At 45.8% G+C, this 288358-nt stretch overlaps 1 protein-coding gene across 5 annotated transcripts; it reads left to right on the top strand.

Annotated features, from left to right (window-relative positions):
- Nucleotides 1-100329: 100329 nt before the first annotated feature.
- Nucleotides 100330-274661, top strand: ZFAT (zinc finger and AT-hook domain containing; the record flags this gene model as incomplete). Of its 5 annotated transcripts, XM_079722448.1 has the most annotated exons (16): nt 100330-100503; nt 131442-131618; nt 145612-145863; nt 164775-164963; nt 166677-166827; nt 171872-173313; nt 174124-174356; nt 183557-183644; nt 185618-185767; nt 187421-187594; nt 205646-205734; nt 228114-228252; nt 236524-236642; nt 243030-243156; nt 245951-246081; nt 274422-274661. In XM_079722448.1, the coding sequence occupies 16 exons, from the start codon at nt 100485-100487 to the stop codon at nt 274659-274661; spliced, it is 3720 nt and encodes a 1239-aa protein (XP_079578574.1). The 5 variants fall into 5 exon arrangements, with proteins under 5 accessions (XP_079578574.1, XP_079578577.1, XP_079578576.1 ...); XM_079722451.1 differs by lacking the exon at nt 100330-100503 and having other exon boundaries at nt 131447-131618; nt 145612-145842; nt 236524-236609; XM_079722450.1 differs by lacking the exon at nt 100330-100503 and having other exon boundaries at nt 131447-131618; nt 236524-236609.
- Between the last annotated feature and the right edge of the window lie 13697 nt (nt 274662-288358).

Genomic DNA, 288358 nt, shown 5'->3' with positions numbered 1-288358 from the left:
AGAAAGTTCCAAAAGGCTAAAGTTGAATCTGCCACGCACGGCACTATTTACATAGTATTTACATTGTATTTGCAACTATTTACATAGCATTTACATTGTATTAGATATTATAAGTAATCTAGAGATGATTTAAAGTATGTGGGAGAATGTGTGTAGGTCAAATGCAAATGATATGCCATTTTATATAAGGGACTTGAGCATTCATGGATTTTGGTGTCTGTGGAAGTCCTGGACCAATCCCCTGGGATCCTGAGAGATTACCATACTAAACATAAGTTAGCTATACTTGTTCCACAGTATGACTATGAAATCTTGCTGCGGACTAGAGCAATCATACGACTCAGCATAACCCTGCCTTAAACCTAAACTAAGGATTTGCAGTAAGGAGGAAGAGGACCCAGACGACTAAGACTTAGTCTTCACGTCATTTGCTATTGCTGTGTTAATTGGAAAATTCAAGTGGAGAGTAAGAATGTGAGACGGAAATTTAAAAAATCTTTTGCCTCTATAAATAAGATTCAGCCCCAGGTTCCTCTTTTGCAGAAACTCTTATTAAGAACTTGGCTCTGCTCCAAGGAAAATAAGATAGAGATCCTTCAAAACCCTTTAATTCCAAATTATTCATGATAGGAGTTGCCTGATGAGGACACCTCGCTATTCTCAATGTTTACCATAGGAACTTTTTTCTAGTAAAAATTTGCTTAAAATGTCCCTGAGCTTGGAATCAGCTCTTACATACAGAAGTCTTTTTTTTTTTTTTTTTTTTTTTTCCGAAGAATATACTTTAACTACATTGATATCACCACTGGGGTGACATTGAGCAAGTTGCTTATGTGCCCTGAATTTCTCTTGCCCCGTCTACAAGATGGGATAACAACTCTTACTTCTTGCTATTCCTTATAACCTTGCAAGGCTGTCATGAGACTTAAGCATCCGGCACACATAAAGCACCTAAAAGAGTACCTTGCACGTGGTAGCCAATCAATTAAATAATCATTACCATGCATTATGGAGGATACTGATGAGCATTTTCATAATTATTGTTGAGGCATGGGACTAGAGGGTTTGAGTTACTATTTAAAACAGTACAGGGCTTTATTCAGTAGCTCGGAGCATTTAGCAGGAGTAATTTGGCTGTTGATTTTGAGTACATCTGACAGGAATGACTTTTGCAGCTTCCCTGGAAGTGTGGATGTTATTGTAATTTAATAGAACTCACCTCCCTAGTTTTTAGTCCGTTATGGCTTTTGGCCCCTAGCATGGCTCAAATTGCCAGTCCAACAGAAAGACTGAACAGTCCGCCCCAGGGCAAAATTGTGGCCTGCAGGGGGTGGATCCTGAGCCCCATCCTCAGGGAGAATAAACCGCGCACTCACCCATGCTGCAGCCTTTCATACCGACGCTCACATAAAATATCAGGAGCAAATCCTACCTCCAACTTTACAGTAATTCTCGAGGAGCTGGAGGGCCACTCAAACACAGATGCCTGGCATCATGCTGCATGCCACCTGAGGTCACAGGACAAACAGCACAGAGAGACTGTGATGATGATTCATTAAAAGGACAGCCCACTACCTTCCTGGGGTCACCTCATTCATTCTTCCTGAGTTGTTGCGAATATTCTGGATTATTATTTCAGATTTCTTTAAGCCTCTTGACTTAAAAAATAATGATGAGGAAGATGCTGATGCTGATAATGACAATAGTTAAAATGGTAAAAGTTACCTGAAAGTCTGCATACTACTGTGTTTGTGTGTGTGTGTGACTCTATGTATGTATGTGTGTATTTGTTCCTCCTGAGTGGCTTTTTTAAGCTAATTATCAGCTTTTGGAGCTGCGCATAACAATTTTCCAGTAGTGACAGTCACACATAGTTAGACCATCCATACACTTGGAAGCAATTTAATAAAGACTGGAGGCAGAGCCATCCTTAATTGGGTTCCAAAGTTAAGAATGTAATGTTACTTGTATGAGCAGCTCAGCAAATTTGGGGTACAAACATGGCCATATTGTCTCCTTCTCCAGTGAAGGTGTTGAGTAGAGCTTGCTGCTAAAACAAACAAACCCCCAAATTTTCATTTATTTCTTGCTCATCTAACAGTCTAAATGAAATATTTCTAGGTGGAGATTAGCATTCTTCCACAGAGTGATCCAGGGATCCAAGACTGATTACACTCTCTTTCCTGGACAATGCAGTCACACACTTACTCTATGAAAAATGGTTTCCCTAGTGCTTCCAGGAAACCTTTAAAGCAGCCAACTTAACTTTCTGGCCCTTCTCTTGATAGAGCTAGGAGGGGAAAAAAAAAAAAGTATGTAAAAAAAAAAAAAAAGTATGTTGGGCTTCCCTGGGGGGGAAGTGGTTGAGAGTCCACCTTCTGATGCAGGGGACACGGGCTCGTGCCCCAGTCCGGGGGGGATCCCACATGCCGCGGAGCGGCTGGGCCCGTGAGCCATGGCCGCTGAGCCTGCGCGTCCGGAGCCTGTGCTCCGCAACGGGAGAGGCCACAGCAGTGAGAGGCCCACGTACTGCAAAAAAAAAAAAAAAAAAAAAATATATATATATATATATATATGTAGAAGCACAAAGAGGCTTTGGAGACTACCTTCATATGTAAAGTGGCATAAACAAACTGCAAAAATGCATAAGCTTTTATTTTTGAAGGAATCAGTTAATAGTTTTTGTAAGATTTGTAGTTAGGGTTCAACACATTTGTTGAATCCAGCCTTCTGAATCATGCCTGGAACTTAGCTGCTCAATTGTTGTTTATTAGAATTAATAAATGAATGGTAATGCTATTAGTCTAATAAGCACTTTGAAATATGCACAAATCGTTAGAAATAACTTTGTACAATAAAAGTCATTTAAATTTCTGAGATGATAACTGGCAGGCAGTCAATAAATATTTATTTATTTGTATTATCAAAGGTTTAATCAGGATCATTTAAATTGCCAAAGTAGACAGAGATGTGCCTTGAATATATTACAATCAGGACTGCTACACGTTGAGTACTGTACAGAGGATGTCATTCATATAGACACCCATGTAAATAGCTCCCCCTAGGGTTGTGCAGTGTACAGCATCCACATAGCTGCTAATTTCAATGTATCAGTCTGAACAGGCTATGAGGGTAGAACAGCTGGTTTCCCTTGCTCATCACCAGGCCTGAATGAGCTGGTCGGCTAACCGGGTAGATGTGGGCTCTCCCTTCCCCGCTTCTTCCTCATTCACCACCTCCCCCAACAAGTCTATGTTCTGGTCAAAGATGTTGACCTTCCCAGAGAGGGGAGCGTGCCCTCCAGTCAAGGGTGTGCTTGTAACTCTGTGGGAGCCCCTCTCCAACTCCAGGGGCCTCTTGGTACTGTAAGCCTGGAGCAAGAGACTCCCTCCAGACAGGAACCAAATGTTCTCCGCCTCTTCCTAATGAGGTACTTACCCAGTGTCTTTTTTCCTAACCCAACTTTTTAAGGATTGCCTTTTAAATACTAAGATTCACCTTAGCTCTTCATGAACTGACCATGTTACTAACCCAGAAAAGTTTTCATTTTCTAGCCTCCAAAATGGCCTCAGCTGGGTCCTTCATATCCCAAAGACCAATTTTAAACATTTTATCCTTATATGTGCAACATTTGTATCCTAAAACTAAGTAATCTTTATTTCAGTTACACAAAAATAATTCTGGAAAAAAAAAAGAAAAAGAAAAAATATGACCCCTCCATTTAGCTTGACTTGTACATATTGACTGCAGGTAATGCAATCACATTTCTTCCCGTTGGAGCACAGGGAGCACTGATTTCTCTGATAAGAAGCAGGAACCTTCGGTTGTGACAAAATAGATGTCAAAGTCGTCCTCACCAGCAGTACTACCACCATCACAACAGCAGCAGCAGCAGAATACCTTCCATAATAGTCCATTTCCAAGTTAGGCGAACTTGAAATCAAATCCTGGCTTGGCCAACAACTAACAGTGTGACCTTGGCCCAGTCATGTCCCCTCCTTAAGCTTTGATTTCCTTATCTGCAGAATGTAGATACCAATGTCTCCAGTATAGGGTTGCTGGGGGATTAAATGAGCCAATGAATGGAAAGTATTAAGTTTAGTCCCTGATACATGGTAGGTTGTTTTGTTTTGTTGAAAGAAGTTTTATTCGGGGAGATACACACTCCACAGACAGAGTGTGGGCCGTCTCGGAAGGTGAGGGGTGCATGGTAGGTTTTTCATACCTCATTACTACCCTTTCATTCATTCGTTGTTACTTTAAGTACCTACTTATTACTTCCGTGATACTGTGAAGAATCAAAGAAATGTAATACTTTTTTTCCTTCATGGAGCTCATAATCCATTCATTTATTCAATAAACAATTATTGAGTATCTATCCTGTGCCAGGCACCCTGGTAGGTGTTAGAGTTCCATACAGGTATAAAATATGCCAAGACCCCTGCCCTCAAGTAGCTCACATTCTAGTGAAGATAAGACATGTGAGCACATAGAGTATATTCACAACACAGAATAAGAAGAGCTATGCCATGGACACATATACACTAGCAAACATAAAATAGATAGCTAGTGGGAAGCAGCCACATAGCACAGGGAGATCAGCTCGGTGCTTTGTGACTACCTAGAGGGGTGGGATAGGGAGGGTGGGAGGGAGGGAGACGCAAGAGGGAAGGGATATGGGAACAGATGTATATGTATAACTGATTCACTTTGTTATAAAGCAGAAACTAACACACCATTGTAAAGCAATAATACTCCAATAAAGATGTAAAAAAAAAAAAAAAAAAAAGAAGAAGAGCTATGCCAGAGGGATGAAGCATGACTGTCTTCATAGACCTAGAAAGCACAGATGCAATCAACCTGGTAGAGAGGGCCTGGGCAGAGAATCGCAGGTAGGTGAACCTGTGTGCACAGAGAACATGGTATGTATGAGAAGCTGCAAGTTTTCAACATCCGTGGAGCAAAAGAGTTCTTGCAAAAGTAGTGGGAGACGTGGCTGAAGAAATTGGTTGAGGATGAAGCATAAAAAAACCACTGAAGTGTGATCTTTTTTTCCTGAGGAGGCATGGAGGAGCCATGGAAGATTTTTAAGCTGTTTGAGGACATGGTCAATTCTCTGGGTTTCAGAAAAGTCCCTCTGGAGTCTGGGATGTGGTGAAAGTTGGGCTGGACCTGCCAAGATGGGGTGAAATGACCAATTAGGAGGGTTTTGTCCAGATGAGAGATATGAGGGCTCACACGAAGCCTGAGGGCAGCTCATGGCTACCACCGCCATTTAAGAGGAAGACGTTATGGGACTCAGAGACTGACAGAACGGAGATGGGGATAAACTGAGAATGACTGCTGCTACTGGCTGTTTGGCAGTGCCATTCACATGATGAGGAATAAGAGGACTAGATTTGCTAAGGATTTACGCACATCTACACACACACACACACACACACACACACACACACACACACAGGTAGTTAAATAGCGTAGCAGAGGGAGAACAATATTACACACAAGAATAGCACCAGGCTTTAGATTCTTGTGTCCAGTTAGGCAAAGGAACAAATGCTTCCAGTTCAGAGTAAGCAAACACTGCTTGATCTCTTTTCCAAGACTCCTCTTTGCATAACTGTTCCCCTTTTCTGGGAGGAACATCACTGACACACCTTGGAGGAATCTGCTTGATATCCTTAACAACATTTGAAAATCTCTCATTCTAGGTCCACAGCAGCAGTTAAGAAATCACCTCTTTTTACCTGGGTTTCCTACTTCTTGCTCTGCTCAGCATTTTATGCTACTGCCAAAGCCTTCCTTCATTGCATGGGTGTGACCATGTAATTTCTGGTGCCTTTTAGAGTAGTCCAAGATTTATAACTTTCCAGAAAATCTTTAGTTCTGATATATAAATACAAAGTAAAGTCTGCCCCTAAGAACTTTATGCAGTAGGCAAGGAGCCCATTCAGCCATTCAATACCTAGTCGTTCTATAGCTGTGGTATTGAGGTTAATGCTGGAAATGCAAAGTGGAACTAAACATGTTTCCTGCCATTAGAGAGTTTTACATCTGATGGAGAAGGTAAATAAATCAAACTGTAAAGGAACTGGTAAGGAGCAGTATATTAGACCATAAGATGCTATGAGAGCAAGGAATAGGAACAGCCAACGCATACATGGATGTTCAGAGAAGTTTTCCCTAGGTGACGTGCACAAATCACAGAAACAAAGTCTACTAGGAACAATGTCCGAAGCAAGGAATGTACCAAGTGCTCAGGAAAAGGGACTAATTCATTGAGTAGATCCAGCAAGACCTTTTGGAAGCAAGTACGTTACAGGTGGAATTTGAAAGGCTCAAGTGAATTAATTTCTGGAGAGAAAATGGGGAATATAAGGGCATGTTTGAGGAGCTGGTGATGTCTTTTGCCAAGATCAGATTTAGGTATTTTGGTGAGGGGGGGTGTATAAGACAGGAAAGGAGACAAATACTTTAAAAAAGTTAACAGCAAATCTAGAGTTAAAGAGTACTATATCATTCAAGAAATACCATGAGACAGTAAGTGATTAAGAGCTAAGTCAGAGAAAGGACTAGAAGCACAAGGAACGATGAGGTCACCAGTGGGTCTGGATCATAAGGTACCTGCACAGACCTGAGGTCACAGGCCTTTTGTGGGCTGGAGAAGCATTCTTACTTACTCAGTGGATGCTGGGTAAACATTGGTTAACTGAGTTAATCTTTCCTCAGGTAGCTAGAAATTGTGGAGGAACTGGAGCTCCTTGCTACTGTGTTTACACTTTAACCAAAACTTTAGAAGAAATTTAGGCTCCCCAAGGGAACTGAGGAAAGCACCATTCTGTTGCTTGTTCAGGGACAAATCGAGAGCCAAATAACTGCCCTCCAAACATTGCACCAAGGCTGTCCAGCCCTTATGTCCAGAGTTCTAATCTTCTGGGGGGATGGGAAGAGAATTGGTGTGGATTAAAAAGGGATCCACAGAGAGCAAAGGATCTTTACATGTTTTTCTGTAGTGTGTTTTTTTCCCCCTCTCTCTGAGGGAAGGCCATGTAGGAAAGAGTACTGAACTTGAAGCCTGGGTCTCTGCCACTACCTGACATTGAACAGGTCACTTAATCTCCCTGAGTCCTGTGTCCCCATTCATAAAATAAGGAGGCTGTGGACTCCATACTCATAACTAAGTGTTTGGGGTCTACAATTTGCCGGGTGAGGCGTTTTCCACGCTTTTACTTCTCACAACCACAATGGTAGATTTTAGTAACCCTATTTTACTCAAGACAGTCAGTTCAGAGAGGTTAAGTAACACGTCCAAGGTCACACAGCAACAGCGGCCGGGCCGGATTGCAATCCGGGGTTGCCTGACTCTCACACCACGCAGTCCCAGTTCGATACCAGTTAACCACCCCTATACTGGGCCCCGGAGTTCCCTTCCCTCGACTACCGGACCGCCTCCCCCTCCACCCACCTAAACTCTCAGGCAATTCTCACCTTTCACCACCGGGCATGCTCAGTCGCTCAGGAAAGGTTTTCGCTCTGCCTTGGGAAATTTTTCACGCCGCTCTGGCAGTTGAGCTCGCCCCGCCCACGGCTTCTCCTCACTGGATTGGTTGAACTCAGGGAGGCTACCAGGAGGCCCAGTTGACCTCCCAACTCCCCCCGGTTAACGCTCTGGGCGCGCGAGCTCCGAGCGTGCGTGCGTGCGTGCGTGTGAGTGAGCACGTGAGGCCGCGGAACGTGCGCAGAGGGCGGGGCAGGAAACAGGCGGCAAGGGGCGGGGCTGCCGTTGCCATAGCAGTGACGTCAGGCGTCGGGGAGCGAACCCGGCCCCTTCCCCGCGCGCGCGCACACACACACAGAGACATGCACACGCGCGCGCATCGTCGCTCTCGCTGAGACACACTGGAGGGAAAGGTCAAACTAAAGGCGAGGGAGCCGGGAAGCCGGAGGGAGCCGCAGCTGCCGCCGCGCGCCATGACGGACACGGCTGAGGCTGCTTTCTCTCCGCCGACGCCGCTCTCGCCGCGCCCCCTGCCCCCGCCTCCCGCGCCCCCTCCCCCGGCGCTCGCGCGTCCGCGCGCCCCCTCCCCCCCGGCGCTCCGGGCGCGCGTCGGGCCCGGGGCGCGCGCCGGCCGGAGCGGGAGAGGGAGAGGGAGAGGGAGAGGGAGCGGGAGGGAGGGAGGGACGGTGGGGGCTGCGGCGGGCGGCGCGGCGGGCGGCCCGGCGGCCTCCTCGCGCGACCCCCGAGTCCCTCGCCCGGCCCCTCGGCCGGAGCCCGCCAGGTGAGTGCGGTGGGGGGAGAGGGTGTCAGGAGCGGACAGGGCACCCGGCGAGCTCAGCCCCCCTGCCTGACCCTTTCCGGGGGCGCTGACAGGCGCGCGGGACCCGGCCTCTGGGGGGCGTCGCGGGGTCACCCTGTCTGGGGGCCCCTCTTGGAGCCCCTGACCCTCGGGGTCGGCGTCCGGATTGATGGGGGCTCGGGACCCGGGGGGGTGCAGCCTCCGGGCAGGAGTTGGCTGGGCGACCCGGCCGTGGGACAGGCGACGAGAGGCAGGTGGGCCCCTGTCTGGGGCTTGGTAAAGTGCGGGGAGGGGTCGAGGGGCCCGGCCAGGTGCGCGCGGGGGACCCGTTGGAAGCGCTCAGGAAATGTTTGCTAGGAGTTGGGAGAAACTCTGCCCTGGGGACGAGGCGCCTTGCTTTTGCCCGGGCCAGCGAAAGTGGCGGATTTTACAGCAAAACTCGGGGAGAAGCCTTGCTGGACTGGACGAAAGCGAGAGGGACCCGGAGGACCCGCCTGGTTGGGGACCAGAGACGAACAGATCTGCCTGTGGGTAGCACTAGGGCATGATGTGTGGACGTTGCCATGCCAATGTTTGATGTTTGTTGCTTATGGTTATTTTAGGACTAAATGATATTTTAAAAAGTTATTACTAGGGAGAGAGGGAACTGCTTGAATGGTCATGAGTTTTTCCCTGTGTGTGCAGGAAATGGGTTAATCTTTCACATCACCACCACCATCCCCAACTGAATCTATGCCCAGTGGGTTTTAAAAGTAATAAATACAAAACTCTAAAGCCCCGAAACGAGGTAATGTTTTTCTGATGAGTTTCAGGTGTCAGGCCCCTGGTTGTGTGAGAGAGAAATAGAAGCAGGACAGCGAAGTACTTGATATGCTCAAGCAGTCGTCTTTTTGTCATAAGCTTTGGAGCCCATCAAAGTGGAGTTTAGTTGTAACTGCCAGGGTTAAGTAATCACATTGACCCAGTGCCGCCCACCAATCAGGAGCTTCCCTGAAAGTAACTTGGAAGACTGCTGTCAGCCCAGTTCTCTGCTGATTGTGAATACCCAGTGCTTCTGCTGATTTTTTCCCCCTCTTTAGTTTTCTACTATTATAATGCATGCAACCTATTTACCAAACGTTGGAATGAATTATCCATAGCTGAATTGGTCTCCGCTAAGTCACTTTTAAATTTTCAGGTGCTACCTCTGACGTATGTTTGTTTCATATTTGAAAGTTGTTTGGAAATTTGAAATATAGTAATTTCACATGATAAGGATTTTTTGCGTATAAGTCCAGCTTGAACAGATTATACCAAGTGGGTAATGTGTTTTAGAGTTTAAATGTCATCAAGAAAACTTCTGGTTTCTGAAAGGTTGGGGATTGTGACAGCTGAGGAAATGTCCGAAGGAATCTTTGGTAAAGAATGAGGGAACACCGGGACACCTGGTGAATTTCACATTAACTGGCAGGCTCAGCATATACAAATTTACTTCTTACCTGAGCATTTCTGATATGCGGGTGCTTCTTCGGTTGTTTGTGGATCTTTGGTTGTTCGTCTTTTTTCAAGAAGTTCTGTCAGCAGAGACTCTCACTTTGAAATTGAGTCGTTGTAGCATGTAGCCAGGGTACCAGAGGTTTTCAGTACAAGATGTAACGGAGGATTTTTCAGTTTGGTATCTTGTTAATTCTTTCTGTGCAGCAATTTTTGTACCTGGTTCTGTGCTGTGATGCCCCTTTTACGTCTTGCTCCTGTGGCTGTTGCTGACATATGTCCATATACAATTCTGTAATGGGGTACTTGAATGTTACGACTTAGAACATCATTTCCTTTCCTGTACTATATAAATACATTTTTATTTTTATTTATCTTCTCTCTTTTTAAAGGGAACTGTAGAACTGGGCACATCAGCACTTACTCAGCATTCCCCCCTCCTGTATGTCTCGCTGACCTTGGTGCCATTGTGGAGGTCATGTGTTCATGGAGATGAACAGTTCTTGAACAGTTTCCTCCAGGTGACAAAGGCACGTGGGAAAGTGATTTAAGAAATGCATATCTTGATTTTTCAAAAAATCATTTTAATTCGACACTTATTGTGATCATTGCCAAAAATAATTCGTTGACCTATCTTTGGGAGTACATACATTTCTATTTTACATTAAAAAATCACTTAATTTCTTTTTTCGACTTTCCTAGTGTTGTATATTCTACTACAGATGAAAAGCTGGTTTTTTGGGTGACATTTTTAAAACTTGGGAAAGAGAGAGAAGGGCAGTGATGCTGGGATGTATTTAGCCCAAGAAAGCAGTTATGCTCCACTTCAAGAACTTTGATATTTACAAGTCTAAGATTATAAAACAAGTAGTGGTTAGTTATGTTATATGAGACTTCTAAATTTTACAAAAAGAATTCACTAAAAGGTGCCTTCACATGATCCCTTTTATATGGTACTTATCAAATGTGATTTGATTTATGAAAAGTCAGTTGTCGTACAACAATTTAAGAACAAATTTTGGGGATGTCCCTGCCCGTCCAGTGGTTGGATCCCTGGTCGGTGAACTAAGATCCCTCATGCTGTGCAGTATGGCAAAAAACAAAAAAGAACATTTTTTTGCATAATGTTAAGATTTATCAGTGTGTTCCTTGAATTATCCCTTTCCCCAAAGTGTTTGGGGGCAAAGTTAATATTTATGGGCTTGCTAAACTCAAAGTTGTGCCACTTATATGCTACCTATTAAGGTTTTTAACTGAATGGAAAAATTGCCATGTGATTTAGAGTTGTACCATTTAGAGTACATTGAAACCAAATTAGAATGCCAAAATTTTATGGTCAGGTTTGTCTGGAATCCTATCCAAGGTAGTTTAATTAGTAAGGTATCAAAAGCAGCTTGTTGTAAGATGCTCTCACTAGGACGGTGGTCCTGCAACATAGGCCAACAAGTGGTTACACCCAGACTTCAGCAAAGTCAAAATAAATAGATTTGGTCTACAGTCCACATGCAGTGAAAACCATCACCTTGAATTTTTCTCTAGGTGCAAATTATTCTTCAGAATTAAAGGCTTGATTTTCCTAAGCTGTAATTGTGTTTGGGTCACTTGTGAAAAATCTATTTTGTTAAAAGAACAACTGCATACTCTAACTTTCAAGGGAGCTTTTTTCTCTTTTTGTTAGTGCATTTGGGTTTATTTGAAATCGCAGGAGATATTGAATGAAGTACTTGGGGAGTCTTCATTCTGAAATCATTTTACTTTGTTGACTTTGAAAAAAGGAATGTGAGTTAATATGAGTAGAACTTGCTTATGAGTTAGCTCAAACTTTATGGTGGGATAAGGGGGAAAGGGAGGAACTGGACACAAACTTAATTAAGGATGATCAATCAAATGTACTTTGCTTTATGCTATTCATGCCTGGCTGTGTAAGAGTGACACCCTTCCTCCCCAATTTTAGAGAAGTCTTATTCCTAGAGAAGGGATTTAAGGGTTAAGAGCTAAGCATGTGAGTATATGTGTTCAGAGTATCTTTTGAGCACTTTAATAGTTTTTTGTTTTGTTCTTGTGCATGAGACAGAAAGCAAGAAATTACTTTCATGTTGAATATGGGTTGAGAGCACAACTTTGGGATAACAGGCACGGTTTTATTGCTCTTAGCATAACTGAATATTATAAAATTAAGGGAACAGCTAGAATGATGCCATTGATTTTTTTTTTTTTTTTTGGCGGTACGCGGGCCTCTCACTGTTGTGGCCTCTCCCGTTGCGGAGCGCAGGCTCCAGACGCGCAGGCTCAGCGGCCATGGATCACGGGCCCAGCCCCTCCCGGACCGGGGCATGAACCCGTGTCCCCTGCATCGGCAGGCGGACTCTCAACCACTGCGCCACCAGGGAAGCCCCCATTGATTTTTTTAGTATAGGCTGTTAGTTCCTCTATTGAACAAATGAGTAAAAATGAAGAGTGGCCCCCGCTGGCCGCAACTAGAGAAAGCCCTCGCACAGAAACGAAGACCCAACACAGCCATAGATAGATAGATAGATAGATAAATAAATAAATAAATCCGAAAAAACCAGTTATTCCTTTAAAAAAAAAATGAAGATTGAAGTTGTGATGTTAAAAGAAATGTTTCCAAGTTTTTTTTTTTTTCGTTTTTTGTTTTGTTTTTTTTAATTTCAAAGGACTACCTCAAAGAATTGCTAATTTAGAGCATAGGTAAAAATTTCATTACTTGGATTTATCATTATTGAGGGAATGTAATTAAAATTTTTTTTAAATACATGCAAAATAATACTGCATTTTAAAAATATTTGTGCCAAGATCTGTGAGAATAGAAATAATGATTAGAAATTTTAATTGGAACTTAAGTCTGATTTATGGTCTCAATTTCATTATTTAACCCAATGTCACTTTCAAATGTCATTTAATTTTTCTTTTCTATAAAATGCAATCAGTAGTGCAACATACTTTATGGAAAATTGGATTTTTAAATAATATTTGGTAGACTTCTTAAGCATAAAACATTACCTAATACTAATAAGTATGTTTAAGTCCACTATATAGGATTTTTTAAAGTTTTTAGACTTTGTACTCTGAAGAAATTTGGGCAAAAATTTTAGAAATAAGAAAGGCTGGGGGCTTCCCAGGTGGCGCAGTGGTTGAGAGTCCGCCTGCTGATGCAGGGGACACGGGTTCATGCCCCGGTCCGGGAAGATCCCACATGCTGCGGAGCAGCTGGGCCCGTGAGCCATGGCCGCTGAGCCTGCGCGTCCGGAGCCTGTGCTCCGCAACGGGAGAGGCCACAACAGTGAGAGGCCCGCGTACCACAAAAAAAAAAAAAAAAAAAAAAAAAAAAGAAAGGCTGAGCTCAGAATTTTAATCATAGATGATCCTGTAAATTGCATTTTCCTCATTGGCCTTAAAGGGTGTTCTTTCACTGTTACGTATTTATATTTTGCAGACTCCAGTCACACTGGTTTTTAATGTAGTATCATCTTATCTACAGCATCAAAGTTCTTTTTTAAAACTGTCCTCTTTATTTTCTCCCAGCTGCTCCATCTGGGAGATGTTTGAATCTCAGTTATTGAGGGTGGTTTAATCCGAAGTTATCCTTAATAGAAAGGTTATTGCAGTTTTCACAAACTAGGGAAAAATATAGATTTATCTTAAGATAATTTATGAACTTCTTTGTATTAAGGCAAGGGCAATTAAACATTGTATATAATTTAATATTTCTAACTATTATTAGTATTTGTTCTAAGTTAACTTTACTTGAGGTATTGTTAAAATCAACATAGTGGTGGTACAGTCTATTTAAAAAATATCTATTTATCTGCAGAATATTTTTCAAAAAACTTGCCCTTAAGTGGAAAAGACATGGAAATTTTACTCTGAAACCTTCCACTTGAATATATATCAGTAGTTAAATGTGTATAGTTAAATGTTTGATATTGGGTATTGTTTTGATAGTTACATATGAGGACTCCTTGTACGTTTTTGTAGGATTACTTTCAAGTATATTTTTATTTATAAAAAGCTTTTGTTTAAAAGTCAGTTTGTTCTTAATGATTATTTGAGAATCCTCAGACTTTTATATTTGAAAGAAATATAAATGAGTAACTTACTAAGCTGCTTTCCTAAAATGCATGTGATAAAATTTATTTTACTATAATGAAGAGAGTTATCTTCATCCCCAACAAATTTATAGCAGAATAGTTGGCTATTTTTGCAAATTTAGGGAGTGTAGAGTATGCCCCGAAATGATGCATTGAATACTAAGTTTTGGACTGAATTTGCTATATCATATGGAGAAGGTATTTTCCTTATAGTAATATTTATATTGTTTCTGTTTAAGGACCATTTCTTTTTTTTTTTTTTTTTTTTTTTTTTTTTTTTTTTTCGGTACGCGGGCCTCTCACTGTTGTGGTCTCTCCCGTTGCGGAGCACAGGCTCCGGATGCGCAGGCTCAGCGGCCATGGCTCACGGGCCCAGCCGCTCCGCGGCATATGGGATCCTCCCAGACCGGGGCACGAACCCGTATCCCCTGCATCGGCAGGCGGACTCTCAACCACTGCGCCACCAGGGAGGCCCTAAGGACCATTTCTTAAACATGTCCGTAAGTGAATATATTGTACATGTTGGTCGAATGATATATTGAAGAATTTAATTTGTATCCTGTGCCTGTCTCCCCTCTTCCTCCTTTTAATAATTGTCACTGGTGGGCTTTGAACCACATGCTATGAGAGAACTTTCAACGCATGATAAGAGTGGCCCAGTCTGGTTGTTGGTATCTTATGTGAATGAGAAAAGTGAGATTGTTCTTTAACTTTCTTTTAATATGTGTTAAACATTGTTTTGAACATTTGTTTTTAATCAATCTATTTTTAAAGGGGATGATATTTTAACAATTCTTGAGACTGTGTAAGTGGTTATGTTACCACAGTAGGGAAGGGGAAGGGTAGAGGGAAGGATTATAGGGATTTGATTAAATTGTATGAAGTGAATATAATCGTTTTGATATAAAACATGTTAAATTAATCATTATATACCTTTTCCATAGAATGGTAATCTTGCTTTTTTTATTAGCACACCTCACTGTGAAGAATCAAGACTAGTGAACTGCAGGAGAGGCATATGCGTACCTTTAATCAGTTTTACATGTTATTGCTGGGGACATATTAGATGGCTATGAGGAAGATAAGCAGTTCCACACTGAAGGTCATTTTCAGAGATCTTATTTAGAGCTCCAAATTCTATAAGGTGGGAGAACAGATTCTCAAGGGATAGATGGGGAAGCATTTTCAGGTACAAAGTCATTGTTAAGAAAACAAGTATACCAATCTTTAAAACATTACATCATACCAGTTACAATCATATATCCTATATTTTCCAGCACTGTACCAGTTTTGAATATTCTGTGGCCATAAATACACTAGTATTTGTCCAACCATAAATCCTAACTTTTAGGTTAGAAAATGTAGTCACTTAAATTATAGCTTAACTCATAAGTGAAGAAGCTGCTGATCTTCCTTTTTCTATATTATAACTTTTGTCATTGATTTTGAAGGCCTAGTACTATTTGCTTAGCTCTATGTGTTCCTGGTTCTATGACTGAAGAGAAACTATGAGAATGAATCCTGGCACCTGAGAAGTTAGAATCACACTGGGAGAGGCATAAAGTAAATAAAACGCAACTGTGTGGCTATATTAATGCTTCCTTTGAAAAGCAGTGGTTTTGAAACTATTCTGTGAAGGGTTCATTCCAAGCATATTCATTCCAGTTTCTACCAGTGCAGTTTTACGTTGATCAATTTTAAGTGTGGACGTTTGCGTAAGATTTCATGAAATCAGGGTACTATTGTTTAAAACAAGAAGTGTGATAACCATTATTGTTAGCATATTTGATCTTATCAGCGTCCCGCTTAAATCCTTGAGATGCTTGAGTCTTTTTATATTATGACTTACAAGACTTCTTTATCTAGCTCCAGCTTCATCCTTCATCTCTTATCACTGTTTCCCTTGCTTTCCTTCTAAACTTAGCATTGTAGTCCTACTTAAATAGCTTGATATTCCCCAAGAGGAAAATGTTCTTTTACATCTCCATGCCTTTGCGCATGGAACTGCCCTCATCCTTGTCATGCTGGGGGAACTCTGTTCCCTTGGAGCCTTGGTCATCGCTCCATAAAAGCACTTGCTTCATTGTTTTGTAACTGTGGCCTCCCTTGAGAGCAGAAACCATCTAATTTATCTTTGTATCCATACTACTTGGTGTTCATTAAGTATTCAAATGTCTGTTGAATAATTGTATTCAGTACTTGAGAAGTAGAAGAACTACTTTAATGCACACTCGTATGAATAAAACATCACAGATCTAGTCTATGCAAAGTACTTTTAGTGACATATTGTCGGGCACAATGTTAAGTGTATAAGAGGTACCCAGTTGCACTTATCAGGAAGTATAATAAAGCCAAAAGATAGATTATATGGAAAATTAGATTAGGTTAGGTACTAGTGGTTTAAATGAAGTAATGTATTGGATTTGGTCATCTAATCCTAAAAGTTGGTTGTGGAAGCATTTTAATAATAATTCTATGCAGTCTTGAAAAAAAATTTCTTTATATGTGATTCATGTTAATAGACTCAAAAAGACCTTCAAATGTTCAAGTATACCATAGTGATACCTACCCATAAAGTTAAAGAATGAGCCCTGGAGCTGTCCTGCCTGAATTCCAGTCCCTTTCCTGCCTGTCAATAGCTGTGTGATTTGTGCAAGTTATCTGACTAGTCTGTGCCACCTTTTTCTTTTTTTCTTTCTTTCTTTATTTTTTTGAATTTTTGAATTTTATCTTGTTTAGTTTTTATACAGCAGTTTCTTATTAGTTATCTATTTTATACACATCAGTGTATACATGTCAATCCCAATCTCCCTGTTAATCACACCACCACCCCCACCCCTCACTTTTCCCCCTTGGTGCCCATAAGTTTGTTCTCTAGGTCTGTGTCTCTATTTCTGCCCTGCAAACCAGTTCACCTGTACCATTTTTCTAGGTTCCACATATATGCGTTAATATTTTATATTTGTTTTTCTCTTTCTGACTTACTTCACTCTGTATGACAGTCTCTAGGTCCATCCACATCTCTACAAATGACCCAATTTTGTTCCTTTTTATGGCTGAGTAATATTCCATTGTATATATGTACCACATCTTCTTATGCCTCCTTTTTCTAATCTGTAAAATGAGGATACTACCATATATGGCTGTGATGAAGGGTAAACATGAGTTAATGTATGTTGAGCACTTAGAAGAATGCCCAACACACAGAAAACATTCAATACATATTAGCTATAATTAATTTCTAGTGGCTTCTTATTTAAACAGTTTTTTAGTTGTACATCATTTCCATCATTTAGAAATAATTGCTTTAATATGTAAGTATCTAATTTAAAAGAAAATGAACACTTTTAGTTACTGTATCGTTTAACTGATCACTGGTTTATCTCCTTACTGACTCATTCTGCCATCTCCCAGTGGAATGGAGACGTTTCTGTCCTTTGGATGGACATGGGAGATGCGAAACCGTGTTCTCCTGATTTCTGCAGCAGAGCATTATGTCCCCATGACCTGTGCAATTCTCGATAGTGCCACAAAAGAGGAAGGAGAGAAGTAACAAGAACAGGAATCCAGTGACAAGTTCCTAAACAAGCCTTAACCTGTACCAAGTAAGTCCTAAACTTTCATACTTCTTGGTAGAGGATAGGTGTTGAACTTTTCTCCTTTACACTTTCCTTTATGTTTTTGGCTTGGAAGAATAGATTTTTTTTTTTTTTTTTGCAGTACGCGGGCCTCTCACTGTTGTGGCCTCTCCCGCTGCCTGTGCTCTGGCTGCGCAGGCTCAGCGGCCATGGCTCACGGGCCCAGCCACTCCACGGCATGTGGGATCCTCCCGGACCGGGGCACGAACCCACGTCCCCTGCATCGGCAGGCGGACTCTCAACCACTGCGCCACCAGGGAAGCCCAAGAATAGATTTTTTAAAATCTGAATTTACATATATTCTGGAAAGGCACATACAGATTTACTTTAATAAGTCAAAGAAACTGGTTTTTGAGCTCAATTTTTACACACGTACCTGTAGTGAGGGAAGTAAGTGGGGCGTTAGCATCTTGTGTCAGTACTCTGAAAATCCTGTGTACGGCGAAATCGCGTTCAATGTGCCCTTTTAGGATGCAAAGAGGACTTTAAAGGAGAAAGAAATTTGTATTCCAAGATACTTTGTAAAGAGTGGTTATTCACTTCTTAGTATAACAAGAACATAATATCCAGTATATCCTTACAGCCTACTATGACTTTCTCTCTCTTGTGTAACAATTAAAATATAATGAAAAGTTCATTAGGTTATTTTTTTTTAATATTTCATTAAAGAAAGGAATTTAACAGGGCTTCCCTGGTGGCGCAGTGGTTGAGAGTCCGCCTGCTGATGCAGGGGACGCGGGTTCGTGCCCCAGTCCGGGAGGATCCCACATGCCGCGGAGCGGCTGGGCCCGTGAGCCATGGCTGCTGAGCCTGCGCGTCTGGAGCCTGTGCTCCGCAACGGGAGAGGCCACAGCAGTGAGAGGCCCGCATACCGAGAAAAAAAAAAAGAAAGGAATTTAACAAACAATTTTGAGTGTTTACTATGCTGTGAGTGATGTGAAGCTGAGGGGCCAGGATACAAAGATAAGTCAGGCACTTATCTTTACTACTTAGGACCTATTAGAGAGACCAGAGTGTGCAGAGAATACTTGGAAATTGAAAGCTGGGAATGAGACTGGAAAAGTGCTGGATGTTGAATAGATTAAGGAAACAAAATAAGATATTAATGAGGGACCATTTTTAAATGACAGTGGTGTTCTGTGTAATAGTCTGCCGTGGGAAGTGTGAATGATGATACAAGTTGATCAATAGCGCTAGTGCTGTTTTGCAACAAGAGCACTAGTTTAATGTTAGCAAATTTTTGCTTAAGTGCCATTGTAGGAACTTTTACAAAATCTTTTGCACCTCCGTGAAAATGATAGGAGTTAGGTCATGCAAGGAAAACCAACTTCCAGAATAAATACAATTTTGACTAAGCCTATTTCCTCTGTACAGACCTAGACACTGTGTCTATGTTTAATGTTATCTAGGCTTGAAATTTCATTTCCTTCCAACAGCATGCCTTTCTGTGTTTGTCAGGCCAAACAACTTCTTGTTTTACTACTTAACCTCAGTTCTTGTTCTTTGTTGTTGTTATTAGTAGTATTAATAGTATTATTATTTAATCAGAAAAGAGAAATACTGTTTGGACGGTTTCAAACGCCTCAAAAATATTTGGTTCCGTAGAGGAGTGAGTAAGATTTGTAGGACTCCCACCCGATTCAGTTTCCTCAGTAGCATCTCTAACCGTGTTATCAGCCACCCTTCCTTGTTTTAGGTTTCTAAGTGTCAGAAATAACTTCTCATTGAGCTTGATCTGTTTCCCCTCTTAACTTTCACTTACTGGTCCTTGGCAGTCTAGCGCAATATATTTGAAACTTATTCTTCTTATACACAGTTAACTCTTAAGGTGTTTGAAAATGACTGTTAAATCCTACTCGAGTCTTCTTTTTGCCACGCTAAGGGAAAAAAAGCCCCAATTCTCGAACCATATGCACATGACATGGTTTACAGACCTTTTTCATGCACATTGCTAAACTCATGACAAAGTCTGTTTGTCAGTATACCTCTTCAAATACGGTGGCCAGAACTGACTGGCTGCTTCACATGTGAACTGCCCATTGCTGAATACAATGAAGCTATTATCTGGATACTCTCCTTCTATTAATGCAGCCTGAAATTTGCATTACATTTTTTGGCAGCAGCATTACCCTTTGATCATATTTAGCTTATGGTCAACTAAAACTTTGTCTCCTTTTCATGTGAACTGCTTTAAGTCTAATCTTTCTCATTCTTTACTTGCCAGTTGATGCTTTGAAAATAAATGCAGGATATTATGTAGTGCATTACTATAGAAGTTTAAATGAGTTTATTTTTTTATCAAATTTCATCCCATTCGACTATCTGGAGAAATAACATCTGTGTAAAAGAGCACAGTTTTCGTGGTGCTTTTTCTCATGTATTTTTATTTAATCTTTACAACAACCATCCCAGAATCAGAAGAGAAAAATGGCTTTCTGCTAAGTCAGGAATTGGCAGACATAGTACTTGGTCGCAGGTGTTTTTGATTCCAGATCCCATGCTCATCTTATCCCTGTTCACTTAGTAAGGATTTAGCGTGTCCTCTGCCATGTGGCGGGCACCGTGCGGCGCTGATGCGTCAGTGAGCGAGACAGATTACGGTCTCTGCCCGGTGGTATTTATGGCCTGGCATATAAATAATTACTGCCAGTTACTGAGCACCTTCTATTACGAAGGCACTGTGGTAGATTGTATGATTGTTCGCAGTATTTGTTGCCTCTCTACCAGGGTCCTCTCTGTCGGAGGATTGTCTTTCCTACTCTGCTGACATCAGGTTTGGACACTTGGCTTTCCTAGACCGATAAAATGTCGGAGGAAGTGATGTGTCCCGTGTTTGAGCAGATGTTTTAAACTCCATCTTGTGGTGCTGCCGGTGGCTCTTTTCCTTCTGTCATGGAACCAGCCTGCCTTAGCTGGGGCTGGTCCCAGAATGATGGGGTCTTCCGACGGGGTTCCAGAATGATGGACCAGAGCTGAAGCCAGTCCACGATTGACATTTAATGTACATGAGAAATAAACCCCTGTGTTGTAGGCACCATGATTTTGGAGCTGTTTGTTAGCATAGCATGATATAGCCCAAGCAGACCGTGATACTGACATTATTCAAGGTGCTGTATGAAGATAAATATAGGAAGATAAATTAGACTTAGGCCTTGATCTCAAGGAGTGTGCAGTCTTGGGGGGTGCATTAAATTTCCATCAGTTATTGTATTTGAGGAAGAGGAGAGTATGTGTATGAAAAGGTCTTTGAGTTGAGGATCTTTCCCGACTCCACTTCACCCCTAGGCTGAATCTAGTCGATATGTTTTAAATCCTGGGTCTAAGGTCCAGCTGCTCACTGTCACAACTTCTCATCCAAAATTTGATAAGGATGTTTTCTGTGTCCTCATTCAAATCACCTTTTTAAAATCGAATGTTTAAGAGGATGGGCTTCTGCAGAATAGTTGTTAGAAACTTCTTTCATAAATCTTATTCATTAGCATTCACTAGGTAACCAAGAATCTGCCTAGCTGAACTATTTCTCCAACGTACCCAGAAAAATATCATGAGATCCTAGGTGCTATTTGAATTTTATTTGTTAGCATTCAGATTTTCCATTGCCACAGCTGTGTGCAACCTCACTTTGCATGGGGTTTTTAGAGACGAAGCCCAGGCTGGGATTCTGTGAGGAATTTTCTTGCCCTGAGAAGCTAAGGACTGCATGGCCAGGGTCCTGGGGGCTCTTGAAACCTTTGAAATAATTACATGTAAAATTTTCTGTAAACAAACATACATTGTTCTGAGCTATAGCTTTCATCAAATCATCAAAGAGAATTATGACTCCCATGGAAGGTTGCAAACCCTGTTGTGGAGTGAGCATACAAGTTGAACGAGGATTGGGAGAGCACTAGTGTTTAAGGGACAGGTGGAACCAGAGCCCAGAAAGAAGTTCCAGGAGGGTGAATTAGAAAGGGTTGAGGACCAGGAGCAAATAAATGTTGTAGAAGTTCCTTATTAATCAGGTTTTTAAAAGTCTGTTCTAGAATTTTATTTTTTTTTTAAAGAAGATGTTTGGGGTAGGAGTTAATTAATTTATTTATTTTTGCTGTGTTGGGTCTTTGTTTCTGTGCGAGGGCTTTCTTCTAGTTGTGGCAAGCGGGGGCCACTCTTCATCGCGGTGCGCGGGCCTCTCACTATTGCGGCCTCTCTTGTTGCGGAGCACAAGCTCCAGACGCGCAGGCTCAGCGGCCATGGCTCACGGGCCTAGTTGCTCCGCGGCATGCGGGATCCTCCCAGACCAGGGCTCGAACCCACGTCCCCTGCATTAGCAGGCAGATTCTCAACCACTGCGCCACCAGGGAAGCCCCTGTTCTAGAATTTTGCATGGATTCTACATCCATTCTCATGGCACTTCTTTATGATTCCTTGGAAATTACCCAATTTTCAGATATATTTTAGGATGTGATTTTTCTTAATCTATAAATATGAATTTAAAGCAGTTCCTTCTTCTTTCTGTTCCTGTCTCCTTCCTATCTTGGGCTTCAATTTTTTTTTCTTTTTTTTTTTCCCTTAATCCTTACTTACCCTTCCAGATTAAAGATCAGTCTTCTTATTTAAAAAGGCTGACTCAAGATAGGAGAAAAATAGTTCTTTAGATTATCTTTAGACAGTTGATCCCAAGTAAGGAGATGGCCTTTGTTATTCTTTTTGTTGAGAAGGCTTTTTATTTAGTTAGTTAGTTTTTGGCCACCCCTCGGGGCTTGTGGGATCTTAGTTCCCTGACCAGGGATCAAACCCAGGCCCTTGGCAGTGAAAGCACTGAGTCCTAACTACTGAACAGGCAGGGAATTCGCCGAGAAGGCATTTTTAAACCTTAAAAATTTTCCTTGGGCTTCCCTGGTGGCGCATTGGTTGAGAGTCTGCCTGCTAATGCAGGGGACATGGGTTCGAGCCCTGGTGTTGGAGGATCCCACATGCCGCGGAGCAACTAGGCCCATGCGCCACAACTACTGAGCCTGCGCATCTGGAGCCTGTGCTCTGCAACAAGAGAGGCCGCGATAGTGAGAGGCCCGCGCACCGTGATGAAGAGTGGTCCCCGCTTGCCGCAGCTAGAAGAAAGCCCTCGCACAGAAATGAAGACCCAACACAGCGAAAACTAAATAAATAAAACAAAAGAAAATTTTCCTTAACACTTCTGACAGATATCTTTTTTTGAAGCAGCTGTATTAAGATATAATTGTTACACAGTAAACTGTGCATATCAAAAGTGTATAATTTGATAAGCTTTGACATATGTGTTTACCCAGAAGACCATCACTATAGTCAAGATACTGAGCATCTGTCACCCCCAAATTTTTCTAGTCCCTCTTGGTCACCTCCCCCCTTTATTACCTAGGCAACTACTATTTATTTTCTTTTACTTTACTTTAGTCAGCATGTCCTAGAATACAGTATGTACTCAAAAGAGTTTAGCTTCTTTCACTCAGCATGATTATTTTGAGATTTATCCATTTTGTAGCATTTATTAATAGTTTATTCCTTTTTATTGCTAAGTAGTATTCCATTGCATGGATATACTGTAGCTTGTGTATCCATTCATCTCTTGATAGGGGTTGTTTCTAGTTTTTGGCCTTTACAAATAAAGCTGCTGTGAACGTCCATGTACACGTCTTTTATGTGGACATAGCACCCTTGTTTCTCTTGGGTAAATACCCAGGAGTGGAGTGGCTGAATCGTAAGGTAGGGGTGTCAGGGTGGGGGGCGGGGAGAAGGAGGGGTTGAGAGAGAAAGAGAGATTTATTTTAAGAAATTGGCTCACAGGATTGCGGGGGCTGGCAAGTCCAAAATCCACGGCATGGGCCAGCAGGCTGCATCCGGCAAGGGAGTTGCTGTTGCAGTCCTGAGTCCAGCATCTGTAGGATAGGCCAGGGGGCTGGAAACTCAGGCAGGATTTCTGTCCTGGTCTTGACCCAGCAGTCCTTCTTCCCCAGCAAACTTCCATTTTTCGCTCTGAGGGCCTTCAACTGATTGGACGTGGCCTACCCATGTTGTGGAAGGTGATCTCCTCTACATAACATAAGCTGATTGTAAATGTTAATCACATCTATGGAATACTTTCACAGCAACCTCTAGACTAGTGTTCGTTTTGTTTCGTGTTGTTTTTTGGCCCCGGGGTGGCATGTGGGATCTTAGTTCCCTGACCAGGGATCGAACCCGCACCCCCTGCAGTGGAAGCATGGAGTCTTAACCACTGGACCACCAGGGAAGTCCCTAGACTAGTGTTTAACCAAACAGCTGGGCACAAAGCCTAGCCAAGTTGACACACAAAATTTAACCACCACAATCCCTAAATATTTCATATTTTTAATGCTGTTATAAATATGTATTTTTAAAGTTCAACTTGTGATTGTTAGCTCACTAGTTTGTTGTTGTTTTTTAACTGTGGCTGCCTTTTCACAACTCTTAAACAGATGAATGGCAGTCTTTTCATCTAGTGTAGGATTATCTTCCATCTTTTTAGACGTAGCCTTTAAAAATAGGAATTATTCAGGTACTTCGTAATGTCATACTTCTCACTTCTCTTGTTTATTGGAATCATCTGACAGGAATGGCAGTTTCATTTTAAGAATCTGGTCTTACCTCATTTGAGTCATCTTTCCTTTTATCTTTTTTTTATTGTAGCATTATAACAGTTCTTAAATATTTTAGAGATTAAAAATGTAGGTGGATTTAGAGTCTAGAACCTAGAAAATTCCAGAGCGGTAGGCATCACCTTTATGCCATTCTCTTTCTGATTAACTTTTTGAGCCTTAGTTCCTCATCTGTAACATGGAATAATAACGTCCATTTCATGGAGCCATCGTGAAGTTACGTGAGCCGCTTTGTGTAAAGAGCCTGGAATAGTGCTTTTAAACAAAATAGCTCCCATTACTATTATTATTTTATTCAACAAATGTTTAACACTTACATTTGCATTTTTAAATGAATTTTAGAAGACGTTGGTCAAATTTTCCAAAAAAGCTTACAGACACTGTTCCATGCTCTAGAATTACGGGAGGAAAAGGGATAAGCAAGGTTCCTGCTCTCATAAAGCTTCCAACCTGGCAGGTTATGTCAGGAGAAGCAGACAGTAAACAAGTAAAGGAATAAGCAAAGTACATAATTTCAAGTCATGATAAGAACTGTGAGGAAGACCAAAGAGGGAGGTACGGTAAAGTTGGGAGTGCCTTCACAGTGGGTGGGCAGGGATGGCCTCTCAGAGGAGGCGGTGTTGGAGCAGGATGTGAAGGAACCAGCCATGTGAAGATCTGCGTGAGCTTGTGTGGCAGGGAAGAGAAAGTGCAAAGCCTCTGAAGGGGGAAAGATTCGGCACATTGGAGGAATTGAGAGGCTCCCCGAATGCTGGTGGAGAGGAGTAGTGAAGTCCGAGAGGGCCACAGGAAGGAGACTGCATTCTCCTCCAAGCAGAGAGGGGAGCCTTGGGAGGGTTTTAAGAAAGGAAGTGACCTGATCATAGGTGGCATTGTTGCCGCGGGCCTTTGGAAACGTGAGCGCAGCTCTGAGACATCAGCAAGCTGCACGTTTCAGTGTGACTTGGATTTCCAGTTGCCCAAGAAACTTTAAACTACTTATTTTCCCTGATATAAAAATCCCAGCCAGACTCTAAGCCAAGTATGCATTATCTAAAGCAAATACTTTTATACTATTTTATATCTTTTAAATTTTACTAAGACTTGTTATGCACTTGCATGTATTTTCAAAAATAGTGTCTTGTGGATTTTTTTCCTTTTACAAGTTTATATGGCCCTTGACTAGCATAGCAGTAAAGGCACAACTTTGGTTTCAGATATAAGCGTAACTATTGACATGGAGGCATTCAGTAAATATTAACAAAACTTTATTACTAGAATATGATTCCATCATAGAATCATGGAACTAGTGAAGTTAAGAATTGGTTGGTTTCAGTTCCTTCCTTTTATAGACGAGGCAACTCAGATCCAAAGAGGTTAAATGGTTCACATTACATAAACATAAAAAAAATAATAATAAGCCTGGTTTATATTATCCTCCCCAGGTGTAAGATGAGAGGTCCTTGAGGCAAAATATGGAACCAGGGAAAAGACGGGGACATCAATTTTCTTTATATTTGCTGCCTTCTTCTCTGTTGCTCGTTTATTTTACACCTGTGCTATTTTACACTTACCCCTGGACTGAGGATATTGGCATGAACCAGACAGCCATTCCCTTAGTGTGGAAACGGACAAGTAAACAAACAGGTGCCATACAAGTTAAATGCCATGATAAGGGCAAGCTTAGCCTGTTGTGGGAGCTTAGCCTGTTGTGATGGTTGTGTCTGTTAAGTGGCTGAGTTCAGAATCTGTTTATCTGCAGAGTCGGGGATGTGCTTAGCCCCGCCTTTTAGTGTAGTATGCATTATATTGCCTTAGCTATTTGGGCTTTCTTGTGCTTTTTTGCCTCCCAGCCATAGCCCTGGGCTAAATGTAAGTGAATTCAAAGGTCAGACTATATCTGACCAGGAAGACTTGTCTTGACAGCCCTGCTCTGCTTCTGCCACCTGAGAGGCCTGAAGCCTCCGTATGGACCCACAGCTAGTGATAAGCCACCGGTGACAGCTTGTCTTATTTTAAATAGAAACCCATTTAGAGACTAATTTAAGAATAGTTGAACTTGATATAGTCCTCCTCTCAAATGGTGCAGATTTTACTCTTAATTTTTGAAAAGTCCTTAAAGGAAACTGAGAAACAATGACTTTTCTTGTTTATTTTGGCTTATTTGCCTTTTTACTGTGTTTTATTTTGGGGTTGGGGGGTGGCCATTCCTCAGAAAACTAGCGTATGAACTTCATCATGATCTTACAGCATGTTTTCGATCTTAAAACAAGGCACCAAAAATGCATTCAGAGAACAGGTAGATAAAGTAGCACTGCTCTGATTATGGAGAAACAGTAGTTTCCTTTTAAGCCTTTCTCTTTCAAGAGCTTATAATTTTCTGTAAAAGCCAAACATTATCCCTTGGCCAGGTATGTTTTATTCTTGCTCTGATTCTGTGTTAGAAAGTTTGATTTAAAAGGGAAGATACTAACATTTTGTCTCCCACACAAAGAATGTTCATATTTGTATTTAGTTTTTTGGTAAAACTCAATTTCATACCCCTGAGCCTTCCTTAGTTTGAAGAGTAATATCAATATCTTTTATCTACAAGGAGTATCTTTGCCATTGTGTGTGTATTTGTGTGTGTGTGTGTATAAAATCGAAACCTGGAAATATGGCATACACTGTTGAGGATATTAGATAATCAGTTCCTGATGACTATACTTTATTTGCACAGAATTACCAGATGACAACCAGTTTTGACCGTCTAATGTAGTAGGTGGTATGGCATTCTCTATCGTCTGGGTCATATGGGGGTAAAATGATCTCCATTTTATGGTCTCCGTTATCCATCTCCTGGGCCTTATAAGAGAAGGGAACTAGAATTTTAGAAATGTGCACTGAGAAAATTGGACTCAAGTTAGCAGCCTAAAAAACAGTAAAACCAAACTGTGTGTGAATAACAGTTTTCCCCCCTTTATCTTGTGCAGATTGAGGAACTGAGCTATAGGGGTATTTTTAATGAAAGGTGAATAAGCTATCCGTAGCTTGTACAGAAAACATCTCCAGCTATACTAAATATAAAGCTGTCAACTCTCTGAAGATCTCTGCAGTAATTACTCATCCATCTCAGTTGACAGCGACGGCGTGCAGCACAGGTGAGAGCTGCCTCCGGAGCCAGGCTGTGCGAGGGGTTCAGAGCCCAGTCCACCAGCTCCTGTCGCTCTGGGCAGACTGCTTTCTGTTTCACACTCATTTACAAAAAGAGGATAATACTACCTACCTAACAGGGCCGCTAGGAGGATTAAATGAGTTAATATGTGTGAAGCACTTAGAACACTAGGTAAGTGTTAACTATTCTGATTATTGATGCATATCTATCATACATTTTAAGTGGCCAGTTTTCATAGAGAGTTTGGCATTTGAACTGGGCCTTAAAGGATAAACAGGATTTGTAAAAATGAAATATAAAGAATTTAAAGTGGGGAAAGCTGTGTGAAAAAAAAGTTGCAAAGAGGAGGTGAAGAATCTTTTCCCCTCCTTTTCTCCTTCCATTTATTGCCTACTAGCTTTACACCTGCCGCAGAGCTCAGCGTTGATGGGTGTTACATAATCGTATTCAGCCCTCACGATAACCCTACCAGATAGGTATTTTAAAATCTCATTTTACAGATGGGAAAGTAGCCATAGAAGAGTAAAGTCACTTTTTCAGAGTCACCAAGTTAAATGCTTGGCCTAGTTCTGACTGTAAAGCTCAGGTTCTTAATTATTATCCAGTACTTCCTTCCTAAGAGTAGACTCTCAGAAGATGATTCCAAAAAATATTTTAAAAGAATGCTCTGGGGTTGGCGTTCTAGACATTCATAGAATTCTAGACATTCATAGAATTATGATTATTGGGGATTAACAGGGATGCACGTGAGCACTTGGTCACAGCGAAAGACTCTGGATACTGTGTATGCTGGTCATTTCAGAAGATTGAAGAGAAACACGCGTGCCAGTGCTTGCCGAATATATCGCTGTTCCCCGTCATTCTCACAGTGTGGAGGTGCTTGTTTTTTTTTCTGAACTGAGAATGGTAGCACTGGGTTGTTGAAGTTTTTATTATTTTTCTCATCAGAAATTATACAAATTTCCCTTGGACTTCAGTGCCTCAACTTTAGTTGCCTCAGATTGACTGCTGTTTGAGTACCCTTTTCAGTTTCCTACATCTTAGGTGTGTCTACAGTTCTGCTTCCCAGTCTTCAGCATTTTTGGTTTCATGTGCATGGGGTTTGTCATGCAAATGAGGATGATCGTAATTCTATTGCTGTTTATTGCTTCTGTCCTCTAACTAGTTTGTCACACTGTCTTCCTTTTGAACCTTTAATGGAATTGATCATTTCATCCTCATACTTTTTGTCTCAAGGAGCTCACTGGCCTTGACTTGAATTTTAAATTGTTCCGTCCCCATGTACTACTTCCTTCCGTTAATTAGCTGATGGCTGTTTTTTCCCCTCTATAGTTTTAATGCCTTCTATACTATTTAAAACTACTCTTTCCAGAAGATACAGCCAGCAACTCAGGTGCTAGCCTTTATAAAACTAGAATCAGACTAAAATGAACTAGAATCTTGGTAACTAGTATCTTTCCCTAGAATTTATATCTTTCTCTCTGCTTTTAAGAGAAAAAAAAATCAGAGATTTAGCCAAAAATTTCAAAAGAAAAAGCAGAAACATGCAGGATTTATCAGTGAATTTACCATTCACATCGGCTGTGTAGGCTATAAGAAACTTTGAAGGTTTTTACTTTTACTGTACCTTTTACTTATTTATTTATTTTTAATCATCCCCGTCATCATGAAGCAGGCCTTTATGACCTGTCTGGACCGTTGCAGCGGTCTTACAGCCAGTTATTCTGCCCACCTCCCCTGTTTTAGGTCACATATATCAGCAGCAGTCTGATCTTTCTTAAACAGGCTCTAATCTTGTGTCTTAAAAGTCTTCTCTGGCTCCTCGTTGCCTGTAGTATTGTCTAAATCCCTAACATGCTGCATTCAACCTTGGAGCCTCCTCTAGAAGTGGTAAGCTCCATGAGAACAGGTATTTTATCCACCACTTCCCCCATAGCTAGACCAGTGTCGGAAACAGCTATTCACTCCATAAATATTCTAGGCCAGAGCTTCCCAAAAACAGGTACTAGGTTTGCCTCTCATAGGTTACAGGTTTCTTGAGAAGCATTGGTGGGTGCCTTCCACCTTTGGGATGGCCAGATGGAGCGTGGCTCATCCAGGACTCCACTGAGAGTAATTGGAGTCTAAGGTCTCTGCCTGATGACTGGTGGTGTGCTGAGCACAGGCAAGAAGATGCTCTGCGACCTGCTTATCTACTTTAGCTGCCCACTTCAGAGCGTCCCACTGCCCACGTAGGTGAGGGGCCATGGGGCTGCTGGAGAGTTTATGATGCAGGTGCCTGAGCAGCACAGCCAAAGGTGCTGCTACTCAGAGGTGAGGGTAGACTCACAGGAGGTCAGTCCGGGGTTCCCAGCTTCTGGTAGAAGCCTCCTCTGTCTTCACTTACGTTGGATACGTTTGTTACTTCTGTGCTGATATTCCCATTTAGTAGCATTCAAGTTAGCCATGGGCTGACCAGTCCATGAACTATATAATTAAAACCAAGTTTATCTTTTATAATTTTAGATTTTAAAACCTTTCTTCACTTTAAAGTGAAAACGAAGAGTAGTGTTTATAGTATTGTTTTGGCCAAAAGGTTCGTTCGTTTTTTTCTGTAAGATGGCTCTAGTAGCACTTAGTTGTCTTTAACTTCATTCAAAATCGTTTTGTTAGATTGTATGTGACAGCCGTCATATCAGCGTGCATTTCAAAAAAAGGCTTATCAAAATTGGTGAATTTTTGTGTAACCATTTTAACATTGAAGATGGAAGAAAAAAACATTTTCGGCATATTATGCTTTATTATTTCAGGAAAGGTAAAAATACAACCAAGATGCACAAAATGATTTGTGTAGTGTGTGGAGAAGGTGCTGTGACTGATCGAATGTGTCAAAGGTGGTTTGTGAAGTTTCATGCTGGAGATTTCTCACTGGACGATGCTCCACAGTCGGGTAGACCAGTTGAAGTTGATAGCAATCAAATCGAAACATTAATTGAGAACAATCAGCGTTATACCACGCGGGAGATAGCCGACATACTCAAAATACCCAAATCAAGCATTGGAAATCATTTGTACCAGCTTGGTTATGTTAATCACTTTGATGTTTGGGTTCCACATAAGTTAAGCCAATAAAACCTTCTTGACTGTATTTCCCCATGCGATTCTCTACTTAAAAGTAACAAAAACATTCCGTTTCTAAAACAAACTGTGGCGGGGATGAAATGTGGATACTGTACAATAATGTGGAACGGGAAAGATCGTGGGGCAAGCTAAATGAATCACCACCAACCACACCAAAGGCTGGTCTTCATCCAAAGAAGGTGATGTTGTGTATAAGATGGAATTGGAAGGGAGTCCTCTATTTTGAGCTCCTCCTGGAAAACCAAACGATTAATTCCAATAAGTACTGCTCCCAGTTAGACCAACTGAAAGCAGCACTCGATGAAAAGCGCCCAGAATTAGTCAACGGAAAATGCATAATTTTCCATCAGGATAATGCAAGACCACATGTTCTTTGATGACCAGGCAAAAACTGTTGCAGCTTGGCTGGGAAGGGAAGTTCTGATTCATCTGCCGTATTCACCAGACATTGCACCTTCAGATTTCCATTTATTTCGGTCTTTACAAAATTCTCTTAACGGAGAAATTTTCAGTTTCCTGGGAGACTGTATAAGGCACCTGGAACAGTTCTTTGCTCAAAAAGATAAAAAGTTTTGGGAAGTTGGAATTATGAAATTGCCTGAAAAATCGCAGAAGGTAGTGGAACAGAAGGGTGAATACGTTGTTGAATAAAGTTCTTGGTGAAAATGAAAATGTGTCTTTTATTTTTACCTAAAAACTGAGGGCACTTTTTGGCCAACCCAATATTACTGTCATTATATCATTACTGATGGATGGGCCTAGTTAGCCTGTTTAGTGTGAAAGCGGCCAGAGTTGTTGATGTTCCTTTGTTTTTGATTCTTGCCCAGGTCAGTTAATGCCACGTCAAAGAGAATTCTGTAGAACTCTGTTGTCTTCACACAAACCATGACCCTCATGGTTGTCAGGTCTTTCAGATTCAGACTCATGCTTTCAGGAGGAAGGTTTTCAAGAAAGTGTAGTTACAAACCTGTAAACGCTATTAACATCTATATAGTGTTTTATTGTTTCAAATATGCTTTTATACTCACATAATTTTATTTGTTTAAACTTCACAGCCACTCTGTGAGGGTTATTTTTAATTTCACATTATAGGATTTTCTTATTTTACAGATTGGGACACTGATTCTGAGTAGTTAAGTAACTTAAAAGTCACACAGCCAGTATATCAGTGGAAGTGCAAGCATTTGATCGAACAGGTGTGACTTCAGGGAAACAGTGTAAACAGACTTCATGGAAGATAAATTACTAGGAGAGTCATTTATACCTCTTGTCCTTAGAAAAGGATTCTTTTTCTCAAGTAAAGCATTAAGTAGATTTCTTACTAGAAAAGCCTGAAAAATTGAAAACAGTATTTAAAATTAAATAGATACAAATGGATAATTTCTGAAGATTAAACAGCTTTGAAAAAAATAAAATAAAATTCAAAAAAAAAGCAGCTTTGAAATTAGGACATACATAGTGAGAAGCATGACAACCATTTAAGGTTTCACATGTAGAGGTATGTCTAATATATAAGTGTGTGGATATATATTCTCTGTGTCACTAAGGTTCACAGTTAGGGTTTCTTAGATCCTTATTTGTTGAAATCTCCTTTTGCTTGTACACTGAGGCTGAAGTTGGCAATTTTCCTTCCAGGTGTGGATTTTGAAAATGAAGTACACTTGTTGAAATGTGAATTGCATCATCGTGATGCATTTATATGGTGCTACCCTCCAGGATTATGGGAAATTTTCAGCGTTGTAGTTTGGCTTATGGTATATATGAATCATGGAGAGCACTCTAGGTCTGTGAGTTACCGGTTTTGTTTTGGGTGCAGTTCATGGTGTTTACGTGTCTAAAAAAGAGTTTGGAGCCTCTTGCATCCTGTTGGCTGAAGAGACTCTGCCTTGGGACTTCCCTGGTGGTCCAGTAGTTAAGAATCCGCTTTACAATGCGGAGGACGTGGGTTCAGTCCCTGGTCAGGGAACTAAGATCCCACATGCCACGGGGCAGCTAAGTCCGTGTGCTGCAACTACTGAGCCTGCATGCCGCAACAAAGAGCCTGCGTGCCGCAACAAAGAGCCTGCGTGCCGCAACAAAGAGCCTGCGTGCCACAATGAAGGAAGCCACATGCCACAACGAAGATCCCACGTGCGGCAACTAAGACCCGACGTAGGCAAATAAATAATTTTTTTTTAAAAAAGAGAATCTGCCTTTCAGTTGTCTGAGTGCTGTGGGACCACAGACCTGCTCAGCTTACCTGATGTAAATGGTCTTAACACTCACAGCCAGCTGTGTGTCACTGGTGACTAATTTTACCTTGTTTATGACCTAGGACTTTCAGTGGGCAGTATTTGAAGAATCTGAAAGGATTCTTAAAAATCTAAAAATCTTGAGAATCTAAAAATCTGGCTGCTATTCAACTCACTATCAGTTTTGACTGTGGTCAGAGAATTTTATTTAAAAAAATACAGGGAATTCCCTGGTGGTCCACTGATTAGGAGTCCAGGCTTCCACTGCAGGGGGCACAGGTTCGATCCCTGGTCAGGGAACTAAGATGCCACATGCCATGTGGTGTGGCGAAAAACATTAAAAAAAATTTTTTTTTAATTTAAAAATACAACTTTCTGATTACCCTATAGTTTAATAAAAAGTGTTTGATCATTTTATCTGAACACTGCCCTACCCTACCTCCCTTCAGGTTTGAAGCATTCCTGGGCAAACTTTTTTTCAGTAAGTACATAACAAATCAGTGCTTATATGTAGCTATATGGCACCCCTATTGTGGAAAGCTACACTTTCTTTGTTCCGAGCATTAATGGAGAAAATGCATAATTACACTGAAATGGTAAACTAAATTATCCATTAACACTTCCTGGGGTTTTAATATAACCTCCTCTCTCTACCCAAAAGGCAACGTGCATTTCATCCATAATATCAATGCTTCATTTTAAGTGAGTAGTTTTTTCATTTTTGATCTGTAATGGCGATTAGGGTGACCAGTTAGTCCTTGTTTGCCCAGGACTGTCCTGGTTTTAAAACTGATTGTCCCTTTCAGTCCCAGACAAACCCTAATGCAGGGCTAGTGGTCACCCTAACAGAGAGCTCTTCTGTCAGTGGGCTTTAGGCATGTTATTGGAACTATGGTAGAAACCTAGATCAGTGGTTAAAAGAATTTAGTGTGCATCGGAATTACCTGGAAGGCTTGTAAAACAGTGATTTCTGGGTCTCGTTCCCTCTAATTCCTGATCCATTAGGTTTGGGGTAGAAGCCTGAGAATTGCTTCTCTAACAGTTTCATAGGTAGAGGTGAGGCTGCTGGTTTGGGGTCAAGCCATGTCCAGTGTGAGTGTGATGGTGTTTTATTCAGATTTGTGAGAAAAAGGAACTGCTTCTCTGCTGACGAGCCTAAGCACTGACCATCCCAAAGGGTGTTTGTGTGTCTGAGCTGTGACCATGCAGCACAAAAAACAGCTGATCCCGTTAAAGGTGACAGAAATGGGAAAGTTTAAAAAAAAAAAAAAAAAAGTCGAAAATAAGTCATTTATACACATACATATATATGTATACACACACATGCACATACACACTGTATATACACACATATTATAGTAAGTTTTTTAGGTAAACTTTCATTTGATTATCAATTTGAATATCACATAAAGTATCTGATATGGGTCGTTACTTCCAGAGAACACATATTCATTATTATAGCAGAACTGATTTAAGCTGGGTGTAGTAGGGATAATAGTACCCACCTTGCCTGCTTCTCAGAATTATCACTATGAAAATCCATATGAAAGGTGTGAACATGCTCTGCAGACATAAGATGTCATGGCGATGATTATCATGTACTTTACAACTGAGCACTGCTTTTCAGCGCTTTCATCTTCATCACCTCATTGATTGTTTTCAGGTATTTCAGTTTGCCAGGCTTATTTGTCCACAGAGGTAGTCGCCATGTCGGTGGTTCCTGGATAGTGGCTCATCATCAATGGCTGAGCTTGCTCAAATCACTTCTCCAAGTTGTACGTTCTTCCTCATCTGTAGGGTAGAATTAATGCCTGTCCTACTACTAACCTTAGAACTAGTTATAAAGCTAGCTTGAGAAACTGTATGAAAACACGCTCAAGCCTGTGTTACATATGGCAATTGGTAATAATGAGTAAATCATAAATAAGCCTTAAAGAACAGGAAGCATGTTGTTTTCATCTGTCCTAAGCACCTCATCACTTTATAAATTTTTCAAGTGGATTGAGTTTATTAATTTAAATATTTTATCATTTTCTTTTCCTTAGTTTTTTAATCTCTGCTTTTTTTTAACATGAAGCATAGAGAGGGTGATAAGTATTATTGAATAGGTTGAAGAAGAGAAGAGAATATCTTTTGGGGTATCTGGGTTATTTTTTTCTTTTAATGTGGATGCTTTCTGCTTCATAACCTTTATTACTGGTCTGTGAATTCTTGCCTTTTGCCAGCTTTTTCTCCCAGTCCCACCCTGCTTCCCTTAAGACTTGGCATATAACCTCTCTGCTACTAGTCCAAGCAGTGTCCCTGCCTTAGATTTCTCTTAGAGGATGCAAAATCTAGGCCAACTGAGAAGTTATTTTTTTTTCAGCATGTTTATCTTAAGTTACAAAATGGTATTTCTTAACTATTTTCTTATGTAGTCTAGTACAAGTTCCTGTACCCAGGAAAACTTCCTTATAATAATACAGTTGCCTCTTGGTATCTGCGGGGCATTTGTGCCAGGACCCACCACAGACTCCAAAAGCTGCAGATGCTCAAGTCCCTTAGCCGGTCCTCCACATCCATGCTTCCATATGTGCAGATTCAGCCAACTGCGGATCTTGTAATACTCTATGTATGTATTGGAAGAAATCTGCATATAAGTGCATCCAAGCAGTTCAAACTGTTGTTCAAATGTCAGCTGTACTTTTGAGGAATAATGTCTTCATTATGGGTTGTCACATTGAAGGGAATGTATTAGGTATCTAACTCGTTTTCAGCATTGTACTTGTGGGATCTATGGTGTGACAGAGTCTGTGGCAGATGTGGCCTGGCATACATTATATGTGGATACTCAAAACTATCATTGACAGATTGATTTGACAAACATTTCCAGTTTCTGCACAGTAGCACTATGCCAGCCAACAGTTCATACCCATTTCTGTCTGAACAGCAGATTGTTTGTATGAATCTAATGTGTGTTTTGCCCGTTCTTATAAAAATTTGTAAAGGGAAAAGTAAAGTGCTAACACTAGTAGTAAGAATGGTAGCTCTCAAGTATGTAATACATTTATGACAAATATGGAAATCATTAAGCACACCAAAAATTGTTAATCTTTAGCCTCAGCTATACCTTCATTAGATTTGACCTGCTTACTCTGTTTTTGATGATGAATAAAAGAACAAAAAGAACATTTATGAAATACAGATTATATATTATTATTATAGTTTGTGTCTAGAAGATACTTTTAAATTATAGAATGTATTTCATAATGGATTTTCTTATATTTAATTATTCAACTTCTGTACATTTAATTTTCAACTGTCTTCAAGAATACATCATAAGTGGACTTCCCTGGTGGTGCAGTGGTTAAGAATCCGCCTGCCAATGCAGGGGACACGGGTTCGAGCCCTGGTCCAGGAAGATCCCACATACCGCAGAGCAACAAAGCCCATGCACCACAACTATGAAGCCTCTGCTCTAGAGCCCACGTGCCACAACTGCTGAGCCCATGCACTGCAACTACTGAAGCCCGTGTGCTCTAGGGCCCGAGTGCCTCAACTACTGGGCCCATGTGCTGCAACTATTGAAGCCCACACACCAAGAGTCCGTGCTCTGCAGCAAGAGAAGCCACCACAGTGAGAAGCCCGCGCACCTCAATGAAGAGTAGCCCCCGCTCGCCACAAGTAGAGAAAGCCTGCGCACAGCAACGAAGACCCAATGCAGCCAAAAATAAATTTAAATAATAATAAAATAAATAAAAACCAGCATTTTTTAAAAAAAGTAATACATCATAAGCAAATGTATAACATTTGACAAAATTCCCTAATAACCCTGAAGAAAAGATTCTGTGTATTATAGAATTATGTGTAAGTTAAATACAGTAGCTCTGATAAAACATTTCTGTCATTTGATCAACCTTTAAAAAAAATTAAACTGAGAACAGAGGGGGAAATTGTTTGAAGAAGAGAGTTGTAATCACTGGTTTATTGCAACTTAATGTGCAGCATCCTAATTAGTCAAGTATCATGTACCTACCTAGGCATGAAATAACTATATTTTTAAATTTAAATCTGGAAATCTTCAATTGTAGAACAGCTTGAATAGCCTTCGTTGGAAATAGCCACTGGGTTTTTTGTTGTTGTTTTTTTGTTTTTAAGGTATTTATCTTCAGAAACAATGAAGGTCATCTTGTATCCATAGAGACCACATGCACTTTCCTCATTATTTCCAGCATTATTTCTGTAATGGGTAGAGTTTTATGACATTTAAACCAAAAAAAATTTTTTTCAGAAAGCAACTTTAAATATTATCACACGGTAAATATCAATGACTGAAATTACTTACTCCATAGTTTCTCAAAGAAATTAATTAATATTAGAAAATTAGTAGCCTCTCAAAATTGTGTATGTTGGTGTGTTCAGTAGTTATCCTGCAGGGTATGTGTGTGTGTGTATGTATGTTCATTTCTTGGAAATCACTGAAAATTGTAGACTCTAATTGTTTTAATTGTTTTTTTTAAGAGACAGTAATTTCACATGCTTTAGATTAAAGCAAATCTTGGTTTCAGTGGAGTGCAGATTTTTTATATTTCACCTAGTCTTCCGTCTCTCTTTCAGGAAAGTGGTGTGGGAAACAAAATGGTTTCAGTGTATTATTGTTTTATGAACAAAGCCAAGGTCATGAGTTTGTTTGCTTATTATCTACTGTGCTTTGTTCATTTCCATGGACTGCACATCCCTAACCTAAATCAGCTGGGGACAGGGGAAGAAAATATTAGACACTTAACTCGGTTTAGATCCGCTACCAGTAAAACCCAGTGTATTAGCAATCTAAATTAGGACACTTTTGTTAATGAAGAGAGTCGCTTTTAATGATAATATCAGGGCAACAGTCATAAATTGGGACTGTTTCAGGCAGATGTATGGTCAGTCTGATCATTAGGGTTGTCATTCTAGTGTGTTGTTTATTATTAATTCTGAAACTCTGGGTTTAGGAAGAGAAAACCTCATTTTTGCATGTAGCAAAGAGAAAATGTATCTTATAGGATAACTGGGTAAAATCTTTAATGTTACATATTTGCCAAGACAACTTTATAATGCATATTGTCTTTTGTAATTTATTTAGGAAAAAATTACTGTTGATAAACTGCTTCTCTCTTGCCAATGAATAGCATTAACTTTATCATTTTTGTCCCAAGATGTCACAGATAGCGTTCAGGACTAAAAAGCCTATCAATCATTAGATAAAGATGGTGACTGGCAACATTTGTGTTTATTCCTTCTGTTAATTCGTTGTCCAGAAAGTCTGTTGTTGTAAACATCCCCGACTGGAAGCTGTAAGACATAGCTAAGCTTTCAGTCAGATGTTTGCTGCTACCGGCTCTTCACAGACATCATTTCAGGATAGTTATATCTAAGAAGTGGAACAGGGGAGGCTATGAAATGTGTGGAAAACACCAGGAGTCTTTAGGTTTCTTCATGTACTGCTCTCTGTGAGAATGCATGTTTTATGCTAGAGTTTAGTGTGGGATGCTGTCCTAAGAACAGGATATCCTGTAGCAGATGCCATCTGAGCTTCCCAGACTTAAGATGCTGCTGCTGCTGGGCCTTAGAGAATTTAGTTAAAAAAATTTTTTTTTCCACTATGGGTTCTTATTTCTGTTTTTGCCCTGGCAGTGAACTTTCATTCTTTATTGCCTTTCCAAGTAGGCTAGAGTTTAACTTCCCAACAGTTCAGAAGACTGATTTCCTCCTTTAGAAATTCTGGAGACGTTATTGAGAGTACATTTATCACCACCACCCCACCCTACCGCCCAGCAGTACACAACCGAGACGTTTCAGTTTTCTCTGTAGTGAAGAAGTGTACAAACTTCGTCTCTCGCCTCTCAGCCCCGTGCCCCCCCACCCAGCTTCCTGTTCTCCACCCGGAATGATGTCACAGCTCCTAGTCAGAACTGTCCTCTAAAAACTTGCAGGACTTCAAACCACTGAGCCTATTTACAACATTCACCATTGGTTATATTTGTCTTATTTATTGAGTATATTTTCCTGAGTATCTTCAGGTTATCACTTGCCTTTTCTCTTCCTCATTAGAATGTTGATGCCTTGTGAGCAGGTGCACTGTATCTATTTTTTGTGTTTCCTCACAATGCTGAGCAATACAGGGCTTTTCTCACAGGTGGCATTCAGGGCAGACTATTGATAACACATAATTTTACAACAGCTCTTTTTCTGAGTTTTGAAAATTTGTTTTCTTAGCTCTGTTTGTCTTTTAGACACTGGGAAACATTTCTATTTTATTGAAATCTTTCTCTTTAATAAAGCTTTGGTATTTTTATCATGTATTAATATTAAACTGCTAAACATCTTACTGTGTTAGGTTCAGCGCATAATTAAACCAAAAGGTAAAGTTCTTGCTAATTTTTTACATGCATGTCTTCCTTGATTAGATCATAAGCTTTCTGAGGGTGAGGACATTATATCTTTAGAATTACCAGTTTTCCTGCCATCTGTGTCCAGTAGAGCACCTTGCCTGTTTGGGGCCCCACTAACAATTTTGTTTTGTTGCAGCAGTGTCTACTATTTGCTTATATCTTTTATACAGATGAGCAAATGACAGTTTGGGTCATAATGTAGCTGCCCAGATGTATTCGTGCTGCAGCACTGATTCTTAAATGCTCCTTTGTGCTGGTTTACAAGACTTGCGTGGCCAGAGTGGAGGGAGGTGGCGTAGGGAGTTGCTTCAGACACAGGTAGCTTTGCAAGTTGAAGTATAATTTTCAAACTTGGTGATTAGCATGCAGCAGGTATCCCTTCATACTGAAATCTTAATAAACATGCTTTATTAAGAGTTGACCCTCTGATTTAGCACATTGGAGGCCTTGGGTTCCAGATAGCAGCAAACAGGGCCATTTGCTCTAAGAGCCCAGGGAGTGATCCCTGGAAAGGCAGAAAGAGTCCTCTGGTAATAGGGTTATTTTGTTAGACAAGGTGACATTGTTTCCTACGAAAAATTTTGTTACATAGCTTTGAAATTCAGTAAAGTAGATAGAAACTGCCTAGTTTAATCATTTGCCTAGCTGAATTTGAAAGACTTTTTAAAATGATAGCCCAGATCTATGCTAAAAGAAGGGTGGGTGTCCTGCACAAAGCTGTGACACTCTGCACAGCCGTCCACTCATCCCTGGATGCTCAGGATTAATGTACAATCTGTGTTACGTAACATTTGTTCCATGTTATTCTGCCCTAATGAGGTGAATCAGAGACCATGTCAGCTTTAATTCTGGATGCCCTTGCTTCAGTGTACTTCAGTACAACCTTTTAGTCATTTGTAGATGACTTCTTTATGTTTTAATTTGGAAGAACCACAAAATTCCCAGTGGCCTGCAAATTTAGCAATTGACTATACAAAACAAATGCTTTAAAATGTTAGAGCATTAGTATTTGCCAGTGAACCAGTAACAGCTTATTTCCCCATTCTTTAACTTAGTATTGAGGAAGACGTGTGTGGTCTTTATTGACAGGTCTTAGAAACCTCAGGAATTCTTTACTAAGAAGATATTTTGATTTAGTTAATATTGAAAGTAAAACATTTTTAGTTACTGAATACTGTTTTCTGAAAATGACAGGTTTTTTCCTTAGCATTTGATTTGAGATTCCTTAGGGGTTACTTTTTTAAGCAGACAACTACAGAATTGTCTTCAAGTTCATTTCCAATTAGATATGCTCATGTACAAATATTCTTGGTTAAAATTACATTGTTGGACGGATCTTCATTGGTCTTGATGCCTGAGTCCCTTTTACGCAGAGCCAGAGGTGGCGTGGGGTGGGTGACCCAGAAGTGGGCGGTGAGCTTCGGATCCCAGCGTGCCGTCCTCATTGCATGCAGAGGGCTCTGACTGTGGCCCCTTCTGTTCCTCTGGTTAAAACTTTATTCACTGAGCGGATGTGCCTCTATTTGCTGTGTGTATTCAGGGAAAAAAAAATTTCAAGTTTGAATATCAGTCTGAACTTAATTACTTTTCAAAATTATGCTTTTTCGGGCTGTCTCTGCCACAGTTTCCCCAGCCTGGTTCATTATGGGTGGACATGTGATGAGTGTTTTGACATTGCCTTCCCCCACCCCACCCCCAATCTGTAGCATATGACAGACTTTCTAACAGTTTGATGTTCACTGCTATCTTTGCTCTGGCTTTCCAGCATATTTGGTGAAACAATTTCATCTTTAATCCACTGGTTTTCAAATATTAGCATGTATCAGAATTACTTGGAGGGCTTATTAATTAAAATACAGATTGCTGGGCCTTGCCAGAGCTTCTCATTCAGTAGGTCTGAGGTGATGCTTGAGAATGTGCATTGTTTTTCCTAAATTCCCAAGTGCTGCTGATGCTGCTGTCCTGGGTCCAGGCTTTCAGAAGCGCGGAGCTCATCTTACATTCTTTTCCCTGTTCGGTATTATGCCCAGTTAGCAACTGAAGAAAAATACGCATAAAATCCCCAATTTAAAAACATGTAGTAATCCAAAAGTTTGTTTTGAAAAAGGTTTGTTGGAAACCTGAGACCCATTTTTCTCCCAGAGAAAGCATCATATTAATTGTCTAGCCCACAAAACCTATTTGATTTGCAAAGAAAAGCAGAAGGAAAAAATAGTGTTGCAGTGGAATACTTGAAACAAGAAAACAATATACTTGTAGAGAAAAAAAAAAATGTGTATGTTTAATCTTGAGAACTAGTGCTTCAGGAGAAGTAGCCCGAAGAGGAGAGAGGCCAGGTAGAGATGGGATGTTCCCGAAGGTCCTGGAATGCCTCTGAAATTCCAGAGATTTTTAGAATTTGCTGGCAGTGGTTCTTAATATTTAATTTTACTTCCAAATTTGAGGATTTCCTCTTCGTTGGTGCAAGTGTACTGATCGGGCCACATATGCTTTGTAGGGGTGTCGGTGGTAATATTTTCTTAATCAGAGGAATGCAAAGAGACGAGGGATTTCTGAGAGGCAACTTAGCAACACTTGGGCCAGTAGAAGGTGTACTGAGATCAGAGTATGGGAGAGATGTTACTGAGGCGAACTTAACTGAATTATGAGTTGAGGGAGGAGATGGGGAGAGGCTCGGGGAGGGGGAAGAGAAATGAGGAAAAGGAAGGCTCCAGCTAAGCTTTGAGCTCCTCAGAGGTGTATTGTTAACTTTGTCTTTTACCCAAAACAGGAATCTCCTTCCTGAGGAAGAATGGGTGATTGATGCATCGTCAAGGCCATCAGCCGGGTTCCTCTAAATGCAAGTTCAGTTGTTTTGAAGAGAGGGATATGGGAAGATGAGAGGCTGTAAACTCAGCCACATTTAGATCGGGAACATTTACAAGATGTTTGCTTACATTGCCATAAATTATTTCAGTGAAAAGAATGTCACTTCTGCCTTTTCCCTTGGAGTTTAAACTTTGTCTCAAAATACTTTTTGATTTGACTTTTGCCTCATTTATGTCAGTCTTTGTAAGTCCTGCTTTAAACCAAGTTTTCAGTTCATGTAAACATCCTACACTCAGCTGTAATACATGGATCGGCTGGGAGGTGGATGTTTACTTCAGCTGACTTGGAATCTCAACCATTAACATTGATACAGGATTTGGCAAAAATAGTACACGGGGGCTTGATTTTTTTTTAATGTAATAACTATAAATTTTAATTACTGTCATATCTTTTCAGTTGTGTTATTGTATCTCTAACATGACATAAGACTCTGGGGTTTGGGGCAAAAGAATGTCTTGTTTGGTCGGTGACATCACATTTGTAGCCCTTTCAGTGTGCTCTGACAAGCAAGGGCTCTGATATTAGACATTTGTAGCCATCTGGGCTCTGCCAGTCAATTTGGTATGTGATTTGGAGGAGGGAAAGGCGCTGTTTCCCACCTTGGTGTTTTTCTCATCTGCAAAATAGGCATGGTATCCACTTCACAGGATTGTTGTAAGGATCGGCCTCTGTGATCAATGCAGAGTGGTTCATTCGTCAGTTCCTGTCACGTTAAGTCCTGATACATGCTAACATGCTAGCTGTTGTTAATGCCAGCTATAATGCCTAATAATAGTACATAGCATATTTTAGGTGTTCAGTAAATAATTGCTGTTATGTTTAAAGTAGATCTAACTCATTTTTATTTTAGCAATAAAGATGATACCAACTTTCTGATTTAATGGAAATGGTTTGAATCTTTGAAATCACTGTAATTTAGTGGTAGAGTTTTGAAGCCTAGCTTCTTGAACTCATATCCTGGTACTGCCACTTACTAGCTATGTTATTTTGGGGAAGTTTGTTACTCTCTCTGTTTCTTCTATCTGCTAAATTGGGATTATAAGAGTACCTACCTAATAGGATGGTTATGAGATTAAATGGATTAATATTATAAATGAGTTAATACCAGTAAAGTGTTAAAATAATTCCTGGTACATACTAAGCTCCTGAAAAATGGTAGCTATTATTATTGTTATTACTATTATTATTATTTTAAACATGTGTTTGTCATCCTTTTTTTTCAGAGTATAGTTGTGCCATACATTTGTAAATAAAGACAACCTAATACCTGATAACTAGTTCTAGGTATGAATTGTTTGATTTAAATGATGCTTTCATATTTCATGCTTTTATTGAAAACACTCTGCTTAAAATTAATTTTCTGTAGCTGTTTTTCAAATCCATGAAATCAGCTCTACTTTTCTTTTTTTGGTGACACATCCACATTCTGTACAGGTAAAACACAAAGCAAACAACAACCACGAAATCAAAATGACTTAAGAAGTACATATTATTCTTTCTAGCAGCTTGGCAAGTATCCATAAACTCTAATCTGTGCCTAAATCCAGAATTAGAACTCACATTCGCTGCTTCTCCTCTGGAAGATGTCTATGTGTTATGAAACATTCACAATTAAATAAAAAATGTGGAGTCAAGTCAGGGAGACTTGTTCTTGAGTAGGTGAGTGCTATCTTTCTAATTGTATTCTATTTGTTCAATATACTAAAGTTTTAAAATTTTATTAAGTGGGAGCTGTTCTGTTATGTGCTTGGATGTAAAATGTATATTTCAGTGAGTTCCACATGTTCATTTAAAACTTGTCAAGTGCTTAGGTTATTTTCTGATTTATAATACTTCAAGAGAAATATTGCAGTGCATTATGGAAGCATCATATAACCTAAGGGTAGTTTTATGAAATATATTTTTTCAGATTAAGCATATGTGAGAGTTCCCCATCAGTTTACCTTTGAACCTCAGTGAACAGAATATAAATTTTTTCTTTCATATTCCCCAATATGAAAAAATATTTAGCATATCATATGGTTTAGGCTCCCAAATGGCCTATAGGTTAAATTCCTAATTTATAGTGTTTTTTAATTTATTGCTTTTTTCTTTTGTTTAATAGCCCTGTATCTATATCTTTATATTCCATACTTTCCTGATTATATTATGGGGTCTTTGATCATTTGGGCTATCAGCTTTGCCTCACTTTATCACTCAGAAAAAGCTCCACATGAAAGTTGAGTTATAGTTAAGTGAAAATTTTTTTTTCACTTTATCTTCTTTTAGTTAATACTGTAAATTATTCTGTTATACTGAGCTGTCTCTCACCCTTTAGAAAATACATGCCTTGATTTCTTTAAAAACCGTACATTTAGGGCTTCCCTGGTGGCGCAGTGGTTGAGAGTCCGCCTGCCGATGCAGGGGACACGGGTTCGTGCCCCGGTCCGGGAGGATCCCACATGCCGCGGAGCGGCTGGGCCCGTGAGCCATGGCCGCTGAGCCTGCGCGTCCGGAGCCTGTGCTCCGCAGCGGGAGAGGCCACAACAGTGAGAGGCCCGCGTACCGCAAAAAAAAAAAAAAAAAAAACATTTATTAGAAATGTAAAAGAAATTTTTTTCTGATGAACATGTGCTTATCAGTTTTAAATGTTACAGAATTTGGGTAAATGTTAAAATGTCCCCATTTTCCCCCCTTATTTTCCAAATGTCATTTTTTATTTAATTGATTGATAGAGCATATAATATAAAGTTGGATTTTTCAATAATATTTGAATATGTTCCAAAATTAAACTCCAACTATTTTCTATCAAGTTTGAAGATTTGATATCTCTCCTCATAATTATTTGCTATGCATTTGGCATAAATTATTTAACTTCTTCCTGTTTCATTATATCTTTCTCATTTCATCAGTTCCCAGTAGTAGGATTTTATGGTTCCAAACAAATGTGTCCTTTGGCTTCAGTAATCAAAAAATGTCAGTTAAAATGGGGAATCTGATACACATGAGTTTACCTTTTAGTTCTATTCGTTTCAGTTTTTTTAAAAAGCAATTCTACCATTAACATTAGCCTTAACTTCCTTTAATTTTATGGAAAAGAACACATCCCAAGGGCGTTTGTATAATTTAATACACATTATTCCTGTGAGGCTGAGTAAAACTGTTCTGGGAATCAAAGTCTTAGCAGTAGAACCTGTTCAGTCACTTAACTGTCTTGGGACTAACCAGATGCAATTATAACTGGCTTAAAAGTTCTGACCTTTTCCTTGCTTATTTCAAAGTGATTCTTTAGAGACTGTTAAGCTATGTGTTTAGTATTTGTCCTACTGTCTAAAAATATTTAAAAACAGGGTTTGGGTTATTTGTTTTGTTTTTTAAAAGTAGTTTGAGAACGTTTCTTTGCTACTTGTTCTTCATGCAAGTTTTATAGGAGTTCAAATTCCCTGGGAAAATAAGGGTTTTTGCAGGGTTTCTTTGATTGAAAAAGTATAAAAGGTCGCTAAAGGTATACAGTTGTCTTAATTTTGACATAAATTTTTCTTATACTATACGTTATCTCTGAAAATTTTTGTTTTGGGTATCCTGTTTATATTTAATAATTGTTGTTTAAAATTATGTAATAATTAGTAGCACAAGAAGTTTCCATGCTAACCAGAATACTGGGTTATTTTCAAGTAAATGTATGAGTATGAATGAGAAACAGAGTTTGGGAACTGGGTACTGGCAAATCCTTCATTTTCAGATAACTTTTTTTTTAAGTTATTATTTATTAATTCATTATTTATTTATTTATTTTGGCCACACCGGGTCTTAGTTGTGGCGTGCGGGCTTCTTAGTTGTGACATGCAAACTCTTAGTTGCGGCCTGCATGTGGGATCTAGTTCCCCGACCAGGGATCGAACTCGGGCCCTCTGCATTGGGAGCGCAGAGTCTTACCCACTGGACAACCAGGGAAGTCCCTTCAGATAACTTTCTAAATGTGTGGTCATTCATTCTGTAATATTTAGAGTAAACATGAAGAGTATATAAAAATATTCTCTTCACATTCACATACCACAGCCTGCCTTTTTCTTACACTCTGAATTATTAACAGTGGTGATCCTTCCAAGCTCTTGTCGTGTTTGTACACACATATACCTTGGTGATATGGGTGGGATTTATAATACCATGAAATCATACTGTATATGTATCTTATACTTTTTTTCATGCATTGGAGAACTTTCCATATCTATGCATCACGTATTTTTCTTTTAGTTCCATATATAAATATACCACAATGTACTTTTTTCCCTATTAGTGGAACCATAGGTTGCTCCAGTATTTCACTGTTTTAGGCAGTCTTGCAAAATACAGAATATTTTGATTCATATTTTGTGTGATAATTTCTATAAAACCATTTGCAAAGGTATAATTGCTGTGTCAAGGAACATGTCTATTTAAAATACTTACAGGTACTGCAAAATTATTCTCCAAGGAGTCTGTGCCAGTTTATACTTTCGCTAGCCATGTAAGAGAGTACCTGTTTCCTCACATCCTTGCCCCAAAGCATTACCATTCGTGTTCATTTTTGCTGACCTGATGGTTGCAAAGAAGTATCTGTTTTTATTTTCATTTCCTTGTCTAAGAGTGAAGCTAATATCTTTTCACATTTTCATTGGTTTTCTTTCTTTCATTTTTATTTTTTTGATTGTATATTCATGTCCTTTGCCCATATTTCTTTTGGTTTGTTAATTTGTTCTTATTGTTTTTTAGGAACTGTATGTATTTTGGATTTTTTTTTCTTTCTAAGTTATTAAATGTGTTGCAGATACTTCCTCCTAATCTGTCATGTGTTTTTTAAAATTTTATTTTAAATCATTATGTAATTTTTAGTAACTTCTGGGTTTTGTTGTCTTAGGAAGGCCCATACCATCCTCAGTATTATAAATACATTATGCTGGGGACTTCCCTGGTGGCGGAGTGGATAAGACTCTGTGCTCTCCATGCAGGGGGCCCAGGTTCGATCCCTCGTCAGGGAACTAGATCCCACATGCATGCCGCAGCTAAGGAGCCCGTGTGCCGCAACTAGGGAGCTGGCGAGCCACAACTAAGGAACCCTGGAGCCGCAATTAAGGAGCCCTCGTCATTTCAAATTTTATTTTTAGTTACCTAAAGATTTCTTTTAAGACATTTATTCTGATCAATTTTTTTAAATCATAAAACTCATATAAAAAGGAAAGTCTATTCTATCAGTTCTTTATCTTTGCGTTAACAGTCCTTAGACCTCGGGTGTTCCCCTGAGTTTGTCACTCATTTTAATACGTCTGTCATTATTACTGTCTGAGTATTCATAAATACCACCGTAATAGGAACACCTATTACGGTACAGGTACTTATTACTTTCGTAATGTTCTCATCTAACCCTCGCAGCAGCCCTTTAGGTTTAGGGTAAGTGTTATTAGTATACTTTACAGTTCAGGAAACTGGGGCCCAGGGAAGTTAAGTTGCTTATAATCACAGAGCAGTTAAAGTGATGGAGATCCCTGACCTCAGAGCAAGTGTCCTGGGTACCATAAGTGGTTCATATATGCAGGCTGTGGGTCTCAGGCATTTGTGGAGATTAAAGAAATAAATGCATGGGAGAGATCTACCGTCAAATATACAGTCAATCTAGAAAGGAACACCTATAATTTTTTAAAGGTGTGTGATTAAATGTGTGATTCTAATTTTCATACCTTTCAGAACCAGTGTATGCTGTGCTACCAAATAAATGCTCACTTTTGTCCTTTTCTTATTAATAAGTTTGCTGATATTCTTTGGCTCCTGTCAATTTTCATATTGTTACTGTTGTAGAATCAATAGGATTTATAATTGGGTCTTCACTTTAAGGTGGGAAATAAACGCAGTAGTACTGAGAATGTTGCATATCCATTCTCTCCATCTGTATGTTAAACCTAAACCACAACAGGTTTACTGTGCTCATGCGCACTAGCCATGAGCAGAGTCATCTACATTAGAATTCCAGTCAGTCTTTGTTTTTTTTTTCAAAGTCTTAATAGTCGTCCACCTTGAACCTTTAAAGTATGTTTTTAAAACTGCACATATGATAAGAATGATAGAGCTTTATTATGACCCTAAGGAAGTTATTTCAGCTTTTTGTTTCCACACAAGCATTTAAAGTTTTCGTTTCAAACTAAACAATGAACAGTTTGTACTGTTTACTTATGTTTAAAAAAATGATTGAACAGATCCCAGGCAGCTCAGACAGGGCAGGTAGAAGGCTCCGAGGGCTGACATTAGGAAAACTAATCCAAGTGCTTAGAAAACTTGATGTAGCCATACCATACAGGAATGTGTACTGTACAGTTGTAGGTAGAGCTCTGGGTAGACCAGAGTACAAGTCTTTTCTGAAGTTTTCAGGATATCTGGGATTTGAATTCATGCCTTGTATTTATTTTCGTATGTAATAGGTCGAGTATGTAAGAAGCAGTGTTCATAAAAGCTGGCAAACCTGTTTTACTTGTTCCTCAATCTTTTCAGATCACTGCTTATAAAACACTGGCATTTACAGTAAATATCTTGTTTTAAATACAGGCTCACCCTATCAAACCGTGTGTCCTTGCGCTGCACTCATTTAATGACCTCACCCTTTGCTAAGTTGGAGTGTGGTTTGAAGTGGCTTTTGGTGATGGAGAGTTTGAAGGAGTTAAAGGGAAAAGCAGGAAGAGAATAACATTTTCAGGGAAACGTGATCATACAATGGACAGGCCCTTGAGAGAATAAGAGATTGTCTCTATATTATGTGACCTTTGGCTAATTCCTGAAGCATACTCACTTCATATGCCTTGTATATAAATGAGAACATTACAGTTTTATAAGACCCTTTATCTCTGTGATTCCAGTGATTGTTTTATTTTGTGTCTGCGTATGTCAGTAGCTCACAATATTTAGCAGATTGAGTTCTGGGTTAAACCACTTGGATTCATCTGTAAAATGGGGTTACCTATCTCCTAAATTGCAGTGATAATTTAATTAGATAATCCAGATAATCACTTAGCACACTATCTGGCACATACTAAGCCCTCCTGAAATAACTCACTCTTCAAAACTCAGTTCAGATGTCTTAATATTACCTGGATCTTGGACCTTCCAGGTAAAAGGGAGGGGGAGGTTCTTCTCTTTGTGTCATAAGTATGTCTTTTACTATCTTCTAGTTTAGCACTATCACTGGTACTAAAATTATCACTAATTTATTTACATGTGTAGTTCTCTTAAATTATGAGCCCCTTGAAGACAGAAACAAGCTTGTCTTCATAAATTCAGTGTCTGACATGATAAATTTTGTTGAAAGAAGAAAATTTTATTCTTGTTTTTATTTTATTTTTATTATTAATTTTTTTTTTTTTTTTTTAGTTGCGGCATGCAGGATCTAGTTCCCGGACCAGGGATCGAACCCGGGCCCCCTGCATTGGGAGCGCAGAGTCTTAACCACTGGGCCACCAGGTAAGTCCCTATTCTTGTTTTTAAATACGGTCCCCTCCCTCTCTCAATGGAAGATAAGCTTGGAGCAAAGGTGTCCAGTAGAAATGTTCTCAAAAACCCTGGGCATGTTCTCAAAACACTGTTTTTTTAACAGCTATTTAATTGCCACTGTACTGCCAAGGATTAAATCAGTTTTTTACTTTGCTTCTTCACAGTGTTTTCCTTATAAAAAATTAAAGTAAGAAAATGACTGCCAGGTGGAGAAAACTGTCCGCTAAAGAATTGTATAAAGGCATCATAATGACAGTATAAAAGTTGATCTTGGAATCAAGGCCTTGGGTTCATGTTATAGCATCTGCTACTTTCTAGCCATATGACAGTGATCAATGATTTTATCTCTCTGGCTCTACACAGTGGGCGTACTTCATGTTACTTGTAACAGCAAGAAAAATAGACCACAGGGTGTGAAGGGTTACAGTTAGTCCTCTGGTAGTGCTCTGGTTTCACAAGTCTTTTCTAAAGTTCTTAGAATGATTAATAGGAGGGTAATATTCATGCAGTACCAGCACTATGCCTGCTTAATAGAAGACACTCAATTATTTCTTGAGTGGAGTTAGTTTCAGTTGATACTATACCCTTTAAATTTGAAAGAAGCCAACTTATTTTACCATGTACACAATTATTTACTGTTAAAAGTGTTTAAATTAATTGTACCCTTGGTTACATGTTGAAAAACAGAACTGAAATGTTAAGTGGTGACCAAGTAATTATACTTCCATCATGCTAATGTTGTAGGGAAGAATAATCAAAAATCAAACAGCAAAGGCACACCCAAGAATTAAGTTGCACAATTAAAGGTTAATATTTTCTCAACCCAAAAATGCAGGTCTCTACTTCATCCTACTCTCCTACAGTTAATTTTTGATAACTTGAGACACACACTGGAAACATTAAAGCCAACTAGGTCTTCACTGATTACATTTTCCTTTCGAAAAGGTGGACGTGTAGAGAGAATTATTCTTATGACTACTGATACAGATAAAATTGGCTGATTATTAGTTGCCTTTCAGTGTAGTGGTTTTGGTATATGAAGCTCTGTTGCCTATGAAAGTTTTGTCCAAGTCACTTCCCAGTTGACTCAAAATCCCCCACTTGTAAGTTCTCCTTTCCCTGTTCTTACTGGTTTTCTACCTTCATACCTCTTTACGAAATAAACATTTTCTTCCAACTCTCAGTTTGTGTTTTCTTCATTTGTTCTGCTTTTCAAAGTGCATCAATTAGTGATTGAATGTTACTGCAGTGTAATAGAAAACTGCAAACCAGTGGCTTAAAATGGTGGTTTATTGTTTTACCTTCTCGCATAGTTTGTTTCCAGGAATCTTGGTGGCATGGCAGACTGAATTAACATAAACCTTGCTACCACCACCGTCCCATAGCTCCAAACTCAGAAAGATGCCAAATAAAACATAACATATACACGCAGCTGACTGCAAAAGAAAAGAAAGGAAATACCAACTGCCAGAAGTGAAGAGAAAACAAAGCCGAAGTAGTAAACGGAGGCACTGAAAGCGCCTCTGACCTGCAGGATTATCATCTTAGCTAAGAGCCTCGCCAGTGAACTCTGGGACTTTTAACAGTGAGACATGACCTGACAATTCAGGGAAGGTGGGACTGAGACCTCTGCAGGAAGCCAAGACCCTAGAAGGTACTGCAGCCTCAGGAAGGGGGGCTCAGAGCTCTGCACAGCAGCCTGGGGGCTGCAAAGCAGCTTCTGAACCTAAGACTAGGTGGAGGGAAAGGAGGATTTCCATGACAAAGAGCTGAAATGTCCCTTACAGTCTTGCTCTCACAGTATCCAAGCTTAGCTTAAAAATTATTGTGGGGGCTTCCCTGGTGGCGCAGTGGTTGAGAGTCCGCCTGCTGATGCAGGGGACACGGGTTTGTGCCCTGGTCCGGGAGGATCCCACATGCCGCGGAGCGGCTGGGCCCGTGAGCCATGGCCGCTGAGCCTGCGCGTCCGGAGCCTGTGCTCCACAATGGGAGAGGCCACGACGGTGAGAGGCCCGTGTACTGCCCAAAAAAAAAAATATATATATATATATATATATATATAATGACCACCTCCTTAATATGCAGGGCACAGTAAGGTGCTGGTGGTAAAGCAACGAATAAAACAAATTTCTGCCCTCTTGGGGCCTCTCTTCTAGTTTCACTGGGAAGAAATTTACTATTTCAGACACTTGATAATTTTTGAAACGACAGGAATAAGCTAGAATACAGCATAAAAGAGATGGAAAAAAAATGAAAGATTCACACAAGTAAGATCCAGTGTACATATATATTTTAGGAGTTTTAAGCAGGAGGAAATAGAACTGGGGGTGAGGCAGTTGTGAACTGACCGAAGGCAATGTATTCGTGTACAACCCTTGTTAGATAGTAGTACCCACTGAATGCCCACCCACCCCAAACACACTCCTGCCCCCAGATCACCCCCTAACAGCCAGGTTATAATGAAGGCAGTTTCTCACCAACTTCTGTCACCAATACAGATATTAAGTAAGAAAAAAAAAAAAAAATCTTACTGCCTGTTCTACAGGCTTAAGGAAGTTGTTCTCTACCCTTTGAGATGCTCTAACCACCTTGCCTGAAAGTTCCCCTCAAGAAGCAGAATTCTGTTACCCTTAACAAAACCTGTGTTCATGGCTGGACACTGAGGACCTTTCAGGGGATTATATTAGGACATCTTCCCAAAGGGTAAGGGCTACAGACCAAGCTGGATTCTTTGTCCTGTTCTTGCTGGGTGGGTGTGCAACTCTACTTTTAGCCAATCCACATAATCTTGAAAACCTTTAACCATCAGGGGCCAATTTTTGCAGTTCATCATTCTAGTTAACAGGCCTCTAATTTCACCAATAAAAATTTCTGACCTTTAGTATGTAAATTAGCAAAGCATTATATGTTGGTCAAGAGACAGACAACAGTACCTAGGGAAGTTGCCTCTGGATTATGGATTCTCTAATTAGAGTGTGAGCTGATCATCCTGGACTGTACTTGGTCAGAATAATACTAGCAGGATCTTTGTGACAACTTTACATGAGTAACTCGTGCCACAAATGCTGGATTATTTAACTGTAAATTACAGATATCTTAACAGCTACATTGGAAGAGATAAGTGGCTAAGAAGCTTCCAGAATTGATCAAAGACATTGTATCAGGAATGATATTTGTCTTGTAACAGAACCAAAGTAAGAACAGTAAACTGTTAGGGTTTGCTTTTCTTTCACATGTTCGCTGTCTAGGTGTCCAGTACAGTAGCTCCACAAGATCAGTGGGGCTCCAGGCTTTTTCTGTTCTTTCCTTATGACCCACGATCTTTTGTGCGTGACTTCCGTCCTTGTGAAGAGATGGCAGCTGCAGTGCTCATATTCCAGATAAGAAAGAAGAGGCAAGGGCAAGATACACTGCAAATATGGTAAAATAAAGACTTTCCAGGAAAAATAATTTGTTACCAGTAGGCATATACTGGAAGAAATGTTAAAGGATATTCTTCAGGTGGATGCAAAATTACCCCAGATGAAATCTAGAAATGAGGGAATAAATGAAAAGCAATGGAAATGGTAGATGTGTAAATGTAAATATAACTAAAACTGTGGGATTTAAAATATCTGTAGAATTAAAATGCATCATATAATAACAAAAGACACAGGGAGAGTAAATGGAGTTAGTTGAGTACTATAGAATGTGTATCTAACACTTTAATAGAGGATAAAATATAAGAAGGCAAGAATGGAAAAGGGAACATAAAACAGGTCAGATTTTTAAGTTGCAGAATATAAACCCAAACACATAAAGTGATTCATTACTTGAATTAAAGTTGAAAAATTATCAGCTGAATCAGTATCCCACTACACACTGCTTACAAGAGACACAACTCTAAGATCACATAAAACAACCAAATGGAAAGAGTGTAACCATAGTTTTATCCCACACAGAGACTTAAGGCAAGAATCATCTCTAGAGATAAAAAGGACATTTTAAAGTGGTAAAGGAATTAATGCACCCAAACCACACAATCCTAAATGTGTTTTTTCCTAGGACAAATGTAAAATATATAAAGCAAAAGTGACAGGAGAGGGGAAATAAGTAAATCTCTAATTATAGTTAGTAACTTTTACACAGCTTCTGCAATAGCTGATAGAATAGTCAGACCAAAAGCAAAAAAAAAAAAAAAAAAAAAAGTCGGAATACAGAAGATCTGAACAATACCATTACTAAATTTCAACTAATTTATGTATGCTGAACGCTTGATCAAAAAGGCATAATTCAGTTTCTTCAAGTAAACATGAACCATCTACCAAAGTTGACCCTATGCCAAGTCATAACACAAACCTCTACAAATTGTGAAAGATCAAAAGCCTTCTTTCTGTATTCCCTAACACTGGAATTAAGCTAGAAACCAGTAACAAAAAGATGGCTAAAGAAACCCCAACTGCTTGGAAATTAAGTAATACATTTGAAAACAGTATCTGGGTCAAAAAAAAAACATTTTAAAATATGTTGAAGTGAACAGTAACAAAGATACCAAAACTTGTTTCAGCTAAAGCAGTGTATGTAGGGAAATTTATAGCCTTAAGTGTATATATTAGAAAAGAAAAAAGGTTGAAAATCAATGACCTAAACTATTTTCAGTAAGCTAGAAAAAGAAGAAGAATGAAAAATAAAAGGTTTAAGGTCAATGAAATAAATAGCGTACAACAGAGAAAGTCAACAAAGCCAAAAGTTTGGTTCATTGAAGTCTAATAGCAATAATAACCACTATTGTTTAACATTTTATTTGAGATCCTAGCCAGTGAAATGAGGCCTGAAATAACAGCATAGGTTTTGAAAGGAGGAAATAACACTATAGACAACTGCTATTGTGCATAGAAAATTCAAAGGAATCTATGAACAGAATAATTTAGCAAGGTCACTGGATACAAAGTCAATATACAAAGACCAATTGTATTTATGTCAGAAACAACGAAATAGAAGTTGTTAAAATGATACAATTTACCCTAGCATAAAATATCAAATACCTAAAGATAAATTTTTGAAAGAAAATCATAATATTGAGAGAAATTTGAGAAGATATAAATGTTTGGCTTGTTACCTAACTTCACAGTTATCAAAATGCCAGCAGGATGTTGAGAAATCAACCAACTGACAGAAATGCAAAGGACAAGACTATCCAAGGTAAACGAACAACAACAAAACTGAAAACATTTCACCAACAGATATTAAGACCTGTTATAAAGCTATAGTTATAATTATGACTGTAAAATTGGTTGGCATAAGGATAGATAAATAGACCAATGTAACAGAAAGCCTAGGCACAAATCCACAAATACAGATGATCTGATTTTTGACCAGGGGACATCATCGCAATGGGTGAAAAGATGGTCTTTTCAATAAATAGTGCAGAGTCAGATATCCATATGAGAAAAAAAAAATTACCTAGACCCCTTCCAGACACAAGGCAGAAAAATCAGTTCCATATGGAATATAGTCTAAATGTGAAAGGAGAAATAAAACATAGGAGAATATCAGTGATTTGGGGCAGGCAACAATTAAAGTACATAGAAGCATAAAGGGAAAAAGGTTTTAAGCTAATCTATGATGATAGGATCAGATAGAGGTTACCACTACCCTGGCAAAAAAAATTTTTTTTTCAATAAAAAAGACAATATAGGCTTCCCTGGTGGCGCAGTGGTTGAGAGTCCACCTACCGATGTAGGGGACACAGGTTCGTGCCCCGGTCCAGGAAGAGCCCACATGCCGCGGAGTGGCTGAATTTATGTGGATAAATTTGAAATTTTAGTTATTTTTTAAATGAGGATCATTGTGTGTATATAAAATAACACTAAATCTGAATCTTTTTAAAAATCTACTCCCAAGTAATCCACCAGATCTAAATGGCTTATGATGTGGTCTGTTAAGCCTTCAAGAAACAATCTTTATAAATACTGTAGTAGAGAATTTTTAGAAAGGGGGAAAGATGGGTGAAGCTCAACTATGATACTAGAGTCAAATGGGACATGTGAGGGGAAAAATACTGTACTTCAGTCTCCTATGAACATGGCTGAACTAGCCTGAATATTAGCATTTCAGATTCACCAATTAAAATTCACTTATTGTGACAAAGTAAAATTTATTGCCAAAGTGGGAGAATGGTATGCATTGGAAAATCTTTTCATATAATACGCACATTGATAGATTAAAGAGAAAAACCACATTATCATCTCAAGGAATGCAGGAGGAAACAACAAAGTGCAGCACTCATTTTAGAAATCAACCAAATGAAACATCCTCTTGGTAGATTATGAATAGACAGAAGCTTCCTTAGTATGATAAATGATAATTAAAAACCCATGTTTAACATGACGAGTTAATGGTATAACTTTAGAGATGTTCCTTTAAAGTCAGCAATAGGACAAGGATGGCTATTGTGCATCTGTTTCACATTGCACTGAGATCTTGGCCAGTGCAGTAAGATTAAAAGAAGAAATAGGTGTAAGGATTGGAAAGTAAGAGACAATTACTGTTAGTGGCAGGAAAATTATTTGAAAGTTCAGGAAATTACAAAGTATTATAACTAATATGAAAGTTGAGGGTTTGGGGATATAAGACCAATATGCAAGAATAAGTAGTGCTCCTTTCCACTCAAAACAGTCTATTTAGGGTCTTCCCTGGTGGCGCAGTGGTTAAGAATCCGCCTGCCAATGCAGGGGACATGGGTTCGAGCCCTGGTCTGGGAAGATCCCATATGCCACGCAGCAACTAAGCCCGCGCGCCACAGCTACTGAGCCTGCGCTCTAGAGCCCACGAGCCACAACTTTTTTTCATTACTTTAGTAAAATTGAAGTTACACATTGCTTATAGCAACAGTTCCGCATGTAAGTCTTTTTACAACACTAAAGTTCTGCATCATACTTAGGTTTAGAAATTATTGAACACTTGAAGCTTGTTATAGACATTTGTAGCAGGGAAATAGAAGACTGAAGTGCTTTTTCCAAAATCTGGGAAATCACACTGATGTTTTCATTGATTAAAAAAAATAGCTCTTGATAGAAAGAAAGTGTAATATTTTGTTTTAAATCCAGCTACCTTTGAAGATATTAACAATAAATACAGTTTGTGAAATACCAGTGTCTCCTACATTGGTCATGCTTTGACTTTCCACAATTATGTAAGACATTGCATAACTTTGACATTCATTCAGACGAAGGTTACAGTTCAGATTAAGAGAAAATATGTGTACAAATTAATTTGACAAAAGAAGTTCCTTCATATATAATAGCAGAATAACACAACAGAGCAACATGTTGCTTGTGATAAAATACGTATACTCAAATTTAATATCTCTTTGAGACCTTGGCTTTAATCTGTTAGTATCTAACACAGATTTTTGTATTTAGTTCACTAGTTGTAAATTCACTTTCCTTATTAAGAAAGGCTGAGATTTTATAGTCCTACATCTAAATACATAATTTTTATTTTATTTATTAATTTATTTATTATAAATTTATTTATTTTTATTTGTTTATTCGTTTTGGCTGCACTGGGTCTCTGTTGCTGTGTGCGGGCTTTCTCCCGTTGGGGCGAGCAGGGGCTACTCTTCGTTGCGATGCGCAGGCTTCTCATTGTGGTGTCTTCTCTTGTTGCAGAGCACGGGCTCTAGGCATGCGGGCTGCAGTAGTTGGGGCACGCAGGCTCAGTAGTTGTGGCTCACAGGCTCCAGAGTGCAGGCTCAGTAGTTGTGGCACACGGGCTTAGTTGCTCCGTGGCATATGGGATCTTCCCAGACCAGGGCTCGAACCCGTGTCTCCTGCATTGGCAGGCGGATTCTTTTTTTTTTTTTTTGCGGTACGCGGGCCTCTCACTGTCGTGGCCTCTCCCGTTGCGGAGCACAGGCTCTGGACGCGCAGGCTCAGCGGCCATGGCTCACGGGCCTAGCTGCTCCGCGGCACGTGGGATCTTCCCGGACTGGGGCACGAACCCGTGTCCCCTGCATCGGCAGGCGGACTCTCAACCACTGTGCCACCAGGGAAGCCCGGCAGGCGGATTCTTAACCACTGTGCCACCAGGGAAGCCCTAAATACATAATTTTTAAGTCCAAGTGATAAGCATTATAGATTGATTTCCTTTTTAAAGAGAGTCACATATTTCTAATTTCATGTTTTTATTTCTGAAAGAAGTTACCTATGTCATTATTCCCACAATATGTTGTGTATTTATATTTATACACTAAGACATCCATAAGGATGTTTCTTACAGCAATGTTTGAAGTAACGGGGGGAAGAAAAGTAACTTACATGACCCTAGCACTAGAGTCTCCAGTCAAATCAAGTCTATGGCCTGTAAGCTAAGAATGGTTTTACAGATGTGCAGTGAAGGACTTAGCAAGTCTGGCTTACTCAAACCCTGCACATTCCAAAGATAAGTCTGCCCCTTGACCAAGTCCCTGGGAGATAACCTTTAAGCTCTTGGAATATCCTGCCTTCTGTAAGTGCCTGTGTTTACCTGGGGCCTTGAGCCACATCAGATAGATTATGCTAACAGTGATTTCTGGTGGGGGCATTGCAGTACGCAGGATCAGTTTGATCTCTGGAGGAGCTGGAAACTGAATAACTAAGGTCAGCCACGTGTATGCTCCATGCCGGTGAGACCTGACCCTCACTCAAAGCCCTGGGCATGAAGTCTCAGGTGAGTTTCCCCAGTTGACAAGAGTCTATATGTATGTGTTGTCCCACGTCATTTCTGGGAGAATTAACTGCTGTCTGTCCATGCACCGTCTCCAGAGAGGATACCTGGAAGCTTGTGCCTGGTCTCCTGGACTCTTGCCTATGTGCCTCTTACATTCGCTGATTTTAACCTTTACCTTTTTGCTATAAATTGTATCTGTCAGCATAACCACTTTTCTGACTTCTGTGAGTCATTGAACTAGAGGGTGGTCTTGGAGACCTTGACACAACATTAATTAAAGGATTCCTTTTTACAAAACTAATATGCGGGGGCTTCGCTGGTGGTGCAGTGGTTAAGAATCCGCCTGCCAATGCAGGGGACACAGGTTCGAGCCCTGGTCTGGGAAGATCCCACATACCACGGAGAAACTAAACCTGTGCACCACAACTACTGAGCCTGTGCTCTAGAACCCACGAGGCACAACTACTGAAGCCCGCTGGCCTAGAGCCCGTGCTCCTCAGCAAGAGAAGCCACCACAATGAGAAGCACGCACACCACAACAAAGAGTAGCCCCTGCTCATCGCAACTAGAGAAAGCCCGCGCGCAGCAATGAAGACCCAACACAGCCAAAAATTAATTAATTAATTAATTAATTAATTTTAAAAAAATGCAGTAGGGACCATATGTGTCCTGCGAAGCTTAAAATATTTTCTATCTGGCCTTTACAGAAAATGTTTACCAACTCATGCAGAAATGTAGCAAATAAATAACCTATGTTATTTTCCTACATTGAAATCATATCAGTTAAAATGGATGAATAGCTATATAAATAAAGCTCAAACTGTTTTAAGTGAAAAAAGTAATAGAAGGATAAAACAGTATGATACTGTTTATGTAAGTTAAGCTATTGTTATGGGTAAATGTATATGTAAAACCTAAAAAAAACACTAAGGAGGATATCTTGAACTTTAAGATAGTCATGAGCTCTGGGGGAAAAATGGAATGGAAGATAAGAGTTATTTGCCAGATTTTCATTCTTAAAAAGAGAGATTCAGGGCTTTCCTGGTGGCGCAGTGGTTGAGGGTCCACCTCCCGATGCAGGGGCCGCGGGTTCGTGTCCCGGTCTGGGAAGATCCCACGTAAGCCCTCAAGCCATGGCCACTGAGCCTGCACGTCCGGAGCCTTTGCTCTGCAGCGGGAGAGGCCGCAGCAGTGAGAGGCCTGCAGCAGTGAGAGGCCTGCGTACCACAAAAAAAAAAAAAAAGAAGAAAGAAAAAAGAGATTCAAGGGGGAAAAATGAGTCTCGTAAAACAAATGAAAAGGTTTTATTTTACTAATTTTTTTTGGCTTATTTCCCCAAATCAGCTTGGAATTATAGAATGATTGTGCTAAAGACCTCAGCTGCTTCAAATTCCTCAAGTTCTCAGTTAAGAAACAGATCTCGGTAGGTGGATTGCCCAAGGTCATGCTGAATTCTTATTTGTTTAAAGAGGCTGTTCTGTAGGAAGTATGTTAGTGCTGGCAGGGTCAGTTATTTTGAACTGTGGAAACTTGAAAATTGATTCTCATAAAGACATAAGGGCTATGGTATACATTCCAGAGATATATCAAGTTCTCTTTTCAATTTTTTCAGTCTATAAGCATTGTCTTCTCAGGGGTTAATATCCTTTATGCTGGTGATGAGCTGCTAAATCCACCCTCGGTTTACAATGGAGGAAATATACCTAATTTGTATTTTTTAAAAAAAAATTTCCTCTTTGAAGCAGTCATAGTGATCATGCCAAGTTTAGTGTCCAGTGATATCTAGAAGATTTTAAGGGTATTAAAAAGTTAAGTACTATTAGGATCTTAAGTAATCATCAAATAAGAAAATGGCTTTTTTTTGTTTTTTTTGTTTTTTGGGGGTACGCGGGCCTCTCACTGCTGTGGCCTCTCCCGTTGCAGAGCACAGCCTCCGGACATGCAGGCTCAGCGGCCATGGCTCACGGGCCCATCCGCTCCGCGGCATGTGGGATCTTCCCAGACCGGGGCACGAACCCGTGTCCCCTGCATCAGCAGGCGGACTGTCAACCACTGTGCCACCAGGGAAGCCCAGAAAATGGTTTTTTAAATGCTTTGTAAATTAGGGTAAAGTGGTACTAATGTGAACCACACTGAATTCAGATTTCTAGTACATAAAATTTAATGATACCTTCCCTACCAACATTCAGGGAGTTACTGGGAGAATCAAATGAGATAATAAATGTTAAAAAAAAAAAGAAGAAACCTTTTATAAATGTCAAAATACTATGTAAGTGAGTCTTATAAAAAAAATTACCATCAACCTGGCTGTGATGACACTCATGTGGGCTAATTATAATTGTGAAGGGAAAAAAAACAAAAACAAAACATGCTTTCTTGGTTTCCTGAGACCAGAGGTGAGCTGTCAGCTATGAATAAGGAAAAGTGATTAACATTCATCTAGCTCTGTCTTTGTAGTCCATACGAGGTTACATGAGAGATGAAAGAAGACTAAGACACAGCTCATGCCCTTCTTTTCAATTCAACATTTATTGAGCAGCTACTATGTGTAGGTGGGGGGGAGGGTAGCCAAGAACTTGGTATATTAATTGTCCTCATATTTGCCTGACGAGGTATTATCCTTGTTTCTCACTGAGGCCCAGAGAAGTTAACTCAAAATCGTATGGATCCAGAGCTAGCATTTGAACCCATTCCTTCTGGCTTCAAAACATGTTTTGAAAAACAACCTACAAGGACTTCCCTGGTGGCGCAGTGGTTAAGAACCCACCTGCCAATTCAGGGGACATGGGTTCGAGCCCTGGTCCGGGAGGATCCCTCATGCCGCTGAGCAACTAAGCCCATGCGCCGCTACTGCTGAGCCTGTGCTCTAGAGCCCACGAGCCACAACTGCTGAGCCCACATGCCGCAACTACTGAAGCCTGTGCGCCTGGAGCCCATGCTCCACAACAAGAGAAGCCACCACAATGAGAAGCCCATGCACCACAACGAAGAGTAGCCCCTGCTTGCTACAACTAGAGAAATCCCGCGCATAGCAACAAAGACCCAATGCAGCTAAAAAATTAATTAATTTAAAAAAGAGAAAAGAAAAAAACAACCTACAAGAAAGCTAGGGTCCAAAAGTTAAAAGTCTGGGGAAGGGAAACAATAGTAGAGGAGATACGTGAAAGAAAACACTAGTGTGGGCAGGGGAGCAGTTAGGAGAGGCTTCTTGAAACAGGTAGGACTTTTAGGTGGCCCTGGAGGATAGCTGGAAATAGGAAGGTGAAGAAGAATGAACGTTGTCAGCAGGGGACAGTGGTAACTCTGGTGACCACTTCCTGGGTTCCCTACCTAGTTGAGCCCACAGTGTGCGTCTTCGGGATGAGAACACTCACAAGGTGTGCTGCCTCTGCGGTCAGTTGGTTCCAGGACAAGAAATAGGCGTGGGTAAATGGGGGAGTTACTGGGGCAGCAGGGAGGAATGACAGAAGATTCTCATTTCCAGAAGTCAAGAACAAGGCCCAGGCTCAACGTCAGGATAGAGCCCATGCTGCAACTCTCATAATTTTGTAAACACACCACATCAGAGAACCATGTAAACGTTTTGTGGGTGGCAACCGACTTGAGTGTTTGCTTAAGTCTGTCATTTTATTTTTTAATTTATTTTTTCTTCCAGTTTTATTGAGGTATAATTGATGTCCAGCCGTGTATGAGTTTAAGATGTACGGCCTAATGACGTGACTTACATATACTGTGAAATGGTAACGACAGTAAGTTCAGTTAACATCCATCATATCCTATAAATACAAAAAAGAAAAAGAAACAAGCTTTTTCCTTGTGAAATTTTAGGATCTACAGTCTTAGTAACTTTCAAATATACCATACAGCAGTGTTTGCTATACACTGTACATTGCATCCCCAGTACTTATTTATCTCATAACAGAAAGTTTGTACCTTTTAAAAAATACCTTATAAAGTAGTTACTGATGTGGGGTGGAAAGGGATGGGGGTTTGGAAACACTGGGGTAGAATTCAGTAGACCTGGATACTATACCTTTTCCCTTAGCATGAGTCACTGATTATATGCATTTATTATATGAGTGTATTGAGCCTCCATCACGTGTCTACCTTTTGGGTCATGAATATAAAATAACCAATATATGAATACTTTGAAATATATGAAGTTTGATGTAGGTGTTGAGTTTCATGTTCCAGCAGCACTGACATCATTCCTACTGCAAAGATGATAATAGGGCGTTTATCATAACGTGCTCTAATATGGCTTTAAAGGCTTCCCCCCTAACTTTAAAAGGCTTATGGGGGGCTTCCCTGGTGGCGCAGTGGTTAAGAACCCACCTGCCAATGCAGGGGACACGGGTTCGAGCCCTGGTCTGGGAAGGTCTCACATGCCACGGAGCAACTAAACCCGTGCACCACAACTACTGAGCCTGTGCTCTTGAGCCCACGTGCCACAACTACTGAAGCCTGTGTGCCTAGAGCCTGTGCTCTGCAACAAGAGAAGCCACTGCAATGAGAAGCCCGCGCACCGCAACAAAGACCCAACGCAGCCTAAAATAAATAAATTTATTTTTAAAAAGGCTTATAAAATAGGTATCTATATATTTTTCATTTTGTTTGGCAACGACTTTTAAAGAGAACTAAATCATGTTCTGGCAGCCCGACTTTCCAAGTAAAAGTGGTACCTGGAGCCAAGGAAAACCTCACTTTGGACACAAGGCACTGTGAGTGTTGTAACTGCTCGGTTTTTAGGTTTTTAATGACCAGATTAATGAAAGTATAGATGGTAAATTCCCCCACCCTGTGTGTGCCCTGCTGGTTACCAGAGTCAGGAGGGTATGTGAGTTACCAAATGAGTAGATTCCTTCACCTACAGTGTATCCTGCACTGTGTTTACCTGTCTAGCAGTGCTTTGTTACATTTTAACCCATATTCTACCAGCCAGCTTTCTTTATTTCTGTTGTTTTTGTTTGTTTGTTTTTTCCACCAGCCAGTTTTGTCAGATTTCACTTCTTGTAGTTTGTATTGTTAAAAACAGCCCATAGGTTTTTCATGATCTAAACTTGTGTTGAGACTCATTCCTGCTGAGATTCACTGTCCTGTGGGGAATGAGACAGAAACGAGACCGTCTGTCTCTCAAGCTTCTGAACATTGGAGGAGAAGGATCATACTCCTTGACTTAGCACAGACGCTTCATTATCTAGACCAGTGGTTTTCAAATATTTCTTATAACGGAACATATTCTTTAAAAAGAAATCTTTCACCAAAGCCCGACGTAAGGCACATGCCTGTGGGCCCACCTGCTAGGCTGCTTCCCAGTCGTCCCTCGCAGCATGGGAAGGGCACGACTTGACCGCCATTAGTGTAAGGCCACCTTCCTTACTCTCCTCTTTGGCCGCTGGCCTCAACGAACTCTCCAACCCAGCCATTCTTAACCATGTCCACTTCTCCAGAGAGTCCTTCTGTTTTGCAGTCCTGTGCCTTTGCATATGCTGTTCTTCTACTGAGAGTGCTCCCCCACCCTCCTGAATCTTTATTTTAATGGCGTTTACTCATTCTTGATACGATCTTTTCCTAGAAGTCTTCCCTGATATCCTTGTCCGGGCATCCAGACCATTCACTTCATTCCTCTCTCGTACAAGTTACTACACTGTAACAGTTCATTTGTTTGTCCAACTCTCCCACATATCAGGTGTGGTTTTTTTGCTTTTTTGTTTTTTAATTTTTGGCCACATCCCATGCCATATGGGATCTTAGTTCCCCAACCAGGATCAAATCCACACCCACTGCAGTGGAAGGTGGAGTCTTAACCACTGGACCCCCGGGGAAGGCCCCCTGCAGGTGTGTTCTTTTTGAGGGCAGGAACACATTCTTATTTGGTCTTCCGGCTCCTGTGTTAGCACGTGGTTGGTAAGGTAATGAATAATGTTTACTAGATGGATGGATGGATGGATGGATGGATGGGTGGGTGGGTGGACGGACAGCCAGGAGTATGGACAGGTAGAAGAAGGAATTTACCAACAGACCAAGTGAATGAAGTGTCCCAATACCTTGAACCAAGCAGGGGGAGTAGAAGGAACTGACAAGAGAATTCTCTTCATAAGGCCAGCTGCTTTGGAATTTGTGTGTAGATTAAGAGTGGACCTGACACCACTTCCCAGAATACAGTCATCACCCGGTTAGCCCTAGGGAACAGTCCAGCATGAGTCATATGCCTTCTCTCCATATCTGGTGCCGTGTATTTATAGCTAATGATGGTGGTTTGTCACTTGTTAAACAGCACAATAAAAATGACTGCATGAAGGCCAAGCAAAATACTAATGGAAATGGTTTTAATAATTAATTTTTAAGAGGCATACAAATGACAGTTCAGCTGGGAAGCTATAGAAACATTTAAGCTGAAATTTCAGCTGAAGGATGCTGCTCTTTGGATTGTTCTGAGGTTAAATGGGGATAGTTTGAAAGCTGGCAGGAAGAAGGCCAGTGATACATCGTTTTGCCTGCTTTTTTTTTTTTTCTTTTGCACAGCAAATCATATCCTTGAAAGGAAGAGTGGTCTACATGTGAGTTCTAGAGGATTATGAGAGTCAATGAAACATGGAATGGCATGAATTGGAAGCTGTGTTACCTAATGTATATGATTATTTTATTGTATAACACAGTTTTCAAAGTCACTCAGATAATATTTAAGCTTCCTTCTTGTTTTAGTCTAACTGGCACATTACTTCCCCCAGATAATTATCGCAGAGCAGAAAGTTCTATGGAGGTTTTCTACTTGTTTTCCCCTTCCGTATGTAATTCCTTTGATGGGCCTCAATGAACACTCAATCAAAGGTTAACACAATTAAATTTGTAAATGCAGCAATTCCCCTCTATAAAAGAGAGAATGGAACTTGAATTTATTGAGCATCTACAATGTCCAAAACACTGTTAGGTACTTTTTCATAAGGTGTCTCAGGAAGTCTTCACGATTACCCTAAAAGGCTATCCCCATTTTACAGATACAGAGACAGTCTCGGAGACGTTAGGCAGTTTTGTCAGTCACACAACATGTGGCACAGATAGGGGTTGGACCGGTTCCATCTGGCTTAAATCTCCATTTTTTTCCCCAATATTTTAATGTGTCCCAATGACCAGGCAGTCGGAAGCCTGGTTATCAAATGTAAATATACTATGGGAAGCAAAAGAAGTGCCCTAAGATGTTCGTTTGTTCTCTCTCCCTCTTTCCTTTCCTTCCTTTGGAGAAGAAGAGCAAAGCTGCGTCCCTGGCTCCCCCCCACCATCCCACCCCTCCCACCCCTCCCCCATCCCACCCCTCACCCCCTCCCACCCCTCCCCCATCCCACCCCTCCCCCTCCCACCCCTCCCCCATCCCACCCCTCCCCCATCCCACCCCTCACCCCCTCCCACCCCTCCCACCCCTCACCCCTCCCACCCCTCCCACCCCTCACCCCCCTCCCACCCCTCACCCCTCACCCCCTCCCACCCCTCACCCCTCCCACCCCTCCCACCCCTCACCCCTCCCACCCCTCCCACCCCTCACCCCCTCCCACCCCTCCCACCCCTCCCCCCTCCCCCCTCCCACCCCTCACCCCCTCCCACCCCTCCCACCCCTCCCCCCTCCCACCCCTCCCACCCCTCACCCCCTCCCACCCCTCCCCCATCCCACCCCTCCCCCATCCCACCCCTCACCCCTCCCACCCCTCACCCCTCCCACCCCTCACCCCCTCCCACCCCTCACCCCCTCCCACCCCTCCCACCCCTCACCCCTCCCACCCCTCCCACCCCTCACCCCTCCCACCCCTCCCACCCCTCACCCCCTCCCACCCCTCACCCCCTCCCACCCCTCACCCCTCCCACCCCTCCCACCCCTCCCACCCCTCACCCCCTCCCACCCCTCCCACCCCTCCCACCCCTCACCCCCTCCCACCCCTCCCCCATCCCACCCCTCCCCCATCCCACCCCTCACCCCTCCCACCCCTCCCACCCCTCACCCCTCCCACCCCTCACCCCCTCCCACCCCTCCCACCCCTCACCCCTCCCACCCCTCCCACCCCTCACCCCTCCCACCCCTCCCACCCCTCACCCCTCCCACCCCTCACCCCTCCCACCCCTCCCACCCCTCACCCCTCCCACCCCTCCCACCCCTCACCCCTCCCACCCCTCCCACCCCTCACCCCTCCCACCCCTCCCACCCCTCACCCCCTCCCACCCCTCCCACCCCTCCCACCCCTCACCCCTCCCACCCCTCACCCCTCCCACCCCTCCCCCCTCCCCCCTCCCACCCCTCACCCCCCTCCCACCCCTCACCCCCTCCCACCCCTCCCCCCTCCCACCCCACTAATCTATTCAGTGTCTAGATTGATGGTATAAAGTGATGATAATTTACATTAATTCAAGAGTTTACTAAGAATCTGCAACATCTCATTTCATCCTCATTTTTCAATGGAGAAAATTAAAATCCAAATAAATTTGTGACTTACTCAAAGTCACAAAGCGAATTAATAGCAGAGGACTTTTCACTAAATCCAGAATTCCTGATTCCAGAGACTCTTTCCACTACATCCTCAAGTGAGAACATGGGTGATTTTTCTTTAAGGATGAAGAGGATTTCACTCTGCAGAGCTTCATTTGTTTTTTCTCTTAAGAAAAGCTTATCCTTCTAAGACATGAAATTTATTAGCCTCATCATATGCCTCACTCACAAGCCTCTCCATATGCTGCTGTAATTATCTGGATGTGTAGATACTATTCTCCATCAAAAAATGTCAAAACATTCCACAAATGGGCGTAGTGGAACACATGCAAATGGTTAAACCATCATTACTCCAAAAGATATGAGGGTGGTCCTCAGCAGAGCAGAGAGAGGAGGTTTAGATTAGAATTCCAACCACCAAAAGAGAGTGTCCAGCCCACTTCTCTCCCTGAACTTCTTATGTAACTTTTTTGACTATAGAACTAGGTTCTAAATAGAATTCTAGAATTCATTGGAGGGGTTTAGCAGCAGATTAGACATAGTTTAAGAGAGTTGGTGAATGAGAAGATAGATTAGAAGGAATCATACAGAATGAGGATCGGAAAGACAAACAGATGGGAGGTGGGGAATAAACAGAAGAGAGTAAGTGTCTTAAGGAATACAGTGAGAAGACCTGTGGTGTGTTTAATTGGAGTCCCAGAGGAGAGGAGAGAATAGGGAGGAGTCTAATTTGTATGGCGTAATACCTGAGAATTTTCCAGAAACGGAGAGAATCATTAGTCCACAGATTCAAGCAGACCATACACATGTCAAGCAAGATAAATAAATGGAAATCCACAACATACTGAAATTGTAGAAAACTAAAGACAATGAGAAAAATCTTAAAAGCTGACCAGAAGAAAAAAGGGGGGTGGGGTGGGTAGGAGCACTTACCTTTAAAAAAGTGAGAAACTTCTCAGTAGCAATAGGAGAAGCCAAAAGACAGTGATGAAATGGGCTAAAAGAATGCCAAAGTTGGAATTCCCTGGTGGTCCAGTGGTTAGGACTCTGGGCTTTCACTGCTGGGGCCTGGGCTCAATCCCTCGTAGGGGAACTGAAATCCTGCAAGCCGTGCGGGGCAGCCAAAAAAAAAAAGATAGAATTCTACACTTAACAAAAATATTTATGAAGAAGAAATAAAGACATTTTCAGATGATAAAATCACAGTTTATCACCAATAAACCTGCACAAAGGAAATTCTAGTGATAATCTTCAGGTTGATCGAAGTTTAGTGATGCAGGAATGATTGAAGACGAAAGAAAGTGGTAAACGTCTCGTGGAGTTAAAAATATTTAGAACTAAAATCCACTGCAATGCTAGCATACAAATCACAAAGCAGGTAAATGAAGTTCAAGTGTACTAAAGTCCTCACATCATCTGAGAAGAGAGTAAAGGTATTACTTCACACTAGACTCTGATATGTCAGCAATGCATGTTTTGCTTTATGGGACCACTAAAAAGATAAAAATGTATTACTTTCAACTAATAGTCCAAAATAGAATGATTGAAAAGACAAAAATCCAGGGGGTGGTGGGACATAGGCAAGACAGACAGGAAACACATTTAATAAGAGTGGATTTAAATCAAAATATATCTTTAAGATCAAATGTAAATGGAATAAATGCTCCAATTAAAAGATAAGAATTGTGAAACTAAATTTTTAAAAGTCCAACATATGAATACCAATAGATTGAAAAATGGAATTAAGTTATCCCATGGTAGGTATTATCACATAAACTAGAATTTAAGGCAAAAAGCATTACTAAGAAGGTCACTTTATAATGATAAAAAGACCAAATTACCAGCGAAATATTCTAATTCTAGATTCTACTTACAATATGACTTCAAAACACATGAAGCAAAAATTGATACATCTACATGGAGAAATATATAAATCCACAATCATAGTGAGAAATTTTAACACATAAACTCCCAGGGGCAACACTTACCTACTATTCACCACATCACCCTCAAGTGGCTGATTCTACATTAATCCTCAGATGGTCCCCAGAAAAATAAAGCTGATCAGCAGTGATCAGCTCAATAAAACACCCTTGAATTGGATTGTCCTCCTTCCTTGTTTTACTCTTCCCAGACCCCGTTCTTTTTCCTTGGAATCATATTCCAAAATAAACTCATGCATGCAAGTACTTCTCTGAACCTTGCTACTTTGGGAACCCAGGCTAAGACACTTGGTACCACAAGCAGCTCAACAAACAAACATTCTAGACAGAGTCTAGTATTGGACCAATTAGATAGTGATAAGTATCCCATTAATGTTGGTAAGTGGGGTGATCTTAACCCCCGGCATGCAGCAGTATCACAGTTACTGAGATTTTCACCAGCAGTGAATTGGAATGATGAAGATGGAAGATGAAGCATTGATTTATGTAGTCGCAACTCATTAAAAAAATATGATCAATGTTAATTATAAGGAATGTAGAACTGGCTGACTTTGGTTGCTGGTCTTTAGAAGTCTTGTTAAGGGAAAAGAAAATGTCAGACTTGGTTAGCCAACTATCAACCTCAAGGAGTGCTGTAAAACTGGGAATGCTTCCCCAGCAGCGTGGAGATGTCCCCCTCCTTCCCACGGCTACAGGAAGATGGCTGAAATTCAGTCTTGGGGTTTAATTGTGAGTACAGCACAGTTACCAAGGCAAATTGTGAGTACAGCACGGTTACACAGCCTTAACAGTCTCTGATATCAGTGTCAGGGCCCAGAAAAGGAAACGGTAGACCTTGAGACATGGGATAGGGATATTTGAATGGACAAACCTGAGGACCTTGAACCCCAGAAGCAGTACCCTCCCTCTTCCTAGAGGACAGTGGGGTTTTCTGGGTGGGGGGTGTTGTTTGTTTGCTGTTTTTAAATTTTTTGGCCTTGCCAAGTGGCATGCAGGATCTTAGTTCCTCGACCAGGGATCGGACCCGTGCCCCCTGCAGTGGAAGTGCAGCGTCTTAACCGCTGGACGGCCAGGGAAGTCCCGACAGTGGTCTCTCTTGCCTGCAGACACTGCAGAGACGCCACCAGCAACAGGAGCCTCACGAGATGATGTTTGTCCTAAGATTTGTCTCTACCTCCCTTATTTCCTCCAGATCAGCAGTCAGGTCAAGCACAGCCCAAGCGGGGCGATCCACCTCCTTCTCTAGGAAGAAATACCGTATACACCCAAAGAATTGCAAGCTTTGATTAATATGCACTGATGTGAACCAGGAGACCTCATGAATCAAGAGACTTCATGTTGGCAGGGATCTTAACAAACTGCTGAGCAATAGGACCTCTTTGTAGTTTAGTTTCTTCATGTGTCAAATCTGATTAATAGAGCCTGTCCAACCTACTTTATACGGTTATCAGAGTAAATGAAGAAATTAATATTTATAGTGAACTCCGCTAGCCACTGTATTAGGCACTTCACATAAATTATTTAATTAGGATAAGATTGGATAAGTGTAAACACTTTTAAAATTAATAATCTTGTTTAGAACACTTATAAATGTGTTATTTTAATAGCATGCCCTAAGAGAAACTCAGTTCTAAGACTTGTGAAACCGTGATGGGTAATAGTTAAAGGGAAAGAAGAAAAGGAAGCTACCATTTCAAAATTACACATATATTAGAATATGGCTTTGAGTAAGTTGTTATTTTGTTTGGGGGAAGGTGGACCACCCGAAGAGTGTTGTAAGGACAGTTCTATTTATTGATCTTGGGAAAAGCAGGGCAGGGACAATTTTAATGCAGAAGCTCTGGATAAGCAGTTCAGTGTCCAGTGGAGCAACGTAAATTCCTGTGTGATACACTATGGTGTCATGGCTAAAGGCACAGCCACCGAAACCAGACTGCCTGGGTTTGAATCTCAGCTCTGGGGCTTAACCCACTGGGGGATGTGCTTCAGTTCTTTCATCTGCAGAATGGTAGTGTCTATTGCATAGGATTATTGGAAGATTAAATGCCTTAACTTACAAAATGAATGATGGCAATTACTATAGAAGCACGAGGAAGCCTGCTGGCTGTGGTGGAATCATGTATGTAGTACACAGTGCCTAGAATAGAGGATATGCTTAAGATATATATAAATGGGATAAATGAAATGCCCAGGTATTGGGGGGTATACATGAAACACAGTTGGCTGTGGGTTGAAAATAGTTGAGGCTTCGTAGTAGGTACACAGAGATTTGTTATACTATATTCTGTACTTTGGTGTACCCTTGAAATTTTCCTTACTAAAAATACTTTAAAAAAATCAGCCTAGGAAATCCAGTCATTTCATATCTATATGCCCTCACTTCAGTTCATCTTTGTACTTAACCATTTAGCAGAACTGATGTAATGATAAAAAAAAAGTAATGTTCATCTCATATTCATATTTCAGAGAGAATTTCATGCATAAAAGTGTTGAGCTGAGTCATGTTAGAAATAGTTCGTTCAACTTTCTGGTCTCAAGCTGTGGTTGACAGCTGGTTGTCCTCTCAAAGTCCTTTCTTTCCTTTTTCTTGGGCCTAGAGCACCCCAAGTCTCCCCTGCAGCCAGGTATGGCATGTAGTCAGTGCAATGGAAGCAGAAAGGGTGTGTGCACATCCCTATGGCCTGAACATGGGCATGCCTGCAGGCCTTCTTCAACAAATAAGGCAACTCTCAGGAATGCCAGAACAGCAAGATGGAAGGAACCTATATCTCAGAATGACCTCACAGAGCAGTTATCCTGCCAGCTGGGTTGGCCAGACTATTACTGGAGAGAGAAATTTCCATTTTCTTGAAGCTACTGTATCTTTTTTATAACAACCTAGCCCTCACTCTAACCAATACACAAGATGAAGAGTTTGAGTCCCAGATAGGGGAAATTTCTTCAAGGTCACACAGTAAGGAACCAGCAGAGTCAGAAATTTAACCAGTGCCTTCGAATATTCATTGCGTTGTACGCCTTCCCTTTGCTTAATTGATAAATACGTAGCCTAATCTCTGCCAGAGTAACCTCACTCAAGCTAGATGCTTCTATACTCATTTCTTTGGTACAGGCCCCAAGTTACCACTTCCTTGGCCAAAGAGACCCAATACTGTCCTGAGGTTCAGTTTATACTGTGAAATGAGTTATTCTATGCTATGGTCTGAATATTTGTGCTGTCCTCCCCAAATTCTTATGTTGCAATCCTAACCCCCAAGGTGATGGTGACAGGAAGTGGGGCTTTTGGGAGGTGATTAGGTTACGAGAGCAGAGCCCTCAATGGGATTGGTGCCCTTATAAGAGAGACCAGGGAGCTTGCTTGTGCCTCCACCACGTGAAGACACAGAGAGAAGTCGGCAATCTGCCACCAGGAAGAGGGCCTTCACCAGAACCCAACTATGCCGGCCCTTTGATCTTGGATTTCGCAGCCTCCAGAACTGTGAGAAATAAATGTCTGTTACGGGCTTCCCTGGTGGCGCAGTGGTTGAGAGTCCACCTGCTGATGCAGGGGATACGGGTTCGTGCCCCGGTCCGGGAGGATCCCACATGCTGCGGAACGGCTGGGCCCGTGAGCCATGGCCGCTGAGCCTGCACGTCCGGAGTCTGTGCTCCGCAACGGGAGAGGCCACTAAAAAAAAATGTCTGTTACTTACAAGCAGTCTGTGGTATTTTGTTATGGCAGCCCGAAGGGACTAAGACGTTCCCATAGCCTTTGTATTTGCCTTTATTGTGGGCCTTTAATCAGAGTTCCATGTTTAAAATGTATGTTTTTCATGCTGGACTGTTAGCTTCTGAAGGTCAAGGACATATTTTATTGATCCTTGTTTCCCCTGTGTCTTGTACATAACAGGGGCTTTATAAAGGTTCTTTGAGGGCTAACCGAATGACTGAATGAGGGAGGGAATAGATATTTGACAATGAGAACAAAATGTGGCTAAATTTCAAGTTGCTCTCCAAGGAAAATTTAGGAAGTAACTTTCATGTATGTAAACACACACCAACAGGCAGGGACAGGGTCAAGGCCTCCAGTGTGCAGATAGTATTACTTAACAAATACTATAAGGTTAAACAGCTAAAATAGCTTAGCTGTGGTGTCGAATGATTAGTTTATGCAGCCTCGCAACACAAACCTGAAGAGCAGCTTGTTTATTTTTCATCCGTACTGTCAGCAACAGCACCTGTGTTTTGGGACAGAACTCTCACGTGAGCAGTTAATGACACTCACTTGGTAAAAGCACATGTTTCGAGAAGCTCTGCTTTTCTTGATTTCACACTGTACCCAGATACTGGCAGCCAATAGTTTTTTTTTGTTTTGTTTTTAAACTAAAAATATAAGTGCCCTGGTGGTGATAAGGTAAGAATTGGATAGTCTAAATGGTATAACTCACTTCTAATTTTCATCATAGTACAAGGTCTGAGATAGACCTGGGTCTGAATCCAATTTCTCCTACTCAAAAGTTGTATGATTTGGGGCAAGTTTCATAACCTGTTTGAGCCTCATTTTCCTCATTTGGAAAGGAGAGATAATACCAGTCTCCAGTGAACTGGTAAATGTTTAACAAATGGCTCTCAGGGCAAAAAACAAAAAAAAACCCTGGTTTTAGTGTTTGCTAATTTTCATGGTATAATTATTCCCACAATGGCCTGTTTCAAGCTGCCAATGTGATGTCCCTGAACACAGAGAGGGGAAGAGATGGACAGTTGAGTACAATATGCTAAAGTATTTCCACCATACAGTAGATGTCATCACCTCTAGGGCCTAGATGATAGTCAAACAGTGACTGATAATAAAAAAATTAGGAAGTGATGAATTTTAAGTACTTATCACCTTTGGTTTTAATATATATTTAGACATAACATATATAATATTTATATAATTTGATTTTTAATAATGGCTGAATATAGACACCAGCTCATCAAATTCCTGAAAATTTAACAATTGTCCCTTGTGAGCTGCATACCAGTTTCCAGCATGCCCAGCTCCAGCTCTTGGATTTCGTAAACAACACTGCAACAAACAGATTTCTCTATGGTACCTACCCACATCACAGGATGTATGACTGGCATGTGACCCAGTACTCTGCCAGATTGTTCTCCAGAATGGCCATAGCAGCTTACCTTCCTTCCCATCAGCAGTGCCCGAGGGCTTCCATATCCCCCTCGCAAGGTGCATCACTGCAGGATGAGTAAAATGAGGATGGACACTGCAACTCCATGCAGCGTTCCAAGAAACAGCCAAGCATCTGTCCTGGAACATGGACCCATCTTACAAGCATAGTGCTTAGTGATAAAAAGTAAAAGCAGAAGGAGATCTATAACACAATACTATTCATTTCAGTACATACAAAACAACAGACTTTCTTTTCAAGAACAGACAAATAAAAAATGCACATCAGATATGTTTGAACTGTTGCTGGTGGAGGGCAGGGATTCACTATGTCAGCAATATTTATTGGGCATTATATGGGATTGTGTATCTACAAGCATCCGACATGGTACTTGCCACTTGGTCTCTTCCCTCACCCTGGCCAGCAAAAGCTAGGCTGATTTTATGAGCCACGTCCTTGAATGAGCTGTGCGAGGTTGCACTTTTAATAAATGTTTCCAGAAAAATACATGGATCCTGTGTTTACTATATTTCCACAGTTAAGCAATATTTTCAATATAGGAGGGACACATAGCAATCATCAAAGCGTAACAACATCATGGCCCATTTATCTCCATGTGGCCGACATTCATTTTAACAATTTCCAAGCAACAAGCAATTTCAACTCTGTCTTGTGTATATTATCCCACTTAATCTTCCCAGAAAAGATTTGAAGCTCAGAGAAACCACATTTTGCCGAAGATGAAAGAACTAGCAAGAACAAGGGCCGCAGCTGTCTAGCTAATACAGGAGTGACCAGGTCCCCTGCCAGGGAGAACAAGAAAGGCCCACGTGGACTTTGCTGGTAAGTGTGGGACCACTGGGCTGCACCGTACATATCGATTACACTCTCTGTTCCAAGGCAGGAAGCAAATATAACAACAGTGATTAACTTACAAGTGTGAATTATTTGATATTGAAGTAAAGGTAAAACTGGTAAGGACCTTGGAGGTTAAAAAAAAACACCACCACACAACAACAACCTTGCCTTTATTCACATGATTGGACTAAAAAGGCTTAGAAAATTCAACTTTTCTAATTTGCCCAAAGGTCATCCAGAAAATTGTCCACGTAGCCAGGAGAGGAAGCCCGATTTCCCAACTCTTAGACTAAGTGTGGTTTAATAGAATCGGATAGACAGGAAATCCTAGAAATCTACAGGGTGATTGATTAGCTAGCTATAAAGCCTAGACAAGCTGCTGGATGTTCCCAAGCCACTGTTTCCTCAGTCATAAAAGCGGTGACACCTCATATACTCACATGACTCATACAGCTGTTGGCAAAGGTCATTCATCCATCCATTTATGTATTCCTTCAACAAGAGGCACCTTCTCTGTGCCATGCACTGTTGTAGGCACAGGATGCACTAGTGAGTATATCGAAATCCCTGCCCTTGTGGAGCCTACATTCTAGTAAACATATATTCAGGTAGCTAAACAAATAAACGTATTAATTAATCAATCAATCAATCAATCAATGAGCACTGTAAAAAAATACTAAGAGTAAGGAGAGTGATGGAGAAGGTTAAGGAGGTCAGATATAAGATATGAACAGAGACCTAAGTGAAATGAAGGAGCAAGCCGTTCCAAAGTCTGGAGGTAGAACATTCTAAGGAGACCAGCAAGAAAAAGGCTCCAAGAGAGTAATAAACTTGGCTTGTTCCCAGCCTCCCATGCAGCTGAGGGTGACCATGCAACCTGATCCTGACCAATGAGACCTGAGAACACATTTGCTGAAGAATATCGAGAAAAGCTGCCTCCAAATTAAAGAGGAGGCAGCTTTCCCACTCAGTCTCTTTTCTTCCTGTCTTGAACACAGTTATGTGAAGACACAATGGCCAGAGCCGTGAAAAGCCATTTTGCAAATATGAGGCAACAGGCAACTTCTCTGCTCTCCTCCAAACAGAACCAAAGATTGGAGCCAGGAGTGTGAGATGCTTAAAGCTCTCTCCTAAACTGAGCACAGAGAGGTCAAGTAACTTGCCCAACATCACACAGCTAGTATGATGTAGAGCCAGGCCTTGAACCCAAGTATTTTATCCCCAAATGGCTGCTTTTATTTTTTCCACTGCATCCTTTTCCTTGCCTACAGTCCTCCTCTCAGCCCTTTTCTCTTCCTACACTCTTCCTAGGCAGTCGTACCCAGGACCAAGCTGTCAACCATCACTTCTAGGAGAGAATTCAAAATCTACATTTTTAGTCCCGGGCTCTCTAATAAGAGCCAATCCCTCACCCTCAAATTTCTGCTAGATGGTCCCATCAGCTGTCTTATTTCAAGTTCCTTGTGCCTACAACTGAGCACATTTCCCCCTCCAGTGCCCTCCAACTACGTGTCCTTTCCTTGACTTAGTTCATTTTAGGTAATGAAAGCTCAGCCCTCCCAGTCACCACGAGGTGCTGAGGACAGAGCATGGGTTTTGAAATCCAACAGGCTTGGGTTGGAATTGACCAGCCTTCAGTTGCATAATCCTTGGGAGGGCTAAAGAAATAGATCTGGCATGAGCTTCCAGGAGCAATAACCAAAGCCACACTGCCAACCTGAGCTGCCAAGGGAGCTGGCAGCTCCAGAGCCTCAGTTGCCACTGTCCTGGTCAAGGGGGAAACCAGCATAATCAGGAAGCAGCCACTGCAGCTCCAGCCCCACAACCTGTCTGCTGCAATTCACTCTGCAAAATAGAACCCCTTCTCCTTATCTCGTCCTGAACCTGTATCCTCTTTCCATCAAATCAGTGGTACTCTGCAGCAGCCAATTCCACTGTCTTTCTAGTTACCATTTTCCTCATGCCTCTCTAGTGCCAGAAATATTATACCAGGAGTATGCCCCCTGTCACCGGTATCCCATCCCAATTCACGGCCAATGTCAGTTTTCCCAACTTCTCCCTCCACCCGTTCCTGCCGTCGTTTCTTCCTTCCTTACAAACTTTCAACATGCAACTCCCCATCTCAGAGTCTGTCTGCAGGGATCTCAGTCTGAGGCAGTTGGTACTGGAAGTGGTCCTGGGAAGCCGACTCTGAAATGGGATTTCACTTAGCCATAAAAAAAAGAATGAAATAATGCCATTTGCAGGAACATAGATGGACCTAGAGATTATCCTACTAAATGAAGTAAACCAGACAGAGAAAGACAAATATCATAGGATATCACCTATATGTGGAATCAAAAAAATGATACGAAGGAACTTATTTACAGAACAGAAACAGACTCACAGACATAGAAAACAAACTTATGGTTACCAAAGGGGAAAAGGGGGTGGGGTGGAGGGGAGGGATAAACTAGGAGTTTGGGATTAGCAGATACAAACTACTATATGTGAAATGAACAACAAGGACCTATTGTATAGCAGAGGGAACTATATTCAATATCTTGTAATAAACTATAATGGAGAAGAATCTGAAAAAATACATACATAACTGAATCACTTTGCTGTACACCAGAAACTAACACAACGTTTTAAATCAACTGGACATCAATTAAAACTAAAATAAAATGGGATTTTAGAGATGGACCATTTGCTGTCCAGCTAGCAGTGAGGACCCCTTCACTGGTGGTAGGGGGAGGATGACAGCCCTTGACATGTTATGGTGGAGTTGTAGTCTGAGGGAGTGCATAATTGAAATAGCGAGAAAGCGGTGGTTCTGGAGTTTGAAACTCGGTCCCTGTGACTCTGAAGCCTGTGTTTCTTTTTTTTTTTTTTTTTCTTTTTTTATGACAAATTGTATTCCAAAGTGGCTCTAGTAGTACCAGAGACATTGATGTAGAGTGTAAATATTGTTTCAGGTAAAGTGACAATGGATAAAAATGATATTTCTAGTTAATATATTTTTAGATAATGTGATTTTAAATTGAGTTAAAATGTAATAAATATTAATGAACTTATTTACAAAACAGAAACAGACTCACAGACATAGAAAACAAACCTGTGGGTACCAAAGGGGAAAGGAGAGGGGAATAAATGAGATAAACAACAAGGTCCTACTGTGTAGCGCAGGGCACGATGTACTCAGTATCTTGTAATAAACTATAATGGAAAAGAAAAAATGTAATAAATATTAAAAATAGACGTCTTACTATTTTATCTATTTTGAAAGGTTTATATATTCAGAATTACACGGGAGTTTTTTCATTTTGTTTTTTAAGGAGAACCACTTTATTTTGAGTAGTAAACAAAACTCCATTTATAACATAATAAAAAAATCTTCCATCGATTTCTTCACAGTTAGTCCAAAGAATAAAACCTCTGACTTAGAGTTTACATTTAACCTTAAATATTCTGAAATCCATCCATGTCAACTTTGGAATTTTAGTCTTGCCTGATACTATGAAATAGGGCAAACCTTGATCAATGGGCAAATTCCTAATTTTTGCCGTTCAGCCACTTTTCTGGATCTTGCTCTCTGATTCCGTACATTCCAGAGTGCTCAATGGATTTGTAATGAACTTCCAAGATGAAGGGGAATTTCTTGCTCATTGTTTGCCTGAAACCTTGGCTTGTGTTCATCTTTTTAAATAAAAAGTATGCTCCAAAAATGTCCACAAGTTCAGCTAATAAAACTCCTTTAAAGATCTTCTTCTTCTTTTTTTTTACTTCTATGAAGTATTTTTTAACGTATTTATTGGAGTATAATTGCTCTACAATGGTGCATTAGCTTCTGCTGTATAACAAAGTGAATCAGCTATATGTATACACATATCCCCATATCCCCTCCCTCTTGTGTCTCTCTCCCACCCTCCCTATCCCACCCCTCTAGGTGGTCACAAAGCACCGAGCTGATCTCCCTGTGCTATGCGGCTGCTTCCCACCAGGCATCCATTCTACATTTGATAGTGTATATATGTCCATGCCACTCTCTCACCTCGTCCCAGCCCACCCCTCACCCTCCCCGTGTCCTCAAGTCCACTGTCTATGTCTTTGTCTTTATTCCTGTCCTGCCCCTAGGTTCTTCAGAACCTTTTTTTTTTTTTAGATTCCATATATATGTGTTAGCATATGGTATTTGTTTTTCTCTTTCTGACTTACTTCACTCTGTATGACAGACTCTAGGTCCGTCCACCTCACTACAAATCAATTTTGTTCGCTTTATGGCTGAGTAATATTCCATTGTATACATGTGCCACATCTTCTTTATCCATTCATCTGTCGATGGACACTTAGGTTGCTTCCATGTCCTGGCTACTGTAAATAGTGTCTTGGTGCTCAGGCCGGGTGTCAGTCCTGAGCCTATGAGGTGGGAGAGCCGAGTTCAGGACACTGGTCCACCAGAGACCTCCTGGCCCCACGTAATATCAATCGGCGAAAGCTCTCCCAGAGATCTCCATCTTAAAGCTAAGACCCAGCTCCACTCAACGACCAGCAAGCTCCACTGCTGGACATCCTATGCCAAACAACTAGCAAGACAGGAACACAACCCCACCCATCAGCAGAGAGGCTGTGTTTCTATTTCAGTGTTAAACATCAGCTGTGTGACCTTGGCTGAATCCCCTAACCCCTTTTCTAGCTCTGAAATTCTACAGCTCTACCTTGAGGGAATGTATTACCCGATGCGCTATAATGGCACAATCCAGTAATGTCTTAACTAGTGCCGTGTATCTGGTTCTCTTTCTTTCCAGTATTTGTTTCCAGGGAGGATAAGCACAGTTCTGCTCAGCCATCATCATACTGTTTAGGTTCCCTATTTCTCATCCTGCTCATGGGAGATAATGGATGATTTGTCCTGAAGCATGTAGTTCATTTAACAGCTCAAATCCTCTTCCTCCTTTACCCTGCTTCCCCCAGTTACCACGTTGCTCTGTGCTTCATTATAAAACGCATCCTTCTTTCCACTATATTGACCCCAAGTATTTCATCAATTCACTTGTGTCACTGAAAGCCAAGTGTTTATTCAGGCTGGCTACAAACAAAGGCTACTCTGTGAGGTTGTGACTGCAGTCAAGCTGACCAGATTACCTTTCACAAGATGGGTTGCTTTTTATTTGTAAAATGGCAGTATCTTTTGTAGACATGATACATCGGTGGCACATAATTGCACCAACCTAACAAATAGTCTGTGGTCATCTTGATCTGTATTTACTCCTAGTTTTATCCATCTTTTGTCACTGTATTTACAGAGTTGTACTATTGTGTAGTTACAATTTTATATTTTGTTTATTTGACCTACTTCAAAGGTTTTTCCATTCTGTTAACCTGGACTTCAGTGTTTTAATTGTTGCTTTATATTAGCAAGAATTTATTGGTTCACTCAACAAACATTTACTTAATAACTACTTAAGTATTCCTTTGTGGATTTCTCCCAGTTTTTATTATTGTTAAATAATGTGATAAATGTCTTTGTGTACATACCTCTCTTGATCTTCTGGTTTATTTTCTTAGGATAAATTCCCCAAAGTGGGATCATTAGGATGAACATTTTTGTAGCTCTTAAAGCTAACAGCCAACCACGTGTGACTATATCATTGACCCTATTTTTTCATGCTCCCAGTCATTTAGGAGATAAAATCCCTACTTTTTTGTAAATGCAGGACCCCCACCCCACCCCCAAACTGGCTTTTGCCTGTGTCTCTCCCTCATTTCTCAACACTCCTCAATTTTGCATTTCCCTCGCTTCCACCCCTACAAAATGTACATAGATTTTTATGTGCAGGATACCTTGTTTTGAACATATTCCTGCTACCATAGGTGCTGTACTGGAGCAGAATGCTGGACAAATGGCCAAATAGTCATTATAAAACTTTATCCTCTTTGCTCAGAGCTATAGACTCAATTGTGTCTCCCAAAATTCATAGGCTGAAACCTTAACCCCCAGTGTGGTTGTATTTGGAGATGGGGCCCTTGAGAGGTGACTACTTAAAAAAAAAATTTTTTTATTGGAGTGTAATTGCTTTACAATGTTGTGTTAGTTTCTGCTGTACAGTGAAGTGAATCAGCTATACGTATACATATATCCCCTCCCTCTTGCATCTTCCTCCCCCGCCATTCCCACCCAGCTAGGTCATCACAGAGCACTGAGCTGAGCTCCCTGTGCTATACAGCAAGTTCCCACTAACTATCTATTTTACACATAGTAGTATATTTATGTCAAACCTAATCTCCCAATTCATCCCACCCTCCCGTTCCCCCTCTGTGTCCACATGTCCATTCTCTACGTCTGCGTTTATATTCCTGCCCTGCGAATAGGTTCATCTGTACCATTTTTCTAGATTCCACATATATGCGTTAATATACGATACTTGTTTTTCTCTTTCTGACTTAGTTCACTCTGTATGAGCTCATGGAGTTCAATATCAAAAAAGCAAACAACCCCATTAAAAAATGGGCAGAAGACCTAAATAGACATTTCACCAAAGAAGACATACAGATGGCCAAGAGGCTCATGAAAAGATGCTCAACATCACTAATCATTAGAGAAATGCAAATCAAAACTACAATGAGGTATCACCTCACACCAGTCAGAATGGCCATCATCAAAAATTCTACAAACAATAAATGCTGGAGAGGGTGTGGAGAAAAGGGAACCCTCTGGCACTGTTGGTGAGAATGTAAGTTGATACAGCCTCTGTGGAGAACAGTATAGAAAAGCCTTAAAAAACTAAAAATAGAACTACCATATGACAGGGCCTTTGGGAGGTGATTACTTTTAGATGAGGTCATGAGGATGGGGTCCTCATAATGGGATAGTGTCCTTATAAGGAGAGAACAAAGATCTCTCCCTGTCTCTCTCTCTCTTTCTGTCATGTGAGGACACAGCAAGAACACAGTCATCGGTAGAATATAGTGGGCACTCCTGGGGTGCAGAAGAGTCTGTTTCTTGGCCCAGGGGTGATTGCATGGGTGTGTTCACTTTACAATAATTTATTCAACTCTATATGTACATTTTATGCTTTGTGTACATAATGTATTTTAAACTTCAAAATGCTTTAAAAAAACTACCTCAAATCCCAGGTATTTTTAAGATGCAATGAAATATGATATTATAGTAAAATGGACAGATTTAACTATCCAAACACACCAGGCATATTCATTATTAGAAATAAGCTTTGATCATTGTCATCCACCTTTCATTAATTCTGGACTTCCAGACTGAAGCCCAAGCGGCTTTCAACCAGCACCAGAGACCAGAGATGCTTCAGACTAATTTACATTTCCTTTGGTTTACTCAGAGCTTAGTATAATGATGATGCCTCATTATGATAAAAAAGGAATTAAAAACACAAAATTCCAGGGCCCCAGAAAGAGTGCGGAAAAGATTATCTCAAAATAAGAAGTAAAACGAGTGGCCTAGATTCCATCCCTGCTGACCTGGAGGCTGTGATTTACCTGATTTGGTTCTTCACAGTTGTAAGTTCCATAACTGTATTTCACAAGCTTGGTATATTTAGCTGTCTTTTGGAGGTATGTGTGTTATAAATAATAGTAGTCGAAACCTTGTTAGGACTTTGCCGATTTGGTGTTTTGGAGAAGTGTTGAATTTTTTAGAAAATCTATTAGGAAAAATATTCGTATAAGCCAATTATTTACATGAATGAAATTTCAGAAAGAATGCTTAAACAAGGTTTCCAGACAGTCTAATGATCTTTAGAAAAGTGAAGAAGGTATACTCCAGGAACAAGTTATAATAGCATCAGTCCTCTAAAAGCAGTAGGCTATGAATGTTAGCAGATGGTTTGTGATCGTTAGTAATGATTCAAAATCAGCATGGTTTTTCTAGGGAAATTTTTTCTCATTAGTCTTATTTCCATTTTTAAGAGAGTTACTAGGTTCATGGATAAAGAGAATGTCACAGACACACCACATCTCAGTGTTCACAACGCATGGGTGCTGGTTCAATTAAGCAGTTAATGTTTTTTTAAAAGCTATCAGGTTACTAAAATTGTCATGCCAACCTCAAAGAACTCAATGCTTCAGCCTGCCCATATAACACTTGATAAATATCTGGATTAAGAGGAAGAAAACCTACTTATCAACTGTACATGTGACCCAGAACTGGAAGAAGAGTTTATACCTTGCACTGCAGACTCACACGTAGAAGGATTTAAACATGTTCCAAAAGAGGACTGTAGCTACTGAAAAGCAGTAGGTTAGAAAAAGTTCAGCAACACAAGGTCAGGATTGAGACAATCTGACTTGACATCAGTGTAGCTGGAAAAGACCCAAAGTTTTAGCCAAGTGCAGTCTACATTTGAGCCAACAATGTGATGTGGCCACATGCAAAGCCAACGTGATTTTAGGCTGTATTAATACAAGCATAGTGTCCACATCAAGTGGGTGATGTCCTCACAGTGTTCTAGACTCGTTAGAGCAGAAATACTCTTCAATTTGGAGTGTCTCATGTTGAGAGGGAAATGATAAACCAAGAAATGAGCAGAGGACAAGTGGGATTATGGATGATCTGGAAATCAAGCCATGTGAGAAGACCTGAGAATATTTCACCTTAGAGGGAACCTGGGAGCCGTCTTTAAATATTTGGATGGCTATCAGAAGGAGGAAGTTCTTTTCATTGGTTGGTTGGTTGCTTTTCCAACGTGCTGCAAAGGGTAGAATTCAGAGAAATTTCATAGAATGGTAGATTTCAAATTAAGAAAGAATTTCTACAGTTTGGGCCAATGCAACATGGAAGGGGCATCCCTGTGAAGTATTGGACACAAGGGATCCAGAAGAGCACATGCACAGGGACTGAGGTAAGAACGAGGGATAATACCTCACGAATGGTAACTGGCAAGGTCTTTACAGACAGTAAAGGAACCATACAGACCTGCCATCAATCCTATCTTTCTATACTTAATAGCTCTGTGACTGTGAGCAAGTTACTTAACCTCTCTGAGCTTTGGTTTCCTTATTTATAAAATGGAAATAGTAACATACTCATCTCACAGGACTTCTTTTTTTAATTGAAATGTAGTTGATTTACAATGTTGTGTTAATTTCTGTTGCACAGCAAAGTGATTTATATATATATATATATATATATAATATACATATATTATTTTTTTAATATTCTTTTCCATTATGTTTCATCACCGAACATTGAATATAGGTCCCTGTGCTATACAGTAGGACCTTGTTGTATATACATTTTCTATATAATTTACAGAACTTTTTTGATGATTAAATAAGACAGTGCTCTTATTGATAACCCTTGTGGAAATTACTTCAGTGGAATTACTTCAGATCCTCAAACCTGCAAGGCAGAAAGATTTTTATCCCCTGATAAAGTCTCCTTTGCCTAGAAATCACGTTTGCCTATGGTGAATTTTTCTATAACAATTGGGAGTACTTGGCACTTTTACTATCCAAATTAGGCAAAAAAGTTGTGATTTCATGTTATCATCGGCCCCCATTTTTGCCATTTCTGTCCTGGAGACAGTAATAGGTTCAAAGCCATCTTTCACACTTACCTCGACCCTCTCCTTGCTGGACTATTTGCTCAGCTGTAGACTCAGGGCAGAATCCTTCTGCATCCATCTCCTTAGCCAGGCAAGCTTGGCAGATTGCACAGCCCCTCGCAGCACAGTACAAGAGCAATGCAGCTGACACCCGGACATGACTTGGTATTGCATGTCATGGAGGAATTAAAATAGGGAGATGTGCTAGGCAGAAGCCCAAAGTGGCTCAAGACTCTTGACCCCTGGTGTATATCCTTGCAGAGTCCCCTTCCCTGGAGTGTGAATAGGATGGGTTTCATTTTGGTTATTAGGTAAAATGAGGAAGAGGTTTGGTAGATACAGTGAAGGTCCCAAACCAGCTGTCTTTGGGTTACTCCAAAAGAAGTTTATCCTGAGTGAGTCTGACCAAATCAGGTGAGCCCTTGAAAGGGACCTAGCACTTCATAAGGAAGAGATTTAAAGTACAAAAGATTCTCCTGCTGGCTTTGAAGAATTAGTCTGCCACATGAGCCGGCCTAGAGAGGGAGCAACGTGACAAGGAACTGTAGGCTTCTAGGAACTGAGAGTGGGCCCCAGCCAACAGCCAGCAAGAAACTGGGGGTCTCAACCACACAATCACAAGGGGATGACTCCTGTCAACAACGAGTGAGCTTAGCGTAAGACCCCGAACCTCAGATGGGACCCCAGCCCAAATGACACCTTGATTCTAGTCTGGTGAGACCCTGACCAGAGAACCCAGTTAACCCGTGTCCAGACTTCTGACCCACAGAAAGTGTGAGATCATAGATGTGTACAGCTTTAAGTCTCTAAATGTGCGGTAATATGTTTTGCAATAACTACATGCAATGCAAAGTGTGTGCAGGAGTGAGAAACCCATTTGGCCATCCCTGTCATTTTCTCTTGAGAGCCTGCATTTTCTGTGGCATTGCAGTAAAAAAATCAATGTCCTTCTTTGCTCAGAAGGGAAGGGAAGTGTAAATTTTGGCAGGGCCTCGTGGAGATACAGCTCCCCAGGTGCTTGGTAGAGTAGAAAGAAGTAGATAAGTGGGTTCTTTTATCTTCACTATCCTGCGGAGGCCAAGGAGGAGAAGCAGGCTCTGAGGTCTAGACCCACGTACCTCCCCTACCAGTCTAGGTCTGGAAGCTTCTGGGTCCAGAGCTAAGAAGAGAGGTCCAGACTGAATATGGCTTTAGGAGGCATCTGCATATGGATGGTAATGAATCTGCAGTGGATGTCTCCATTGCCAGAAAGATTGTGAATGGTGAGAACAGAAGATGTGGAAAAGAATCCTGGGAAACACCTACACTTACATTTAAGAAACAGCCAGAAAAGAGCAGACTGGCAAAGCCAACTGAAGTGGAGCCGTGCAGGAGCAGGAAGGAAATGGGGAGGGTGTGATGTCACGAGAGCCAAGGAAGAGAGGAGAGAAAAAGGGAGGATCAGAAGAACAAAACACGGCGGAGAGGCAGGTACAGTGCAGACCTGAGAAGGGCTTATTCAACGTAAGGTTGACAAGGTTGTCAGAGATCTTGGCCAGAGCAGTTTCAGAGGAGTATTGGGGCAGGAGCCAGAGCGAGGTGATGTGACGGGTAAATACAGTACAGAATAAGGATGGAGCATCATTCTTTCAAGAACTTTGGGGCTTCCCTGGTGATGCAGTGGATAAGAATCCGCCTGTCAATGCAGGGGACACGGGTTCGAGCCCTGGTCCAGGAAGATCCCACATGCCATGGAGCAACTAAGCCTGTGTGCCACAACTACTGAGCCCACGAGCCACACTACTGAAGCCCACGTGCCTAGAGCCAGTGCTCCACAACAAGAGAAGCCACCGCAATGAGAAGCCCGCACACCGCAACGAAGAGTAGCCCCCGCTCGCCGCAACTAAGAGAAAGCCTGCGTGCAGCAACGAAGACCCAATGCAGCCAAAAATAAATAAAATTAAATCTTAAAAAAAAAAAAAAGAACTTTGTGCAGGGTGGGGAGAGACAGGAGGAGGAGGACAGTGAGGGACTGCGGGGGGAGCAAGAATTGGTTTGAATTCTGACGGGAAGGAGTCAATATAGATGGAGAAGACTTCCACCAAGAAGGACTTGTTCCCTAAGCCCAGGTCTTTTACAATATCTGCAAGCCTTTTGAGACGATGGGGGAGAATTTGGGATTCGTAAAGGGATAGGTGGGCTTTAGATTGTTTCTAGAGACACATTTCTGTTCTTGTGAGGACTTGATTTGTAAGACAGTACAGTTATTTTTAATTCCTCAAAAAAAAAAAAAAAAACTGGGCTGCAACTTGAATGAAATAAGGTGCTTACCCACTCATCCAACTACATATCTGAAATTTGCTTCTTTGTATCGGAGAGAAGGTCTTCAACTAAGATGGAAATCAAAAGAAAAAAAAAGAAACATAACATATTTTTCTCTTATGTACTTATAAACTTTCCAGAGCACCTACTGTGTGTAAGGCCCCAGCTGTGTTGGATACTGTAGTTGGGGAGGGGTGGAGAAAGGTTGCAATTCGAGGTTAATAATTTTCCACCCTATTCTTAGAAACATCTTCAAAGCCATGCTAACAGGTTGGCTCTGGTAGATAAGGTGCCATCAACCCTTGCCTCTGATGTTATTTGGTACTCAGTCTTCTAGACATTGTTCCACTAATTGGCTTCCCAGAGCTGCTTGCCTGGCTCTGCCAAGGGGTGATTAACAGGCTGTGCTGATGCGGCTCCCAGCCCTCCCGAGGGGTAGCACGTGAGCTGGAGCCCTTGGAAAGCTGGGGGCCGGAGAGGGTCCTTCCTAAGGCCAGAGCATCCCATGGTTCCAGAGGCCTGAGGCTAAATTCCATGCAAGGGGCCCTTGTGCTTTATTTTTTCTCTGCGTTGACTTATCCTGGGAAAGACTTGGGACAAAGTACCGTTGTTTAGCTTGTGGACACAAGAAACAAACAAAAAGACAGGGCTAAGAAGGGAACGGGGCATTCTAAGCTTGGGCTTCTCAAACTATCTGTATAAAGGTTTGTTTTGTTTAATTTCTTCGTGTAGACTCACTTCCTGTCATTGGACCCGTACCACATTGTTCATGGACATGCCTTGGTTCAAGGACCTGGCTTTGGTCAATTTCTTCTTTTAACAGTGATGCTAATTTGGATGCCTTACCCATGCCGGGGAGTTAGGGGTGGTCAACCGTGTTTACCTTCAGAGCCCAGCGAGCTCAGGTCAGAGCCTTCATTCCAGAGACTCTGTCTCACCCCCCTTCCAGTGGGTTTCCAGGGAAACAGGCCCCCAGACAAGGATTTGAGTGCTAGGAGATTACAGGGAAATGACCCCAGAAAGAATTGTTAAAAGATTGGGAAAATGAAATGAGGCAGGGAAGGAGTCACTGAGAGGGGGCATGATAAGCAAGTCATCATGGGGGCAACTGGCCTTGGTCCTGCTCGGGGAAGTTCTGAGAAATCGGGGGACACTCACCTCGAAGTCAGTCCACTCAGGGTGCAGGGTTTGGTGTTAATGCAAAGCTGCCATGCACAGGTTGAGAGCTGCTGGTGGTAATCCTTCCTCACTTCCTGCCTGCAGGCTCTAGTGCTCAGAGAGCTTCCAGGCAAGAACAGGCAGGGAGCTCGGGCTGGAAAAGCTGGACAAGGACGGAGTCAGCAGCCTGTTCTATGTGTGCAGCCTCCAGGTGCAGTGCCATCATGCCTGCGTTTTCCTTTTGCTCCGTGCCCGTCGCATTGTTTGAATTATCTATTTCCTTGTTTCTTTCATAAAGTCTAGGACCTAGACTGTGAGCTCCTCTAAGGCAGAGGCTGTTCCCTTGATCTCTGAACCTCATCGTAGGGTGTGGTCTTTAGTACCCAGAAGATGAGGAATGCATGACTCTGACCCTCACAACACCCCAGGGTGGGATTGCCCTTATCCTCATTTTATAGATGAAGAAACCGAGGCTCTGACAGTGCTGTGACCTGCACAAGGTTATGTAGCTAACCAGTGGCAGACTCAGATCTCCCAATTCCAAATCCTGGTTCTTCTTTGTCTGATTACAGCTACCAAGGATTTTCATCTCCATTCCTTACCCCCATGCTACCCTACAATGCACACACCTACACACACTTTTGACTCCCAATCTGTACATACTTGATACCTTTTTTGGAAGCAGGCATGGCTTTCTTGACAGAAGAGAAGCCATTTTTCGCCTAAGCCATTTTGTGATCTAAGCCTGGCCACAGTGCTTGCCCTGGAACAGCTCTCAGTAATTCATGATCTTAAGGGAACAAAAGAATGCAGGAACAAACTGTTACCAGGCAAGAGAAGTAACAACAGCAAAGATAATGTATCAGTTGTGAAGACTCCCAATCTGTTTCGATGGTGTGGTAGAGATTAGCCTGAAGCGCCCAACCCCAGATCAACTGGAACCTAGGAGATGATGATGTTGACCTTTTCTGACCCTCCTGACTTCAGTCAACTAAAGCTCTGGCTCTGTTGACAGCCCAAGATCCTTCATGAACATGCATGTAGATGAACATGCATGAAGCTTAAAACTTCCCCAATACAGCTGTTTGGAGAGACAGTGCTTTGGGAAAGTTCCCCGATACTGTCTTCACTGGCTGCAAGTAATACATCCTTCCTTCTCCTACTCTTTGGCTTGGTTGTGTCTTTTGGCTCGACACCCACCAAGAGGTGAACCCAGTTTTCGGGTAACAAGAATATTCTTTTTTTTTTTTTGCCGTACGCAGGCCTCTCACTGCTGTGGCCTCTCCCGTTGCGGAGCACAGGCTCCAGACGCGCAGGCTCAGCGGCCATGGCTCACGGGCCCAGCTGCTCTGCGGCATGTGGGATCTTCCCGGACCGGGGCACGAACCCGCGTCCCCTGCACCGGCAGGCGGACTCTCAACCCTGCGCCACCAGGGAAGCCCAAGAATATTCTTGATAGATATTTACAGGTTGCAAACCCGGCCGGGGTCTATGGAGTTGTCCTTCTTGAGGCCGTCCAGGATGGCCCCCAATGGACTTCACAATATAAAAGCAAGGGAAGGAGAGTGGCTTCAGCTCTATCTCCCTCAAGCTCACCGTGAACTGTCTCCTGGAGTCATACCCACCCTCTATCTCCTGAAAGTGTTTTTGATTTCGGTGACTCTTAGCAGGCTCAGCTGTGCCTGTTGACCTTTTTCCTGGAAGGACTTCTTTGTTTTGTTTGTTTGTTTTGAATTTTATTTTGTTTATTTTTTTATACAGCAGGTTCTTAGTAGTTATCTATTTTATACATATCAGTGTATACATGTCAATCCCAATCTCCCAATTCATCCCACCACCACCCCCCTGCTGCCACTTTCCCCCCTTGGTATCCATATGTTTGTTCTCTACATCTGTGTCTCTATTTCTGCCCTGCACACTGGTTCATCTGTACCATTTTTCTAGGTTCGACATATATGTGTTAATATACGATATTTGGTTTTCTCTTTCTGGCCCTGGAAGGACTTCTGACGCTTGCTTCTGAGTGCAGGCCCTGTGCCTGGTCCTACCACTCTCTCCATCGCTCTGCTGTCCTGCCACACTGGGCTTCTGGGAATTCCTCAACCAATGTCTTGCTGTCCCCATCCTGGGGACTTTGCATATGCTATTCCCTCTGCCTGGAAAGCAGTTCCCTTGCTTCTGCCTAATTACCTGTAACCCTTCCCATTGATCAGCTCTGGTGTCTTCCTGAGGGAAGACTTCATGTTCTGCATCCTTGCCTCCTTCACCCTCCACACCTGAGTGAGCCCTCTTACACTCACTCACCTGGAAACTGTGCTACTTTCCTCTTGGCCATTATTCCAGCTTAAAAGTGGACACTAGGGGCTTCCCTGGGGGTGCAGTGGTTGAGAGTCCACCTGCCGCTGCAGGGGACACGGGTTCGTGCCCCGGTCCGGGAAGATCCCACATGCCGCAGAGCGGCTGGGCCCGTGAGCCATGGCCGCTGAGCCTGCGCGTCCGGAGCCTGTGCTCCACAACGGGAGAGGCCACAACAGTGAGAGGCCCGGGTACTACACACACACACACAAAAGTGGACACTATTTATTGGTATCATCTGTGGGCAGGACAACTTCCCCTTTTAGAGTCTAAATTCCCTGAGAAGAAGGAGCAATGTCTGGTTTTGCTCAACACTTCCTCTCCAGCTCAGAGCTGGTGTTCAAATATTTGGATCGCATGAATGGATTAATGATCAAATTAAAAGCTAATCCTCACCAGCTCCTCCCAAGATAACCATTATTAATCTCATTTTATAGATAAGGAGACAAAACTCAGAAGGTTTGGGCTTGCCTAAGGCCAAACAGCTTTTGAGGATGACAGCTCAGCCTTTGGATTTAGAGCTGCCTGATTTCAACAGCTTGGGGACCTTGGGGAAGAAGGCTGGATGGAGTCATTTAGGGAAATTTGAGTCCTACCTGTTTGTTTTCTTTGTTGATGCTCATGAAATTATTTAGTTCTCTGTGTTGATAGGAAACTGAGATGCAAGCAACACTAGACTGGAGGAATGAAGATCATGACAAGGTGAGGCTCGGCCTCGGTCTATCATGGGAATCAGTGAAGTGGGGCGCCAGCTGTTTCCCATAACAGTTCTACCAAGAGACCTGAACAGCAACACAATGCAGAGCGATTTCCTTGCACGAAAATGGTTGTGTGTGTGTGTTTTGTTTTGCGCTTTTATCTTGAGGGAACTGCATTCTTTGCTTGAATAATTGGTGGGATACCAAGTAAGCAGGCTGGGGACTTCCCTGGCAGTCCAGTCCAGTGGTTAAGACTCTGCACTTCCTATGCAGCGGGTGCAGGTTCGATCCCTGGTTGGGGAACTAGGATTCCACGTGCCGCGTGGTGTGACCAAAAAAAAAAAAAATAATAATAATAATAAAATAAATAAATACAAAGTAAGCAGGCTGGAAACTCACTGCTCTTATAGGCAATTACTAGGCTAGGAGTTGAGAGGTGGGGGCTCTGGGTGCAGCAGTGTCAGACCCCTCCTGTATCCACCACCCATCACCCTCGTTACGCATATCAGCTGTCCGACCCCAGACCCATTCTGACTGGAAACTTAAACGAATTAATCAGCCTCAGCCCCTCACTATCCTGCTCAGATTTACCCCATCTCCATGCCTGCCGCAGCTGTGCAGTCCCAACTTGCATGTGCAAAAAGAACCTAAATGATGAGCACTAAAAACCACGTTCAGAAAGGGAGCTATTCCTTAAGGACTCATTGCTTTGTAGACACAGTCTTTGACACCTCCCGTGCCCCAGCATTTTGTATGTGTTTAACTTTGTTTATCCCCGAAGACTGAACACACAGAGCCCTGGCTTAAGTCTGAGGAGTTGTCCCTATTGGGCTTAACAAGCCGCTGCTTTTGACCAGCTTACTATGAGTGTCATTGCTTTCCGTGCCCCATTCCACTGATCTTCACAGAATAATATTATGGAAAGATCAATAGAACTATGTTTTTATTTTATTTATTTATTTATTTTTAAAAGGTGGTGTTTTTTAAACATTAATTAATTTATTTTTGGCTGCATTGGGTCTTCGTTGCTGAGCGTGGGTTTTCTCTAGTTGCCGCGAGCGGGGGCTACTCATTGCGGTGGCTTCTCTTGTTGCGCGGAGCACGGGCTCTAGAGCGCAGGCTCCAGTAGTTGTGGTGCATGGGCTTAGTTGCTCCACGGCATGTGGGATCTTCCTGGACCAGAGCTCGAACCCGTGTCCCCTGCATTGGCAGGCGGATTCTTAATCACTGCGCCACCAGGGAAGCCCTACAACTAAGTTTAAAAAAAAAAAAAAAAGTTGTTCTAACAGCAAAACCTTTTTTTTTTTTTTCCAAGTGGTATCTTACAGGGAGCCTCAGTATAGAGGTCCATGTGGGCAGAACTGCTGGTGTTGGAGGGTTTCGGGGGACCTGCAGGCCAGCCCAGGCCAATCCAGCTCTCCGGAGCGGTGGGAAAGCCATCACGCTCAAATAATCACTCGAGTCCACTTGCAGCAAAGTTTGTAGAACAAAGGTGTCGACTGTTGAAACTGAGCTCTCATACAGCAGGCAGGGCCCCCATGTCCTGCCCTGAAATGTTTGTTTGTGATCCCCAAACCTTCTGATGTGTGAATATGTCTGCCTTTGCACATGGATAGTGGTCATGAGCGTCAGCGTATAATTCGTGAAAACTGACCCAGTGCTGGAAAGAACATAAAGCAAGGCCACCTGCAGTAGGTGGCCGGGTTGTGATCATTTTAAATTCTCAACCCGCATCCATTCTTCTCTCCCTACCTACCATGTTCCCGTTCTAATAACTGGGGTTCTGTGGCCATGGTCTTCACTCTCACCCTCATGACCCTATTAATGAATGTCAGTTCTAACATCCGGGGTCAGCAGAGCCCTGGTCCCTGCTTCCCAGTCTGCTTCTCAGCTGCCTGAGACCCCGGTTTCCGACTAAAACTGGAGGCTGGGCCTTACCTGTCTCTGCCCACCTCCTTGGATCCGGTGCCTTGCCTCCTGAGATGGTTATAAAGTGCGTAAATCAGGGATGGACTTACAGTTGGCATTCAATATCATTTGACATTTTTGTTGTTGTTGTTATTTTTACTTTTTAAAAATTGTGACTCCTATTTCGTGCAACCCTGGAACCAGTGAAAATCATGTTTCACCCTCTTGGGATCATGAGGTCAGCTTTAACAGTAATGGCATGACATGTCATAGTCGTATGCACTTAATCTCTATCACGGCCCTCCTGAGGGATTTACTGATCTTAGTTTATAGCAAACGAGCAAGCAAAGCCCACGCCCTCAGGTTACCCTGCTCCCTCAGTGTTTCATTTGCAGATTAGGTATGAGAGGAAGTCCCTTAATAAGTAAAAAGGTAATAAAATATGAAAGCACACACAAATACACACGAAAAAGCCAATTAGAACTGCTATTATAATGGTTACACTAGATAGTCCAGCATTGTCAAAGATCATGTTTTATTTTGAATTTTAGTAAGCAAAGTATTTTTCTGGTTTTTTTTTTTGTTTTTTTGCTGTACGCGGGCCTCTCACGTGCAGGCTCAGGGGCCAAGGCTCACGGGCCCAGCCGCTCCGCGGCACGTGGAATCTTCCCGGACCGGGGCACGAACCCGTGTCCCCTGCATCGGCAGGCGGACTCTCAACCACTGCGCCACCAGGGAAGCCCAGCAAAGTGTTTTTTGAAGTACGTATTTATTTGATTGGACTTAGGATCAGCTACGCCCACTGTCCAACTTCAGTGCTGATCTCAACGCTGCTCCTCCTGTACTTATGTTCTTGGGAAAAAGCATCCACGGCTCTTGGGAGGTTTTGTTTGCCTTTTCCTCCAATGAAAAGGGCCTCAGAAAAAAGGGTCTCGTTTAAGGCTCTGATAAAAGCTTGGGAGCCTTTCCCTGGGAAAAGTGCCCATGCTAACACAATTTTGTACGTAATTTCAGGACGTTGATAACATTCCCCCAAAGCCATGGACCCAGATAAAAACTCCTGCTTTCTAGTCCTGACATTGGAAGATGACCATGAAGTTGATATATGAAGAAGCACAAATTGGACAGCTGACCCTAATAAATCATAGAGGAGGAACAGGTGACAAGCACACACTTGTACCCACGTGACTTCACTTCTACCAGCTCGCTCCAGCACAGGACAAGCGGCAGGTGTGGCTCACCACCCCTGTGCAAGCCGCTGACACGGTGAGAAGAACGGAGCAGAGGCAGGACCGAGCTGTGCTGATCTGATAAGGGGATTAAGTTTCGGCTTCCCTCCCACCATCCCTAATGCCCTCGGACTAAGCAGCTGCCCCAGCTCAGCTCTTCCTCGGATGCAAAACGTCTCTCTGCCCAGGCAGCCGCTGCATGCTGGCCCCCAGAGGCACCAGCCTTTCCTGAAACACATGGTGATGTTCTTTACACCTTTGCCCAGGCTTGCCCTCTGTGGACGATGCCCCGCCCCTCCGGTCAAGTACCCACTTGCTCTTCGAGACTGGCTCAGGTTTCACCTCTGAGCTGTTGCCCTAGTTCTGGGGGTGGGTTTAGCTGCTGCCTCCTGCTCTGCTCGCCCCACACACACCCCTCTCTTCCTGTGCTTACTACATGGTAAGTGTGGGACTCCTACAGCAGTTAGTTTTTCACATTATTGTCTTCTCTATCAAGAGGATGAGCTTCCTGAGGACAAAGACCAGCTTCTTACACAGCGTCTGGCGCATAACAGTTATTTTATAAACATTTCCGGTCGGACTTCCCTGGCGGTCCAGTGGTTAGGACTCTGAGCTTCCATTGCTGGGGCCCGGGTTCGATCCCTGGTTGGGGAGATAAGATCCTGCAAACCCGGCAGCGTGGCCAAAAAAGAAAAAGTTTTGGGGATGCTATGACTGAGTGATATATATATGGTCAACCTATGAAAAAGTGAGCAGTATGATACAGGACACGTGTAGGAGACAGACACACGGGAGAGGCACCAAGTTCATGGAAACTTCTTTCCTAAAAGTAAAGACAAGTCACAAGGGTATCTAAGAGCAGCCTGAGGGAGCAGTGTGATACCTGAGCAGCTCAAAGGGGACACAGATGGTGCACCTGGCAGGCCAGAGGCTCTGAACCTGGAGCCTGGACCCCAAGAGCAGCTCACAGCAGAGTCCCCGGAGGGCCTCCTGGAGCAGGAAGGTGCTGTGGGACTCCATCTGCCTTCCCCACACTCTATAACAAGAGCAAGCACTTGTTTTTGTTTTGTTTTGTTTTGTTTGGCTGCACCGTGGCTTGTGGGATCTTAGTTCCCTGACCAGGGAATCGAACCCGGGCCCCCTCAATAAAAGTACTGAGTCCTAACCACTGGACCGCCAGGGACTTCCCAAGAGCGAGCACACTGAAAGTTTGTTTTCGTGAAGAGGTCTCATTTTCCTAGTGCATCTCACAGATCTACTGTTTATCAGGCCTACATGCTTTCGTTTTCTTTTAATAAAATCTTTGGGCCTTCACCCTGAAGTGAGAGGGTCTGGAAGGAGCGGTATGGCAGGAGGACGAAGCTGGTGCAGCAAACGCCGCAGTCCTGCACAGACGGGAAGGGATGTTCCATCAGCAGGAAACAGCCCTCAAAACCAGTCACATCAGAAATGGGCGACACCGTGATGAACTGTTAGTGACGAGACATAAATGGAAATTGAGGGGTCCGATAGAGGGAACTTAAGAGGGACAATCAAGAGACGTAACACCACCTCCCCTCTGAGCAATCACCTTCAGCCGGACACTGCCCTTTGGAGCCTCAAAACCCTAGGCATTGGGTTAGCCCAGTGTTTGCATGTATATTTAGCCACAGACCACTTTTTTGGCGTACATCCTATACAGTAAGTCCAACAGGTCCAGCAGATACAGGAGAAGCAGCATTGAGGGGGCCAGAGCCCACACACATCCCCCTGTCCTCCCCAAACCCCATACCCCTGGAGACAGGAAGGTCTCTGAGGAACCCAGGTTGAAACCTATTGCACTAAATTACTGGTCTTAGTCTTGGCATCCCAAACTCCAATGACCCCAAAGTCCAGATGGACAACATAAAAGAGTGACCCTGGCTTGTTTTGGCTTTGACGAAATCGGGGTGTCCTAATAGAGGGAGCCCCAGAGGAAAAGCTGTGCTTCCTCCACGGGATTGATTGTTGCTGGACTCTGGCAGACCGAGGAGTGCAGCCGGTTCTGTGTTCACAGACCAGATTTTTCCACTGAAGCCAGAAATCCAGATTTTCCCATGAACTCACCTGACTTTTTAAAAAAAATTAATAGACTATTTTTTTAGAGAAGTTTTAGGTTACAGAAAAAATGCATGGAAAGTACAGGGAGTTCCCATATACGCCCTCCCCCAGCCCCATTCCAGTTTCTCCTATTATTAGCATCTTGCATTCGTGTGGTACATTGGTTACAATTGATGAACCAATATTGATACATCTTTACTAACTAAAGGCCATAGTTTACATGCACTCTTTGTGTTGTACATTCTATGGATTTAGACAAATGTATAATGACATGTATCTGCCAACACAGTATCAACCAGAGTCATTTCGCTGCCCTAAAACTTTTCTGTGCTCCACCTATTCATCGCTCTTCATTTACCCTCCCAGGAACCCCTGGCTACCACTGATCTTTTCACTCTCTATTCTTTTCCAGAATGTTCATATCTTTGGAACTGTACAGTATGTAGCCTGTTCAGACGGGCCTCTTTCATTTTGGAAATATGCATTTAAGTTTCCTCCACGTAACAACCGATTATTATTATTATTATTTTTTTTTTGTGGTATGCGGGCCTCTCCCGTTGCGGAGCACAGGCTCCGGACGCACAGGCCTAGCGGCCATGGCTCACGGGCCCAGCTGCTCCGTGGCATGTGGGATCTTCCCAGACCGGGGCATGAACCCGTGTCCCCGGCATCGGCAGGCGGACTCTCAACCACTGCGCCACCAGGGAAGCCCAGCCCAGCACTTTTGACAGCAGCCTGGTTTTCTGGCAAGAGCAAGTTGTCTCAGGCCATTCTGACTTTCCCCGGCTTCCAGACGTGGACTCAGGTCCTTTGAAGGAGCCCTGGGTACCGCTAACGAAAAATGCTATTGAGACCAATGTGTGTTGTGCTGAGGGTACAATATGTGCGTACTGGTGATGAGACGGCACACCATGGCCACTGAAAAGGAAGAACTAGAGAGGATGTGGCTTCCTAGGGTCATAATTATGTTCTCAAATTGCTCAGATCATTCTACTATTACAACCTCTTCTTTTATACATTTTTAAATAGATTTTTCTCTATAACGTGCCTATTCAGATTTTAACACTCACTCAGACTGTGATTATCCCAACCTCTGATTTTATCAACTTCTATGTGCCTCAAGGCCCATTATTTTGAGGTCACTCGTATGTATACTTTATCAGAACCTGCTTTCAAGAAAACATCTTATAAAGTTATATATCTTTTTCTCTTTTCCTGTAAATGCTCATTTGTCATATACCTATTAGACATAACTATAAAATTATTGACACAAATATATTCAATTATGTTAATTTATTATTATATAACCAAATGCCGTTTCATGGTGATACATTTCTGGCACAAATTCACTCCTGTGCTAGCCTTGAGAGGCTGATGGACACCAGAGGGCCAGCTGGGAAGCTCATCTCCTCTAGGGACTGTCGTTGAAGCAGGATGCCATTAATAATACAATTTTGAGCAATTTATATTTAATTCCACTAATGCACCTTCATTAATTGAAAGCATTTTGGGATTGTACGCAAATAGAAAGAAAAAAGGTTTTTGCTGACTGAAAATGTGCAAATCACTCAGCAAAGCCAGGGGTGGACTCTTCTCTCCATTTGCAGATCTGGTCCCATAGAAAGGGACCGGCTCTTCGTCATTTCTGTATGCCTGTGGCCAGGCCAGTTTTCAGTTATGATAGGTGCTCAGTGATTCTTCTTTGAATAGAGAAGGAAGAAAATGCCATGAGAATCACGGAGAAAATCATAACTGGCCAAATCATTAACCCGGGACTGTCATTCATAATCCACAATTTCTTTTTTTTTAAATTTGACTTTATTAATATTCTGAGGCAATTGGGTTTTGAGACAAACTTTAAATTGCTTCATTTCCAAAATTCATTTTGGTCACACATCTGGGAGCAATCCGTCTGCTAATCAATAACTAACATTTAAATGCTGTTGCCAGAAAGGCAGCCCAGAACAAAACCAATACTGTCAGCAACTCAGAATAACTCTAATTTCCTGACAGAAATCGATTCACAGCAAAATAGTGGTTATTGCAAATATTTATCGTTCTGAAGAGGAAAGTTCATCAGTGCAGCTTCTTGAGCAGTTCATTTGCAAATGAAGGACTGTGATGGGCTCCACCTCGCCATCTGTCTTGAGATGTAGGACGTGGTGGGTGGCAATAACCCTATGATTGCCTTGAAATTGGCCCTTTTTGGGGTGTAGTGGGTACTGCGGGCCCATCCCAGATGGCCATGTGGGGAGAATATTGGGCATGGAAAGTCCAGTTCCACACCTGGGATTTTACTGGCTTGCCGTGTGATCTCAGAAAGCCACCTAACCTCTCTGAACATTCCTTTTCTCTTCAAGAAAAGCACGATAATCAGATCTGTCCAGTTTAGCCCTCCAGTTGTTGTGAGGATGAAACAAAGGGGTTGGGGGAGGAGATATCCCTGAACATATGTTTAATGGACTGGGTAAATTTGGGGTCTTATAATGACTCTTTATTTCCCAAGAACAGGATTAAGGAGCAAGGCAGAATATTCATGAGAAATCAGAGCGTCGTCCCTAAAGCTCAGTGTTCGTGGGAGTTTTACTAACTGGAAAACAAGTGACAATGGGAACAAATGTGCTCACTGAGTGACACTTCTGTGCAGTAGGAGCTGGGAAACAAGGATAAAAAAATCTGTACTCATGAAGTTCATGGTCTAGCTCATGGGGAGGGGGCTGAGCAAACAGATAAAAGGCAACGGGTGTGGGGAGGGTAAAGAGAAGTGGGAGTGGGAGTGTGGGAACACACAGGCATGAACTGAAGGACAATTTCTCAAGTCGAGCAGCAATAGAGGGAAGGCTATTCCAGGAAAAGACAACAGGCGCAGATTAGCACTTCAAGAGAACCATAAAAATAAATCAGTATTTCCCAAATTTCTCACTTGAAGTTCACTTTTACATTTTTGGGGGCCTTGTCTCTGTACCACATGCACCATTTTTTTCTTTTTTTAATTTATTGGCCATGCTACGCGACATGTGGGATCTTAGCTCCCTGACCAGGGAGCGAATCCACACCCCCTGCATTGGAAGTACGAAGTCTTTTTTTTTTTTTTTAATAGTTTTTAAAATAGTAATTAAAAATTTTTATTTATTTATTTTTGGTTGCATTGGGGCTTCGTTACTGCGCGTGGGCTTTCTCTAGTTGCTTCGAGTGGAGGTTACTCTTCTTTGCGGTGTGCGGGCTTCTCATTGCGGTAGCGTCTCTTGTTGTGGAGCACGGGCTCTAGGCACATGGGCTTCAGCAGTTGCGGCACGCGGGCTCAGTAGTTGTGGCTCGCGGGCTCTAGAGCGCAGGCTCAGTAGTTGTGGCACACGGGCTTAGTTGCTCCGCGGCATGTGGGATCTTCCCGGTCCAGGGCTTGAACCCGTGTCCCCTGCGTTGGCAGGCGGATTCTTAACCACTGCGCACCAAGGAAGTCCTGGAAGCACTGAGTCTTAACCACTGGAACACCAGGGAGGCCTTGCACCATTTTAAGTTGACCAATTTTTAAAAATATAAGTTGGGTTTAAAAAGAAAACTTTATACATTACTACCATAAATGAAAAACATTGTTAAAACAAAAGCTAACCTTAAAAATACAGGCAACAGGAACTCAATTCATTCAATAAATTACTGTCAGGCTGTTCTAGATTCTGGGACTAAAGGGGCGACAAAGACGAGATGGAGATAAATTAATGTCAGGCAGTAATTGATACTAGGGAGAAAACAGAAAGTGACTTAGGAGGGTTACATTGGATGGGGTGGTCTGGGAGGGCCCGCTAGGAGATATCATTTGAGCAGAGATCTGAAGGAAGTGGTAGACCAAAAGGAAGACGAGGTCATTACATCTCAACCAGATACTGTTGCCTGCAGAAAGAAGACTGTGAGCCAGATTCAGGGAGACGAGCAAGGGTTAGGGAGGCGTGCTCACACCCAACTGAGACTTTCTGCAAGACAGGAGGACAGAGAAGGCAGTCATTCTGTCGAGGCGGTTCCAGTTGTTTAATTCAGTCTGGAAGACTAAATCAAGTCGGGTACTCCTAGCGGAAAGCATCCCACTTCAGGAAACACTGCAACCTTTGAGAGGGAGGCAGGCTGTTACCGCCCCGATTGACAAATCAGTAAACTAAAGCCAAGAAAAGTTAAATCGCTGGGAACTGGGACCGGAGCGCTGCCTTAACCTCGTCCAGCCCGGTGGAGTGCAGGAGTGGGTCCAAGGATGGGCCGGCAGGTAGATAGATGCTGGCTCTGGCAGCACTGTGAAGACTCCCAATCCTCCAACCTGTGTTCCACGCCTCTCGTTAGCCCCTTCCCAGGAGAGGCTCAAAACCCGGAGCAACGGAATCTGCGGAGCGGAACACAAAGCACGACCGCCGGAGCGGAGCATGCGCAGTAGCCCGGCCCAGCCCGGCCGTTCTCGCCGCTGGGGGAGGGTCATCCGAGCCTGACGTCCGCTACGCCGTCGTCAGCGCCCCGGGAAGAGGAGGGCGAAGACTCCATCCGCCATGTTGGATGCCGCAGATTCGCCATAACCGCGCCGGCTCTTTTCTTAAAAAAATAAAAATAAAAAGCGAAGCATCAGCGGAGCGCCCCGCCTTCTCGGTCGGCGCGGGAGGGGGCCCGGAAGAGCCCGAGGCTTTTTTTTCCTCCGCGGTGGGGGCGTTGCCATGGAGACGCGGGCGGCAGGTGAGCCGGGCTGGGGGTTGGGGTGGGGATGAGGTGGGGGTGGGGCGCGGCGCAGCGCGCGGGAAGCCGTTTCGAGCTTGGAGTCGGGTAGAAGCGCGCAGGCCGCTGGGCGGCGGAGGGATCCGCGGCCCAGGGCGCAGAGCGGACGTAGCGGCGTCCTTCGACGGCACGTTAAATCGCTGGCAGTATCCCGCCGCCTTGGGTTTTTATTAAAAAAAAAAAAGTAACGAGGGTGCTAGCGGAAGAACGAGCAAGGGAAAGCAGTGCGCTCGCGCGTGCGGGGCCGTTTCCGGGGCAACGGGCGGGGTCGGGGCGCGCGCTAGCGACCCAGCGCAGGCGTCCTGGCAGGCGGGAGGTTCGAATCCGATGCTGCTGACTCTGTGGCTGCGTGGGCCTTGTCTCGGCCTCCTTGTTGCCTGGCCTCAGTTTCCTCCTCTGTGAAATGGATAGTTCCTTTAGACCCATGTTCTTGGCCAGGATGTTTTGAAGGGAAAGGGTTCCACCGAGCTGCTGAAGGAAAGTTTCTTTGTGTCCTGTAGAGGGAGCCATAAACTCCAGGGATTAGCTTGTTACTGCTGGTAACCCAGTAATACCCTGTGATAAATTGTAATTTATTTATTTATAAATTTATTTATTTTGGCTGCGTTGGGTCTTAATTGTTGTGCGCGGGCTTTCTCTAGTTGCGGTGAGCGGGGGCTACTCTTCGTTGTGGTGCTCGGGCTTCTCATTGCGGTGGCTTCTCTTGTTGCAGAGCACAGGCTCTAGGCGCGCGGGCTTCAGTAGTTGTGGCTCGCAGGCTCCAGAGCGCAGGCCTAGTAGTTGTGGCGTACGGGCTTAATTGCTCCGGGTCATGTGGGATCTTCCCGGACCAGGGCTCGAACCCTTGTCCCCTGCATTGGCAGGCTGATTCTTAACCACTGCTCCACCAGGGAAGCCCGATAAATTGTAATTTAGCCTCTACCTGCCGCCTAGCTCTGTGGGCCCTTGTTCCTCACCCTTTAAAGTTAAGCTGACATGGCACCTCCTCCAGGCAGCCGTCCCTGGCTTCTTGGGCGACACATCCTTTCTGCTGGCTGGATGCAGGACTGCGATGGATCTTCTACTGAACACCTGGTCAAAGCCCCTTAACGTTGACCTTGGGGCTCCTTCCTGTGTAATTAACAGAAAGCATCCACACTGGGGCACTGACCTCATGCTTTTTGCTACTCAGTTTTCCCGACACCTAGTCTAATTTGTGTGTCATTTACTGACGAGGAACAAAAGTTCAGAGAGGTCAACTTCATACAGTTTAGAAATGGCAGAGCTGAGGCTTTAAAAATCAACTTCCTCTGACTTGGGATGAAATCCAAACTTCTGGGTGCCTGCCTGGCTTGTACTTCCAACCCCTGGATCAGCGCCTGGCCCCGAGTGGGTGCCCAGGGTGCCTTTACTGAATGGAAAAATGAATGAACTATCTGACCGCCTCCTGCCCCCTTCCAGCCTGGTTCCCTGGCAGAGCCCAGTGACTTCGGAAATATAAACTTAGTGTCACAGGGCTTACCCTCCACAACTGCCCCTCCAGCTTCATCTTCTGAGCCTACCGGTTCATAACCAAAGCAGCTATACTGAGTGTCCTGCATGCTGAGGGCTGCAGAAGACACGTAGAGCTTATGTTTGCTGGGTGTTTGGTGCCCAAACGCCAGGGGCACTTTTCTTGGCTTCTTCAGTTCAAGCCAACAGCTTTGCATGACACTCCTCTCGACATGCCAGGCAGGGATGGTAAAGAGTCCTTTGACCCTTGGTCCTGCCCTCATCCCATTGTTGTGTCAGATTCCGGCAAGTGAGTGTGTGTATGTGCGTGTGTGTGAAGTGATGGAGCAGACCCAGAGCCGGAGTGGTGGGTCAGGACCCCTGAACTATGCCAGGCATTCTTTCTGACAATGATGATGTTACGAGTCCAAGCTTGTACTTTTTGCCGCACGACAGGTCAATAAATCGAGAGATGAGTTTTTTGGGCAAGGAATAGTGACTTTATTTGGAAAGCCAGCAGACGGAGAAGATGGTGGACTAGTGTCCCAAGGAACCATCTTACCTGAGTTAGAATTCAGCCTTCTTTTATACCAAAAGTGGAGGCGTTTGGTTGGTTGCTGCGAACTTCTTGGTGCCGGAATCTGTTGTTCTTGCAGCTGTGCATCTAGGTCTGGTCACAGTGTTCCTATAAACCTCCAAGACAAATGATATCCTGTGTGTCGCGACTTTTTATCTTTGTGTGAATGGAGAAGTGTTGTACCTTTAAAGGTCAGAGCCTTGAGAATGGGCTAACCTGTATATTTTAGGCAACATTCTTAACTTGTAGCAAAAGCAATAGAATACAAAGTTTAAAGGAAAAAAATCAGATCCAGCATGGAGTCAGATTTGTTCTTCCCTATTACACTCTCTTCTCTGTTTGGTGCCTTTCCTCTCCCAAGACATTGGGCCACTGCCGATGATACACGACAGGCACTGCCCACCTCTCCTCTTCTGGAGTTTACTTAACAGTTTTTTTTTTTTTTTTAAACCTGGCACTTGTTGTAGTTTCCTTCAATTTTCAGCTGTAATAAGTGACCAAAAATCATGTTTTAAAATACGTTGCTGTTAACTTGTGGTCAGCTAATTCCTGAAAAGAGTCTCCTGTTTTGCTTGGTTGTTGGGTTAACGTAGGAGAGCCAGTAAAATAAATGATAAGATGGAGTCGCATTTGGTCTCTAAGGTCCAGCTTTTTGATGGTAAGCCAGCCGCGGTGGTCATTGCCGTGAACTGGAGATCTGTTGCCGCACCGCTCCCTTCTCAGCCGGTTTCCCATTTACCTTGTAAAATGGTTCCTGTGTCTTTTCTCCCCTTACCTTACAATTTACATAACAACTTTTCAAAGACAGCTATCCTTCAGTAGAATTAAGTTTCTGCCTAGGGCAAGGGCAGTCAAGAATTGGGTATATTAAAAAGACGCTCCTTAATTGCATTTCCTTTGTAGATAGTTTCATGCATGCTGCTTCTGAAAACCTCCCCAGCAAGAGGGGCTGATTTAATTATGTAGAAGGGATTTAGCCTAGAGTTGTTTTCTCTTTGTTAGCAGCTGTTTATTCTGTTAAACTTTCACTGTCTGCCATTTCTCAAGGGCAGGTGTCAACTTTAAGGGCTGGAAGAGTCTGGAGGGTGGAATGAACACGTGCTCTGGGGCCAGGGACCTGCTACTCACCAGATTCCTGACCTGAGGGAGTCACATAACTCATGGAACGCACCGCTTCATCTGCGGGAGACACGATCCTGCCCACTACCTGGGTTATGGTGCACTGGAGATGCTGCGGGCACTGCTCTTTATCCCTTTCACCAAGACCCCAGTCTCTCTGCTGTGCAGCTTAGTGCATTGAGATCTACTTGCTCCTTGAAAGCAGTTGTGGTTGGAAAATGTGATAGACTTTGATTGGTTAAAAATTTTTTTTATTATTATTAATTTATTTATTGCTGCACTGTGCAGCTTGCAGGATCTTGGTTCCCTGACAGGGGATTGAACCTGGGCCCCCCGTAGTGAAAGCGCTGAGTCCTAACCACTGGACTGCCAGGGAATTCCCATTGATTGATTTTTTTTTAAAAGAAAGAAAAGTAATCTGGGGGTGAAACAAATTGTCATATTAAACAGCTATTGTAGGTTTGAAGTTATGTCTTTTTTTTCAAGGGACATAAAATATATAATTATATGCTTATAAACAGCTTATGCTTGGCATATTAATAGAAAAAGGATTTTAACTTGGGTAACAGATTTTTCTTCTTTTAAATCATGTAACAAATGGAGCTGCAAATTTTTGAACTCTGGAATCTGGCACGTTTGTGCCCCAGTTGGGTCTGGGCCGAGGCAGGATGGGAAGGGTAGGGACTGGACTTCAGAGGCAGCTGCTGGCCTTGTTGGGGGTGTAGGGGGATGAGGGGACCAAATCAGCCACCGCGTCTGGAGCCAAGGATCAGGGGGCTTTGGGAGCCGCATTCTGGAAACGAAGGGTCTTGGAGGTCCTGGCAACCTGGAGGACCTTGTAAGTCAGCCCCAAGCCTCCTTGTGGGGCCCAAGCTGGCTTCCTTCTTTCTGTTAGATATTTTTTTCCCCATCTCTGCCAGCAGGCCTCTTCCTCTGGGGCCACCACCACTTCTCTGCCCCCTAGGATTCTCCCTTCCTCCCTCCCTTCCCCCTTCCCATCCTTCCTCCTTCCTTCTTTCTTCCTTTTTTTTTCTTCCAAGCAGATTCCTTGGTTCACCCAAATGTTTGTGCCAAAGTTTGTGCCGGGAAGTGAGAATGCAGGCAGATATGATTCGCCGTTTCCCCCTGAGGACGTCACACAGTCCTAGCAGTAGAGAACTGATCCTTTAGGAGATGGTGCCAGAGACTACGATGGAAGTAAGCCCTGAGAGTTGAAGGCTTGAGGGGGTGCGGTGCACCTAGCCCAGCCACGTAGTTACTGTGATCCTTTGTTGAAAATTACATGGGGGTCCATTTCTGAGCTCTCTGGTCTATTCCATTGATCTGTTTGTTTATCCTTCATCAGCACCGCACTGTGAATTACTGTAGCTTTCTAGTAATTTCTGAAGTTATAAAGAATAAATAGGAGGACATTTTTTGCAGGGGCAGAAATGCAGGCAGGAGCAAGACCCGGCATCAGGTGCCGTTACGGTGCATCCCAGGGAGGATGACACTCACCCCAAGGCAGTGGGTGTGGGAGTGGAGGTTTGGGGCAGATTTAGAGAAATGGACCAGAGTAAAAACCCATAGGACTGGTGATTGAGTGGATTTTAGCTTAGAGACCAGCCAGCCTTCGTCTGTGTTTGGTTTCAGGGAAAGAGCCGTGATGAACCGAACAGGCACAGGGATATGAAACTTTCCAGGCTCCATACACACTGCCGTGGTCCATTATTCTCAATTCCCTCCTGCAGCGGTAGAGAGAAGAGCTTTTGAATTCTGCTCCCCGTTTTTATTTCTGAGTTGGTGCAGGGCTTGCCGGGTTACTGGAAGCACCTCAGAGAGACCCTTCCTGGGGACTGAGGCCCTTCCGTCCACTCTGAAGAGGCCCCTGGAGCCGAAGTTCTGTGCAGCCCTGCCCCAGGACGGCCATGGGGCAGCCCTTACCCGTCGCTGGGCAGGAGTCAGAGGACCGGAGAAGTTTTGGTTTTACCGGGATGTGGGTTGCCCGGCGGCTGACCCACCCTGAGCCACTCTTTCTTCCCCAGCCCTTAGTCTTGTCTGTTTCTCTGGGAAGTGTGAGTTGACTGTCTTGGTTAACCTTAGCCTCGGGGGTTCTTACGTGAATGTTCTGGAAATGCTGTAGTCCTCACGACAAAGGAAATGCAGCATTTGTTAACCTCAAACATTGATCTCTTTAAGCTTTTAGCTGTATTTTGAATTAAATGATATTGATATTTTTGGAGTTTACAGTCTTTTAGGAGGGGCACGTTAAACAAATAAATAGATACACCGTTAAATACATGATTACAGATTGCGGTAATTGCTTCAAAGCGGAGGATGGGGGGGGAGTGGGCAAGAGAAAATAATGGGGACCTAATTTATATTGAAGGGGATTTAAGAAAAGCCTCTCTGACAGACGGAGGTTGGAGCTGAAACTTGAAGCATGAGGTTCTGGATTAAAAAAAAAAAGTTTGATAATCAGAAAGCAGGCACTCGCCAGCCCTCTCCACTTTGCAGAATTTCAGGCAGCTCAGGACTAGCTCCCTGAGGCCGGAGTTCTCCTTTGCGCTTTATCGCCCCCTAGGGGACATGCATGGGAAAGGCCCTGCGGAAGTGGAGATAGCCTAGGAGACAGCTGTGCCTGCAGAGGGGGCGGCTGCACGTGGGGACTGGCCTGGCCACCGTGTGGGCGCTGTCCCAGCAGCGGGACCCGTCAGGTATGGCAGGGCATGGCTGAGACCGGGATGCTGGACCTGCAGGGGAGGAGGTCCAGGGGCCGCCGCTGGCTCGGTCGGAGGCAGTGGGAGGAGATGGCCTCGCCAGGGTCACCCTAAGGCTGCACGAGCTGGAGGCGAGTCAGGGAAGAGGACAGGCTGTCTGACCTTCTAAAGGTCCCTGCCCTGTAAAAAGAGTGGTAGCTGCCCAAGCCCGGTGAGGGGCAGGTCGGGCACTGGCTGCAAGTCTGGACTCTCTGTTCTTTCCAAGGCAGCAGTCAATGAATTTGGGCCACAAATAAAACCACAGTCACTTTAAATTGTTTTCACGAGCAACATGGCATTATTTGTTTATGTTTCTGGAGTTTGTGTCTTACTCATTTCTAAATGTGCTTCGCATACATAGTATGTGGTATATATTAGGCATTCATTAAATGTTGAATTGTGAGACTAAGTTAAAAATTACTTTTTTCCCTAGTGAAAAACTGAATAGCCCAGGTATGTGGAGAACACACCTGATGTTTACTTCATACACTGGTTACCAGGAAGAATGGACCAGATCATTCTGGTAGGCTGGAGCTGGGTGGCTGGTGGGGTTTGGAAAATTCTTCTTTTCCCTGTGGCTCTTGCTTAAATTTAAGGCTCTGTTCTGGAATTTGAACAGACCTTAGATACGTCTGAATATTAGAGGGCAGTTCTTTCTTCTTAAATTAATTTGCAAGTTCAAAATACTTTGTAACTGAGACGACTGGCAGGCTTTCATGATAAGTAAAGCAGGTATTTAAAATTTGATTGAAGTTGGGGCTTCCCTGGTGGCGCGGTGGTTAACAGTCCGCCTGCCAATGCAGGGGACACGGGTTCGAGCCCTGGTCGGGGAAGATCCCACATGCCACAGAGCAATTTCGGGGTGCTGGAGGCCCTCTCCTGTCTCACTGGCTGTCGGGGAGTGGCACCTGCAAACCACATTTCTCTGATCTGCAGTGAAAAAGTTGCCAGGTGTCCTGGAAATAATGTGAATACTGGATCTGTGTTCTAGTCCAGACTGCAATGTGCTGGAAGTGGGAAATACACACCAGATTTTGAATACTTAGTACGACAGCAACATCAAAAGAATGGGAAATTTTTCATCTCTCTTTTAAAAATGGATTACAAGTGAAGTGATAATATTTTGGATATACTGGGGTAACAAAACATATGATTAAAATTAATTTTACTTGTTTCTTTTCATTTTAATGTGGCTGCTTGAAAATTTGAAATCACAGCAGTGGTTCTATTTCTTTTTAAAAATTTTTCTTTAATTTAAATGTATTTATTTATTGTTATTTTGGCTGCATTGAGTGTTTTTGCTGCACGTGGGCTTTCTCTAGTTGCGGTGAGCGGGGGCTACTCATCGTTGTGGTGCGCGGGCTTCTCATTGCGGTGGCTTCTCGTTGCGGAGCAGGGGCTCTAGGCGCGTGGGCTTCAGTAGTTGTGGCACGCGGGCTGAGTAGTTGTGGCACGCGGGCTCAGTAGTTGTGGCTCACGGGCTCTAGAGCGCAGCCTCAGTAGTTGTGGCGCACGGGCTTAGTTGCTCCGTGGCATGTGGGATCTTCCCGGACCGGGGCTCGAACCTGTGTCCCCTGCACTGGCAGGCGGATTCTTAGCCACTGCGCCACCAGGGAAGTCCCAGTGGTCCTATTTCTGTGGGACTGCACTGGCCTGGATGGGGCGCTGGGCCTCTTGAGCCATGGTGGCTGCCCTCCCAGAGCGTCTGCAGAGAGCCACACGTGTGTGCGTCTCCCCATGCGAGGCAGTGACCCGTGCACAGGGACCCACCTGCCATCTGCAGGAACTTGCCCAGTGTGTACAGCCATGGTGTGCGTGCTGAGCCGTGTCCACCTGCCTGGTGGGTTGGGTTCACAAGCCCGTTTCACCCATTCTTCCCAGTTCTGCTCTGCACCTTCGTCACGTGGAGCCGTCCACAAAGCCCTTTTCCCAGTATCCCTCCACATGGTGACCCCTGCCTCCACTGTCCTCATGAGGTCAGCAGGGCGGCTGCAGTTGCCACTGCGGGTTTCCAGCCAAGGACCTACGGGCTCGGGAAGGGAGAGGTCCCTCCAGCCAGGCAGAAGTGGCCACGTGGGTGGGGTTTGACCTCGGAGCCTCTGTCCTGAGGCCCAGTGCTGAAGCCGGTTCTAGGCAGCCCTTTACCTTCTGAAGTTAAGACTAATGGTGTCTCCACCACAGAAAGGAACCAAAATAAACTAAAACAGCAAAAACCCCAAACCGGAAACTCAGAGGCCTTGGTGATGGTGGCAGCCCTGGGCATTGCAGTCCCCCTAAAATACATCGCAAAACGGGAGAGGATTTTGCACATTTTGTTTTTCCCATGGAAACGATCCCGGAGACTCGGTCGCTTTGGAGGCATGGCGTCAAGAGTTCTGGGGCCACCTCGGTGTTTTGCACAAGGGGAGCTGTGGTGTCAGAAGCGTTCACGGGGGCTCCCACATCCTCAGAGCTTCCCACACACCCTCTGGGGCGGGCCGGTGCTGCCACTTAGAGAACTGGGTGATGGGAGTGCAGTTTCTGTTTACATAAAGTTATTTGTGGTGCTTTCCGAAGGAAAGGGCCCTGGGGCTGCTCTTCAGCTATGATTATGTTAAATGTGACTAGTAGACTCTCTTGCCCGGGGCTCTCACTTTGAGAGTGCTTAAAAATAACTCAGAAAAATGATGTCAAGTTTCAACATGGAAGAAATGCGTATGCATAAAATTATAATACAACTGTTGGCCCAGCCTTAATTATAGCTGATACTGAGCCTTTCTCATTTTATTTTGTTAATCCTGTTTCAACAGAGGAGCACCCATGGGCTTTCTCCTTTGCATTTAATAGAAATGTTAACTTTGTGAGCTGCAGAAGTCGGCAGGCTCATCAGCATTTCGTGAGCTGCATGGTAATAACACCACAAATCAGGCTGTGCATTTATTGGAACTTCAGCCCCCTGAACCTCAGAGCTGGGAGGGCACCTTGGAGGTGATCCACGAGTGGGGTAGCAGGTGGGAGGGCAGGTGCATAACGGGCCCCTCCAGGCCGTGGGGGAGGCTGGAGCCGTCTGCACACCCTGGCTTCTGTCCAGGTGGCTCTGTCTGTCTCCCTGTAAATTAGCCTCTGGGTGAGGCTCAGAGACCAGGTTCCACTTTAAACCATGCGAAGGCCACTTCCCACTGGGGCCTGGAGAGGTTCAGAGACTTACGCAGACTCCATCACACTGGCGGTGGGGAGCTGGGGCTGGTTAGGGGCTGGGCACCCCGGTCCTGACCCAGACAGGTGCCCTTCTATGGCTTCATGTGAGACGGTGCCTCAGAGGTGTCGGTCACCGGGCTGGGAGTGTCCTGCGGTCCTCCTGCAGCCCCAGCAGATGTAGAAGCGGAAGCTCAGGAGGGAGACCAAGAACACATGGCCAAGGTGGGTTCACGGCCAGGTCTGGGCTTCTCACCTCACTTTGTCATTTTAAATAAGAGATTCACTTGTGAATCAGAATCCCCTTTTCCCCCTATATCTTTCCCTTAAAATTTTGCTGTTTAAGTTTTAAAAAATTGACGTATAACCTACACATCGAAAAGTGTGTGTCGAAGAGACGAGCAGCTCTGTGACTGGTCACAGACTGAATTCACTGTGAGACCAGACGGAACTGGGGCAGAAGCCCCCGGCCCCAGCCCCGCCAAGGGAAACCCGGCCTGACTCAGGCAGTGCAGAGAAGTCGACCCCTTTTGTGCATCACGTGGTGACTTGTCATTTAGGACAGGCGTCAGGCCGGCCTGGGCTGTGCTTCTGCTGTGTGCTCACCTGCCCTGTGACCTTGCAGTCCCCTCCCTGGGCTCCGTTTACTCATTTGCAAATGGGGATAGCAGCCCCTCCCTCACTGGATTAATGTGAAGATTAAGTGGGTGGCGGGCAAAGCACAGCATCTCAGAGTTGGGACTCAGGGAATGGTAGCCGTATTTTCATTAGGGTCTGTCTGCTCAGTCTTGGGAATGGCTTCATCCTGGGATTGGAGGGTGTAGTGCTCAGACTGGCCACCAGGGGGTGCTGCTGGCACATGTATGGTGCCCACTGTTGCCTGAAGGCCCTGGGTTTACTGTGTGTGTTGGTACCCTTTTTTTCTTTTTTTTTTGGCCAAGAAAAGCTGATGCCCTGTATGTGGCGGTTCTCTGTCCCTAGCTCTAGATCTCTTGCCAGGCCGTGCAGGGGCATGCATATTAACGATGTGCTCCGGGTGGGTTGGTGGCCCTGCATCTGGCACTCTCATTTTCCAGCTTTCTGCTCCCTGAAGTGAGTGCCTGTTGTAAATGATAATAAACACACAGAGGGTAAAGTTCCCTTTTTGGTGTAGCTACTCTTAGTTGTAACGAATCGTTCGGAATGTCTCTCTAGCCACGAGGCAGGGTGCAGAGAGGGGCCCAAGGCTCGTTGTGTTCCTCCCAGGGCCCCACTGTCAGTACTCCCTCCTGGAGCAGCGCTGGACCCACGTGGGTGGGCAGATACGGAGGTCAACTTGGAAGATGTTGGTCAGGTTTTGACTTTGTGTGTTGTCTGCCCGGGACTCCTTGGCATCTCGCTAACTTCTTTGAGCCCTGGCTCTCTCCACTGTAAATGGGGACGACGGTGATAGTGAGGCTGATGCTCATGGTGGTGGTGATGGTAGTGATGATGGTGGTGGTGATGATGGTGGTGGTGACGGTGGTGATGATGATGGTGCTGATGGTGGTGATGATGGTAGTGATGGTGGTGGTGGTGGTGACAGTGGTGGTGCTGCTGGTGGTGGTGCTGATGGTGCTGATGGTAGTGGTGGTGATGGTGGTGATGATAGTGGTGATGATGATGGTGCTGGTGGTGGTGATGATGGCAGTGATGGTGGTGGTGGTGGTGACGGTGGTGGTGCTGCTGGTGGTGGTGCTGATGGTGCTGATGGTAGTGGTGGTGATGGTGGTGATGATAGTGGTGATGATGATGGTGCTGGTGGTGGTGATGATGGCAGTGATGGTGGTGGTGGTGGTGACAGTGGTGGTGCTGCTGGTGGTGGTGCTGATGGTGCTGATGGTAGTGGTGGTGATGGTGGTGATGATAGTGGTGATGATGATGGTGGTGGTGGTGGTGGTGGCACCATCTACTTGGTTACTCCACAGGATAGCGAGGAGGATCAAGTGCGGTCACTGACATGCAGATCTTTGTGAACAAAGCAGGCAGTCTAATGTTATTCTGCAGCTGGGGTGGGCAGGGAGGCCGGGGTGCCGCTTCGGGCCATGCTGTCTTCATGCCCCCCCCTCCCATGGCCGACACGTGGGAACTCTCTGAGGACACCCAGCTCTGGGAGCTCCCGTACCTTTCCATGCCTGGCCTCCCCTAATCCAGGCCTTCTGTGCACCTGGGCCCTCTGTGCACCTGGGCGCCGGCTCACCTGGCCCACACGTTCAAGCTCTGGACTTGGGCACTTCGAGGCTTGGCCGTCCTCACCTACCAGGTGTCTTCTTGTAGCAATTGTAACTCTTGTGTCAAGAATGCCTTTTCCTCATCGATTCTAAATCTGTCACCTTTTCCTTTTTCTTTCTTTTTTGTCACCTGAACACTATGCACTTTTGGTGTCACCCTAATATATCCTTACGAGAGAAGGACAGGGACGGGCGTAAGGTTTGACGTCCCCCCCAGCTCACCCCCACACACAAATGTCTAATCAGCCTCAGAGAGGAACATAGAACACCATCAGCTGGGAGACACGTTTTGTCTGTGACCAGAGTTTGTATCTCTGCCGAGTGTCGGCAGCTGTGGCCCTGCTGTCCTTCCTCAGCTGGTGTTTGGCCCAGAGCCTGTCAGACTGTCTGGGGCCCAGGGTGTCTGGGGATCAGTGTCTTTCTCCCCCAAGAGGGAGACCTTATTTTGTCACTTACTGTGCCTCTATTTCTAATGTCCATGTACATTTTTTCAATCTAATTTTTTCTTGGATTACACGTCAGCATCATTGTGGAAGATCTGAAAAACTCAGAGTCTATGAAATAGGAAATAACTGGCATTCAGAATCTGCCTACGCAGAGCCCGGCGCTTTGCTGGGTGTTGGGGAGCCAGAGGGGTGGGGGAAGGGTCTGGGGCCTCAGCTCTCTCTGTGCCTGTCCGTCTGTCTGTCTGTCTGTCTGTCTCTTCAGACCAGGCTCTCTGGCTTTCCTCCTGCCACTTAACAGTGGTCCTAGTCACCTAGGTGGAAAACCTTTTCTCAGAAATTGAAAATTGGCAGCTCTCAGGATAGGTGTAACCTGAAGACTTGATTTGTTTGGCCTGCACAGTTTTTTTTTTTTTTCAGGAAAATCTCATTTAGTTGCCAGCCTTTAAAAATCCACAGATTTCAAATACAGATTCAGCTTCTCAGCCCCCATCAGCGGGACTGGGGACTTGCCAATGGGGCAAGCTTCCTGTGTGCCGTGCCCCGTCCCCGTCCCTCTCGATGGGCCTCCTGCTCTGGAGGCTGGGTGCCCTTGCCTTTCTTGGGCAGGCTCCCGTGGTGGTTGTTCCGAGGACCAGGCGTTGCTGCCCCCCGACCTTGACTTTGTCCCCCCCACACACACACTCAAGGCTCCCCGGGGTTGAGGCTGTCCTCTGTTCTTGCCTGCTCTCCTGACCTCCTGGATCCCTTCCGCTTCCCTCCCCCGAGAAGCCTTCCCCAGGTGCCTCAGCCACGGGGTTTCTGCGTCCTCCCCATGCTCTCTGGTGGCATGTGTTTAGTATATTCCTGTATAGACATCCCCACCGCCGCACACATGCACGCATACGGCCTGTGTTTCTACCTGATTTTTAAGTCCCTTGTGAGTTGACCAGGTAGCTTTGAAACCATATAGGCCTGAACTTGATCCTTTTAGGCAAGTTATAGCTTCTTCATCTGTAACATGGGATAATAGTATCTTCGTGGCTGACTCATTAGGGCCACTGTGTACAGCGGTGCAGGTCGCACACTGCACAAGGGTACCGCCTCTAAGGGGACCATTTCACATGATAGATTTGTATATTCATTATGACAGTTTTCGGCAAATGGTAGTATCTTGTTCTGACAAAATCAGTATATTTGACCACTTTCTGACAGGGGGAGCTAGTGTCTTAAGGAAAGGGTGCCTTTTTCCTTTTCTCACAGAGGTGCCTTGCTAGCAACCGCCCTGCCGGTCAGGGTTACATGTGATAAGGAGTGTGAAAGTGCCTGGTACTCAAGGAACGTTTGTCTCCTTCTCTCTTGAAAGCAGGAGGTCATGGAGGTGAGCCCAGAGGCAGGGCCCCCAGGTGTGTTTGTTGTGGGTGCCGAGGGGGGAAATGGGGCCTTACAAGGGAAGAACAGTCTCCCGGGCACTTTGGCCATGCTGCGTCTCCATCGGAATCTGGAAATATTCCCGAGTTTCACTGATTCAAAGACTAATTTTAACATCCCTAAAATCAGGTGGTGTCTTACAATTGGTGTGATAAGAAACCAGGGTGTTTTAGTTTATTTGGTAGCATTTTCATCTTTTTTAGTGGTATGTAAAGTATCAGTGCCTCTTAAAATAGATGTTGTCTTAGATTTGAGGAGACACAATAAAGAAACCTATTGCATAGGATTGTTGTGAAGACTGACTACTCTTAGCGTGAGGCTTGCGTGGTGCCGGCTCATGGTGAGGGTTTAATTGGTTCAAGCTTCCTTCTCTTCTCCCTCTTCCTCTTTGAATTCCCTTAGTTTGGTTACAGCAAGTTCTTAGTAAGTGTGATGGTGATGATGATGTTACATGGCATATCCACAGCTCATGAAGAGTTCTGCAAAATAAACTAAATGGAAGGAAAGTGTTTTGTCCAAGCCCAGGCTTCTTTTCCCGAAGATGAAGGGAAAAAGTATTTTCGATTGTAGTAAGCTGCACAATACGAGAGGTTATTCATTACCTTGGATGTGACAGCAGTCTGGCTGCATGTTGCTAAAATATTTCCACTCCTATTGGGAAGCTGCCAGCTCTTTTGAATTTAATAACTTAAGGGCAAGTGAACAACAAGAAAACAATACTATAACTCTGAAAGAATTGCCATCCTATTCTTCTCATAAGGTGGGCAGTTTAATAGGGCCTTAATCTTGGCTCTTGAACTCTCTTTAAAGTTAATCAATCCAAGTAAAAGACAGTTGAAAAGCAGCGAAGGATGATTTATACTAATCAAGGAGAGGAAGGAAGAGTTTGTTTTACACTGTCACTTTTATTTATTTATTATTTTTTTTTATTTTTATTTATTTTTTATTTTTTTATTTTTTAATCTTTTTTTTTTTTTTATTAGTTTCTGCTTTATAACAAAGTGAATCAGTCATACATATACATCTGTTCCCACATCCCCTCCCTCATGCATCTCCCTCCCTCCCACCCTCCCCATCCCACCCCTCCAGGCGGTCACAAAGCACCGAGCTGATCTCCCTGTGCTCTGCGGCTGCTTCCCACTATCTATCTACCTTACGTTTGGTAGTGTATATATGTCCATGCCTCTCTTTCCCTTTGTCACAGCTTACCCTTCCCCTTCCCCATATCCTCAAGTCCATTCTCAAGTAGGTCTGTGTCTTTATTCCCGTTTTACCCCTAGGTTCTTCATGACATTTTTTTTTTTTTTTAAATTCCATATATATGTGTTAGCATACGGTATTTGTCTTTCTCTTTCTGACTTACTTCACTCTGTATGACAGACTCTAGGTCTATCCACCTCATTACAAATAGCTCAGTTTCGTTTCTTTTTATGGCTGAGTAATATTCCATTGTATATATGTGCCACATCTTCTTTATCCATTCATCCGATGATGGACACTTAGGTTGTTTCCAGCTCCGGGCTATTGTGAATAGAGCTGCAATGAACATTTTGGTACATGTCTCTTTTTGAATTATGGTTTTCTCAGGGTATATGCCTAGTAGTGGGATTGCTGGGTCATATGGTAGTTCTATTTTTAGTTTTTTAAGGAACCTCCATACTGTTCTCCATAGTGGCTGTACCAATTCACATTCCCACCAGCAGTGCAAGAGTGTTCCCTTTTCTCCACACCCTCTCCAGCATTTATTGTTTCTAGATTTCTTGATGATGGCCATTCTGACTGGTGTGAGATGATATCTCATTGTAGTTTTGATTTGCATTTCTCTAATGATTAATGATGTTGAGCATTCTTTCATGTGTTTGTTGGCAGTCTGTATATCTTCTTTGGAGAAATGCCTATTTAAGTCTTCTGCCCATTTTTGGATTGGGTTGTTTGTTTTTTTGCTATTGAGCTGCATGAGCTGTTTATAAATTTTGGAGATTAATCCTTTGTCAGTTGCTTCATTTGCAAATATTTTCTCCCATTCTGAGGGTTGTCTTTTGGTCTTGTTTATGGTTTCCTTTGCTGTGCAAAAGCTTTGAAGTTTCATTAGGTCCCATTTGTTTATCTTTGTTTTTATTTCCATTTCTCTAGGAGGTGGGTCCAAAAGGATCTTGCTGTGATTTATGTCATAGAGTGTTCTACCTATGTTTTCCTCTAAGAGTTTGATAGTTTCTGGCCTTACATTTAGGTCTTTAATCCATTTTGAGCTTATTTTTGTGTATGGTGTTAGGGAATGATCTAATCTCATACTTTTACATGTCCCTGTCCAGTTTTCCCAGCACCACTTATTGAAGAGGCTGTCCTTTCTCCACTGTACATTCCTGCCTCCTTTATCAAAGATAAGTTGGCCATATGTGCGTGGGTTTATCTCTGGGCTTTCTATCCTGATCCACTGATCTATCTTTCTGTTTTTATGCCAGTACCACACTGTCTTAATTACTGTAGCTTTGTAGTATAGTCTGAAGTCAGGCAGGCTGATTCCTCCAGCTCCGTTTTTCGTTCTCAAGATTGCTTTGGCTATTCGGGGTCTTTTGTTTTTCCAAACAAATTTTGAAATTTTTTGTTCTACTTCTGTGAAAAATGCCAGTGGTAGTTTGATAGGGATTGCATTGAATCTGTAGATTGCTTTGGGTAGTAGAGTCATTTTCACAATATTGATTCTTCCAATCCAGGAGCATGGTATATCTCTCCATCTATTTATATCATCTTTAATTTCTTTCATCAGTGTCTTATAATTTTCTGCATACAGGTCTTTTGTCTCCTTAGGTAGGTTTATTCCTAGATATTTTATTCTTTTTGTTGCAATGGTAAATGGGAGTGTTTTCTTGATTTCATTTTCAGATTTTTCATCATTAGTGTACAGGAATGCCAGAGATTTCTGTGCATTAATTTTGTATCCTGCTACTTTACCAAATTCATTGATTAGCTCTAGTAGTTTTTCGGTAGCATCTTTAGGATTCTCTATGTATAGTATCATGTCATCTGCAAACAGTGACAGCTTTACTTCTTCTTTTCCAATTTGGATTCCTTTTATTTCCTTTTCTTCTCTGATTGCTGTGGCTAAAACTTCCAAAACTAAGTTGAATAAGAGTGGTGAGAGTGGGCAGCCTTGTCTTGTTCCTGATCTTAGTGGAAATGGTTTCAGTTTTTCACCATTGAGGACAATGTTGGCTGTGGGTTTGTCATATATGGCCTTTATTATGTTGAGGAAAGTTCCCTCTATGCCTACTTTCTGCAGGGTTTTTATCATAAATGGGTGTTGAATTTTGTCGAAAGCTTTCTCTGCATCTATTGAGATGATCATATGGTTTTTCTCCTTCAACTTGTTAATATGGTGTATCACATTGATTGATTTGCGTATATTGAAGAATCCTTGCATTCCTGGAATAAACCCCACTTGATCATGGTGTATGATCCTTTTAATGTGCTGTTGGATTCTGTTTGCTAGTATTTTGTTGAGGATTTTTGCATCTATGTTCATCAGTGATATTGGCCTGTAGTTTTCTTTCTTTGTGACATCCTTGCCTGGTTTTGGTATCAAGGTGATGGTGGCCTCGTAGAATGAGTTTGGGAGTGTTCCTTCCTCTGATATTGTTTGGAAGAGTTTGAGAAGGATGGGTGTTAGCTCTTCTCTAAATGTTTGGTAGAATTCGCCTGTGAAGCCATCTGGTCCTGGGCTTTTGTTTGATGGAAGATTTTTAATCACAGTTTCAATTTCAGTGCTTGTGATTGGTCTATTCATATTTTCTATTTCTTCCTGAGTCAGTCTTGGTAGGTTGTGCATTTCTAAGAATTTGTCCATTTCTTCCAGGTTGTCCATTTTATTGGCATAGAGTTGCTTATAGTAATCTCTCATGATCTTTTGTATTTCTGCAGTGTCAGTTGTTACTTCTCCTTTTTCATTTCTAATTCTACTGATTTGAGTCTTCTCCCTTCTTTTCTTGATGAGTCTGGCTAATGGTTTGTCAATTTTGTTTATCTTCTCAAAGAACCAGCTTTTAGTTTGGTTGATCTTTGCTATCGTTTCCTTCATTTCTTTTTCATTTATTTCTGATCTGATCTTTATGATTTCTTTCCTTCTGCTAACTTTGGGGGTTTTTTGTTCTTCTTTCTCTAATTGCTTTAGGTGCAGGGTCAGGTTGTTTACTCGAAATGTTTCCTGTTTCTTAAGGTGGGATTGTATTGCTATAAACTTCCCCCTTAGAACTGCTTTTGCTGCGTCCCATAGGTTTTGGGTCGTCGTGTCTCCATTGTCATTTGTTTCTAAGTATTTCTTAATTTCCTCTTTGATTTCTTCAGTGATCACTTCATTATTGAGTAGTGTATTGTTTAGCCTCCATGTGTTTGTATTTTTTACAGATCTTTTCCTGTAATTGATGTCTAGTCTCATAGCATTGTGGTCGGAAAAGATACTTGATACAATTTCAATTTTCTTAAATTTACCAAGGCTTGATTTGTGACCCAAGATATGATCTATCCTGGAGAATGTTCCATGAGCACTTGAGAAAAATGTGTATTCTGTTGTTTTTGGGTGGAATGTCCTATAAATATCAACTAAGTCCATCTTGTTTAATGTATCATTTAAAGCTTGTGTTTCCTTATTTATTTTCATTTTGGATGATCTGTCCATTGGTGAAAGTGGGGTGTTAAAGTCCCCTACTATGATTGTGTTACTGTCGATTTCCCCTTTTATGGCTGTTAGTATTTGCCTTATGTATTGAGGTGCTCCTATGTTGGGTGCATAAATATTTACAATTGTTATATCTTCTTCTTGGATCGATCCCTTTATCGTTATGTAGTGTCCTTCTTTGTCTCTTCTAATAGTCTTTATTTTAAAGTCTATTTTGTCTGATATAAGAATTGCTACTCCAGCTTTCTTTTGATTTCCATTTGCATGGAATATCTTTTTCCATCCCCTTACTTTCAATCTGTATGTGTCTCTAGGTCTGAAGTGGGTCTCTTGTAGACAGCATATATATGGGTCTTGTTTTTGTATCCATTCAGCCACTCTGTGTCTTTTGGTGGGAGCATTTAGTCCATTTACATTTAAGGTAATTATTGATATGTATGTTCCTATTCCCATTTCCTTAATGGCTTTGGGTTCGTTGTTGTAGGTATAGTCCTTCTGTTGTGTTTCTTGCCTAGAGAAGTTCCTTTAGCATTTGTTGTAAAGCTGGTTTGGTGGTGCTGAACTCTCTCAGCTTTTGCTTGTCTGTAAAGGTTTTAATTTCTCCATCAAATCTGAATGAGATCCTTGCTGGGTAGAGTAATCTTGGTTGCAGGTTTCTCTCCTTCATCACTTTAATTATGTCCTGCCATTCCCTTCTGGCTTGTAGAGTTTCTGCTGAGAGATCAGCTGTTAACCTGATGGGGATTCCCTTGTGTGTTATTTGTTGTTTTTCCCTTGCTGCTTTTAATATGATTTCTTTGTGTTTAATTTTTGACAGTTTGATTAATATGTGTCTTGGCGTATTTCTTCTTGGATTTATTCTGTATGGGACTCTCTGTGCCTCCTGGACTTGATTAACTATTTCCTTTCCCATATTAGGGAAGTTTTCAACTATAATCTCTTCAAATATTTTCTCAGTCCCTTTCTTTTTCTCTTCTTCTTCTGGAACCCCTATAATTCGAATGTTGGTGCGTTTAATGTTGTCCCAGAGGTCTCTGAGACTGTCCTCTGTTCTTTTCATTCTTTTTTCTTTATTTTTCTCTGCATCAGTTATTTCCACTATTTTATCTTCCACCTCACTTATCCGTTCTTCTGCCTCAGTTATTCTGCTATTGATCCCATCTAGAGTATTTTTCATTTCATTTATTGTGTTTTTAATCGATGCTTGATTCATCTTTAGTTCTTCTAGGTCCTTGTTAACTGTTTCTTGCATATTGTCTATTCTATTTCCAAGATTTTGGATCTGGGAAATAGAATCTTGGATCAGCTTTACTATCATTATTCTGAATTCTTTTTCAGGTAGATTGCCTATTACCTCTTCATTTGTTAGGTCTGGTAGGTTTTTATCTTGCTCCTTCACCTGCTGTGTGTTTTTCTGCTTTCTCATTTTGCTTATGTTACTGTGTTTGGGGTCTCCTTTTTGCAGGCTGCAGATTCGTAGTTCCCGTTGTTTTTGGTGTCTGTCCCCCGTGGCTAAGGTTGTTTCAGTAGGTTGTGTAGGCTTCCTGGTGGGGGGGACTAATGCCTGTGTTCTGGTGGTTGAAGCTCGATCTTGTCTTTCTGGTGGACAGGTCCACGTCTGGTGGTGTGTTTTGGGGTGCCTGTGGCCTTATTATGTTTTTAGGTATCCTCTCTGCTAATGGGTGGGGTTGTGTTCCTGCCTTGCTAGTTGCTTGGCATAGGGTGACCAGCACTGTAGCTTGCTGGTCGTTGACTGAAGCTGGGTGCTGGTGTTGAGATGGAGATCCCTGGGAGATTTTCGCTGCTTGATATTATGTGGAGCTGGGAGGTCTCTTGTGGACCCGTGTCCTGAAGTTGGCTCTCCCACTTCAGAGGCACAGCACTAACTCCTGGCTGCAGCACCAAGAGCCTTTCATCCACCCGGCTCAGAATAACAGTGAGAAAAAGTAGAAAGAAATAATTAGTAGAAGAAAGAAAGAGAGATTGAAAGAAAGGAAGAAGGGAAGTAAGGAAGGAAGGAAGGAAGAAAGAAAGAAAGGAGGGAGGGAGGAAGGATGGAAAGAAAGGAAAGAAAGGAGGGAGGGAGGGAGGAATGAAAGCAAAAGGAAGAGTGAATGGAAGAAGAGAGGGAGGGAGGGAGGAAGGAAAGAAAGAAAGAAAGACAGGAGGGAGGGAGGGAGGAAGGAAAGAAAAAGAAAGTGGAAAGAAGAAGGGTGGGAGGGAGGGAGGGATAGAGGAAAGAAAAAGAAAGAAGGAAAGGAGGAGCGGAGGGAGGGAGGGAGGAAGGGAAGGGAGGAAAAAAAGAAAGAGCAGGTAAAGTAAAATAGAATAAAGTATGAAATATAGTAGCGTTATTAAAATTAAAAAGTAATTATTGAAAAAAAACACGGACCGAAAGAACCCTGGGACATATGGTGGAAGCAAAGCTATACAGAGAGAATCTTACACAGAAGATTACACATACACATTCACAAAAAGAGAGCAGGGGGAAAAATCAAAAATCTTGCTCTCCAAGTCCACCTCCTCGATTTGGGATAATTCGTTGTAAAAAGAGGAAAAGGGCGAAAAGTCTGAAATCTTGCTAAGTCCACCTCCTTAATTTGAGATAATTCGTTGTAAAAAGAGGAAAAAAAAGGGGGGGAAAGTCTTAAATCTTGTCCTCAAGGTCCACTTCCTCAATTTGGGATGATTCGCTGTCCATTCATGCACTCCACAGACGCAGGGCACATCAAATGGACTGTGGAGCTTTAATCCGCTGCCTCGGAGGCTGCACAGAGAGATTTCCGTGTCTCTGCTCTCACAGCTCCCGGGTCTCAGCCTTGGACCTGGCCCCGCCTCTGCGCGTAGGTCGCCGGAGGGCGTCCGTTCTTCGCTCAGACAGGACGGGTTTAAAGGAGCCGCTGATTCGGGGGCTCTGGCTCACTCAGGCAGAGGGGAGGGAGGGGAATGCCCTCTCCTCGCGCAGCAGGCAACAAAAGGGAAAAAAGTCTCTTGCCTCTCCGGTAGCTCCAGACCCTTTCCCCGGGCTCCCTCCGGGCTAGCACTAACCCCTTCAGGGTCTCTTCCTGCCGCCAGCCCCAGTCCTCTCCCTGCGCTCCGACTGAAAGCCGATACCCGAGCCTCAGCTCCCAGCCCCGCCCGCCCTGGCGGCCGAGCAGACAAGTCTCTCGGGCTGGTGTGTGCCTGAGGGCACCGATCCTCTGTGCCAAAATCTCTCTGCTTTGCCCTCCACACCCCTGTTGCTGTGCTCTCCTCCGCTACTCCGAAGCTTTCCCCCTCCGCCACCTGCAGTCTCCGCCCTCGAAGGGGCTTGTAGTGTGTAGAAACCTTCCCTCCTTCACGGCTCCCTCCCACTGGTGCAGGTCCCGTCCATATCCTATTGTCTCTGTTTATTCTTTTTTTCTTTTGACCTACCCAGGTATGTGGGGAGTTTCTTGCCTTTTGGGGGGTCTGAGGTCTTCTGTCAGCGTTCAGTAGGTGTTCTGTTGGAGTTGTTCCACGTGTAGATGAATTTCTGATGTATCTGTGGGGAGGAAGGTGATCTCCGCGTCTTACTCTTCCGCCATCTTCCTCCGGCTCCCCACTGTCACTTTTAAATAGAGGAATTTCATAGTCTGGTAATGAGCATTTTGTCTTCTTATGGTTATCGATAAACGTTTAAGGCTATTTGTGATCATCAGTTCATCTAACACTGAGTGCCTACTGTGTCCCTAGCAGCAGCATCACTAAGAGGATGGATGACATTGGGCTGGGCAGGGCTCTGGCTGCAGGTAATGAGTGCAGGTGGTATGGAAGGTGCTGGGGTGCAGAGCCCTGCTTCCCATGGAGGTGAGCACAGAGACCTGGACTGAGCCCTGGCTGCCCCCTGCGAGCTACCTCACTCCACCTCTGCGGGACGTTTGGACCTCATAGGGTGCTTGGGATTGGACGGGGTCATGGGTATGTCAAACAGTATACCCGCTTCTTCTCAAATTTAGTGCCTTTTCCAGAGACTCCAAGCTGGCAGCCATTGGTATGTTTTGTTGGCTGGAGTATTTTTTTTTTTTAACTTTGTATTTTGAAATAATAGTAGATTCACGGGAAGTTTCAAAGATTGTGCAGAGAGGTCTTGTATACCCTTTTCCAGGCTTACTCCAATGGTTATGTTTTTGGGAGGGGAGTAAAACAATATATATAACATAAAATTTGCCATTTTAACCATTTTTAGGTGTATCGTTTAGTGGCATAAGGACATTCACATTGTCGTGCAACCATCACCACCATGCATCTCCAGAACTCTTTTTTAAAAAAATTAATTTATTTAATTAATTTATTTATTTTTGGCTGTGTTGGGTCTTCCTTACTGCGTGCATGCTTTCTCTAGTTGTGGCGGGTGGGGGCTACTCTTCGTTGAGGTGCGCCGGCTCCTCATTGTGGTGGCTTCTCTTGTTGTGGAGCACAGGCTCTAGGCACGCGGGCTTCAGTAGTTGTGGCAAGTGGGCTCAGTAGTTGTGGCTCACGGGCTCTAGACTGCAGGCTCAGTAGTTGTGGCGCATGGGCTTCATTGCTCCGCGGCATGTGGGATCTTCCCCAACCAGGGATTGAACTCTTGTCCCCTGCATTGGCAGGCGGATTCTTAACCACTGTGCCACCAGGGAAGCCCTTTCCAGAACTCTTTCATCATCCCAACCCAGTGGTTACATCTTGTGAAACTGTTGTGCAATATCGAAATGAAGGAATTAATGTTGGTACAGTGGGCGTGTATGGTTCTAATCCATTTTTACCACATGTGTAGATTTGTGTAACCACCCCTGCAATCAAGATGCAGAGCTGTTTGTTGACATTTTATCAGTTTGAGTGAAGTGCAGAAACCTTGTGTCCTTTTTTTTTTTTTTTTTTTTGCGGTACGCGGGCCTCTCACTGTTGTGGCCTCTCCCGTTGCGGAGCACAGAGCCCGGACGCGCAGGCTCAGCGGCCATGGCTCACAGGCCCAGACGCTCCGCGGCATGTGGGATCTTCCCGGACCAGGGCATGAACCCGTGTCCCCTGCATCGGCAGGCGGACTCTCAACCACTGCGCCACCAGGGAAGCCCCACAATATTTATTTTTAAAGACTTCATTTTTTTAAGGGAAGTTTTAGGTTTTCAACAAAACTGAGAGGAAGGTACAGCTCTCCCGTATCCCCCCTGCCTACACGTATGCACAGCCTCCCCTGTTGTCAACATCCCCACCAGGGTGGTGCCTTTGTCACAGTTGGAGAACCTGCACTGCCACATCATCATCCCCCAAAGCCCATAGTTTACATTAGGGTTCACTCTTGCTGCTGTACATTCTGTGGGTTTGGGCAGATATGTAGTGACATGTATCCATCATTATGGATCCATCATGCAGAATATTTTCACTACCCTAAAAACCCTGTGTGCTCTGCCTGTTCATCCCCTCCACCCCAAGTGTGGCTGCCTTTTTACTGTCTTTTTACTTTTTACTGGAGATCTTTTTACTGTCTCCATAATTTTGCCTTTCCCAGAATGTCATATAGTTGGAATCATACAGAATGAAGCGTTTTCAGATTGGCTTCTTCCACTTAGTAATATGCATTTCAGGCTCTTCGTGTCTTTTCATAGTTTGACAGGTCATTTTTTTTCTTTTTTTTTAACTGAAGTATGGTTGCTGTACAGTATTATATAAGTTTCAGGTGTACAATGTAGTGATTCACAATTTTTAAAGGTTATACTCCATTTATAGTTATTATAAAATATTGTCCATATTTCTGGTGTTGTACAATATATCCTTGGAGCTTATTTTATACTTAATAGTTTGTACCTCTTACTCCCGTACCCCTATATTGCCCCTTCCCCCTTCCCAATAGCTCATTTCTTTTTAGTGCTGAATGATATTCCATCGTCTGGATGCACCACAGTTTTCCATTTGCCTATTGAAGGACATCTTGGTTGCTTCCAAGCTTTGGCAGTTATGACAAAGCTGCTATAAATATTTGTTTGTAGTTTTTGGTGTGGACACACATTTTCAACTCCTTTGGGTAAATACCCAGGAGCACGACTGCAGGGTTATATGATGAAGTACATTTAGTTTTATAAAAAGCTATCAAACTGTCTTCCAAAGTGGCCATGCCATTTTGCATCCCCATGAGCAACGTAGGAGAGATGTGTAACCGCATCCGTGTACGTTGGGGGCCTTTAGGCCATGCGGGCCGCCACATCCCTCCACGCTCCGTTATCTAACCCCTGAAGGCTTCTGCCATTTCTGCCAGCTGCCTTCCCACGTGGAGGGCCTTGCCGTGTATGACCTCTCCCTGGGGCTACCTTCCTGCCACTTCCTTTTCTTACCTCCATAACGCCCTGTTGGGTTTTTGTCAGCTTTCTTTTGGATGAAGCACGTTTCAGGGTGTGGCTGGGAGTCCATGTCTCTGAGTAGGTCCCCACAGCTCTCCTCCCTCACCCTGGTCTCCGATGGTCTGGCCTGGCCTCGGGTGGATGCGTGGGCCCTCACGTGGGCCCTCGCTCTCTTGGTGCTTTGAAGGAGGAGGTTGGGATGTCGGAACCAGCTTACCTGTGCCATCTCCCTTCCCCAGAACCCTCTGATGCCTGTGTGTTTCCAGTGAATCTGGCTGCTGTGTTTGTGTCACGCCTGTGTCATGAAACCCAGACTGAAAAGCACCGCAGGGTGGACTTCTGTCTTGGGCTACCCCGTCCAGCCCTTTATACTGTGAATGAAAGAGTCAGTGCCGGGCCCACGGGTACGCAGCCAGTCAGGGGCTGGGATCCCGGACCCTGCCCGCCCAGTCCCGGCTGTCCCCATGAGACCTCGCAGACTTTGAGGCTACTTCTTCTTTTTTTTTTTTTTAATTTTAAAATATTTTTTTTTTTTTTTTTTTTTTTTTTTTTTTTTGCGGTACGCGGGCCTCTCACTGTTGTGGCCTCTCCCGTTGAGGAGCACAGGCTCCTGACGCACAGGCTCAGTGGCCATGGCTCACGGGCCCAGCCGCTCCACGGCATGTGGGATCTTCCCAGACTGGGGCACGAACCCATGTCCCCTGCATAGGCAGGCGGACTCTCAACCACTGCGCCACCAGGGAAGCCCTAAAATATTTTTTTTATTAGTTTCTGCTTTATAACAAAGTGAATCAGTCATACATATACATCTGTTCCCACATCCCTTCCCTCTTGCGTCTCCCTCCCTCCCACCCTCCCTATCCCACCCCTCCAGGCGGTCACAAAGCACCGAGCTGATCTCCCTGTGCTCTGCGGCTGCTTCCCACTAGCTATCTACCTTACGTTTGGTAGTGTATACATGTCCATGTGAGGCCACTTCTAACATTGCTTCTGTCAGAAAACGTATTTTGAGTTTCTGCTCGGGGTCCCTGAGACCCCCAGGTCAGCGACACCAGATACCCCGTCCCTTCCTGCTGTGTGGAGCTCAGCGCTGGGGGGCGGAGGGAGTGAGGAGGGCCCAGGGCGTGGGGGCAGACGGGGCAGCGGGCCGCAGAGGCGTGTGCGTGGGGTGACTGTCTCTCTCTGTCCCTGGACGCACAGCAGAAGCTCTGTGCTCAGTGATGCTGTTCTTCTCGGGGGGATGGGCAGGTGGTTGTCTCTGCTCCACGTGCTTCTGTGTTGCCTGTTACACAACGAGCGCGGATTCACCCTGTGACTTCTGTAATAATAAATAATAATAATTTACAAGGTGGCTTAAGGGCCGAGAGACCTGGAACGCCTGGATCGCCTCCTGCTCTGGTCGTCCCACCCTTGAGTCCCCACAGGAGATGCACTTACAAAGGACAACAGCAAGAAGGAAAGGACGCCCTTGATTGTGTGCTGGGCCGGACGTCCTGTGAGCCGGCCCGGTCACACGACTTCAGCTCAAGGCCGGACTGACCTTCTCGCCTGTTTACTCGAGGGCCTGAGAATGGGGAGGGGCCCCTCGGAGCGGGCCAGCTCCAGCCGACGTGTGGGCTGCCCGTTGCCAAAGGAGGAGGGGGGAGGCCTGGCCACGCCACGCCGGTGACCTGTCAGCTCCCGGTGGCCTTCCCTGGGGTCAGAGGGGCCCCACCGCACTCCCGGGACCCACAGGCCGTCCAGTTCATGACCTTCTTCTGGGAGGAGTGGTCAGAGGCCCTTGTTCGTCTCTGGTTCCTAGGCAGGGGTGAGCAGGGAGGTGGTCAGAGGTCGCAGACAGGACCTGGCTGTTCTTGGCTGCGAGTGTTTGCAAATCAGAGTTCAGAAACGAGGACTTTATGCAGTTATTTTAAGATTTGTCCTTTTTAACAGTACAGAGTAGCTGGTTAAAAACTGGCAAAAGTTCATAGAAATCGGATGCTCAGACCCCAAACCTCTGTGATTTTTCTTGTGCTGAACACATCATTTTCCCTTTGAATCCTTCTGTTAAGGACGGGTACACAGTTATTGAACCTAAAGATGCATCCAAATTGTGGCAACTTCATCAGAATTTGCTGACAACATAATTATGATTATATTTCAGGGTATAAGATCCATTTTTTTCATACTAGTCTACTATAAAAAAATGAAAAGAGCTGCTTTGTTGTTATTTTGGTAGGTTAACAATTCTTAATATTTGCGGGATGCGGCCTGATCTGACACTTTCTTTGCATGTTTTGGCATCTTGCTGATACACCGCCGTACGAACATATCTAAAGAGTGCAGTTTCCCTCCTTGTCAGAGGCCTGGGGGCGGATAGCAGAGTATGTTCCAGAGGGAACATTGCCAGGGCTTCTGAACAGGCCGCTCCTAGTACAAGACTGCACCGCTGGGAGCACAACTGGCCCCCACTGGCCCAGCGCGGGAGGCTCCTGTGGTCCTGCTGGCTGTTGTGGGGCTGTGTTCCCTCCCAGCGCTGACCCTGGAAGGACCGAGTGGCCCATCGGAGACGCCGGGCCTGGCTCAGGTAAAGCTGGGCTGTGCCTCGAGGTCAGCCTCTCCGAACCCCAGTCCTGCCCCAGTCGCGTGGGGATGAGAGTCCTGGCGGGCTGGGAGGTGGGGGAGTGCGTGAGGTCATGTTGTGGGGTGTGGCCTGGAGCCCGAGTCTGGTGCCCGCTGCAGCCCGAGTGCCCTCCCCAGGGCCGCTTTCACAGTCCATTCAGTGCCTCCTCCTGGAAGCCTTCCGGGCACTTTAGCCAAGGATCCCTGCCTTCCCTCTTCCCACCGTGTCTGTTGGTTGCAGCACCCGTCTCGGCTTGCACGTTCCTTGAACGCCTTTCCTGGCTGGGCTGGGGGATGTGGCCTTGAACAAGAGGCCGCCCTGCCTGAGCTGCTCAGCGCTCATTACTCGGAGCCGCATCCTGACTCCTCTGTTTACCTGTTACCTCACTTCTCAGGAGGTCTAGCAACCTTCCTGAGTTTTAAAACTCATATAGGCTCATTGTGGAAAATCCATAAGTGCCTATAAAGGAGAGTCCGGCAGGCAGGATCTTGCTGTATTTCCTTTCAGCCTGGCTGTCTGTTCTTCCATCCATCCGCCCGTAGACCACGTTTCTCCACTGGGAACAAAGTCATGTACGTACTGAGTTGTGGTGTGTCCCACTCTGTCGAGTTGAACGTTTATTCTGAGCATTTTCCGTGTCACTCAGGTTCTTCGAAAATATGATTTTCAGTGGCTGCGTGGAATTTCTCTGGGGGATATGCCCTGACGTGCCCGCTGCAGAGCACGTGGTGGCTTCTGGAACTTGACAGGGACCTCCGTTTTGAGTATCTCTGTGCACAGTCCTTGTCCGCGTTTTGGACGCTTCTGAAGACTGGATCTCGAGAAGTGGAACCTCTGCTCAGAAGACACGAGCGGGCGTCTTCGAGGGCTCCCGGCCCCTTCGCTGGTGGCAGGGTGTGTTCCTGTCAGCCATTCCGAGTGCGGGCCCTGCCGCGGGGCTGCTGAGCCGGGCTCCCCGGGACCCGCTGGCTTCCGTGGTCTCAGCGCAGATGCCGGTCCCCCACGCCGCCTCCCTCGCACGCTGACCCCTCTCCCCTGTGACAGTTGTCCTTGCTCACGTGTGCTTGTCTCCGCCTGCACCTCGGGGACCCCAGGCCCAGCGCTGGACACATGGTGGGCATGCGGGAGACGTACTGATAGATGGCAGGTGGCCAAGGCCAGGCAGCACCCGGGCTGCCCAGGCCTCCAGGCTCTGTGGGACACGGGGCAGTAGGGTTAGTTACAGCTGACGCCAACACTTGGTCACATGCAGATGCAAAAGTAGTTGTACTTGTTTGGTCTCCAGACAATGCGTGGTGTGCCTGGGAACTAAGGGACCCCTCACAGTAACCCTGTGCTCCCCGGCAGTGCTGCTCTGTTACGTGTCGCAGAATTCCCTTTCTCCTGAAAGCATAACGGGAATCAAGAATACGTCCTGTTCTGTAGGGAAATTGTTTCAGTAAAAACCCTAAGATGCCGCTGTTCTGGGCGTGTCTGTTTCCCCCGTGGGCTGGTGGCCTCCTCTGTGCAGGACCTCATGCCCGATTGATCTTTGCGTCCCTGGTGCCTGCACTGGGGCCCACCCTGTGGCCGCTACTCTGTGGATGCCGAAATGACCAAGAAAGAACTTGATACGTGATTTGGGGATTATGCTCCGCTCTGTGATGATTTTCATTTCAGACTCAGTTGGCTACAGGGATAAGCGTTTTAGCTGTAACTTGGGGGCGCTCAGCTCATGGTCTGTAGCCAGAGTTCATGTCCAAAGCAGGTGGCAGAGAGTCTGGGTTTGACCTGGGCAGGTTGCTTCTCCTCCCCGTCTCAGTTTCCTCCGCTGTGGAACGGGGGTGACAGACCCCCTTTTGCCTAAATCATAGGGTCGTCGTAGGATCAGCAGGGTGCCCGTTGAAAACCACATGGCCTCATACGAAGAAAAAAGCTATCACTTAATCTCTTCCTGTTTTGGAAGCATTTGAGGTTCCTTAGGAATCAAGCATTTCTTGTAAAAAAATAAAATATCGATTGACGGTATTCGTGAGAGATTTTCATTGACGAAGCAATGTTCTGCTTTGTTAAATTTCTGTTTCATGTGCCATTTGGTGGGAAACAATTCTCGTAGGTCATTATCTCGCCTGCTTGTTCATGGAGAAGCCCTTTCTCTGAAGGCAGAGAGGGCCTCATCTCTGCGACGGGGCCTCGCGGGCTCCGTCCTCAGTGTGGCGGCACCGGGTAGGTCCACTGCTTTGCTTCCTCGTCTCCTTTCTGGTCTTGCTGTAAAGAGGAGGAAACTGGGGTCGGGGAGATTGGGGGAGTGGCGATCAAGAGAGATTTTTGTTTGGTTTTCTGGTAAGATGGGAGCAGTCATGGCGTGCAGAGGCCAGCAGAGAGGGAAGAGAGGGAAGACTCGATGATCTGGAGAGAGAAGCAGAGTTTCGAGAACATGTCATTGAGGCGGTGGGAGAGGCTGGGGTTTGGAGCGCACGGGCCACAGCGTTGCCCTTTTTTCTTTTTTTGTTTTTTTTTGCGGTACGCGGGCCTTTCACTGTTGTGGCCTCTCCCGTTGCGGAGCACAGGCTCCGGACGCGCAGGCTCAGCGGCCATGGCTCACGGGCCCAGCCGCTCCGCGGCACGTGGGATCTTCCCGGACCGGGGCACGAACCCGTGTCTCCTGCATCGGCAGGTGGACTCTCAACCACTGCGCCACCAGGGAAGCTCCGGCGTTGCCCTTTGTCCTGTGCCTTCCCGGGTGAGGGCCGGCCGAGCAGTCTTCCAGCTGTAGGTGCTCGGGGTGCGTTGTCTTTAGAAAGTGAGAAAGCATCAGCAGCGTTTCCGTGCTGGTCTGCTTTCTCTCACCTCCACGAGCTGCTGGACCGTGTTCGACATTCAGCCTGCCCCGGGGTGGACCGCGCCGCATTCAGCCCCCTTCTGTGCCGCTGCCGGGCTCCCTCTCCTCCCGGCAGGAGCGGCAGGTGGGCGGCTGCTCCAGGAGGCTCTGGCACCGTCTTCTGGCCGCTTCAGTGAAGTGGGAAGCCGGGCGGCAGCTGGCTGTGAGCACAGGGCCGAGGAGGGAGGAAGAGGCGCGATAGACTTGTTCGCCATTGGCAGAGTCGGGGGCCCCGACGCCTTGCACGAGGCCGTGTTAACGGTCCCCGTGAGGCTGGCGGTGGTGCGTGTCGGGAGCCCGGTAGCGTGGGGTGGATTTTCAGCGGTTACAGCCGCCGGGCGAGAGCACGGAGTAGGTGGAGGCTGGCACTGAATCAGGGCGCGGCTTACTGAGCCTCCTGGGTTCCCGCTGCAGAGGAGACTTGTTACCTGCATGTCTTGTTCAGTGTTGCAACCGAGAGATTATTACTGCCTCTCCGAGGTCATCCAGCTTTACAGCATTTAGGGTCTGGAGTTGGAAATGGAACCTTCGAAGCCATCATACCAATTCTTCCTTTCAGTGGAAAAACAATCTAGCTTTTGTTATTGGATCCTAAATTTAATATTCCTATATGTGCCTGTAATTATTTTATTGGACTCAAAAATGAGTTGCTTTCCCCATATGTCTTCCTGCCTAGTATAGTGGGGTGAACATAATGGACTGTATTTGTGAACGGTGGTAATGCTTTAAATAGGAATTAAATGGCTTCAGAAAGCAACGGCTTCCCATTCTTCTTGTTCTTAGTTCCTGTGCCCGCCAGGGAAAGGTGCTTGGCTCTTAAGAGGTGCTGTTTTGATCATTTTTTCCTTGCACCTAATTTGAGTGAGTCTCACTAGAATACTTCATTGTTGTCAGTGCGGTTCATTCATTTGAAGATTGCATTAATTTTCAAGTTCCATATTCATTTTTTACTTTGCTATGTGAATCCCGAATCTAGGCTCTTGAGTGGATTAGGGGAACAGGGAGGTCCATATTAGACACGGTCCAGAAGGACTGAGGTCTTGGAATATTGAAGAAAGTATTTTCTGGCAACCGGGGCCACCTGAAATTAGAAGTGAGCTGCCTGGCCGTGCAGCGTCCACCAGAAGGACACACCTGTTGGTGCCTGGCGATTGCTCAGAAGAGCAACCTTCAATATTTTTCTCTGGCATTTGGATGTAGTCATTGTTTTGGTGAAGATGAAATAACATACTTTGCTTTTTTTTTCCTTACAGAAAACCCAGCCATCTTCATGTGTAAATGTTGTAACCTTTTCTCACCAAGTCAATCGGAACTCCTCTCCCACGTTTCTGAGAAGCACGCAGAAGAGGGAGTTAACGTGGATGAGATCATCATTCCCCTGAGGCCTCTGAGTACCCCTGAACCCACCAACCCAGGCAAAACCGGAGATGGTAAGGGGGCTGGGGTGCTGGGCGAGGGCCTGCGCCCACGGTGTGCCTGAGGGCGATGATGATGCTTATTTGCCCTCAAATACTTTGATTCTCAGTTTCTGTCTGGTGGGCATAGGGTCTCATAAAAATCCAAATTTCCAACCGGAAGTCCCAATAATTTCCATTTGTAGATCTGCTCAAGTAAGATTGTGTGTTTGAATTCCCTGTACCCAGTCTCTGTAGGTGCTTCTCCAATGCCCGGTTGGTAGATGGAGGGATGAATGAATGATTGAATGAATGAATGAAAGGAGTTGACACCATCCACCCGGGTAAAAAGCACGAACTTATTGTCAGACAGGCATGTTTAACCCAGCCCCAGCACCTGCTACTACATTACCTGAAGCAAATGATGTTACTCCTCTGAGCCTCACTTTGCTCATCTGAAAAATGAAGACAGATCTGCCTGTCGCAAGGGGGTCTGTGAGGATTAAGTCAAAGATATGGTGACAGCACCAAGGATGGTGCCTGGAACAAAGAAGACGAAAGGGAAGCTCTTATGATAACATATGTCGTGAATGAATAAGGATATATAATCTTCGAAACAGCACGGCTGGACTGCTCATGTGTACCTGCAACAGGGATTCCCATCGCAGAGCTTTGACTCGCAGAATCCTTCAGTGTCAGAAGTGAGATACATCTTGTTTGCAGTGTCCAGACACTTCCCACTGAGTGGCAGAGTTGCAGCAGGTGGATGGATTAGAGAAGCCATCCAGGCTCTGTAATTAGGTCCCCACAGACGAAGAAAATATGTAGTATAGGAGGAGCAGCTGAAAACCAGAGTCAGAAAATGTCCCCACAGAACTATTTTTATACGATGAGAGATAATGGCCAGTCTCCTGTGCAGAAGCTCGATCTGTGGCAGTAAACGTCCCGTCGCAGGATTCGTTAGTCACACTAATAATCCAATTGCTCTTTCCTGGGAATATTTAGACTGGCATTTCTAAAGAGGCTGGCTTACTGATCCTCTGTCTGACACTGTTAACAAGGAGAGACTCCAGACACAAAATGTTTTGGGTGAGTCCCTCTGGCCGTTCCCAGGGTGCTCAGAGGAACACGCCTGGCAGAAGACTGAGTTGTTGAGAAGTTAGGAGAAATTCTACTTGTTACCGTTAGTGGCATAAGGTGAAAACTCTCCATTCCCGACATCTCGGCGCTCACGGGAGTCTCCTCCGTCTCCTGGCTGCTCCCTGCAGGCCTACGAGGCCTGTGCTTGCCCAGCTTCAAGGCCGAAGAAAGAGCCCGGAGTCAGCAACAGAGACACCAGGGGTTTAATGGGTGGGGGAGCTTACAGGTCTGAAGCAAAGTCCTGGAGGGACACCCCACCGTGTGCGGGGCATGGAGGGCAGGACATGGGGCAGTCTTTGCTCCCGGGGGATGGGGAGGTTACCAGTTACAGGGGAATGAACATCAGTTGGGCTCGTTAGTTACGAGGGAAACCAGTCGAGGCGCACGCCCCTCACCACCCCTCTGATAAGCTGTCACCAGCTGGGGCTTGGGGCAAGACGGAGGAAGGGCAGTCCTGGGAGTAGGGTGTAGGTGAAGCAGCCCTGATCGGGCAGGGGATGGACAGAGAGCAAAAGAACAGCCATCTGAGGGGCCTGACCATACCCTCCACCCCTGTGTACCCTGCACGACCCTTACAGTCTCGGTCCGCTCATCTTCCTTGATATTGCTGGGGTCAGATACGTAGGGGGCGCTGCAACCAGACACCACAATACAATACCGCCAAAGTATCATGAGTAAGATACCTAGAACTGGATGCTCAGAGCAGTCATTTGCCACGATATGGGCACATTTTGGAGTCAAGTGCTTACAAGGTCAATGGAGAGGGAGTCAACAGCAGCAGTGCCCTGTCCAGTTATAAGGAAGGTAAGGCCATGTCTGGTTTTCACAAACCCAGAGCCACCCCATGGGGAGGGGAAGGCCCGGCTTTAAGGGGAACATTCTGGTGGCCTAGCCAGGAGTCAGCAGTCACAGCACAGGTCTGCCACCCCATGTTATGTTGGGTGCACTTAGGGGTGGACCTATTAGGTCTTTCTATTTTTTTTTTTTTTTTTTTGCGGTACGCAGGCCTCTCACTGCCGTGGCCTCTCCCGTTGCGGAGCACAGGCTCCGGATGCGCAGGCTCAGCGGCCATGGCTCACGGGCCCAGCCGCTCCGCGGCATGTGGGATCTTCCCGGACCGGGGCACAAACCCGCATTCCCTGCATTGGCAGGCAGACTCTCAACCACTGCGCCACCAGGGAAGCCCCTATTAGGTCTTTCTAAACAAAAAGCAGTTAATCCCACTAGCTGGACTTGTGTGTCCAGAAGCCAGCCTATTCCACTCCACCCAGCATAGCCCAGGGGGGCTCATAGGCAGTCAGTTGTACAGTAATGTTTACCGATGGGGTCCTTCTGATGTACTGGCATGTGGGACCAGAAGATGGTGAGTCTTCTTCCCCCATGGTCAGTAGTCCCCACATAGTCGCGTTGGCCAGGTCGATTGTTCATGGAAGCCTGGAGGAGGGCGACAATGGTATCTCGCTGGACACTCAGCAACTAGACTCATTTCGCAGTGAGGCCAGTGTTGCTGCTCAGTCCTCAGATACATTTCCTTTGCTCAGGCTAGGGACGAAATGTAAGACATCTAACAGGCACGACGCAGGGGAGATCATGGCAATTAAGCAGAATACGAGCAATAACCACATCTGAGATACAGTTCAGAAAACTCTTCAGTAATAGGAGAACGTGTCTAAAATCGCATATACGATGGCCACCTAGTTTTACCTCGGATGTCTGAACCGTTTTGGCTTTCAAATGCATTCCCTTCCTCAGTGGCCAAAGCAGATGTACAATGCTGTCTGAAAGGCCACAAGACAGGCTGCTCTGGTCAGTAAAGTTTAAGTTAAACCATGTATAAGCCGGAATGACTTCCCCATACTGCAGTATGTGCAGATTTTTCCATCACTTCCCCTTTTGATTGCACGTCTTCCAGTAGAAAGCACTGATGATCAAAACATTTGTCCCGAGATGCCGGGGTGCTTTCTCCTACCCCAGGTTCAGATCACGTGGGTGCTAGGCCTCCTTTACATTCACCTAGTCATTCACATTGGGGGAAAACTAATCAGATCTCGGGAACAGGCTCAGGTATGTTAATGGGGGAAACACTTTATAGGTTATACATTTGATCACTTATACCCAATTGTCACACAAGCATTGTACATGTGCTTTTAGCAGCAGGCTTAAAGCAAGCAGTGTCGTACTTCATGAGTGATTATACTCTGTGACAGTTTCACTAGATCATTTTCTTTCAATCCAGAACATCAGGGCAAAAGTATGGCTAACGCAATAACTTTCATAAATACAGACCTCAATGAAAAGAACTAGAATTTACCATCCACTGAAACATAATATTGTTCTCTCTAAAATTACCCTCATCTCCAGCAAACTCAGCCAATCAAAATTAATTTGTTGGCAAAATAAGTCTGGTCAGTTGACCACATAGGCTCCTCCAAACTGGCTGAGGGGGAACTCCTCAGGAGTCTCAGACTGAATTCCCAAAAGGCCTCTCAGGGCCAGGAAAACAATTCCAAAGGCCTGCCATCAGGCTCTGCCTCGGTGGACTTCTCGGTCCCCAAAACACTGAGATTCCTGCACCTGCCAGGAGACGGTCTTTCCCATTCATCTGATAAGGCTGCTCAGAACCCTAGAGTTCCCAGTTTCTGGAGGGACCAGGCAGAGAGAAAAGAAGAATGTTTCAGTTCTACCCGCAGGTGTAATTTACCCAGTTGCTGTAAGTCATAACCAACTTGAGGGGAAGGATTTCCCTCTATCTTTCTGTTAACTTTTAATGAAGCCATCAGGTTTTCCATTAGGATTCTTTAATTTCTTACCCAGTTCAGCAGTATATTCTAAAGTTTATCAGAGACCTGTTATTGTCAAAATGTCCTTAACTGTGAATCTTCTTGAAGGTGAAGCACTTTTGCAAAAGCATCAGAGTAAAACAATAACTGTCTATAAAAGACAAAAGACTTAAAAAGTCATGGTTAAACACCTGGTTACAATGTAATCGATAAACTTGGTTACAATAACTAGAATTATGACTGATGATAATTTTATCCCTTGAAAACCATAACCTCTGGCAAAAACCAAGAAGCAAGTCATTCTGCATTTCCTGATTGGAAAATTTAATGCTTTAGTCTTCCTCTCCTAAGCAGGCATAGGTAGATAAGCTTAGACCCACCCAGCAATTAATGTTCTAATATTTTATCCTATTTGAAATGACCCATGAATTTTCTTCTTTTGACTTAGTTTCAAGTTACCGAAATCTGGAGAGACTATTTTAGATAGACATTCCCAAAACATAATTATTTCTATAGAGTTTACCTAGAGGCTCTTTTTTCTCCTTTACTCCTAGAGATCACAAAAGATTAAAGTTCCCGGGAGCCTAGGTAGATCATTTACTTCTCAAAGGCACAAGAGAAATACCAGTTCCTTCTAGAGAGCTAGCTTAACCAATTACAAAAGGCTCACTTAGATACAATAGCAGAGCCGTTAGAGGGTGCTGTTCTCCAGATCCCTCGGCAGCCTTCACTCAGCAAGGACAGCCACCCTGGGATTTCCCCCCAACTTTGGGGCCCACGTGTTAGTGGACAGCCACCCCGAGATTACGCCCGCAGCTTTCGGGCCCCGCATGCTAGTGGACGGCCTCCGCAGCTTTCCGTTCCCGACATCTCGGCGCTCACGGAAGTCTCCTCCAGTTGTTGGGCTGCTCCCTGCAGGCCTACGAGGCCTGTGCTTGCCCAGCTTCAAAGCCGAAGAAAGAGCCCAGAGTCAGCAACAGAGACATCAGGGGTTTAATGCGTGGGGAAGCTTACAGGTCTGAAGCAAAGTCCTGGAGGGACACCCCACCATGTGCGGGGCGTGGAGGGCAGGACGTGTTGGTAGCCTTAGTCGGGGTGGGGGAAGGGGAGATTACCAGTTACAGGGGAATTGATGTCAGTTGGGCTCATTAGTTACCAGGGAAACCAGTCGAGGGGCACGCCCCTCACCGCCCCTTTGATAAGCTACCACAAGCTGGGGCCTGGGTCAAGTACACAGGAAGGTCAGTCATGTGAGTAGGGTGTAGGTGAAGCAGCCCTGGTCGGGCAGGGGATGGACAGAGAGCAAGAGTACAGCCATCTTGAGTGGCCTGGCCATACGGTGTTCTTGTGGTACTCTTGGTGTAATCAGATTCTTACCTTTGAACTTCTTTTAAAAGTTATTTTCCGGGGCTTCCCTGGTGGCGCAGTGGTTGAGAGTCCGCCTGCCGATGCAGGGGACACGGGTTCGTGCCCTGGTCCGGGAGGATCCTACATGCCGCGGAGCGGATAGGCCCATGAGCCATGGCCGCTGAGCCTGCGCGTCTGGAGCCTGTGCTCCGCAACGGGAGAAGCCGCAGCAGTGAGAGGCCCGCGTACCGCAAAAAAAAAAAAAAAAAAAAGTTATTTTCCTTTATTAACTAATTTACTTTTCACTTAAATTCTTCCTGAATACATTTTCCGTGTGTGTGTGTGTGCGTGTGTGTGTGTATACTGGAAGATTAGTTGCCTGTGTAATTTAATTTTAAAAAGTATTTCTTAAGACGTTAATTAGACTTAGACTGTTAATATGAGAAAATTTCTTGAAAAGTCTTTTATTAAGAACCCCAAGTCCTTCCTCTCCTCTTTGTCCAAGTCTATAAAATTTGAGACTTCCAGAATCTTAAGTTTCTCTCAAATGATTTCCATTCAGGTTTAACCTTCACAATTCATTTTAAGTTGAGAGATGCTTGAAATGGTTTAATTAAACCTTTAACTGCGTAGTAATTGATTTATTATTTTGGTCTCCCCGTATAACATGAAGGTTCCTAAATCCTCTGGTTTATTTTATAGCCTTTTAATCTCTTTTGCTCGTGTTGGCAAAGGTCTGCAGAAGAGCCTTTTATTTTTCTCCCTTCTTGCTAATCAAATCTCTGGCTCTGGTCCAAGAAAAAAATGCCCTAATGGACCAAGTTCATTCTCCCTCTTGTATGTGTGTATGAGTGTATAAAAGAGAATGTGTGCATGTGAGTGTGCATATCTGTGAGTGTGTGTTAGTGATGGGTGAGTGTGTGTGTGATGGGTGAGTGCATGTGTGGTGGGTGAGTGTGTGTGTGTGCTGGGTGAGTGTGTGGTGGGTGAGTGTGTGTGTGAGGGGTGAGTGTGTGTGTGCACACACTCATTCATTCTGATGGAGGCAGGGACACTGGGCTTACCTGAGCAGGAATTTACGTGGGTCTGCTGAGAGCCGGGTTTTGGTTCTTCCATCATCTTCCCCTTTCATACTTTTTTTTTTTTTTTTTTTTTTTTTTTTGCGGTACGCGGGCCTCTCACTGCTGTGGCCTCTCCCGTCGCGGAGCACAGGCTCCGGACGCGCAGGCTCAGCGGCCATGGCTCACGGGCCCAGCCGCTCCGCGGCATGTGGGATCTTCCCGGACCGGGGCATGAACCCGTGTCCCCTGCATCAGCAGGCGGACTCTCAACCACTGCGCCACCAGGGAAGCCCCGCCCTTTCATACTTTTAATAGGAACTCTTCGTTTCTCCTTTTCTCTCTTCCTTCTCTCCCCTTCCCCTTCCCTCCTTCTTAATTTATTCCTTAATGGCACCTGCTGTATGCCTGGGTGCAGTGCTAGGTGCTGGGAGCACAGAGCTGGCCAGGCACTGTTCTGCTGGTTCTGCCTCCTGGCTGGTGGGTGGCATTTGGACAAAGGCGGTTTCAGTGCAGTGGGAAGGTGCTTCTCTGGGATTAGGTTTGGGCTGCTAAAGAGGTGGGGGACACGTGGTCTAGTTGGAGGGTGAAAGGAGGCTTCCCAGGGGAGGTTGGCGTCTAAGTTTAAATCTCTGTGTTGTCTCTTCTGGGCACTAACCACGAATAAAGTCACTCTGAGTGTGTAGGCATCTTGGACTCGCTGTCCCAGGAGCCACTGAGCCCCGAGCCCTCTCGTCTGCTCTGGCAGGCAGCCTGGGGGCAGCGGGCTCCAATGGACTCAGGTTTCAGTGCTGGGGCTTTCATGGGCTGCCGCGGCTGCGCTCGTGCACCTGCTGCTTTTGTGGGCATTACAAAAAGGTGCCTCCATCCTGGGCCGATGAGTTAGCAATGGGCGTTCTTTCTGGGTGAACAAGGATAGAGTGTGCTCAGGGCTGATGCAGGCAGTGCAGGGCGCTCTGCCTGCTGGTGGAGCCTGGCCTGGGACAGGGACAGGGATGGGGACAGGCTCCCACCTGCCCTCTGTGGCCTTCACACAGGGGTCAGCCTGCACCACAGACGTGGAGGGGCTGCTGGTGGCTTAGGCAAGTGGCTTTTGTTACCTGTTAAAGGGGGATAAGATATTAGCCTTTTTAAAAATGGATTCTGGGCTTCCCTGGTGGCGCAGTGGTCGAGAGTCCGCCTGCCGATGCAGGGGACACGGGTTCGTGCCCCAGTCCGGGAAGATCCCACATGCCGCGGAGCGGCTGGACCCGTGAGCCATGGCCGCTGAGCCTGTGCGTCCGGAGCCTGTGCTCCGCAACGGGAGAGGCCACAACAGTGAGAGGCCCACGTACTGAAAAAAATAAAATAAAATAAAAATAAAAATAAAAATAAAAACGGATTCTGAGACAAATGCATGTTAGTACCTAACACCTTAGAACCTGGTGTGTGCACGGTGCCCTTCTAGCCCTCCCACCCCCTGGGTATCCATCTGCTGTTCAGGTCAGGAGTCGGGTCACAATGAAGCTTGTGGCTGGGTGAACTATCATCGGTTTCCTGCAGAACTCAGAGTAGAGGTCAGAATGTGCCATTTCTGTGCTCCGATATTAACCTAACTGGCGTGGATGTGAGGTTCACAGACTGAGGCAAACAGATCTGGGTTCAAATCCGATCTCGGCTACTTCTGGGTCTTGGGGCAGACTGATTCATTTTCTTGGATTTTTTTCCTTATTGTTTTTAGAATAATTAATTTATTTTTGGCTGCATTAGGTCTTCGTTGCTGCGTGTGGGCTTCCTCTAGTTGCGGCAAGTGGGGGCTACTCTTCGTGGCGGTGCGCGGGCTTCTCATTGTGGTGGCTTCTCTTGTTGCAGAGCATGGGCTCTAGGTGCGCGGGCTCAGTCGTTGTGGCACGTGGCTCAGTAGTTGTGGCGCATGGGCTTAGTTGCTCCGTGGCATGTGGGATCTTCCTGGACCAGGGCTGGAACCCGCGTCCCCTGCATTGGCAGGCGGATTCTTAACCACTGCGCCACCAGGGAAGTCCTGATTAATCTTCTTAAGCCTCAGTGTCCTCTGTAGAATGGGAAATCCTCAGGGATTTGCTGGGCAATGCATGTGAAGGGCTTAGCGTGTGCCTGAGGTGTATGTGCCTAGTGATTATTAATTGTTAATTTATGTGGCATTTCCACATCATCGCTGCTAAAACCACAGGGAGCAGTCTTGGGGTGCCCTCTGCCTCCCTGGAACCTTGCATTATAGGGCAGGCTGCAGCCTGTCCTGTAGAGGGGTGCTGCGTCCCTGAAAACCTAAATGCCCCTAAAAGCCCCACGGTCCCTAGTTTCTGACATCATTCACTGTCCCTCTGTTGCTGCCTGGGCTCCTGGGAACTAAATGTCGGGGAGGCTGACTGTCAGGGCCTGGCAGTGTTAGTGGTTCAGGATATTCCTAAATTCTCGAGTTGGTGTGACTGGAGGTTGAGCTGCAAAGTGGGAGTTGGAAGGCTGGCTTTATCCTTGGTCTTAGGCAGAGTGGAATTTATACACCTCTAATTCTATATTGGCTTTCTCGGTGTATGAGATGTTTTAAAATGAAGAAATCGAGGAAAAAGTGCCTTAATGAACAAGAATGGGTGTACGTCGAGGAATCACACGATCTAACAGTGGACGGACTGGGAAGGTAATAGTGTCTTCAGAGAGACAGTCCAAGTCAGAATACTCATGCCTGTAGCCATAATAATAAGCAGTCGCCATATATCGATCACCTTCTAAGTGCTGTGCTCAGCATTTTAATGGACTGCCTTTTATTAATAGTGACTCTATAAAACAGAGGCAGTTTTGTGTTTATTTTTCATGTTAGAAACTGAGGCTGGTGGGGATTTGAACTTAGGCCTGCCTAACTCCCAGCTGCTGTTCTCTGCAGTGCACCTCTTGGCTCCACTACCACGTCCAGAGCTGACCCGAGGGCCACAAGACTCATCAGAAAGGTCTGGGCGGCAAAGAAGGAACCCAGATCCTGGGTCTGCCAGCTCAGTGGAAGGTTCTGGAAAATGTGCCAAGTCCCTTCAACCTTTGGGTTGGTCCTTCATTTCTTTTCCTATTGAGGAGTTAGATTTGCTACATCCATCTCTGAAGGTTTTTATGAGGATAAAATGTGATAATAGCTGGGAAAGCGCCTCACAAACTTGAGTGATGTACAAATAAAGGGCTTATGTTATTAGATTTTTGATAATGTTGAGTTTTCCTTCATAATGCTCATGTCGTCTTTTGATTAAATTTTGAAACCTTGGGCTGATTCTTTCCGTCCCTTGCTAGGTCGGGCCTTGGATCTACAAGGATAATTTTCTGCCTGTGAGGAAGTTGTCCCCAGTAATGGATTTGGGATGGGGTCGAGATGCACCGTGGCTTGCCTCTTTCTTCCTGTTGGAAACTTGGGACCTAGGAAATGCCTTGTTTTCAAAATGCATCTTTTCCTATCCTTAAGCGGCTGATCAACATGTATTTCTGTATTAAGTATCTGCTACGTCTCCAGCTCTGCCCGAGATCCTGTGGGACCTCAGGGTGTATGACGGAAGGTGAGGGGAGAGAAACACAGTCAGGAAATGGTGTGGGTGAGCTTGCACACGTGTGTGCCTTACACGCAACTGCGAGGCCAGCCAGGGTCGGCCGAGCTGCCTCACAGAGGAGGTACTGAGATGTGAACTGGGCCTGGAGTTAGGGTTCTGATTGGGGTTCAGGAGGGCACACAGCACGGGGAAGTAAAAAAGTAAAAACAGGGCGGCCTAGAACACTGCCCTGAGTGGTTGAGAGAGGGAGCGAGCACGCGTGCGCCTGTGTGTGTTTCTGTGTGTGCACGCATGTGCACATGTGTAGGGTGAACTGTGTGATAAAGGGCCTGGAAAGCCAGGTCTCAGAGTGATGGGGCAAAGTCCTCCAGAACAATGGAAAGTTCTAGAGCAAGAGAGTGGCAGTGAGACAGGGTGGAGGCTGAGAGAGACCAGAGCAGAAGGCTGGACTCTGAGATGCCGTGCAGGGGTCTAGGTGAGCGGAGACGGGGCAGGTGTCTTCAGGACAAAATCCACAGAGTTCAGTGACGCCTGAGTAGAGGAATTCAGGGAACAGGAATAGAAATTTCCTCCATTCAGACGCCATTAAAATGTGTCGATTTAGAGGCGACAGGATTTTCCTCGCCCAGTTCTAGGCTTCTCCGCTCTTCTGTACCAAGGGGGTAGTTGACAGCAGCAACTTGTTTTCGGTGCTTAAATGATTCCAAGTTCATTTATGAATATTTCATTTTTAGCTAACTAATTGGTCTTGAGGATCTGAATTATGGATGCAACAAGATGTAAGATTAGTTTTGTCACCGTCTTGTTAGAGGTTTTCCAGAGCTTTCAGGGCTGATTTTATGTTTCTTCCTTGACAGCAGATTGCACCCTGCTTGTTGGGGTGCAATCACCCCGATTTACGGGGTGCCCACTGGGTGGGATACCGGGTCACATGCTGGGGGATAAAAAGCCATTGGGACGGGACTCAGTCTTCAGGGAGTCCTGCCTGTGGGGAGGCACACGCACGACTCTCAGGTCCGGTTGGCCGTGCTGCACTCCCGCTGTGTGGGGAGAAGGGTCGCACCTGTGGGCACCGCGGCTGCCGCCTGCTCTGGGCGTCCCTGGGGAGAGGGCGCTGGGTACCCTGCTGCCATGAGTGCCGAATCTGAACCTGAGGTGAAGGGCACGGTTTCTGCAAGACTTTGACGTCTGCCCAGGATTGCTGACGCCAGCCGCAAATTTGGGGGTTCCCAGGGCCACCCACACTTCTGCAGCTAGGTACAAGCTTGAGGCACCCAAAGGACTCCCTCAGGTTGGATAATTTTCTAGAACGACTCACAGAACTCAGGAAAGCACTGTACTTGTGATGACAGTTCTAAACAAAAAGGGCACAGGTCAGAACGAGCCAAAGGGGGAGATGCCTGGGTGAGGTCGGGACGGGGTGGGGGTTCCAGACAGGGGGCTTTCGGTCCCGCTCCTATACTTGTGGTGTCCTGGACGCCGCTGCCTTCTTCTGGCTACGTTACATGACAGGACTCAAGGGTATTTCCAACCAGGGATGCTCGCCCGAGCCTTTGGTGTCCAGAGATGTTTGGGGCTCGATGACACACTGCTCACGTGGCTGGCCCCCAGTCTCCAGCTTCTCCTGGGGGTCAGACTAATACCTCTCTTCTCCAGTTCATCCAGAGGTCGGAACTGACCCGACCTGTTGCAGAGCCCCTGAAACAAATCACAGTGTTCGTCCTGTGGCTAAAGCCCCTGTGCACATGGGCACTGCTGTCAGGCAGGGCCTTCCAGGGGCCTAGAGGTCACCCCCAGTGGCTGAGGGCAGAGGCCAGACCTCTCTACGGGTAAAGCCCCCTCTTCACTACACAGCTGCGTCCTCAGGACATTTCAGAGGAGGACCTTTGTCTGCATGGCGGGGTGCGGAGTCTGGCATCGGGGTTGGGCTGGACCACGGTCTCCTACAAACTGTTAAGCAACAAGTTTCTGCAGCTCAGCGGGTGGGACGTGAGGTGGGTGTTCTGTAGCCTCTTGGCGAGCTCCGCTCCTCTGTTAGCTGCTGCTTCGGCAAGTTGCTGTTGTAAAGGATAACGAGGAGGAGAGTTTTCATGGCTTCGGGGTGAAGGTTTGTCCTCGCTCTGCAGCTCCCTTTCCTCGCCTCCCCCTCCAGCCTCCCTTCCGCAAAGGCTGGGCCTCCTGTCCACACAGCTGTCATTCCCCTCGGTAAAATCTCAGTGTGGGCAGAGGGATCCAAGGGGCTTGTGCCCGCGCTCATTTGTTCTGGTCTCTTTGTTTGCTTTCTTGTTGTTTAGTACTTTTTTCTCCCCTGTTCCTGACCACCCCCATCCTCGTCTCTGACATGCCCGGTGACATAGAGGGAAGGTGGTGACTGTGTGTCGGGCTGGGCTGCCCTGGCCACGGAAGGCCCTGGTTCGGAGCTCTAGGTCAAGGGGGAGCCACGCTTGGCGCTGAGACTCAGTGGAAACTCTGGTCCCCAGGGAGCTCCCCTCTGTCGGCTCCTCCCCCACGCTGGTGCCTGATGCCTCTGAGCTCTTGGGGACCCCACGTCAGAGCAGGCTTCTCTGTCCAGGGCCCTCATTGTCACGCTGCTCTTTCCCTGCAGACTTTGCTCCAGAACCGTCCTGCCCTCCTCTCCTGCCCCATGGCTTTCCTGTCTGATTTGGGAGCACAAGTGACCCACTTAAGGGATCCTCACGGTGGTAGCAGTGGGCACTGTGGCTGATGTTTCCTGGGCAGAACCGTAGCCTTGGGGAGAGCAGGACGGACCTTGAACATATCATAATTCCGCAGATGACATTCCCTCAAGATGGTGCTAGAACCTAGGACCCTTCCTCTGCCCTGATGTTCAGATGCAAAGAGGGCTGCTGACATGCCGTGCCTTAGCCAGACAGGTGGCTCTCCAAAGATGGCACGGCGGCCAGGCTGTGCTGGCCCCCTGCTTGGCCTCCTCTGGGTACCCCTCAAGCCACATCACCTAAGACACACCACTCCACCTTCACACAACGGCACGATGCCCCCTGACCCCACTCACCCATCTTAATTCCCACCTTCCCTTGGAGACAAGTGCCTTAACAATGAGTGCTAATTAAGAAGAAATACAAGATGAAAAATGATTTCAAACTTACTCTGAAGCAGCTCTGATCATGACATTTAAATCATTTGGTTTCTAGGAAACTTGAAAAATATTGTCTTTAGTCCTATAATTGGTGGCTTTAGATTGTAATTATTTTTTCTTCTTCGTCAGAACAATTTGCATCTAATAATTATGATGCCTTGAAAAAGTCTGAATAGTTGTGTAACTCATTAAGAGCATGAAAAGCCAAGCAGCCTTGGAGAACGCTTTGCAAAGACGTCCTTAGCAAGTTTCTGAGAACTGGATTTCAGTGGAAATGGTGGTTCATGAGGAGCCTGGTTTGTGAACTGGAGGCTGATGGTCACAACTTAAAATCCTCCCTGGGACTTCCCTGGCGGTCCAGTGGCTAGGACTCCACACTTCCACTGCAGGGGGCATAGGTTTGACCCCTGGTCCGGGAGCTAAGATCCCACAGGCTGCTGGGCCAAAACAAAAACAAAAACAAAAACATCCTCCCCGCCTTACTGAATAAACACATGCAAAGGTTCTGATAAAGTGATATTCTTTTTCTAAAAAATTTATTTATTTATTTATTTTGGCTGTGTTGGGTCTTCGTTTCTGTGCGAGGGCTTTCTCTAGTTGCAGCGAGCGGGGCCCACTCTTCATCGCAGTGCGCGGGCCTCTCACTATCGTGGCCTCTCTTGTTGCGGAGCACGGGCTCCAAATGCGCAGGCTCAGTAGTTGTGGCTGACGGGCCCAGTTGCTCCGCGGCATGTGGGATCTTCCCAGACCAGGGCTCGAACCCATGTCCCCTGCATCGGCAGGCGGATTCTCAACCACTGCGCCACCAGGGAAGCCCTGAAGTGATATTCTTAAATCACATTATTACAAAATTGATTATACAATAGCATAGAGGTGCAGAGATATTAGCACTAAAGATTGTTTGCAGCTGTTCATTTCTGGAACTGCTTCAGACTTTCTTTTTTAATAAAACGTGGAACCAAACATATTTCCGCACTTGGAAATTGAGTGCATGCCCTGCACTGTCGCCTCCTGTGACTACATGGTGCCCTCTTGCTTCCTTCATAGAGTTTTCGGTCATGAAGAGGAAGAGAGGCAGGCCAAAGGGGTCCACGAAGAAGGCCAGCCCCGAAGAGGAACTGGCGGAAAACAACGTTATTCCCAGCGGGGACAGCCCGCGGGCCCCCGAGGGAGGGGGCAGCCTGACTCCCAGCAGCCTGGAGTGCAGCAAGTGCTGCCGGAAGTTCTCCAACCCACGCCAGCTGAGGAAGCATATCTGCATCATCGTGCTGAACCTGGGCGAGGAGGAGGGAGAGGCCGGTAAGTACTGCCCAAGGGCCGACCGCATCACCTTCTGATAACTCGCACGGATGTAACTACTCACATCCGTTTTTCCTGGTTCACTTGTTACTTGGAAACTGCACATATTTGTACATGTCCCACCTATCTGGAAAGTGCTCGTTTTTGCAATGATTACTGACCGTTACTGTACATCATCTTGGAATCGAGTGTATCATCTGGTAGCTGATGCCGACAGAGCGCAGGTCTCGGGGGTACTTGAGTAGACGCTTGCGGGGGGTTGCAGAGAGGGTCAGACAGTCTCTGTGCTCTCGAGCTTATGTTCGGGGTAAGACGATGGGCTTTTAAAATGCAAAGTGTTACAGGATAATAAATCAGGAGTTGAGAAAGTGTTCTGATGGGAATTCCGGACTGAGCCTGGTGTCGCAGTTTGGGTGGCATTTGGAGTAAAGGAGGGAGGGTGTCTCAGTGGACGAGTGGGACCGTGTGAGCAGAAGAGCAGACACTGGGATGCTCGAGGCCCCTGTGAGTGACCCTGATGGCCTAGATCGTGGCAGGCATTCTTGAAGAACGTAAAGAATACCAGGTGCTTCCTCCAGGTAAGTACTTAGCAAGGCTTCAGCTCTGAAGTAACTTCTAAAAGAGGTCGAAGGACATGTGAGTGTGAGCGGGGAACGTCTCCTAGACGACTTTCTAGGAGGACTGAAATGGCAAGATTGCACCGGAGAGCTGAGGGCCTCTGCTGTCGTGCTGTTGTTGTTGTTTGATTCTTGCACCATTTTTGAAGTTTTCAAACCACGTCTGAGAATTTAGGAAGCTCTTACTGTGTTTTGTACCACGCTAAGCATGCCGTTCTGGTTACGGATTTGGACTTTGGACTATGGCTGCCTGGGTTTGAATCCTAGCTCTAGTACTTACTAACTTCATTCCGCTTTATTTTCCTCATCTGTAAAATGGGAATAAAAACAGCACTAGCTAATATGGTTACTCTGAGGGTTCAATGAGACAGGACTTTGTACAGTGCTTAGAACGGTACTTGCCATTTCAAAAGCACCCATAAGACTGACATGTGCACACTACTCTACTTCAAATGGATAACCAACAGGGACCTACTGTGTAGCACAGGGAACTCTGCTCAATGTTACGTGGCGGCCTGGATGGGAGGGGAGTTTGGGGGAGAAAGGATACACGTATACGTATGGTTGAGTCGCTTTGCTGTGCACCTGAAACTGTCACAACATTGTTAATCGGCTATACTCCAATATAAAATAAAAAGTTAAAAAAAACCACACCCCATAAATGTTAGCTGTTACTATTACTCATAGCCATATGGACACAGTGCTATTTCTGTCCTTCCTGTTTTATAGATAAGAGCATTCAGACACTAAGGCATTAAGCAATTTGTCCAGGGTTCTTTAGCTAGAAAGGGGTCTTGGCCTTTGAACCCAGACTGTCTTACTCTGAACCCCAATTCTTTTTTTTTTTTTTTTTTGCGGTACGCGGGCCTCTCACTGTTGTGGCCTCTCCCGCTGTGGAGCACAGGCTCCGGACACGCAGGCTCAGCGGCCATGGCTCACGGGCCCAGCCGCTCCGCGGCACGTGGGATCTTCCCAGACCGGGACACGAACCCGCGTCCCCCTGAATCGGCAGGTGGACTCTCAACCACTGCACCACCAGGGAAGCCCTGAACCCCAATTCTTAAGTCCTAGAAACACCTCCCAACAGTGGAGCAAGACCCTTGGTATGTAAAATCCTAGCACAGATTGGGTGAATTATTGAGGTAAGACATCACCTGATATTTATCAAACATCTAGGTTGGTGGCCAAGGCTCATTGCCAACACCTGTTGCAAGTTGTAGAGAACACAAAATGTTGTTCTTCCCTTTAAAGAACTGCTCTCAAGGTGACCACGTGAACTCTTACTAGGCTGCAGGGGCTGATGCAAATACTGGACACGGATTCAAAGAAGGTAAGGCAGCGGGCTGGCAGCCGTCCCAAGATAGAGCGTGAGTACTTGCCGTGTGAGAGACGGGGCAGGAGCACGGTGGTTTCGGGGGAAGCAGCATCTTGCTTCAGAGCCTAATGTCCTTTCGGCAAATACACAGAGTTTTAGCAATAAGATGAGCGGTGGAAGGGTTAGGAGGCCACGGCCGTGCACCTGAGGCGCGCATCTCCAGGGGATCCTTTCCGTCCGGCCCTGGTCATGCAGTTGCTCCCCTCCTCTCTCCACCCACGCCCCCTGCCCTCTGAGTGTGTCGCACGCTCACACCCCCCCCACCCTGGCCCCCACTCTCTTTTTCTCTCACAAATACTCAATGGTTGTCTCGTTTTAACCAGAGGGGCCAGATCTAGCCTCAGGGCAGCTCTGCATGTACTGGCCCGAGTCCTTCTGAGAACCCAAGTCTCTCTGCTCATTCAGGGCTGTCTCGTTGAGAGTCTGTTTTGGTTTTGTGCCTTCACACGGCTGGCTTGTCCGGTCAGTCCCCCTCTGAGAGACTCCTGGGCTTTCTGCACAGTTGTGGTTAGAAATCAGGGATATCCCTCTTTGGCAACACCGAACATTCTGGCTGTTTCTTCCTCCGGGTCTTAGGCCTAGATCTAACTTGGAGGGTGTGTGAGAAGTTCAGCCCCGTCCGTGGACGTTCCCCCAGGCTGTGCTGCCCTCGGGGGTTTCTTCCCGAAACACACTTCTGCAGTGTCTCCCTTCACAGGAAAGTGCAGACTCTTCACCTGGGTATCCACGGCCCTCACCGAAAGGATCTTCCATGGAGCTCTGCAGCGTCACTTTTCCACGCCATATAGTATTCTGTTGTTCATGGCAACCACGGTACATTTAGTGAAATTTAGGTTATTTCCATATTTTTTGCTGTTATAAATATTACTCTAATAAACATTCCCTTATGTATATGTATGTGTTTGTGTATGTTTATATATGTGTATGCGTGGATTATTATTTGTTATTTTTGTAGGATAAATTCCTAAAAGTAGAACTACTGGGCCAGAAAGTATATTACGTATAGCCAAATTGCCCCCTAGAAAGCTCACACCAATTTAGATTCCAAAAGTAGCCAAGAGTACCAATTGGATATTATCATTATTATTTGTTTTCTTTTTTAATACCTGGAATGATATAAAAAATACTAAGAAGAAAGTAAAAATAATCCAAAATTTCACTGCCTAGGTATAAGGTCTATTACACTGTGTAAAAAAAGTGAAGAAAGATCTTTCTCACTTCTATGTATGTTCATATACATTTTTCAGAAATGAGGTCATATATAATGGTCTGTGATCTTTTTTCACTCACTAATGGAGCAGATAAATTTTTCATGTCAGTATTTTTTCTTTAACAAGCTGTTTTGTAGCACATTCTGTGTTGCAGATACTGTTCTCAGTATTTTACAACTATTATCAATAGCTCATTTCATTATCATGGCAACATCATAGGCACTATTATCATTCCCATTTTATAGACCAGGAAACTGAGGCACAGAGAAGTTCAGGAGTTTGCTAACATCACACAGCCCGTAAGGGGTGGAGCTGGACTCTGAATGCACACATTCTGGCTGCAGGGTCTGTGCTTTTGATTGTGATGCTCTGCTTTCTGATTGAAAACAGTCAGTAAATGTAGATTTTTGTCATTTTTAAAGGCCACGCAGCATTTCATTGTGTGCATGGGCCGTACGTTTTCCTTCATTGGTCTCCAGTTGACTGACACTGAATATTGTTTTAATTTTTTCTCCCTGATTAAAAACAAACAAACAAACAAAAAACTACCCAGGTGTACAATCGAGCATGCATTTTTATTTTATTATTACTATATTTGCACTTGTGTCTTTATTATCTTAGGTATATACCTAGTAATGTAATTCTCGGGTTAATAGGACATCTTTTAGGTCACATATTTTATGATTCCATGTATGTGTAATATTCAGAAGAGATAAATCCATAGAGACAGAAGACTGTTGGTGGTTAGCAGGGGCTGGAGGAGAGGGGAGAATGGGGACAAACTGCTTAATGGGTACAGGTTTTATTTTGAATGATAGAAAAGTTTTGGAACTAGATAAAGGTGGTGGTTGCACAACATTATGAATGTTCTAGATGTCCCTGGATTATTCACTATAAAATGGTTAATTTTATGTTATGTGAGTTTTATCTGAATAAATCATATGAAAACATTAGTTGATAAAATAACAATAAAACTATTTGAACAAACCAAACAAAGAAACAATAGGGCATCTTTTGCATTTTGACACATACGCATGTTGTCAAGCTACCCGGTAGACTGTGTCTATCAGTTATTTTTCCGACGTTGGCTGTGTCCTCATATCCGCCTTTACTCTCTTTATCCTGGGTTGTGTCAGCCTTTATCCTGTTAATCTCTAGTGTGAACAATTTTCTTTAATTATTTTAATTTGCCTCTATTTGGTCACTTGTGGACTCTCTCATTGCAGTTATTAGGGGTTTTTGTTTTGTGTGTAATTTGGGGCATTCCTTGCTCACGCCCTTTACTTGTTACACTTTTAGATCACCATATATTCTGAAAATATTTTCCAGTTTTATCATTTGTCTTTTAATTTCACTTGTAGAATTGCTTTCTTTGTCTTTTGCATTTTACTGTAGTTTTAAATATCAGCATTGTCACTACTGTCAAATATTTCTTCTAAATTTCTTGCCCTTTTTATCATAGCTTAGAACACTTACCTATACCCCAAAATAATAAACAACCTTCTATATATTCCTCTGTTATTTGTATGGTTTCATTTTTTATCTATATCTGTGATCCTTCTGGAAATTGTATTTCTGTGAAAGTTGTGAAATAAGACAGTTATATATATTTGATCAATAACTATGGGCAAAGGAATGATCTTCATAAGTACAATTTGAGAAAGTAATAAGGGTCTGCTTCCAAGTCTAAGAAACCCTTTAAAAAATAAAGCTTCATATTTTGAAACAATTATTGGGATAATAGGAAGTTGCAAAGATAGTACAGAAAGGTCTCATGTACCCTTTACCCTCTTCCCCCGCCAGTGGTGACGTCTTACATAACTACAGCACAACGTCAAGTTCAGGACCTTGACAGTGAGATACTGTGTGCGTCGTTCATCATTCATCACACATGTAGGTTTGTGTAGCCACCGTGGCAGTCGGGAGACAGGACTGTTCGTCACCACAGACGTCTCCCTTGTATTCCCACTTTATAGTCACCCCGCAACCACTGATCGCCAACCCTGTGATTCTGTCATTTCGAGAATGTTACACCAACTGAATCACACAATATGTGACCTTCTAGGATTGGCTTAGAAAACCCCCTTTTCAAACCAATTTCATAATTTTATAATTGAGGAAGTTGAGGTCCAGAAGTGATGATTATCCAGAGTCACACAGCTCCTCGGAGGTAGGGCTGGGTACCATCTCATGTGTCCCCACTCCTACCCTGTGGCTGGCCCAGCTCTACCACGTTTGTGTCTTAAAACCAGTCTCATTTCTACTTCGTGGATGTTGATTTTGTTCATTTCAGTATACCTCTCTCAGCTTTTTCTCTAACCTCATGGGAAATGAAAGTTCCATCCTGTATGGTCCTGACGTTTATTTCCTATTCTGTAATTAATTTGGCAATCTCTTCAGCAGTGGCAGACAGGCAGTCCTTTTTAATACGATTATCAGCTTCCTCCAGTGCTAAGCTGTATAGAAAATGGCCTCGTAGTCCATTGATTTGAATGACCTAAGTGCACTTTAATTTAACAGATACCAAATGGAAAGGTAGAAGCTCTGGGTGTTTTTCCCTTTCTGGCCACTGCTGAAGCTTCTAAAATATGCAGAAATGACCTTACGCCTAACTGCCTCGTGGCTGACTTCCCTCTGATGATTGCTCCACATTCCTTAGTTTGCCAAGCACAATATTACAATTTGGAAAATTCTTGCATAATTGTTTTAATTCATGCTCTGTAAAGAGCAGTTTAGTGACATTTTAAAGAATTGACCTTGACTCTTTTGCTTGTTAAAACAATTAGAAGAAAACAAAATAAGCTTTTTCCCTACACTGAACCATGGCAAGTTAAAATAATATTTTTGATATATATTCAACATTTATTTATTTTATTCTGCATTTGAATAATAAAAGAAACCAGGAAAAGAGATTTTTTTTCCCAATGACATTATGTGGAACAGCTGGTGTTTTTGAAAAACATTTTGCAGCCTACAGAAATCAATATGTCAAGTTGATAAAAGTAACTTCTGAACCTTTCTAAGCTTGTTATTTCTGGGCTCATTTTATGCAAGGAGAGTTGCAAAAATTTGCTGTTATTCTTGTTAAATCCTCCTTAAAGAAGACAAGGCATTTATTATTCATTTATTTATTTTAAAATTAATTTTTAAAATAAATTTATTTATTTATTTTTGGCCGCGTTGGGTCTTCGTTGCTGCACGCAGGCTTTCTCTAGTTGTGGTGAGCGGGGACTCCTCTTCACTGTGGTGCGCGGGCTTCTCATTGCGGTGGCTTCTCTTGTTGTGGAGCACAGGCTCTAGGCGCGCGGGCTTCAGTAGTTGTGGCTCGTGGACTCTAGAGCACAGGCTCAGTAGTTGTGGCGCACGGGCTTAGTTGCTCCACGGCATGTGGGATCTTCCCGGGCCAGGGCTCAAACCCGTGTCCCCTGCATTGGCAGGCGGATTCTTAGCCACCGCGCCACCAGGGAAGTCCCCAAGGCATTTATTTTAAGATCTTACTTAAGATGCACCTATAATCTTCATGAGGATTTTTTACAGCAATATTTCAAGTGTCTTCTACTATATTTGTGTTAGCAAAACAGCTGACTGGATAAGTAGCTTCTGTGATTGAAAACTGTTTTGAGTGAGTCGGGTTTGAAAATTTGCAGGTGGAAAGGTGGAGCAGTGTCAGTCCCTGAGTAGAACACTTTTCTCTGTGGAAAGATGTAGAATGGTGACGTTTGTTTCCTCTCGCCGCCTTGTGAACCCTTGTTTTATCTCTGTGCTAATCAGAGGAATGCAAAGTGCAGTGGCCTCCACGCATACATGGTCCTCAGCATGCTTGGAAATGTGGGACTTCTGGACAGTTAGTGTCACCTTTCAGGAACCCCCTCGTCCCACTTTCCTCCTTCCCCGCCTGCTTCGTGAGCTTGGGCCCTTCTGTTTAGCCCTTAACTGTCGCGGGTTCTGTCGGTGTGGGCCAGGGTACGCCCTTACAACCAGCCTCCCCCATCGCGGTGGCCACACAGAACCAAGCTTTCCTTCTTGTCCTGCTGCAGATTCTCAGGAGGCTCTGCTCACCCAGGGACCCAGGCAGAGAGAGCAGTCAGCATCCCGAACACAGCTGGTCACCGGGCAGGAGGGGAGGAGAGCCTGAGCGTTTCATGTCAGCCCAGAAGTGACCTCTGTCATTCCTGCCCCTGCAGTTCATTAGCCAGAACTTATCTCCCCCAATGTCAAGGGCCCAGGGAGAGTGACCCTGCCGTGCCCAGGGTGGGGGAGGACTGGGAAGGTTTGGTGGCTGTCACTAGTGGCAACTGCATGGCTCCTACCATTTCCATGGATTTGCCCACAGCTGTGGTCTGGGGACCTGCAGATGTCCTCCTTGCCCCGACCGACCATGTCCTGAGCTCAAGGCCTGCGTCTCAGTCTGGGGTCCCACAGGCTCCATATAAATGTCCCCCTGATCTTCCGTCCTGGTGACTGGCCACCCCATCCACGTGTCTCATCCAGAAACCTCTCCCTCACCTGTCACGTCCGGCTACTTGCCACAGTCATCTGACTTTTCCTGCTGAATATTCCTCTGATTCTTCTCTGCATCTCTGCTGCCATTCTTGTGGGTCAAGCTCCATCATCTCCTACATGGACTCTTGTAACAAGTCTGGTCTGCCCTCCCTCTCTGATCCATGCTCGATGTGCATCAGCGATCTGCAAATATATCCCCAATAAATATTTACTGATTTACTAATAAGTTGCATTTTTAAAATTTAATAATCAGGACTTCCCTGGCGGTCCAGTGGTTAAGACTCCGTTCTTCCACTGCAGGGGGCGTGGGTTCAATCCCTGGTCGGGGAACTAAGATCCCACATGCCATGTGGTGTGGCCAAAAATTTAAAAATAAAAATAATTTAAAAAAATTTAGTAAGTATCGATGGAGTTCTTAATGTGGGTCTATTCTGAGTGTCTTGCAAGTATTAATTTATTTTTTCTTCACAAAAATCCTACCAGATGGTTACTGTTTTTATCCTCATTTCACAAACTAGGAAACTGTGACAGGTAGGAAGCGGTGGACCTGGGATGGGAACTCAGGCATGGTGGCTCAAATACATACACTGCCAAGTGCGTATGTTATAGGCATTATGAAACATACGTAAGATATACATTTCAAAAGGAAGAGGTAAGAAAAGTAAAGAGGAATCCTACTACTTTCTTCCCAGATTTCAGTGGATTGTCCTAGGCATCCCCTGGATATGTGCCTTCTGCTTTGGAAACCATGCCTCTCCTTGCCATTAGAGCCATCTTTCTGAAATGCAAACCAGTCACATCCCTTCCCTGAAGACAGCCTGCCCTGATGCCCACCGCTGCTCAGAAACAGTCCAAGCTCCTCAAGAACCTTCTAGGTTGTTTACGTATGACCTGGCAGCTGCCGCCCTGGACCCTGATTTCTTACCCCGTCCCATGGTGCCCACCTACGACTCTGTAATGAACATCCAGAGGCCACAGTGCCCTGTGCTCTCTTGGTTTCTCGTGCATTGTTCATTCTGCTTGGCATGGCCTGCTTCCCTTTGCCCTCTGAAAAACTACACTTGTCCGCAGCCAGTGCTCGGTAAATATCTTGTGAGTGAGAGCATGAATCTTCATAGAACAGAAACTAGGACTGTGCAGTGTCTAACGGGGGGAAACTCAGCATGTTTCATCACCTCCATTTGCGTTTCTGTGTGGAGTGGGTCACACGACGCGGGAGAGGTCCCAGGTCCGTGTTGCTGACTGTCTGCCTGGCCATTGTACTGGCTTCCACTCAGCTCTTGACCCTGCAGTTGTTTTCCGTCTTTCCTCCTTCCACCCTGCTCTTCACAGTTCAGGTTTCCGCTGTCATTCTTTTTTTGTTTGTTTGTTTTGTTTTGTTTTGTTTTTGCGGTACGCGAAAAACTGTGGTGGCCTCTCCCATTGCGGAGCACAGGCTCCGGACGCGCAGGCTCAGCGGCCATGGCTCACGGACCCCGCCGCTCCGCAGCATGTGGGATCTTCCCAGACCGGGGCACAAACCCGTGTCCCCTGCATCGGCAGGCAGACTCCCAACCACTGCGCCACCAGGGAAGCCCTCCGCTGTCATTCTTTTCACCTGTATTTGAGGGTCGCCTGTGAAAGTTACCTCTCCTTTGCTGGTGCTGTGGAGTCACCTGAGCTAGAGTCTGGAGTCATCCTTGAGTCCTCCTCCGGCTCACTTCCAGCCTGCCGGCCCCGTCAGCCTGCTGACTCCCTCCCCGCGATTCTGGAGCCCTCGGTCCGTCTCCTCTCCGGGCATCCTCCCTGCCCCGGGTCTGGCCTGCTCATCTCTCATATGGACTCTTTGCATAGCGGACTGGCTGCTCCACTTCTAGACCTGCTCCCCGTAAGCTCGCCCTTCACAGAAGGATGTCACGTGCTAAGGTGACACGTCACGTTGCTGCTGAGAGTCCTCCCATGGCCTCCCCCGCTGCGTGGAGGGGCCTCACCTCTGCCTGCTTTCCGCCCCACTTGCCCCCTGGGCTCTTCTGCGCAGGCAGCTTTTTCTTCTTGGAAGGCTGCCCTCAACCCTCTAAGCCAGCTCCCTAGCTGTTTCTCATTCTTAAGGCTGGCACGGTGCCCTAGTGCAGGCAGCCCTGCTAAACGTCCGCTGAAGGAAAACACCTGCTCATGACCTTTCTCCCTCCAGTAGCTCCTGACACTTGGAATAAAATTCAGATAAATGAGAATGGGATCCATTGTCAGAGTTGTTTACGGAAGGAAGAGAGTGTGAGATCTACAGCCTTGAGCCCTGAAAGGCCCCAGAGACGGGCCCTGGGTGAGCAAACTGGGGGTATGGCTCCGGCTGCTAAGTTTGGCAGATGTTTGTTTACATGCTTCCATGATTCCACAGGCGAGCTGGTCCAGAGCTTCCTGTAGGTCCACAGAATCCTAGACCCAGTTCAGCGGGAGCGTGATGCTTGTGGGCCCCAGCTGGGCCCCGCAGGGGTGATGGTGCCTCCTCTTACCGTGTGCCCGTCTGTGCCAGCTGCTGTCAGGGTGCTGGGCATCTGTTCTCATCCTCCTGCTGGGTGCCAAGGTAGGGCTGCCGGCCCATCGCTTAGATGAAGATACAGGCTCTGCTAGACAAAGGAAGCTGCCCGACGGCAGCTAGTAATTACGTGAATCCTGGTCCCTTCGACTTCCGAGCTCCAGCTTTTGTCACGTGGATCCAGCCGTCTTCGACTGCCGGTCCTCTGATTCTCCACCTTGCCCTGGCCCAGAGTCACCTGAATTAAACCTCCAGTCCCTTTGGTGACTAAGTGTCCCAGTGTGAGACACGTGACACAAGTCAGCCGTGGAGCTGGCCCTGTGCTCTCTACTACAGACTTGCTGTGGCTCTCAGGTAACCAGAGGGCACTCAGTGCCTTTTTTCACGGTGGGGGGCAGGGGCCGGGGAAGAAGAGGAACTAACTAAATCCCACCCCAGCGGGGCTTTGTGTCAGGACTTTGGAAGGAGGACCATCTTGTCCAGCATCTTGGAGGCCGGCCTCTTGTGCTGCAGCCCCTTGGCGTTGTGCTGTCTGCAGTTCAGGGGGCTGCCTGTATCCCGCCTCCAGGGACGTGATGGGAGGGATGGAGCCTGTGACACAGGGGGCCTTTGCTCCAAGTGATGGCTCTTCAGACAAGTAGCAGCTACTTATTATTCCCCCCCCGACCCCCCCGCATTTTGAAAAGGAGTCTCTCTCTCACCATTAACAACCCGAGTACTGAGAAGTGCTGCAATGAATGGCCCGTGGCCCGTGGCCCGGCGGCCTTTAAAGCCGGACTTACTGCTGTGCCTGGTGCTCCCCAGCTGCTGAGGAGCTGTCTGAAGCCAAGGGCTGAGTGAGATCCCTGCAGCGGCTGATCTTCTCTTTTTTCTCCTCCTTCCTGAGCTTGTTGCTGGGCACTAAGCCAGACTTTGGAGATCAAAGCGAGTAAAAGGAGTCTCTTCCCTTGAGCAGCTGAGCCTGGGGAGGAGGACCAAGGGGGTGAATGGATACAGGACGATGGAGGGGCCAGCCCAAGGCAGAGGGGGCAGGGCAGGACCACGCATCCGCCGGTGTATCCTGGAGGGCTCCCTGGAGAGAGGGGCCCTGAACTCCACGTCTAAGGCTGACATAGGGGGTGGGGGAGGGGACGGGCTAGGCATTTCCATCAGGATGGTTGCTGCGAAAGCCTGCAGGTGCGGGGCTGGGGGCGTGTTTGAGGAATGCTGGCTAGTTCACTGTGGGGAGTGTGCAGTGAGGGCAGTCACAAGGAGGCTGACGGCCTCGTGCTCTGCGTGCGCTTATGCGCACAGTTTCCTGTCTGTGGGAATGCTGTGCTCGGAGCAGGTGCTTGCCTGTCCTTCCCTCGGAGCAAGAGAGACAGGAAGACTTGAGAAAGCCTGAGGGGAAGAGGGAAGGTGAGAGTGATGCATAGTCAGCAGGTTCGATAGAATTGTCTTGGGTTAATAAGTTTCTTAAACTGCTGCATTAGCGGTGTGGCACGGATCAGTGGCAGAGCCCCAGCATATAATCCCGTATCAGGCTGCTGTTCTGACAACTGTGCTGGGCTTTTTATTAATGTGGCTGATAACACTTGACTCTCTGGGGTGTTCTGAGATTTAATTAGTTCTTGGGCAATTTGGAATAGGTACTTTAGAATATTAGCGCTGTGTTGATTATAAATGAGTGTGTATGAACTATTTCTACAAATGTGTGACTGCTCATATGGTTAACTCTTCATCTGCCCTTTCCTAAATCAGCTTGCCTTGCTTGCATGCTATTCCATGTCGGGGACTCTGCGAAGTCTCTTGGGGAGTTAGAGGGTAAACACAGACACAGATCCCACTGCTAAGAGTGGGGAGTTGGAAAATGGAGCAGTATCCCTCCCAGAGGAACTCCTCTAGGCCAGCAGGGCATGGTGAGCAAAGAGCAGGGAGACTTCGAGATAAAGGGAACTTAGTTGAGAGCTTTGGTATCAAATGAGCTTCATTTTTCTTAGTGAAGTCAGAGAAGCTCATCAGAGTTAAAGGAGTGTGTGTGTGTGCGTGTGTGTGTATGGTTAGGAGCTGAGAAAAGTGGGAATATTTTTGAACCCCTGCTGTAGATCTTTCATTAATTCATTGGAAGCATTGATTGAGCACCTACTGTTTGTGTACCAGGCGTGCGGTGGTTGCTGGGCTACGTGATGTCAAGTGAACGGAAGTTTGTATAGTAAAGTTGTTCAGAGTTTGGTGGGCGGGGCACACAGATGACACTGACACTTTGGGGTAAGTGGGATGAGCACCCGCAGAGGCCACATGGGATCTTAAGGGAGCTCGGAGACGGGACTTCAGAGGCAGCCTGACAGAGCAGGGCAGGTCAGGAAGGGCCTAGGTAGAGCTTTGACGTCCACGTGGGCCTGGCGTTCTGAAGGGTGGGTGGGGCTGGAGGTGAGAGGAGGCCGAAGACGGGGAGGCGTGTGGAATGCAGCCTGGCAGAGGGAGTAGCATCCCGTAAGGCCCGGAGGAGGCTGCCGGCCGCGTGTGCTTGTGGGGAGACTGTGTAGGAGGCTGGCGCAGGGCCTGGTGGAGGGTCTGCAGTATGTGGTTTCAGCAGTGGCAGTGGGCGTCAAAGAAGGGGGTGTATTCTAGAGCTGCTGAGGAAGTGTGATTCCCAGGCCCTGGGCACAGGTCGATGTGGACAGGAAGCAGGAAGTTGTGGGAGGGAGGGGGCCTAGGTTTTGGCTCGGGTGCTGGGGTGGAGGGTGGCCCCTGCCAATCTGGAGAACCCAAGGGAGAAGCAGGTTTGGGGGAGAGAGGATGAGTTTGTTCTGGTCACACACCGAGTTTGGTGGACTCTGGGTGTCCATGGGGGTGTCATCCACCTGGGTGTGGGACCGGCAGGAGGCGGTCCCCCTTCGTGGGTGGGGGCACAGGTGGGTGGTCAGCAGGGGTTGGGATGGAACAGAAGCAAACAGCAGGGTGGCTTCCTGAGGACCCTGGTGCCGAGCGTCCAGAAGGAGGGAAAAGCAGGAAGGCCGCCTTAAAGGGGGAGGAGGACGGGATCAGCGATGGTCAGTGATGCAGGGAGAGTCAATGAGACGAAGCTGGGATAAGAGTCCTTTGGTCTTGGGAATGTGCCTTGTGCTGGCCTGAGCAGGAGCCGTGTCAGTCGGGGGTGCTTGACATGGCAGGGGTGAAGATGAGATCTGGGGGCCGGAAAGAGGGGTCATGTAGAGATGACTGAAAGCGTTGCCCCGTGGAGCTGGCAGCAAGCACATGGCGACTTGAGAGTTTACTAAAGGGATTATTTGTAAAGTGTGGGCAGGTGTTGGTCCTGGGGGAGGCTGGGGACAGGGGGGAGTCGTTGTCACCCGAGGTGTAGAGGCAGGAGAGAGCTGCAGCCTTTGCAGGGAGGGGGCCTGGAGAATATCCCCCGCTACTCCCCTCCCTCCGTCCCTCCCATCTTCTGCTGGTGACTCTGTTGGCCAAACCCAGTGGGAAGCCAGAGGGCAGTGGAGCCCCTGTGTGACCCGTACAGGTGAGCCTCCGGAGCTGGGTGGAGACAGATGAGGGTGGGCCTGGAGGGGCAAGTGGGAACTTTCTAGAACACTGGGGACACTGGATCTTTGCTCATTACCCTTAGAATGGAGCACATGCCTGGCCTCTGCTCCTTAAGCAGGGCCACCTTCGGTTGAAGTCAGGACGCCTCCCCGCGTGAGGGCCCCGGGCACCGTCATAGGAGTCTCAGCACCGAGGGGCGCGTGCACCCACCTGGGAACTCCCGCTTCCATGTTGCAGTGTTGCCACTTCTTTTTGTTTTGTTTTGTTTATATATATATATATATATATATTTTACATCTTTATTGGAGTATAATTGCTTTGCAATGGTGTGTTAGTTTCTGCTTTATAACAAAGTGGATCAGTTATACATATACATATGTCCCCATATCCCCTCCCTCTTGTGTCTCCCTCCTACCCTCCCTATCCCACCCCTCCAGGCGGTCACAAACCACCGAGCTGATCTCCCTGTGCTATGCGGCTGCTTCCCACTAGCTATCTACCTTACGTTTGGTAGTGTATATATGTCCATGCCTCTCTCTCGCTTTGTCACAGCTTACCCTTCCCGCTCCCCATATCCTCTAGGGGTAAGACAGGAATAAAGACACAGACCTACTAGAAAATGGACTTGAGGATATGTCGTCACTTCTTAAACGCTGTCTTTTCAAAAGGAAATGAAATGTAAAGAATTCTGTCAGTGTGCTGTGGTTGAAGAGCCGTGAGGCACAGATGTCACAAAATTGATACCGTTCCCAGGACGTCGGTGACTCCGCAGGACACTCCAGGCTAGGGGGCGGGGTGAGGCAGCCCTTCCTGCGCCTCTCCTGTTAGCACAGACCAGCCAGAACCTCCGCGAAGCCATGATCCCAGCCCAGCCCTGAGCTGCACATGTGCGCCTTCAGGCATGAAGTCACTGGCCCCAAACGCGTGCGGCCTGGGGGTGACTGCGTGATCCCCCCGCCGCCCTGTGAGAGGACTCTGCCACCTTCCCTCACTTGAACCTCACAATGACTCATTTTGCAGATTCGGATCCTAGGTTTAGAGAGTTCCAGACTGGTCCAGCTCAAAGGCAGAGCTGGAGTGTAGCTCACACACCCTGACTCTGCGCTGGCCACTCAGAGCAGTGACTGTGGTGAAAGTGGTATTTGACAGTCCCTCCTGCATCCTCATCCACTTGTTTTAAAGCTGAGGCACTTGCGGCTGAGATGGAGGGCTGGGAGGGCCGTGGAGGGGGTAGCTAGCGGGTGGCTGGCTTGGACCCTACCCACTTTAACCAGAGCAGTCATGCCCTTTTATTGATTGTTTATGTTGAAATTGCTTAAAGAATTCACTCAAAATGTCCTGCTGCTGCTAAAAAAAAAAATGTTTGAAAACCGCATCCTGATGCAGTGATGATCACAATTGGATTCAGATGATGATGCAGCACGGTGTGAAATTTGCTGGACAAGGGCACTTCAGTCGAGCACCTCATATGCCGGAAAAGCACATTTTGTTAGAGCCTTGGAGGAAAAAGTGAAATGTAAGAAGGTTGATTAAAAAGGCACAGTGTGCACAGGCAGTAGAGTTACAGGCGCTAGTTAATGCTCATGAAAGTGCTTTGCAAACTGTAATGTGCCTCTCAGAAGATAAGGTCGTGCTATTATAGTGGTACAGGTTACCTCCCTCTCATGATTATTGACTAAAGGAAAAATACCAGACAGGCACAGACCAGCTGTCAGATATTTCAGCCTGAAACCCAGTGTTGCTGATGGGATTAACACTGACCTACCTTCCTGTGCCCTTGCTGGTCTACCAGGGGCGGGTTGATGGTATCCCATCTCTTCTGCCTTTTAAGCATCTCAGACAGATTTCCGCTCTTGATCTCACTTAAAATCACATCCTGCTTTCTTTTGGCTAGAGTCTTTTGTAGAGCTCAGTGAAGATATTACAGATGTTTCATACAACTTGAAGATAAAATACTACCTTAAAATTCATTGCGTAATGAACACATGCAAACTAGCAGCATATTTGGAAGGCGGTTCATCTGGAAAGCACTACCTAGAAGACTTGGAGTGGGACCCGGGCGCTCCCTCACTCTCTTCATTTTCCATGCTGGGTGTATTTATTGAAAGAGATCCACTTGCTGCCCATTCCTCACCGGGCACTCTGTGTCAGCCCAGGGGGTCAGCTGGGCATTCTCTGAACCAAGAGTGAGTAAATTACCCCAAATTACCCATTGGCATCAGCCCGGGAGCCTGGGTGTCAGCTGGGGTTCTCCGACTGTGTCAGAAGAGCCACCTTCCGTTAGCCTTGTTCATTGCCAGAGGGTTTAGTCTGTCTCAGTGCAGGGACGATAGACATTTACCAGTTTGAACAGAACAGAAACTCTAGTTTTCTTCACTTTCCAAGAATTGCTTCTTTGTAGCGAGCATGGCTGCAGAGCAGAACTGGGCTGCCATCGCCAAGCATGACAGGACTTTAAATGCCTGGCCCTGGAAGCGGGGGCCGGAGCGGCCGTGTGCTGCACCAGGGCTGCCAGCTGTGCAGTCCCTGCACGGTGTGCGTTCATGCGGGCAGGCAGGCGCCCAGGTGGGCCATTCATCTGCATAGTGATCAGGAGCAGATGGCCTCTTGCTGCTTCTGGGGACTCAGCTGAGGGCGCACTGAGCAAGTGCCAGCCTTTATATTCTCAGCCAGCCTTCAGCGCAGATGGACCAGGGCCCTGTCAGAGAGAGGAGGTGGGGGGAGAGGGGCTTCTTAGAAATAAGACCAGGCATCGTGGTGCACGAAGAGCCTTTAAGCTGAGCACCATTCCCCACGGAGAAAGCAGAGCAATGGTCGTGGACCTCACTTCTCGGCTGACCAGCCAGACCCACCTGTCCTCTTGGTCCCCGTAGGACAGTACTAGGCTTTGCCACTTGACCACTGCCTCTCACCACGGGGCCTGCTGTTTGTTGGTTCCTCTCTGATCCTTTGTCTGAACTTCTCTTCCTGGCCCATCGGAGGCAGGAGAAGGCAGCGGGGAGCCCGCACTTTGCAGTCAGAGGGACTCAGGGGTGATGCTGGGTGTTTGTAACAGGCTCAGGAACAGTTCAGCTTCTCTAGGGCCCAAGGACTAAGGAAGAAGATGGCGGGAGGGGCTTTCTGATGGGTGGGACAGCCTCGCTTCAGCTTCATTAAACAGATTACAAGTGAAGGCCTCTCAGACGCCTGGCCCTGTGCTGGGCTCTGGGGGCCCAGAGAAGAACCCGGCCTGTCCCTGCCCTCGGGGAGATGAGGCTTCAGCTACTTCGTGGTCATGCTGGCTGACATTGTGTGTATGCTCTCGGCTTTTGTAGTTGATTCATGGTGTAAAGCCAGATTCAGCTTATGGCAAGCTCTAATTCTTGTTTTTTTAATTTTTTTTTAATTTTTATGTAAACGTTATCTATTCCTGCTGTGTCATCCACGTATTGAATTGTAATCTGTGGTGAATTCTTTTATAAAGTAAAGTGTCATTTTTAAAAGCAAAAAGTCCTATAGTATGTTTCTACCTCTTTATAGCATCCAGTATATTCTACAATTATTTATGCACACTTATCTCTTAAAACTGCCCGATGCAGATCAAAAATCGGGCACGATTTAGATCAAAAATTAGAGAACATCAGGTAAGCATTGGCAGTGACTTTGGGGATAACTTGTTTTGCCCCATTCTTTAGCTTTTTAGGAGTCATTGTGTTCTGCAAGGGGTGGATATATGTAACCGTCTTGACTTTCCCTTTGACCTTGCAGAGTACACTCTGAATCATGATGTCATTTACTAATATTTCTTTTCAGTTTGCTGTTATCATGTTTGGTGCTGACACTAATTGTATGACTAAGGACTTTTTCCAGCAGTTAAAAAAAACCCATGATTGTTTCTACCAGATCTAAAAATGTTCAAGCACCTGGATGATTGGGACAAGCACGAAAAGACTCTCATTTATAGAACACAGAAAATTGTTTGTTTTAATCCACCTGCCCCATTAGCCAAGTTTTTTCCTGGCCTCGTCTTGAGAGAGATTTCCTTCAGCCAGCATGCCGTCCTAGGAGCTTGCACTTCTCCATTTTCTGTCTTCCCTTCAGGCGTCCCATCGGTGGGTTTCTGTGTGGGTCCGGCTGTGGGCAACTTAAATCACGGGAAGCCCAGGCTTCCTGAGTTGCCTCAGACTGTCTCCCTCTGGTTTCTCCCATTTCTCCGGCTTCTGCTTTATTACTTCCTGGTTCTGACTTCACCTCCCTGACAACCCCTATTCCAGCGCTTTCCAAGCCTGCACCATGTGCCTGTCCGTGACCCTCCACCCACCCCGTGTTCATCTCTAATGCAGGGCTGTGCCGAGTGGGTCCTGTCTCTTTGTTAGAATGTTCTGAAGAAGTAGTTCTTTGGCAGACTACTTCAGGTTTGCGGCTGTGATTCTTGGAAAGAGACAACTCCTGTCCTTTCCTTCCCCGTGTTTCCTTCTCATTTAGGAATTGGGAAGAGCACGCACTCCTTTATGCTTCACTTTGATATGAAGTGTTTCTTACCCCTCAGGCTGCAGGGCTTTCCAGAGCAGGGTCTGGGTCTGTGCCCTGTCAGTCTTTTTTTTTTTTAACAATCTCTTTAGGTTACTTTTATTTATTTATTTATTTTGTAGCTAAGCTTGTTTTCTTTTTTTTTTTTTTTTAAACATCTTTATTGGAGTATAATTGCTTTACAATGGTGTGTTAGTTTCTGCTGTATAACAAAACCCCTCAGCCTTTATGTCCACCATGCCTGGCACATGGAAGGCACCTACTAACTGGAAGATGAGTAACTGAACTTCTTCTTAGGCTGTAAATCTGAAGAAGACCATGTCTTCTCCGCAGTGTTGATTGATGACAGATGACTCTGTGGGCTGGTTGGCTTCATGACAACAAGATGAGTGGCTCTGCCTGCCCTGTCAGCTGTATTCTCCGTGCCCACGTGGTGGCCTGTGGCGGGGGATGATATTTATTGTATCACGTGAAAGACTGAAGAAGCAAAGGCGCTGCCCGAAGTGGTAAAGGGGCCTGCATGGCACTGTGGACCAGTGTCTGTATCACACGTGTATATTTCCTTTACTGTCATCCCGCAAAAGGGTTGGGGTTGTGTGCACTCCCTGACTCCATCACTGACACAGGAGGATATTCTATGCATCTTGGTATTTGCTCCTTAGGGAACGAATCTGACCTTGAACTGGAGAAGAAGTATAAGGAGGATGATCGAGAAAAGGCCCCGAAGAGGCTGCGGACTCAGCGGGCGGAGAAGGTCCAGAAGGTCTGCTCGGGAAAGGAGGCCGCGCAGGTCTCCGGAGCCAAGAAGCCCATCATAAGTGTGGTTTTAACGGCTCACGAAGTGATTCCAGGTGAGCCAAACGAGCGGGAGGGCACAGAATGGGACCCTCTGAGCGGGGCTGTGCCGCAGGCGGCCTGACAGCTGGGGCTGTGATCCTGAGCGGCTTCATCACTGTCGGGCTCTCCACTGAATTACCCGGTACCTTGGGATGATGGCTGACCTGTCACTGCCCAGGGCTGTGGTGGACGAGCGTGTCCAGAGGAAAGGGAGTGAGGGCTGCCTCTGTTGCTGCCTCCGCCACCTCTGCAGCCACGACCTGTCCTTGTCGTTTGAGTGGCCGCTCACAGGAGCAGTGGCCAAGGAGGGTGTCTTTTTCTTTGCCCCCTCACCAGCCCCTCTCCTGGATGTCCTCCCCGCCCTTACCGCCCCGTCCTGCGTGTAAGACCACTCGCACCACATGGAGGTCGGAGGCTTCTCCAAAACCCTCCACCTAACTTTTATTTTTCTTTTTTTGCATTTTTTAGTGGGTTCATCGTATATTTTATGATACTAGAAATTCCTGTCTCCTCTTCCTTAAACATAAAATAGCCAGTGGATTTCTTATACGACCCTTTTTAAAAAAGGTCTCTTCCAGGAAAGGATACTTTAGACAAAAAGCAGTTTATGATGGTAGATTCCAAAGTATAATAATGGGTTTTTTCCTATCCATTTGAGGTGATAGCTGTTAAATAAAATTTTAAAAAATCAAGTTTAGGATTTTGAGGACAACTAGAGCCTTTTTAAACATCTTTTTTCAGTGCTAATAGTATTGATAACTCATTATTTAAAATGAAAACGCTGAATAAATGCCTCTTGATACTTCAGTGCAAGGTAAGGTCATCAGTAGAGAAAAAGCCGTATAAGATTATGTGACTAGAAGTTGTTTCTGGAAAGTCACTTTGTCTGCCCCACCCTACTTCAGAGAAGTGTTATTCCGGGAAATGTAAATGCCAGGAGAGAGCGTCCTGTGTTTAGCTGTCTCTAGAGAAAGCTTCTGTAATGATTTCTTAAGAATTGATGGTAGTATTTTGAGATTTCTGTAAGGGGGGGTGAAAAGTGGTTAACTTCCTTTGCTATTCCAGAAACGAGAGGTAGATTGGAGCCTTTTCTTTAGTGCACTTGATATATAACGTGCGTGTGTGTGCATGTACCCTCGTGCACACACGCTTCTATAAACGGTCTTTGATCGTTTCACATCCTGGACTTGCACGAACAAAGGTAACCTTTGAGTTTTCCACTCCAGACCTTTCATTTCACAGGGTGGACACAGAGGGCCAGAGGCGGGAGGGTGATGTCATATTTGGGACCAGATCCCAGGCAGCTTAGATTCCTGTTCACAGTTGATTCCACGGCTCCATTCTGTCTTGATGCTGTTTTACATTTACGTAAAGTTTAACACATGTGGATCTATATGAAATCTTGCAGGGAAGCATATATGTATATATGGATCTATTTTTTTGTTTTTTAATAAGGAGATCAAGTGAAAATGTATCTCAGAAGAAGGTTTTGACTATTGGAAAACTTGCCCTTTCCCCCCAAACATACACACGTACACACACATGCATACACATATACAAACACGCAAGTTAAAGGTGTGAACTGAAGGAAAACCAGTCCCTTGCATGGGTGCCACACGGTAAAGAAATACGCTTCCCAGGCCCTGTCCCCTGCTCTGGGGGCAGGGGCGTGGTCAGGGCCCTCACGGCGCCTCTTTAATACGTGGTGCGTTGTGCCTCCATCTCAGGTGCTACCAAGATTGTTCCGGTGGAGGCTGGGCCCCCGGAAGCAGGAGCCACAGACCCCGAGGCCGCGGCGGCCGACCTGGCGCCCCGGAGAGGGTACCAGGAGTACGCCATCCAGCAGACACCGTATGAGCAGCCCATGAAGTCGAGCAGGTAAAGCGTCTGTTCTGTGCGACTCCAGCCACCGCTGCAGAGGGCGAGAGACGGGCGTGCTAGCTTATCAGGACGCTGTGTGCAAACCCATCTATGAAGGGTTTTGGTTTCTTGACTGAACCTGAGAACCAGCCCCTCCATTACGGCCCTAGAGTGCTGGCTGAGCCCAAGCAGCCTCTGTGGGATGCGCGGCAGATCTGCAAGCGTGCTTGGGAAACGCAGCGCCTTGGCTTAAGGAAGGTGGAGCGTTTTGCTTAAGGCAGATGTCTGCTTCACCTGAATAAAAAGAGGTGTGAACAAGGCCTTACTTAGTAAATTAGCTGATTTTCATAGCTCCACAATTGATAATGAAAAAGAAGATCTCTCTTTCCCCCCTACTTTCAAAAGTAGCATAAGCACCCTGTAGAAGGTTCCAACAGCCGTGTGATGTGCAGTTACAGTAACCCATAGTGCCTCTTCTGGTCGTGGTCACTACTATAGACAGTGTGGTTCACAGGCCACCATAATCTTTTCATGATACACTAAAATATAGCACTTTAATTTTGTTATTTTTTTTTCCTAGCATAAAATACCAAAGGCACTGTTATCAACCTATTTTTTAAAACTTACCACACCTTGACTTTTTCCTTTTCAGTACATATTTTTTTAAAGTGTGTTTGCTGTCATATAGATGCACTACAGTTTATATATAGCCAGTTTTTGCTTGACGGACAAGGTTTTGGTTCCTCCCTCTTTCAATACTTCTTCAAGACTTCCTGTGAGATAAATTGCTAGAATTGAAATTGCTATCTTAAAGGATATGCTTGCTTAAAACTTGAATCGACATTGAAAACTGTCCTCCAAATACATTGGGTGAATCGATGTCCCAGAGGGGACTAGCCTGCATGTCCCCCCACCATCCCCATGGCCACCAGCTCAGCTGTGATACGTACCTGCTGATATAGATCAGCAAACTCTCATCACCTGAGTTCTGTACACATTTTCCCAGCTGAGGGGAAAGACAAAATGCCAGTACAAGTGGGCTCCCTCTGTTTCTGGAAGAGGGGAAGTGAGGTGTTCTTGATGAGAGCGTAAGCTCTAACACCATACAGACCTGGGTTGGCTCTAGGCCCTTCTACTGGACTTCAGTCCAACAGATGAAACACCTTGTATGTGCCAGACACTGGGGATGTGAGAGAGATTAGGACAGACGTGGCCATTGCCTGGATGAGGCTCTGCTGTGAATGGACACAAATGCTTTTGCCTCTGAGCCTCTCTTACACCAGCCACAAGACTGTCCAGTAGAATCTGACTGAGTTTAGTGGTGGGAATAAATGATAACATATATGGAAAGTGTTCTTGTTGAATTACAGCATCATGTCATCTGGGTGCTTCATTAATCTGTAGCCTCACTCCTCTCTTCTTGCAAATGTGAGCAACGGAATTAATCGATAAAGCTGTAAAAATATGCACTCCTTTGGCAAAACTGAAATGGAATTAATTTTGAAGATCTTTCTTGTCTCAACGCAGGTTGATCTTTAGACCTTAGTTAATGATCTTCATAATATTTCAAGGTCTATTGGGGAGGGTTTCAATTCAATGCTAATCTAGTTACAGGTAAATATACCCAATATTTAATCAGTAGATTGAGGCTGTATTCCTGTTGTCAAGCGTTCTATTAATATTTTATAGTCTAAATGGTAAAACAGTTACAAAAGGGGCTTTTCGTATGACGAAAGTCTGGAAATCTATAAGGAAAAAAATTATTTGTAATCTCACTACCCTAAGATAAGCACTGTTAATATTTTTAATGTTCCCTAAGATAAGCACTGTTAATATTTTTAATGTTATTTCCTTCCAGCCTTTTTTCAGCCCATATATTTTTATAAAATCGAGTTTATATTTTATATGCAGTTTTGTGTCCTGCTTTTAATACTTAATCCCATTATACTTACTTTCCTTTGTTACTCAAATTATTCACAAACTCTGTTTTGTAGTGACGTGTTGTAGCATCTTGATCCACGACTCGGCTCTCCACATTGCAGCCAGTGAGCCCTTTGTAAAATGCCCATTTGATTGTACCCTTTAAGGCTTCACATTGCTGTTAGGAGAACTTGGCCTACAGGGTCTTCCACGGCTGCCACCTCTCCAGCCTGCTCCCCCTCCTGTGCTCCCTCTGGTTCTCTGGGCTCCAGCGCCTGCTCCAGCCATCCGGGACCTTTATATTTCCTTGATCTCTCCTGCAGGTGCCTCTTCCTCATACTGGATGCCTCCCCTCCCCCTGACTTGGTTAACTCCTGTTCATATGTCAGCTGTCTGCTCAAATGTCCAGTCTTCAGGGCAGCCTTCCCTGTGCCCCAGACAGATCAGTCCGCCTTGACCTCGGCTCCTAGAGCATCCTGTCTTTTTCCATCACAGGGAGCTGGTGGTCCTTATCTGCTCACTTATATGGTTACCAGACTGGCCCACCACTTACTATAGAAGGTACACTACAAGGGAGCATGAGTTGTGTTTGCTTTTGTCCCCATTGTGTCCCCAGTGCCTGGAATACTTTTTTGAAAGAATGAATGAATGAATGAGTTTAAAAAAAAATGTCCAAACTAGTTCCCTACGTTGGAACCTTCAAGCAGCTTCTACTCTTAAACTATTGTGAAAACTCATGCAATGAGCACCTTTGCTTGAATTTCGTATTCTTTCTTTTGCTAGATTCCCAGCAGTGGAATAACCGGATCAAGGGGTCTTATCTTTTAAAGCTCTGGCTGAATGCTTTCTAAAATGCAGTGGGAGAGAGTGCCTCTCTCAATGAATAGGGGACATTCGGAGTGAAATAATGTGATAGGAATCACCCGACGTCGCAGCTCTGTGCATCAGCCCACAGGTACAGGCTTGCGCTTGAGAGCCTGGCGCAGGCGGCTTGGCCACTTCTTCCGATTCATCACCCTTGGTGGGAGGCAGCACTGAGGGCTTGACCAGGTATTCGGGTAATAATACGAAAAAATCAGAGTCACAGATGCTCCTAAGACCACTTAGACCTTGCATTAGAGAAGGAAATACCGTGACTTGTTTAATTAATGCTGTGAATCCAGAGTTTCTTCCTCCAGTAAAATGATCACCTTCTGGGTATCTTTGTCATTTAAGAAAGGTCCAAATTAGTTTCCTTAAATTAGCCTTGGGTTTAGTGTGCAGGCATAGTACTGACTTTCAGATTTGAATGTTTTAATTACAACATGAGACTTCTACCCTCTGGTGTTTATGGACCGCAGTCTGCTTAAATATTTTTCATTTAAAACGTAAGGTAACCTGTGTTGGTCAGACACAGTTGAATGGATAGTTCCATAAATATAGACTTTACAGTTACAGTGGGTACAGCTTAATGGTATCTGATTAATGGCACTAAATGATGGTCAGTGTTTCTGAGGACCTACCTGGATAACCTGGGCAGAGTCCCGAGGGAGCAGTTATGGAGAGAGGAAGCCTCACCTGCCTCCTGGGCTCACCTGCCAACTCCTGTCCTGGGTGCAAGTTGCAGCACTTTGGTGACTGTCATTTGTTGATTTCAGAAACAAGGCACACCTGTTCCAATAGCCATGGAAGCTCCACACAGGAGGTCTTCTCCGCGTGTATGGTCCCACCGGCGAGGGGGGTTGGTGTTCACAGTGTTTCCAAGCAGTAGGAAGATGTGGAAGAATGTGCAGGTTCTAGTCTGCTTGGGTTCAAATCCTGGCTTCACCACTTACTAACTGTATGACCTTGGGTTATACTCAGTTTTCTCACCTGTAAAATGGGCATAATGATAGGGTTGAGATTAAGTACTTAGCAAAGAGTTTTGAGTGTTGTAAGTACTCAGTAATTGTTAGCCGTGATTACTATTACCATCTCATTCAGCATACACGTCGCCGTATTGAGAGAGAAAGGACCCGTGAGGCAGACCAGGCTTTCATTCTCTATCGCATATACCAAATCTGACACAGTGCCCGAAACACACAGGCGAGTGGTAATAAACTGGCAGTCATTTATTAATTAATGATGTCTGAGTTTAACAAATGGCAGTTGAACAACCTTATCTTCCCTGTCTGAGTTCTGAACCAGACATGCTGGAGGAGGAGGAAGACGGGGGCTCACACGTCAGGCCCATGACTGGTGGAGCCATGGGAGAAGGGAGCCTGGGGCAGGTCACACTGAGCTCCTGCTGGCTGTCCTGCACGTCTGCCTCCCCCCGCCTCGGTCCTTGACTGCCACCGCCAGACTCTCCTGGCTAAGCGCCTACCGTGTCACGTGCCGTCCACAGGCAGACGCCTTCTCACCAGAAAGGCAGAAGTGAGCGCGGCTGTGGAGGCTTGGTCCTGTTCTAAAGTCCCCGCTCAGATACGCGAGTTCCCTTTTCCTGGGGAGAAGTGAGGACGTGGAGAAAGGCCAGGGGTCTTTCACAAAAGGGTGGCCCTCACATGGAAACTTGCAGCAGAGAGGAAGTGTGTTGCCCTGACAGTTGATGGAATGAATAGGCAAGTCTGGATGATCACAGCTATTGAACAAACCCAAGCAGGTCATATCTAGTTTCATGGAGCAGACTGAGTTCATTCCATTAAGGCTGGTCGTGTTAGAATACCTGGGAATTCGTCCGGGTCAGCTTTGGAGCACCGCTGGCTACCGTGTGCCCAGCAACTGACACATCCCTCTGCCTTCTCTTGCCTCTCTCTTCCTTATTCTGCATCCCTCAACTCAGGCGTCTCCTCTTCCCAACTACCTTCATCTGTGTTAGAGGGCTCCTTCTCTTTTGCCTGCACGCGCACCTGTCACCACCCGCACACTGTCCTGCAGCCGCGTGTGCAGACCTGTCTCCTCTCTCCCGGCGCCAGGGCAGCAGGGGCCCGGTCTTCCTTCTCCGTGTGCACCTGGTCCGCTCCAGGTCTCCCTGTCCTGTTTGTTGATGAATGAATGTGTGCATCCATCCTCAGCCCCTTTTAACTCACGTTTAAGCCTTTGGAGTTCGGCAGCTGGAAGGGAGTAGGGGTCATCAGGAAGGTGCTGGATCTCCACCGGTAACGGTGCTGTCTTCTGTTCCTAGGCTTGGGCCCACCCAGCTCAAGATCTTCACCTGTGAGTACTGCAACAAGGTCTTCAAGTTCAAGCACTCGCTGCAGGCCCACCTGCGGATCCACACCAACGAGAAGCCGTACAAGTGCTCCCAGTGCAGCTACGCCAGCGCCATCAAGGCCAACCTCAACGTGCACCTGCGCAAGCACACGGGCGAGAAGTTCGCCTGCGACTGCTGTTCCTTCACGTGCCTGAGCAAGGGCCACCTCAAGGTGCACGTGGAGCGGGTGCACAAGAAGATCAAGCAGCACTGCCGCTTCTGCAAGAAGAAGTACTCGGATGTCAAGAACCTCATCAAGCACATCCGTGACGCACACGACCCGCAGGACAAGAAGGTCCAGGAGGCCCTGGACGAGCTCTGCCTGATGACGAGGGAGGGCAAGCGGCAGCTGCTCTACGACTGCCACATCTGCGAGCGCAAGTTCAAGAACGAGCTGGACCGCGACCGCCACATGCTGGTCCACGGCGACAAGTGGCCCTTCGCCTGCGAGCTCTGTGGCCATGGGGCCACCAAGTACCAGGCGCTGGAGCTGCACGTCAGGAAGCACCCGTTCGTGTACGTCTGCGCCCTCTGCCTCAAGAAGTTCGTCAGCTCCATCCGCCTGCGCGCCCACATCAAGGAGGCGCATGGGGCCGCGCAGGAGACCCTGGTCTTCACCAGCTCCATCAACCAGAGCTTCTGCCTCCTGGGGCCCGGCGGGGACATCCAGCAGGAGGCCCTGGGCGGGCAGCTGCAGCTGGCGGAAGAGGAGTTTGTGTTCCAGGGGGTGAACACACCCAAAGAGGCGGCCGGCGCCGGGGACGCTCGTCCCGAGGAGGGGTCCGAGGCCCCAACAGAGGCGCCCGCCGCGCCTGTGCGCTCGGCCGCCGCCCCGGCAGACAGCGCCGCCCCGGCACCCTGCGAGCTGGCAGCCTCCGCGGTGTCCTCGGACCTTCGTCGGCACGCGGTGGTTTCCGATGAGTTCCTGTTGAAGAGTGATCCCTCCTCTGCCGAGGCTCTAGCTGCTCCGGAGAAGACCTTGCACACCCAGCAGGGAGGCTCCAGTCCAGCTCAGGGCCAGGACGTCGCACCACTGCTGTCCAAGGCCAAAGGCGCCGCAGCAAACCCGGAAGCCCAGGGCGCCGAGAGCCCCCCGGCTGAAGGGCAACAAGTGGCTGCCCTCCCATCCGACGGCCCAGATCCCGGTAGGGGCCTCAGGGCAAACCCAGCCGAGGCCTCAGACCCTCCTCCGGGAGCTGGTGGGAGGGACGCGGCCCTGTGCCGGCCTGACTCCTGCACGCCCGCCCCCGAGCACCGGGCGGGCATCACTGCGTTCATGAAGATCCTGGACAGTTTACAGAAGAGGCGCATGAACACCGGCCTGTGCGAGAGGATCCGGAAGGTGTATGGCGACCTGGAGTGCGAATACTGTGGTAAGGGGGGCGCCGGGGCGCGCGGCTGGGGGCTGCCTTCCCAGCAGCCCCTCCCGTCCCCGCCTGGCTGTGGGTCACCTGGTGTTTGAGTTGAGCTCGTGTCTCTTTGCACAGAACGCCTTCTAAGTGAGCTAGCCGTCATTCGTAGATAGCGATGTGCACAGTGGTGCGTGCAGTTCAGCGCGTGAAGCCTGTGAAGGCAGCCAGGAGGGCGGGACAGCTAACCGTGCTGGCTCCGTCAGGCGTGCAGGCAGACGCTTAGCCCACGGCCTCTGCCAGAACTTTAGCCAAGAAGCACCTTTCTTCTGGCATGTGACAAGTTTAAAGTCGAGCTTTAAGCTGTGGCCATGTCCTAGATGAGCAGAGAGAGATCACAGAAGTGGCTGCAGCTCTGTGTAGGGAGACCCCGAGTGCAGCCCTCCCAGCTCGCCGTGAAAGCGTGGCCTCTGGGCCTCGTGGCGAGCTGGCAGGACAGGATGTAGATGGCCCAGGTGTCAGCAGAGTTTAGGGCCTCGTTGATCTCACGCGTGTGCGTACAGGTAGTTGGCACCGTAACTGGTCCTCGAGAAACATCCGTTTCCTCCTCTCCCAGCTGTGACATCACGCAGAAGTAGTAGCACCCTTAATATTTGCCACCTGCCACCTTTGAAAAGTCATGTCCAGCCAGAGATGTGGTGCAAAGTGTGAAGGGTGACCCGGACAAGCACGAGAGGGAGAGAAATTTAGTAGTTAAAAAATAATACTAATGAAAAGAAATCAACTTCAGGATAAAAGAAACTTCCTTGTTCTCATGTGAAAATATTTTTTTAGGCAAACTTTTTTGGTACCAAGTGCATTTTGACATGCATGTCCGCACCCACACCCGGGAACATCTGTATTATTGCTCCCAGTGTCATTATTCTTCCATCACCAAAAACTGCCTTAAACGCCATGTAATTCAGAAACACAGTAACATCTTGCTGAAGTGTCCCACTGACGGCTGTGACTACTCGACTCCAGATAAATATAAGCTGCAGGCACATCTTAAAGTTCACACAGAGCTGGTAAGTAGCACGCCCGAGCGGCAGCCCCGTCTCCCCTGGGTGCTCCCTGCTTCCTCACAGTGATGCATACGGAGGCGCCCGTGCTCCCTGTGAGCCCGGTGTGTGGGCGTCTGCCCCGGAAAACGGGGAGGTCCTTCTCACGAAACAGGCCCTCCACTTTACAAAGGCCTCCATCCCAGGGTTCCTGTCACAGGGACAGCCTCACATATGTTGGAAAAAAGATTACATTGAGTAAATTTGCTTTTCTATGCAGATTTTTAAGCATCGGAGAAAGTCTACAGAATAGGAGTAAAGCAAGGGTTTCTTAAATGACGTTTTAAAGAACCCTTAATAACAGGGCTGATAATAAGAATAGCCGCCACTAAAAGCTGTTGAGAGGGTGAGTTAGATGATGCCTGTCAAGTGCTAAGTACGGTGTTCGGGTCATAGTAAGAGCACAGTAAACGCTGATGATCACTGTTGTCGTATTACTGTACCATTTCTTGGAAAGTCTATGGAAGAATGTCTGTAAAGCACTTTAAAAAAAAGTGATATGTTAATTCAAGGTGCTGTTAATATTCATGGTGGCAAAATGTGTTTAATTCTCTGGTGGGTGTTGAACATGTAACACAATGAGTGAATGTTTATTTTAGCAAATGCTACTCTAACTTGAGAGGCTGACACCCGAGAGTGATTTGAGACTCTCCAAGTTATAAAGGAGGCGCACCTGGCCCCAGGTGTGCTTCTGCTTTAACTGAATTCCTTTCTAGGCCACAGACTGCGCACCATGAGGCTTCAGAAACTTGATGTGCCGCCTCCATTTTCTGGCCTAAAAATCACTAACGCTCCAGCAGTTTGTTACCAAGGGTGAAGTCAGGGTGTTTTGGGTTTTGTGGGTAGGTAAGAGCCTGCGCTTTGGGGTTGGATACCTGGATTCAGGTTTTGTCTCCAGTATCTGCACAGGCTGTGTGATGCTGGACAAGTCACTTGTCCTTTCTGAGGCTTGGTAGCCTTCTATATAAAATATATATTAAAAGGTATATCAGCTTTGTACATACACACACGTATATATACACACATATGCACTGACACATCCACCCATGCAGTCTACACATGTGTACACACATACCGCACACACCCCTGAACACATAACGCACACGTATGCACGTGTTTGTCTTTGTGTATGTGTATGGGTCTCCTGGGTTATTGGGAGGTTAAAATGAAGTGCTCTAGGTAAAGAACCTGGCTCAGAGCTTGTATAGGTGGCTGCGTGGCAGCTGCTGTATGTCACTTGGTACCTCTTGGTTCTCTTTCTCTCTCTCTCTCTCTCTCTCTGTGCGTGTGGGGCATGAAAGGTGTGCTATTCCTGTTTACTCACAGGCAGCGCACGCATTTACCTGGGGCGTCGAATGACTGTGCGCTCTCCCTGAGGCAGGCGGACTGTGTTGCCGATGTGGGAAGAGAGCATTCTTTATGGAAACAGGTTCCAGTATTTTGAGTTTAGACCACATTTGTCTTTAGAGCCTGTCAGTTATGTCTGTGATGAAGCCACAGGCACCAAGGGGATGGTGACACGGTGGAAAGACCTCCCCTTGTCTGTCATCACTGATTTCCCCTCCCTGAGTTCCTAGGCAGCGACCCGTCTACTTTCTGTCTCCATGGATTTGCCCATTCTGGACACTTCATGTAAAAGGAGTCATAAGATATATGTATATGCAATAATGGTGTGCATACTGCACCCCGCTTTCTCAGGGTGTGGTGAGGCTCCAAGGAGAGAGCACAAAGGAGCTTTGTGACGTGAAGGTGCCTAAGGACGCTGGTCAAGCGTGGGGAGGCGTCTCTCCGGCAGCGAGCCCAGTGCCGTTCTGACCTGCGTCCAGTCCCCACGTCCGTGTGGGCCTTGGTTTCCTTGCCTGTGACCCAGAGAGATGGGGCCAGGTGCGCCGAAAGTCTGGTTGGGCTCTCACATTCCATCCAACACTTACCTCTTTGCAACACAGATTCCCATGTGGTGGAAAAACTAAGGACATTTAAAGTAGAATGCATCCCCCTCTGTCCCTCCCAAAATGAGCCTATAGTCACGTCCATTCCGGTTGCACTAGGACTCCGGGATAATTTGGCTGAGTGCCCGTTTCTGTGACTCTCAACAACCGTTTCTTAGCTAAAGATACACCTAATGACTGGAGGGTGTGTGTACGTTTAATGTAGCTTCTTCCCACCACCTCCTCCCTCCCATTAGTAGCCAGATGGCGTGACTTGGAGTCAAGGATGTGTTGGCATCAAGGAAACGTGGGGACCTGGTCAAAGGAGTTAGTCAGTGACCGGAGCAAACCCATTTTATTTACAGCACTGTGCAAACTTTGTGAAAGGGAGACTTGAGAAAACATGGTTTCTTAACAATAAAAGGGAGGCTTTGGGTTCTAGCATGTTAGAGTTAAGACCCCATACCCACCTCTGTGATCTTGGGCAAATTGCTTAGCTTCCCTAAGCCTCAGTTTTCTCATCTGTAAAATGGAGGTATGGTACTCTCTCCGACCTCTCAGGATTGTGAGGATTAAACTAGAAAATAAGTATAGAACAGCCAGGTCAGTGTTTTTTCAGCCCCCAGGTCATGATCCATTATAGGGTTGTGAAATTAGTGGATTACAACCAATTTATCTTAAAAATGAAACGGAATAGAATGAAATAGAAATGATCAGCACTATTTACCCATGACAAGGTAATAGGTATTGTTTTCTGAGACCTTTTGTCCTGTGTTTCAGTGTGTTTATAGGCCACTGTGTGTGCAAGTATGTTCTGGGTGGTGATGTCAAATGGGTGACCTCCTGTGTAGGTCCCATTAAATAACTTTGTAAGTCATTGACCCCGATGATGTAAGTTATGACATCCTGAATCAGAATTACTTGGGGGTACACGTTATGAATGATATTCCTGGCTCAGACCTCCACCATAATTTGGGGGGGCGGACCTGGGGACCTGTTATTTAAATGAGTTCGCCCTGATACAGACATTTGACATAGCAGGAAGTCGAGCTTATGGGGGATGTTCAGGATATGTCAGTCTGTCCCCTGTGTCTCTGGCTTGTGTCCCTTCTCAGAAGATCTCTCAGGCACCCGACACTCAGGGCACTGTAGCAGTTACAAGTCCACCCTTGGGAAGAGCGGGCACATTTTGGTCTTGCGTTCAGACTCCACCCTCTGCAAGTGCTGTGGCTTCACTGCCTAACCTCTCCGACCCCTCGTCTGTAAAGTGGGACGGCAGTCCCCGCCTCTGGGGCTGCTGTGGGAAGTTAGTGAGAGAACGATCGTGAGGGACCCAGCGCAGGTCCAGGCGTGACGGCGAGGCCGGTCTGCACCAGCCCCTCCTGTTTAGTAGCGGTGGCAGGAGGAGGGAGGAGGAATAGTAACAGCAGTGGTGGTGCTTCCATCCAGGGTGAGGTGGCCTTTCAACAAACGTTTAAAATTGATGCCTGTCTTTGAGAAGTGTGTAGACTGCATTTGGCTATAAAGGTAAATGTATTTATGAAATCTTACGTGTCCTTGCTGGAAGTAGACTAAAATAATATATTGCCAACACAGAGAAGTAGATGGAGCGACCTCCAATATCTTTCTGGAAATAAATGGGTCTGTCTGTAGTTTTTTTTCTTTAAGTAGAGTAAAATGTTATTGAACTAAAGCGATTGGACAAAAGGTTTTTCCTTTCTAAGAGCTGCAAGAGTACGGTCTTTTCTTACGTGGCTGCAGACTGCCTGTTTCTGTGCTGCCCTGTTTGAGCATCTATCCGCAGTGCTGGGGACCTCGGGCAAGCGGAGTTTCCTGGGTCTAAAACAGCTGCCTGTTAGCAAGCCTGAGGGCCAGAAGTGAGGGGCCCGGCCTGGCAAAGCAGAGCAGCGCTCAGTGGACAGGAAGAGCCTGGAGTCGAAATCCCATATGGAGCACGTTTCTGGCTCTTTTCTAACTTGTTAAATTAGCCACAGTGTAAGTGTCAGTTTTCCTGTCTTTGTCACACTTTCTCGATGTCCCACGATGATTAGTGGCCTCTGTGTGCTGGCAGTTCTCACCAGCTTATGAACCCCTTGAGGGCAGGGCCAGAGTCTCCCACCTTTGTCCCCAGTGCTATGTCCAGCACAACACAGGGGCCCTGGAAGGTTTGAGGAATAAATGAGTGAGTCCACAGAGGTCAGCAGATGCTGGAACCGCGGCCTTTTTATTCCTGAGAAATTGTTCAGAGTGGAATCTCCCACCTTATTTTTTTAACCTGATGTCAGATACTTTATAGGTGTACTTATGTGATCGTTAATACACTTGGTGGCAGGGTGGAGGTAGATTTGATAGTTTCCACCCACCGCTGGTTTCAGGCTTGAGAATCGCCCTGTGGCTTCGGGGGCCGAGGAACCTGCCACAGAGGCGTAGGCTAAGGCGGGGTTCGCCCAGAGCTTCGAGCCGGCCTTGGAGCTTCAGCCCCGGAGCTGCTCCCACCCCGCCTCCTCCCCACACCCCATGGCCACTGCCTCCTGCTGCCACCTGCCTTCTTTCAAATTGTCCTGTGTGGCTTTGAAGGCCATTTCCATCAGAGCAAACAAACTGCGAGGGCTGGGCGGGGCTTCTTTACCGCCATCACGACGCGGGGCGCTCTCTACCCCTCTGCCGAGGACTCTTTTCACCGCTGTGCTTTGTAAGTTTGCTGTGTCAGTTTGGGTTTTCATCTCCTGTCGGGAACTGAGGTTTCTGCAAAAGAAATAAATGAGTCCTTAGACTGCACCCTTCTCCAGCACCCTCTCCCACTGCCTGCACCCTTCCGACAGTCTTCAAAGGCATCAAGAAGTGAGGGACCCTGATAAGCTCTAAGATAAATTGCTTTCAGACTATCAGAGATTAAAAGGAAAAAAATCAAATAGCAAGGGCTCAGGAGAGATCAGTGTAAACTCCTTCAAAGCCCTTCTGAATGCCTCCATCAGCTCTGATGATGAGGACACTGGGGCAGCCAGGGGTGGCGACAGGCCTCCTCCAGGGTGTGTGCTGCCCCGGACGTCTTTCAAAAGGGCGTGAGAGCACCAGTTCCTGTGTGCAGGTGCCAGGAGTGATGGGGTGACCTGGAAGGTCAGGGGCATAGTAGGTCACTGATTGGAGTACATTGACAAGCCTGGACCCTGTATTGTAGCCTGGGTGGAAGTCGGTGGCATCGGCCACTGCAAAACTGGGCAGAAAGTACGGAGATTTCCCCGTGTACCTGCTCTTGCCACACGTGCACAGCCTCCTGCACTCTTGACATCCCATACCTTAGTGCTACCTTTGTTACAGTTGATGAACCTACGTTGACACGTGAGTAACACCCAGAGTCCATAGCTTACGTTGGGGTCCACTCTTGGTGCTGCACGTTTTTGGGATCTGGACAAACGTGTACTGATGCATACCCCTCATTATAGTTCCCCACAGCGTAGCTTCACTGCCCTGAAAACCCTCCTTGCTCTTCCTGTCCACCCCTCTCTCCCCACTACTCCCTGGCTACCACGGATCCCTTTACTGTCGCCATCATTTTGCTGTCTTCAGAATGTCTTCTAGTTGGAATCATATACTATGTGGCCTTTGCAGATTGGCTTTTTTTCTCCTAGTAATATGCATTTAAGTTTCTTTCACATCTTTTCATGGCTTGATAGCTCATTTCTTCTTAACACTGAATAACAGTCCATTGTTTGGTTGTACCACAATTTGTCCATTCATATACTGAAGGACATCTTGGTTGCTTCTAAGTTTTGGCAGTTATGAATAAAACTGCTTCATCCGTGTGTAGGTTTTTGTGTGGACATAAGTTTTCAGTTCATTAGGATAGATACCAAGGAGTACAATTGTTGGGTCATATGGTAAGAATATTTCAGTTTTGAGAGAAACTGCCAAACTGTCTTCCAAAGTGGCTGCACCATTTTGCATCCCCACCAGCAAAGAATGAGAGTTTCCATTGCTCCACATCCTCACCGGCACTTGGTGGTGTCAGGGTTCTAGATTTGGATCGTTCTGTAGGTATGTAATGGTACCTTGTTGTTTTGAGTTGCATTTCTCTGATGACATATGATGTGGAACATCTTTTCTTATGCTTACTTGCCATTTGTATATCCTCTTTGGTAGGGTGTCTGTTCAGGTCTTTGGCCTATTTCATCAGATGTAACTTTTGAAAATATTTTCTCTCAGTCTGTGGCTTGTTTTTTCATTCTCTTGACAGTGTCTTTCACGGAGCAGAAATTTTTAATTTTAATGGAGTCTAGTTTATCAATTCTTTTCTTTTTCAAGGATAATGCCTTTGGTGTTATATCTAAAAAATCATTACCATACTCCAGGTCATCCAGGTTTTCTCCTGTGTGTTCTAGGACTTTTATAGTTTTGTATTTTGCATTTAGATCTGTGATCCATTATGAGTTAATATTTGTGGAAGGGTGTAAGGTTTTTGTCTAGGTTCATTTTTTTTTCTTTTGCATGTGCCTGTCCAGTTTCAGCATCATTTGTTAAGATAACTATCTTTTTTTTTTTTTAAATAAATTTATTTATTTATTTTTGGCTGCGTTGGGTCTTCGTTGCTGTGCGCGGGCTTTCTCTAGTTGTGGCGAGCAGGGGCGACTCTTCGTTGTGGTGCGCGGGCTTCTCGTTGCAGTGGCTTCTCTTGTTGTGAAGCACAGGCTCTAGGCACGCGGGCTCAGTAGTTGTGGTGCACGGGCTTAGTTGCTCTGTGGCATGTGGGATCTTCCTGGACCAGGACTCAAACCCGTGTCCCCTGCATTGGCAGGTGGATTCTTAACCACTGTGCCACCAGGGAAGCCTGAGATAACTGTCTTTGATCCATTGTGTAGCATTTGCTCGTGTGTCAAAGATCCGTTGACTGTATTTAAGAGAGTCTATTTTCTGGACTCTGTTCTGTTCCATTTGATCTATTTGTCTGTTATTTCACCAATATCACATACTCTTCATCACTGTAGCTTTATAGTAAGTCTAGAAGTTGAGTAATGTCAGTCCTCCAACTTTGTTCTTCTCCTCCAGTATTTTGTGTTGGCTTCTGGGTCTTTTGCCTCTCCCTATAAACTTTATAATCAGTTTGTCAGTACCCACAAAATAACTTGCTGAGATTTTGATTGAGATTGCATTGAATCCATAGATCAAATTGGGAAGAACTGACCTCTGACAACAATGAGTCTTCCTATCCTTGAACCTGGAATAGCTCTCCGTTTATTTAGTTCTTTGATTCCATTTATCAGTTTTGAAGTTTTCCTCATATGGATCTTGTACATATTTTGTTAGATTTATACCTAAGCCTGAATTTTTTATGTGCTAATGTAAATAGTATTGTGTTTTTAATTTCAAATTCCACTTGTATATAGGAAAGCAATTGACTTTTGCATATTAACCTTGTATCCTGTAACTTGCCATAATCGCTTGTTAGTTCCAGGAATGTTTTTGTCTGTTCTTTTAGAATTTCTACATAGGTGATTATGTCATCTGCAAACAAAGACAATTTTAATTTCTTCTTTCTTAATCTCTATATCTTTTATTTCCTTTTCTTGTCTTATTGCATTAGCTAAGACTTCAGCTATGATGTTAAAACAGAGTGCTGGGGGCGGGGACATCCTTGCTTTGTTTCTAATCTTAGTGGGAAAGTCTCTGGTTTCTCACCGTTAAGTATAATGTTAGCTATAGATACTATTTATCAAGTTGAGGAAGTTCCCCCTCTATTCCTGCTTTACTGAGATTGCTTATTATGAATAGGTATTGGATTTTGCCAAATTATTTTTCTGCCTCTATTGATATTATCATGTGATTTTTATTTCTTAGCCTGTTGATGTGATGGATTACATTAATTGATTTTAGAATGTTGAATCAACCTTGTACCTGGGATAAATCCCACTTGGTTGTGGTGTATAGTTCTTTTTAAACATTTTGGGTTTTATGTGCTAATATTTTGTTGAGAATATTTGCATCTATGTTCTTGAGAGATACTGGCTTGTAATTTTCTTCTCTTGGGATGGGTTTGGGTATTTTCTTTCTCCCATGAAGACATGGCGTTCTCCCTCTTGTAGGTCTCTGTCTACATTTCCTCCTTTTTAAAAGTTTTTTATTTTTTAACATCTTTATTGGAGTATAATTGCTTCACAATGGTGTGTTAGTTTCTGCTTTATAACGAAGTGAATCAGCTATACATATACATATATCCCCATATCCCCTCCCTCTTGCGTCTCCCTCCCACCCTCCCTACCCCACCCCTCTAGGTGGTCACAAAGCATCGAGCTGATCTCCCTGTGCTATGCAGCTGCTTCCCACTAGCTATCTGTTTTACATTTGGTAGTATATATAAGTCCATGCCACTCAAGGACACTAGTCATATTGGATTAGAGCCTGCAAACTCATCTTAACTAATTATATCTGTAATGCCCATATTTCCAAATAAGGTCATATTCTGAGGTACTTGGGGTTAGGACTTCAACACTTGAATCTGTGGGGCAGAATTTAACCCATAACACCCACCCTCTGAAGAACTGTCTTGTGAAATGGCATTAAAGTGAGCTCTGAGAGGAAAGGCGGATGAGCAATGGCATGATCCTTCACAAAAGCTTCTTCCTAATTGAGAACGTGGCACTGCAGGCAGGTGGGTTGACGAGCCAGCAGCTGCACAGAGCAAACCCCTTACCTGCAGCCTGGGTGGGACGTGGCCTTGGAGTGGTCGGAGCCTGGGGTGGGTGTCCGTACCCTCGGGTTCCGACGCTGCCTCTTTCTCGCAGACCTGGGGCTCTTTGCCCTTGGTCTTGGTTTCTTAATCTGTAAAAGCGTAATAATGCCTGTCCTTCAAGAGTGGTCACGAGTCTCAATAAGATAACTTATATGAACCCCTCACACACACCATGCCTTGAGCACTGGAGGGCAGAATACGTGTCGGGCTGTGGAGCAGCCCTGGTCTGCGTGGTAGACCTTGAGGCCGAGCCCCGCCCTCCCCTGGCCTGGCCACCTCCACAGGTCCGTTGTCTCTAAGGCCCGTCCCTCCCTCCTGAAATGGAGGTGAGGCCATTGCCCCACTGCCCTTGAGCTCCCCGGGCTGTGTGGGGCCAGCTGCGGGCTGCATGCCAGGCTCTGGGAAAGGCGCACTGTGCGTCTAGCTGTGACGGTGATGGTGGTGGTGGTGGTATTTTTCCACAGAGCCTGAGTTTAAACGAGACAGTCCGTTGATTATGCTCTCTTTCTGTTAAGGACAAAAGGAGTTATTCTTGTCCTGTGTGTGAAAAGTCTTTTTCAGAAGATCGATTGATAAAGTCACATATCAAGACCAACCATCCCGGTAAGGTTATGCATCTTAGAGTGGGAGATTGATTTTAAAATGCTTATGTTTATTTTAAGACACAGCATTATATATCAACTGTATTAGATGGAAATATAAGAGGGAATAAAGATATGAGTAAATTCAAGGGCAAGAATTAACTGTTTTTTAAAGCTCAGGAGTTTATATAATTACGTGCTTCATTTTATCCTTTTATCTGGTCTTCAGATACGTCTGCCCCAGTCTCATGATTCCCCCCCGCCACCTTTTCTCAAAAATTTTTATTAGAGTCCAGTTGATTTACAATGTTCTGTTAGTTTCAGGTGTACAGCAAAGGGAGTCATTTATATATATACATATATCCCTTCTGTTTTTTTTTAGATTCTTTTCCCATATAGGCCATTACAGAGTATTGAGTAGAGTTCCCTGTGCTCCCTTCCCCTTTTAATAGTACCTGTGACTGCCTTTAGATGGGTCACTTACCCAGTGCAGACCCGACACAGATTCTACTTCCTTGGCCCCCTTTGTAGGTTCCTGAACCAAGTGATGGTTTACAAGGGGTGTAGGCTCCCTCCCAGGCCGAGGAGCCCAGTGAGTTGGAGTGACCGTCACCTTCAATGTCCTCAACCCCCAAACTCCCTGGGCATCACATGCCTTGTCACTTTTGTTCTCACTGCCTGGGACCCTGCTCCTTGGTTCTGCCTGGTCAATTCCTGGGTATTCTCGTCCCCACCTTGGGGAGCCTTTGGTGGTGCCCCCCTCCATGCGGGCCGTCACGGTGCACTCACGCCTGTACTCTAGGCACTGGTATTCTCCCACTGCCCAAGAGCCTTGAGGCAGGGCCGCCATCCTTAGCGGCTTGTCCCCAGACCCCCGGTGCCACATCGCTCAGGGCCCATGAGTGCAGATGTGTGCTGTGTGTGCATAAATGGGGAACAGAGCAGCTAGGTCCGTGTCCCTTTTCTCTTTCTCTTACTTTGTGTCTGCTCCTCCTATTGGGGAACTGACCCACTGATTAAAGATGATACTGGAGAAAAATGAAGAAATAACGGAAGTGCGCTAACCCCCATGTTGCTTCTGGGATCGGGGAGCCTCGTGGCCTTCCTCCACGTGGGGACACGTGGGGACACGTGGGTTCTGTGATTCTCTGACCGCCCAGTTCTGTCCTCCCCGTGTTAACCCGCGTCCTGTGTGACCTGTGTCCAGTGTGGGCCAGGGATACCCATTGAACCCCTTCAACTTTTGCTTATTGTTTTAAATTTTTTATTATGTAAAATTTCAAATGTGTACAAAATACGCAGAATAATATAAAGAACACCCAGGTACCCATAACTCAGCTTCCACAGTTGTCTACGTTTGGTCAAGCTGCTGGCAGGAACTGACCCCCACTTTTTTCCCTCAAATATTCTACAGTATATCCCAACATGATGTGATTTCCCCATAAAAAAGCTTCAGCCTGCATCTCCAACTAACAAGGACTTTTAAAAAGCAGAACTAACACATCACCATTAAAACAGTATTAAAAGTAGTTTCTTATTATCAGTTAGTATTAGTCCATTTAAAGTTGACACAGACGTTCCTTTTTACAGTTGGTTTCTCTGAATCGAGTTGTTATGTCACCTAAGTTTCTTGGGTTCTGCAGGACACCCCCAGCCCTGCTTTTTTCCCCACGACGTTGATTCGTTGGGGAAACTGGGCCTCTTTTCCTGAGTGGTTTCACATTCTGCCTTTATCCTACTGTGGCCTTGTGATACTGTTTCTCCATCCCTCACATTTTGTGTTAACAGAAATTTAGATCTGAGACTCGCTTAGATTCTGGTTTGACTTTTTAGGCAAAAGTCCTATCACGTGACGCCACGAGGCACGTCTTAACTCGCCGCCTCAGAGCTGCTGGGGTTGACCGGAGGTTCAGGTTCTGTCAGGAGGCTCATTTACATCTAACCTGAACCACGGTTCTTTGGCTGCTTCTGGTTATCATCCTGCTTTTCTTCTAGAGGTTTCCATGAGCACCATTTCCGAGGTTCTCGGGAGGAGGGTGCAGCTGAAGGGGCTCATTGGAAAGAGAGCCATGAAATGCCCGTATTGTGATTTCTATTTCATGAAGAACGGCTCAGACCTGCAGCGTCATATCTGGGCTCATGAAGGTGAGTATTCCTCCGTCAAAATGGAGCCCCTTTGTGATTTTGTGTTTCCTTTGGGAATTCTTTAGGAGGAAGCTGTATCTCCACATCCCCTGTGGTTAGAATTTCTTTAGTGTGCTGAGAAATGTGTCCGTCAGCCAGATTTAAAGCATTACTCAGTTGCAGTTGAGGTGCGCAGTGGTGTGCATTCTTCACGGCTCTAGTTTGAGCTGTGGTTAAGCAAATCACCACAACTCCTGGGCGGAAAGCAAGCTTCAGGAGAGCAGCAGCCGCGCTGGCCTGGTCACGGTGGTAACTCTGGTGGCCGCCCCGGGGCGCTGGTGGTGGTAGGCGGGGGGCAGTTGCTGGTGTCTCGGGTGAAGGAAGGCCAGGAGGACGGCAGAGTCCTCTGATTCCGGCGGCGGGGGAAGACCTGGGTGGAGACGAAGCCGGGCGAGGAGGAAGGTAGGCCGTGGCTTGGGGCGCTCGCCTGTGAAGGGAGGTGTGGGCCGCGCTCTGGGACGCTGGACAGTTGGAGGTCAGGGACCTCCAGGGGCTGTGCCTCCCCCCCCCACAAGAGGGCGCCACTCTCCTGGTGATGAGGCTCGGAGCCCTGGGGCCAGGGAGGGCCCTTCCTGTGAGTTAGGAACCTGCGGCGCTGCTGGCAGGCAAACAGGACGGCTCCACAGGGGGAAGGAATAAGTATTTTCTACGATACGGGATCAAGCGAACGGTTCAGTAAAGAGAACAGTAGGAACCTGGACACGGCCGAAGGAGCTGGGCCGAAGCCGAGGCTGGGAGCTGCCTTTTCGTTGACCAGCACGCACGCGCCTCCGCTCTGTGCCGCCCGGCACACCCCGCAGCCTCGTTCAAGCCTGGGCCTCCTTGACTGCAGGGTCGCAGGTAGTACAGACGAGGGGTGGCCGTGCTGGGCTCACCGAAACGTGCCCGTCATACCCCGTGTTCAGGTGCAGGCACAGCTCCCCTCCCCCATCAGCGCGTCGCACCAGGCGCTGAGGGCTCTTTGCTGGTCCATTCCCTCTGGACAGGGAAGGCCGGGCCAGGGCTTCTCGCCTTGAAATCAGCCCTCGGTGTTTGCTACAGAGTAGGTCCTCGGTACATGTCTGTGGAACGAAGGAGGAGTAGCCAAATGGTAAGGCACCCCTGCAGTCGAGCCGTTAGCCCAGCAGCGGCGACTAGCGCTGTAAAGCTCTGCTTATTTTATGAACTGAGTGCCTGATCCTGGTGACTTTTGCCAAGGCCCTTGGTTAATTTTTGTCACTTTAACTCAACTCAGGTGAGTGAATGTCTGCTGCTCCAAATGCTCGAGTCTGTGCCCTCAGACGTTCCAGACTGTGGGGAGAGGAGGTGTAAGCTACTCACTGTAAAGTGCTGTGAGCAGGGCAGCAGTAGTGACAGGCAGGATTTGGGTACGCTGACGGGGAGGCAAGGATTTCTACTGCAGGCCCAGGAGGAAAGGGCATCCCAGTTGGAAGGCGTAGTGCGGGTAGGAGCATGGCCTGGGGACGTGTGCGGCGTGTTTAGGCACCAGCGTGCACTGCTTTATTCAAAATGGACAAGGAGATGTGTGTGTAGATATGTATACATGTATGTTCCTTCTGATGCACACACGTATACATGAATACATGAGTATATCTATTTTTTCTCCTCCGCTAGGTGTGAAGCCCTTCAAATGTTCCTTGTGTGAGTATGCAACTCGTAGCAAGAGTAACCTCAAGGCTCATATGAATCGTCATAGCACTGAGAAGACCCACCTCTGTGACATGTGTGGCAAGAAATTCAAATCAAAAGGGACGCTGAAAAGTCACAAACTCCTTCACACTGCTGACGGTGAGTGAGTGACCCCACAGGGAGCTTTTCCCCCTAAAAGTGTGGTTGGAATCTTACATCCCGAGTCCGGCGGAAACCGTGGCTGCACCTCGAGCAGGAAGGAGCCTCTTCCATTGTGAAGGAGAGCAGAGTGAGCTTGCCTGCTTCCTCACTGCCCCGTGCTCAGTGCTGGAGCCGTGCTGACCCACCAGTGCTTGCTAAACACTCGCTGTGTGTGTGTGTGTGTGTGTGTGTGTGTATGTGTGTGCACACGCGCGCACTTGTTGGGTGTGGATGTGGAGGGGACGCTCCTTCAGGGAATAAAGCATCCTCAGGAGGCCTTTATCTGGAAGTTTCAGTCCTGTTCAGCCCTCCATCCCCACCTGAACCTGACGGTCCTGACAGGTGGCCGTGACCACACCTGACTTGACGCTTCAAGGGGATGCTCTTTATCATCCAGGCTACCTCAGGGTTCCCGTATTCAGTCCAAACTGAGACTCAGTCTAAAATACAAACAGCATTTGGGCAGGTTTGACCTTGATAAAGTACACCTAAGTGGATTTCGGGTTTCATTCATTCACCAAGAACCACTGACCCAGGTCTTCCTGTGTACTGCCCTCTGCCTGGGGTACAGGGTCAATAAGGAACAGTTCCTGCCTTCAAGAAGTTTCTAGGCTATAGCAGGAGGAAGAGGAGCTTGTGGGCCATGGGGAAGGCGGGCGCTGTGACGCGAGGGGCCGGGAGCTCTGGGGATGAGGGTGTGCATCTCAGTGACTGGGAAGGTCATCCTGAGAGGGGCCTGACAGAGAAAGAAAGGCTGAATCACAAAATTATTTTAGGAAGACAGGCAGCCAAACCATGAAAGACCTATAACATTTAAAATTTTCTTTTAGAACCCCAGTTCTGTGAGGGTCTTGTCAATATTACATGTAATGAGATTAATAAACTATACCAATAAATTATTATTGTAGCACAATGACATATAAAAATTGGAGTCCACTATAAAAACTGAAGTGATTTCAACAGAGATTTTTGATTTCAGAGCGTAGAGGATGATCCAGCCGTTAGGTTCTACCTTTATTTTAAGATTGTTCCAGGGGATCTCGTCCTGTGTGCCGTCAGGGAGCTCGAGGGGCTTGGCCGAATGCTCGGCCTGAGATTTGTCAGAATTGAGGATCAGGGCTTGCCTCAGGCTGAACCAAAGCCAGAGCCCTGCTATTCAGACTTAAGCAGTGTGCTGTAAATTAAAAAATCCATAATCAAAGTAATTAAAGATACAGTGACAGTAAAGCAGTCATATCCTGAGTAATGAAAGCATTAAGTCCTGTAATTACTCGTGAATTCTTACACCTCTGCCAGCAATAAGCCTCACTGGTATTTCTTGACATGGTCGCACAGTATTCACTGAAATCCCTGATGATACAGTGCCAGTTAGGAGAAGCGGCCGTCCCCGGAGCCAGGGAGGTGTGGCGTGTCCACTGGGCTGTGAGGGCAGGTCTGGCGGGCTGGGCAGGGCACTGTGGCCTCGTGCCCGGCTCCCGGGTCTGGGCTCGGTGCCGAAAGGCTTTGAGAAGATAGGGCACGCGTCTCATCAGGGATCGTGGACAGGCCCTCCTGGGTCGTGCAGGGATGGGGTTGGTGTGAGTAGTGGTATCACAGCAGGCATCCCCAGGACACTCAGCCTGTCCCGACTGTCACTTCACTTGCTTCCCTGAGCTCTTCAGCAGGAAGCGGAGTTCAGATGGACAAATGTGTGTGTGGAGTCAGAGCAGTAACACGACCTTCCCAGAAGACTTTATGAAATACTTTCTTAACAAAGCAGGAAGTTTGCACTGTTACTCTTCATTTTCTTTCCTGACGTTCTTGGGAGGATGAGGTATTTGCAAAGTCATGTCTTATTTTCAAACACTCGCCTGTCTGGGAAGAGGGCATCAGTCCTCGGGTGTGACCCCCAGGAGGACAGTGGGACAGGGGCATCCTCGTGGGCCAGCTTCTTCCCTACTTGGGCCTCGGTCTTGTTATGCTGCAAAATAAGGATGGGAGACCTTAACGTTTCTTGGGTCTCTTTAGCCTTGATGCTCTGTGATTCTAGGAGGCACGTGTAATGGAGTGCTTCAGATGTGGAAATGTGCAGTGCAATGTCATTTTCTCTGGCCTAACTTTGGGGTGACTGCTTCTTCCCCAGGCCTGCTGGGACTCCTCTGTGTGTCTGTTTTGACACTTGCTGTGGTGTCATGCCTTCTCAAAGGCCAGCCTGGTGAGTGGAGTCCTGGGTTGTAGACCAGCTGTTCATCTCCATTGGTGATCTGTTCTGTAACTATAGGCTATTCTTTTCCTTTTCAGTTTTAAAAAAGCTTTAAAAAACTTTAGTTACATCTCTCACCCATTTTTTGGTAGTACTCACATTTTATTTTGCTGACTTCTGAAAGCTTTTTGTATCTCAGTGGTTTGTCATAGTGTGCAAATATTTCCCTCCAACTTACCATTTGCCTCTTTGTTTTTAGTATATCTTTTTATATATAGATGCTGAACAACTAGCATATTTAAATTGGTCAGTCTCTTCCTTTATGTTTTTTCCTAGTTCCATTTATTCCTCTATGTTAAAAGAAACCTTCCCTATCTTAGGGGGAAATTCTTTTGTATTTTCTTCAAGTTGTATTTTGTGGGTTTATAACATTTATGAAATTTAATATTCTTGACGTTTATTCTGGTGCACAGTCTGTCATAGGATTCTTTGTTTCTCAACAGTTATCAGTTGACTCAGCATATTTATTGAGAAATCAGTCCTTTCCATTTTGTTTTGAAATGCCAGAATTTCTCAAGATGTTGGGTGTATTCTGGGATTTTGGTTTGTTTTGATGATCTTTGCTCTAGTACATTGTTTTGCAAGATACTCTTTTAAAAATTATAATATTATGCATACATACATTGTTCCTTTTTCTTCTTTTTTTTGGGGGGGGACATCTAGTTTTTCTCATTTAATTATTATTTCTTTGGGTAAACTGGATGGCCTCATGAGCTGTTTGACAACAGCTGAAACATGCTTTGAATTCCTCGGGGAAATGTGCTCCTACTAGGGGCCTGGCTACCTTGATGAGGCTCCCAGCCTGTAACCATAGAGTTAGCTCTTTATTTAGAAGCAGGCATGGCTTTAAAGCCTGCCTGAAATTATTTGGTTTTCCGTGCAGTTGTATCAGTAACAGTTCAGCAGGCTGCTCCTCAGAGAAGCTGCGTGAAGTAGGCAGAGCTGGGGAGGCTTGAGTCTTGCCTGCCACTGCCTGGCAGGGTGGCCTCGGCTCAGTGACTTCTCTGAGCCTCAGTCTCCTCCTCCGTGAAGTGGGGATAATTATACCCCCCCTTGCCTAGTGGCTGCGAGGCTGGAAGGGCAGGCGCCGCGCCCCCCTCGTCGGGGCTCCTTCCCATGCTTCTGGCCGCCCCTCAGTCTCCTTTCCTGGTGCCCCCTCAGCTCTGACCTCTGCATCTCGCCAGGCCGCAGGGCTCCATCCGAGGACCCTTCCCTGTGCACCCTCACCCTAGGTGATCCTCTCCGCCTCACGTGAAGGCTTCCGAACGTCCATTTCCAGCCCCGTCCTCGTCCCCAGCCTTCAGCCCTGCGTCTGCTGCTGCCCACTCAGCATCTGTGCCTGTGTCCGGAAGGCCCCTCAGACTGAGCACGTGCGTCTCCTGGGGTCCAGGGGCCACCAAACTCTGTAAAGACACAGTACATTTTTTAGGTTTTGAGTGCCACCTAGGGCTTCCGCTGCATATTCTTCTTTGTTTTAGTTAGTTTGTTTGTTTTCACAAACCTTGAAACAAGTCAAAGCCATTCTTAACCCCCAGCTGCTACAAAACAGGAAGCAGGCTGGATTGGGCCCACGGGCCGTAGTTGGCCGACCCCTGCTCTACGCCATCTCAGTAAATGCAGCTCCTTTTCGGGCGCTCGGGTCAGAAACTTCGAGTCACTCCTGACTGTCGTGCTCACACCCTGCAGGTGGGCCTTTAGCAAATCCTGTGTGTTCTTGCCTCGACGTGATCCAGAATTCTGCCACTTCTGGGCGTCCTCGCGGCTTGGCCGCTGTCCCCGCTTGCCTCTGTTCTTGCAGTAGCATCCCAGCTGCTTCTCCTGCTTCGGCCCTGTCCCCACAGTCAGTCCTGTTGCACGCGCCTCAGAGGAACTGCCAAAATGCTAACCGTGAGCTCTCTGAACCCCTCACCCCGCCCCTGTCTCTGGCCTCATCTGCGCTGCTGTCTCCTGACTCTCACCTGTCCAGACGGATCGGTCTCCTCCCTGCTCTGCAGGTCTGCCAGGTACATGCCCATCTCAGGGCACTTGCCCTCCCCCTGCCTGGTATGTTCTCCCCGCCAGATGCCTGAATGGATACTTCGTTCATGGCCCTCAGGCCCCACTCGAGAGTCCTTCTTTCAGGAAGGCCTTCCCTGGCTACACTGTGTGTTTAAAACCTCACCATTCCACCAGATCATCCCAGATCCCCTCGTGTTTATGTTTTTCTTTTGGCTTATCTTTCTCTAGTGTACTGTATAGTTTTCTTGTTTGTCTTTTTTTTTTTTTTTTCTGTCTCTACCACTGGAACTCTCCCACTAACTTCATACTTTCTTCCATGTTTCTTACTGTTTCTTCTTAGAGCTGTCTTTCTCTAATGTGCAATATATATATATTTTCATGATTTTCTGTGTCTTCCACTAGATTGTAAGCTCCTCAAGCAGGGATTTTTGACTTACTCTATTGGTTTTGTTTTGTATCCCCAGCACCTAACAGTGCCTGACTTGTAGTAGGTGCTCAATAAAGTTTTGTTGATTGATGAGTGAAGGAAAATGTAAAGTGCCTTACATAAAGTGGACTCGTTGTAGAAGCACTCAGAAAGTGCCAATTCTTTTCTGCATCTCATCTCCCAGATAGTTCTGGCAAATGAAATGCTTGTGAGTTAGAAATCTTAAAATACGGTAGAGGAACTAACTCACTGTTAAATGAATCTTCTTGGGTATCTTTTAATGAAGTAGAAAGGAATTGAGTAATTACCCTCTCCTTTACCTGCTTGTGAATCTAATTTTTCACTTGTATTGGCTTCTTTAAAGTGATCTATTCCTGTTTATTCATTCCTGTTTCCCAGAGGAGCTCATTACTGTGCCTTAGAAGAGACAGGCCAGAACCGGGGAAGGTTTCTGTTAGAAAGGTTTGCCAGTTGATAGGTACGAAGAGAGATACTGATCTATAAAGTGCCCGATTAAACCCTTTGCATGTATGCCAGTGGGTGCAAGAATTTAATGGAGAAATCATGTTGGTAACACATCTCCCCACTTTTGACTTGAAAGAGGGTCTAGACACGTGATGTGTGGTCTAGAGTTTTATACATGATTCTGCCCACCCAGAGCAGATGGGGGAGGTTAAATGGTGCAGTGCCTTTAGGTTACCTAGTCCAACAAGAATTCTCTAATCATGAAATAAAAAGCTCTTTGAAGTTCAGTGCTAGTTCCTGTGGGTCCCCTCCTTCTCCGAATCCAACCTGCCCTCATACACTGGAGATAAGTTTTCTGGTATAATTTACAAAGAGGAATTATCCAAGCTTCAAGCACTCTTGTGTGTCTAGTAACTGGGCAAGTGGAGAGCTGAATGTGGAAATTAGGTCTGAGTGGAGGAAGTACCACTTTTTCCCTTGCTTCTTCGATTTATAATAAGAGATCCCATGGCTACACATTGAAATATTCTAGGAGATGTAAGTATGAAGTTTTTTAATCTCCTCTTTCCTCTGAAAAACACAGTCACTCTAGCATAGAGTAGCTGCACTTATCCGTAGTCTTTTTACTTCTATAAACATACACTCTAGGATCAAGCAGTTAAAAGAAAATGGTACCTGGGCAGCCAGATGGTTGATCTTACCAGGTTCATCTACTAGGCTTCAGTGAGACTGGTCTCGTCCCTCTTAGCCTTCCTCCAACTTACTCCTAGAGAAAAGGTCGAGGGTCAGGGGTGGGAGTGGGGCAACAGCAGTGAACACAGTAGGTTTCCGTGGCTTATCTTCATGGGCCGGTGTCTGGGTGATGGGCAGGAGAGGGGAGGGCTGACTTTAGGACCCAGGAGTCCCAGTTTCTGTGTGCACCCTGTCTGGGGCCACCGAAGCTCTTTTTCTGAGGTGTTTATAAACCATAAGAATATATTAACGCATATATGTGGAATCTAGAAGAATGGTACAGATGAACCTATTTGCAGGGCAGGAATAGAGAGGCAGATGTAGAAAATGGACACGTGGACACAGTGGGGGAAGAGGAGGGTGGGACGAACTGGGAGATTAGGATTGAGGTAAATACACGACCACGTGTAAAACAGATAGCTCGTGGGAACCTGCTGTATAGCACAGGGAGCTCAGCTCGGTGTTCTGTGATGACCTAGGTGGGTGGGATGGGGAGGGGGTGGGAGGGAGGTCCAAGAGGGAGGGGATATAGGTATACATATAGCTGATTCACTTCGTCGTACAGCAGAAACTAACACAACATTGTAAAGCAAAAATACTCCAATTAAAAAAAAGAAACAATAACTGAGCTCATACTGTAAAATGAACTGTACAGCTTACTGAACAGTTAGCTTAGACTAATATACAGATTAACTGTTGGATAAGGCTTGGTTACCTACAACCTCACCTGGGTAGAGGGGTCTCAGCTGCAAATACCTGGCACAGAGACTCTAATTTAATCCTGTTCTGGTGCCTTGCTCTTTTCTGGTCTTTTATCGAGCTCTGCCTTCTGTTTCTTTCTCTGTCTAATGCTGATCCATTCCTCCTTGTATCAAAACTGATGTACTAATTAGAGAATCACCCGTCCCTAAGCTGCTTCAAGTTCGGCTGTTAAAGTACAGAGACTTCTTAAACTGCCTGTTTATTGCTGTAGCTATTTCTGTTCTGAGTTGCCATCGCACAAATTACCGCAGATGCCAGACTGCGAAGATGTATGTGTGCTTTGCAGAATGCCTGCTGCAAAATGCCTGTTACGCTTCCTGCAGTGTGCTCTTCTCACTTTGACGGCAGACCCGTGTGTACCAGGCTATGTAGAGAGGCAGTACGGCAGAGTGAGTAGAACCTTGGGCTCCCGGGGGCAGTCCCAGGTCGGAACCACTTCCTGTCTGAATGACCTTGAACAGGTGCTCTATCATCCCTACTTGTAACACGGGGGTGATGAAGTTTCCTGTGTATGGGGATGTATGAGTTTCCTATGGCTGCTGTAACAAACTACCACAAGTTTAGTGGCTTAAAACAACACAGATTTATTATGTGACAGCTCTGGAGGTCAGAAGTCTAAAATCAAGCTGTCAGCAGGGCTGCATTTCTTCTGGAGGCCCCAGGGGAGAATCTGTTTCTTTAACCTCTCTGGCTTCTAGAGGCTGCCTATATCCTTTGGCTTACGAGCACCCGCTTCATCTCAAAGCCAGCACCATAGCTCTCACCAGCCCCCTCTCTCTCCCCCTGTTTCTTTCATCACATCTCCTCTTGGAGTCTGAACCCCCTGCCTCTCTCTTATAAGGACCCTTGCAATTTCATTGGGCCCACCTGGATAATCCAGGCTCATCTCCTATCTCAAGATCTTTAACTTGAGCACATCTGCAAAATCCCTTTTGCATATAACGTAATGTTTACAGGTCCTGGGGTTTAGGACCTGGGTATTTTGGGGGGAGGGCATTATCAGCTTACCGCAGCGGGGTTCTGGGGAGGTTTTTTGGGTTCACACTGAGTGTCGTTCATTCTAAGTGGTGTACGTGTACCTGCTCCGTTAGGGGTCGGTGTTCTCATGTTCCCAGCCACTCTCGACACAGTGTACAAATGGATATTTGTGGTGATTAATCTACATCATCTGTGTCATTTAGGAAAGATCAAACTACTCTTCTCTCAAATATTCCTCCTTTAGGAAGGCACAGAGCAAGAGTTAATGTTTAAAGAGTGAGTATCAGTGCTGAAAAGGGTAAAGGCAGTTTTCTGAAAAATTTGCTTATGCAAAGTACCACCTTTTTCAGTAAGACTGGATAAACAGTCATAAGAAGGCATTTTCACTTTTACGCCTCCAGATATTACGAGTAATAGTTCATATTTATGCAGATTTCTTTCTTTAAATATTTTAGTGTTCCTTCAAGTTTGAGGTACGCATGAAGTTTGATTTGGCAGGAGTTATTTAATTCAGCAGATATTCCAGACATGTTGCCTTGAAACAGAAGTTTTCCATCACTGTCTTTCTTTGGTTTCTGATGGAATCCAAGTGCCAGAAGACAAAGGGACAGTTTTATTTTCTTCTGACGGCTTAAGATTTTTCTGCCATTCCATTCGGCCCTGGTTTTATATAGAGCTCTATTTAAAGAAACTAAGCAGCTGGAACCATCCTCGGGGAAACTCATCAAGCAGACGAGGGTGCAGTAGGAAACAAAGGAAGCCAGCAGGCGGTGTGTGTTACCCTTTTTTTTAAAGTATTTTTTTCCAGTTTTATTGAAATATAGCTCATATATAATGTATTAGCTTAAGGTGTACAACATAATGATTTGATATATGTATATATTGTGAAGTGACTACCACAAGAAGTTTAGTTCACATCCATCACCTAGTTAAAATTTCTTTCTTGTGATGATTAAGTATTTTTTAATTTTATTGAATATATCTGACATACAACATTAGGTAAATGTAAGGTGTATAACATGTTGCTTTGATGCATTTATATATTGTATCGATAACATGATTGCCATTGCAGTGATATTTATCTCATTACATAGCTGTAGTATAGTATTGTTGGCTATATTCATTATACTGTGTGTTAGATCACTATGGTGGTACTTCCCTGGTGGTCCAGTGGTTAAGACTCTGGGCTTCCACTGCAGGGGGCATGGGTTCGATCCCTGGCCAGGGAACTAAGATCCCACATGCCGTGTGGTGCAGCCAAAAGGTAAAAAAAAAAAAAAAAATCACTATGGCATATGTACTACTTGTTGCAAGTTTGTACCCTTAAATAACATCAGTTTTTATCCCTCCCTCCTTCTCTCCCTCATCCCCATTAACCAGTATTTTACTCTTTGCTTTTGATTTTTTAGATTCCACGTATAAGTGTTTTTATACAGTACTTGTTTTTCTCTGTCTGACTTATCTCACTTAGCATCATGTGCTCAAGATCCATCCATATTGTTGGAAATGAAGGATATTGTCCTCTCTCATGGCCAAATAATCCAGTGTGTGTGTGTGTGTGTGTATGTGTGTGCATGCCACATGTTTTTTATCCATTCATCTCTTGATGGGCATTTAAGTTGTTTCCATATCTTGCCTATTGTGAATAATGCTGCAATAAACATGGGAATGCATATACCTCATTGAAATCCTATTTTCATTTCCTTTGGGGATATACTAGTAGTGGAATTGCTGGATCATACGGTAGGTCAGTTTCTAATTTTCTGAGAAACCCAATATTATTTTCCATTGGGTTGGACCAGTCTACATTCCCGACAACAGTGTATGTGTTCCCTTTACACCACATCCTCGCCAAGGTGCTGTGTATTTTCTAAGTGCTGGTCATGAGGCTGGGGGCTTTGTATATCCCAGAGTGAACCCCACACATCCTCGCCAAGGTGCTGTGCATTTTCTAAGTGCTGGTCACGAGGCTGGGGGCTTTGTATATCCTGGAGTGAGCCCCGCACAGCTGCCAGCAGGTGAGGGTGACTATTTTTAGGAGCGGAGCCCGTCTCCTCTACTCAGGAGAATCTCCCGCTTGAGCACGGGGGCCTCAGCAGGGCAGACTCTCCACTGCCCCCTCCCCAGCCCCGCACTCTTGCACATCCACCTTTCCTTCCAGAGCAGAAGGAAATTTATTTGGAAGGGCAGTCCTAACCCTCCCAGGGTTGGGGGCACCTCTCGATGTCTAACCCAAGGCAGAATAACAGGGACTTCTGTTCCTTTTCTCCCCCATCCCACCTCCAAATCCTGTCCCCTCTACCTAGCAGGACAAGCTGAGTAGATTTCTGCCTAAGACCTGAGTCAAGGGCTGAGCTCAGGATTGCCTGCCTCCAGACCCTGGGCTTTTTCTGGTGGTACCTGATTTAGCCAGCATCCCATTGCCAGGCGCAGCCAGTGTCCACAGGTCAGAGATCAGCTTTGTTCCATCAGCCAGTTGGCCATGAAGTACTGGCTGAAGAGCTCAAGTTAGAGAAACAGACCCCTCCCAGAGGAAACTTGAAAACGGAGATTCTGCAAAGATGGTACCTCACCTATTGAGGGATGAACAGAAGTAGTGGAGGTGACATTTCTGCCCCCCGATCTCCCATCTTTGAACGGGAGTTGCGCCATCACACATTTTGAGGAAGATAGGAGCTGCTGGTGAAACATTGTGTTTCCAGAACGGGCAGCAATATCCGCAGTGGAAATCTCCAGCAAGCCCAGCACTCAGCAAGATGCCTGACGGAAAAGCACAGGTGCAGAGGTTGCCGATGGTGTCTTTTTTCTTACCACCTGCAACAGCAGCCAGGATCATTCACACACTGCCACGCAGTCCTCAGACTTTATCCTTGAACTACCCGTCACATCTTTTCTTTCCTGAACTAATTTGGTGCCAGTTCCTGAGCCCCTTCTGGGGAAGGTAGCCTGTTTCATTCTTGTACTGTTGTTGTTTTCACCTTTTTAAAGTTAAAGTATCACACACATGCAAAAAATGCATACTTGCTAAGTGTTCCACTCAGTGGATTATCACAAAGGAAGCACACCGTGTAACCGCATCCTAGGATGAGACACGAACACTGCCAGCCCCTCAGGAGCCCTCCTCACCCATCCCCCCAGCTATTCCCTTTCACTACTCCTCAAGGTAGCTACTACCTGGACTTCTAACACCGGAAGGTGATCTGTCCTGTCTTTGAACTTCATATAAACTGATTCATATAAACGTGCTCTTCTGTGTCTGGCTTTTTCCTTTGCACGTTAAATTTGTAAGGTTCACCTGGGTTGTTGTGATTTTGACGTTTAACCTCTGGGCCTCTGGATCAAATAAGAATTTCATAAGTAACTGAGATTCTAAATTCTGTAGTTTGTAACGAGGAAGACTTTGTACCTTCAATTAGCTTCTCTCATTGTGCCAGTGTTGTTCTTGCAGTAAGCTTGGAGTGCTTCCCTCAGAAGAGTGTTTCTCCAGAGAGTGGTGTGACTCTGCTTTCTTTTGTTCTCCTTACTGACAAGAATTGGCTCAGAATGACTTCTGACTGTTTAGAAAGGTTCAGTCCTGACTCAGAAGACAAGAAATGACCACCCTGAGATGATTCACAAAATTAGGCCACTGTCTTTTCTGTGCAAAGAGGAGGGGCGGAGATGCCTCAGTCAGTGTACAGCTAGTCAAGGCTGGCCGGTGTTTTAAGACAGTGAACTCTTTTGAGCTTCCAGTTTGGGAACCACTGATACCACTTTATTGTTCCACATTGAAAGACCCATCTTCTGGACTGTGGGCAATAGCGAATGGGATCCAACATCCCAGCCTTTCAGAGATGGGTGCTAATTTACCAGAAATGCTTTTCTGTTACACAGAAAACATTAAAACCACAGTCACAGAAATCTAACCCCTTCCTACAAGTATGCCCACAATTCTATCACACGACAAATGAATTATTCTTTAAAAATTATTTTTCAACCTTTATTCCTGGTCAGATGGAATGATTACATAGTTGTGATCAAAGGATAAATATCATTCTTTTAGCTTTAAAATTACTATTAGTTTTTGTTGCTGTGGAGTCCATGAATAATACATTTAAGAGGTGTATAATGTTCCATTAAGATGGTGATCCATGAGTTACATAACCATTCTCTTATTTGGGGGCAATGTATTGTTTTCTTTTTTCCTCCCGTTATTACAGCTTATGTTGCAGGGAATGCTTTCTTGCATTAATTAATTAATGCAAGAATTAATTCCTTAGGACATATTTCCAGGAGGAGGGGGGCTCTTTTCGTTTTGGTGGTTTGAATCCTGCATTGCACGGCCAGCTTACTTTTCAAAAAAATTGTACCAGAAATATGATGGCAGTGTTCTCACTGAGCTCCTTCATTTTTGCATGATATTAAACATGTTCAGTTTCTTAGTTTAATGGATATCAGACCTTACCATTTTATTATACTTTTTTTTTTTTTTTTTTTGCGGTATGCGGGCCTCTCACTGTTGTGGCCTCTCCCGTTGTGGAGCACAGGCTCCGGACATGCAGGCTCAGCGGCCATGGCTCACGGGCCCAGCCGCTCCACGGCATGTGGGATCTTCCCGGACCGGGGCATGAATCCGTGTCCCCTGCATCAGCAGGCGGACTCTCAACCACTGCGCCACCAGGGAAGCCCTATTATACTTTTTAGGGATTTGATAATCATGAAATCGATCAGGTGAATTAGAGGATTAGCTGGATTGCATGAGTATCGTGCGTGAGGAATTTGTAACATTGACGGGTTCATAGCGCTGTGTGCAAGTGTTTGCTGTCATTGGCCTTCTTTTGATTAATTAAGTCGGATTTAATCCTCTCTTGAGTGCATTGTTTGTTCATGTCCTTTTTTATGTCTTTGCCTTGAGGGGTCTTGGCGTTTTATATTCATGCACCCACTGATTCATTCAACAGCTGTATTTGCTGGGACTCTTGGTTGCCGTTGTCAGAAACTCATTTGAGGTCACCGAAACAGAAAAGGGACATTTATTTTATCCTACAGAGACTGCGATCCTTGCGTTTTCCGTTGCTTCTTCACAGGACTGTCCTCACCTCCTCTCCCTGTGACCGGGCCCCGTCAACCTCCCACCTTCACTTGACCATCGCTTGCTCACAGAGGCCCTCCCTGATGGCTCAGCCCCGTGGCCACACCCTGTCCCGGCCTCCTCATCCTCCAGTGCCCTGTCCATTTCCTCCATAGCCCATTGTGATCTGTAGTGATTTATTTGCTTCTTGTCCTTATAGGCTGTGAGCTCCATGAGGGCAAGGGTTCCTCTGTCTGCTCGCTGCTGTGCTCAGGGGCCACCTGGTCCCCACACACAGTGGCCCCTCGGGGAGTGCTTGCTGAGTGGATGTCTTCGTCCCTCACCTTTGCTCCTCTCTGCCTCCTTCTCATGTTCTCATGTTCTGTCTCCATCTCCCTTTGCAGACTGGTTTGAGTTCTTACTTCATCCACAGATTGAAAATATAATGACCAATAGGTTCTGAGTTACATGCCTCAGATCCCGACAGTTCAGATTCCTGGCTCAGCTTGGGTCACTGGTCCACAGCGGTCCCATCACCTGTGGCTGAGAGTGCGGGGATGGTGGGCAGGGCCATATACAAGGCTCTGGGGGTGCCCTGTGTGATGGTGGTGGCTGTGGGGAGGGAGAGGGCACATGGCCGAGGAGACATCCTGCCGGGACGGCCCTGTGACTTGCTGCCAGCCTCATAGCTGGCATGCTCTCGCTGCCGGGCACAAGGATGTGGAATGAGAAGTCTACTGTCCCTGTCCCCAAAGTACCTGCAGCCCACCGAGGGCGCCAGGTGGACCAATCAGAGATGAACTGGTGAGCCACTTGGAATTAGGCACTTTGGGTACAGCAGCGGGTAGGACGAACAACAACCAAAGCAGAAACGAAACACCCCACCGTCGTGAAGCTAAATGAGGAACAAGATCAATCAGTAAAATAGGGGGTATGTTACAATTGAGACATGAGAAAATGTCTTAAATATTGAGAAAATTGAGATATGAAAATATGAATGTGAAACGGTTCAGTTTCAATATGAAAATGTTACAAGACGAGGGATGTCACAAAGGAATCAGTAAAGGAAGGTGGGGATGGTCATGGGAGGGAAACCAGCCAGCAGAGCATGGAAGGCAGGGTATCCCAGGCCCCCGGACAGCAAGTGCAAAGGCCCGGAGGTGGCGTGAGCGTGCTGTGTCCCTGGGGTGCAGTGGGGGGGGCAAGGGTCATGGCTGAGCACAGGAGGTAACGGGGAGGCTCCCACCAGCCGTTGCCAGGTGGTCACGGCTTGCTGTGGGTGGAGACAAGGCCAGAGCAGTTGCTGGGGGCAGGATGCGGAAGGCCTTCTGTGAACGCTTTGATATTATACGTTACTTGCACGTTATCATTTTCCTTTCTCTGTTTGCATTCTTTCTATTTTAAGGAGTATTATCTCAGGCTGGCTTAATTGGACCTATCCTTGCATTGTCCCCGAGAGTGCCAGGGACGTCAAAGCACTAGGATTTGAGGGGCGCTGCCCCAGTGGCCGTGGCAGAGCAGGGTCCGCTGCTGGGTCACCTGCACACACCCTCAGCCTCTTCTCTCAGGGGACCACTTTGCGGGTGCTTGCCACCCAGAATCTGAGCCCATCCTGGCAGCAGGCAGAGGTTGCCTCCCCATTTTTCTAGTGGGGACACACTGAGCAGCAGGGAGGAATGAGCCTCGGGCCTCACAGGTGAGCTGGCCAGGGCTGCAGGAGAGTGCCCCTCCGTGCCACGCTGGTGCTTCCTGGGGCCGCCATCCTGCGGGACCAGGCTTTACGCGTGTGGTTCACATGTGCCCCTTGCTGTTGGAAATTCTTTGTTCCCTTTGGGGAAATCGTGCCATGTCCTTATTAGCCGAGGGGATTCTTATGTAGCCGAGTCAGAGCTTTGGGGTCCAAATCCAGGCTCTGCCACCGACTGCTTCACAACCTGGCAAGTTGCTCAGCTTCGTGTTCCTAGTCCCTCATCCATAAGAGGGGTGCCCTGCCTTGCCTCCCCGGGTTCTGGGCTGCACGAGGAGATCAGACACGCCACGTCCTGGCACAGCTGCCGACGGCCAGCAGCTCGCTACGTAGAGCTAGCTGGGCACGTTGTGTGCAAAATGAACTAAGTTTTTTTTAAAAGTCCACCTCATTTTCTCTTTGTCATCATTCCCTTCTTTTCCTGGGCTGCTCTGTGACTCACATCCGATACAGCCATTTGCGGTGCACCTACCAGCCCTTTGAGGTCACTCTAACCTTGGGTAAATACTGCATTTTCTAGACAATTCTCCCTGTGATTCTCAGGAGTATCTTGATAGAAAACAATCTGATGGTCTCAAATCATTACATTTTTATGATTAGTCATGCATCTATATTGCATTATTTTAATCAGGCAGCAAAAGATTATGTCAAGTGCTCTCCCAGCCTGTTCGGTGCGGGGGGGCGTCAGTGGTCGCTGAAAATATTTGTAATATTTATTGCCTGCGCTCTGACGCCTCATAAGGGATGGCTTTTAAGAGCTGCCTCCTTTCCTTGTCTCTGGCGAGCCCTGGGAGTATATTCATAAAAGGCTGGCTGTGGACCTCAAACGAGGTGATGCCATTTATTCATTTCAGGCACTAATCATTTTTGGCTTAATCTCCTCCTCTTTGATCCAAGTGTATTGGTAGTGAGTGAAAATATTTATCAACGTGGATATCAGCTTTCCTCCCCGCGTGGTGCCAGTGGGGAACCTAGACACCATTCTGCTCAGGGTGCCTGACACAGTCATGATGTATTTAGGCGAGTCACACACCAGTGGAGAAGTATGGGTGTCCGAGTTTATACAGGAGATGTGTAGCCATGCATAGCCCTTCTGTTTGAAAAAGATGGTACTGTGTTCAAGGGAAGGTGTTAACTGTGCTCTAATTATGACTTTTCTGCCTTACACATGAAAAAGTTTTCCTCATACTTTGGACTTGCAGAATTAGTAGAATCTAGAGTTTGGGGGTCCTTCGCCTGGAATGATAGGTACAATCGCAGTATTAACATGTTTATATTATTGTTTCCCTTTTGCTGCTGCTATTGAGAGCATTAGTCAAGTAAGATGTACAAAGTTGGGCTTCTCTGGTGGCGCAGTGGTTGAGAGTCCGCCTGCCGATGCAGGGGACACGGGTTCGTGCCCTGGTCCAGGAAGATCCCACATGCCGTGGAGCAGCTAGGCCCGTGAGCCATGGCCGCTGAGCCTGCGCGTCCGGAGCCTGTGCTCTGCAACGGGAGAGGCCACAACAGTGAGAGGCCTGTGTACCGCAAAAAAAAAAAAAAAAAAAAAAAAAAATGTACAAAGTTTCCTTTTTGCTTCTTGCCCAGCTCAGTTTAGTAGAATGCACAGAATGTGTTCAGTGTGTGCCAGGTGCTCAGGCACTGGGAGTGCCGAGATGACTAAGCCATGGTTCCTGCCGATGGGAGGCCACTGGCAGGTCATGACCATGCTGCAAGGCCAGGGCATGGATAGAGGGTGTGAGAGCGTGGGGGAGCTTCAGGGGGCGGCTCTTAGCCCGCTTGTACCAGAGGTGGTGTTCAGCTGGAGTTTTCAGTTAAAGTGAAGGATGACCACATGCCAAGAGACAGTGCATCTCAGGCATGGAAGATGGTAGCAGAGGCTCAGGGTTCTTAGACTGCAAAGGCAAAACAGGACGTCAGAGAGACGGATCGCGGGGGAGAGTTACTTTGATTTTGGGTGCCTTCCGTGCCATGCTTTGGAACTTCAACTTTGATCTGTATTTGGAGTCATTGGTGGGCTGTGCAGCAAGGGCCGTGGACGAGTTTGTGTGTTAGATCAAGGATGGAGGATGGAGCATCAGGACGGATGGATGATGGATGGGGAGGGGGGGGCAGTGGGTGGGTGATAGATGGATGGGAGGATTGCCTGAAAGAAAAGAAACCAATTCTTTTGAGCAATGGCTTTCGCCGTTGTCCAGGAAGGAAATGAGGAGGGCCTAAACCAGTGTGGAGGTTTTAGAAACAGAGAGAAATAGAAAAATACTGGGAGTTGAAATCAGGTGCTTAAAAAATAAGGTGAGTGAAGTTGGGGTCATGGAGATGTTGAGGAAGGCTACTGGGTCTCTGACTCGGGCGATCAGGTGGGTGATAAACTAGGAAGGCTGGAGTTGGAACCCATATGATGGGTGAGGCAAAGAGTCCAAATGAGGACATTTGGGACAGCTAAGCAGACAGTTGAATACTCAAACCTCAAGTTTAGGGAATGATAGAAGGTGTAAAAGTATGAGTAGAAGGTGTGGATTTTGACCTCAAAGGTTTACATGCAAGGATGCTTGTAGAAGGAGAAGAGCGGGGGTGTGGGCTGGAGCACTCTGGGACCTCAGTGTGTAAAAGCTGTAGATGGGAGAGAGTGTGTCCGGGATACACAGAACGAATAGAGAGGCACGGGGAGAGGCAGTAGTGGCGTGGCGTCACAGGAGCAGAGGGTTTCCCAAGCGCGGCCTGTTAGCAGAGCCACGTGCGGGAGAGTCCTGTCAAATGAGGACTGGAGTCCGCCATTGGCTTGGCGTCATGGAGGTCCCTGGTTACCTCGGCGAGACAGGTTTTGGGGCAAGCTGGTGTCGCCTGCCAGTTTTGGGGTGGGCTCAGGAGTGCATAGAAAAGGAGCATGGAGGCTGCAGAGGTGGACAGCTTTTTCACCCAGCTCGTCTGCAAAGGAAAGGTGTGAGAGGTCCCCAGAGGGAGCCAGTGTTTCTGTGGCACCACGTGCAGTGACTGTGGTCATTGCTGCCTCTGGAGGCTTAGAGCCATTAGAAGCTGCGTGGTGAACATCGCTGCTGTGAGAAGTAGGCCATAGGTTTATTTGGTTGCACATTTGCATTATTGCAAGTTGAGGTTTTATTTTTGCTCCTCGGGGGTAAAAAACGTAGCCTGCCCCATATATCCATTGATTTAACGTGTGGGCTTGTTTATCACATCACTGAATGTTTATAAATTGCTGAAACATTAATCCTCTCAAAAGACCCACGTTTCACACTTCTCTGTCGTTTTCTCTCTAGCGTCTCCTGAAATCTGCCTTTTACACTCCTACGAGTTCCAAAACACAGATCTCTTCTCTTGCTGAAGGGCATTCTGCAGGTGCTGTCGGCTCTCGGGGTGGCGTCCACACTCCTAGGGAGACACTGAGGCCCCTGGCGTGCGGCCCCCCAGCCTCCCCTGGGCTAGACGGAGCATATGCTGCCTTGCGGCTGTGCATGTCCTTGCTGGTTCCCCCTGACGCTCTGGACACCCCCGACGGCACAGGGCATCTTCGTGCCTTCGTGCACGCTCCACTCACACGCAGGGGCTGCGAGCCTGACGGCGCTCACCTTCTTCTCCCTTCTTTTCAGGGAAGCAGTTCAAGTGCACGGTGTGTGACTACACAGCAGCCCAGAAGCCACAGCTGCTGAGGCACATGGAGCAGCACGCCTCCTTCAAGGTAAGTGGGCTCGGCGCCGGAGCGGGTATTCAGGTTGGAAGCGCACCGCTCTTCAAAATAAAGATGGAGGGAGCCTCCTTTTGTTGTTTTGGAGTGTACCCTTCCCTTCTGGGCCTGCTTAGCCAGTGCACATGGAGCCTGGGGCGTGGCTCGGCTGACTGTATGCCCTCTCCTTCTGCACGTGTAGCGCTTCTCTGTACTTTGGGGACCAAGTCCAGGAACAGAGTGTAAGAGAACGCAGACTAGAGAAAGGCACCCTCTCACCGTAAAAAACTGGAGCGATTTAGAGCAAAGAGTACGTGCTTTAAGGACAAGTGTGTGCTGTCAGATCCTGGATTGTCTCAGGTGAACCCCTGTTATGGCAGGTGTGATGATGCCTGGTTGGCAGGCGCTTGTAAGAGCTTGAAATGGCGCTCATGTGCCCGCCACGGTGCCAGCGTGTAACAGGGGCTCGGGAGACCGTGGCTTTCCTTATTCTTTTAATACCTCCAGTTAATGTTTCTTTCATGTAGATGGTAATATCCCCTTGGCCACTGCTTATGGTGCAGTTATTGACAACAAGCACTCTGGTCCAGTGAATTTGTTTAATAAAAAATTCTGCTCAGCCCTCAGCAACTTGACCCTTAAAATCGATGCTGTTGCTGCTGGCACGTGCATGTGAAGGTGGGAACATGATGCTCTGAGATGTTTGTTGAAATCGTGTCCACTGCTAAGTCCCAGAGGGCGGTAGGCAGAAAGTGGAAGGACCCTGGGCCACCACACTCAGAGGTGCATTTATATTTATTGAGCATCTACTGTGTCCCTGCACTGTGCCAGGAGCTTCACCCCCCTCAACTCTGATCTCCACACAGTAGATATCATTGCCCGGATTGGACAGCTGAGCAACCTGCATCTCACATAAGTTAAGTGACCCCCACGAATCTTTCCTCGAGGCCCATATCCACGGGCTTCAGTCGCCGTTATAATAGCAGCCAGCCTGTGCCGTCTGTCACCCCTTCTGAGGTACGAGGACCCTCCCTGACGACAAGCTCATCTGATGCTCAGAACAGCCTTGGGATGAAGTCACATGAAGCCTCATGATCTCTCCTCTTGTAGTTAAGAAACCAGGTGGCTCGGGGGGGCTGAGGGCTCATGTGCTTTGACTATCCAGGAGGTGAGGGAGTGAGAACTGGGGCCTTGCCTCCGAGTCCTAGGCCTGAGCTTCTCTCGCCAGATCTTCTCAGTCCCTCGTTGACGGCTGAAAGGGGGCAGTTGGGGAACCTGAGGCTGCTGTGCCTGTCGCTTCTGTAGCTGCTTTCAGGTCTGCACCGAACGCGAGTTTCTCAGGTGAGAGCCACGTGTCACCCAGCAGGCGTGCAAAATGTCTCAACTGGGATATTCCATGTTTGCATACTTTGCACATAATTAAAATTAAGAGCTTAATGTCGCATTCCACCTCTCATAGATGTGTTTCTTTGGGGGACTCTGGATTTTCTTAGACTAGTGCCATTGTAGGACTAGAGGATGCAGAGTTAGGGGAACTCTCACTTTATAGATGAGAAATGTAGACCCAGGGAGGGTGATTTCTGTGCTCGCTGTTTCAGAATCGGAGCTAGACTTCTCATCCATTCCTCAGTTTCTGTGTGGAGCATCTTCCCTTCCTAACCAGACGCAGCAGACAGTCTCTCTGCCCTGAAGTCCTCATTGACTTGTTCCTCAGATGTGTGGAATCTTTGGTTTGTGTGCAGAAGTGCATCTGGGGGTGATTTGATTGAAGGTGTCCCTCTCACGTGTGGTTCTCAGCTTTTTCCTGCCATCACATGGTCGTACTCCAGGGCCTCAGGAGCCCGACTAAGCTGGGCCCTGGGTCATGGCCGGTTTCCCACAGGCTCTCTGTGGATGTAGGGGTCGCCCTGCTGAGCGGTGCCCCAGCTGCGGATAAGATTCAGCCTGAATGAGAACCACTAATTCAGCCCCGGGCTTCTCCCTTCCTCCATGTCAGGATACTCTTCTTGTACACATGCGTGTAAGTCATGCTTCTCAGTTAACTGGGGCTGATGAGGCAAAATGAAATGGATTCCTGCCAGCCACCCTCCTCCTAACCGTAATTGCCCTTTCCCTTTCCTCTCTGTCCACCCCTGTAGTAGTTTTCCATTACTGTTGTGATAAATTACTCCAGCTTTGTAACTTAAACAACACAAGTTTATTGTCTTATAGTTCTGTGGTTCAGAATTCCAGCACAGGTCACACTGAGCTAACATGCAGGTGACATGTTCTTTCTGGAGGCTCTAGGAGAAAATCCATTTCCTTGCTCTTCTCTGGCTCCTACAGGCCTTCCGCACTCCTCGGCTCACGGCCCCTTCGTCTTGTCTTCAAAGCCAGGTGAGCATCCCCCATCTCTCTCCTCCTCTGACTCTCCTCTTCTGCTTTCCTCTTCCAGTTTGAACGGACCCTGTGATTACAGCGCACCCACTTGGATAACCCAGGACAGTGTCCTTATCTTAAAGTCAGAGGATCAATAACCTTAATTCTAGCTGTAGTCTTAATTCCTTTTTGCCACATAAGGTTCCAGGGATTAGGACGTGGTCATCTTTGGGGAGGGCATTTTTCTGCCCACTGCATTCCCCCACTCTTTTTTCTTCCTTTCACATCTATCTGTGTGGTAGACATTTTTCATCCATATCATAAAATATGTAGTATGCATCTCCTACATTCCCTTTTCCTACCCACAGCAAACATTATGAAGAAATCAAGTGTCACTGGTTTACTGATCCAAGATGAGACTTCAACATCTTGGGCAAATACTGCTAATCCATTGCAGTTGGCTTGCTAGAGGAAACCAGTTTGCCTTTCCAGATCTGGATGTGTAATTTTCAGTATATAATTTGTGTCAGGAAACACTGTAATAAAGACAAACTCCTGTATTGCCTTTTAAAATTACATGGTGTCATTCATGTGTTTATTTTAAGAATGAAATTAAAATGTATTCACTAAATAAGATTTGGAAAATGCTTTTTGGTTCTTTTCCTCGGGGGAATTTTTGGATGTATTGTTAGACATGGTTGAGGTCACACTGTAAATGAGCATTTTTTTGATGGAGATTAAAATGTCAGCTTTATCAGTGATGAAGCTCTACTGGAGAATGTGGCTTAGATGAGTGGCCAGATGATTTGCTGAGAATACTTCACTTCTGAGTTAGAACAACCTCACAGTCAAAGGCCAGACGGGGGCACCTGCATACTTTAGCCATTATAAATATTGCCTTTTTTCTTTATCCTCATTTCATGGGCCTTTTTTCATTTTATGAAAATACATTTATTAACTGCTTTTAATGGCTGCATAAGGATGAGTGTCATAGTTTAATGTAACATTCCCCTCATAATTGGACAGTTGGGTCGTTTCCAGTTCTTGCTGTTATAAATAACCCTACAGTGGACATCATACCAAAAGCATTTCTATGTCACCCTAAAACCCAAAGACTATGGAACACTGGGCAAAGCCCACCAAACCACTGAGGGTTCACAACAGTGAAGGTGTTATATGTGCTTCTTGCAGCTGTAAATAAAATGCATTCCCTAGGGTGGGGCTGACACAATCGACCTTAAAGGTGTGCCAGAGAAGATGCTCGGATGAGAGGAACCAGTGCTGAGCCAGGAGTCTCTAAACAGGAGCAGGCTTGTTCCCTTGGCCCAGCTGTTCAGCTCTCTGCTTCTTGCACATAAACAAGCCGCATGCCATTCTGTAAGCAATGTGATCACCAGGCAGACTCACTTGTGGAGTTTTCTCCATTAGGCTCATATGAACCCATAACTCTGCTGATAGAAATATTCTCAGTCACAGGGCTGGTGGATTCTGTGCCGGTCTCCTCGCACATCAATAATAAAAAGTGGCTTTATTTAATTTAAGAACATTTTGAAATAATTTTAGACTCACAAAAAGTCTTGGAGTTCCTGTGTACCTAGCACCCACTTTCCCTTGGTGATAACATCTTTAGCTATAGTATGTTGTCAAAAGTAGGAAATGGACTTTGCGACACTACTATTAACTAAACTATAGACCTTATTTGGATTTTACCAGTCTTATCTATTTTTTTAAATTTAGAAACTATTTTTAAAAGTGGTTTTAGGGGAATTCCCTGGCGGTCCAGTGGTTAGGACTTGGCGCTTTCACTGTCAGAGGTCCAGGTTCAATCACTGGTTGGGGAGCTACGATCCCACAAGCCATGTGGCACAGCCGAAAAAAAAAAAAAAAACAGAAAACAAAGTAGTTTTAGGTTCATAGCAAAATTGGGAGGAAAATATAGAGACTTCCTATATACCACCTGGCTCCACTCCCCCTCCACATACAGCCTCCCCCATTTTCAACATCCCCACCAGTGTGGTACATTTGTTACAACTGATGAACCTATATTGATATATCATAATCACCTGAAGCCCATAGTTAATATTTGGGTTCCCTCTTGGTGGTGTACATTCTACGGGTTTGGACAAATGTATAATGACATATATCCACAATTACAGTACCATACAGAATAGTTATACTGCCCCCAAGATCCTCTTTGCTCTGCCTATTAATCCCTCTCTTCCCTCTGCCTCCTGGCAACTTCTGACCTTTCTGCTGTCTCCATAGTTTTGCCTTTCCCAGAATGTCATACAGTAGGAATTGTACAGTATGTAGCCCTTCTAGATTGGCTTCTTTCACTTAGTAATTGCATTTAAGGTTCCTCCATGTCTTTTCATGGCTTGATAGCTCATTTCTTTTTAACACTGAATAATATTCCATTGTCTGGATGGACCACAGTTTATGCATTTATCTACTAAAGGACATCTTAGTTGCTTCTGAGTTTTGGCAGTTATGAATAAGGCTGCTGTAAACATCCATTTGCAGGTTTCTGTGTGGTCATACATTCTCACCTCCTTTGGGTAAATACCAAGGAGTGCAATGGCGAGATTGTATGGTAAGAGTACGTTTAGTTTTGTAAGAAACCCCCAAACTCTCTTCCAAAGTGACCATGCCATTTGTACCACGGTAGCTGTGCCATCTGGAAGTTCATTGAGATTGTTTGGCACTTGAAAATTTCTGAGAGCAATGAGATCTTGTAGAAAAACACAGGCTTTTAGAACAAGACAGACTCAGGTTTAGAGCTAGACAGACTGTGCCACTTAAGGCTGTGTTATTTAACTTCTTTATACAATTTTATTGTTTGTAAAACGTTGATGGCAATATGTGTCTCCTGGTATTGAAGATATTAAAGGCAATATCACTTTTATGAGAAGTGGATCTGGTACATGGTAGATGATCAAAAAATGTTGGCTCTTTTTCCCCTCCCCTGTCTCTTAAAAATGACTCCAGTTCCTAAAAGAACCAAAGCAAGGATTATAAACCAGTCTAATCATGCTTTCAATTTATGTTTGTAAATCACTCATTCTAAATATTTTCCAGGTGTTGTGTTTTCCTTATATATTTTTTTAGATGTTGGTGTTATTTTACTTTTGTTGTTGCTTATGGCTTTGGAGTTAGGCAGATAAGGATCAAAATCTTAATGCCACGACTTACTAACTAGCTGACCTTTGGGGATTTTGATCCTTCGCCTTTTTGGGCCACTGTCTCCTTATTTGAAAATTGGGAACAATGATACCATTATTTCAAGGGCTACATTAAGAAGGAGAGGTTGATTTGAGGGAGCAGATTAGAAGGAATGTGCCCCCATTGCTTTGGACAGACCTGGACCATCAGCCCTGTGCAGGCCAGCTCCAGGGAGGAGGTGCTGTGAGGGCCTCAGGCTTGCTCTCTTGGTAACAAGAGCTGGGGGGCTTTCTTTTTAATGGGAGCATCTCTGGCCTCCTGCCACCCTTCCCATTGGATTAGTTCTTCTCTTTCCGTAAACCTGGAGGCCAGACCGGCATCCTTGACTATACCACATTCCCATGTGGTTCTGAGGCAGAGGCTCCACAAATCATAATCTGCCAGCCACTGCACTGGGTTTTGAACTGTGTGAAGGAAAGGTCCTATCTGAGTTTTTATATAAAGTGTGTTCTTGTAAATAGCATATAGCTGGATCTTGTTGTTGCCTGTATATGTGTGTGTGTGTGTGTGTGTGTCCACGTGCCCACACACAACCAGTCTGACAATCACTGCTCTTTAATTGGAGTGCTTAGTTCATTTACATTTAATGTAATTTTTGACATGTCTCACTTGAAAAGTATGGTCTTGGTGTTTATTTTCTCTGTCATGTCAGTTCTTTGATCCTCTCTCCTCCTCTTCTGGCTTCTTTTGGGTGAATCAGGTATTTTTTAGTATTCCATTTGACTTTTTCCCCTGAGAGTAGAGATTTTCTTTTTCAGGTAAATTTTAAATTTTAGAACAGTTGTAGAATTACAGAAAAATTGTTATGGTAATATGGAGAGTTTCCATATTCCACATACCCAGTTTCTCCTGTTGTTAGCATCTGACATTTACAATAGTACATTTGCTGCAACTAATGAACCAATATTAATACATCATTAACTAAAGTCCATATTTTATTAAGATTTCCTTAGATTTTACCTAATGTCCTTTTCCTGTTCTAGGATCCCATTAGGGTACCATATTACATTTAGTCATGATGTCTTCTTAGGCTGCTTTTGGATCTGACAGTTTCTCAGACTTTCTCTGTTTTTGATGACCTTGGCAGTTTTGAGGAGTACTGATGAGGTATTTTATAGTATAGCCCTCAATTAGGATTTGTTTGTTTTTTATTTTTAAATAAATTTATTTATTTTATTTATTTATTTTTGGCTGCATTGGGTCTTCGTTGCTGCACATGGGCTTTCTCTAGTTGCAGCTAGTGGGGGCTACTCTTCATTGTGGTGCATGTGCTTCTCATTGCAGTGGATTCTCTTATCTTCTCTTGTTGCGGAGCACAGGCTCTAGGTGCGCGGGCTTCAGTAGCTGTGGCACATGGGCTCAGTAGTTGTGGCTCATGGGCTTAGTTGCTCCATGACATGTGGGATCTTCCCGGACCAGAGCTCAAACCCGTGTCCCTTGCATTGGCAGGTGGATTCTTTACCACTGTGCCACCAGGGAAGTCCCTGTTTGCTTTTTAACTATACTTTCTTTGTTTGTTGTTTCTCTTTTTTCTTTTTAGTTATTGCTGTGGACATCACACTATGCATCTGTATTTTAACATATTCTAGCTAGCTGCAAATATACTGTTTTATGAACAATGGAAGGACCATGAATCATTATAGTTCACGTTACATCCCTCCTACCCTTTGGGTTCTTGTTGTCATGCATATCACTTCTCTTTGTGTTCTAAACTCCTCAGTATAGTGTTATTTTTTGGTTTAGTCAGTATTTAAAATATATGTAAGAAAATATAATCTTAAAAATGTCTTTTATGTTTACTTACATATTTAGCCTTTCTGGTGTTCTTTATTTTTTTTCCTGCAGGCCTAGCTTCCATCTGATAAATTTTCCTTTAGTTTGGAGAACTTCTATTAGCATTTGTTATATATATCAGTTTTGCTGGAGTTGAATTATCTCAGCTTTTATCTATTTGGAAATTCTTTGTCTTCATTTTTGAAGGATATTTTGATGACTGTAGATTTCTAGGAGGATACCACTCTAAAGATGTTGTCCCATTATGTTTTGTCTTTCATTATTTCTCTTATCATTTCCCCCTATATGTGATGGTTCTTTTTCCCCTCTGGTTTAGATTTTTCTCTTTTTCTTTGTTTTTTCATCATATTAACATCATTATGTTTAGGTGTGGTTTCCTAGTGTTTACCTTGCTGAGATTTTGGACCTGTGGGTTGATATCTTTCATGAGGTTTGGACCGTTCTCAGCCATTATGTCTTTACGTATTACTTCTGCTTCATTTGCTTCCGTTTTTTCCTCTAGGACTATAATACCTCATATATTAAACTGTTTGATATCTCACAGCATTCAAATGATCTGTCCTCTTTCTGTCTCTAATTCTTCTTTCTCTTTGTGTTTCAGTTTGTATGATTTGTATTGATCTTCAAGTTTACTTATCTTTTCTCTCATATGTCAGTTCTGCTATTTAGATTCTCAAATGAATTATTCATTTCTGATTTTTTTTATTTATAGCATTGACAGTTAGTTCTTTTTTATAATTTTTTTCTCTGCCAAAAAGTATCATTTGTTCACACATGTTTTCCATTAGAGCCTTTAACTTATTTATCATCATTATTTAAATGTTTCTGTCTAATAATTTCAATACCTGAGTGATCTGTGCATCAGTTTCTATTGACTTTTTTTCTTGAATTGGGTCACATTTTCTTCTTTGCGTATCTCATAATGTTTACCTGGATGCTAGATATTACGTGTGAAAGAACAGTAGAGGCTGTTGTCCGTGGGAAAGTAAATGCCTCTTTGTATCAGGCCATTAGCGTGGGGACTGTACAGAGAATAGCAGGCCTGACTGCTGTCCTTCCAAAGCTGTAATTGCGATCTTGGCCCTTGGTTGGTATGTGGTTGTTGAGGCAGTCCTGTTTCTCTCTGGCTTTCTGCTCCTTGCAGAGCTCTCTCCCCTCTCTGCCCAGCCCGACCTCAGGAGAGCCTACAGTGTACTTGGTGAAGGCTTCGTACCCTTGATGAGGATGGTGGTGGACTTTCTCTTCCCCGACCTGCTCCAGCCCTGGAGTCCTTGCTGTGTTTTCTGTGCACCCACTGTGTGCCAGGGCAGAGCATGTTGGGATGAAGCCAGGCCTCTGTCTGCCCGGCTCACGGGTCTGGGGAGAGCCACCTGTGCATGAAAAGCAACAGCAAGTATGTTAACTGCTGCAAGAAAGTTTGGTTCTAAGCTCTGTAGGAACCCAGAAGACCAGCTAACTAGTTATTACAACTCTATCGTTTTTTAAAAGCTGTATTTTAATTGAGTTAATATAGTATTATCTTATCATGCAAAATCTATAGCTTTAGAAACCTATAGCAACCAAAAATTTCTGATCGACTGATATCCACAAATCAAAGGGGATTAGTGTAATCCCTTGTTGTATTTCTGACAATGAAATGGGTCCCAAAGGCGTTCATAATGTGTCCATGTGAAGCAGAATCAAGTTATGTATATAGAAGATGCCAGGCAGCTGAGCTCACAGGCTGTGTAAGGGGCGTAGATACTAAATTGAACAGAGGTGGTGTTTGGATGAGTTCAGCCAGGAAGTGAACTAACTTACTCCTAGTTTCCACTCTAAACTTAATAAACAAGGAAGTGAAAGTACAGAAATGATCTCAAAGAAGCAGAATGTTTAGAACCACACATTTATAAACAGTTCAAGTTAATCCTCAGTCTGAGATCCTCAGTATCTCCCAGAATGCTGAGTCACCCGGCGTTGCTTATAGAAAGCATTTTGGCTTTATTTCTACTATAACTTCTTCTGTTACCCAGGAGATGGTTCCATCTTTCCATCAGAAACTTCCTCCACAGTGTTGGAATGTTTAAGTATCTTGTGTCAGAATAAAAAAGACAGGTGGACCAATCCCTTTTATAATAGCCATCTGCTGGGCATTTCAACAGGTGTTTCATGTATGTTACCTTATTTTGCCCTCAAAACTACTATGATGTAGGTATTGATCTTCCCATTTTACAGATGAGGAAACAGGCCCAGAGTCCAGTTAAGTAACATACTTGAAAGTAACACAATTTGTAAGTGGAGGAGCTGGGATTTTGAGCCTTGTCTCTTTGTAGACAAACCTACCCTCCATGCGTTACCCTCCACTTTCCTACTCTCAAGCCAAGCAGAGGGACGTTCTGGCTCCCTCGTCCCATTTTTTCCCCTCACTGCTTTGATTATATAAGCCTGCAGTTAGATGTTTAGCTATCAAGACTCAAGCAAAATCTTTAAGCAGAATGCTGAGTGAGTGTAAACTTAGCAGCTGTAGCATTTCCCAAGATGAGTGGAAATTACTGAACCATGGGGCAAAGAGAGTGAGAAGTCCATTGTCGGGTTGCTGTTGGTGGTGTTTATTTTGCTTTTCAGCTCTTAATTTCCATGAAAATGGAGAATCTGAGATTAGGTTTCCCTTTTTTCCCTTAAGCATGTGTATGCCTATGAGGAGGAAGAAGAGCCATGGCGGGGGGCGGGTGGTCAGAGGGGCCATTTATTAAGTTGTTTTGAACTGGAATGTCTCTGCTAAAAGCCTGTTATACCATCTTCAGCTTCCATGTATTTTAGATTTTTTAAGCACTTTGGGGGATAAAAAAAAGGAAATCAGATTGTCTTATGTTAAATTAAAATCCTGTCTGTCTAATAGTGTGCAGTATATTCTCTGGAAATATTGCATTTTGACAGCATAAGCAATTACAAAAACAATCAATAATTGGAGAACATTTGAAGAGTCTTCTAAGCTCTTGCACGAGAAGCAATTAGTATGGATTGATTTACTGTTATTTATTGTGATGAGATAATTGCCTCAACATAAGGCATTTTGGAACTTGTGGTACTCCACGGTTTTAAAACATTTATTCTTTTTTTTTTATTAGTTTCTGCTTTATAACAAAGTGAATCAGTCATACATATACATCTGTTCCCACATCCCTTCCCTCATGCATCTCCCTCCCTCCCACCCTCCCCATCCCACCCCTCCAGGCGGTCACAAAGCACCGAGCTGATCTCCCTGTGCTCTGCGGCTGCTTCCCACTATCTATCTACCTTACGTTTGGTAGTGTATATATGTCCATGCCTCTCTTTCGCTTTGTCACAGCTTACCCTTCCCCCTCCCCATATCCTCAAGTCCATTCTCAAGTAGGTCTGTGTCTTTATTCCCGTTTTACCCCTAGGTTCTTCATGACATTTGACATTTTTTTTTAATTCCATATGTATGTGTTAGCATACGGTATTTGTCTTTCTCTTTCTGACTTACTTCACTCTGTATGACAGACTCTAGGTCTATCCACCTCATTACAAATAGCTCAGTTTCGTTCCTTTTTATGGCTGAGTAATATTCCATTGTATATATGTGCCACATCTTCTTTATCCATTCATCCGATGATGGACACTTAGGTTGTTTCCAGCTCCGGGCTATTGTGAATAGAGCTGCAATGAACATTTTGGTACATGACTCTTTTTGAATTATGGTTTTCTCAGGGTATATGCCTAGTAGTGGGATTGCTGGGTCATATGGTAGTTCTATTTTTAGTTTTTTAAGGAACCTCCATACTGTTCTCCATAGTGGCTGTACCAATTCACATTCCCACCAGCAGTGCAAGAGTGTTCCCTTTTCTCCACACCCTCTCCAGCATTTATTGTTTCTAGATTTCTTGATGATGGCCATTCTGACTGGTGTGAGATGATATCTCATTGTAGTTTTGATTTGCATTTCTCTAATGATTAATGATGTTGAGCATTCTTTCATGTTAAAACATTTATTCTTTTAAATTGTTTAATTCGTCTCGGGCCTTATTTTACAACAGAGGTGACTTTGTGCTTGGTGAAACATATGAAGACCTGGCTTTTTTCTCTCTGGATCCTTGGCCCCAAGCTTGGAGTTGTCCCTGTTGTGGCCAACCCAGGAATGAAGTTCCAACCTTGTGCTCTCAGGCTGACAATCCTGAAGAGACAGGGCCAAAAAAAAAATTTTTTTACAAAACTCTTCTCTTCTGCGCAGATGGCGCAGGGCAGCTTTGACTGAAGGCTTGGCTTGTAGACCACAGGGTGACCCGTGGGACAGGAGGCGGGGTGCTCCTCTCATTCACACGGACAGCATTGCTTTGAAAGCTTTGGCACAAACCCGTTTAAGGGCTGACCCCGAGGAACGTGAGTCCGTGGACGTCCACTTGCCCCCGGCCCTCCTTGGGATGCAGGTCCTTTCCTTTCTGGTGTGTGCCTCTTTGCTTCAGCCCCTGTGTCCCTTTTCTCCTTGTCGGTCCCCTGTGACTGTGCATCCTTAGGCTCTTTGTGTGTATGTCAGGTTGGGGCTTAGTTTACCCGTCCCCCCACTTGGTTCTACATGTGCGTCGTCCACATCTACCTCTGAGCCCAGGCTAGAGGAGGAGGTGAGGGAGCCAGGATTCCAGACGCAGATGCTCTCTAGGAATTTCCCGTATCGGCATCACCGTGTGTCTTATAATTTACAATCTCTGTCCTTTTTCCTATGAATATGCATGTTTTTCTTTTTGAGTGGCTCACTTCCCAGCCCAGGGGTACAGATCCAGTCTCTTGGCGGTTGACCTGGCCCAGTGTGTTTTTCTCTTGCTACAGGGTGAGGGGCCTGCATGTGGCTCTGCTGAAAGGGCTTTCGGAGCAGCTGTGGGGATGCACTCTGTAAATCTGTGAAACATGTCAGTCTCCCAGCCCATGTCATCATCCAGAACATTCTCAAAGGGCCACTAGCTTTGCTGGATGACCCTGTGCGGGTAATGGGACTTGGCAGTTCACAGATCCAACGCGATGACATTTCTCTGAGTGGAAAAGAAGTTTCTCATGGGCGCCTTTACCACTGAGTAGGGAGATTTTGAAGCCAGCGGCCAATCGGTCGGGGTTTTTGTTTTGCATGGTTTGTTCTGCGAGTCTCTGGTACCCACTGCTCTCTGTTGGCTACAGTGGGCGACTCAGCAGGAGTGTAAGGCATGTGGCTCAGGGGGACATGGTCTACCTGGGGGATGGAGGATGGCACAAGATGGGATTTTCCAGAGTGTGTTCCTTAGAACACTGGTTCTGGGGGATGTTTCAGGCTTTGTGTGGAGGGGCGCAGTGTGCAAGTGATTCGCAAACTTACCTCACCACACACCCCCCTCCTCCCTTTTCTTCCCCCCAGTGTTCCCTCCCAGCACTTAGCTTTTGTGAAACAACTTGGGAAATGCTGGCTATCGGAGAATCAAAGAGTAGAAAAAAATAGCATATCAAACCCCACATCTATCCGCCGTGCAGCGGCCTCTGATCACCCCCGAGTTAGAGCCACACCCCGCAGACCACAGGTGGCTGCCCAGCCCGCCGCGCGCCCTCACTTGGCCTCACCCCTTCCCTTCCCTTTCTCTCTTTCTTTCTTTCTTTTTCTTTTTAATAAGGCAGTTTGCCCTGAGTTTCTGTGTCTAAACCGTTAATGATAATAACGGTTTATTATGATGGCATCTCCACGCAGGCTGCTCTGTGTACATTACCGCTACTCCTTGTGCTAAAATGAGGAAACGTGCCTGGAGTTGCACAGCTGTGAAGCTCTAGATCCCCGCTTGAGCCCAGGTCTCTTTGCCCCCCTGCAAAACCCCTGCCACTCAAAGTTCGTACGAAATATTCTGGACCACAGAGCTCTCCATGGCCAACGGTGGGGAAGCCTCTGTTCTGATTGTTTCTTTCCAGAAATAAAATCCAGGTAAGAAGTTAGAAGAAGCTGTCACACTTCATCCTGTCCTTTCCAGGCTCTGATGAGATGAAACTGCCTCGTAAGTCTCAGGCATAACCAAATTAAGTCTCTGAGGGAGGGGAGCCCTGAATTAACAGTGCTCGAGAACCCCGGGTCCTGCCCTGCCCCCAGCCCAGCTGCACGCTTCTCAGGGTGACTTAGTGCTAGCTTGCATTTGAGGGAATTGATGGCCACCTCAGACATTTATGAAAAAAAATTCCGTCTTCCTGTCGGGTTGTCTCAGCTGCAGAAGTGCGGCTGTAAATCTTACAGGTGTTCTACAGCCCAGGCCCCAGGGAAGCGCTGGCGTAATCCAGGACAGTCTCTCTCCACCGTGTAACTTGATTTAAGTTTGGCGATGCCAGTGTTGTAGTTAATATTTCCTCCAGACCTGTGACCAGGTCTCTCTTTAGAGAGACACCCCGACTGCAGTCTTCTTTTTGGACATTTTGGGTTATGAAGGGCAGATATGCTAGAACCCCGTTCTAGTATCAATGTGACTTTTGTCACACCGATGAAAGAAAATAAGGGGAAAGATCGCTTTACAGGTCAGGGTATAAGTGCCTTTGCTACTGTTGTTATTAATATTACTAATGGCTGCCATTCGTTGGGTGCTGTGTCACTCAAGGCGTTTGACCTAAGTGACCTGTAATCCTCAAAAACCTTGTGAGGAGAGGTTTTTTTTTTGGTCACATATTTACCTATTTAATCAACCACTTCTTTTTTTACTTCTCTTGTTATGAAATAGAATGTACCTCCAGAATATTGCATACACATGAGTATGTGGTGTGATGAATGATTATGACATGAACACTCCTGTCCCACTGCCCAGAAATGGACCACTGCCAGTCCTCAGAGCCCTTTCATGGGGTCTTCCTGAGCCCACCCCCTTCCTCTATCCAGAGGTGACCTTTATCCTGACTTCGCTGAGAATTACTTTTTGGTTTCCTTTGTAGGTCTACCATCCATTTATACATCCCTACACAAACTAATGTAGCACTGCATGTTTTTGAACTTTATATTATCTATATATCTATATATGGGCATATATCTCTATATATGGATTCATATATGGAATTTATTATATTATTTTTTCTCAACTTGGCTTCTTTACTGAACGTTATGTTGGTGAGACTGCATGTCTCCCTCCTTCATCCGTCCTTTGTGGCATCATACTCCCCAGTGGGACACAGCACATGCTGTGCAACCCTTGTGGGAGTGTTCACGTGCTCAGCTCATGCATTTAGTCGTAGGGGACAGTGGGGCTGTTTCTGTTGTGTTGCCGTTACAAGCTCTGCTGCTGTGCACTCTCTGTGTGCATGTCCTGGTGTGCTTGTCTACAAGATTCTCTGGGGTGCACACACCTGGAGAGGACTTGCAGGCCGTGGGCACCTCTTCAGCTTTATGAGGCGATACCCAACCATTTTCCACAGTGGTTGCACCAGGTTACGCCAGCAGTAGAGGCGCATGGCCTGGAGCCTCTGTTGCTCCACGTCCCAGGGTGAACGTTCAGGGTGGCCAACCTGCTGGGCCTGCACCGGCCTCTCTGTGTGGCTTTATTTTCATTCTCGTGGTGGTTAATGGAATTGAGCCCCTTTTCGTATGTTTTTTTTGCCATTTGTATTTATTTCTCGTTCCTTTTTAAAAAAAATATTGTTCAAATATTTTCTCATTTTTTCTATTGAGTGGTTTTGCTTTCTTACTGGTTTTCAGGAATTCTTTATATATCAGGGGTGTGGGTCATTTTTTTGGTTACATGTTGTGAATGCAGTCTCTCGTGCTGTGACTTTTCTTTCCCCACACCCTATGTAATGTCTTTTACAGTTGTTAAATTTAATGTCATTTGAAGAAACGTCCTATCCAGAGTTTTAGTCTTAGTTGTTTTTGGGAGGCTTACAGGAGTCAGTAACAGAAAGAGGAAGGTGGTTTGTCCTTTCTCCTTTAGCCACATGGGTATAGTAGGGAGCCCACCTGTGTGGGGCCGGCCTGGCTGCCGAGGGAGCACAGGTGAGCCTCGCTGGGACAGACTCTGCTCTCCGGGTGCTGTAGCCTGGAGCGGGTCGGGGAGGGGGGTGCTGGACCTCCAGAGAACAGTTACGCCGCAGCAGGATTCATGCCGCCGGCTTTTCCTAGGTGCTGGGGGTGGGGGGCACGTGGGAAGGAAAAGTCACATCTTCCCAGGAGTTAGGGTAGGTTTCAGAGGCGAAGGTGCAGGGAGTAGCCTGTGAGCTAAGACTTTTGCAGAACGAATGGTAGTTTATCTGGTGACCGTTTCCAGACAAAGCATAGACATGTTTAGTGACTTGGGGATAAAGAAAAAGTTGAACTCATCCAGTTGGGCTGAAATCCGTGAAGCACAATAGTGTTGTTTTCTTTCAAAGCAAAGAGGCGCATTGTTTTAAGTGGGGGTAGGGTGGGTATATTCGCTGGTATCATCCGGTGATCCATGCTTTGGGGATCCAGGACTGGAGGCTTTGCTTCGAATGAATGGGTCAGTGATCAGCTTCTCCTTCGGATGATGGACTGATCTCCACCGTCATCACATGTTTCACTGAGACAGCCACATCCCCTTCCTGTCTTGGCTCGTGCAGTATTAGAATCAGTCAGTTCTTTCTCGAGGTTATTGAGAAAAAGAGAGATGGAGCCTGACGCAAGGAACTCAAGTGGAAGGGGGCGCCATGTCAGAGGGCAGGGATGAATGCCTCGTACAGCCGTCTGGGGGCCCGCCAAGGGACAGGGGCAGCTCACCTGGGCCCCGAAAGTTGTCCTGGAGGTTAGCCAGGTAGAGGAGGGCAGGCAGGGGTGTCGCTGAGAAAAAGGAGCAGCCTGAGAGCATGAGGAGAAACAGAGGAAAGACGGGGAGGAGCCCCTGGGCGGTACCTGGCCCAGAGCCTGGCTCACCTTGTGAGAGGGGCGTGGCAGGTGAGGCTGTCTGGGGCTCTGTACACACATCAACACCAAGGTCTCCCTCTGATGCAGACCTGCCACGTTCTAATAGCCTGGCTTCTACCAAGCAGCGTCTAAATTGTCTCATACCAACCAGCCCACTTAATTTAGGTTGTAACAATTATATAATCTTTTCCAGCATTTTGGATCCAAACTCATCTGAATAACAATTAGACTTTGTGGTTTATCTCCTTCTTTATCTCCGTCTCTCCATTGACCGGGTTGTTAAACTAAGGCTATGAAATCATGACTCTTGGCCGTAGGTTTTACCCACAGGTCATCCGGAACCTTCTCCCTTGCCATTATGCTTCCCCATCCTCTTCAGAGAGCATCAGGCCCATCACAGAGGGAGAGGCTCGCATTCTGATCTCTGAGCCTGTGGTTATAGGACCGTGATGCTGCATGTGCTTCCACACAGTGGCCCGCAGGGTCCTGCCAGGTGAGAGCCTTCCTGCTTGCTGTGGACGGAAGCCAGCAGGGCGCCCTCTCCTTCTACCAGAAAGCCATCCTGTGCTCTGTGATTGGTGACCGATGTCACGACCTCGGACATCACCTCCTCACCAGCTTCTCATCTGTTTTAAACATTCCTCTGAGTCCGTCTCTCGACGCCCATGGGAGATTGCATTAGCCTCTCTCATGTAGTTCGATGTCTTCTCATCAGGTTTGTCAGAGCCCGATTTCACAGGTGAGATAGGACTTCCTGTCCTCTGCTGTTTTCTTTCTTTCTGTTTGAAGAACCAGAACAGCAAATCCTCAGATTGTGACAAAGTATATTTTACTTGCTTTCTTGACACAAGTCTGAGAACTAAGAGTTCCAGCCTCCACAAGTTCAATTGTACTTTTTCTTTCAACTCAAATGGATGGTTGTCAGTGTAGGTTTTGAGGAGGATCCTTTGATGCGCCTTTTGAAAAAGGCATATCGTTTGCCTTGTTGAAACATCACTGACACCTGACCTCAAATCCAGCTTCCGCCCCTGCCTTCTCCCCGTGACCTGGCCTTTGTGCTTAGCATGTTCCTGAAACCAGCTCTTTTCAGTCCGGCCACAAGCCCACCTCCCCGATGGCCAGTCCCAGTGGACACTTGTTAGGCCTTATCGGGTTTCTTAGTGCACTTGACTCTGTCACCCCTCCCTCCATGAAGGACATTCGTCTCCAGACACCCCTGATTCTTCTGCCTGCTGCCGTTCTTGTCCTTTCTCACGAGCTCCTCTCTTGCTGTTCCTGTGTTCCCGGGTGCTGTTCTAAGGCCACTTGTCTTATCACTTTACACACTCACTGACAGTGGGTGTGTTCTGTCCTAGGGCACTTTCTGGTTGCCCGTGCTCAGATCTGTACCTCTAGCCCAGAACTGTCCTCTGAGCTTTAGACTCCGAACACCTTATATCTTCAAATGCTTTCTGGACCTGCCCTCCTGGATGTCCAGGGCTCTGCGTTCACCCTCTTTCTCTCAGCATCTGTAGAACTTCCTCCACGGCTGCCCGGATACCTTCCTCCTGTGTCATCCGCGCTGGAAACTTGGGAGTCATCCTGAGGCTCTCTGTCTCTGTCTTCTCACACCGCGTCTCCATCTTCAGGTCAGCTGATCTTTCCTCCTCTCTCTTCCTTTCCCACTTTTTTGGTTCCACTCTCTCACTTTAGGCCTCTAGGTCTCTTGTCTACACCACTGCAGCAACTGGACAGCTGATTCCCTGCCTTCAGGCTTGTTCCTTTCAAATCCACCCTCTGTTAATTTCCAGAGTGAACATTGTGAAGTTGGCATGTCACCCCCTGCTCGATACCCACTGGAAACCCCATCTCCTAAAAACCTCATTTCCTGATTCAGCGCACGTCCCACTGTGACCTGGCTGTGTCTGCCCTCTTCTTGGCTTCCACCTATCCCTGCCTCGTCCCTACCCCCCAGGAACGGCCAGCATTCCTCCCAGCTCACCATGGCGGTCCTCACGTGTAGAAGTTGATGTTGAGATGTAGGCTGCCTTATGTCTAGAAAATCCAAGCAAACCAAACCATGCCCCTCCCAGGGAAGATAGATGTTCAGGAAATGACAAACGGGAAGTCAAATCATCTCTTCATTGCTGGCTGGTCTTGGGCCCCCAATCCAGTGCAGACCAAGTGGTCAGGCTGGGAGTCTGTGAAACTTTGGGCAAATTCCTTAATCCTTTTACATGTCAGTTTCTTATCTGTAAAATGGAGATAACCATTGTACCTACCACATGAGGAGGTTGTGAGATTTCCAGGAACTAATCCCTGCAAAACTTAGAACTATCTGGCATATGATAGCTATCAGTGAAGGTGAGCTAAAATAGTTATTATATTAGGTCACATTACTTAACAAATCTAGTGCAACACTGCATTGTAGGCATGACAGCGGGTTTCTGCCTTGTTTTTGATCCACTTTCTTTTTGGATGTTTTGTCTCACATGCACTACAGGACTATAGCCTGCATATATTTTCCTCATAACTCTTGGCTGGATTCTGGCCTGAAAGCTCTCCATAAATAACTTCCCTTTGAGATGTAGCGTCCTTTGCAATCTGCAAGTAATCAGACTTAGGAAACAAGTTTTGTGATTTAGTTTGCTTAGATGACATTTAATCTTTGCAGTTGATATCTTAAGTGACCACACTCTTGTGTATTCAGGGGATCACGAATCTCTCTCATTCGTTACTATGTCCCCAGGGTGAGAGAACAATGTCTGACTCATAGCAGGAGGTCAGTAAATACTTGCTCCATAAGCGAAATCCCAAGATGTGCGCTGTTCGTATCGCACTCAGACTCTATGCCTGGCATTGGGTGGGTGCAGGGGCGTCACCCACGCTTTTCTTTGCCTATGTCTCCTGCGCCACAGCGACGGCCCCAGCAGAACTCCCCGCTGGAACGTGGCCATGCCCCACAAGTTCAAACTTGTTCGGCGTGAAAGGCCCAGATGAGGCTTAGCTGCACCATTTAAAGAGAGAGGGTCCTAAGAAGACGCTAGGTGGTGATTGATCGGGTGTGAAAGGTGATGGCGGCTTCAAGGGGGGAGAAGAGAACGGGAAGGTTGATCCTCCTAAACCCCTGGAGCCGTTCAGCAGTGCAAGGGGCCAGGGGTCTGACCTCCCTGCCTCTAATGAAGGCTGAGATCACAGACTGTCAGAGGCTGCAGAAGGCTCTTTTGTCACGCAGGGAGGCTTGGTCAGTGTCAGTCTTTGAAAGTGTCCCTTTCAACTTTAAGAATTGAAGCTTTTCATAGAAATCAGTAGGTCGGAAACTGATGTCTCATTTGGGCTCACCTCTACACTTTTTGGCCCGTCTGCTCACATTTTGGCCATTCTCCTTTTCATTAGCAGTTCTACCAAGGAGCAGGTGTGGGGAATGAAAGGAGTCGAAACTCTCATGAGGCAGTTTATCCGCTTTGCTAGGAGAAGAATGGAACTGGCTCTCAAGCCTGAAGTTAGGTTTGTAGGACCATTTCTCATTTTAATTGCTTCTTCCTGCCTCTGTGCTCACTGACTACCCAGCACCGGCAGGGGAGCGTTTTTTGGTGGTTCTTTTTGATTTCTATGCAAATGCTAATATTTGCAAAATAATCTCATATAACTTGCTTATATGGAGATGAAAGCACTTCAGAAGATTTCAGCTTTTATTTTAACTTTGCAGATAATCATATATTGGCATTTTAGGTCTCTTATTCTCTGCTCAGTAGACAGGTGAGAAGCCTGGCTAATTTTTGCCTTTGTTCCAGATCCTTTTGTTTAATAAGCCCTCATAGGCCAAACCACGGGTTTCTTCTCCATGAAGGACGGAAAGTGGCATGTGCAGTGTAACACAAAGCATCCGGTGACCACGGTGTGGCCTTGACGGAGGGTGGGGTCCCTGGGGAAGGGTTTGGAGCAGGTTGGCTCACCAGAGAACGCCCCCACCCCCCACCCCCGAGTCTTGCTGTCTGAGAACTGCTCTCCTGGGAGTCACAGCATTTCCTTTACAGGCCAGGTCAGCACTTTCTCTGTGCTGGAGTGACAGATGAGAGGGGCAGGGGGAGGGCTCTGGACACGTGTCTGAGGAAGCCTGGGCAGACTCAGTAGTTGGTTGGGTGGTAAGAGAGAAGGGAAAGTCTAGGGTGACGCCCAGGTTTCTGTCTTTGCGTGAATAGCTGATTCTGCAGAAAGATCGTGAGTCTGAAATTGTGTGTGTTTATTTTGAGGTTCTTCCAGAGCATCCCTGTAGAAATGCCTGGAAGACAGTTGAAAATTCTATCTGTGGTTTGGGAGCCATCACAACTGGATATATATGGATATATCAGCACGTAAAAGCGATCATTGGAACCACAGTGGAAGAACAAAACAGACCCCAGGGCAGAACCTTGGAGAAAGTCAGCATTTCACCTCAGGCCTGGGAAGCAGATCTAGTAAAATAACCCGAGAAAGTTCAGAGCGAGAAAGAGAACCTGGTGATACAGTGCTGTCACCACGTTACGCGTCAGGGTGGGAGGTGGCAGCCAGTGGAAGGAGGGGGGCGAGGTCTGCAGAGGGAGCCCGGGCTGTACCCGCAGGAGCGGTTTGCCTGGGAGATCTGGGGGCCTGAGAGAGGAAGGGGATGGTATGGAGGCGGCAGGCAGGACGGCGTTTCGAGAGCGTGGGGTGGGAGGTGGCCTACAAGCCAGGAGTAGAGTGATTTAAACCGGGCCCAGGTAGATGGCTTTTCTTTTCATTTTCTTCCCTTCCTCCATCTCTTTCTCTCAATGGGGAGACTTCAGCACATCTCTAGGCTTGAAGAACCATGGAAAGAGGGGCTGATTGGAGTGTCAGAGAGGACTTTTCCTGTAGTCAGTGCATCCCACTTCAGAGATGCATGGTTCTGCTTTAGCTCTTCCAGGTGACAGTGGAGGAATATTGATGACTTGGACAGTTGAGAAGGCGAGGTGGATTTGAGGTCTCACCAGACACAGTGGTGTCTCAGCTCCCACAGACATAGTAAGGGTCGTGTAAATTGCTAAAACAGTAAATGTAAAATTGTAAAAACAGTAAATGCTTTCTTTGGCATCTTAGATACCAGTTTATGTTGGATCATTTAATTCTCACAGCAGCCTTACCAGGTAGTGGTATCATCCCCTTTGAATTGATAAGAGGCTCAAAGCTTAAAGGAGTTTCACTACTTGTCTAAAGTTCCACGGGCAGGCTGTGCTGGGGGTCAGTTGAACATGCCGCATCTGAGTCCCCTGCTGTCCTGTGGGCCTCTCTGTGCTCTTCCGTTCCCGCTGGGCCAGGAAGCTGCTTGTGTCACCAGACAGGCCCTGAATGCAAAACTGGGATTTCCATAGCCCTGTGCTGTATAGCTGTGTAGCACGTGACTCAGAGGGACACTTGATTTTGTCCTGACCGGGAGTAAGGGCCTGGGAAGGACAGGGATCCGGTTGTACATCCATCGCCTGGCCAGTGGATGGGTCTCAGTGGGCCTCCCAAGAGACCTGAGCAGGCGCCTCTTCCCTTCACCACTCTCTGCATCCCCCGAAGCAGTTGCAAGTTGGAGGATAAGACTGCACGAACGACCCGTTGGTGCCCTGATCCTAAAAGAGCCTTGTCTTGCCCAGGTCAGGGTGTTGGAAATAGATTTTATCAGGCAGACTTCCCTAAGGGGGGACAGTGATGTATATACGTGGTGCTTGCAGGTAAATGCTGTGGAGGAGTCCACTTAGTTAAAGAAGCAGGTGCATCAGGGAAGTAATGGTAAGGGGAGATGCTTGAATGGCATTCGCTTAAAAAAAAAAAGAAAAGTGATAGATTCCTGGGTTGCTTTCTGTTATTTTCTTCTTAAACAAGAACTATAAATCTGGGGTGGACAGCAAAGAAAAGAAATCAGAGCAGCCTCATTGAGCAGAGACCCCTCCTACCCTGGGGACCCCTGCCAGGTGACTTGGACGGTCCCTGCAGAGGCAGGACTCAGCTGCCCCAGGTTGGCGTCTTTTCCTGGAGCATTTCCCAGGGGGCGGCGTGCCCTGCCCAGGCCTTCCAGGAAGCGGACACTCCCAGGTGGGAGGGGCGTGGAGGAGGACTGGTGGCGGGGAGCTGGGCCTCCTTCTCGCGGGGGCTCGATGGCACGGGGCTGGCCTGGCCCTAACCCTCCTCCTTGTCGCTGCAGCCTTTCCGCTGCGCCCACTGCCACTACTCATGCAACATCTCGGGCTCCCTGAAGCGGCACTACAACAGGAAACACCCCAGCGAGGAGTACACCAACGTGGGCACCGGGGAGCTGGCGGCCGACGCGCTCATCCAGCAAGGTAGGCGAGCGGGCCGCGCCCGTCCTGCCCGGCCGAGCCCCACCACGGGGCGGCGCTGCGAGCTCCTGCGGCGCCGCCCCGACCCCTGAAGGGTCCTCAGCATCACTGCTGTCCTCCGCCTCCTCCTCGCTGTTTGTATCGTGTTACTTACGCCAGGATTGTATTACAGCGACCCTAACGGAACTCGTAAATGGACAAAGTGATAATTAACCCACAGATTTTACCACCCTTCCCATGATGTTCATTTGTCAGTACAGTCGTCCCTCGGTATCTGCGGGGGATCAGCTCCAGGACCCTCACGGATACCGCAGTCCGCGGAGGCTCGATCCCTTGTGTAAAATGGCAGAGAACAGTCAGCATTTGTATCTGCAGCCCCACGTTGGATGCGGAACCCGGGGATGCGAAGGGCTGACTGTATTGCCTTCTGTCCTTGGCCCGCGCACACATTTCGCACAAATGAAAGTTCATGGCTTACTTAACAACGGTTAACACACACATTTTGTTTTCCTTTGGTGCGCTGTCTTCCTACTTTACCCTCTGAGGGCTTTTCGCGATACAGCATCAAGTATTGTTTAACTATGCTCCTGTTGTTAACACGGTAGGGTTTCCAGATTTTTCTTTTATTGCAGTTGTAAATAATGCTGTACGGATCACAGTTATAGGTGGGATTCTTTAGATTATCCAAAAATATTTATTCAGTGCTCAGATTACTTATGCGTCTTGAAAAGGAAAAACTATTTAGAACATTTAAACTAAACAGAATGGATGAAAACCTCTAATATCATTGAAAAGTTTGGCGGGCTTTTGCTTCTTTTTTTTAAATAAATAATCACATTCCCACTTGAGAGGGTTTAGGTCACATGCTGTTGCCACACAGAGGAATGCTGTTGTATTTATATCTGCGCTTCGGTAATTCAGCTGGAAAATGATTGCAGCGTGCCATGAGTCAGTTGCTACTCTTTCCTGAATCCTGTGACTCTTTGAAGCTGAAGACCATTTTAGAAACCTGCCCCCGTAAACAGAGCTGTGGGATTGTAAACTCGGCTGCAGCTGGGGCCGCTCCTAGTTTTCCCATGCAGCGTGAAGCTCCACTTGCTGTAATCGCCATGAAAGGCATCTTAATGTAATGAAATGAATTGACTGTATCCTTCAGCACCTTTGGTGACAGGGCTGATGTACGGAGATGGATGAGCAGCAGAAAAAACTCGGGATAATTTTAATCCATCCGTCTGGGGTAATGGGAGCGTGGGCCTGGCATTGGCTTGAATGGCGGTTTCACGGAGCTGGAGGGCAGGAAGGTGTGATGCCATTTGGGCAAGCCACCCTCCTCTCTACCTGAGGCCCTGCACCTCAGGTGGAGTTCACAGCAGCCATCCCTTGTGATCGCGGGGAGAGTGAAACGAGAACACTTGAGTGTCTGGCACTCAATATATTTTCATGCCTTTCTTTTGTTTTTACTTTTTTTCTGAAAATATGCCAGTCCTTCTAGAGCTGGTGCATCTTTTTTTTTTTTTTTTTTTTTGTGGTACGCGGGCCTCTCACTGTTGTGGCCTCTCCCGCTGCGGAGCACAGTCTCCGGACGCGCAGGCTCAGCAGCCACAGCTCACGGGCCCAGCTGCTCCGCGGCATGTGGGACCTTCCTGGACCGGGGCACGAACCCATGTCCCCTGCACCAGCAGGCGGACTCTCAACCACTGCACCACCAGGGAAGCCCTGGTGCATCATTTTTGCTGACTCCCCTGTCTAGGAATCACAGAGGAGAGGATGGATCGCCTTAGAGTCACAGTAAATAACTGGAGTAGCGGGCTAGCGATTCGTTTTAACATCCTTCACACTCTTGGGTTGGATGGGCAGGAAATAGACGTTTACTGTGGCAGTTGGGACAGGCGTGGGGATCTGATTGATGACACTGTCATAGCTCCGTGCTTCCAAACTTTCATCATTGCCTTGCAGAAAATGTACTGAGGTCAAGTTGCTTCACACCCTAAGTTTTCACTTAAGTTTCCAGGACTCTCTCTAATCAATTGGCATTCCCTGACAGGGTCTGGGTTTTATTTCTAATCTTTGCAGGGCTATTTTTGGCCTTTGTGTGTGTGTGTGTGTGTGTGTGTGTGTGTGTATGTGTGTGTGTTTATTTATTTTTCCTATGCCCCCCTTTAAGAGACATATTGTGGAAGGAAACAACTAAATGTCTCTTGGCTCATAGGAGACATTGTGCCATTGTGTGTTGGCGGGAGAACTGTCTCTGTAAGCAGAGAGCTGGTTAACTGGGGTTGCAGCTCAGAGATCTCAAGAGCACACAGCTCTCGCTGTGGAGAGTGAAGGAGACAGGGAGAAAGTGGAACTGGATAAAACGACTGTCTTTGGAAACGATGAGGTGTTTGGTACCACTGGAATTTTCCATTTCCTTTTGATTAATTTCATATAATTCTCCCTATCCCCACTTGGTTGTTTTGGTTTTTGTTTTTTTTTTTTGCGGTATGCGGGCCTCTCACTGTTGTGGCCTCTCCCGCTGCGGAGCACAGGCTCTGGACGCGCAGGCTCAGCGGCCATGGCTCACGGGCCCAGCCGCTCCGCGGCATGTGGGACCTTCCCGGACCGGGGCACGAACCCGTGTCCCCTGCATCGGCAGGCGGACTCTCAACCACTGTGCCACCAGGGAAGCCCCTCCCACTTGGTTTTATTTTCATCTTCAGATCATTCCTCAAAAGATGTCTTTGTGGGACTTTATAATTTCTTGTTTTGAGATAGAGGAATATATGTTAAAATGATAATATAATGAAAAAACCCACAAATAAAATGTAGTTTTATCAAAATGATGCTAGTCTCCTGAAACCAATGCAGGGACTCCTTGTCCATCAGCTGTGTTTAAATGGTGTCGCATTGTGACACAGGCAGAGCCATCAATTGCTGGGGAAGATTCTCCTGCCCCCATGCTCAGGGGTTTGGGGAGGGTGTCCGTGCACAGCACTGCAGGAGAGGCGGGAAGAAGACCAAATAGGCTGAGGTTTCTGAGGAAAGGCACGTGGTGTTTTCCACGGAGTTTGGGTCATTTCCAGCGAGCTCTGGAATGGAGGCTGCTAGGGCAGCCACTCGTCGTGTTCTGTGAGTGTTTACCAGCTGGCTCTCCCGGGGCAGGGAGAAGGGAACCTGATTCGTAGCATTTGCCAATTTCTGTGCCGTGCATATTTCCGCCAGGGCCAATTTTAAGCTTCCAGTGTGAGGTCGCTGAGCTGGGAAGAGATGGTTCCAGCGGCCCCAGCACACCTCTGGTCCTGGGGGCACAGGTGCTGCTTCCAGCCGCATGCCAGCTGGGCCCCGTCAGGAGGCACCAGTTCCCTTGGGCTCCAGTGCTTTTTGTCAATTAGACTTGTACTGAATGCTACTTAAGTGTTTTATTCCCTGCTTGTGTTTTATGTACTTCTGATATTTTGAAAGCAGATCAGACAATCTCTTGTTTATTCTTCTCAGCCCATCACTTGTTCATTAATATGGATTCGAGGCGTTTCCCCCCAAAATACACATTTTTCACGTTGTATCGCTTCAGTGGGCCCGCCCCTTTTCTCCTTTTAAAATGCCCCTGATGAAGCTAGCTCAGGAGCTGGTTCACTAAATCACAGGTTGTGAAAGGCATCCGATGCTCTGATGCTGAGTGTCACAAACTCTCAGCTCATTCCTGGAGCTCACGGTGGGCTAACGATGGGGCTTAGCGGGCTGGTCCTTTTCCGGGGACCTCAAGGCCCTCCTTCAAGTCGCCCCAGGCGGTTGGCACGAGCGGAGGGTTGGGAGCACGGACCCTGGAGGCGGGTCTGTGATCACTGTGGCCCCTGGACCAGTTACTTACCTTCTCTGAGCACCAGGCTGCAAAGATGAGAGAGATCTTATTCTTGAAGATTCCAGACCCTGCCTGACATGTAACAAGTGCCTGATACATGGTTCAGATTCCCTAGCATGTTTATTCCCAAAGTCCTTCTTCACGGTGCATCTTGAGCTCCTCGTGTGTCCCACACTGTGCAAGGCACTGGGCTGTGGTGGCAGTTTTGCCCTTCCTGTCTGGGTTGGAGACAGAGGCTGGACAGCTCCTCCGTGTTCTGATCCTCTAACAGAAGGTACACCTTCCTCTTAACAGGCCCCATGTTGCTCACAGGAGGACAGTCATCTGCTTCTCCTGGGTGGTGTGCCTTAACTCAGGCTCCCCGTTTTAGGGTCAACTGAGCAAGGGTAGGTAATTAAGATAAGAAAAGATGTGAGGAAGAGGACCAGGAGAAGGCTTAGTCTTGTGGCATCTGCTAAAATCTTTGCGTTATTTTGAACAATTGTATTAGAAAAGTGTAAATATGTGTACATCCGTACCTTAGATGTACATTCACACCAGCTTCGGGGAAAATAGTATAGAAGAAAATCCAGAAACTATCAGTTAATCCAAAGTCCTTTATTTGACTTTTGGACCTTTTTATTTTAAAATTGTTTTTATTAGGGCCTGGATCCCATACCTTATTGGCAGGTGCTTCCAGTGCTGTGATGCTACGCCGTGTTGTTGGTTGTTATTTTATATGTTATCTTCTCTCTCACGAAGCCCTGTGGGGTTGGCGTCATCATTTCCATTTTAAAATGAGGAAGCGTAGGGAGGGAAAAGGACTGGCCCCGGCCACAAAGTGAGCCGGTGGTCAAGCCAGACCGGGGTCCTGATTCAGAGTCTGGCTTCTCACCATGGGTAGGCTGGATCTCAGATCCCAGGATTTTGAGGAGTGTGTGAGCGGACCAGGAGGGATGGGGGAGACCTTGCTTAAGCTCTGTTTACCAATTCCTCACTGGGGTTTGGAACGTCAGCCTGGCTTATAGTCAAATGCACTTTGTTTTTGCTCTGCAGTATTTCCCAAGTCCGATTTCGTATTTCACTTGTTAATAAAATCAAATTACTCTGTATCCACTTTCCTTTGATAATTAAGCTGCTTTTGGTCCAGTTACCCTTGAGTGCCTGTATTAGTTTCTTATTGCTGCTGTAATAAACGACCACAAACTTGGTGGTGGTTTAAAGCAACACGGATTTAAAGCAACACGGATTTAAAGCAACACGGATTTATTATCTTACCATATTCTGAAGGTCAGGAGTCCCAAGATGGGTCTCACAGGCTGAAGTCAAGTTTGCTAACAAGTCTGTATTCCTTCTGGGGTCTCTAGGGGAGGATCTGTTTTCTTGCCTTGTCCAGCTTCTAGACGCTGCCCACATTCCTTGGCTCATGTCCCTTCCTCCAAAGCCAGCCGTCTTTCTCAGGTTACGTCACTGGGGTCTGCTCTCCCACTCCCATCTTAGAAGGACCCTTGTGATTACATTAGGCCCATCCAGATAGTCCGGAATAATCCCCCATCTCAAGATCCTTACGTGAATCCTACCTCTGAGATCTCTTTTGCCATGGGAGGTCGCATAGTCACATGTTGCAGGGATTAGGATGTGAATATCTTTGGGGGGCCATTGTTCTGCTGACTTCGCTGCCTTTTATAAGGATATAAGCTTTAGCATTTTTACCTTGGTAGAAGAGAAAACCAAGACCCAGAGAATTTAAGGAAGTGGTCCTGAGTCACGTGAGCAAGTGCCAAATTCAGGTCTTCTGACTGTCCAACCCAGTGTCCCATGCCATTCTGGGAGTTATATTATTGAGAATGAAATTGAATTTTCCATAATGTCAGCCACTGCAAAGGAGTGCAAATAGTTTAATGCTCAAAATTCCTGCAGAATATACTGCATTCCAAAAAGAACAAAGGGCTCCATGATGGAATTTTAAAATTGCTCCTGAAATTCTATCCTTTGGCCTGGTTTGTCTTTCCTCAGGAGGAATTCGCGACTTGGGCGGTGGGGGGATGTTTAGGGTTTTGTGGTGCACACTTACTATCAATGCTGCAAGAAAATTCACCAGGCCTCCCCGTGACCTTTACTGAGTGTGGCCTAAGCATTTAATGAATTGAAATGGAAATTAATGTTTCTCAGCTTTAATGTCAATTAACTGGCATAGTTACACCTTCGGTCTAGATTACGTATTTCCATTTGTTGTTCTTTAATTAAAGCCACCATGGCAAAGGTGGACGTTTTAATTAATGTGGAGGCATTCTCATATTAATTTTAATTGAAACATAATATAAGGATGTTTGTCTCCCTAAATTAGTTTCTGTTAAAGAATAGCCCAGAAGGAACCTTCGATTTCATTTTAAAGCCTAAATTTAACCTTAGGTAGTTTGCTTGTGTTCATTGCCTCGTATTAAGTCTTTATAGAAGCAATGTGAGCTTAACCAAAAGAAAAGGTAGTGGTTCTCGTACCTTGGAGGGTTTTAAAAGATGATTGTAGGAAAATATTTCATTTTAGATGATTAATAAGCAATAACACAGAAGGTTAAAAAGTAAGTTTAATTATCCTCTGGGCAAGAAAGAACAAGCCCGTTTGATTTTGCCTTAAAAAAAGAGTGCAGTGTACTTGAGTTTCAGAAAACAAGCATCTGTTTGAGCTGCCTTTTCTGTAGAATGTTCTGGAAGTTCAGAATTGGTGTCTGTTGCCAGTCTTTGCGCTGACTCTGGTCCCTGTCTCTGTTGGACCCGCTGTGCTCTCCTGTGCCCTCCCGGCGTGGGAGGCCGAAAGTTTAAGGGGCTGTGCTGTCGGCCACCTGGGTTGGCTTCCGTTCCTTCTCATGACTTTCTGGGGGATTGCCCACCACCTCAGGTGATAGACAGGAAGCCCCGGTTACAGAACGGTGCTCTCTGAGAATCACTGACATGGAATTGATTCAGGAGAGCTAGCACATCCCAGCTGCATCTAGGAGATGCTTAGATTAGGTGACGCGTACGATGAGATTTGTCTAGTTCTTACATAATTTGTTAAGACACCTTGTCATGAGGACAGAATTCCTCTCCCTCCCTCCTTAGCGCCCCAGTGAGCAAGAAATAAATACTGACACTGGGAGGGCACAGGGAAGCACAGCAGGTCCGGCAGAGACAGGGGGCCGGGTCAGCAGACAGACTGACAACAACAGCAGGTGTCCTGAGAAGAGAAGGAGCTTGGGGAATGCAAAAGACAGAGAAAGGCGAGGATGGGGGGTGGGGAGGGGAGGGGACAAGCCTGGAGAGGCAGGCAGGGACCAGGCCACTGGGGTCACAGGCCACAGCAAGGAGCTGGGGTTTTATCCTGGGTGTGATGGGAAGACAGTAGAGGGTCTTACACCTATGTGAGATGTGATTCTGTTTGAGTTTTTAAGAGTGTTTATTTGCGTGCTGGGCGTAGAGCAGACAAACAGTGGCTGCGAGGAGACCAGTTAGGTGCCTGGTGGTCCCATCTCACTGCCCCGGCCAGCTCAGGGTGCACACCTGAGGGTGCCGGCACTTAGCCTGACTCTGGCCTGCTAAATGTCTGGTAGATTTGGAGGCCTGATGCTGGGACTACAGTTAGCCTCCTGAGGGGCTAGAGTTTGCTTCTGGAAGCACAACCTGTTAAATCACTTTGCTGTACACCTGAAACTAACACGACATTGTAAATCAACTCTACTTCATATAAACAGACAAATAAATAAGTGATTTTTGTCCAGCTCCTAATTTAGTTGCTGCTTCTGATATAATTTTAGAAAGATAGTCTTTGTGTGACTTTGTGTGTCGGTTTTTCTTTTTTTATCCTAGAGTTTTATATTCTCTTAATGAAAGCATCCAGATACTTCCTGGAACATGTGTAAGATTTAATGAATTAAATAAATAGTGACATTTCAGGATGTGACCAGCTTTTTGATTTGTCCTTTAGAAGGATATTCATATGGGAATTTATATCACTGGCTCCGCTTCTGATGTGAAGGAGACTGAGAATCTGGCCCTTGGGTCTTAGTGTTTTAGGACGAAGGAGATTGAGAAAAGCACCCATTGTCCTTCAGTTATTTTTTGCTTTCCAAATTATTTGTTATTTTCGAATAAAAACATGAAAAAATCATTTAAGCTGTTCAGCCACTTGGCCAAGGGAATTATGTTACTCATCTTAGTTCTCTCTGGCACCTAAAATATTACGTGTGTATCAGGTTCACTGCAAATTCTCATTTAATAAACGAAAAGAAATGCATTAAGTTTTAAACCTTTGCCCTGAAAAACACACATACTCTTGCTATTCTGTTTAATATTAAGGTAAGCTTGGACTGAAAGTACGTACTGGAGACAAAAAAATACATTCCTTAGATCTGAAGCATTTGAATGGAAGGCAGAATTCATGTGTTGTGAATGCTTCTTTTTACCTGTGTCTGTGCTTTCAGGTTGTTTGAAGTGTCCTGTGTGCAGCTTCGTTTATGGCACCAAATGGGAGTTCAACAGGCACTTGAAGAACAAGCATGGCCTGAAGCTGGTGGAGAACGAAGGAGATCCCAAGTGGGAGGTACTTTTTAAAGCATGGTATCGATTGTGACTTTCCTAAACGCAGATGACAAACCAGGCAAGCCCAGTGCTGTTCCTCAGAGCAGTGGGTTTTCTGGTTGGGAAACTTGGAAATCTTTTCAAACCCTGTCTCATATCTGAGGGGTACCACGGGGTGAGAGCCAGGCCATACATGTGACTTCTTACTCTGGGTTGCGTTTAGGCTGGTTTGTGAACGTCTGTGTTGGACTCGTCGATATTTTCACTTCTGTTATCACGAATTCAGAGTTTCAGAAGTTGCATCTGAAAGCAGAAGGCACACAGGGCATATATTGGCAGTCCTCACCCAGAGGGCAGGGCAGGGCCCATTTGCTGCTTCTAGGCCCTCCTCTCCTTCCACCGGAGGCATGTGCTTCTACCCGTCACCTTTGTTTTCCCCTCAGGTGTTGGAACCAGTTTCCTGACTGAATTGTATAAAAACCAGTAGCTGTATTTTAAAAGCCAGTAGTTGTTTCTCTTTTCAAGTACCAGGGGTCACACCAAATTGCAGTTTACCTTAGGCAGAGTTTCTCAAACTGAGTCCTGCTAAAGTTATGGCCCAGATAATTCTTTGTGGTAGAGGGCTGTGCTGTACATTTTAGAATGTTTCGTAGTATCACTGACCTCTACCCACTAGGATCCATTCACATACCCAGCTGTGAAAACCAGACTATCACAGACATTGCCAGTGTGCCCCAGGAGTCAAAATCACTCCCAATTGAGAACCACTTCCTGAGAACTTTCTAGGGCATTAGGGTATCCAGTGGGCTTACTCCAGTTAAGAATAAGGGCTTTGAAACAAATCCAATACCCCATGAAAAACAATAATACATCATGACAATGTGAGGAGTATTCCAGAATTCAGGGGAAGGGTTGTCCAGTAGGAGGGACTGTGTTAATGTGTCCATGTAACCCATCATAATGAGAGAACTAGGGAGAAAAATGAAATGATCATCTTCATAGATGCAGAAAAGGCATCTATGAAAATTTGACAAAATTCAGCATCCATTGATTAAAAACAGTCAATAAAGTAGAATTTGATGAATACATCTTTAAGATGAAAAGCAAAATGTATGTGTTTCAGCCCAAAAGCTGGCATCCTAGACTAGGGGGTTTCTTGTTAGAGTTGGGAACAGGATGAGGGTGCCCCAGGGGCTCTGGTTTTTAGCATCACGTGGGAGGCCTCAGCTGGTGTGTTGGACAAAGGCAGAGTAAATAGAGACATAAGAATCGGAAGAGAAGAAATAAAGTATCTCTGTAGACACAGGATTATGTTTTTGAAAATCTGAAAGAATAAGTGAAAATCTACTACACACAATAAGCAGCAGATTAAAACATCAATATACAATAATCAATGAGTTATCTATAGAGAGAACCTAGAGCAAAGGAACAGAGATTTAAAAAAAAAAAAGAGATATTTTACAAATACGAGAAGAAAACATAAGTGAATTCATTTATAAATTGGGAGTGTGGAGAACTTTCCTAACTGTAACTCAAAATCCAGATTCAATTAGGGAAAAGACTGAAAAAAAAGTGACCATGTAAAAAAATTTTAAAACTACTATGTAAAAGAACTCAAGAAGTAGAGGGGCAAATGACAAAAAAATATTTTCAGTCATATCATAGAAAAAAGGGTGAATATCTTTACATTATAAAAGGCTTCTAGAAATACTGATGAAAAGGATCGACAACCCAGTGGACGAGAGATAAGAAAGGTTCATAGAAAAAGAAATGCAAATGACCTTGAATATCTGAAAGCACGATCAACCTCCCACATAATAAATGTGAGTAAAACTTGACAGAGATAGAATTTCTTACCTAGTAGACTGGCAAGAATCCAGAAGTTTTGACATCATCTCTGCTGGAGAGGCTGAAGGGAAATATGCACTCTCATTCATTGCTGGTGGGAATGCAAAACGATGTGACCTTTATGAAGGGGAATTTAGCAGTATCTACTAAAATTACATATGTGTTTCTTTTTCCATTAACTAGACGATCCCACCGTTAGAAAATTATCCCAAAGTTATACTGACAAAAATGAGGAAAGATGTCTGCACAAGGCTATTTATTGCAGCACTGTTATATATAATATGTAGATAGATTTTGTGTGTGTGTGTGTACATCAATAGATTGATGTAGAAATAATTCCAGATATATGTGTGTACGTGGTTAGTATACATACATGTATTTCTTAGCTTTTTGTGCTTAGAGGGCCTAGAAGCAGTGACACCCCGCTGGTAATGAGCACACCTAGAATGCAGATCTTGGTTTCTCAGGATTCTCCAACAAAAGGAACCAGGGTCCCTTTGAAAAGTGGTTGATTCCAGGGCTGAGGCAGAAATTATCTAAGTTGATCCTGGAGCATTTTGCAGTACTAGAAAGTAACAACGTGCTCCACAAAAATAAGATGGAGGCATGCCAAAAGGACACAGGAGACAACCCAAAGAGTTCCTAATGGCCCAGAGCTAGAACAATTTGAGTAACAAAGTAAATCATGATGGTATTGGACTAAAACTGAAAGAATAGAATAAATATCTATGCATTCATACTGACATAAATAAATGATTGAATAAATGGTGAAGAAGGAACAGTTCTTCCCCGCAGAAGAATTCTGATTAATAAATGTAGAAAGAATGAGGGAAATAGAAAATCACCATGAGAACACCACAGTAATAATTGCAGCAGGCAAGATCCATTGATGAATGCTAGAATTAGTAGACAGAAGTTTAAGGAGAAATACAGTACTTATGTAGCCTCAAAATATCTCCCCCTAAATAATTATTAATTATAGAGGGAAAAGTAGTAACTTCACAGTGGAGACGCCTGGCAGACACCACCTTAACCACATGATCAAGGTCAGCATCCTCAGTAGTAAGACGTAGTGACTTCACGTGCCCCCTGATATGATGTGGTCAGAAGGGCAGCCACCTCGTGGTGCTCTTCAAAAACTCCTCAGCCTCCACCTAATCATGGGAGACCATCCGATATATCCAAACGATATGATGATGTGGATGGTCATATGCCTGACCAGTTTTCTTCAGGAGTGTCTGAAGAACTGTCAGAGGTTGGAGGAGACTTCGGAGTTGTGGCCGCTCAATGCACTGTGGGGTCCTGGATTGGATCCTGGAACAGAAAAAGGAAAAGCCGGTGGAAAAGCCAGTGGAATCTGATATTGTACCAATGTTGATATCTTGGTTCGATCATTGTACCATGGTTACAGCAGATGTCAGCATTAGGGGAAGTGGGATGAAGGGTATGTGGGAAGTCTCTGTATTTTTTTTGGAACTCTTTTGTAAATCTAAAATTATTTCAAAATAAAAGTTATAAAAAGGGAGGAAAGCATAGGTAGAAAAGGCAGGGAGATAACAAGATGGAGAGGGTAGGAGAGAAGCTAAACTTGTCTTAGCAGACCCACTGTGCAGACTTGACTCTGAAACTCTGATATAAATATAAGAAATACATTTCTTATGTAATAAAAAAAACAAAAGTACACTTTAAAAAGCAAGCCCTAACCCTAAAAATTGAGAATAGAATGAAATAAAGTATCTGAACTATATATCAAAACGATGGCAGAACTACATAGAGAAGGACTATTTCAAGAGACTTTAAGATAGAAATTTGATTGTTCCTCCCTAGTGGGATATAACCTAAGGGCAAAAAGAACTGCAAAAAAAACATACTGTTTTCAGTTATTCCACTGTCAGTGGTAGGGTTGATATTGTTACTCCAAGGCTGTTGTTAGTGTCTACAGACTGAAGTGAAGCACATCAAGTGTGTTTAAATCCATGAGCTTATAATGACACTGGGAGAAAAATCCTTAGTCACCTTTGTAGGATATTAGGGAATCAACTCTATTTTGATAAATAAAACTCTGTTTTGGTAAATAAAGGCTCAGAATCAAACAGTTTTTCTACCTCATCTAAGTAAACTATATCTCAGAGTAACCGAATGTTTGTGGAGAGACGTTTCTTTTTATAGAAGTATTCCAGCTAACAAATGAAGATTTACAGTATTGCCATTTTGCAACCCTCCACTGATGTCATGTCTAAGCGATGACCATCAGTCTCCTGCCAACGCGGCAAAAACAGAGACACTCAGACATAGAGTGTCTCCTGATGGAAATACACTATGTTACCCATGGAGCCTTCCTGCCAAAAAGGGAACTGATACCTAATTAAGCTTCTGCGTCTGACTTCCAGTTTGCAGGAAATACAGTGGACAAGGGAACATATTCAATGTTTCCATGTTGGTGCAGTCAGCAAAAGCCAGACTGTTGGAAACTCTGAAGGCAAACGACCACTTTTCCCAACAAAACTATAAGCAGGGGAGAAAGAGTGGAGGGAGAGCCTATAAATGCAAGTCTTATGAGACTTTTATCAGTCAGTTCTAATATATGGATTTCAATAACTTACTTAAATATGACTTGTAGAACAAGTTGTGAAAAAATGAGGTAATTGGGGAAATTAGAACACCATTTAGATATGTGAAGATATTAAGGAACTACTGTTAAGTGTTTTGAGTGTGACGGTGGTGTTGTAGTTATGGTTGGAAGGAGTTTTACCTTTTACAGATACGTTCTAAAATATTGATAGATAAATTGACATGACATCCACATTTGCTTCAAAATCAAAGGACAGTTGTGTGGAGTGCATGGGGAGATAGGCAAAACAGGACTGGCCATGAGCTGATGGTTGTTGAGGTTGGGTGATGTGTACGTGGAGGTTCACCTCTCTGTCTTGTGTATGTTTGACATTTTCTATAAGAAAATTTAAGGAGTATGTTAAAGCACTGTCTATAAAACGCTGGGGTTACTGTCTAGTCCCCAGTAGGCCTACAGTAAATGGCAGCTGCCATGGTTATTGGAGGTGGTGGTGTCACCAGCATCAATGTCACATCCTCATCTGTGGGAAACAGTCAGTCCTCTGGTGTTTCAAGTTCACACTTGCAAGGATTTGCTCTCTGTTACACATAGACATTGGAATGCCGGTTCCTGCTGTGGAGCACCATCTCTCCTGGCCAGTTGGCGCTTTCATTAGCGCAGTCATGGCGCTCTCCTCTGGAGGTCTCGCTTCCTTACAGATCCTGACGCCTTCAGCAGAGCTGTGACTCAATAAAAATAGTTGACACCAAGCCACGCACTAGACTCCAGAAGTGAGACAGTAGAGCAGCTAAGAAGCTGGGCAGGGGGTGGTCCCCGTGTGACGACAAGCTGCCTGTTAACAGCAGCTGGGCTGTTGCCAGCCTGCCAGGAATGCCCTGTAAAGCACTGTCCTTCCCACAGATGGTTATTACAAAGAGTACCCCAAAGAGGGGAAGCCAGTGCATGCCCATCCCGTTCATCACAGGCTAAGCCATTCCTCGGATCCAATCAGTGTTGGCCACTATGTTGCTTAATGGTACTTAAAAGGAAATATGCTTCTGTTTGTTCATTTATGCATTCATCAGACATTTATTGGGTGTCTACTAAATGTCAGGCTGGAAATGCCTAAATGAACTTGACCACTTGGCTGTAAAAGAATAATCACATTCTATTCTGAACCTGTGTGAGTAACTGATAAGTGCTTATAGAGCGTGATCACTTTGGCTCCTATAAATTGTATGTAAAATCTCCTTTTTGTTCTTTATTGGTGGCATTCATGTTTCCTGCCTTGCAGTTCCAGAAGGAGGTGATTATCAATATCTAGTTCTTGTGAAAATTCCATCCCACCTCTTCTCTCCTTAGGTATAAGATACCTGTGAATGTCTCTTTAGCTTCTCCTACTCTCATGGGTCCTGATTTTGCACAGATATATTTTCTCTGGTCAGTTGTATTTCTCATATCCTTCCTATAAAAATCAGAGCAGCATGAGTAGCTAAGATTTGCTGAGATCTTGCTCTGTGCCGGGACCCGTGCTCGAAGCTTGCCGGGACCCGTGCTCGAAGCTTGCCGAGTGTTATATGATTACCGTCACCACTGCTGTGCCTTCCTCTCGGCCTCACGGCAGGAGGCCCGGGCACAGGGGAGATAAGGGCAGTGTTGGTGGCCATGGGAAGAGCAGAGGGGACAGCAGAAGAGCACACATGAGAACCTCTGAGCGTGTGTCATCCCTAGTTATGAACAGCATACTCCGCTCCCTACGGCAAGAATGTGTTGCAGGCAGCTTTCCACTGACGCTGGTTTTAAAAAGTCTCCACACTTGCAAAGAGAAGTTTTGTCTTTGGGAAGTAGGTTTGTACTGGAGCACTGATTTCTCAGGGGCGCCTGCTTAATGAGCTGCTGCAAAAGCGTTGCTTATGTGCATTTGTTTTGTCTTAATCCATTATCCTGGGACTTCTGGGTAATCGGTGATCTTCTAGAAGGTCACATGGATGATACTGTGGTTTTTTTTAGCCAGCAACAGAAACTCCGGAGGAGCCCTCCACCCAGTACCTGCATATCACCGAAGCCGAAGAGGATGTCCAGGGCACACAGGCAGCGGTGGCTGCCCTCCAGGACCTGAGATACACCTCAGAGAGTGGTGAGAGCATGCCCCCCGCCTTCCTCTGACACCTTAGAACTGGCCTTTGATAGACACGCTGAATGAATGACGTTACGGATGAATTATGTCCGCCAGTTGATCTCCTTCCACTGCATTCTGACCACTGGAGTGGTCCCATTATCAGGCTTGGAGGTAGAGCTCTCCTTCAGTGTTCTAGAACAGGACCCCGGCCAAGGTGGTGCCACCTAACAGGGTTGCCGGATGTCCACACATATGATCACCGCTCAGAACAGGGAGAAGCAGGTCCTACTGTCCTCACTTCACAGGTGCGGAAGATTGCCTCCTTGTAAACGGTGGGATGAGGGTCATCCACTGGTTGGGTGTTGGAGCTGGTCTTGGAATCGAGGTCTCCTGACTTCTTGTTGGGACTGCCCACTTCCCAGTTCGTCTGAAAAGCCCCAAGTCAGGATTTTTGTGTCAAATGTCATCAGTTCCAAATGTTCGATCAATTTGAAAAAACAGACCACTGTGCCACCCTAGTGGCAGCTGGGGCATTGTGCTTAGAAAACATTTTCTTGGTGCTCTTTTCAAAACAGGAAAGGAGTATGAGTTAATATAGTGTACCACAGCCCTCTATGTATTGGGGGGACAGAGGTCAAGCAAGTGGGATTAGAGGAGGCATTAAGTGAAGTCAGCTGGTGATAGGAGACAGGAAATTGCCGTTTCATCCAGCTCTTACATCCCTAAGCCCCAGGTTGTAAGAAGGGTGCGCAGAAAACCCCTTTGGGCCGGTCACTTTGGGGAAGATTCATTGCTGGTGCTGTGCTCACCGGGGGATTTGGGAGACCGCTCTGCAGCCTGGGAGAGAAGCAGGCTCTGCAGATGGGGCGTCTAGGTGCCGGCTCTTGGTGCGGTTCCCAGAGCTGACGCCATGTCTCAGTGTGTTTCCTTCCCCATGTCCAGTGACTTCAGCGATTGCTCAAGCCCTGCCAGGACAGCCTGTCCATCTTCATCCCCCACCAGCGTTCACTCCCTCCCTCCTTCAGGCCCTCGGCATCTCCTCCTGGCTCTTAGGAAGCACTGCAGACTTGGCAGCTTGGCATTCGGGCCACCTGCTCTGGGCTCTGGGCTCCCTGCTCTGCATCTCTGGCCACCTTGGAGCTGTGCCCTCCTGGGCCAGACTCTGCCGTTCTTGGTGTGAGCTGTGTTTCTCACCCACACGCTCCTGTGCCCTCTGGGGCCTGGTCTGTTCCCCTGCCCGCATAGCACTTTTTCTGGCGAACACGTCTTCATCTTCAGTATTCAGATGGTGTGTCATCTCCCGGGAGCCCGCCTGACTTTCCCACAGAGCTCCCTAGTCACCCCCCTGATATGGAACTGACCAGGGGCTGTATGATTTGCTTACGGTCCATCTCAGTCACCTGTGAGCCCTGGAAGGGGTTGCGGGGAGGCAGCGTTAGATCTTTGTCTGGATCCCAGCTGTCCCCAGCCTTTCTGGCACCAGGGACCATTTTTGTGGAAGACAGTTTTTCCAAGGGCGGGGGGAGAGGATGCTTTCGGGATGATTCAAGCACATTACATTTATCATGCACTTTATTTCGATTACTGTTACATCAGCTCCACCTCAGATCATCAGGCATTAGATCCCGGGGGTTGGGGACCCCTGTTGTATCCCACTGGGAACCATGTTCCTGGCTGACAGTTCAGACTTGATAAGTGGTCATTGAGGGAGTAAATGGATGAGGAATTAAACTCTTATTTCAGTACATTTTTTAAGGTCAGTGTTTTGTTTAGCGTTTAGATGTTTAGAGTGGTTGGCTGCAAGGCAGAGTTGAAACCCGCCCCCCTGCCGAAGGAGAGTGTGTGTGTAGGAGAGAATAGGTGTGTGTAGGGGATGCTAGCCTGGTGCATGGTGAACAGGTGCTAATGTCATTGCCTCAGTTGTATGCCACGTCCTACCCTCTGTGTAGAACACGTTGAATTCCCTTCCCTCAGCAATTACTGATTCGCATTGGAACGTGGCTCGCAGAAAGTCATCCAGGAGTATGTAGACATTGGTGGAGACTTCATAATATTACGCTAGCCTGGAGATCAGGTAGTAATTTCCCTCTTAGTGAAGTGATGGTCAGGGTCAGAGTGCTGTGTTCCAGAGACTCACAGATGGCCAAGCAGATGGCGAGAGCTGAGTGAAAGGGCACACTCAGTAGCTGCCCTGATGATACGGATTACAGTCTTTTGAGATGATTAAAAGAGAATCCTCGGCTTACGTTAATTTAGAATTCTACAGCCCACTGGTTTGATAACTGAGCACCCTTGGGTGCCCTGCCCGTCTCCTGCGTCATTTATCTGGCACACGCTCACTGCCCACCTCCCATGCCTGTGCTCAGGGAGAACCAGCTCTGTGGTTTGACGTCATAGCTGGTGCTTCTCAGGAGTTTCTGTTTTGAGAGGCAGTCCCGTATCAACAAGTTTGGATTCAGAACATCTGGGCTTGAGCCCTGGCTTTGTGACGTAACTGACCCAAGGGCCTAAGACAATCCTCTTCCATTTTTTTGCAGTGAGGTGAGTAATCTATAAAGTGGGGATAATAGTGGCACAATGTCATCTCCTCACAGGTTGTTTGGAGTTCTGAGATGTTCTTATGGAGAGTGCATTGTCGGCTGTGAAGTACCATGCACATTATTTCTGTGGTCAAAATGAGCACTTATGAGAACGCGTGCATCCCTGGAGAAGGCGCTGCGCAAGAATGGTCTCTGCTAAGGGCTGCTTTTGCATTCAGTGACCTTCACTGCCCACGGCCTTACCGGTCCCCTGTTTGCTTCTTCCTGGCTAGGTGACCGACTTGACCCCACGGCTGTAAACATCCTCCAGCAGATCATCGAGCTGGGCACCGAGACCCACGACGCCACTGCCGTTGCCTCGGTGGTCGCTATGGCGCCCGGGACGGTGACTGTCGTGAAGCAGGTGGGACCTTGCCCTCCCCGTTAAATACTGTTTCCTTGCGCTGACACACACCCTCTCTCCCCACCGCCCCCTTAGGTTTTCAGGGCTTTAACCTGTCTAAGGTGGAATTTGGAATGAAATCGGTCTAGTCTCATGCGGTTTCTTCTTATTATCATGGGATTGTATCTGCGGTAGCGCCATATGTGAGGCTGTGTTGTAGGGGAAAGGTGTAGTATATTTCAAAAAGTTCTGGAAACTTGATTCATTTCCTTTCAATGAAAGGCATCCCAGAGTGAAAGGAGCGTGATACGGATGCATTTGGACGCATCTGTGGTCAGCAGCCTCGGTCCCTAAGGCCGGAGTCTGTGAAGCAGGGCCACTGGGGGGACAGCCAGGGAGGCCAGGAGGGACTGGCCTCAAGTGTTAAACATCACCAGACGGAATCAGCGCAGGATGACTGAACTAAACTGATAGGAAGAAGATGGCCAGTGTCTGAATAAAGGTTACTGTAGTTAATTGTCACCCTGTTTGGTTCATTTCCTCTCCTTCTGACCTCAGTGGAGACTTTACCGTCTGTTAGGATGCGGCGTGTGTGACAATCAGATCGTCCTTTGTATCTGTCTCTATCTCTCTCTCTACTCTCTGCTGCTTCACTGTACACAAGATGTGAGCTGGCTTACACAAATACTTAAAAAAGCAAAAACGACGGGAAGCACATCAGAACCAGGGCAGACCCAGGCTGTGTGGTTTAGCATCAAAGGTCACGTGCACGGAGAAGGTTGAATCGCAGAGCACAGAGTTCTACATGGTTATCCGTCTTCAGTGGTTCCCTCAGGAAGCGTGTAGTTCAGTGCCTGCAGCGTTCTCGTTGCTGGGGCTCCAGGAGAGAACCGATGTTTGCCATCGAAGTGGTTGCCCTCCTGGGAAAAAGATAAGTAAGACAGAAAGGATGTCAAGTGGTGAACGGGAGCAGTGGAGAAAAGTAAAACGAGAAAGGGGGAGGGGCGTGGGCCGAGGAGCCGGGGTGTCGGGGGCTGTTTAATAAGGGGCTGCTGGGGCAGCTGTCTGACATCTGCTCACAGACCTGGGAGAGGTGGGTGTTACTAGAATGATGCAAGTTCTGCTGTACACTTGGTTCCGAATCTGAAAACAAAAAACAAGAAGGAAGCGTGAAGCAGTTAACCGCAGAAGAGGTAAGTTTTTCTCGGCAAGTAACAAATAATCTCTTCATTCGGCGCTCGCATCCCTGAGTGACATGTCCCCCGCGGCCTGCCTTTGATGACTCGGTGGACTTCCCAGGGCCGTCTCCATGACCGTCCCCCCAGGTGTGCCCAGGCCACAGCACAAAGCATGAAATTCAGGCTGAACAGTTCCTGGGGGAATTAGTACATGCTGGGTCACCTCTGGATTTCTGCATCCAGAGACAAGACTTGGTGCCTCTAGATGAACGTTTGGGCCGCGTGGTCTGGAAACCCTCCTCCATTAGGATGCTTTGTCAACGAGACCCTGGACAGATGTCAGACAGGACAGTAGGAGTTTGATGTTTCAGGCTGCAGGGGCCTGGTGTTCTGCATTGTTTGGGAACAGACTCATACACCTCTAGGCCAGACACTCTTGCAGCTTTTCTTTGTATTTATTAGACTGCGATCTTCAGATTGTCTTGTACATCTCTTCTGAAGCTCCTCGTTCGCATCACGGCGTGGGGAGTCCTGAGCTAGACCCGGCACTTCAGGAAGGGTATAGGAGAACTTTGGATGTTTCGTACACGCCAAATCCCTTAGAGAATTGCAGGGAGGCGCCACTGATTGTGACTTGCCTCTTCCTTCTAGGAAGTGGATTGATTTGCTGTTACTTAGAGACATGATTTATTGCATGTCTCAGGCGATGCGGTGATACACAAAGTTGCGGGGGAAGGGTGCAGCTTAGATGTGCTCTGAGGCGTTAGAGTGACAGCATGACAAGGGATAAGGCAGGTGAGCCTCTGGCGCAGCCAGTGTCAACAGGTATAAAGTGTTTGCAGTGGCAGAAAGCAGTGGCACCCTTCAGTCTCGTGGTTTATTGGAAACACAGGGCTGAGAGGCGTGTCACTGTTTAACACAGACTTGAGTAACTGCCTTTGGAAATGTTCCTGAGGACGTGTGTCCTAGCCGTTCTCCTGTCCACCTGGTTGGCACCTGGCGCACCGAGGCTGTTGGTAAATGATGGATGGGAGATTGGATGAACGGACTGATGGGCGGGAGACGTCAGACGCCCACTCGGATGGCAAAGGGGTTGCATTGTGTCAGGCTCTCCTGGGTGAAGGAATGCCCTCTGGATTCAGTTGTCTTATTTCAGTTTAAATGTAGCTGTTTTTATTAGAGAAATGAATCCGTTTCAACTTTTTTTCTTTTAATTAAACTGTGGTTTAGGATTTTTCAGTAGAGAAATTATATATGTTTATCGAGTGTCCTTAAGCCACTCAAATGTGGACCCTGGTGCACCTGCTGGGAAGCAGTAATGTTCTCCCTTCACCCTGTGGGGAGCCCTTGATGTTGGGGACTTCGTCTTTCTCCAGCTCAAGGTCTCACACATCGTAGTTGCTCAGTAAATGTTTATTAAGTAGGATGGAGTATGCTGTGGGCTTTATGTTTTGATTCTCCAGTTATATCCTGTAGAAGAAATAGCAAGAATACATTGTCATAAAGTATGTACTATATATTGTAGAAAAAATGATTTTAAATTACTATTGGATAGCATATTTTGAGATCTTTTAAAAGTTTCCTATTTTCTATCTATCTATCTATCTATCTATCTATTTATCTATATCTCTTCCAAAGGGCCAAAAATAAATTCTGGGTTGTATGTGAATTCATTCTGGATGTTTAAAAATTTCAAGATTTCTTTCCCATATAAAAAATTAGTTATATGCTCTGTTTATAATTTTTTCATGATATATTAATGTAAATTGAAAAGAATCTCACATATCAAAGTTTATCAGTGGTAACTGAAAGTTATTTATTAATCTCCAGTCTTTAGGGGTTCTCATTTACTGGGATGAAAATACTAACAAACCTGGTAGGTAGGCTGAGGGGATTGGAAAGCTAAGAGATGAGGGTGTTTCTTAGGTTGTTTTCTTCTTCGTTTTTAGTGAGACATGGGAAGGATTTGGCCCATAATTCAGACCATTTAAATTTTCAGTTGGACACAGAAATGAGTCCTCAATGATTTCCCATCACTTCTCTGTTTCCCCATGTGTCAGCACTAAAAATAGATTCATGGGGATGGAGCATTTGGAAATGTTCAGAAAGAAGAAACCTCGCATGTGCCTCACCAGCCTGGCCTGAGAAGTCACGTGACAACTTTGAATGCAGCTACTTCCGTGTTTGTTAAGACCAGTTTTCATTAGATAAATTGGTTTCTTTTTTTCTTTTTCTTTAAAAAATTTTTTGCTTTAGGGTTTTATGAGGAGGAGACTTATATTTGATTAATAAAGCTGCCTAAGTAGGTTGAATGTAAGACATACCAGCAGAGGGGAAATATTATCACAAGCATCTCTGAGTCAAAATTAGTTATTTAAAGGAAAAGAAAGACCAGTGAAAATAACAACCACCATCACCGTTGGCTCATGGCTTAAATCACTCTCTGCCGTCCTTGTGGGTTGAAATTTATTTTAGAGACTGAAAGTGACATTTTACTGGAAATTCCCGATGTCCGTTTAGCAGACATTCACTGCGCAACCGCTGTGTGTTCAGTCCTTGGGGGCGTCCGTTTCCTATCGCGGCTGCAGCAAATCACCACAAGCTCAGTGGCTTAAAACCACACAAATTGATGATCTTCCAGTTCTGGAGGTCAGAAGTCTGAAATGGGCTTCACTGGGCTAACCTCAAGGCGTCGACAGCTGCCTTCCTTCTGGGAGGAATCCCTGTCTTGCTCTTTCCGGCCCAGGGGCCACCCAGCATTCCTTCACTGTGGTTCCCTTCTTCCATCTCCAAAGCCAGCAAAGGCAGGCCCGGCTCGTCCCACACCCGTCGCTCTGACCTCTGCCTCTGTCGTCACACAGCCCTCTCCAAGTCTGACCAACCTCCTCCCTCCTTTAAGGACGCTTGTGCCTACCTTGGACCCACCTGGATAATCCAGGATCTTCTCCCATCTCCAGGTCATCGACTCAATCGCATGGGCTAATGTCCACGTAAGGAACCGTTCTCAGGTTCCGGAGGTTAGGACACGCACTCTTTGGGGTGGGGGCATTATTCTGCCTGCCACTCCGGGTTACAGGGTTAAGACGGTCCCCGATCTCAAAAGGCAAACAGTCTAGTGAGGGAAATGCTTTATTTTTTTCATCCAGCACACAGCCCCTGAGCTGCTTCCACCCGCCAGGTTGCTGTTCTCGGTGCTTGGGATATTGCAGTGAACAGAGCAGATGAATGGTGTGGTTGAGGAGCTTACATGCTAGTTTAGGGAGCTAGCTAACCTCCAGACATATAATAAATAAGTAAGTAACATAGTATGTTAGAGGTGAGATGGAAAAAACTGAGCAGAACTGGTCCAGAGGTCTGGAGAGTGTAGACCTTAAGCAGGAAGTTCCAACTGAGAGTAACGAATGCTTCCGGGAGGTTGGCCAAGAGCACTGTGGGGTGCTGGGGGGTGGCCCAGCTTGACCCTGGGTCTGGGGTGACAGCAGGTGCTGGGCAGGGCGGCCTCCGTGGATGTGCTGGTGTGCGCCCAAATAGAGTCCTGCAAGGTAGCTGGGAGTTGGGTGGGGCAGGGCTCCAGCAGAGGTGGGAGCAGCAGCTGGTGGTCGATGCTGCTGGAAGCGGGGGAGGGGGCGATGAGGCACCACTTAGGTTAAATGACACCCCCCGTCGTCACCTTGGGGGCGCAAAGGGCTGAGAGGAGTCCTGGTCCAGGAAGCGCCTCAGCCTGGTCTCTCCCTCCGGCTCAAAGGCCAGTGGAGAAAGGGTGAGTCCAAGTAGCCCACGTCTTCCTGTTGCTTCTCCAAGCCCGACGTCCTTCCCGTATGGGCTTCCTGACCTTTGCGGCCCTCCTGAAGGCCTTGTTGGCATTTTTAACAAATCACAGTCTCCAGGTTCTTCCAAGCAGTGAGTCTGCACTGAGCAGTCCTGCCAGTTGGCACTCAGCAGAGCAGCTTGTAGCTCTCCGAGACCACGGCTGACGCTGGCCGTGGTGTCCGGGGTCTGGGCCCAGCAGGCCAGCAGCTGCACTCAGGGTGTTTGTCTGTGAATAATAAGGAGACCTTATAATCACACAGCATCTTCCTTTTAAGAAGGTCAGGATGATTCAACAGGTTACCGTTATGATGATCCAGCGTCTTTTTGAGTTAAACTTGAGTGCTATTTATTGTTGCTGAGGGTACCCCTATACAGTAGATGGCGGAGCTGGGTGCACTGTGGAGTGTCACCCTCTGGGAGTGTGGAGTGGCCTATCTGGGAGAAGATCCCTGAGCAAGTGAAGCAAGTGAAGTGGTTCGGGTCATTCATTCATCCGCGTTGCTTTTAAAAAACACGATAGCCTTTCAGTCTGTATGCCATGTGTGAACAGGCTAGGGTGTCCCCTGCGTAGAAGGGCCCACTCGTTTCAGTTTTAGTCCAGAGGAGGCTGTTCAGGAGCTCACGCTGTGTCAAGCCTGCTTCTCTGTGGCTCAGTTATGCTTCCTACCCTGCTGAGACCCCGTGAGAAAACACACTGTGTTAGTGTCATCCAGAGAGACAGAACCAATGGTGTGTGTGTGTGTGTGTGTGTGTGTATAAAATAAGGAACTGGCTCACTGATTCTGGAGGTTGACAGCCAACAAGTCCCAAGATCTGCATTCAGCAAGTTAGAGGCCCAAGAGCCGATGGTGCAGGTTCTACTTTGAGTCTGAAGGCCTGAGAACTAGGAGAACTGATGGTGTGATGGTGTAAATTGCAGTCTGAAAGCCAGCAGGCTTGAGATGCAGGAAGAGCTGATGCTTCCGTTAGAATCAAACAGCAGGAAAAAAAGAAAAAACCAATGTCCAGCTCAAAAGCAATCGGGCAGGAGGAATTCCCTCTTATTCAAGGGAGAGTCAGCTCGTTTGCTCTATTCTGGCCTTCGACTGATCGGATAAGGCCCACCCACACCAGGAAGGACAGTCTCCTTTACTCAGTCTGTTCATTTAAATGTTAATCTCATCCAGAAACACCCTCACAGAAACATCCAGAGTAATGTTTGACCAAGTATGTGGGCACCCCTTGGCCCATTAAAATTAGCCATCACACACGTTCATGTAGTACATTTCAGAGCATGTACTCTTTGTCAATGGAGGGTTATTGTTAATCCAGGTTGTTGTTTACTGAGATACTCAGTTGTCATAGAGACGATTTTGAGTCACAGATTTCGGGGCAATGCAGTAGTTTCTGGGGAGCACGTACACCTTGGTATATCCTTATTTCTAGTTGCAGTTGACATATCCGTTCGCGGTTCAGGAATGAGCGCCACCTTGCAGGTCCTTGAAAGAGTCGCGGCTGAGGAGAGGCAACCCCCAGGGGGCCTCCACTGAGCACCAACACTCCACTTTCACCCCCAGTTCAAGAGCAACCAGGTCATTCTTAGTGGTCCTCCTCCCGTGGGGTAAGGCGTTCAGTAGCGACTGTGATGAGTGCGACTCTCCGTCGGCAGGCCTGCGTCTCTGTTCCCGGTCCTGCTTCTCTGCGGCGTCTCCTGGGATTGCCACTCTCCTGCTTTTGTTTGCCCCTGAGGTGCCGGATGCTTCCAAGCTGCCAGCCAGTGCCCCAGTGGCACGGAACACCAGGAAGGTGCATTTAAGACCGCCCAGAGCTGCAGGCACCCCGCCCACTCCCCCAAGGTAGACCCTCAGCCTGGCAGGCCCAGAATTACGCCGCCATCGACTTGTTCAACATCCCAACCTTTCTTCCCACTTGCTTTAACTTCTGGTTAAAAAAATAAACAAAAAAACAAACCCCAAAGCAGAAGTTCTAGCTTTGTCAAAAGCAACCCAACCTCTCCTGGGTGCTTCCCTGCACCCTTTGTCACCTTCAGGCAGGGCCCCTGTGTTGGCTGCCACTGGAGGGTGAGGTCAGGACATGCCAGCCTGGAGGAGAGGAACTCGCCAGCCTCCCTGACAGGCTGAGCACACAGTGCCAGTCTGAGAGGCACTTTCGGTAGCAGGTCTCACTGGAAGACGTATATCGGTTGGCAGCCAGCACTGGAATTGCTGTTTGTTATTTGCAATTCATTATTTTTGCGAGGAAATGCAACCCACTCCTGTGGCTGACCACGTACCTCAGTTGCCCGTTTGCAAGGAAACTCGGGTCCAGCCTGTCCTGTTTTTCACTGAAGGCCCTGAGTAATGTGGTCCCTGGAAACTCTTTCACACTGTCCGTCTGTACAGGAGCATCTGGTTGGGAGAAGCCGCTCTGCAGAGGGGACCTCTCACGTGCAGCCTCTGGCTTAGGGGGTGGGCCTCGCTCCTGTGATCCACCCGGAAGGGGAGCCCGGGATGGGCCTCCTGCCCCTCTGGGGGTGGATGTTGAACATCTCATAAGATTTGTGGCCAAAGCATGGGGAGGGGGATCTGGAACGTGATTCGTGTGAGGTGCAAAATCTATTTTCATTCCTATTTAAAAACAATCACTCCATTCCATGAATTTGAGCATTTAACTACACAGCGAAAGACCTGACAGAAGAATCACGTCCGAGCCGGATACTCTTGTAGTCCTTTGAAGATCATAGGAGATATTGGCCGCCCGCATTGCTGTAAAGTGGGACTGAGTTGAGATCCTCCCCGCTTGTCCTGCCCACAGCCAGGATCGGGTGAAGCCTCCCTGTTCTGTTATCCCTTTAAGCTCCAGTAATCGGTGAGTTAACGGGGATGTCTTTTTCTTGTTCCTGCAGAGGCTCTGTTGGACTCCTACTGTAAACAGACCTCCCGCTGACTTTACGGAAGGCAGGAGGCTACAGAAGAGCCACCCATTCTTTTCCCTCTGCTCACCTCTCTCGCTCAGAACCTCATTTGTCTTCAGATCACTTGCCTGTGAGTGTGGCAGTGACACATAACTGTGACATTATAATCGCTGATTTTTCTTCTTTTCCTCATAACGAAACCCCAGCATCTTCAGTTGTCTCGTTTATTTATTCCACTTTCCCATTACGGTGGCTTTGCCATCGTTGTGGTTCATCTAAGGATTCTTTCCCAGAAGATTAAGGATACATCTATAATGTTAAAAGAAAGGATAGTAACTGCAGCTTCTGTCCTCTGGACGTAACTGCTAGTGTTTTCTATCCGTCCTCAGCATGTGATGGGAATGGCACGCCCACTTCACACTCACTGGCTCCGTGGTGTAATTAGTCATGATGGATTCATGCCTTTGGAAGGCCCAAGCAGGGGAGCCACAAGTCTTTTGTAGGTGATCAAATCTGATGCATATTGCAGGGCTGAGGGTATAGGCGTCCCCCGTGCTTCCTGACCCTCAGATGATCTAATTCTGGATTCTCTGTTAGTGGTAGAGATGCCTGCAATCCAGATAGACATCTTTTACCTTTTAATTCCCAGTCCTTTTGATCGCTATATAAATATGGAAGTCTCACTGACTCCTTTCTCTGTTTTTCCCTCTTATCCTACCCTTCCTGTGAGAACCCGTTTTCAACTGCGTATTTTGATTAGTGAGGTTTGGCTCCTGCCTAAAGAACTTTGCTGTGCAATTTATTTGATCCTGGGGCCCTGCCGGCCTTAATTGTATCAGACTTGTAATTACACACACAGGTAGCCTCTTCAAATATTTGCATACTTCACATTCCTTATAGAGCGTTTGTCCTGCAGTTGCCGAGTGGTGACCTTCAGCATATAGATCGAGACAGTTCACTCAGGGCCTTGGCGATGGGTTACTCTCCCCTGTCACTTAATGCCAGCTCTTGTCCTTTGTGAGCCTTCTTTAATTCTCCCTTAGCCATTTGAGTCTTTTCTTTTTCTTTGTCTTAAATAAAACTTCCTTCAGAGACTTCTGTTTCTGATGTGATTTCTGACGGCTGATACTCAAAACTACTTCCTTTCATAACTCTTTTATGACTTGCTGAGCCCCTTTATTCCATAGCAGTGACTGAAAATTCCAGTTCTTTGTGAAATTTTAAAAGTGAAGGTACGTTCCATGATATATCTGTGGCCATATGGGAACTTGTCTGAAAAAATAGAGAATAAAGGCTTTTTCCCTATCCCATTCTGACACTCTTTCATATAGAACATCTTTAGCTGACCTGAAGATCTCAGTTATTGAACTTTGCTTCTCTTTCCCTTTTTCTATGACCCAATTTTCCCATTACGCCCCAAGAAGCTGCAGCTCGGTTGGTGCAGTTTGCAGAATCCCACTTTGCTTGAGTTTTCATACTGCTGTGCTTGTTACCCTTTGCTCGGGTGCCCATTTCCTGGTCCACGTCCCTGGCCAGGGCAGGTGGGTTCTATTTGCTCCCTCCTCTCTCTGCAGCTTCCCCTTGCTGGCTGACATCGCTCAGTCTGCTTGAGGTTGGGGGCAAAGGCAGGGCTGTGATGGCCCTGGTAGGAGAAGCCAGAACTGTAGTCACCGTCCGAAGGGCTCTGGCCCAGCCTTCCTTGGGTTCGGCCCAGGGCAGTGCTGCTGCAGGCTGGCTCTTGCGCTTCTCTCCCCCTGGGGCCGTGGGCTCCATGCTAGCCAGAGGCGTTCCCCTAAGCAGGACTCTCAGTGTCCTGCCGTGTGGACTCCACACCTCTTCCCCCGGCCCCCTCCATCCAGTTTCCCCATCTAGTAAATGCACGCGCTCCACTCCAGCTGCTGGGGGTCTGTCTTCCCTCCTCGGCTTCCCTCAGCCCCACATCTGATCCATCAGCAAGTGTTCTCCCTGCTGTGGGCGCTCCCTTCACTACGCACCTTAAATCACCCCTCTGGCCCCAGGCTGCCGCCTCCAGCAAGCCCTGACTATGGAAAACGCGGTCCCCGGGTGGGCAGCATCAGCACAGGGGGCTGGTTAGAAATGCAGAACGTCTGGCTCCCCCTCAGACCTGCTGAATCAAACTCTGCATCGCACCGCACCGTCGTCCCCCGGGGCTCTGCTGTGAGCTGTCAGCCTTCCTCCCTGGTCACAGACCTTGCTCTTCACCTGGCTCCTACCGTCTATCCTGCTGCTCTAAGATGTAGTTTTCAGACAGAGCGATCTTTTCCAAATGTAAATCAGATCCCGGCATCCCTCCCTGAAAACGCTCCAGTAACTTGAAAGTGTCCGGTAAGCTGGGACAGGACCTCGCCCTGGCCTCCCGGCCCCGCAGCAGCCGGCCGCCCGCGGCATCTCCTCGCTCTGGCTGCACCGGCCCACTGGGCTGCTCTGTGCCCACCTGCAGGCCTCCGCATCCCGTGGCCCGGGCGCTCCTGCCTCCGCTCGGCGGGGCTGACTCCTGGTCCAGGGCTCGGCCCTCTCAGGTCCTGTCGGGCCCGTCCTCCGGAACCGCCCTGTGTTGTGAGATGGCACAGTGGAGGTGAGCCGGGGGATGGGCCAGGGGGGCCTGATCCAGTGCCCTGAGCCCTCGAAGGCAGGGCATTGCCTCACCTGGGGACAGGCGTCAGCGCGATTAGAAGCTGGAGGATTTGTGTCTTGAGCCACTGCCTTTATGGTAGTTTTATAGGTGGTGATAGAAAGCGAACATGGTCACGGACCGCGTGGGCAGAGAAGCGCCCCGTTGTTAACAGCCACGTGCCTGCGGTACCCGCCCTGGCCGCTCTGGTGCACCTGCGGCCCGGAGGCCTCAGGGGGCTTCCTGCTTCTCCAGGAGCCCCAAGTCCACCCGCCTGAGTAACCAGAGAAGCGGGTGGAGGTGTGGCCGTCCAGCGCGAGAAGACCTCTCTGCCCCTTCCACGGAAAAGCAGAGGCTCAGAGAGGGAGCCCCACTGTGGGCCTGTCATGGACAGTGGCCTGGATCTGAGACTCTGGGCCGGACCACCCGGTCCGGTTGTGGCCCTCCCTCCCCAGTCGGGAAGTAGGAAGGGGATGTTTACAGAGGGGCTGGCCCTGGGCAGGGGGCCGAAGCTCGCCTCCCGTCTGTCTAGGTCGTGGGGAGAATGAGGGGTGGGCAGCAGTCAGTCCTCAGAGACTCTGCCACCAGCCGTATCGTAGTTAGCTGGTTTGCCCACCCGCCTTCTCTCCCTGGCAAGTTGGAGGAGGTCTGTAGCACTTAGCTCAGGGCCTGGCACGTTATAAAGGCCTCACGAGTGTTCAGAAGCACCGCTGGGGCATCAGACTCGGGAAGCCGAGCTGGGTGGGCTGGGGCTGCCCTCGTCGGGACCCAGCTGAGCAGCCTGGTGATTGCCAGCTGCTGTGGGTGCCCCGCCTGGGGAGCCTCAGGCCTCTGAGACAGGGGCCCTCCCTGGATGAACAGCGCACGGGGGTCTCCCGAGAAGCCCATTTCGGGGGTCGCCCCGGGCCAGGTCACAGCACGTGGAGGAGGAAACAGCTCGGGGCCAGACGGCCTGGGTGTGACCCCGCGTCTGTCACTTCACAGTGTATGATTAGGGACAAGCACTTCTCCTCTTCGAACTTCTCTTTTCTCATCTGTAAAGTGGGAAAATAATAGAACCTACCCCATGGGGCTAATGTACGGGTTATGCGTAATTATGCAAATGAAGCAGTTGGCAGGGAGCCTGGTGCTGGTTAGGTCTAATCTTAGCTCCTGTCGTAGGAATGACTTAGCTCCTTAACCCCTGTCTGAGCTCATCGAGTTGCTCATAGAATTCAGCCATAACTGTTTTGCTTCTGGAAGCTTCTGCTCAGCAAGCAGGTACTGATGCAGCCGTCCAGGCCCTGTGCTCAGCAGTAGGAGTCCCAGGGTGGATGAAACACTGCCTGTTTCATAGGAGAGTCTGCTGCTTGGTCCAGGCAGGTGGTTGCATTATGTAAACTGCCGTGTTTGTGGCTGGAGGCAGTTTGACCCCTTACCACGTGCAGTTGTCGTGACATTCTGGGTCATTCCCTGGAGAAGGCCCTCGAGGAGGCTGATTTGGAAGAGCTGGAGCTGAGTGGCATCATGCAACCGCCTGCCCACAGGAACGGGCAGTTGGGTGAGGAACTCTGAGCCAGAAGGGGCACCAGACTTGAGAGCAGGCAAAGGGAGAAGGGCCAGAGAGGGTCGAGGTGGGCAGATCTCCCTACTCGGAGAGAGAGGTACAAGTAGGAGGGAAACGGGCGAGTGGCTTTGATGAGCAGGAGGCGGCGTCCACGCAGAGTCTCAGGGCGGGGTCTTAGGCTGCTCACATCAGTGCACAGGGCGGGTGTCAACACTGCACTGGCCTCAGAGTAAGACCATCGCAGTCCCTCGTTCTGTTCTTAGACCTACTTTGCCACTGATGAACTTACCTGGGTGGGTTTGAGGGGCGATTGAAGTGGTGTATGTTTTGTTACGATAAACATTCTTTAAACAGAACGCGCATGTGCTCCATCACTGGGAATTTAGCCTGCCTTTCTCCCTTGGGTGAGGGCAGCGGCTTGGAGGTCCAGGGAGGAACAGGGTGCGTCCTGCCAGCTCCGTGTCCTTGCCCATGGGGTCTTGTGGAGGCTGCCTGTCACCTGTGTAAAAGGACAGGGAGAGGAACTGCTAGAGGAAACAGTTTGTTAAATCGGGGGGGAGAAGAGTCTGCACCAGCTGAGGAGAGAAACCCGTGCCTCCCCAGCACAGAGGGGTTGGCAGAGGGAGGGGGTCCACCGCCCCACGTCTCCATCGAGCACCTGCCCGTCAGGTTGCGGGGGCGGGGTCTGGTGAGCATCAGGAGGGTGGAGGCCTTTTGTCCTGAGCGCATGCAGAGAGAGATGGTCGCACACTGCCGTGCAGGGGAGTTCAGTGAAGCCCTGCCTGACCCCGGGAGTGGCCCATCTGTGCACGGGCTACCGGGCAGAGGTGAGGCTTTCGGAGAAGCATGGCCCCCTGGGCCAGGTGCTTGACAGGGGTGCAGAGCCCAGGCAGTGCGTGGTACTGAGTGGAATTCAGTGTAGTGTGCGGAAAGGTCACCAACGTGCAGCATTATGCACGATAGACCTGTCTAAATATCAGAAGGTATTCAGAGGCGGTCAGAGCTACCTCCTGCCTCCTTCCCTGTCGCTGTGAATATGCTCTGTTTGAGCTCGGTTTGAAAAGATCTCCTGGGGCAGACATCAGAATTCAAGTCAGGCATGTGTGCAGTGCCTACTATAAACCACGTGCTGTGTGGACGTTGTCTGGGGGTGGGTGTGCTAATCGTGCACCCTGAGGGGCAGTGGGGAGGTGGGGCTGGTGGGGACACCGCCCCTGGGGGGGACGACACCGCTAGCAGTTGTGAACACCACACACTGCTTACCACTCACCTTGCACCAGGCCCCTGTCGCCCCACCATCTCTCATTCTCACATGTGCTGAGACAGACCACTCTGCCCTTCCCACGTACCACCACTTACAGGAGAAGGAGGGATTGCTCTTTCCTCGGTCACGTGGTTATCGAGATCACACTCACCTGTGCTTAGACCCCTGAGAAACACAGGGTGTCCTAGCTGTGCACACCCTCTTTTTGCTGCTCATGCACCTGCCGCTAAACTCAGCTGCCTACTGAGTTGGTTTGGCCAACGGGCAAGCCTTTCCATCCTCATCCTGTTATGGGCTTGGGGCCAGTAGGAGGCACCTCTCTTCCCGTTTCCAGGCCCCTCTGTCACAGCAAAGAGAGTGGGACCTGTCTGTCCCCTGCAGGCCAGGACCCCATGGACAAGGCCACCCTGTGCAGGGGGCTCCCAGGTGCTCTGGGGCCTCAGCATGGGGTGGCCGAGTGTCGGCCAGCTGGATCCTGCAGCGTCTCCGAGAGCCAGGACACACACGTGGGGACTGGCGGGGACTGTTTTTAGTGAGCTGTCTTTACAACCCGGGCTTTGGACTGTTTATGGGATCTACAGAAAAGAAAATGTCTGCTGTCTCCTTACAGTCAAGAGAGAAATAAGGTGGAGGGAGGCCTTATGACGTCTCCTCACGAAAGGTGCCTTGCCTGGCACGGGCATGCATCTCAGCCCTCCTCACTTCCTGTGCATTCTTTCTTTTTTTTTTTAAAACGCTTTAAATCTTCATTGATGTATGGAATGGTTTCTTCCTGCCTACGAATATCTTCTGGTATTTCCACAAGTTTCTCGCACATAATATTTACCCCTTTTTTGGGTACCATATATATGTGTACAGTTTTAGAGTTGGGAATTTATGATGCTTTTTTATAAACCACATTCGTTTATAAATTCAGGATAGTATTTACCATTTCCCTTTGTTTCCGACATATGCAACGCCACACCTGACCTAGGGTCATGACAGTAAATGTGCTTGCTTATTAACCTTGTGAAATGGGTCTGCAGTCCCCTTTTGAGAATGCTAGAGGAACCTCTTGTTTGGTTGTAATTAGAGCAGTGAGTGAAACCCTAACTGCTATAAAAAGTAAGGCTTCTTCCCCAGAGCTTCAACACACATAGCGGAGTATTTCAGATGAAAGACCTGACTGCAGTGTTCTTTTTTTTTTTAATTTAATTTAATTTAATTTAATTTAATTTTTTTATACAGCAGGTTCTTATTAATCACCTCACCCAACTGCATTTTATACACATCAGTGTATACATGTCAATCCCAATCTCCCAGTTCATCACAGCACCACCACCACCCCCCTGCTGCTTTCCCCCCTTGGTGTCCATGCATTTGTTGTCTACATCTGTGTCTCAATTTCTGCCCTGCAAACCAGTTCATCTGTACCATTTTTCTAGATTTCACATATATGCGTTAATATAGATATTTGTTTTTCCCTTTCTGACTTCACTCTGTATGACAGTCTCTAGGTCCATCCACGTCTCTACAAATGACCCAATTTCGTTCCTTTTCATGGCTGAGTAATATTCCATTGTATATATGTACCACATCTTCTTTATCCATTCGTCTGCCGATGGGCATTTAGGTTGCTTCTAGGACCTGGCTATTGTAAATAGTGCTGCAGTGAACATTGGGGTGCATGTGTCTTTTTGAATTATGGTTTTCTCTGGATAGATGCCCAGTAGTAGGATTACTGGATCATACGGTAGTTCTATTTTTAGTTTTTTAAGGAACCTCCATACTGTTCTCCATAGTGGCTGTACCAATTTACATTCCCACCAGCAGTGCAAGAGGGTTCCCTTTTCTCCACACCCTCTCCAGCACTTGTTGTTTGTGGATGTTCTGATGATGCCCATTCTAACTGGTGTGAGGTGATACCTCATTGTAGTTTTCATTTCCGTTTCTCTGATAATTAGTGATGCTGAGCATCTTTTCATGTGCCTCTTGGCCATCTGTATGTCTTCTTTGGAGAGATGTCTATTTAGGTCTTCTGCCCATTTTTGGATTGGGTTGTTTGTTTTTTTAATATTGAGCTGCATGAGCTGTTTATATATTTTTGGAGATTAATCCTTTGTCCATTGATTTGTTTGCAAATATTTTCTCCCATTCTGAGGGTTATCTTTTCGTCTTGTTTATAGTTTCCTTTGCTGTGCAAAAGCTTTTAAATTTCATTAGGTCCCATTTGTTTATTTTTGTTTTTATTTCCATTACTCTAGGAGGTGGGTCCAAAAAGATCTTGCTGTGAGTTATGTCAAGGAGTGTTCTTCCTATGTTTTCCTCTAAGAGTGTTAGAGTGTCCAGTCTTAGATTTAGGTCTTTAATCCATTTTGAGTTTGTTTTTGTGTATGGTGTTAGGGAGTATTCTAATTTCATTCTTTTACATGTAGCTGTGCAGTTTTCCCAGCACTACTTATTGAAGAGACTGTCTTTTCTCCATTGTATATCCTTGCCTCCTTTGTCATAGATTAGTTGACCATAGGTGCGTGGGTTTATCTCTGGGCTTTCTATCCTGTTCCATTGATCTATATTTCTGTTTTTGTGCCAGTACCATACTGTTTTGATTACTGTAGCTTTGTAGTATAGTCTGAAGTCAGGGTGTCTGATTCCTCCAGCTCCGTTTTTTTCCCTCAAGATTGCTTTGGCTAGTCAGGGTCTTTTGTGTCTCCGTACAAATTTTAAGATTTTTTGTTCTAGTTCTGTAAAAAATGCCATTGGTAATTTGATAGGGATTGCATTGAATCTGTAGATTGCTTTGGGTAGTTATAGTCATTTTCACAATGTTGATTCTTCCAATCCAAGAGCATGGTATATCTCTCCATCTATTTGTGTCATCTTTTATTTCTTTCATCAGTGTCTTATCGTTTCCTGCATACAGGTCTTTTACCTCCTTAGGTAGGTTTATTCCTAGGTATTTTATTCTTTTTGTTGCATGGTGAATGGGATTGTTTCCTTAATTTCTCTTTCTGATCTTTTGTTGTTAGTGTATAGGAACGCCAGAGATTTCTGTGCATTAATTTTGTATCCTGCAACTTTACCAAATTCATTGATTAGCTCTAGTAGTTTCCTGGTGGCAGCTTTAGGATTTTCTATGTATAGTATCATGTCATCTGCAAACAGTGACAGTTTTCCTTCTTTTCCAACTTGTATTCCTTTTATTTCTTTTCTTCTCTGATTGCCATGGCTAGGACTTCCAAAACTATGTTGAATAATAGTGGCGAGAGTGGACATCCTTGTCTTACTCCTGATCTCAGAGGAAATGCTTTCAGTTTTTCACCATTGAGAGTGATGTTTGCTGTGGGTTTGTCATATATGGCCTTTATTATGTTGAGGTAGGTTCCCTATATGCCCACTTTTGGGAGAGTTTTTTTTTTTTTTTCTTTTTTCTTTTTTTATTAGTTTCTGCTTTATAACAAAGTGAATCAGTCATACATATACATCTGTTCCCACATCCCCTCCCTCATGCATCTCCCTCCCTCCCACCCTCCCCATCCCACCCCTCCAGGCGGTCACAAAGCACCGAGCTGATCTCCCTGTGCTCTGCGGCTGCTTCCCACTATCTATCTACCTTACGTTTGGTAGTGTATATATGTCCATGCCTCTCTTTCCCTTTGTCACAGCTTACCCTTCCCCTTCCCCATATCCTCAAGTCCATTCTCAAGTAGGTCTGTGTCTTTATTCCCGTTTTACCCCTAGGTTCTTCATGACATTTTTTTTTTTTAAAATTCCATATATATGTGTTAGCATACGGTATTTGTCTTTCTCTTTCTGACTTACTTCACTCTGTATGACACACTCTAGGTCTATCCACCTCATTACAAATAGCTCAGTTTCGTTTCTTTTTATGGCTGAGTAATATTCCATTGTATATATGTGCCACATCTTCTTTATCCATTCATCCGATGATGGACACTTAGGTTGTTTCCAGCTCCGGGCTATTGTGAATAGAGCTGCAATGAACATTTTGGTACATGTCTCTTTTTGAATTATGGTTTTCTCAGGGTATATGCCTAGTAGTGGGATTGCTGGGTCATATGGTAGTTCTATTTTTAGTTTTTTAAGGAACCTCCATACTGTTCTCCATAGTGGCTGTACCAATTCACATTCCCACCAGCAGTGCAAGAGTGTTCCCTTTTCTCCACACCCTCTCCAGCATTTATTGTTTCTAGATTTCTTGATGATGGCCATTCTGACTGGTGTGAGATGATATCTCATTGTAGTTTTGATTTGCATTTCTCTAATGATTAATGATGTTGAGCATTCTTTCATGTGTTTGTTGGCAGTCTGTATATCTTCTTTGGAGAAATGCCTATTTAAGTCTTCTGCCCATTTTTGGATTGGGTTGTTTGTTTTTTTGCTATTGAGCTGCATGAGCTGTTTATAAATTTTGGAGATTAATCCTTTGTCAGTTGCTTCATTTGCAAATATTTTCTCCCATTCTGAGGGTTGTCTTTTGGTCTTGTTTATGGTTTCCTTTGCTGTGCAAAAGCTTTGAAGTTTCATTAGGTCCCATTTGTTTATCATTGTTTTTAGTTCCATTTCTCTAGGAGGTGGGTCCAAAAGGATCTTGCTGTGATTTATGTCATAGAGTGTTCTACCTATGTTTTCCTCTAAGAGTTTGATAGTTTCTGGCCTTACATTTAGGTCTTTAATCCATTTTGAGCTTATTTTTGTGTATGGTGTTAGGGAATGATCTAATCTCATACTTTTACATGTCCCTGTCCAGTTTTCCCAGCACCACTTATTGAAGAGGCTGTCCTTTCTCCACTGTACATTCCTGCCTCCTTTATCAAAGATAAGTTGGCCATATGTGCGTGGGTTTATCTCTGGGCTTTCTATCCTGATCCACTGATCTATCTTTCTGTTTTTATGCCAGTACCACACTGTCTTAATTACTGTAGCTTTGTAGTATAGTCTGAAGTCAGGCAGCCTGATTCCTCCAGCTCCGTTTTTCGTTCTCAAGATTGCTTTGGCTATTCGGGGTCTTTTGTTTTTCCAAACAAATTTTGAAATTTTTTGTTCTACTTCTGTGAAAAATGCCAGTGGTAGTTTGATAGGGATTGCATTGAATCTGTAGATTGCTTTGGGTAGTAGAGTCATTTTCACAATATTGATTCTTCCAATCCAGGAGCATGGTATATCTCTCCATCTATTTATATCATCTTTAATTTCTTTCATCAGTGTCTTATAATTTTCTGCATACAGGTCTTTTGTCTCCTTAGGTAGGTTTATTCCTAGATATTTTATTCTTTTTGTTGCAATGGTAAATGGGAGTGTTTTCTTGATTTCATTTTCAGATTTTTCATCATTAGTGTACAGGAATGCCAGAGATTTCTGTGCATTAATTTTGTATCCTGCTACTTTACCAAATTCATTGATTAGCTCTAGTAGTTTTTCGGTAGCATCTTTAGGATTCTCTATGTATAGTATCATGTCATCTGCAAACAGTGACAGCTTTACTTCTTCTTTTCCAATTTGGATTCCTTTTATTTCCTTTTCTTCTCTGATTGCTGTGGCTAAAACTTCCAAAACTAGGTTGAATAAGAGTGGTGAGAGTGGGCAGCCTTGTCTTGTTCCTGATCTTAGTGGAAATGGTTTCAGTTTTTCACCATTGAGGACAATGTTGGCTGTGGGTTTGTCATATATGGCCTTTATTATGTTGAGGAAAGTTCCCTCTATGCCTACTTTCTGCAGGGTTTTTATCATAAATGGGTGTTGAATTTTGTCGAAAGCTTTCTCTGCATCTGTTGAGATGATCATATGGTTTTTCTCCTTCAACTTGTTAATATGGTGTATCACATTGATTGATTTGCGTATATTGAAGAATCCTTGCATTCCTGGAATAAACCCCACTTGATCATGGTGTATGATCCTTTTAATGTGCTGTTGGATTCTGTTTGCTAGTATTTTGTTGAGGATTTTTGCATCTATGTTCATCAGTGATATTGGCCTGTAGTTTTCTTTCTTTGTGACATCCTTGCCTGGTTTTGGTATCAAGGTGATGGTGGCCTCGTAGAATGAGTTTGGGAGTGTTCCTTCCTCTGATATTGTTTGGAAGAGTTTGAGAAGGATGGGTGTTAGCTCTTCTCTAAATGTTTGATAGAATTCGCCTGTGAAGCCATCTGGTCCTGGGCTTTTGTTTGATGGAAGATTTTTAATCACAGTTTCAATTTCAGTGCTTGTGATTGGTCTATTCATATTTTCTATTTCTTCCTGAGTCAGTCTTGGTAGGTTGTGCATTTCTAAGAATTTGTCCATTTCTTCCAGGTTGTCCATTTTATTGGCATAGAGTTGCTTATAGTAATCTCTCATGATCTTTTGTATTTCTGCAGTGTCAGTTGTTACTTCTCCTTTTTCATTTCTAATTCTACTGATTTGAGTCTTCTCCCTTCTTTTCTTGATGAGTCTGGCTAATGGTTTGTCAATTTTGTTTATCTTCTCAAAGAACCAGCTTTTAGTTTGGTTGATCTTTGCTATCATTTCCTTCATTTCTTTTTCATTTATTTCTGATCTGATCTTTATGATTTCTTTCCTTCTGCTAACTTTGGGGGTTTTTTGTTCTTCTTTCTCTAATTGCTTTAGGTGCAGGGTCAGGTTGTTTACTCGAGATGTTTCCTGTTTCTTAAGGTGGGATTGTATTGCTATAAACTTCCCCCTTAGAACTGCTTTTGCTGCGTCCCATAGGTTTTGGGTCGTCGTGTCTCCATTGTCATTTGTTTCTAAGTATTTCTTAATTTCCTCTTTGATTTCTTCAGTGATCACTTCATTATTGAGTAGTGTATTGTTTAGCCTCCATGTGTTTGTATTTTTTACAGATCTTTTCCTGTAATTGATGTCTAGTCTCATAGCATTGTGGTCGGAAAAGATACTTGATACAATTTCAATTTTCTTAAATTTACCAAGGCTTGATTTGTGACCCAAGATATGATCTATCCTGGAGAATGTTCCATGAGCACTTGAGAAAAATGTGTATTCTGTTGTTTTTGGGTGGAATGTCCTATAAATATCAACTAAGTCCATCTTGTTTAATGTATCATTTAAAGCTTGTGTTTCCTTATTTATTTTCATTTTGGATGATCTGTCCATTGGTGAAAGTGGGGTGTTAAAGTCCCCTACTATGATTGTGTTACTGTCGATTTCCCCTTTTATGGCTGTTAGTATTTGCCTTATGTATTGAGGTGCTCCTATGTTGGGTGCATAAATATTTACAATTGTTATATCTTCTTCTTGGATCGATCCCTTTATCGTTATGTAGTGTCCTTCTTTGTCTCTTCTAATAGTCTTTATTTTAAAGTCTATTTTGTCTGATATAAGAATTGCTACTCCAGCTTTCTTTTGATTTCCATTTGCATGGAATATCTTTTTCCATCCCCTTACTTTCAATCTGTATGTGTCTCTAGGTCTGAAGTGGGTCTCTTGTAGACAGCATATATATGGGTCTTGTTTTTGTATCCATTCAGCCACTCTGTGTCTTTTGGTGGGAGCATTTAGTCCATTTACATTTAAGGTAATTATTGATATGTATGTTCCTATTCCCATTTCCTTAATGGCTTTGGGTTCGTTGTTGTAGGTATAGTCCTTCTGTTGTGTTTCTTGCCTAGAGAAGTTCCTTTAGCATTTGTTGTAAAGCTGGTTTGGTGGTGCTGAACTCTCTCAGCTTTTGCTTGTCTGTAAAGGTTTTAATTTCTCCATCAAATCTGAATGAGATCCTTGCTGGGTAGAGTAATCTTGGTTGCAGGTTTCTCTCCTTCATCACTTTAATTATGTCCTGCCACTCCCTTCTGGCTTGTAGAGTTTCTGCTGAGAGATCAGCTGTTAACCTGATGGGGATTCCCTTGTGTGTTATTTGTTGTTTTTCCCTTGCTGCTTTTAATATGATTTCTTTGTGTTTAATTTTTGACAGTTTGATTAATATGTGTCTTGGCGTATTTCTTCTTGGATTTATTCTGTATGGGACTCTCTGTGCCTCCTGGACTTGATTAACTATTTCCTTTCCCATATTAGGGAAGTTTTCAACTATAATCTCTTCAAATATTTTCTCAGTCCCTTTCTTTTTCTCTTCTTCTTCTGGAATCCCTATAATTCGAATGTTGGTGCGTTTAATGTTGTCCCAGAGGTCTCTGAGACTGTCCTCTGTTCTTTTCATTCTTTTTTCTTTATTTTTCTCTGCATCAGTTATTTCCACTATTTTATCTTCCACCTCACTTATCCGTTCTTCTGCCTCAGTTATTCTGCTATTGATCCCATCTAGAGTATTTTTCATTTCATTTATTGTGTTTTTAATCGATGCTTGATTCATCTTTAGTTCTTCTAGGTCCTTGTTAACTGTTTCTTGCATATTGTCTATTCTATTTCCAAGATTTTGGATCTGGGAAATAGAATCTTGGATCAGCTTTACTATCATTATTCTGAATTCTTTTTCAGGTAGACTGCCTATTACCTCTTCATTTGTTAGGTCTGGTAGGTTTTTATCTTGCTCCTTCACCTGCTGTGTGTTTTTCTGCTTTCTCATTTTGCTTATGTTACTGTGTTTGGGGTCTCCTTTTTGCAGGCTGCAGATTCGTAGTTCCCGTTGTTTTTGGTGTCTGTCCCCCGTGGCTAAGGTTGTTTCAGTAGGTTGTGTAGGCTTCCTGGTGGGGGGGACTAATGCCTGTGTTCTGGTGGTTGAAGCTCGATCTTGTCTTTCTGGTGGACAGGTCCACGTCTGGTGGTGTGTTTTGGGGTGCCTGTGGCCTTATTATGTTTTTAGGTATCCTCTCTGCTAATGGGTGGGGTTGTGTTCCTGCCTTGCTAGTTGCTTGGCATAGGGTGACCAGCACTGTAGCTTGCTGGTCGTTGACTGAAGCTGGGTGCTGGTGTTGAGATGGAGATCCCTGGGAGATTTTCGCTGCTTGATATTATGTGGAGCTGGGAGGTCTCTTGTGGACCCGTGTCCTGAAGTTGGCTCTCCCACTTCAGAGGCACAGCACTAACTCCTGGCTGCAGCACCAAGAGCCTTTCATCCACCCGGCTCAGAATAACAGTGAGAAAAAGTAGAAAGAAAGAATTAGTAGAAGAAAGAAAGAGAGATTGAAAGAAAGGAAGAAGGGAAGGAAGGAAGGAAGGAAGGAAGAAAGAAAGAAAGGAGGGAGGGAGGAAGGATGGAAAGAAAGGAAAGAAAGGAGGGAGGGAGGGAGGAATGAAAGCAAAAGGAAGAGTGAATGGAAGAAGAGAGGGAGGGAGGGAGGAAGGAAAGAAAGAAAGAAAGACAGGAGGGAGGGAGGGAGGAAGGAAAGAAAAAGAAAGTGGAAAGAAGAAGGGTGGGAGGGAGGGAGGGATAGAGGAAAGAAAAAGAAAGAAGGAAAGGAGGAGCGGAGGGAGGGAGGGAGGAAGGGAAGGGAGGAAAAAAAGAAAGAGCAGGTAAAGTAAAATAGAATAAAGTATGAAATATAGTAGCGTTATTAAAATTAAAAAGTAATTATTGAAAAAAAACACGGACCGAAAGAACCCTGGGACATATGGTGGAAGCAAAGCTATACAGAGAGAATCTTACACAGAAGATTACACATACACATTCACAAAAAGAGAGCAGGGGGAAAAATCAAAAACCTTGCTCTCCAAGTCCACCTCCTCGATTTGGGATAATTCGTTGTAAAAAGAGGAAAAGGGCGAAAAGTCTGAAATCTTGCTAAGTCCACCTCCTTAATTTGAGATAATTCGTTGTAAAAAGAGGAAAAAAAAGGGGGGGAAAGTCTTAAATCTTGTCCTCAAGGTCCACTTCCTCAATTTGGGATGATTCGCTGTCCATTCATGCACTCCACAGACGCAGGGCACATCAAATGGACTGTGGAGCTTTAATCCGCTGCCTCGGAGGCTGCACAGAGAGATTTCCCTGTCTCTGCTCTCACAGCTCCCGGGTCTCAGCCTTGGACCTGGCCCCGCCTCTGCGCGTAGGTCGCCGGAGGGCGTCCGTTCTTCGCTCAGACAGGACGGGTTTAAAGGAGCCGCTGATTCGGGGGCTCTGGCTCACTCAGGCAGAGGGGAGGGAGGGGAATGCCCTCTCCTCGCGCAGCAGGCAACAAAAGGGAAAAAAGTCTCTTGCCTCTCCGGTAGCTCCAGACCCTTTCCCCGGGCTCCCTCCGGGCTAGCACTAACCCCTTCAGGGTCTCTTCCTGCCGCCAGCCCCAGACCTCTCCCTGCGCTCCGACTGAAAGCCGATACCCGAGCCTCAGCTCCCAGCCCCGCCCGCCCTGGCGGCCGAGCAGACAAGTCTCTCGGGCTGGTGTGTGCCTGAGGGCACCGATCCTCTGTGCCAAAATCTCTCTGCTTTGCCCTCCACACCCCTGTTGCTGTGCTCTCCTCCGCTACTCCGAAGCTTTCCCCCTCCGCCACCTGCAGTCTCCGCCCTCGAAGGGGCTTGTAGTGTGTAGAAACCTTCCCTCCTTCACGGCTCCCTCCCACTGGTGCAGGTCCCGTCCATATCCTATTGTCTCTGTTTATTCTTTTTTTCTTTTGACCTACCCAGGTATGTGGGGAGTTTCTTGCCTTTTGGGGGGTCTGAGGTCTTCTGTCAGCGTTCAGTAGGTGTTCTGTTGGAGTTGTTCCACGTGTAGATGAATTTCTGATGTATCTGTGGGGAGGAAGGTGATCTCCGCGTCTTACTCTTCCGCCATCTTCCTCCGGCTCCCTGGGAGAGTTTTTATCATAAATGGGTGTTGAATTTTATCAAAAGCTTTTTCTGCATCTATTGAGATGATCATATGGTTTTTATTCTTCAGTTAGTTAATATGATGTATCACATTGATTGATTTGCATACACTGAAGAATCCTTGCATCCCTGAGATAAACCCCAGTTGATCATGGTGTATGATCCTTTTTTTTTTTTTTTTTCTTATATCTGTTGAGGCAAGAACTGTTAGTCCACTCTACTTTTATTTTACTCTCATCAAATTTTCCTATTATGGTAGTATTTTTTATAAAGGAATTTATAAATTGAATTAAAAGAAACTTCCACTGAAGAGACTCAACAAGTATAAATAATTACTGAAATAACCGTTTAAAGAAAGTATTTCCCCAGAAAAGTCTTCACCAAGTTTATGATCCTTTTAATGTGTTGGTGGATTCTGTTTGCTAGTATTTTGTTGGGGATTTTTGTATCTATATTCATCAGTGATATTGGTCTGTAATTTTCTTTTTTTGTAGTATCTTTGTCTGGTTTTGGTATCAGGGTGATGGTGGCCTCATAGAATGTGTTTGGGAGTGTTCCTTCCTCTGCAGTTTTTTGGAAGAGTTTGAGAAGGTTGGGTGTTAGCTCTTCTCTAAATGTTTGATAGAATTTACCTGTGAAGGAATAAAGACGCAGACTAAGACAATGGACTTGAGGACACAGGGAGGGGGAAGGGTAAGCTGGGACAAAGTGAAGGAGTGGCATGGACATATATACACGACCAAATGTAAAATAGATAGCTAGTGGGAAGCAGCCACATAGCACAGGGAGATCAGCTTGGTGGTTTGTGACCATCTAGAGGGGTGGGATAGGGAGGGTGGGAGGGAAACACAAGAGGGAGGAGATATGGGGCTACATGTATATGTATAGCTGATTCCACTAGAGAAAGGATTATGTTAAATAGACTTAATACGTAGAAAAGGTAATATGGGCCAATAAATGTAGCTATTTAGAGGGAGAGACAGATGATGCTGTCTTCTCTTCCCATGTTAGGCGAGTTGCGGTTCAGGGGCTGCTGCGGATTGGGTGAGGCAGGGCCCTTCCTGGGAAGCCGCCAGCGTCTTCCTTTGTAAAAGCAAGTCTCAGTCTCTCAGCTGGTGAGCGAGGCTCTTCAGGATCTGGTTGTGAACTTCATTTCAGGCCTCACCCGCCCCCGCTCCCCAGCACCGCGTCTCCTGTGACTCATGCACTTTGGACAGACACACAGCCCCTGGGAGCCTCCCCTGTGCAGACACACTCGAGGTCTGGGGTCCCTCGCTCAGCTAGGAGCAAAGCCTCAGTGCAGACGAGGGGCCCATAGGAGACGCAGGATGGGGATGCAGGAGTCCTCCGGGCTTTGAGGGAGGGCACGAGAAGCGTGATGGGGAAGCCTGGAATCGGAGGGTTGTGGAAGCAGCGAAGAGGACATCTCAGTGAGTAAAGCTGAGGTTGGTTCAGCAGCGTCAGACAGCAAAGGACCGTGTGGAGAGGTGAGGATGGAACTCTGCCCAGTGGGCTTGGTGACGGAGAGGTGGCGGTGGCCCTGGTGGGGCTGTGGGCACATGCCTGCTCTTTGCCTCCTTCTCTCGGCCTGCCATGCCTTTTCCCACCATTTGCAGACAGCGCCTTCCACGAAGTGGCCCCGGGCCCTGGTGTGACAGAGGTAGCATGTGATTGCCCTTATTTCGATCACGGTGGCCTCATGTTGGTTTCTGCCCTCCTTCCACATCTGTGGGCAGTGGCCACACCTCAGTCGTCCTGGGACCTCCTGGGACGGCTCCTGGGTGTGTGTCCGCCCCGCTGCCATGGGAACAGGAGCTGCAGCCTCTGCTCATCAAAGCCCTGGGCCCGGCAGGGATCTCTTTGTCTGGGGCAGTAGTGTCAGCCGTTGTCAGTACTCAGCCATCGAGGCACTAGAGTTGTCCAAAAGGACAGTGAAATCTTACGCTGGCGACTTCTTCCTCATTTTAGGCTTCATTTCTGATGATGGCAACCACTGTGTATGAACGACAGTGCCAGGAGGGTATCTCAAAGCTCGTGTATTGGTTGATCTCACCCTTTTTTTTTTGTCACCATTGTGTCATCTGTTTACCTGAAGTGCATTAGGTCGTTTTGCACACCTGAGGTCCTGGGACCTCAGCATAAATCACCCATGCCGCCTGGCTTCTTTCTTCATGTGGAATTTACTGACAGTTAAGAGAAAAGCATTTGCTGAGTATTCCTTCCCCCTTTCCCGCCCTTCTGTTAGGTACCTTCTTTCAAAGTGAAATAAATCAATATTTACTTCTAAAGTCTCGGTTCACAGTACATTTTCCCATTTAAATGAAATTGAAACAAACAGTAAAAGAAGAAGAAGAAGAAGAAAAAGGCCTCCATCTACTGCAGAAAAACAGCTCAGGCCAAATGGATTAATACTTTCCACTCAGGGTATCTCTCTAGCTTCTGGTAAATTCCGTCAGTCCAAGTTAAAGGTTCCTTCCAATCAGTAACTTTGTGTGGAGCCCACCCCAGAGGTGCCTCGTCCATTTTCTTCTCTGCATTAAACATGACCCCGTCTGACACAGCCCTTCCTGCTGTCAGGGAATGACACAGGCACAGGGCCGAGGGAGACCCCTGGAAGCCCCATGGGGCATTCCCAGAGATGGCGTGGGGTCGTGGCTTGTTACAGAGGGCCGGGCAGGGAGGAGACCGTCCCACGCCAGGCTCCAGCTGGGAAGGGAGTCAGAAGCGTCATGAATGGGAGCTCACGGAGGCCACCTGAGCAAACCCACTGCTTCCAGTCTGTCCTGGGGGTCCTGGGGGTCCTGGGAGTCATTGCTCCTTCTGCCCTCTGTGCCTGGAGGCCCATCCCCACGCCTCCTCCGGAGGCTGCCCTGGCACTCTGTCAGAGCATCGCTCAGTTCCTGTGTCTGTCCCGCTAGACTGGTTTTCCACCACGTGCTGCCTGAGCGCCCATCAGGGCATCTGCACCCAGTGGAGCATCGTTGCACAAATGCTGGGTTCTTGCTCCATGCCAGGCATCCACCCTGCCCACCTGGCTCTGGGGGAAGAGCTGTGCCGGGGCAGTGCCGTCCCAGCCCTCACGGAGCTCAGTTCACTGGGACCTGATAAAATGACAAAGGTTTTGTTGAATGAATGAATAATTGACATGCCGCAGTACCTTAAGAAAACGTTGTTCAGTACACAAATGAAGACACCAAAAGCGCGGTGATGTTATTAAGCTCTTCTTCAGCTCTCCTAGCCATTCTCTGAAGTGGGCATTTTCGTCCCTATTTTACAGATGAGACACCTGAGAGCCATAGGGGAAAGTGGGCAAGGCTCACGGCTAACTGCGGGGGAGCTGCTGTGTAAGCCCCGCAAAGTGCAGGACAAAGTTCTTTCTACCTCACCTTTCAGACCCCCTGGGAAAGGCCGGTCTCTGTGACATCCCTCCCTACATCTGAGGGCTCTCGTTCCCCAGCCCAGCAAGTCCAGGCCCCTTCACTGTCCTCCTGGGCTGGTTTTCTAATCCTTCAGTCATTTTTGCAGCTCTTCGGATCTCAACACTTTCTAAATCTTTCCCATATTGTTTGTATTATTGCTCTTCTCAAAATCAAAGACAGTTGTAAAACAGAGCAGAATGCACAGTCAGGGAGCTGGGGCCTTAGCACCAGCTGGAATTTGGCCTTGTCTGGAATCTGCCTGCTTGGAGCTACAGAGAAAGGCCTGCCTGTAGGAGTGAGCAGGCCCCTCCACTGACAGAGCCCCAGGGCAGTGAGTGCCCATCAGCAGACCCCTCCCGTGGCTCTGAGGCACTAGCGTTGGTGGACGACACCTGGGCACAACCAGGCGTGCAAGGGCGTGTACTCCTGCCTGGTGTGATGTTGATCTTCTTCATACACAGAGCTGAGCTCCCAGAGTGTGTGGAGAGACAGATAACCCAGGATAAACTAGTCCCTTTTTCACCACCAAATGGACCAGCTATGAATTTCCAGGAGACCCCACACCCAACCCTCTACACGGTTGCAGGAAATAACTCCTAGAGTGCCTCGGCAACTCCCACGCCTCTGGGAGGCATCGCGAGAAGAGCTTGGACTGGGTGTTTGAACTTGGGTTCCACCATTAGCCCCAGATGGGGCCCCTGACCACGTTGCTTTGCACCGGTGAGTGTCACCCTCCTCATCTATAAACCGGGGGTGAGAGCAGGCGTAGAGCATTGCTGAAATGATTCTGTGCAGGAAGGACCAGCTCCTGGAATGTGCCAGATGCTCCATAGGCAGTCGCTGTGATTCTCTTGTCCTGCTGGACCTGGAAGTGGGGCCCGTGTGACCTTTCTCTTGCCCTCCCACAGGTCACGGACGAGGAGCCCAGTTCCAACCACACGGTCATGATCCAGGAGACCCTCCAGCAGGCCTCCGTGGAGCTGGCTGAGCAGCATCACTTGGTGGTGTCCTCCGACGACGTGGAGGGCATCGAGACGGTAACTGTCTACACGCAGGGCGGGGAGGCCTCAGAGTTCATCGTCTACGTGCAGGAGGCCATGCAGCCCGTGGAGGAGCAGGCCATGGGGCAGCCGGCCCCGGAGCTCTAGCGGACACGCAGTGTGGGACAGCGCCACGGGGCAGGGCTGCCGGCCTCTGCGGAGCCCCCGGGACACCCGGGGCAGGGAGGCCCCAGAGCAGTGCTGTCTGCAGCACTCTCCTCTGCGCTGTCCGCCCCGGCGGCCGCGTGGGGCTGTCCTGGCCCTGCCTTGGGTGGGCGAGGGATCAGCGACACAGGAGTGCTGCCCCCAGCACAGGCACACACACCTTCCCCCCCGTCGTCTGCTTCCAGAAAGACCTGTGCTTCAACTCCCCAAACATGGCCCATACCGCATAGCCCCTTTGCCTCAAGTGTCGAACAGAGACCCCCAACTCTCATCAGCGTCTTCCCTGAATCACAGCCCAACTCCTTGACCCCTGTCTAGGTGCCGAATCTTTACCTGGGACTGCTCTGCAGCCTGGTAACCAGGAGACAGCTGTCAGAGAAAGTGACCTTACGGTGTTTGAATTGCCTGTGAGAGAAAAGAGGGGAGGGGTTACCTACACACTTCTACCCTCCTCAGGCATCAAGGGCACTTATTATCATGTGAAGTAACTATGGTTTGATGGCCCCCTGCTCCCATCACAGGTGGTGGTCTCAGCTTACTATCTTGGAATTCTTTTGCTTTTAAAATAAATGCACTTTCTCCTATTCACCTCCTACTCTAAGGAGGTGAGGTGGATAGAATAAAAGCATTCTCTGCCTGAGTACTTCTGCTCCTCTGTTAGGTTGGTGGGTTTACCTTTCCCCTTCCCAAGTCAGAATCTTGGATTTGGACCCCACCCAGGACCACCCCCTCTGAGACCCAGGCGCTTAAAATGTGACAGTGATGCTCGTTCTCCCTCTGAAGCATGAGCCTTGCTTTGGGGCCACTGTTTGAGGTTAACGGTCTTACGCCCCACGTCCTGGCGCCTTGCGTTGGGTCTGCTGCAGCCCCTTTCCACCTTGGGAGGAGCAGTAGACCCACAGTCAGGAGCCTTCGTGATGCTCTCTGGTCCGACTGCCTTTTAGTCCACGTGCTCGTGATAAATCCCATACCTTTTGGCGCCTCTGCCGTGTGACAGCTTTGTGGAGGCACCGAGGCGAGTCCTACTGCCCCCTGTCCAGCCCCGGCGTCTCCTGACATTGTCACCCAACATCCAGCTCACTGAGGTCAAGACCTTTTTTCTATCAAATGAAATTTTATTTAATTTATAGTGATTCTAACCAATTGTTTGAATAAACCATCCTTTTAAGTTGTAAAATACCAAGCTATTGCCTCATGGTTTTAGATTTTCACATTTCTAGACTAGACAATGAAATCGTCTATATTACATAGGACGGCTCACAAAACTGTTCATCTGAAACAACGGGCACTAAAAACAGCCAAAACTTTTGATTCAGTAACAAATGAAGAAAAAGCTTGAGAATTATTTTTAATCCTACAATGGTTTGCTGTCCTTTGTTTCCAAGGAAGACATTACTGACCCATTTTCAGTAAAGAATGAACTTTGAGTTACTTCTCTAATAAGGGTGGTGGATTTTTACCAGTCTTGGTAAAGGTAAATGGTACAACGAAACGATGGATTTTTTTTCTCTTAATGTTTAGAAGCCTGTGTGTCATGTTTGTTTGTTTGTTTCTTGACATATAATTGACCTATGACACTACGTTAGTTCCAGGTACACAACATAGTGATGGGATATTTTTATACATTACAAAATGATCACCACAGTAAGTCTAGTTATTGTCTGTCATCATACAAAGTTATTACACAGTTATTGACTATATTTCCCCATCCTGTACATTTCATCCCCATGACTCATTTGTTTTGTAACTGGAAGTTTGTACCTCTTAATCTCCCTCACATATTTCACTTACCCCTCCAACCCCTCTCCCCTCTGCAACCACCTGTTTGTTTTCTGTATCTGTTTCTGAGTCTGTTTCTGTTTTGTTACGTTTGTTCATTTGTTTTGTTTTTTGGATTCCACATATAAGTGAAATCATACGGTATTTGTCTTTATCTAACTTATTGCACTTAGCATAATACCCTCTAAGTCCATCCATGTTGTCACAAATGGCTAGATTCCATTCTTTTTATGGCTGAGTAATGTTCTATTGTGTAGATATACCACATATTCTTTACCCATTCATTTGTTGATGGGCACTTAGGTTGCCTTCATATATTGGTTATTGAAAATAATGCTGCAGTGAACATAGGGGTACATGTATCTTTTTGAATTAGTGTTTTTGTTTTTTTTCTGAAAAAATACCCAGTTGTGGAATTGCTGATTGTACGGTAGTTCTATTTTTAATTTTTTGAGGAACCGGCATACTGTTTTCCATAGTGGCTGCACCAATTTGCATTCTCAACAACAGTGCACAAGGGATCCCTTTTCTCCACATCCTCAACAACACTTGTTATTTGCTGTTTTTTTGGTAACAGCCATTCTGACAGGAGTGAGGTGATATCTCATTGTGGTTTTCCTTTGCATTGCCCTGATGATTAGTGATAATGAGCATCTTTTCATGTGTCTGTTGGCCATCTGAATGTCTTATTTGGAAAAATTTCTATTCAGGTCCTTCAGCCCATTTTTTAATTGGGTTGTTTATTTATTTTTGATGTTGAGTTATATGAGTTCTTTGGATATTTTGGATATTAACCCCTTATCTGATATATTGTTTGCAGATATTTTCTCCCATTCAGTAGGTGGCCTTTTCATTTTGTTGATGACTTCCTTTATGGTGCAAAAGCTTTTTAGTTTGATGTATTCTCATGTGTTTATTTTTGCATTTGTTTCCCTTGTCTGAGAAGACATATTAAAAAAGTATATTGCTCTGACTGGTGTCAGAGAGCATACTGCTTATGTTTTCTTCTAGGGGGTTTATGTTTTCAGGTCTTCTTAGATTTAATTCTTTAATCCACTTTGAGTTTATTTTTGTATACGGTGTGAGAAAATGTTCTAATTCTATTCTTCTACATGTAGCTGTCCAGTTTTCTCAGATGGAGGTTTTGTTTATTTATTGGAGAAATTTCTTTCCCCCATTGTATATTCTTGCCTCCTTTGTTGTAGATTAATTGACCATCCATGTAAGTTGGGTTTATTTCTGGGTTCTCTATTCTGTGTCATTGATCTACATGCCTGTTTTTGTGCCAGTACCTTATGTTTTGATCACTGTGGCTTTGTAGTGTAGTTTGAAACCAGGGAGTGTGATACCTCCAGCTTTGTTGTTCTTTCTCAAGAGTGTTTTGGCTCTTTGGGGTCTTCTGTGTTTCTATAAAAATTTTAGGATTATTTATTCTAGTTCTGTGAAAATGCCATTGGTATTTTGGTGGGGATTGTATTGAATCTGTAGATTGTCTTGGGTAGTATGGTCATCTTAACAATATTCTTCCAATCCATGAACATGGTATATCTTTCCATCTGTTTGTGCTGTCTTCAGAGTCTTAGAGTTTTCCAAATACAGGTCTTTTACCTTCTGGTTTAGATTTATTCCTAGGTATTTTTTTCTTTTTAAAGTAATTATAAGTGGGATTGTTTTCTTAATTTCTCTTTCTGATAGTTCATTGTTAGTGTATAGAAATGCAACAGATTTCCGTATATTAATTTTGTATCCTGCAACTTTACTCAGTTCATTTACTAGTTCTAACAGATTTTTGGTGGCATCTCTAAGGTTTTCTATATATAGTATCATGTCATCTTCAAACAGTGACAGTTTTACTTCTTTCTTTCCAATTTGGATTCCTTTTATTTCTTTTTCCTGTCTGATTGCTGTTGCTGGGGACTTATAATACTATGTTGAATAAAAGTGGCAAGACTGGGCATTCTTGTCTTGTTCCTGATCATAGAGGAAATGCTTTCAGCCTTTCACTATTGAATATGACGTTAGCTGTGGGATTTTCATATGTGGCTTTTATTATGTTGAGGTGTGCTCCCTCTATACCGACTTTGTTGAGAGTCTTCATCATAAATATATACTGAATTCTGCCAAAAGCCTTTTCTGCGTCTATTAAGATGATCATATGATTTTTATTTTTCAATTTGTTAATGTGGTGTATCACATTGATTGACTTGGAGATATTGGACTATCCTTGCATCCCTGGAATAAATCCCATTTGATCATAGTGTATGATCCTTTTAATGTATTGTTGAATTTGGTTTGATAATATTAGGTTGAGGATTTTTGCATCTAAGTTCATCAGTGATATTATCCTGTAATTTGCTTTTTTTGTGGTGTCTTTGTCTGGTTTTGGTACTGATGATGCTGGCCTCATAGACCGAGTTCAGAAATGTTCCTTTCTGTTGAAGTTTTTGGAATAGTTTGAGAAAGATAGGTGTTAACTCCTCTCTAAATGTTTGGTAGAATTCACCTGTGAAACTGTCTGGTCCTGGACTTTTGTTTGTTGGGAGTTTTTATTACAGATTCAATTTTATGACTGGTAATTTGTTCATATTTTTTATTTCTTCCTGATTCAGTCTCAGGAGATTGTACGTTTCTAGGAATTTATCCATTCCTTCTAGGTTGTACATTTTTGGGGTGTATAGTCATTTGGGGGTTCATAGTCATTTCTTGTGATCCTTTGTATTTGTGCGATGTCAGTTGTAACTTCTCACTGAGGTCAAGGTTTGTTTCCTCCGAGAACCCTTTCTTCAGATGAAATCTCATGCAGGTGTATAAGCAGATGTACAAACAGGTGAAGTGGTAGTTGTTCTGGATGAAGAGGGTGGAGTTCATAGCCCCATGCACTTGGCCTTCATTGTCACCACCCTCTCACCCCAGCCAGGTCTGAGGGGACCTCCTGGGGGAAGTTTAAAAGCTGCTGCTCTAATACAAGGAGGGGAGTTGCTGCTTTCCCTAAGCCAGGAAGGCAAGAAGTGCCTCTGGAACTCAGAGGAAGCAAGGACACTTCCCACTCAGGATAAGTTAGGGAAAGCTTCGTGGTGGAGGTGGCCTGTGATTGGGGCTTTGTAAACTAGATAGACTTTGCACTTGCAGGGAGTGGAGTCCAAGGAGAGGGAGGGGATTCCAAAGAAGAGTAACAGTGGCGCTAACCCCTGGGGGTGGGACAGCATGGAGGATGAATGATGAGCCATGAGCATTTCTGTTAGGGTGTTGGGTCCTCTAAGGGGAAAGATAGAAGGGTCAACCAGAAGCCAGAACCTAGAGGAATAGGTTGGATATTGGAGATGATGGATATTGATTTTATTCAATAAATGTAACTCAATAAAATTAAATGGGGACACAGTGGCCATTTAATAGACCCAGGGTGCAGAGGTCAGAGTGGTATTCCAGAGAGATTAATCCTGCCCAAGTATCCATGTAAGTTCTGTTGAGATGATTGAGCATCCAGGTCAGAGACAGAGAGTCTGGGCTCAGATCCAGTTCTGTCACTTTTCTGAGTGACCATGGCATGTTCTAGGCCTGTCTGAGTTTTAGTTTACTGATCTCGGAAAGGGGTCTGATGATAATTGCTAACTCCTAAGATTACTGAGAGCATTAACTGAACGAAGCCCAAGAAGCCGTTAGCAGAGCACCTGGCCCACACTCTGTAATTCTCCATTATTATTTGTGCTCCCAGTCATGGGGCCCACAAATGTGAACATCCCTCAAGCGACGCACTCAAAATGGTCATGATCTCGTGGGAGAGATGCAACATGAATGCACAAAAGGAAAAGTCTAACTGCATGTGCTCAGTGTAAGCCGTGGGGTGAGGCTGGAGGGAGGAGCCTGCCCTTCCCAGGTCCCCTGACACGAGGCCTTGGACCAGAACTGGTGGGATCATGTGACGTGGAGGGGCAGGTGCCCAGGCCACTCAGCAGGAGCTCTCGGCTGTCTGCACGGACGACCACAGAGCTCAGAGTCTGGGCGCCTTCAGGGCTGGGTCAGTCCTACATGCTGCTCCCCTCGAAAGCTGGTTATTTCTGAAGGTCCCATCCAACATGTGCTTTCTTTGCCTCCTCAGTGACCCTGAAATCATTAAAAGATCTTATTCTTCTAATTTATAAAACCCCCCGAAGAATGGTAACTGTGCTGGGCTGCTGTTCAGTGGGCATGCGCCGGGCATCTGCTGGGTCATGTGCAGTCCTGGGTACTTATCAACACAAGTGACTGTAAATGGTCATCATGGGGGCCTTGTGCTTGGGAGGCAAGGTGGGCTTCGGTTTGAATCCTGCTTCTCCATTTATGATTCACTGTGATGTTGGTTAACCTTTATGAATATCAGTTTCATCATCTACACAATGGGGTAAATGATTTCGCCCCATTTGCCTAGTTCATTTTAAGGGTTAACCCTGACAGCATACTTCTGAGCCTCCGGCACATTGTGTTACACGTAGTAGGAACACAATAAATATTTGTTCTGCTTCCTGTTGTTCACGGTGGTTTCCTGGTAAAGTCCCGGCAAGTGGCAGAGGGCAGCGTGAACAGGGATGTGTCATTTGCTCGCCTGTGAGCAGAGTGAGGCTCCCGTGTCTGCCCGTTGTTTACTAACCCGGTAACATCGTCGTTCATCTGCCTCTCCTGGGCCTGTCACAGCCTCGTGGGCACCCACTCGCCCCTGATTCAGCGAAGACGAATGGACTGCCTGCAGCGGCCTGGCGCTGGCCGTGCAGCTGTGGGAACACAGCTTCGCAGCGACACGTGGTCCCGGGCTCAAGGAAGTCACCACCAGGTCCGCGGGCAGAGGCGCGAACAAGGGATGGGACGCTGCAGTGACCCAGCGGGGACGCTGGTGTGGCTCCAAGGGGTACACGGAGGGCCTCGCTGCAGCCTCAGCTGAGCCTCGGATCCAGGCAGAGAAGGGACATCAGGACACCAGGCTTGACCAAACACGACCTGTCGAGAAATGGCGAGTCACAGAGGCCCAAGGGCCAGTGCAGACGCGCCGGACACCGATTCCCACACCAGGCCTCGGGGGCAGCTTCCCAATCACCCTTATCTGACCAAGAGGGAATGTGTCCGGAGGTCCAGAAGCTTGCCCACAGGCCATAGCTTGTAAGAGGGGAAGCCGGAAATGGGGAGGGGGCTGCCTGCTTCAGGCCCCGCCCCCAGCCAGCCAGATCCCCGAGGGGGGGCATCTGGCCTGGAGAGAAGGCCCTGGGCGGGCAGGGCGCCTGCTGGCGAGACCTAAGGCCGCACAGAAGGAGGTGGGGGAGGAGGCGGGAGGAAAGATGAAGGGAGAGGCTTCCGCCATTTGATGCCATTCATGGTGTTTTGCTGTGTCGGTAGACTGCTTCTCTCCCTCTGTGTCATTACATTGTCTCTGGAGAGGTATTACTCTCAGAGAACCACCTGTCTTGACACAGCAGACCATTCATGTTAGCATGGCTACCCGCCCCCTGCCCCGGAAACACAGAAAGGTGGACCCTTGTCTGTATTACAGGATCCCCGTGGAGTCGGGGTGGGGGGCAGGGCAGGGGGCGTGGTTCTGTCACATCCTTTCCTGACTCTGTTCCCTAGGCACCCCTTCAGCCAGAGTTACGTGCCGGCAGCCCTAATACCAGCCCTGCTTCCCGATGGCCTTTCCTCCCTCCTGGGCTGTCATCTGTTAACGCGGGGGGTGAAGGCCGGGCTCTGAATAAGGAGCCCAGCCCAGGCAAGAAAGACCCGACTCCACCTCTTGGCATTTGTGTCACTTTGGGAAGTTAGGTTACGTCACCTCACCATTGCACTAATGCGGATGATAAAATGCTGCGAGGGGTTAACGACTTGCTGTGTCGGGGCCTTTGCATCTGTCCTTAGGACAGCGCTGGGGGGTGTGGGTGTTCTTGCCCCAATGTACAGGTGAAGATCAACCAGCCTCGGAGGTAGTGAGCTTCACCAGGATAATGTCTGTGAGGTGCTTGACACAGTGTCGGGCAGAGAAGGACGGCTCTGGCCCCTCAAGACAGTGCCTAGTAAGGAGGCCGTGACCTTCCAACATGGCCGTGGCCGTGCAGCCCCAAATCTGAGCTATGTTAGTTGCTCTGAGTTTTGCGTGTTTTGAGGAGACAGTGACTTACTCTATAACCTGTATCTACAGGGCCAATTTAGCAAATTAATTTTTCTTGTAATAAGTATTTAAAATTCATTAGCTGGGCTTCCCTGGTGGCGCAGTGGTTGAGAGTCCGCCTGCCAATGCAGGGGACACGGGTTCATGCCCCTGTCTGGGAGTTTCCCACGTGCCGCGGAGCGGCTGGGCCCGTGAGCCATGGCCGCTGAGCCTGCGCGTCCGGAGCCTGTGCTCTGCAACGGGAGAGGCAACAACAGTGAGAGGCCCGCATACCACAAAAAAAAAAAAAAATTCAAGTAAAATTCATTAGCTGTTGTCACTGATGATTTTCTCCCTATTCTTCGGTTCCATCTTTCCAGGCTGGAGAGAAAGGGCTGTTTGATTCCAGATCCATCACGCCACCAACCCCTTTTACAATTTCAAAATGAACTGTCCATCCTGCCTTTGGATGAAATCCAGGTCCGCATCCCTCTCCTCCCAGTGGTAATAGTTGTAAGTCATAGCAGGAAGTCTTTGGGAATCAATTAAGTGGACTAATACTTTGGAAGAGGAAAGAAAAAACAAAACGTATTCTAAAGGGAGGACTTAGTTTACCATGCATCACAAAATTTTCTAAGTAAATTATTTTCAAGTCAACTTGGCCCTTCTCTTAGCCATGACAGGGACACGTTTGGGTTTGATTTTAAAAATTCTAATGTCACCATTCCTGCTGCACTTTAAGGCTTTGGGGGTTTGTGGTAGATAACAGTTGTTACACTTCCTGCAGGCTAAGAAGGCAGTGACGGTTTGGTATGTTAACTATCACAAAACAGACAAAAGGGAAGGGCAGGTAGGCGTAGACAGAAGAAGGTGCATCAGGCCAGAGTCACCTGTGGTATTTGCTGCCCCCACTGGTGCTCAGCACTGGTCCTTCCATTCTGCACCTCTTTTTGGACCGTCCCAGAAGCAGACCTGCGGGTGATGGAGAGGTGCAAACTGGGGAGTCACCCGTAGCCTCGGGTGATGGAGAGATGCCCCAGACAGTAGCCCCGCCCTCGGGGAGCTTGTGATGGACCAGGAGAAACTAATAAGGGAACCACAAGTGGCCACCTACCTGTGGTGGGTACTTAGGTCACATGCATCCTGCCTGGGTACCTAGATGGAAATTAGCCTTGAAAGACAGCTTCTGCCAGGCCTGGAGGGAGGCATGCTCACCCGGTTTCTGTGCCTTGTAGGTCACAATGCATTGACCGTGATAATCAGTAGAGTCGGCCCCATCCAGGGGTCTCTGTAAACCTATCAACTGGCATTCTGTGAAGTGTGGTACGCTGTGAACAGCTGAACCTTTGTTACGTCTGAGGTCAGACTCCCGGGTTGGAGCCAGGGGTTCACCGCTTACTAGCTGGTGAGCCTCAGTTTTTCCATCTCTGAAATGAAGATCACAATAGCACCTTGCTCATCGAGTCATTGTGAGGCTTAGAGAAGACGATACCTGTGCGTTTCCTGGCACAGCACAAGCATCCAACCTGGGTTAATCATTACCATCTCCTCAGTTACTGTCATCATTTTCTTCTATCGTAACTGTGTTGCATGCATGAATGGCAGAGGGGCTGGAGGATGGATTACCACTAAAGGAGCCCCAGAGGCTGGGCGGAGCTACAGGTGACTCCCCAGTTGGCAATAATCAAAAAGGACAGCAGAGTCTATGAACCAGGCTCAGGGTGCCAGAGCTGAAGGAACTTGAGGGAGACAGTCAGCAGCCCCACTTTGCAGGTGAGCAAACTGAGGCCCAGAGAGGGAAAGGGACTCCTCGCATTGCACGGAACAAGTGGGCCTGGGAAGCGCTGCTAGGCTCCGTTGGTGACGCAGGCATCCTAACGGTGCTGAGTTACCCTCCCCGCTGCTGGGGAGGCTGTCCCTGCGGTTCTGCCCCCCTGGGGGCAGCCTTCATCCTTTCATGCTATTGACCTCACCACCCGGACCTTCTGTCAGGAGGGGGCAGGGGGGTCATGGCCAGTTCCCCCCACTGCAAGGACAGGCCCCTGCCCGTGTGGGCAGCGCTCAGTCACTCTGCATACATCACCTCCTAATCCCCGCAGGTGACCTGGGCTGCCCATTTCACAGGTGGAATCGTGGGTCCCAGAGGTCACGGGACACTGAGAGGAACACATGCCTTTGCCGGAGATCAGAGCCTGTGGGCGACCCGCAGGGATTTGAACGCAAGCGTGCCCAGCTACAGAGCCCTTTGCTTCCAGCTCTCCTCCATGCCCGCATGGTCTGTGTGCATCTCGGTTGCACCAAAGCCTGTGGAATCTCTTTGTAAGCTGCAAGTACAGGGCAGTGTGGGGCTGAACCCTAGTCCAGAGCAGGTTTTTGGCTAGAACAGAGAGATGGAGCCGTGGGAATCACACACCAGCAGGGGGAGCTAGGAGCCTCCAGGACGACCAAGCCACTGACCCGGCCTTGGTGCTGGCGGATAGTGGGTTCCACGGACCAGGACTGCCCTGGAGAACAGAGTGGGGCGACGCTTCTCTGCTTCTCTGGCAGCTCCAGTTCACCCGGAAGCCTGGAACCGGGGCTCCAGTTCACCTGGAAGAAACAGACTTGGGACTCAGGGGAACCTGTGTTCGTGCCTGGGCTCTGCTAGCTGGACGCCCTGGGATACTTCCCTTTCTATTTCTGAGCCTCAGTATCTTCATCTGAAAAATGGGATGATGACACTTGTATTTGTCACTCCTGTGTGGCTGGAGATCAGGCCTGGTACCTGCCTAGCGCCTCACCGGACTCGGAGCAGGCACTCCATCATCCCCGTCTTTGTGTCACCTCAGCTCAGCCTGACAGGACGGATGGAGCACTGTGTTGGGAGCCGGGAGCCTTGGTCCCTTTCCCCATCTCTGAGTGACCTTGGAGGGCTCTTCCGCTGTCTGGGCCTCAGTTCCATACCATACAGTGGGGGATTGGGGCTGGAGGACCCCTGAGGGCCCACCCCGGGGTAGGAAGGCATCACTCGGTGTGGAGGAGCTAGCATCAGGTAGCAGCGTGGAGCAAGGCCCTGTCCTTGGCTCACGGCTCCATGGCCTCTGCGGCCCTCCGCCTCCCTGAGCTTCGGTGAGCTTCTCCATGAGTGGGGACGTCTCACCCATCTGTAGGGTCAGTGCCAGGATTACCCATGGCAATGTTCTAAACGCCGTCATCTGATTTCCTTGGCATGCAGCCTGCCCCCTTCTGCCAGGGCTTGGCAAACATTTCTTGTAAAGAGCCAGATAGATATTTTAGGCCTTGTGGGCCATCCAGTCTCTGTTGCAACTATGCAGCTCTGCCAACTGTCACCTGAGAGCAGCCATAGATAGCACAGAAACGATAAGTGTGTCTGTGTTCCAGTAAAACTTTATTTACAAAAATAGGTGGCGGGTCAGATTGGGCCCACGGACCATTGTTTACTGACTCCTGTCCTAGGTGCCTGGGTCTACAGGGCCAGCTTCTTAGGAACTGCAAAGGCATTTGTGTTCATTTTGATTTCCAGCAACCAAGTACTTTTACACTCATACTCAAATTTAACTTTCATGAATATCATGTCATTTTATTTATTTATTTATTATTATTATTATTATTTTTTCGGTACGCGGGCCTCTCACTGTTGTGGCCTCTCCCGTTGCGGAGCACAGGCTCTGGACGCGCAGGCTCAGCGGCCATGGCTCACGGGCCCAGCCGCTCCGCGGCATGTGGGATCTTCCCGGACCGGGGCACAAACCCGTGTCCCCTGCATTGGCAGGTGGACTCTCAACCACTGCGCCACCAGGGAAGCCCCATGTCATTTTAAAGAGGCATAAACTGGAGTCACTAGTTGAAGATTACAGCCCTTTATGGAGTGGATGGAGGGGAGATGGAAGGGGACGGGTTTGTCACGATCCGAGTCTGCCACTAGTTCCTCGTGTGACCCCGAGGATACCCCTTCTCCCTGGGCCTCGATTTCCTGCTTGGGGTAAGGGGTTGGGGGCAGTGGGCATCTGAGTCATCCTGTTGTCCCCTTTCTGTTCTGACAGGGAAACAACCGCAGTCCGATCAGCCTTAGTGACTCCTAATTCTTTTAATGCTGCTCCGTGGAAAATGAGACGTTCTTGTAAGGGGAAGATCCTTTAATTAAATCGCTGGGAACTTAGAAGGATTGAGCGACTGAGAACAGAGGGTGACGCAGAGGCCAGGGTGCTCTCCGTAGATTAAGATGCTGCTCTTCTCCCTGTCGTCCAAGATCACGGACACCCGAGGCCTGACCCCCAGGAACATTTAGCGAACCCTTCGGCGGGGATCACTCCCCTCTGAGTCCCTTTCCTCTCCCCCACTCCCAGCTGCCCTCCCGCTACTGCCACACCAACAGCTGATGGACGGTCCCAACATGGGCCAGTCTTAATTAAGATGGATGATCTTTCTTGAGTTTAGAAAGGCAATTAATGCTTTCTGCCTCAGCCAGCGCTAGGGGTTCAGTGTGGTCTGGGGCTCCCCCCGGAGAGGCTGGGGAAGCGTCCTCCCCAAATACAGGCTCTCTGTTGCTAATCCTGAGCTCTGTCGTCTGACCCCTCCCCCAGCCTCTAATGCATCCACCCTACCCCCAGCCCCCACCACAGTGGGATGTGCATTTTGACCCGGGCTTTGGGGTCCCATTAAACCAGGAGTGTGTTCTTCGTGGCCCTGAATCTTCCCCACCCTCCAAGGCCTTTTTCCTCCTGGAAGCCTTTCCTGCCTCTGGTCCCCTGACAGCACCTTGACCACATCTGCGCCAGCACCACGTCAGGTCAGCGTGGAGCCTCTTGGTGTTTTCCTCTCCTCACCTGCCGTGATTGCCTCCTGCGGGTGAGAAGTCAGCTTCCCCCGGATGTGGATGAAATAGTCGAATTAGCGTTTTCCCCGTGGAGTCTCGCACAGTCAATCCAACTTTGTTTTCTTTTTAAAACGTATTTACCGAGAACTCATCCTGCCCTGAGACCCGGGCGTGCAGAGGTGTACGTGAGTCCATCCAAGCCCCACCCAGTCTCCCCATCTGGTAAAACAGGTCACTAGGCAATGGCAATGGCAAGTGATGGAGATGTTTCCAAGGGCTGTGGAGTCATTGCAGAGGGAGCCCCAACCCACGTTGGAGGACCAGGCTTCCTCGGCTGCTGGACATTCTGCAGCCAAATCCTTGAAGTTGTCCAGGCTTTAGCCAGATGGAGGGCCTGACAGGTGCCAAGGCCAGTGAGAACATGGCCGGCGGGGGTGGGGGGACACAGGGAAGGGAGGAATCAACAGATACCTGTGGATGAAAGAAAGAAGTCAGACAAGGGAAGGCAGGTAGAGAAAGAAGAAAAGGAAGATGGGGGTGTGTGGAGCATGTGAACATCTGCAGGCACCTGGGGCTTAGTGTCTCCCCCGTGGATCAAGAAGCAGCTGGTGTGGCCCTAGTCTCCGCCCCTTCCCTGCCCTCAACCCCCAAACCTCCGCCCCCCCAGGCACTCCCCCTCCTCAGCCAAGGCTCGAGAGGACCTGCACGGAGAACTACGGAGCCGGGTCTGAGGACTAGTCCCGGGTTAGGTTACCAACCACTTGTTACCATCCAGGCCAGACCTGGCTCCAGGCCAGAATGTAAGTTGACTTGGTCATCGGGCAGGCTGTTCATTCCCATTACAGAACTTCCGTGCTTGTTTCGTGTTAAGACTTTTTCAATGAAGGAAGCGGGGAAGCTGTGCATTGATTTGTAACGTCTGTATTGTAGCACAGGCTCCTG

Source organism: Hyperoodon ampullatus, assembly GCF_949752795.1.
Source record: "Hyperoodon ampullatus genome assembly, chromosome: 17".
NCBI lineage: Eukaryota > Metazoa > Chordata > Mammalia > Artiodactyla > Ziphiidae > Hyperoodon > Hyperoodon ampullatus.
This window is presented reverse-complemented; position numbering and strand designations above follow the sequence as displayed.